Source organism: Felis catus, chromosome B1, assembly GCF_018350175.1.
Source record: "Felis catus isolate Fca126 chromosome B1, F.catus_Fca126_mat1.0, whole genome shotgun sequence".
Lineage (NCBI taxonomy): Eukaryota > Metazoa > Chordata > Mammalia > Carnivora > Felidae > Felis > Felis catus.
The window spans coordinates 172,486,210-172,756,767 of NC_058371.1; the positions used below are offsets into that span (position 1 = coordinate 172,486,210).

The following is a 270,558-nucleotide window of genomic DNA, read 5'->3' on the forward strand; positions in this document are numbered from 1 at the left end:
GAGAAGAAATATCTTTTGCCATATTTTGAATAATTACAGAATTAGTTTAATGAAATTAACAAAGTTTAGTATTCTTGAAGGTCATATGAGAGAAATATTTTGCTGAAAATGCACAGATAGGGCATTTCTTTGATGTCATTTTTCTGACATTAATTTCCTAAGCACATATTATTCTGTTTACATACATTTCAGAAAGATAGTCTTCCTTGTCTGGTAGAAATTCCCAGTGAAAATATCTGGGCCTAGAGTTTTCTTTGTGGAAAGATTTTCTTTAAATGACTATGGGACTATTTATGTCTCCTGTAATGTAAATCTGGGCTGGAACTTTACAGTGTGTGTGTGTGTGTGTGTGTGTGTGTGTGTGTGTGTGTGTGTGACTTGTGGTCACCTGTTCTCAGAGATCCCAAGGCATTTTCTTTTCTTTCTTTGTTTTGTTCCTTTCTTTTCTTTCTTCCTTTCCCTTTTCTTTCTGTCACTTTTTCTTTCTTTCTTTTCTTTCTTTCTTTCTTTCTTTCTTTCTTTCTTTCTTTCTTTCTTTCTTTCTTCTTCCTTTCCCTTTTCTTTCTTTCTTTTTCTTTCTTTCTCTCTTCTCATTCTCCTGATAATAGGGAACAAAGTAGGTGTTATTTTGGTTTGTCACTTTCCTTGAGCTGTAGCATTTTAAGGTCCCAGCTTTATAGACTTAGAGTCTTTCCACTTTGGGCATGTCTTGGGTTTTGACTTTTTTAGCCTATACCCTAGGAAACCAACAAAACCAAAAGGAAATTTCCTCCATTTGGGGAATGTCCTCAGTAAAAGAGGTTCAGTGCTCAGCTCATCTTTCTCGGTCTCTCCTTTCACTTAGCTTTTTGTCTTCATAATCTTTATTTGTTCTTCAAAGGTTTAAGGGAAAATATATTTTATTCAGAATTTTTGATTGTTTTAAGCAGGATGATTTTTCTAAATAATTTACTCAACATATTCCCAGAAACGGAAGTCTGTTCTGAGTTCATGTTTTTGAAAGATGCTTTTCATTTTAGAACATCACAAATATCTTCTTAAATAACTTTGTTAAAAATATTCCATTTCTTCTACAAAAATACTATACAGCCTAATTTGGTATAATTTGGGAAAAGCTCATCTAAATTGTGAAAACCTCTAAATGGTATATTGTTTTAAAATAAATTGTATACTTTGCACATGCTAAATAAAGCTACCAAAATATTATCTTGTAGTGGTCCTTGGAGAGCTTGAGCAGATAAGAATGATTTGCAATCTCATAATTATGTGAATAAGTGGCTCTCCTAAAAGCCTGAGGGTGCTTTAAAAGTTTGCTCTTGGTTTAACACTGTGATAGTCTGTTCTAGCTACTAAAAAACCAAACCAACCAACCACAGACTGGGTGCCTTATAAACAGCAGAAATTTATTGCTTACGGTTTTGGAGGCTAGAAGTCTGAAATTAGGGTGCCCCATGGTTGAGTGAAGGCCCTCTTTTGGTTGCAAACTTCTTGGTATATCCTCATGTGGCAGAAGGATCTAGGGATCTCTCTGGCGCCTCTTTTAGAAGACACTAATCCCACCCAGGAGGGCTTCTCTCCTCTTGACTTAAGCACTTCCCAAGGGCTACACCTCCTAATACCATAACTTTTGGGGGGGGGGGGAGTCAGGTTCTTAACACGTGACTTCTGGGAGGGACACAAACACTCAGACTATAGTTCAGAGGGCCTTGATTTGAAGACTTTGGTAAGCGGTGACACAGAGATTGACCTAGGTAATGGTTCTTTACAGTGGCTGCAGATTAGAATCACCTAGGTTCTGGCTGGAACTGATATCCTGAGATGGAATATATGGGGTAGAGTCCAGGCACTAAGGGTCTTTTATTTTTATTTCTTTATTTTTTTATTAAAAAAAAATTTTTTTTTAACGTTTATTTATTTTTGAGACAGGGAGAGACAGAGCATGAACGGGGGAGGGTCAGAGAGAGAGGGAGACACAGAATCTGAAACAGGCTCCAGGCTCTGAGCTGTCAGCACAGAGCCCGATGCGGGGCTCGAACTCACAGAGTGCGATATCATGACCTGAGCCGAAGTCGGCCGCTTAACCGACTGAGCCACCCAGGCGGCCCCCTAAGGGTCTTTTAAAGCTCCTCGAGTAATCCTGGTGTGATGCTGTGGTTGAGAATCACTAGACTAGACAATGCTGGCACTGGGGTGGTAACTCCATAGCGTTCTGTGTTCTGGCTGGGATATTATCCCAAGATGTCATATCTGGTGGATATGAACATCAAGAGATAGTTGCTATTCAACCTAATTATTGAATACTGGAGCTAGAAGGGACCAGAATAATCATCTAGTACAATCTTTGCAATGACTATTACCTACTATGAAAGATTTATGTAACAGAGAAAATATAAAATTTCCCTACCACCCAAATATTGAGTAAAATGTCCATGACATTTGAAAATTGTAATTGTTGTAATATTGCTGGGAGAAGAGAAAACAGACGATTTAGTTAATATATTTTAGCTGTAAGTGGTCCATATGACTATGTAGACAAGGTCAGAAAGGAAAAGCAGGTAGAATATAATGGAGGCCTACCTGTAGACTGCATCCCTGGTAGTTATTTACAACCGTCCGGAGCTTCTTCATATTATTGTGGAGTCACGTACGGATAGAAATGATGACTGTTATTCTTAATTTGAATAATACAATAAATGAGCCGACATTTCCCTCCACCCCTATGCATGTATCTGATTCAGCAGTCAGCCTGGGCTGCTCCTTCCTTCCTGAACATATTCTAGGTTAGTCATTTCTGCGCTTGTGTTCTCCACCTCGCTAATTTCAAAACCCTCTTCCACTATGTGAACACGGAAATCTCATAAATTGTTTTTGTTCTGTGTTTCAGAATCTGTGTTACTATAAACTCACATACATCTATAGTGACTGACCTCAAAGACCAAGTCTATTCCATATTTATATTCAACCAATAATGAGCAAGAGCCTATTATGTGAAGGTATATCAATGAGTAAAATGCTAAGGGCTGCAGGGGATACAAAAATATACCCCAGAATGGGCCCTTAAGGAACTAACATTCTCTCCCCTCCTTTGTGTCATGATCAATTATTGCATAAGATTTTGGTCTCCCTAATGCTCTGCTCAATGCCTTATTGATTAGAAAGTTTCTGAGATAAATGAATTCTCAGTTGGATTAGCTCCTGCCACCCCCACTCCCAGTCCTTCTCTGCAGCTTTGCTGAGTTTGTGATACAGAATCAGACAGGTAAGTAGGTCAGCTTTTGCCAAGCCTATTACCTAGCATTTTCTTTCTTTGAAGTTCTCACACAGCCCAGCTATTCTTGTCACTGACACATACAGCTAGCTCTTTAAATGACAGCTTCTCTCTAACCTCATTGCTCCAGTCACCACAAAGTGAGGATATCTTTCCTTTCACAAAATTTACTCCATCTATGTCTCTTTTGAGTTGCTCAGTTTATTATGTATTTTAGATTTGTAAAGATGCATACCTTTGAAAACTATTTTAAAAATTTAGTTGATTCCACTTCTCAGTTTTGAGTGTTTTTAACTATCTTCAAAAGTGACAATAGACTTTCTGAGTAGAATTCACTCAGAAAAATATAACCTGACTAGTTTTGAAACATAACGTAGTCACGATCAATTTAATACCTTTAATACCTTGGGCATGCCACCACTCACAGTGTAACCAAATGGTCATTGAGTCATTGTTTGCCTTCCCAACTTCTGTTAGTTATTTTTTAGGCACATATTATACAAGTAGTATTCATTCAGCAATATAAAACTGTTTTAAAATATCTTGATTACATATGTGTTTATTATCCACAAAGAAATGTCACCAAATGGGACCAACCTCAGCTTGGGCAAAGATATAGGGCACTGAACAGGGTTCCCAGGCTTCCTTGTCTTCACTCTTTAGATACATCTCAGCCAAAGAAAGTAATTACTCAGGGTTGAGGGAAAATAGGGTGGCAGTAAACACTAGTTGTAATGCTAATACCTACATCAATCAATACTGTATTTCTTCAAGACATTCACAAGATGCCAGAATTGCTCAGGCCCAGGAGAAGATACAAAATAAACAAGGTATTTTCTTAGGTGTTAGGAGTAAGGACAGAATCTCTGGTGGGGGCCTTGGTGCATTTTTATAAATCATGGAAGACATCTGAGATTGAGAAGGATGAAAATGCCAAAAGTAGGCTTTAATTTTTCATTTGATTTTTTACTCCAAATAAAAAATGAAATAGAATGAAAATAGAATGAAATAGAATGAAAGTATTACATAGGAATTTATAATCCAGTCACAGTAAAATGATATGTCATTTTACTGTTTATTCCTCAATAACAGTTAAGATATTATCAACTATTTTAAGCATTATATGGAGTTTATGAAAAGGTACCTACTTTGACCTTTAGCAAACATTTGTGGAATGCCTGTTTGTGTACCAGGCATTGGGAAAGAGCTTCCAATCAAAATTTCCTGTTTGCCATTGTTTCTCACTCTTAGACTAGAGTTATGATCTAAAGTTACTGTCTGACTTTAAAAATTCATTTACTTGCAGATTACATTTAGAAAAAATATCTTTGGGATGAATATCAGTGCAAAATTTTAATCCCAATAATATCTAGAGAATGCCTAAGTGTTATGATATTTAAATAACAGTTTCTAACATACATACTAAGCTTTTTATTGTTGTAAAATATACATAACTTTTCCACAAGTGACATTTCTTTACCATGTTCTGTAGCCATCACTATTAATTAGTTCCAGGACATTTTCATCACCCTGAAAGGAAATTCCTTAGTCATTAAGTAGCCACCCCCTATTCCCTCTTACTCTCAGATTCCGGCTATCTCTATGAATTTGCCTATTTTGTATATTTCATATAAATGGAATCATACAATATGTGGTCTTTTGTGTCTTGCTCATTTTACTTAGCATAATGTTTTCAAGATTCATCCATGTTGTAGTATGTATCTGTGCTTCATTTTTTTTTATGGCTCAAAAAGATTCTATTATATTATGTACCACAATCTGTTTATTCATCAGCTGATGGACATGTTTCCACCTTTTGGGTACTATGAATAATGTTGCTATGAATATTTGTGTACAAGTTTTTGTTTGAACACCTGTTTTCAGGGGTTTTATTTTGAGGGGGGATATATACCCAGGGGTGGAATTGGTCATCTGGTAATTCTATGTTTAATTTATTGAGGAACCACTAACTGTTTTCCATAATATCTGTACCATTTTACCATCCCACCAGCAATGTACAAAGGTTCTCATTTCTCCACATCCTCTCCAACACTTTTTTTCTATTTTAAAAATTATAGTCATCCTAGTGGATTTGAAATGGTCTCTAATTATGGTTTTGGTTGCACTTTTCTAATGATGAATGATGTTGAACACCTATTCCTGGGCTTGTTGGCCCATGAATTTATACCTTCATCAGAGAAATGTCTATTCAAATCCTTTGCCCATTTTTAAATGGGTTGTCTTTTTGTTGTTGAGTGTAGGGGTTCTTTATATTTTCTTGATAGACATGATTTGCAAGTATTTTCTCACATTCTGTTGGTTGTCTTTTCACTTTCCTAATAGTGTCCTGTGATGCATAGAAACTTTTTAATTTTAGTGAAGTCCAATTTATCTTTTGTTACCTTGTGCTTTTGGTGCCATATATATGAAACTATTGCCAAATCCAAGGTCATGAAGATTTATGCCTACGTTTTCTTCTCAGTTTTATGGTTTTAACTCTTATGTCCAGCTTCATTCTTTTGCACATGAATATTGTTGTTCCAGCACCATTTGAAGAGATTATTCCTTCTTCATTGAATAGTCTTGGCACTCTCCTTGAAAATCAGTTGACCATAAGTGTATTGATGATAGTTTATTTCTGGACTTTCTATTTCATGCTACTACTGGTCTATATATTTATCCTTATAGCAGTACACACTGTTTTGAGTACTGTAGCTTTTAATACATTTTGAAATCAGGATATGTGAGTCCTTTATCTTTATTCTTTTTAAAGATTGTTTTGGCTCCTTTGGGTTGCAATTCCATATGAATTTTAGGATTAGCTTTTCCATTTCTGCAAAAAAGGGTCATTGGGTTTTTGATAAGGATTGCATGGAATCTGTACTCTACTTTGGAGAGTACTGCCATCTTAACTTTATTAAGTATTCCAAACCATGAACATGGGATGTCTTTCCACTTAAATAAATCTTTATTGCAGCAATGTTTTGTACCTCTCAGTGTGCAAGCTTTGCACTTCCTTCATTAAATTTATTACCAAGTATTTTATTCTTTGTGATGCTACTGTAAATGGAATTATTTTTTAAAATTTCCTTTTTGGATATTTTTTTTTTTTTGCCAGTGTATAGATATCAAATGACATTTGTGTGTTGATCTCGTATCCTGCAACATTACTGAATTTGTTTATTAACTCTAAATAGTTTTGTGTGTGTGTGGATTCTTTGGAATTTTTAATATATAGGATCATGTAAGCTGCAAATAGAGATAGGCTTACTTCTTCCTAATTGGGATTCCTTTTATTTCTTTTTATTGCCTAATTGCTCATGTTAGAACTTCTGGTGCAATGATGACTAGCAGTGATAAGAGTGGGCATTTTCTTGATCTTGAGATAGTTTTCAATCTTTCACCATTTAGTATGTTGTTAACTATTTGTTTTGCATGAATGCCTTTTAAGAGGTTGAGGAAATTCCATTCTCTTCCTAGTTTGCTGAGTGTTTTTTATTGGGAAAGAGTGTTGGATTTTGTCAAATGCCTTTCTTATCAATTGAGATGATCATGCTTCCCCCTTCATTCTATTTTTTTTAAATAAGACCATTATTTTCATGTCATTGTCCCAGTTTCTTCTAGCTGTTGCTTCCTTCATGCTATTAATGTGATATATTAGATTGATTGATTTTCATATGTTGAAACATCCCTGTATTCCTGCAATAATTACTAGTCTGTCATGGTGTACGATCTGTCTTTGGTATCAAGATAAAACTGGTCTTACTGAATAATTAAGGAAGTGTTCCTCCCCTTTTATTTTAATTTAATTTAATTTAATTTTTTTTTTTTTGGAAGAGTTAAGAAGAATTAGCATTAACTTCTCCTTACATATTTGGTAGAAAAAAAAATGTTTGGTAGAATTCACCAGTGAACTCACCTGCTGCTGTACTTTCTTTGTTGGAAGTTTTTGATTATTGATTCAATCTCTTTACTTGTTATAGGTATGTTCAGAATTTTTTATTCTTTCTTGAGTCAGTTTTGTTAATTTGTGTGTTTCTAAGAATTTGTCCATCTCATCTAGGTTATCTAATTTATTGGCAGTAGAGCCTTTTTTGATAAATTTGTTTTTGTTTCAGTCATCCAAAGTACCATGCAATTTATCTAATATTTATAAACGTTAAGTGCATATCACGTTTTCTTGCATTTACTTTTCTAAAGCAAATTGTATGTAAAATTCTGTAAGAGATTTAAACAAAATTTTCCCATGAGACTAAAGAACCAAAATTTTCTGAGAGGGGTATGACTGATATAAATTTTACTTCTAAGAAGCATAAACTTTCTTCATATTCTTTTTATTAAAATAAATGCTGGGGCACCTGGGTGGATCAGTTGGTTGAGCGTCCAACTTCAGCTCAGGTCATGATCTCACGGCTTGTGAGTTCGAGCCCTGCATTCTGCTCTGTGCTGACAGCTCGGAGCCTGGAGCCTTCTTTGGATTCTGTGTCTCCCTCTCTCTCTCTGCCCCTCCCCCACTCATGCCATGTCTCTGTCTCTCAAAAATAAATAAACATTAAAAAATTAAAAATAAATAAAATAAATGCTATTTATGATCTTGCTTTTTATGCTCTTGGGGTTAACTCCTCTGTGCCTCAGTTTCCTCATCTGTAAACATGGGATTAATAATAGACCTACCTCATAAAGTTGTTGTGAGGATTAAATGCATTAATGCATGCAAAAAAACTTGGTTCTTAATTCATAATAAGCATTCAGTAATTATTAACAAATATTATTTTTATAAAGTGTCACCAAATGAGGTTAAAATAAAGAGCATCTAGACATCTTTAATGAACAAACTAATAGTAAAAGTCAAGGCAGCAATGTTGTATGGATACAAAAAGAGCCATATTTTCCTCTAGGTTTGTAAGACCCCAGACTGGGAGAGGAAGAATGAATATTTTGGTAAGTGTTCTGTCCCTAGAAAAAAATCGGTTCTTTTTATTAGTATTCAGGAAAGCAGGTCCTACTGAGTACAGTTGACCCTTGAGCAATACAGGTTTGAACAGTATGGGTCCACTTATATGAGGATTTTTTTTCGATAAATACAATAGAGCCCTGTGCATGGATTTTCTCTTCCTTATGATTTTTTAAATAACATTTTCTTTTCTGTAGCTTACTTTATTGTAAGAATACAGTATATAACACATACAAAATACAAAATATTTGTAAATCAACTGTTTACATTACTGGTAAGGCTTCTGGTCAACAGTAGGCTAGCAGTAGTTAAGTTTTGGGGGAGTCGAAAGTTATACACAGATCTTTTACTGTGTGGGGAGTTGGCACCCCTGACCCCCGTGTTGTTCAAGAGTCAACTATACAAAACTGCATTAGAGAGGCCCTCTATCAGGGTGGAAAAACCAAAGGCACTGTGCATGAATCCCATAAAGGAAAGCAAAGCCCTCATAGAGAAGAATCCGTTCCTTTACTTTAACATGAGTCTGGCCTCCACTGTGGGCCATAGGAAATCAGAGTGGATGGTGAGTGTTCAAAGAGATAATCACGTGTAGAAGTACTTCCTTTCAAATCACAGGCCTAGGCTTCCTCAACAAGGTGATGATGTAACTAACACATTTCTGCTTTTGGCTTTTTGTTTCGTTTCTTATACCTTTTCCTCTCTCTTTCCTTAAATACATAAATACACTCTAAGGCTGATCCCTCCTTATCATGAAAATAATGAATTCATGTCTATAATATAATGATTACATAAACATTAATGTGTTTTTCACTATCATTATTATTTCCTTTGTGGCCCCACTGATAACGACCACAAGATTTGCTTTGGGAATGGAAGTATTCAGTTTCTTGGTTCTTAACATTTCAAGAACATTTAAAACTGGCTCAAAAAAAAAAAAAAAGAGAAAAAAAAAAGAGTTTGGTTTAATTTTTAAAGAAGGCAACTAAAATCAATCTACCTTGATATAAAATGTAAAAACACATTAATCACAGCATTGTATTTTAAAAGATGGGAATTTAGTTGATACTCATTTTTATATTAAGACGTAAGTTAATGACTTGTATATCTTAAAGGGTTTATCATAAAATGTTACTGCCCAGTGGATTTTTGCAAACAGTAAACAATTCACTGAGAGTATTAACATTCACATGTGTAATTGGAGTTTACAAATGTACAAAACTTTGGGTAATAAAGAGTTCAAACTTATTTTTCAACATCCGATAAGCTCATTCCCCTCAAACGGTTTGATTACAAAGAAGCACAAAGGGTTACCACCTGTGGCAAAATGTGAGAAACAAAAGCAAGGATGGTAACTACAGACTTGAGAACATAATATCCAAACAGTACTTGTCCATATCAAAAGACAAAATCAAAACATCTTTTATAACATAAAAGAAAACAAATCCATAGAATTAAATACTACTCAGGTGAAAGAACATTGTAGTGAATATAACATTTATTTTCTCTACATAAATTTGCATATCTTAAATTTAATACAAAACACCATGTGTCAATTATTCCAATTTGAGAATATCATAACACGTGGTTCTTAGTGAATCTAAATATAATAGGTTGAATATTTTAAAAGAACCCAAAGATCATTTTGTTTTCATCCGCTCATTGTTTTAATGCTCTAACGTTTTTCTTCACTCATTAGACTAAACCGATTTAGAAATAAAATACATCATCAAAGCTTATATAATACAGCTATTTCTGAAAAAAAACTAAGTATTAGCATCGTCTTTAGTATGTCATTAAAATAGTGGTTGTGGTTAAACAAATACAAATTAGTGCAACTAATGTAGAATAAAGTTACAAAGCAAATGTTAAAAGTTTTATCTGGTATATGTGCACTATAATAAAGGAAATCTGGATAATGGAGTAAAGTGTGGTTATTAATAAATGAAATTCCCAGTTGTGTTGTATTTAGGAGGACTGCATTTGTCTGCATATGTTAAACCAGGAACGTATGTTCACCACCCACCAGCTGTAGTTATGATTTGCTAAGAAATGACTTACTAAGAAATGCAGGATTTAATCCTGGTTCATCCACTCCTTCCTCCCTTGTTTTATCATCTTCACGTTGAGATTGGGCACTTTGTGCCCAGGTATGTGGCATTGTGAATTTGCTAAAAAATGTGTCCAGTGGTGGTAGGATAATTTTCCTAAATTCATAAGGAAGAGGATATCTTCTTCACTTAGAAAACAAAGCACTACATTATAATTTGACAGTTACAACGCAAGCCCCAGCTCTTCCTAGACACAGTGGAGCAACCTAAAAAAGAAACAAAAAAATGTATTTGTTGGATTGGCAGGTACAAAAGTTGAGAAAACCATACCCAGTTTGAAAAGTACTGAAATAGTCTGTTTTTGTCAAGGAGCTCTGCCAAACCCTGCCGCCCCAGCCTTGCTGTGGGCCTGGTTCCTTCCCCCGAATCCCTCCTGCTGCCAGAGTTTCACAGATTAAGTCGTTTAGGATGTATTGCATTATTACGCAGTATTCGCTTCTCTTTAAAGGTAATTCTAAAAAAAACTGCTCAAGATTTTTCTACCTGACCCTTTGTTTTGGCCAAAATGATGCACGATATGGATAATGAGGAAATGCTGAACTTTAACTCTGTGGCCAATGTGGACAAAATATCAAGTATTATCTCGAAAAGCCCTTTACCAGATGTGCTGTCTCAGAGCACACCAAACACACTGCGTGCCTGGGGTCTGCTTATTCCAGGGGAACCAGTAATTTCACATTTACTGACTGCCTTCTCTGTGCATGGTGGAAAGGTCTAAACCCATTCAACTAATTTTTAGCAGAGTATATAAATAATAAATAGTACTCCTCCAGCTCCTGAGGAATTGAAACAAATCTGGTGAATAAACTCTATGACAATGAGACGGAAGTGCAGGGTGCCAGGGAAAGAGATACGATCTCAGTTTATAGATAAGGAATAATTCTTAAATCTTTCACTTACTCTTTTATTATTATTTTTTTAAGTACCCTAGACACTGGGCAATTCATAGTGAAAATAAAAGTGTAGACAAGGATAGTTTTTAAATTTTTTTAAACATTTTATTTATTTTTGAGAGGCAGAGACAGAGCACAAGCGGGGGAGGGGCAGAGAGAGACACACACAGAATCCCAAGCAGGCTCCAGGCTCCGAGCTGCCAGCACAGAGCCTGGTGGGGCTCGAACCCATGAACTGTGAGATCATGACCCGAGCTGAAGTTGGATGCTTAACTGACTGAGCCACCCAGGCACCCCAAGGATAGTTTTTAAAGAAGGGCTACTTTGAGCACATTAAGACCTAAGAATTAAAACAACAGTATTTAGGGAAGGAGTGACTAATACAAAGTACTAAGAAAATGTGTTTTGTACTTATGTATGTAGGCGTACGTTAATGAAATGTTTTTGTCAAATACACGAAATCAAAATGACTTTCTAATCAGTTTGGCCTCTTTCCCAACCTTTCCAGTTGAATGACTGGGTTTTAAGAACACACTGTAAGAGAATTCTCAGTTGTTCTCAATTTGAATCTATTGTTTTGATCACTGTTCTATCTCCCTGAACAATCAAATCACCTGCTTTAAAGCCAAATCTATTCACAGTATTCTAGGAGTAACCTCTAGGTCATTTCAATCACAAGTGTCTGTTTGTAATTAGGAGCTTTTCTCAAAACACCCATGACCTGAAGTCTTTACACTGTAAAGAGTTGATGTTGCCATAACAACCAGGGAGAAAGGTCAGCTTAGAGTAGTTCTTCAATACAGTGCAGTCACCTCCTGCTTTGGGTCAAGGTGGGTTGTAGGGTGGGTGATGACTTCAGACTTTATAATCTCATTTCATTCCCTGACCAAATGTCCTCTTGTCCATTTGTTGGAACACTAAATGGAAAACATTTGTTTTTCAGATTCTATGGCTATAAGTTCAAATTTAGGTGCTTTAAAATAGTAATAGAGGTGGCATGCAAACAAAAAAGCTATGTAGTCACAGATTGTTGATTTTGATAAGAGAGTAATTCAGCATAAAGTATTAATTACCTGTAATAACAAATCTTTTAAAAATATTTTTTAATGTTTATTTTTGAGAGAGAGAGAGAGAGAGAGAGAGAGAAAGCGCACAAGCAGGGGAGGGGCAAAGAGAAAGGGAGACACAGAATCTGAAGTAGGCTCCAGGCCCTGAACTGTCAGCACAGAGCCTGACGTGGGGCTTGAATACACAAGTGAGATCATGACCTAAGCTGAAGGTGGATGCTCAACTGACTGAGCCACCCAGGCATCCCAATAACAAGTCTTAAACACTGGCCAATAGATTTCCTTATAACTAGTCTAACAGCATAAATCAAATATATCTTAGAAAAAGAGATTTTTACATCTCATTTTGGGCTCCTTCATTATCATTCATATTGCCGTGGTGGGAGACTGATTTCATTTCTAATGAATTTCTGTAGCTCTGACTCAAGCCCTCAAATTATCTCTTCTTCCCTCTACCAAATAATCCTACTTAAACTTAAGAAACAAGATCAAGGTCACACGCTCAGTCCCTTTTTCTGTCTTTTTCATTTAAAAACTCTTTTTTCTCAATTCTGCTTCCTGCCCTTCTTTCAGTAAAGTGCCCTTCAATGTTACTCTCTCTTTCTAGCATCTGGAACCTCTACTCTTGTTTTCACCTCTACTTTGAAAAAGACCTGCAGCTCAAATTCTAACTCCATTTATTTGCTGTGTGACTTGGGCCAACTGTTTAACCTCTCTGTGTCTCAGATTCCTCATCCAATAGAGCCTGGTACATAAAATGTGTTTAATAAATGTTAACTTTCTATCATCATCATTATTTGAAAATTGTATGCCCCTCTAGCTCCTGCGTTTATTTTTCTCTTTACTTTTTACATTCTGTGTAATCTGTCTCAAAATAAATAAACATTTAATTAAAAAAAAATTGCTCTATTCCATTATCTTATCTAAGACATTGTCTGATCATTCATTTGCCGTTTTCTTCACCTTCAATCCAACCCAGTAAGTGTAAAAAGAAAGAATAGATAGGACTTGGTAATATCTCTTGAATCCATCTATAGAGTTGACAGCTCAAGCCTTACAAGTGAAGCAATCTTCTAGATGTTTCATTTTTATCCAGCCTTCGCTTCCCCTGCTCCTGTCCCCAACTGCCACATGAACTTCCTATTACTGTATCACTCTCCTGGTTAAAAGTCTCCACTGGCTTCCCACTACCAAACTCTTTACCCATGGCCTTCACAGACCTCCATCCTGACCCCAACCTTGCTCTCTAATAGGAACTCTTACTCTTGCTAAGCATGGATCCATATAACCAGCCACCCTTCCTCAATTATCTTGCATATTTCTGCTTCAGTGACATTTCTTTTGTGTTTTTTCACACAGCTTCCCATTTCTTTCTACCTTTTTGAATTGGATCAATTCATTTAAGGCTTAGCTTAAATCCAGCTTCTCCTCACTAAAGCCCTCTCAACAACCATTTTATTTTTTCTTTGACTTCATATACCACACAATACCTATACCATGGGACACTTCCCTACCAACTGTTCTACATTGTGGGTTCTCCCCTTACACATGCAGATCATACCTATTTAAGTAGCTAAGTTGTATGACAGTGGGGATGCTTTTAAATTTTGTTTTCTTGACAGTACTTACTACTGCTCCTTGTATGTAGGAAAACCTTGGCTCAATTAAACATTTGAGCATCTTTCAGTACCAGATACTGAATTGGGTCACAAAATTTCTAATTCTGTTCTTGGTAATGATGGAAACAAGGATCTCAGAAGATCATTCTTAGAAGTATGAAGCCCTCTAGAAATAGACATGGTTGGAATTCTGCTAATAAGCTTGCCAGGTCAAGACTTGTTAATATAATTTAAGATTGCTATCTTTATTAGGTGATGACCAGACATTTTATCTGCTTCCAGATATCAATAGCTTGAGTATTTAAAAATTATTGCTCATGTACGGATAATTGGTTCAAATTTTTCTGATTTCTATCTTTTTTCTTATTTTCCACCATCTCCCTCTCTTTTTCCCATAGCTCTCCTGTAGTCCTATCTGCTTTACCAATACTAGAATATCTCATCAATTCCCAGCAAGCAAATGGTGGCAGATCAAAACTGTTAATAATTTCCTTGAGTATTAACTTCTACTTCAAAGATAATTTTGGATTTTAATTATGTTATAAAATTAAACAGTCCTTCTTGTTTTCATATATTTAATTCAGAGATGACCTTATCATGCTTATGCTATATATTTTGATATTGGATAAAATTTAAAGAATCAGTTTTACCAAACAAATTGTTTTAATAAAAACAGAGAAGTGTAATAATGAAAAATGAAATGCCATACCTGGGTCCACTCATTTGTCTGGGGATCATAAGCCTCCACTGTATTAAGGTAAGTCTGTCCATCATACCCTCCAACAGCATATAATTTATCACCAAGTAAACAGACCCCTACTGCATCTCTGCTGATGCTCATAGATGCCACTGCAGTCCACATATCTGTTTTGGGATCATATCTGAAAGAAAATTTTAGAACTGGAGCTGACATTGTCCTCACCACATTTTTATGTAAAAATTGTTTATGGATGAAAGACTTGCATATAAGACCTGATACCATAAAACTCCTAGAAGAAAACATGGGGGGAAGATCCTTGACATTGGTCTTGGCAATGATTTTCTGGATTTGACACCAAAAAGCAAAGGCAACAAAAGTAAAAATAAACACAAATGACCATATCAAACTAAGAACCTTCTGCATAGCAAAGGAAACCGTCAACAAAATGAAAAGGCAACCTATAGAATGGGAAAGAATGCTTCCAAATTATGTATCTGATAAGAAGTTAATATCTAGAAGATATAAAGAATCATACAACTCAATAACCAAAAAACCCAAATAAACCAATTAAAAATGAGCAGAGGGTCTGAATAGGCATTTTTCCAAAGAAGACATCTACATCGCCAATAGGTACATGAAAAGGTGCTTAACATCACTAATCATCAGGAAAATGTAAATCAAAACTACAATGGCTGTTAGCAAAAAAGATAATAACAGTGTATGTGAGGATGTGGAGGAAAGGGAAAAACACTTGAGTACTGTTGGTGGGAATGTAAGTTAGTGCAATTGCTATAGAAAAAAATATGGAGAGTCCTCAAAAAATTTAAAATAGAAATACCGTATGATCCAGTAATTCTACTTCTAGGTTTTTATCCAAAGAAAAGGAAAGCACTAATTTGAAAAGATATATGCACCCTCATGTTCACTGCAGCATTATTTACAGTAGCCAAGACATGGAAACAACCTAAGTGTTCATCAATGGATGAATGGATAAAGATGTAATACATCTAGAACACACACACACACACACACACACACACACACACACACACACACACAGTGTAATATTATTTGGCCCTAAAAAAGAATGAAATCTTGCTATTTCAAACACATGGATGAACCTTGAGGGCATTATACTAAGTGAAATAAGTCAGAGAAAACAAATACCTATTATCTCACTTAACATGTGGACCCTAAAACAAAACAAAACAAAAAACCTGGCACTCATAGGGTGCCAGAAGTAGGGCACGAGGTGGGGGGGGGGGGGGAATGGGTGAAATGAGGGAGGGGGATCAAAAGGTACAAATTTCTATAGTTATAAAATACATGAATCATGGGGATATAATGCACAGCATGGTGATACAGTTAATAATAGTGTGCTTTCTATTTGAAAGTTGCTAAGGGTAAAAAGTTCTCATCACAAGAAAAAAATTTGTAACTATATAGTGATGGATGTTAACTAGGCTTATTGTGATCATTTCTCAATATATACAAATGTCAAATCATTGTTATACACCTGAGACTAATATGACAATTACACCTCCATAAAAGAATACCTACATATCCGGAAACACCTGGGAGAGGCAGTATAGCAAAGTGGTTAGAGAACACGCTTTGGATTTGGGCTGAACAATCTTAAGTCCTTATCCTTCCAATTATTAGCTCTGTGGTATTGTAAACTTACTTAAAATCTTTAAATCATAGTTTCTTTACTGGTAAATATTGCTCACCACATAGCATTGAAAATTAAACGAAAGAATGCATAGTAAGCATTTGATAAATGTCATCTTGAAGATGGGTTCATTTATTACACTTGTTTCCTATTAGCATGGAATACAATCTTGTAACAAAAATTCAAAGAATACAAAAATATGTAAAAAAGCAATAGCTAGCCTTTTTTCATTCCAACTTTAATTACAGAGTCAAGTGGTAACGACTCTTAACAATTTAGTTAGTATTTGATCTTCTAAATATTTCACTTTTTATTCTGAGGACCCAGATGTCTATTTCAGAACATGTTTTTAATTCAATTTACTTTTTCTTTCCATGTGTAACATTAAACGTTTTTTCATTAAAAAAATAAAAATAGTTTAGTTCTTTAAGCCTACCCCTTGTCTTATTACTGCTATCTAAAGTACATTTGGACATATTTTTAGAAAAAATCAGTATTTCCCTGAAAACTTATAACTTATAGTATTATAGCTTCATTTAGTAAATCCATGACACTTAAACTATCCAAAAGAGCTAAAGTAAATACTGAAACTGCTTTATGGGTTTTGATTGTCCACTGAAAATCTGAGGAAATCAATACATGAAGCTCTGTGTAAGATGGCTTATACACTCAATCATTATAGCTGTCCATTTTTGAAACGTCTTGTTCCTTTCATGAAATACATTACCTAGAACAGCCCAAAGTTGTCTAAAAGCAGATACATCATGCTACAATGACCTATACTGCTTGTAATACCTCTTGCATCAATGAACAATTTTTCATCAGGTGCGGTACTGCAGTGAGCTTGTAATGTATAAAGTATACAAAGGCTTCCATATTCCTTTCCTGAAATGTAACATGCAACAAGCATAGTCTGGATTACTTTCCCTAATACAGGGGAAATGCAGGTGTAACTCTCCTGCTTTCTCAAAAGACAACAAACCAACCTTCCGTATTATTTCACAGAAAGCACTCATTGCCATCAAACCTGCATTTCACTTTTTATCCTTCTTCCAATCATGTATAAATAACACACACACACACACACTAACTTCCAGTTGCTCATTAAAATCTAGACTCTTTGATAAGGCCTTAAAGACTCAACGTGATTTGCCCCTACCTCCACCCTAGTCCGCCTCCTTTCCTGACACTGTCTCCCTCATTCTTTGTTCTCCAGTCATAGTGTCTGCCTTTCAGCTTTCCGAATGAATCATATTCCTTTCTGCTTAGGAGTGTTTGTAATGTTCCCTTTGATTCTACCTCCTAAATCTGTTCAGTTCTCTCCATTCCTTAAATTAGACTAATAGTAACAGATGGGAGCCTGAACTATTGTCCAAATCGTCCATTGATGTTAGGTTCTTTACCTGGCCCATACTTGAGTTTCATGAGGCCAGTTTGGATGACTTGTTTATAGCCTTTTAGTCTGTTATTATTTCATGTTATTTCATTTTATATGAAAATGTGTTAGTAACGTTCCTCTCCTTTTTACTTCTTATTTAGCCTCCAGCCCCTATTCCTTCTCTCTGAAATTCATCAACCTCCTTTCCTTTTCTTGTCAGGTACAGTGTCCAGTACAAAATATGTACATAAGAAATGTTTGTCATTTGACTCAATTAATAAATTGTATAATCAATTCTAAGGTACGTTTTCTTTTTTATTATGAAATTTATTGTCAAATTGGTTTCCATACAACACCCAGTGCTCATCCCAACAGGTGCCCTCCTCAATGCCCATCACCCACCCTCCCTTCCCTCCCACCCCCCATCAACCCTCAGTTTATTCTTAGTTTTTAAGAGTCTCTTATGGTTTGCCTCCCTCCCTCTCTAACTTTTTTTCCCCCCTTCCCCTCCCCCATGGTCTTCTGTTAAGTTTCTCCGGATCCACATAAGAGTGAAAACATATGGTATCTGTCTTTCTCTGTATGACTTATTTCACTTAGCATAACACTCTCCAGTTCCATCCACATTGCTACAAAAGGCCTTATTTCTTTCTTTCTCATTGCCAAGTAGTATTTCATTGTATATATAAACAACAATTTCTTTATCCATTCGTCAGTTGATGGACATTTAGGCTCTTTCCGTAATTTGGCTATTGTTGAAAGTGCTGCTATAAACATTGGGGTACAAGTGCCCCTATGCATCAGCACTCCTGTATCTCTTGGGTAAATTCCTAGCAGTGCTATTGCTGGGTCATAGGGTAGATCTATTTTTAATTTTTTGAGGAACCTCCACACCGTTTTCCAGAGAGGCTGCACCAGTTTGCATTCCCATCTAAGGTACATTTTCAGTAGGCAGTAATACGATGAGAGAACAATCTGAGTAGGCATTAGGAGACAGACTGACAGACGGGCAACTCAACGTTTACAAAGCTCTGAAGGAACTGCTTCGCATATGGTAGATGTTCACTAAAGAGTCATTAATTTGTCTGCAAGTGTCAGATAAACTTTTCCTTCACAGGAAATTACCTTTCCACACAGTCTGAGAGTCTGGATGTCAAGTTGGATGCAGGAGCATCGTGTCCTCCAATAGCATACAGCAATCCATTCCAGGTAGTTACTCCGACTCCCCCTCTCCTTTTGGACATTTGCGCACAGAGTGTCCATTTATTAGTATGAGGATCAAAACATTCTACTGATTTGAGGCAAGAACTTCCATCACGACCACCAACTGCATAAAGTCTGTAAAAAACAGTGCCATCATTATGATTAAGACACAGAGGTTATTCTTATGGTATTTCATTGAATTTAAGATGCTACAGATTATAAGACAAACTGTCAATTTATGTGCCATCAAGAAAGAAGATATGCTACCATTATATGACATATATGTATATATATATATACACACACGCACATATACACTATATATATATACATACATCATGTATATAGATATGTAGATAGATAGATACATATCTATATATATAGATATCATCCTGCATAAAATAGAAGAGGGGTGCCTGGGTGGCTCAGTTGGTTAAGCATCTGACTCTTGGTTCTGGCTCAGGTTGTGATCTCAAGATTCATGTGTTCGAGCCCCATGTCAGTCTCTGAACTGATAGCATGGAGCCTGCTTGGGATTCTCTCTCTCTCTCTGCCCCTCCTCTGCTTGCATGTGCACTCTCTTTCTCTCTCTCAAAATGAATAAACATTAAAAAAAGAGAAAGTGACATGAAAGCAACGACCACTATTTCACAGCTGCCATCTGTCTGGCAGGTCACCACGGATTTTACAATGCATTACAATTTAGAGGTACAAGATGTGTCTTAGAATAAATGAAATGTGGTGTATAAATACACCATGACTTATTTCTTAAATAGCTAAGATAGGACTGGATTATAAAGGAAAGAAACGAACCTTCTCTGCACCTACCACAGGCTAGACATTTTACCTGTATTAATTTAATCATATCAATGATGCTATGAGAAACCATTTATATTCCTGTTTCATGGGTGAAGAAAAAGGCTCATGAAGATTAAGAGGCTAATACAGGGTCAGAAGCAGAACCAGGGCAGTTATAATAACGAGCAGTTGTATGGTGAGCAGTCGCCTGGGATGCTCTTGTAATAGTGAAATAGGAGGATAAAAGGTTTGCTTGAAACAGTGGTATATAAATTAATATTTATTACATGTGAACAGTATCCTTCATTAATTCAAATTACTGCAGAGAATACTGTAAGTTATTGAAAATGAATATGGTATGTTAATGTCCTAAGTGCTGCCTAGTAGATAAATTTTAATTATCAGTCAATATATTTCATTAATTTAAAAGTCTTTTACTCTGAACTTAAAATATATATAAAATATTTTAAATATTTGAGCATTTGAATATTTTTATTAAGCACAAAATCTTCTTGTACTTACTATTCACTTGGGAAGCTCTTTATAGATATTTTCCTAATCTTTTTTTCAAAAGAGTAAAAAAAATCAGTTCATTGCTTATATAAAAGTCCTCACATTTTGAATTTACAGATGCCTCAGTTAATATTTAACTATTTTTCTTACCTCAAGAAATAATATTTGAACTATACCAAATATCTGCCAATTAAAACTCTAAGTTATTATACTGAGGTATATATATGTGTGTGTGTGTGTGTGTATGTGTGTATATATTTAAAGACTTTTTCTTACTGTTTATTTATTTTGAGAGAGAGAGCATGTGTGGGAGGGGCAGAAAGAGAGAATATCAAGTAGGCTCCACACTGTCAGCCCAGACCTCAATGTGGGGTTTGAACTCATGAACCGTGAGATCATGACCTGAGCCAAAACCAAGAGTCAATGCTTAACTGACTGAGCCACACAGGCACCCCAAGACATTTGTTAAATTTTAATTCATAATGTAAAGTACACTATGCCACTTAAACTGGTTCTTTTTTTTTTTAATCTTCAAATTTTTCGTTAAATTCTAGTCAGTTAACATATAGTGTAATATTAGTTTCAGGTATAGAATTTAGTGTTTCATCACTTACATACAACATCCAGTGCTCGTCACAGCAAATGCCCTCCTAAGTACCCATCAGCCATTTAACCCCTCTACCCTCCTGCTCAGCAATCCTCAGTTTGTTCTCCACAGTTAAGAATCTGTTTCATGGTTTGCCTCTTTTTCTCCCCACTATGTTCATCTATTTTGTTTCTTAAATTCCACACCAGTGAAATCGGACTGATTTGTCTTTCTGATTTATTTCGCTTAGCATAATACTCTCCAGCTCCATGCATGTCATTGCAAATGACAAGATTTTGTTCTTTTTGAAGGTTGAGTAATATTCGTGTGCGTGTGTGTGTGTGTGTGTGTGTGTGCGCGTGCACATCTTCTTTACCCATTCAGCAGTTGATGGACACCTGGGCTCTTTCCATAATTTGGCTACTGTTGATAATGCTGCTAGAAACACTGGGGTGCATGTGCCCCTTAGAATCAGTATTCCTGTATCCTTTGGGTAAATATCTAGTAGTACAATTGCTGGATCATAGGGTAGTTCTGTTTTTAACTTTCTGAGGAACCTCCATACTGTTTTCCAGATTGGCTGCACCAGTTTGCATTCCCACCAACAGTGAAAGAGGGTTCTCTTTTCTCTGCATCTTTGCCAACATCTGCTGTTTCCTGTGTTATTAATTTTAGCCATTCTGACAGGTTTGAGATGATACCTCATTGTAGTTTTTATTTGTATTTCCCCAATGATCATTGATTCAAACTGGTTCTTAACTGAGAAGATGATCATATCTTAAATAGCAACATGTGGCTATAGCGATATCTTATTCTATCTAAACTTTATATTAATAGTATGGAAAGTGAAATTTATTTGAAACTTTGTTAAAATTTTATTATCTCTTAAAAACTACTTTCTTGTGTTATCATTCTTAATGTTAAACTATTCTTATTTTTAACTACTACTTGTAGAATATTTGTCTGAATATGAGATCACAGAATATTAGAAGACACCAACAATTAGAAAATATTCATAATTAAAAAAACCATGTACAGTGGCACCTGGGTGGCTCAGTCCTTTAAGTGTCCAACTTCGGCTCAGGTAATGATCTGGCGGTTTGTGACTTTGAGTCCCACATCAGGCTCTGTGCTGACAGCTTAGAGCCTGGAGCCTGCTTCTGATTTGGTGTCTGCCCCTCTCTCTGCCCCTCCCATGCTCATGCTCTGTCTCTCTCTCTCAATAATAAATGTTAAAAAAATTTAAAAAGCCATGTACACACACACAGAAACACAACAACAGGATTCAAGGCACCACCTCCTCTTCACAGTGAACTCATGGGTCTTGACTATGAAAAGTGGTGTAGTATAGGGATTAAGAGATGAACTCTGGAGCCAGACTCTGGATTTGAAGCTTGGTTCTAACACTTACTAGCTCTGACTGTGGACAAGTTATTTAACCTCCACCTGCCTGAATTTCATCATCCAAAACATCTCTAAACCCTGTCTCAAAGGATTATTGGTGATCAAATTTAATATACTTTGAATAGTGCCTTACAATGGTTTAAGTGTTTAAGGGGAAAAATAAATCTATCTCTATTTGTATTCTTTTAGAAAATAGCATTTTTATTTAAAAAATAGTTTTAAACATTTATTTTGAGAGAGAGAGAGAGAGAGAGATTGCATGAGTGAGTGCAAGCAGGGGAGGGGCAGAGAGACAGGGAAAGAGAGAATCCCAAGCAGGCTCTGGGCTGTCTGTGCAGAAACTGATGTGGAGCTCCATGTCACAAGCCACCAAGATACTGACCTAAGCTGAAATCAAGAGTTGGACACTTAACTAACTGAGGAAAATGGCATTTTTAGATCTTAAGTGTCCAAACAATGTTTACACTCAGTTAATGTTAAGGGCTAAAATGTATCAATAACATTTTCTGAAGAAACATGATCTCAAGCAATGGCTTTCAAATTGTTTTCTAAGAACAGAATTCTGTGGAGGACTTGAGGAGGTCCCAAAAACAGTGCAGTTGAAATTTAAGTTTTAATAATTTTCAAAAATGTCACTTGGCTCAATTAAAGGCCATGAAAGATTCACAACTCATCTTTCTTTCCCATGACAGTATCTATTACAGTATAAACATTATGTCAAATTATGAAATTGTGCCCAATTGTATTGTACTATATGCTTCAAAATAAGACTTAGTCTTTTCTGACTTTTAAAATTAGGATCAAGAATGCAACGGGCTGGTGGATACTGAGATTTAACAGAAAAAAAATTCTACTACTTTTAATCTACAATACAGTTTAACTGAAAAGTTTCCTGAGATTCCAATTAAATTGCTCTATTAGTTAAAATAACTGTTATCATTTTCAGCTACTGATCTGTGAATGAGGATTTTCTTTATACTGAACAACAACAAAAACCAAACATAGAAATAATCTGGGTGTTTTTAAAAACAGAGTTGTTCTTCTACATTGATTTTTATAATAAGTATATGTTATAGGCTTAAACTTCAATTTACCTTAAGTATTGAGATTTTTATAAGGTTTCATTTGAAAGAGAGATTCTACTACCAAAATATATTTGCCAGTCAGTGGCTTAAAAGTAGCCTGAGCAATTGGAATTCTAAATAAAGCTTTTTTTTTCTCTCAAACATGGTAGAAAGTGAAATTTTAACTTTTGACAGTTTCAAGATATACTGACAAGATACAACTCATAAAAAAACATTCAAACAGTTCTTTTCTTAGGAAACAATTATAGGGGCGCCTGGGTGGCGCAGTCGGTTAAGCGTCTGACTTCAGCCAGGTCACGATCTCGCGGTCTGTGAGTTCGAGCCCCGCATCAGGCTCTGGGCTGATGGCTCAGAGCCTGGAGCCTGTTTCCGATTCTGTGTCTCCCTCTCTCTCTGCCCCTCCCCCGTTCATGCTCTGTCTCTCTCTGTCCCAAAAATAAATAAACGTTGAAAAAAAAATTAAAAAAAAAGAAACAATTATATATATATATATATATATATATACACATCATGTGCATATAATGCACATATATATACATTTAAGAAACAATTATATTTTGCATCAGGAAGCATTGTAAAATTAAGTTCAAAATAACAAAAATAGTAATTAATTTAGGCTTTTCATTATGTAGATAAAAAAACCGAGGCACAGGGAAATGATTTGTTCTAAACCACAAGGAGTAGTGAGAAAAGATGCAAAATTTTTTTCAATCTTTTTAAAAAAACAACACGATTTCTATTTTTTTCCAGATTCTGGATATGTACCTAAAAATGGAGAACAGGGGCACCTGGGAGGCTCAGTCAGTTAAGCCTCCGCCTTGATTTCAGATCAAGTCATGAACTCACAGTTTGTGGGTTTGAGCCCCTGCTGTCAGTGCAGAGCCTGCTTGGGATTATCTCTCTCCCTCTCTCTCTGCCTCCCCCCACCTTCTCTCTCAAAATAAACAAAGAAACTTAAAAAATGGAAACCAACAAAATCTTTTAAAATATTGCTACTTTAGCAACGTGGATGGAACTGGAGAGTGTGATGCTAAGTGAAATAAGCCATACAGAGAAAGACAGATATCATATGTTTTCACTCTTATGTGGATCCTGAGAAACTTAACAAAAACCCATGGGGGAGGGGAAGGAAAAAAAATGAGGTTAGAGTGGGAGAGAGCCAAAGCATAAGAGACTCTTAAAAACTGAGAACTGACGGTTGATGGAGGGGTGGGAGGGAGGGAAGGGTAGGTGATGGGCATTGAAGAGGGCATCTTTTGGGATGAGCACTGGGTATTGTATGGAAACCAATTTGACAATAAATTTCATGTATTAAAAAAAAAATAAAATATTGCTACTTTGTTTTAAAGCATGCTTAGAAAAATGTTAGTTGATAGATTAGCTGTGATTAAAGTACCATGTCATCTAAGTGGTACCAGAACATTCTTCAATAAGGTCACACACTTCAGGTTATGTTCCAGGTACCATGCTAGGTGTCAGGAACAAAAAGTTAGACCAGGTCACTCAAGACTATGATATACTATAGGAGACTGATGAGTAAATAACAACAACAATAGATTGGTACCTGCTATGATACAATCATACACATATTATGCACAGTAAAAATGCAGAGGCTAGAATGGACAATTAATATGGTGAGGGGCACTGAGGAGATGGAAGTGGAAAGTGGGGACAGTTTTCCAGAGATGACAGTTGAGTACGTTTCAAGGATGCTGAATTTGCCAGGTATGAAACCAGGGAAACAACACTCTAAGACAGATGGGATGGGTCAAAAGACAATGTGAGTGTGAAACAAAATACATTTTTCACAAATAAGTTAGTTTTGCTGGGGTGTAATATGCATGGGTAGAGGAGAGAGAGGTGGAGAGGGGTGGACAGGGGCAAGAAAGATATCTCTGTCTAGGAGTCAAAGCTGCTGTAGGTCTAGGAATAAGATTTTAGGTAAAGTCGTTTTTCTTTTGTACTGTCAGAAAGAAATATTTCTAGCCAGAAATAAGGGCTAAGAAAAATGTCAGTGAACAAGAATTAGTTCAATGAAATAATCCCAGAAGTTAAAAAAATTTTTCTTTAATGTTTCTTTATTTTTTAAAAGATGGAGAGACAGAGTGTGAGTGGGGAAGGGGCAGAGAGAGAGGGAGATAAAGAATCTGAAGCAGGCTCCAGGCTCTGAGCTGTCAGCACATTGAACCCATCAGCCGTGAGATCATGACCTGAGCCGAAGTCAGACACTTAACTGACTGAGACACCCAAGCATCCCTCCCAAAAGTTTTAACTGAAGGGTCAAAACTGAAAAGATACTGTTAGTTTTCTCTTTTTTCTCATTCACTAGATTCTTTGGTGGCTAACTCTGCTACCAAAGAATTAGGAAGGATAAATTCTGAAGTTCTTTCTTTAGTTAAAACAAATGAAGAGAGGGGTGTGGAGATCACATACATTTTAAAAAGTAGGATATAACTAACATGTCCTGAGGAAATAAGACCTTAGGTGTGGGGAATAAGTTTAGGAATTCCCTGGGCTTGCACCAATGGGTTAATGAGGCATAAAGAATTACAAAGCCATAGGGTGCTCTCACCCAAGCTTGGGTAAACAAGGTAAGACTCCCAGAATAAAGTAGGGAGGGGCCTAGGCCCCCAGAATAGAGAGGAAGGGGCAAAGGTCCCAGAATAGAGAGGGAGGCAAAGGCCCCCAATACATGGGTATATGAGGTAAGCAAGATTAGGCATTCAGGTGAACCCCCCACCCCACCGCCCCTCAATTTAGTACTATGGCAGAAAGCTGCTTTTACAGGAGGGAAGGACCAAGTTAGGTAAACACGTAAATAGAGCTATGGACCTCTGAACTGCAGGTGAAGCTGCCCAGAGCAGAGCTGATTAGCAAATGAAAAGGTGCCTCATTAACCCTGAGGTTGTTTGACTTATCTGCCTCATCCCCTAGGCGAGCTAAGATCAACAGATAACTGGCACCTCCTGTCTGCCATTAACAACCATCTGCCCATCTGCCCTGTGCCAGGATTCTTCTATTGACCCAAACCACAAACACCGTATATCTTCTAAACCCCCTTTCCCTCATGCTCATGAGTTAATGTTCACCGATGCATTGTCTCTTTGTGGATGCCCATCACGTTTGTAAGCCTTCTGATCTTAATAAATATGGGGCAAGGACCCTTATTCAGGGCTCTGGTCTTTTCCTGGACATTAGCCATCTGTTGCATTTCAATCCTGTGTCCCGCTTTCTTGCTAGACAAGAAAGAACTTTAGACTTAACAGTCTACGACACTTAGGTCATAAATTATAAACATTTTACTAATATTTTCTCATTTTTGTTTTGCCAATCGATCAGTAACACAATTCTACAAATAATTCTTGGTTTCTATATTTTAACTTTGATTCCTTCCCCTTCATGGAAGGGATGATAAAGCATTTTAAATGAGTAAAGGTATGCAACAAACAACTTTTATTTAATAACCATGCAGAGCTTCATTTTATGGAAGAAAGGTCTTTGATATGTATTTAGTCTCTGAGTTACCAAGAGCTATTGGTGATGGCTGTCCAAATCTGTTTACTCTGGTGAGAGCAGACTAGAGCCAAGACTGCACCTTTCTAAATCCATTTCAATTTTCAGCAGTTTTACCATGATAAGAAAGAAGTAAAAATAAAGATAAGTCAGTAGAAGAGATGGAAGGAATTATTTAGAAAAACACTGAGAGGGCCCATACTATGCTTAAAACACTATCTACTTTTGGGGCACTTGGGTGGCTCAGTCAGTTGAGCGTCTCACAGTTCACGAGTTCAAGGCCCACATCAGGCTCACTGCTTTCATTGCAGAGCCTGCTTCAGACCCTCTGTCTCCTCTCTTTCTCTGCCCCTTCCCACTTGTGCTGTCTCAAAAATAAAACTAATTTAAAACACTATATACTTTTAAAGCTATACAAACTACCAGATTTTTACTATATTGAATATTTATATAAAGTTTCTTCATGTAAAATAATTTGAAATTTACAATATCTGTACATTAAAATGAAAGCCTAACACTGCTAAGTTATTTATATTTAGAACTATCATAAAAAGAGACTATTTAAAAAATTATTTTTATTTATTTTTGAGAGAGAGAGAGAGAGAGAGAGAGAGAGAGAGAGGGAGAGAAGGCACAAATGGGAGAGGAGCAGAAAGAGAGGGAGACACAGAAACCAAAGCAGGCTCCAGGCTCTGAGCTGTCAGCACAGAGCCTGACACGGGGCTCAAACCCACAAACTGTGAAATCATGACCTGAGCTGAAGTCGGACGCTTAACCGACTGAGCCACCCAGGAGCCCCGAGACTATTTTAAAAGTTTGCATCACTAGGGGCATCTGGGTGGCTCAGTCGGTTAAGCATCCAATTTTGGCTAAGGTCATGATCTCGAGGTTCATGAGTTTGAGCCCCGCATTGGGCTCTGTGCTGACAGCTCAGAGCCTGGAGTCTGCTTCAGATTCTGTGTCTCCCTCTCTCTCTGCCCTCCCCTGCTCCTGCTCTCTCCTTTTGCTCTCTCAAAATAAATAAACATTAAAAAAAAAGGGGGGGGGGTGCCTGGGTGGCTCAGTTGGTTGAGTGTCTGACTTCAGCTCAGGTCATGATCTCATGGTTCGTGGGTTCGAGCCCCCCGTCAGGCTCTGGGCTGACAGCTCAGAGCCTGGAGCCCACTTTGGATTCTGTGTCTCCCTTTCTCTCTGATCCTCTCCCACTCATGTTCTGTCTCTCTCTGCCTCTCAAAAATAAAGAAACGTAATAAAAAAAGATTTAACAGTTTGCATCACTCAAAGAAAGTATTTCTCTTTTGTGATTTATTTACAAATATTTTTATTCATAAAAATGTGTTTTTTTACACATAAAATGTATTTTTATACATAAAAATGATGTAGCTCAATAAATTTGGTTTATTGTGTTTTAAATGGAATTTTAAATATTTCCTTACTTTCCACTTAGTACAGCCACACCTACTGTGCTTCTGGGGGTGGACATAGTGGCAACAAAATTCCACTGGCGAGCCTGAGGGTCCCATCTTTCCACTGTATTCAGATAGCTCCAGCCATCATGTCCTCCTACTGCATACATGGGACCTTCCAATACAGCCACACCTACACGGGGACAGGAAAGAAGCAATGACTTAAGATTTACCACTACCTTAAAGATCACATTTTAACTGAAATATAAATATACAGTTTACTGCCTATGATTTCTTCTATGAGTTTTATGGCTCCAGGTCTTATGCTCAAGTCTTTAGTCCATTTTGAGGTTATTTTCATGTTTGCTGTAGGATAATGGCCCACTTGCATTCTTTTGTATGTGACTATACAGTTTTCCCAGCACCATTTATTGAAGACTGTCCTTTCCCCATTGTATATTCTTGGCTCCTTTGTTGTAAATTAGTTGAGCACACATGCATGGGTTTATTTCTGGTCCACTGAGATATGTGTCTATTTTTAAGCCAAATACCATTATGTCTTCATTGCTATAAACTTTGTAGTATAATTTGAAATCAGGGGGCGTGATGCCTCTGCTTTGTCCTCCCTCAAGTTTGTTTTGGCTATTCTGTATTTTTGTGTGGTTCCATCCAAATTTTAGAATTATTTGTTCTATTTCTTTGAAAAATGTCATTGGAATTTTGAAAGGGATTTTATTGAACTGGTAGACTCCTTTGGGTGGTACAACGAACCTTAAAGATACAAATTTAACTAAGGAAACATTTATAATAAAGGTATCTGGTTGCTACACAGCTCTTCTTGGTGGTAGGGGGGTAGGTGAGGGGGAAAAATAGCAATATAGCCCTGGTCTTGTAAGATTTTTTTTTTTAATGTTTATTTATTTTTGAGAGCGAGAGAGAGAGAAATAGAGTGAGAGAGCGAACAAGCATGAGCGGGGCAGAGGTAGAGACAGAGGGACAGACTGAGAATCCCAAGCAGGCTCTGTGGTGTCAGTGTGGAGCCCAACTCTGGGCTCAAACCCACGAACTGTGTGACCTCAGCCAAAATCGAGAGTTGGACACTCAACCAACTGAGCCACCCAGGTGCTCCTGGTCTTATAAGTTTTAGAGGCAGTATCTTGAGGTCCAACAGTGGAAACTTATTTAAAACTATATAAGATGCATACATTGCCATATTTAAAAGATTTTTTGGGGTGTCTGGGTGGCTAAGTTGGTTAAGCAACTGACTTTGGCTCAGGACATGAGTTTGCAACTCATGGGTTCAAGGCCAGCATCAGACTTCAACACAGAGCTCGCTTTAGATCCTCTATCTCTCTCTCTGCCCCTCCTCTGTTCTCTCTTTCTCTCAAAAATAAATAAACATTTTTTAAAAATTTAAAAAAATAGGGACACCTGGGTGGCTCAATCAGTTAAGCATCTAATTCTTGATCTCAGCTTGGGTCATGATCTCACTGTTTGTGAGTTCAAGCCTTACATCTGGCTCTGTGCTGATGGCATGGAGACTACTTGGGATTCTGTCTCTCCTTCTCTCTGCCCCTCACCTGCTTGTGCTCTCTCTCACAATAAATAAATAAACAAATAACCTTAAAAAATAAATCCTCATTTAAACATTTTTTTAAAAACATTTATTCATTTTTGAGAGACAGAGACAGAGTGTGAGTGGGGCAGAGAGAGAGGGAGACACAGAATCCAAAACAGGCTCCAGGCTCTGAGCTGTTGGCACAGAGCCTGACATGGGGCTTGAACTCACAGACCATAAGATCATGACCTGAGCAGAAGTCCAACACTTAACCAACTGAGCTACCCAGGCACCCAATAAATCCTCCTTATAAAAAATTTTAGGGGCGCCTGGGTGGCGCAGTCGGTTAAGCGTCCGACTTCAGCCAGGTCACGATCTCGCGGTCTGTGAGTTCGAGCCCCGCGTCAGGCTCTGGGCTGATGGCTCAGAGCCTGGAGCCTGCTTCCGATTCTGTGTCTCCTTCTCTCTCTGCCCCTCCCCCATTCATGCTCTGTCTCTCTCTGTCTCAAAAATAAATAAATGGTAAAAAAAAAATTTTTAAAAATTTTAAAAAATAAAAGATTTTTCAATAATTCAGATTTAAGATATGTTTGAAAAATCATTTTTATTCCTTTCCCCCTATTAATTCAAATTCATGACATTTTACTGTAGTTAGAGGTGATACCACAATCATTGGTGTGATTCATCATCAGGGAACCAAGCCAGATTCATTTGTTCCCTTATTCAACAAATATCTATTTAGTGTTTATTAAGTGCCAAGCACTTAATAAAAGAACAGATAAGGGCCCTGCCATCATGGACCTAATATTTTAATGAGGAAACAGGCAAAATATATCTCAGGTATTGGTAAGCGCTAATAAGAAAAACGGAACTGAGTAAAAGGGTAGAGAGGGTCAGGGAAGACCTCTTAGATAAAATTACATCTGAACAAAAACACAAATGAAGTTAGGAAACCAGACAGAGAGACAACTGAGAGAAGAGATGGTGAGGTAAAGGGAGCAGTATGTACAAACTACACACACACACACACACACACACACACACACACACACACAGCTCCAAATATATATAAAATATATCCAATTATATGTGTATATGTATGTGTGCAAAGTTAACTAAAGGGCTGGAAGAAACGATAATGGGTCTAATTCAACTCCTTTAACATTATCTTTGAAAATAAATTCTAGCAGCAGAACCACTTCTTCCAAATGAAGTCTTTAGGTAATTCTCACATATAAAAGAGATAAAAGGAGCGTTTCCTATGTAAGAATTTCTTTTATAAGGTCAAATTGATTTATTATAGGATAAATTAGTAAGAACAAGGCTGTTTTGAATGAAAGATCTAAAAAAAAAACTTAAGACATTTGAACTATAGGATTATTCTTCTCTGAACTTGCTTCAATAAAACCTTATATGGTACCTAGAATGAACGATAGTATTCTATGCACAATCTGATCTGCACAAAACACAGCTGGATCATGGGCATTCTCATTCTGTGTACCCTAAGAATCTACCTTAAGTTAAAATTAAATTTCTTTTCTCCATGGTGGGGAAAAGTATGCATTTGAATCACACACTATTGACCCTGGATTTTATGGTCAACTCAAGGTTATAAGTCTCATTCATGCTGCTTTTAAGATACATTCCCATTCTGTGCCTATGTAATAAGTTGATTTTATGGACTAAAGATTAATATTTTATGGTTTCCTTAATTAAATTTCATATAGTTAATTTTTAGCTCCCCTCTCAATACCTTGCCCTTAATCCTCTGGTTTTACTGTTTTATCAAACTTGAAACTTAAGATCAACTTTAACTGAAACCTAATCACAAAAAGTAGAAGCACTTATTTCTTTGATTTTTTTGTTGTCCAACTATCACACCAATCTTCATGCCTCGATAATTTATATTACTGATACTGGCTTTTTTTGGCAGCCTCTGCTCTGGTGCTCAGCATTAATAAATTGAATGTAGTACAAAGCTATGCTATGTAGACTGAATGATGCCTTCATTGCTGCTCATCCATCTTTTAATTCATCTTTTATGATGACCTATCAAATTCTTTATTGCAATTAATTTAAACCTTTTCCAAACTGTGATACATTGACAATATAGCCACGAATTTGTCTTACCGCTGAATGCATGCCTATTTTCAATGTGACGCTGTAGCGCCTCCCATAAAGAACAGTGTCCATCAATAAATGAATAGATGAATGGTACACACACACACACACACACACACACACACACACAGCCATAAAAATGATGAGGTCATCCCATATGAGACATGCATGGACCTAGAGGGTATTATGCTAAGTGAAATAAGTGAGACTCAGAAAGGCAAACCTAAGAAATGAATAAACAAAAAAAAAGCAGCATCAGAATTATAAATACAGGGGTGCCTGGGTGGCTCACTCAGTTAAGTGTCCGACATCTCATGGTTCATGAGTTCAAACCCGCGTTGGGTTCTGTGCTGATGGCTCAGAGCCTGGAGGCCACTTTGAATTCTGTGTTTCCCTCTCTCTGTCCCTCCCCTGCTCACACTGTCTCTCTCTCTCTCAAAAATAAATAAACATTAAAAATTTTTTAAAAAAGAACTATAAATACAGAGAATGAACTGATAGTTGCCAGAGGGGAGGGAGATGGAGGGCTGGGCAAAATGGGTGGAGAGGGAAATATAGGCCTCCAGTTATTGAATGAGTAAGTCATGGGAATAAAAGGCAGAGCACAAGGAATATAGTCAATGGTACTGAAATAGGGATGTATAACAGGACAGATAGTAGCTATACTTATGGTGAACACAGCAGAATGTATAAACTTGTCAAATCATTAAGCTGTATACCTGAAGCCAATGTGACATGGTGTGTCAACTAGACTCAAATAAATATTAATATAAATACATACATACATATATAAATAAGAAGAGTAGTCTTGATCTCTACTCTTTGGATCTGGGCTTGCCCATGTGACTTGTTTTGGCCAGTGCAACATTAGCAAGTACAATGCTAGCAGAAGCTTGAAAATTCTTTGTGCACTGTGGCTTGCCTTCTCTTGCTGCTTTTGAAACCCTGTGACTGGCACCATGTGAAGAAGCCTGGCTAGCCTGGTGAATGATTACAGGCATGTGGCCCAGTTGTCTCTACCTCAACAATCTACCTACCATTACACATGTAAATGAGGCTATCCTAGATCATCTAGCTGACCTGTGAGCCCACCAGAGATCCATGAAAAAATCTAGTAGAAATCATCTAAGGCAGGCATGCCAGACCAGAAAAATGCCTCAGCTGACCCACAGTTCCAACAGCTAAATATATGGTTGTTGTTTTAAACCTTTGACCTTTCGAGTTATGCAGCAAAAGCTGGGTGATACAGATTCATTTCAAGCCCCATCTAATTGTGTGTCCATCTGCTTCACTCATCTAACAATTCTTTTTATTTCATCAATTCTTTCTCCTATCAGAAAAGATAGATCATCTGATATAAGGCCCTAAGTTATCTTCTATCAGCTCAGAGTGAGCCATCAGTTCCTTCAGAGTAAAGATAGTGTCTTCTTCATCTTTGTACACCTACAGAACAAAGAGCATGATGGCACATAGTACATGCTAATCAATGTCAGTTTAGTGTTTTATTGAATGAAAGAATGAAAAGTCTCTATCATTATATTCTCTGTGCCAGCTCAAGATTTCTCTGGGTTTTTACTCATTTCTGCTTAAAAAACAGGGGATATAGATGAAAAACAATAATGCTAAATATTTTTAAATAAACATTTCAATCAGGTTAGATTAACACTGATTAACAGAACACACATTTTAGAACATGTTACACTAGAATCCTTAAATATCCATGTTTTTACTTGTGCTAGTTGCTGTTACATTCAAGTATATTCTACTTCTCAGTTAAAGAGCATGTGAAGGAATGCTTGGTGACTGATTGCTGCTGACTCAGCAGCTCCCACATTGGTTTTCTTCTGCCTGGTACAGAATGTAAAAATGCTGTGGAAGCTTAATGATGATATCATGAATGAACGTGCATGGTTATACTCACCAAGGCCATGCCTGTGGGTGGACATAGGAGGCATCACACTCCAGGTTTTTGTTTTGGGGTTGTAGCATTCTACAGTGTTCAAAGTCTTCAGTCCATCTCTTCCTCCAACCACATACAGTTTGTCATCTAACACTGCAACACCAAACTGCAGCCTCCTCCCATTCATATTTGCTACAGGAGTCCACATATTTGTACGAAGATCATACTTTTCAATGCTTGTTGCTCCTTCACAGTAATATATAGATGTTATATAAAAGAATTTCACATTTGAGTACTTCATGATTTTATACACATAAAAGTATAATTTATTAGCATTGACAATAATACTTTTATTATATTTCATTGAGCTCCTGCATGGTCAGGCCCCTGCTTATGTCTCTGACCTCATCTCCTACTATTCTCCAGGGCATACACAAGGCTCTACATTAAAAGGTCAAGTGAGAAAGGATTACTTGTAACAGCTAGAAGTGGCAGGAAAAGCAGGGAAGTTTAGTGTCATGGAACCCAAAATAAAAAAAATTGTAGCAGGTAGTTTTGAAGGAAGATGGTGGCAGAATAGGACAACCCTAGACTTGCCTCATCTCATGAATACAACTAGATAACTATCAGATACTCAATACACGAGAAATCGGTACAAAGACTGGCAGAACAAACTCCACATCTAAGGGTAGGAAAAAGGCCACATCAAAGATGGTAGGAAGCATGGAGATATGACTTGGGAGAGAAATGGATCATGGTCAATGCAGTGAGGAGGGAGTCATGGTATTAGAGAAGGTTGAGAGACAAACCAGCACACATGGGGAACTGCATGGGGAAAATGAATCCCCTTAGCAACTGGGCTTGGAAAATGAGAGGGCAAGAATTTCATGAGTTCTTGCAACCAGTGGGGCTTAGAACCTGGGGTTTTAAAAGTCAGCATGCTTGGCTCTTGGAGACCTTGAAGAACACTGGGGCTGCTCTTAGAGAAAAGCATATCTGCAAGCTGACATACAGCACAGAAACAGCGATCTGAAGAACACCTGGAGACACAGTGGAGAGGTTAGTTGCTTATATCGGAGTGTGTCCCGGGGAGGCAGCATTCATGGAGAGACCTCTCTAGTAACAAAGAAACTGGCAGGTGCCATTTCTCTCTCCCCATCCCTCATCATAAGCACAGGGCCACCTGCAGGAACCAGCACAGTGCCAACACTCACCACCTACCTTGCTTACATCCAGCCCAGCAGCCCCCAAACTCCAGTGGAACTGCCCTTCCCAGTCACACTTGCCTTCGTCCCAGCACAGGGGACCCCTTTCTCCAGAAGACCAGCCCAAACTCCTGCCAACTCTGCATCTGCTGACTGAGGAGTTTTGTGAGGCCTCAATTCCAGTGGTGGTGGTGACAGGTCTCTTTTCACAAGCAAACCAGAGCACTTCTAGTTAAAATGCACTACATTCAGGCCAGGGACCAAACACTGCCCATAACAAGCAAAGAGAGTCTCTGCAGACAATTGGTATGAAGGATAAAGTGGCCCGGACACAGCAACAAAAGCACACGCAGCACACACTGGACACACTCCTGGAAGTACCAGGCTCTGGGGAACAGGAGATACTACACTGCAGGGTACTATAAGGTCTCTTCTTTATAAAGCCATTACTCTCAAGAACAGGAGACATAGCTGACTTTCCAGAGAAATAGACACAGAGACTTAGACAAATGAGAAAACAGAGCACAAAGTTTGGCTATAAAAGGGAGGAGAGAGAGAGGAATTACTAGATCAGTTGAGAGAGGTTTTATTTTGTTTTTAAAGCTGGATAAACTTGAGTTTGCTAAAATGCTCATGGGAAGGATCTACTTGTGAGGAAAGAAGCTGTAAATACAGGAGAGAAGGGATCCTACTTAACAGTGAGGTTCCTGAGGAATCAAGAAAGGGCAATGTCAGAGCACAGATGTGGGGCTGGCCTTCCTAAGAGGAGGGAAGGGATATACATTCTCCTGCGACCTGGAAGGACAAGAGCCTAAGTGAACATCATGGATTTTGGAAACTATCAGTGTGAGATGTCTGGGGATAACTGTCTGGTCCTCTCTCTCTCTCTCTCTCTCTCTCTCTCTCTCTCTCTCTATATATATATATATATATATATATATATATATATTTTTTTTTTTTTTTAAGAACTGGAAGATTCCAGGAACTTTTGTTTGCTTATGAAATGAGAAAAAAATTTAAAAGCGCCACCCCTCTAAAAAAATCCAACTTCCAGTTATGAAGAGTTCAGTTAGAATCTATTTTAATTCTAAGTGTTGAATATCATATGCAATCAGAGCTCTTTATAGAATTAAAATCATAACAAATATTTATTCTGAAGTATTTGTTATAATTACTTCATCAGAGCACTAGTCCTACTGGAAACTCCTAAAATTTAGAAAGAGTTTTGTTATATATATTATACATATAATATTATATATATAATCTATTTAGAATACTGTATATATAATATATGTATTTCTTCTCATACATTATAGTTTTTATTTTATTAATTTAACCTATGAAATTCTTAAGTTATTTGGGATAGATTACAAGTCTTTTTCCATCTCTGTATTCTTTTTTTTTTTTTTAAAGATTTTATTTTTACACCCAACATAGGGCTCAAACTTACAACCCTGAGATCAAGAGCCACAGGCTACTGACCAAGCCAGCCAGGTGACCCATCATCTCTGTATTCTTCACAGCAACAGAGTTTCTTGTATGCAGTAGCTGTTCAAAAATATTTTTTTGAGCTTGAATAATCTTTCTTTATAATTTTTAGCTATAATGAGATTTTATTCATACACTCAGATTATTTTATGTAATAGTATACTTTATTCATCACTCTGAACTTGATCTTAAAAAATGTCTTCATTCCATTAAAAAGGCAATGCTAGTCATCTTTCCTCACTTATGAAGTTAAGGAATATTTCTTTCATTTTAAGTTCTTTCTTTTACTTCTAGCTCACTAGGCAGTATCATAGTCCTATGAACTGCTAAGTAAAATTTCCTTTGCTAACACCAAACATAATTCTTAAAATAAAAACAAAAACAAATATCCCCAAATAACAAATTCCTAATAATTACAAAATTCTGTGTAGAAGCTTAAAACTTCCTTGACTTATACTTAAAGATTAGCCTTTAAAAAAGTAAGCAGAAATATATGCTAACATTTTCTTAGTGGTTATTTAGAAACATTACCAGTTTATGTGTTAGGCTCTACACTAGGTTATATGTAGGGACCAAGAACCCAGTGATCAGATTGCCCTCCAATTAATGCAAATTGCTCTCCATTATAAAGACACTGGGTACAAAATAAGTTGAGGCCAGGGAAGATAGCTTGAATAGGATAGAAGGTAGGAGTAACTGATGTCTAGCAAAGACTCAGAAATAAAGTTGGTCAAGTAGTAAGGGCCAGATTACAGGAAGTCTTCAAACCTAAAAAGAGGAATTTATGTCTTATGTGGTAAGAAGTAAAGACTATTATAATTTTTAGCAGAGTAATGGCATATAAACAGAAGAAATAATGAAACAGAGGGTATAGTCTCCCACGTCAATGCCTGATCTGAATCCTGATTCCATCCCTAATTAGCTGTGTATTCTGGGGAAAGGTAGTTAACTTTTCTAAGTCCAGGTATCCTAGAGCAATAGCAACATTCAACTCTTACAGCTGTTATGAACATGAAATTAAAAATGATAGGTGAAGCACTTAACATAATGCCTAGCACATACTAACAACACAATGAGCACAATGAATGCTATTCCTATGTTAAATGAATGTGATCAAAAGATGTAGGCTGATAGGGGGCTACCTGGTACTAGAAAGTAGCAATGGAAATTTAGAAGAACAGACCCCTTTCAAAGACTATATGGTGACTGTCAGAAGGTACGATTTAGAGGGAAGGGAGGGAGGGATGGGAAAGAAAGAAAGAGAGAGATATATTATTCACTTTGGGTACTTAATATCTGAGTTCCTTCTCATGCAAGGGGAATTTTCCACCGTAGGAAAGAGCTTTGATGAGAGGCAGAAACCCATCTACCATGAAGCTGAAAAGACAGATATTGATCCTCATTGTCCTTGGAGGCTTAGGGCCCAGGAAGCTGGTAAAAATGGATGCTTAAACCTAGGATTTAAAATCTAAGGCAGACATTATAAAGAAGGTGCAGTGGATATAGTTCCTGCCCATCTCTCAACAGCCTTCTTTATCTGCTTAAATGAGCCAGAGTTGGTATCCATTGAAAGACACTGAATTACAGTTCCGAGTCCTCGAGTCTGGGAGACATGGGTCAGAACACACAAAATTTGAGATGAAAGTTGAAGAACAAACAGATATTTTATACAAGTTGGAAATATGAGCATAAAAGCAACACAATGGTATAAGCAATACAGAAATAACCGTTAAAGCCTTGAAAAAGAGAGGGAAAGATGGAGAGGAAGAAGTGCCAGTAACGACTACAAAGCTGAGCACCAGTTCCAAGCATATAGTAAACACTTAATAAGTATTTGCAGATTGATTGCCTGGACTGTAGAGTGCTCCAAAAATGCCAAATATTTATACTATAACTCTCATCAGTTATCTAACTTTATGTATTTCTGTAGCATTCAGTGATGAAGCCTATATTTAGAACTTCAGCATCTATAAATACATAGGACTCTATTATGTTCTGTGGGATAATATCTACAGCTATATCTTTGTTACCATGAGGCTAAAAGTTAAATCACAATAAAAGACTTACGATTAGAGCTCATAGTTTTATATTCTTTAAAGATATCAGGTAGAAAAGAAATCTTTGAATGTGAATAATGCATCAAGGGCTTAAGCCATACAAATAATTCAAGAGATGGCAAAGGACAACCTTCATTCATCTGGCAAATATTTATTGATGCTATCTATGGGCAAGGCACTGATCTAGGCCCTGTGGGATATAGTCTTGAAAAAAACAAAAAGCAAAAAACAAAAAAAACCAAGTTTCTTGCTTTCCAGAGCTTACTTGTGGGTAAGAGGTAGACGATAAATCAATGGATCAGGTGCTATGAAGAAACATAAGTAGAGGAACAAGACAGAAAGAGGTAGGCCAAAGATTAGAGAGTGATGAACCGGTGATGACTGGCCATGGAAGTCTTCTTTGGTAAATTGATGTCTGGGAATCTAAGTGAATAAATTCTGCGAGGCATTCCAACATCAGAGCACATAGCATTCCAGTGAGAGGGAACAGCTAATATCCCCAGTGTGGGATAATGTTTGGCTTGTTATGTGAACAGGGAGGCCAGCGGGGCTAGAACACAAAAGAGTGGAGAAGTGGAATGAATGAGCTGAGCTCAGAAAGGTAGTCTGAAGTCAGACAGGTGTTGTCAGGGAATTTCAGGCGGCTATTAGTACTAGGAAATCAGAGGGAGCTCAATGTACACTGAGAGATAATACACAGAAAGCTTCTAGCACAATACCTGACATTGGGTAGGCACTATATGAGGTATTTGTTACTATTATTGTTACTATTAGTAAAAACTGTTACAAGAACAACACAAAGAATTCCCAGATACCTTTGGTACAGATTTCCCAAATATTGAGGTTTTATATTTGCTCTCACTATATATTTGCTCTCACTATATATATTATATATTTGCTCTCACTATATACTATATGAGGTATTTGTTACTATTATTGTTACTATTAGTAAAAACTGTTACAAGAACAACACAAAGAATTCCCAGATACCTTTGGTACAGATTTCCCAAATATTGAGGTTTTATATTTGCTCTCACTATATATACTATATATATATCATTGTAGAAATGATACCTTGTACCCTAAATACTTCAGTGTGTCTTCCTCAAGACAAGAAACCCTATCACAAAACCACAATACAATGATCAAAATCTGGAAATTAACATTTATACAATGCTGTCATCTAATCTACAGACTTAATTTGGATCTTATCATTTGTTCCAATTATGTCCTTTATAGCAAAAGAAATTCAAGATGATGCATTATAATAGTTGTCATATTTTTTCAGTCTCCTGAAATGTGGAATAATTCCTGAATCTTTTCTGTATTTCATGATATTAGCATTTTGGAAAACTACAGACAGACTAGTTATTTTGTAGAACGTCTCTCAACTTGGATTTGTTTGTTTCTTTCCTCATGATTAAGTTTGGATTATACACTTTTGGCAAGCGTAACTACAGATGTACAGCTGAGTTCTTCTTACTGTCTCCCACAAGAGGAACATACTACGGATTAGTCTCGTTACTGGCAATAAGACATCGATCATTTGGTTAAGGTGCTGTCTGCCACGTTTCTCCACTGTAAAGATACTATTTTACCCTTTGTAACTACTAAGCAAGTGGTTGGAAGATACTTGGAGGCTAATTGTCCTGTTCTCAAACCTTCACCTACTGATTGCAGCATCTATGAATGATTCTTGACTGAACTAGTTATCATTAAGGTGGTTGCCAAATGGTACTTTTTCTAGTCCCATCTTTCCTTCTATATTTATTAGTTGGCATTCAAAGAAAACCTTTCCCTTCTCCAATCTTTATTTGTGTAAGAGTGGGCTCATGCATCCTTACTGATTTACTAAATGATAATCTTTTATCATCATTATCTATTTTGTGCTGAAATTATCCTAGATTTGGACAGTAGTAGCCTCTACAAATGGCCTCTTCTGTCCCTTGACTGTCTCCATTATTCTTTGACCACTTCTTTACTTTCTGGCACTACAAGATGTGCTGGGTTTATCTTGTCTTTTTCCAGTCCTGGAAACAGCCATTTCTCTAAAAAAGCTCATTGGCCATATGTATTACTAATTAAAGTTCTTTTTTCCCCTCTTCCCCCAAATAAAAAATGATTTAATACCTTTTGTTGAATCCATTCCTCCAACTGCAAATAGTGTTCCAACCGTTGACTTTCTAGGTTTTGTCCGAGGGCTTTGTAACATGGGTCGTCTCTCTGGTAATAAGTGGTACTTCATCGCTTCCATAATAAGTTTCTGACATTCTATATCATCCCGGAAAAGTGCATTATTTTCCATATCTGCCAGGAACTAGAAAAGAATAGGGAGTATGTACACCGAGTGACCAAGAAAATAGTAATTAAAAGAATAACCTATATAGTTCACAAATGGGAATTATCTCATTGAGAAAAAAAAATCCATGTGTGGACATCTATTTTTAACTAAAATCTGCAATATTTACAAGATTTACATTTTAAATTTCATTGAAAAACATAAACACTCCGGATAACTGGTATGCTCTAAAACCTGAGTGGTGCTTATCTCTGGGTAGTGGGGAAACTGCTGCTTCTTAAATAAACTTTTTTACTGCTTTTCTATATTGTTTAGATTTTCTAAAATAAATCATTTTACTTTTTCTTTTTATTTAATTTATTTTTTTATTTACATCCAAGTTAGTTAGCATATAGTGCAACAATGATTTCAGGATTAGATTCTTTAATGCCCCTTACCCATTTAGCTCATCCCCTCTCCCACAACCCCTCCAGAAACCCTCTGTTTGTTCTCCATATTTAAGAGTCTCATGTTTTGTCCACCTCCCTGTTTTTATATTATTTTTGCTTCCCTTATGTTCATCTATTTTGTCTCTTAAAGTCCTCATATGAGTGAAGTCATATGATTTTTGTCTTTCTTGGACTAATTTTGCTTAGCATAATACCCTCTAGTTCCATCCACGTAGCTGCAAAGGGCAAGATTTCATTCTTTTTGATTGCCGAGTAATACTCCATTGCATATATATACACCACGTCTTCTTTATCCGTTCATCCATCGATGGACATTTGGGCTCTTTCCATACTTTGGCTATTGTTGATAATGCTGCTATAAACATTGGGGTGCTTGTGCCCCTTCAAAAGAGCATACCTCTATCCCTTGGATAAATGCCAAGTAGGGCAATTGCTGGGTCGTGGGTAGTTCTATTTTTAATTTTTTGAGGAACATCCATACTGTTTTACAGAGTGGCTGCATCAGCTTGCATTGCCACCAGCAATGCAAAAGAGATCCTCTTTCTCTGCATCCTCATCAACATCTGTTGTTGCCTGAGTTGTTAATGTTAGTCATGCTGATAGGTGTGAGGTGGTATCTCATTGTGGTTTTGATTTGTATTTCTCTGATGATGAATGATGTGGAGCATTTTTTCATGTGTCTGTCAGCCATTTGGATGTCTTCTTTGGAGAAGTGTCTACTCACGTCTTTTGCCCATTTCTTCACTGCATTATTTGTTTTTTGGGTGTTGAGTTTGATCAGCTCTTTATAGATTTTGGATACTAACCCTTTATCTGATTGTTATTTGCAACTATCTTCTCCCATTCTATTGGCTTTCTTTTAGTTTTGCTGATTGTTTCCTTTGCTGTGCAGAAGCTTTTTATTTTGATGAGATCCCAATAGTTCATTTTTGCTTCTGTTTCCCTTGCCTCCGGAGACATGTTGAGTAAGAAGTTGCTGCGGCCAAGGTCAAAGAGGTTTTTGCCTGCTTTCTCCTCAAGGATTTTGATGGCTTCCTGTCTTACATTGAGGTCTTTCTTCCATTTTGAGTTTATTTTTGTGTATGGTGTAAGAAAGTGATCCAGGTTCATTTTTCTGCATGTCGCTGTCCAGTTTTCCCAGCACCACTTGCTGAAGAGACTGTCTTTATTCTATTGGATATTCTTTCCTGCTTTGTCAAAGATTAGTTGGCCATACATTTGTGGGTCCATTTCTGGGTTCTTTCTCTATTCTGTTCCATTGATCTGAGTGTCTGTTTTTGTGCCATTACTTCTTCAATTAGAAATAATTTGGGGCACCTGGGTGGCTCAGTCGGTTAAGCGGCCGACTTCAGCTCAGGTCATGATCTCGCGGTCTGTGAGTTCGAGCCCCGCGTCGGGCTCTGTGCTGACAGCTCAGAGCCTGGAGCCTGTTTCCGATTCTGTGTCTCCCTCTCTCTCTCTGACCCTCCCCCGTTCATGCTCTGTCTCTCTCTGTCTCAAAAATAAATAAATGTTAAAAAAAATTAAAAAAAAAAGAAATAATTTTAACTGAAGAAGAATAATTATAAATAGAAGTTGACTAATGACTGCGTTTACCTGAACTCCCTATACAGTGCTCAAAGAACAACAGCAAAAACAACTTACCAATTTCTTAGGTGGAAGAGAACTCTAAATGGTGATTATCCTAAAGGAATTTAAATCCCTTGTGCTTCACTAAATCCCATATGTAATTTTATGCAAAGGTATAGATATGGTTTCATCCTGCCTTTTAAAAAATGCATTTCTTTTCTTTTTGTGCTTGTTTCTACATCCACCTCCCTACCCCTATATTACTGTACTTCTTTCACTTGGGCTATTGATCCATGTGAAATTAATTTTTATATAGAGTACGAGTTGAGGAATATTTTAATCTCCTTCCAGGTGGATGGCCAATTCAGTACTAGCACCATTTATTAAACAATCCCCTCCATTTCCAAGTAAATGGAAACTTGGTTATACATTACATTCTCAAAAATACATCTCAGGATATATGAGACCTGTTTTCTGAATCTTTAGTCTTTTCCATTGATCTATTACTATTCTGGTACCATAATTTTTTAGTGTCTTTATGACATATTCTGATTTTTTTATTTAAATATACCACTACTGGGGCGCCTGCGTGGCTCAGTCGGTTAAGCATCTGACTTTGGCTCAGGTCATGATCTTGTGGTTGGTGAGTTCGAGCCCCGCGTCAGGCTCTGTGCTGACAGCTCAGAGCCTGGGACCTGTTTCGGATTCTGTGTCTCCCTCTCTTTCTGACCCTCCCCCGTTCATGCTCTGTTTCCCCCATCTCAAAAATAAATAAATGTTAAAACAACAACAACATATTAAAAAATAAATAAATAAATAAATAAATAAATAAACCACTACTGTTCATTTTCATAGTTTTCTTGACTGTTTTTGAGTCTTTACTTTTCATATAAGCTTAAGATATATTTATCTAATTCCCCTTCACCATCTCAATCCTGTTGGAATTCTATTATGAACTTCATTAAATTATTTATTAATTTTGGAAGAATTTACATTTTTATGACATCAAGTCTTTCCACTTAGGAAGCCTTACCATTTGTTGTATACCTTTCTTCATATAGGTCTCATGCCTTTCTTTTATTAAATACACATATTTAATATACATATTACATAATTGATTTTTATTGCTACTGGGAAGGGATTTTTAAATTTTCATTTTGCATATATTTTGCTAGAGGAGAGACAAATCTTTGGTTATTGTATATTTGTTTGTAATCTACTATTTTACAACATTCCCGTAATCACTCTAGTTATTAGGCATAATATCATTATCATAATCATCACCAAACAGGGATAGTGGACATTTCTAATATGTATGCCAATTTTATTACAATTGCTAAAACGTTCAAAGCAATGTTAAATAATTAGGATGAAACAGTGTACCCCTGTTTCTGGTTTGAACTGATACAGTTGTAGTGTATGACTATTAAGGATGAAAGTCAATATAGCATCTAGTAATTTTATTATATTTAGGCTGTTTTCATCTCTTCCTATTTTACATCATCATTTTAAAACTAAGAATGGTTCCTACATTCTTTCTGAATGCCCTTTATACATCCATTGACATGATCATATGGCTTTTTCACCTTTAAGTTACTGACATAATAATTATTTTGACAGATTTCCTGAAACTCAATCATTCTTATATTTCTGGAACAAGATTTTCCTGGTCATAGTGTATCATCCTTTTGACACACTACAGGAATGCATTTGATAATATAAGGTATATTTTACTAAATATATTTTAGTAAACCTGCCAACTTGTGCAGCCATTACCATAAACCATTTTGGAGCATTTTGATCACCCTACTTAGACCCTGCATACCTGTTTGCTGTTTAATCTCTGTTCTCATCTCCTATTTCATGTGCCAATCTGTCTCTATAGATTTGAAGTTTTTTTTTTTTATGTTTCATATAAAGTCATATACTGTGTGGTATCTTGTGTCTTCCTTTTTTACATTTAGTGTGTTTTTGAGGTTCAGCCATGTGTAGAATGTATTAGTACTTAATTTCTTTTATACAAAAATTTTTTTATTGCAGTCGACACACAATGTTACATTAGTTTCAGGTGTACAACATAGTGATTCAATAACTCTATACGTTATGCTATGTTCACCACAAATGTATGCTCACCATCTATCACTGTACAACACTATTACAATATCATTGACTATATTTCCTATGCTGTATCTTTTACAACTATGACTTATCTATTCCATATCAGGAAGCCTGTATCTCCCACTTCCCTTCACCCATTTTACCCATTTCCCCACCCTCGCTGCTCTGGCAACCATCACTTTGTTCTCTGTATTTATGGATCTGTTTCTTTCTTTCTATTTTTTTTTTTAATTTTTAAAATATGTATTTATTTTTGAGAGAGACAGGGACAGGGCAGAAAGAGAGGGGGACAGAGGATCTGAAGTGGGCTCTGTGCTGACAGTACTGAGCCCAATTTGGGGCTTGAACCCATGAACTGTGAGATCATGACTTGAGGTGACGTCGGATGCCTGATGGACTGAGCCACCCACACCCACCCAGGGTCTGGATTTTTGTTTTGTTTTTAGATTCCACATATAAGTTAAATCATTTGTTATTTGTCTTTCTCTGACTTCTTTCACTTAGCATAATACCTTCTAGGCCTATCCATGTTGTCACAAATGGCAAGATCTCATCCATTTTTTATGGCTGAGTAGTATTGCAGTACATGTGCCTCTGTGTGTGTGTGTGTGTGTGTGTGTGTGTGTGTGTGTGTGTGTGTAGGCCACATTTTCTTTATCCATTCATCTAGAGATGGGTTGCTTCCATATCTTAGCTATTGTAAGTAAAGCTGCAATAAACACAGGGGTGTATATATCTTTTTGAATTAGTGTCTTTGTTTTCTTTGGGTAAATACCCAGTAGTGGAATTGTTGGGCCATAGGGTAGTTCTATTTTTAATTTTTTGAAGAACCTCCATACTATTTTTCCATAGTGGCTGTGCCAATTTACATTCCTACCAACAGTGCACAAGGGTTCCTTGGTACTTCATTTCTTTTTATTGCTGAATAATATTCCATTGATTGATGTACCACATTTTGTCTATCTGTTCACAGTTGATGGACACAGATTATTTCTAGTTTTCGGCTATCATGAATAAAGCTGCTAAGAACACTTGCATGCAAGTCTTTATGTAGGTAAATGCTTTCATTTCTCTTGGGTAGATACCTAGATGTAGAATTGCTGGGCCATATGGTAAATACATGTTAACTTTTTAAGAAACTGCCAAACCATTTTTCGAGTAGCTGCATCATTTTATGTTCCCACAGGCAATATATGAGGGTTCCTGTTTGTCCACATTCACACCAACAACTGTTACTATTTCCTTTTATTTTAGCCATTTGAGTGGGTGGGAAATACAGCTTTACTTTGCAAATACAAATGAATAATAATGTTGAGAATATGTTCCTATTTTGATAAAGGAAGAGTCTCTCACAAAAGTCACTGTAAAAAACGTTTGTGGCATGTGGAAACTGAGTAGAGTATGCTAATGGAAAAAAAGCCAAATTAAGACATAAGTCTCAGGACCTCTGCCAGAGTATAAATTATGGTATTAATTATTCCATATTTTTCTATGCACAAAAAATATAGTTATACTTGCTACAGAAACCATTACCGAATATGCACTGAGTTGGCTCATTTAGATTGACCTTAATGTTCATATTACTTCTGTTATACAGAATTACTTCAGTCCTTTCTAAATAAAAACTAATGTGAAAAAAATGTAGAAAATAGGGGCTCCTGTGTGGCTCAGTTAGGTATCCAACTCTTGGTTTTAGCTCAGGTCATGATCTTATGGTTCCTTGGTTCAAGCCCTGCATTGGGCTTTGCACTGACAGCAGTGAGGGGGTGGGGACTGCTTGGGATTTTCTTTCTGCCCCTCTCCCATTTGCACTCTCTCAAAATAAATAAATGAACTTAAAAAGACAAAAAACAAAACCGTAGGAAGTAAAGTCTTGGGAAACTTAATAGTTACTGCAATTTGAAGTAAAATATATTTTTAAACATGCTAACAGTCTCTCTATAAATAAGTAGAGAGATGAAAGCCATTAATCCAAGCATCAGATTAATCAAACGGAAGGTACCAGGAATTATTTAGAAAATCATTCAGGAGGCGCTGAGAGAGAACTAAAAACCACTCTTGTATACTCTGCATGTCAGGTGAACACATGTGTCTTCCCTGCCACTAGAGAATGACAAATTACTTAAATGAAGGCATTAAGGAAATAGAAATATGTTTAATGTGTAAATTTTTATCTTCACTCTCATACTTGATCTCATATGACTATTTTTCTAAAACGGCCCCCTCCAATACTACTTAAAGCAAAAAAATACAATGTGAATGATTTCTCAATTCTATAGGCTTTAAAAGATGTTTTGGTATAAAAAATATGTAAATCAAAAGAATAGAAAAGGTAAGTACTGGCTCATTTTGTTTTTTTTACTTTTAGTAGAAAACAATAATAAGAATTGAGAACAGAATTGTGAAGACCAAGATACTTGTACTCAGGCTAACCATTGGAAACTCTGAGAATGTACGTGTCAAAATATTTTAAATAATGTACATCTGTCCTAGTATTTCTATCCACATTGTTTAAAATTTGATCAAATAGAAAAGCTTGTAATATATTCAAGGATAAAACAAAAAAAACACAAATATGTATCTTCTAGATTATTCACAGTTAAAAAATACACAGTAAGTCACATGAAAATAATCATTTGGTAGAGGATTACAATTATATACAATTATACACATACATACAATTATTTCCTAGGTCATTTTAGGGATCTACTGTGAGCAACACTACACTAGAATTACTATATGTAAAAGCATCCCTTCTAGCTAGACTGAATAGTGTTTCATATTAATAGAGTAGGGTAAAAGTTCATTGAGAAAGGAACGATTTTACAGAAGTAAATTCTTTCTTTTAACTTTATTTTTTAAATTTTTATTTATTTTATTTTAATTCCAGCATAGTTGACATACAGTGTTATATTAGTTTCAGGTGTACAATATAGTGATTTAACAATCCTATAAATTATTCAGTGCTCATCATAAGTGTACTCTTAATCCCCTTCACCTATTTACAAAAGTAAATTTTTTAGGTAACTGGACCTAATGGCAATTAAAAAAAATTTTTTTTAATGTTTATTTATTCTTGAGACAGAGACAGAGCGTGAACAGGGGAGGGGCAGAGAGAGGAGACACAGAATCCGAAGCAGGCTCCAGGCTCTGAGCTGTCAGCACAGAGCCTGTCATGGGGCTCAAACCCACAGACCGCGAGATCATGACCTGAGCTGAAGTCGGACGCTCAACTGACTGAGCCACCCAGGTGCCCCCCTCATGGCAATTTTTTAATATTAGTCACTATTATTTGATATGCACTAGACAATTTAAATAATTGTAATATTTTCCTATCTTTTAAAATAAAACATACAGAATAAAATCCAACATTTTCTTGATGGTTTTAGAGTCCTCTTCCAAACTTCCATTGCTTAGAGGCGCCTGGGTGGCTCAGTCAGTTAAGCTTCTGACTCTTGATTTCAGCTCAGGTCATGATGTCACAGTTCATGGGATGGAGTCCTACATCCGGCTCTGCACTAATAGCACAAAGCATGCTTGGGATTCTCTCTCTCCCTCTCTTTCTCTGCCCTTCCCCTGCACACTCTCCTCTCTCTCTCAAAAATAAATACATAAACTTAAAAAAAAAAAGACCTTCATCACTTGATAACCATAATTTTGCAAACTTGCAAGGAAAGAAAAAAAAAACCCTGCTAGTATTTCTAAGTGTCACAATAGTGCAACATAGTATTATTAATGTAGAAAAGAAAAACATTGCTCAGAAAGGTGAAGTAACTTATTTATATCATACAGGACAATGTAGTTTCCATCAGTCATCACTATTCATCTGCTAAGACATTGATTGTCAAACTAGAGTGTGCTTCAAATCCACATGAAGGCAAATTAAAATACAACCTACTAGGCCCCATCCCCAGAGTTTCAGATTTTGCAGGTATAGAATGGGGCCTAATAATTTGCATTTTAAGTTGTGTATCTGAGACTTTCTTCCTTCTTTAGAAAGACCTGGATTGCTATATACTTCCCTCTTAGGATCACCTTTGCTGCATCGCAGAGGTTTTGGGCTGTGGTGTTATCATTTTCATTGGCTTCCATGTACTTTTTAATTTCCTCTAACTTCTTGGTTAGTCCATTCATTCTTTTTTTTAAAAATTTTATTTATTTTTTAAAATTTACATCCAAATTAGTAAGCATATAGTGAACAGGAGGAGTAGATTCCTTAATGCCCCTTACCCATTTAGCCCATCCCCCCCCACAACCTGTCCAGCAACCCTCAGTTTGTTCTCCATATTTATGAGTGTCTTCTATTTTGTCCCCCTCCCTGTTTTTATATTATTTTTGTTTCTCTTCCCTTATGCACATCTGTTTTGTCTCTTAAAGTCCTCATATGAGTGAAGTCATATGATTTTTGTCTTTCTCTGACTAATTTCACTTAGCATAATACCCTCCAGTTCCATCCACGTAGTTGCAAATGGCATGATTTCATTCTTTTTGATGGCCAAGTAATCCTCCATTGTGTGTGTGTGTGTGTGTGTGTGTATATATATATATATATATATATATATATATATATATATACCATATCTTCTTTATCCATTCATCCATTGATGGACATTTGGTCTCGTTCCATACTTTGGCTATTGTTGATAGTGCTGCTATAAACATGGGGGTGTGTGTATGTGTCCCTTCAAAACAGCACACCTGTATCCCGTGGATAAATGCCTAGTAGTGCAATTGCTGGGTTGTAGGGTAGTTCTATTTTTAGTTTTTTGAGGAACCTCCATACTGTTTTCCAGAGTGGCTATACCAGCTTGCACTGCCACCAATAATGCAAAAGAGATCATCTTTCTCCGCATCCTCGCCAACATCTGTTGTTGCCTGAGTTGTTAATGTGAGCCATTCTGACAGGTGTAAGGTGGTATCTCATTGTGGCTTTGATTTCTATTTCCCTGATGAAGAGTGATGTGGAGCATTTTTTCGTGTCTGTCAGCCATGGATGTCTTCTTTGGAGAAGTGTCTATTCATGTCTTTTGCCCATTTCTTCACTGCATTATTTGTTTTTTCGGTGTTGAGTTTGATCAGTTCTTTATAGATTTTGGATACTAACTCTTTATCTGATATGTCATTTGCAAATATCTTCTCCCATTCTGTCGGTTGCCTTTTAGTTTTGCTGATTGTTTCCTTTGCTGTGCAGAAGCTTTTTATTTTGATGAGTTCATTTTTGCTTTTGTTTCCCTTGCCTCCAGAGACGTGTTGAGTAAGAAGTTGCTATGGCCAAGATCAAAGAGGTTTTTGCCTGCTTTCTCCTCGAGGATTTTGATGGCTTCCTGTCTTACATTGAGGTCTTTCATCCTGTGTGTGTGTGTGTGTGTGTGTGTGTGTGTGTATGTGTGTGTATGGTGTAAGAAAGTGATCCAGGTTCATTCTTCTGCATGTTGCTGTCCGGTTTTCCCAGCACCACTTGCTGAAGAGACGTCTTTATTCCATTGGATATTCTTTCCTGCTTTGTCAAAGATTAGCTGGCCATACATGTTTGGGTCCATTTCTGGGTTCTCTATTCTGTACCACTGATCTGAGTGTCTGTTCTTCTGCCAGTACCATACTGTCTTGATGATTACAGCTTTGTAATATAGCTTGAAGTCTGGGATTGTGATGCCTCCAGCTTTGGTTTTGTTTTCAAGATTGCTTTGGCTATTTGGGGTCTTTTCTGGTTCCATACAAATTTTTAGGATTATTTGTTCTAGATCTGTGAAGAATGCTGTTGTTATTTATAAATAATTTTTTTTTCAACGTTTATTTATTTTTGGGACAGCGAGAGACAGAGCATGAACAGAGGAGGGGCAGAGAGAGAGGGAGACACAGAATCGGAAACAGGCTCCAGGCTCTGAGCCATCAGCCCAGAGCCTGACGCGGGGCTTGAACTCACGGACCGCGAGATCGTGACCTGGCTGAAGTCGGACGCCCAACCGACTGCGCCACCCAGGCGCCCCAATGCTGTTGTTATTTTGATAGGGATTGCACTGAATATGTAGATTGCTTTGGGTAGTATCAACATTTTAACAGTATTTGTTCTTCCTATCTAGGAGCATGGAATTTTTTTCCATTTTTTTTGTGTCTTCTTCAATTTCTTTCATAAGCTTTCTATACTTTTCAGCATATAGATTTTTCACCTCTTGGTTAGATTTATTCCTAGGTATTTTATGGTTTTTGGTGCAGCTGTAAATGGGATCAATTCCTTGATTTCTCTTTCTGTTGCTTCATGGTTGGTGTTTAGGAATGTAACCGATTTCTGTGCATTGATTTTATATCCTGCAACTTTGCTGAATTCATGAATCAGTTCTAGCAGTTTTTTGGTGGAATCTTTTGGGTTTTCCATATAGAGTATCATGTCATCTTCAAAGAGTGAAAGTTTGACCTCCTCCTGGCCCATATGGATGCCTTTTATTTCTTTGTGTTGTCTGCCCATTCATTCTTTAGTAGGATGTTCTTTAGTCTCCCAAGTATTTGTTGTCTTCCCAACTTTTTTCTTGTGGTCGATTTTCAGTTTCATAGCATTGTGAACTAAAAATATGCAAGGTATGATCTCGATCTTTTTGTACTTGTTGAGGACTGATTTGTGTCCCATTATGTGATCTATTCTGGAGAATGTTCCATGTGTACTCGAGAGGAATGTGTACTTTGCTGCTTTAGGATGAAATGTTCTGTATATATCTGTTAAGTCCATCTGGTCCAGTGTGTCATTCAAAGTCATTGTTTCCTTATTGATTTTGTTTAGATGATCTTTCCATTGTTGTAAGTGGGGTGTTGAAGTCCCCTACTATTTTGGTATTATTATCAATGAGTTTCTGTATATTTGTGATTAATTGATTTATATATTTGGATTCTTCTACATTTGGGGCATAGATGTTTACAACTGTTAGGTCTTCTTGGTTGATAGACCCCTTAGTTATGATATAATGCCCTTCTTCATCTCTTATTAGAGTTTTCATTTTAAAATCTAGATTGCCTGATATAAGTATGGCCACTCTGGCTTTCTCTTGGCGACCATTAGCATGATAGATGTTTCTCCATCCCCTTATTTTCAATTTGAAGGTGTTGTTAGGTCTAAAATGGGTCTCTTGTAAACATTAGGTAGATGGGTCTTGTTTTCTTATCCATTCTGTTACCCTATGTCTTTTGAATGGAGCGTTTAGTCCACTGACATTTAGAGTGAGTACTGAAAGATATGAATTTATTACCATTGTGTGTTGCCTGTAAAGTTGGCATTTCTGGTGATGTTCTCTGGTCCTTTCTAGCCTTTGTTGCTTTTGGTCTTTTTTGTTTTGTTTTGTCCTTTCTCTCCTCAGAGAGTCCCCTTTAAAATTTCTTGCCGGGCTGGTTTAGTGGTCACTAACTCTGACTTTTTCTTTGTGTGGGAAACTTTTTCTCTCTCCTTCTATTTTGAATGACAGCCTTGCTGGATAAAGAATTCTTCACTGCATATTTTTCCGATTCAGCATATTGAATATATCCTGCCACTCTTTTCTGGCCTGCCAAGTTTCTGTGGATAGGTCTGCTGTGAACCTGATCTGTCTTCCCTTGTAGATTAGGACTTTTTTTCCCTTGCTGCTTTCATGATTCTTTCCTTGTCTGTGTATTCTGTGAATTTGACTGATATGCCTTGTTGATGGTTTTTGTTGACTCTAATGGGAGTTCTCTGTGCTTCCTGGATTTTGATGTCTCTGTCTTTTCCCAGGTTAGGAAAGTTTTGTGCTATCATTTGCTCACATAAGCCTTCTACCCCTTTTTCTCTCTCTTCACCCTCTGGGACCCCTATAATCCAGATGTTATTTCTTTTTAATGAGTCACCGAGTTCTCTAATTCTTATATTTTATATTATATATATCTTACATATAAGAATATATTCTTCTATTCTTTTGCCTTGATTTCCCTCTTTTTTTCTGCTTCATTCTTCTCCATAGGTTTGTCCTCTATATCGCTGAGTTGCTGCCTTGCTTCATCCATCCTTACCACTGTGGCATCCATTCAAGACTGCATCTCAGTTATAACATTTTTAATTTTGTCCTGACTACATTTTACTTCTTTTATCTCCACAGAAAGGGATTCTATGCTTTTTTCAACCCCAGTTAGTAATCTTTTTTTTTTAATTTTTTTTTCAACGTTTTTTATTTATTTTTGGGACAGAGAGAGACAGAGCATGAACAGGGGAGGGGCAGAGAGAGAGGGAGACACAGAATCGGAAACAGGCTCCAGGCTCCGAGCCATCAGCCCAGAGCCTGACGCGGGGCTCGAACTCACGGACCGCGAGATCGTGACCTGGCTGAAGTCGGACGCTTAACCGACTGCACCACCCAGGCGCTCCAACCCCAGTTAGTAATCTTATTATCATATTCTAAATTCTGGTTCAGACATCTTGCTTGTGTCTGTGTTGATTAAGTCCCTGGCTGTTGTTTCTTCCTGTTCTTTCTTTTGGGGTGAATTCCTGCTGAGTTCTTGGTTCAAGTTATACAGATTGTTGAGTTAATCCTCAGATCAGTATTTTAGGTGTGCCAGATGGTTTGGTGTTGTTCTAGCTGCATTTCAGACACAAGAGACACAAGAAACTTCCATGCTGCTCTGCCATCTTGGTCCCTCCCCATAATTTGTATTTTAAACAACTTCCCAGGTGATGCTGATCCTACACTTGGAGACCACAATTTGAAACAAATGGGCTAATCCAATGGATTTTCTGTCATTATCTTGTCTCTTTGAACAAGATCATAATATCTGATAATGTTAAAATTTCCTCCTTCTTAGACTGGAATCTCTTTTTAATCTTTATTTATGTTTGAGAGAGAGAGAGAGAGGGAGACACAGAATCTGAAGCAGGCTCCAGGCTCTGAGCTGTCAGCACAGAGCCCGACGTGGGGCTCGAACTCACAAACCGTGAGCTCATGACCTGAGCCAAAGTCAGACACTCAACCGACTGAGCCACCCAGGCACCCCAGACTTGAATCTGTTTTTAACAGCACTCCAGTTATTTAGGCAGGTTTAGGAACTACCACTAAATCCTATTTCCTAGGGTTCCACTCCTAGTGCCCTTGTGTTCTCTTTGGTCATGTCATTCTCTTCCTTTTGGCTTCAACAACCTAATAATAAATTTTCAAAACTCCTTCCTAGACTCCAAGAGGATTAAAGGTACCAAGAAGCTCTGGGAACATGATTCTTCCACTTTCTTCTCACCTTCAAAATCAGCTCTTCATCCTCAATTCCTTGTCTTAATTGACAGCACCTTCCTTAACCTACTTGGACAAATCAGAATCATTTTGGAGCCCTCTTTTATTTGTACCCTCCCCTTTCAACTGATCATTAACTTGTATCAATTCTAATTCCTAAATAGCTCTTGAGCCTGGTAATTTCTCTACCTCCACTGCCAGAGAGGGCTTAATTCACTTGCCTGAATCTAATAGTCTTCGTAATGGATTTCTACTTTGACCATTCCAATCCAATCTCTGCAACACTGTTAGAGGATCTTCCTAAATAAAATGTTAATTATGCCATTCTCTGTTTAAACTTTAGTGCTTCCTCAATGCTTCTGGGATAAAACACAAACTCTTTGGCATAACTAGAGATTCTCTGTTTCTCCACACCTCTTATTTCTGCTCTCAAGCCATGCAAGCACTCTTCAAATTCCAGGGCATGATGCATTGCTCATGACTCCATAACTAGGTATAATCTCCTATCTCTCCTGGGCTATCCTGCCCCTCTTCTGGGTAGCTACTCGGATTATTTCCATAATGCCATGTTCATATATCTATCACAGCCTACCTCTTATTATATTGTAATTACAAATTTATGTTTTAATCTATTTCTTCCTCAACTTGATATTCTTCTTCTCACCCAGCAATTTTACATATAGTACATTCAAGAGGCATAATGGTTCTGTGAGAATGGCACAGAACTTAACTTGGGTTCAAGTTCTACCTCCATCTTTTATTAGCTCTATGTTAGTCAAGTAGCAAAGGCAAACAGAACTACAATGGAGAAGGACAGGAATTTATGCAATCACTTTATGATTTTGAGCATATGGTTTTACTTTTTTAGTCTGTTACTTCATTTGTACAACAGGTGTTAGACTAAATGGCTGCCTTTTAACTCTAAGATCTTACGCCTATGATTATCAGCAGTACCGTGGATAACAGAAATTTTAAAGAGTCATGCAAATATAGTATCATAAATATTTGAAACTGCAGCACTGAAGTCAATTATCAGGTTACTTAATTGCACAGATTTTTTTCAAAGTCTACTAGGATTTTTCACATTTTATTTTCTGTAATCTAGAAAAGGATAAGAAAAAAAATTCTGCAAAGTATCAGTAAAATATAACTCTCTTTTTAAAACCTGATTTCAAAGGACATGTTTTACAATGTTATTTTTCCTGAATTGTCATCAATTCATGCAGTTTCATTCCTATGAATTCATAGAAAATTCTTCCTTCCAAAGAGAAGATCTTTCTTATAAAGTATCAGCACTAATTTTTGTCTCTATAAGGTAGAGAGCAAACAGTAACTTTTGCTAACAATGGCTGGAAATAATACATAATGCCCAAGATAAATGCAGGTAAGATAAAATTGATGGCACTTGAAACAACAAAAATCTGATCTCGAGTAGTAACAGCTCATTCTTTCTTCACTTTCAAGGCCTCTTTCTCTATTCAAGCCTTCAAGATAAGCAGCAAAATAGGCAGTAGAAATTACGGTGCAGAAGTCTCCCCTCCTAACCATGGGGGATATGTTCCAAGACCCTCAGTGGAAGCCTGAAGCTGCAAATAGTACCGAACCCTGTGTACACTATGTTTTTTTCCTATACATACATACCTATGAAAAAGTTTAACTTAAAAACGAGGCACAGTAAGAGATTAACAACAATAGCAAATAATAAAATAGAACAATTATAATACTGTAATACAAGTTACGTGAATGTAGCCTTTCTCTCTAAATATCTTATTGTACTGTACGTGCCCTTCTTTCTCTTGTGATGACAGAAGATGATAAAATGCCTGCGTGATGACCTGATGTAAGGTGGATAACATAGGCACCGCGATGTAGTGTTAGGCTAACTAATGATCTGACAAGACGTCAGAAGGAGGATCCTTTGCTTTCTGACCATGGCTGACTGTGGGTAACTGACACCACAAAACCAAACTGCAGATAAGGGGAGACTGCTGCACATTCCAGTTAGAACTGTACAAAGGGGAAACTATGCATGTAAATATGTTATGACTGATCACCTTGAATACACTAACTAGATGTCTCTCAATTCTAAAATGATGCTGATAATCCTACCATAATTATTTATAGCACATTTGGTTTCACACAGCCCTTTTCTCATCTTTATAGTAATCCTGTGAGACAGTCAAAGAGAATGTTATCTCCATCTGATAGACTAAGAGACTGAGGTGTGTGAAGATGCCCAGATACAGAATTTCAAGATGTCAGAGCTGGAACTCTTTATCATGTCTCAGTTTATATATCACCAGAATCCAGCATTTAGTGGATACTTAGTAAACATGTAGCAAATGAATTAATCGAATTTTTCTAGTTCCTAGTGTCCATTGCTACTTGCATTAGCAGCTTTACTAATTCTCAATTGCTAGGATAGGTTTCTAGTTGAGTCAAATAAAATTACTAACCCCTAAGTGAAAATGTTATTTAATGCATGCAATTTAGGTAGCCAGACCTTCTGGGTTGAATATATATATGCAGAGGGGCACCTGGGTGGCTCAGTTGGTTAAGCGTCCAACTCTTGATTTTAGCTCAGGTTATGGTCTCACAGTTCATGAGATTGAGCCCCAGGCTGGGCTTTGTGCTCACAGCCCAGAGCCTGCTTAGGATTCTCTCTCTTCCTCCCCACCTCCCATGTGTGTGCATGCACACGTATTCTCTCTCAAAATAAATACACTTAAAAAAAAGAAAACATAAGCAGAAATTTTTTTACCTAAGTATCTTTTCAACTATGCATTTCATAGGAGTATATGTAAAACGACCTTATCAGAGAGAATAATCAAAGGAAAAAACCTACAGACATGTACATATTAACATAATTAGCATGAAGTAAGTACTCAAATGTTGTTGAAATTATGATGCTGATTAAATAATCAAAAACAGTTTACCTGTGGTGCAAGAAGAGGTAGCCTAATATAAGCCAAAAGTTTACTGAGATCTTTCCGTCTCTGTTCCAAATCATGACGGACCCAAGTTAGAAGTGCATTCAGTATCGTCTCTTCATTAGGAATGTTCATGTCATCGCTGGCCAAGAGCTTCGCAATTTCGCTGGCTGGTAATAGTACAAATTCCTGGTTTCGAATTACTTCCATGAAATGTTCCTAGAGGGAATAAATAGCACATAAACAACACTGCTCCTCCTGTCCATCGGTTTATTTAAGATAAAATAAAAAATTCTGAATTAGATGCCAAAATACAGTTTGTACAGTTTGTACCTTCCTTACAATAGTATCACTAGGAAAGAAACACAGTAGAAAATAACATTTAAACTGCAATTATGTTGTTACATTTTAAGTCTCTATATCAGTAGAATTAAATTCTACCATTTGGTACATTTTAAAAATGGACCTGGGATTGGTACGTATTGCTTTGGTCAAGTTAGGGCATAGTTCTGGCAAGTCTTTCAAGAGGTAGAAGGTAGAAAAAATGAATTAGACTCTGAGATGTAGGATACTCTTAACATCAAATTTAGTTTACATTTGTGGTTGCCGAAGAATTTGGTTAACAGTACAGCTAAACACTTGGGTGAGCGATGAAGTTATTTCTCTTACCCAGAAAGGGCTGCCTGGCTGGCTAGATCGCTCAACACCATTCCCAAGACCACAGAAGTCTTCTCAGACTCTGCCCAGTGAAGACTGTATGTCCTTAGGGCTATACTAGAACCTGATTAGCCTATACTAGAGTGTTCTAATGTAATTTATAAGACCACCCGGGATTTTAGATCTGTTTTAAAAACTTCTAATCTGATTTATGTATGAAGTTCTTTTGGTCTCAAAGAAAAAGAGCCAAAGCAAGAGTGTTGACATAGAATGCACTGGGACCCTAAGCCCTTGCACTAAAGATCATTCATTTTCAGTCACATATTAGAATCAGGCTCCTTATAATTTGAAATGGGAGATAGAAATGACTTTAGCTGCAAGATAATGACTTTTGCTAGGTTATTATGCTAAACAGTCTGAAGAGACGGGAAATTTACTTTCTGGTGTGCAAGGTTACAAGTCTTAATGCATGGACTGTTTACATAACTATAAAATAAATGCAAAAGCTACGTATATTGTCCCTTAATGTTTTTCGTACATTTCCTAGTTTGCTATGGCTGTCTCAGCATACACGGTTCTAGTGAAATAGCTAGGGCTGTTTAAATTAGAGCTAGAGATAAGGACTGGTGACTATCTTCTATATTAAAATGAGAATTATATGTTCCACATAGCTTGCAGTAACCCAAATTAGGTACTAATCTAAAATATATCTTGGGTTGACATTCCTTTCTTAGAAATTCTTAAATAGGAAAGCATACATGAATAATTAACTAAATTCAATTGCCTCAATTCATCATGATTTGTTAAAGATGCCCAAATGTATCTATTTTAAATGACTGATTATCATTTTCAGAAATGTATTTTAATAAAACCTTGATGTTGGCTTCAAGCAAACTGTTCGACCCAATTATATACTGACATTGTAAAATGATTTGGTAACACATAGCAAGAGCTATAAAAATGCTTAAGCTCTCAACCTAGTTACCCCACTAGCAGTTTAATACTTTATAAATAATTCACAAGGGGAAAAAAAAGCTGATGCTTCTCTAATGATGCTTCTCTGAATTATTATTTATAATAGTACAAAATAGGAATTAGCCTAAAGGTCCGGCTATAGGGGTTTGTAACTCAATGAACTATTAAGCAGGTATTAAAAATTTCAAAAACAAATATCATACAGATACATGGAAACATATTTATTACATAGTATTAGGAAAGATTCTCAAGAAATCAAAATTTCTTTTTTTCAACTTTAATTGTTTAGTCATTTAGTTATAGCAGATATGTGATTAATTAATTTTTAAATTTACATCCAAGTTAGTTAGCATATAATGCATATACATATACACACACTCACACACACATACACACACACATACACACACACATACACACACACATACACACACACATACATATACATCTTCTTTATCCATTCATCCATCGATGGACATTTGCTCTTTCCATACTTTGGCTATTGTTGATAACACTGCTATAAACATTGGGGTGCATGCGCCCATTCGAAACAGCACACCCAATTCCCTTGGATAAGTACCTAGTAGGGCAATTGCTAGGTCGTAGGGCAGTTCTATTTTTAATTTTTTGAGGAAACTCCATGCTGTTTTCCAGAGTGGCTGCACCAGTTTGCACTCCCACCACCAGTGCAAAAGAGATCCTCTTTCTCTGCCCTCACCAACATCTGTTGTTGCCTGAGTTGTTAATGTGAGCCATTCTGACAGGTGTAAGGTGGTATCTCATTGTGGTTTTGATTTGTATTTCCCTGATGATGAGTGATGTGGAGCATTTTTTAATGCGTCTGTCAGCCATTTGGATGTCTTCTTTGGAGAAGTGTCTATTCATGTCTTTGGCCCATTTCTTCACTGCATTATTTGGTTTTTGGGTGTTGAGTTTGATCAGTTCTTTATAGGTTTTGGATACTAACCCTTTATCTGATTGTCATTTGCAAATATCTTCTCCCATTCTATTGGCTGTCTTTTAGTTTTGCTGACTGTTTCCTTCACTGTGCAGAAGCTTTTTATTTTGATGAGATCCCAATAGTTCATTTTTGTTTTGGTTTCCCTTGCCTCAGGAGACACGTTGAGTAAGAAGTTGATGTGGCCAAGGTCAAAGAGGTTTTTGCCTGCTTTCTCCTCAAGGATTTGATGGCTTGCTGTCTTACGTTTAGGTCTTTCATCCACTTTGAGTTTATTTTTGTGTGTGGTGTAAGAAAGTGGTCCTGTCCAGTTTTCCCAGCACCACTTGCTGAAGAGACTGTCTTTATTCCATTGGATATTCTTTCCTGCTTTGTCAAAGATCAGTTGGCCATATGTTTGTGGGTCCTTTTCTGGGTTCTCTATTCTGTTCCATTGATCTGAGTGTCTGTTCTTCTGCCAGTACTATACTGTCTTGATGATTACAGCTTTGTAAAACATCTTGAAGTCCAGGATTGTGATGCCTCCAGCTCTGGTTTTCTTTTTCAAGATTGCTTTTGGTTATTCCGGGTCTTTTCTGGTTCCATACAAATTCTAGGATTGTTTGTTCTAGCTCTGTGAAGAATGCGGTTGTTATTTTGATAGGGATTGCATTGACTATGTAGATTGCTTTGGGTAGTATTGACATTTTTAACAGTATCTGTTCTTCCTATCCAGGAGCATGAATCTTTTCCCATTTTTTTTCTGTCTTCTTCAATTTCTTTCATAAGCTTTCTATAGTTTTCAGTGTATAGATTTTCACCTTTTTGGTTAGATTTATTCTTAGGTATTTTATGGTTTTTGGTGCAATTGTAAATGGGATCACTTCTGTGATTTCTCTTTCTGTTGCTTCATTATTGGTGTACAGGAATACAACCTATTTCTGTACATTGACTTTATATCCTGCGACATTGCTAAATTCATGGATCAGTTCTGGCAGTTTTTTGGTGGAATCTTTTGGGTTTTCCATATAGAGTATCATGCCATCTGCAAAGAGTGAAAGTTGACCTCCTCCTGCCCGAGTTGGATGCCTTTTATTTCTTTGTGTTGTCTGATTGCTCAGGCTAAGTCTTCCAATACTATGCTGAGTAACAGTGGCAAGAGTGGACATGCCTGTTTTGTTCCCGACCTTAGGGGAAAAGCTCTCAGTTTTTCCCCATTGAGGATGATATTAGTGGTGGGTCTTTCATATATGGCTTTTATGATCTTGAGGTATGATCCTTCTATTCCTACTTTCTTGAGGGTTTTTATCCAGAAAGGATGCTGTATTTTGTCAAATGTTTTCCCTGCATCTATTGAGAGGATCATTTGGTTCTTGTCCTTTCTTTTATTAATGTGATGTATTGCATTGATTGTTTTGCAGATATTGAACCAGCCCTATATCGCAGGTATAAATCCCACTTGGTCGTGGTGAATAATTTTTTTAATGTATTGTTGGATCTTATTGGCTAGTATCTTGTTGAGAAATTTTGCATCCATGTTCATCAGGGAAATTGGTCTATAGTTCTCCTTTTTAGTGGGGTCTTTGTCTGGTTTTGGAATCAAGGTAATGCTGGCTTCATAGAATGAGTTTGGAAGTTTTCCTTCCATTTCTATTTTTTGAAATAGCTTCAAAAAAATAGGTGTTAACTCTTCTTTAAATGTTTGGTAGGTTTCCCCTGGAAAGCAACCTGGCCCTGGAGTCTTGTTTTTTGGGAGATTCTTATTTCTAACTCAATTTCTTTACTGGTTATGGGTCTGTTCAAATTTTCTATTTCTTCCTGTTTCAGTTTTGATAGTGTATATGTTCCTAGGAATTTGTCCATTTCTTCCAGATTGCCCAATTTATTGGTGTATAATTGCTCATAATATTCTCTTATTATTGTTTGTATTTCTGCTGTGTTGGCTGTGATCTCTCCTCTTTCATTCTTGATTTTATTTATTTGGGTTCTTTCCTTTTTCTTTTTCATCAAACTGGCTAGGTGTTTATCAATTTTGTTAATTCTTTCAAAGAACAAGCTTCTGGTTTCATTGATCTGTTCTATTGTTTTTTTTGTTTGGTTCTATAGCATTGATTTCTGCTCTAATCTTTATTATTTCCTGCCTTCTGCTGTTTTTGGGTTTTGTTTGCTGTTCTTTTTCCAGCTCTTTAAGGTGTAAGATTAGGTTGTGTATTTGAGACTTTCTTCCTTCTTTAGGAAGGCCTAGATTGCTATATGCTTCCCTCTTATGACCACTTTTGCTGCATCCCAGAGGTTTTGGGCTGTGGTGTTATCATTTTCATTGGCTTCCACGTACTTTTAAATTTCCTCTTTAACTTCTTGGTTAGTCCATTCATTCTTTGGTAGGATGTTCTTTAGTCTCCTAGTATTTGTTATCTTTCCAAATTTTTCTTGTGGTTGATTTTGAGTTTCATAGTGTTGTGGTCTGAAAACATGCACAGTATGATCTCGATCTTTTTGTACTTGCTGAGGGCTGATTTGTGTCCCAGTATATGATCTATCCTAAGGACTGTTCCGTGTGCACTGGAGAAGAATGTGTATTCTGCTGCCTTAGGATGAAATGTTCTGTATATCTCATAAGTCCATCTTGTCTAGTGTGTCATTCAAAGCCATTGTTTCCTTGTTGATTTTCTGTTTAGATGATCTTTACATTGTTGTAAGTGGGGTGTTGAAGTCCCCTACTACTATGGTATTATTATCAATGAGTTTCTTTAGGTTTGTGATTGATTTAATTATTTGGATGCTTGCACATTTGGGGCACAGATGTTTACAACTGTTAGGTCTTCCTGGTCAATATACCTCTTAATTATGATATAATGCCCTTCTTCATCCCTTGTTAGAGCCTTTATTTTAAAATCTAGATTGCCTGATATAAGTATGGCTATTCTGGCTTTCTCTTGGTGACCATTAGCATGATAGATGTTTCTCCATCCCCTTATTTTCAATCTGAATGTGTCTTTAGGTTTAAACTGGGTCTCTTGTAAACAGCATATAGATGGATCTTGTTTTCTTATCCATTCTGTTACCCTATGTCTTTTGATTGGAGCGTTTAGTCCACTGACATTTAGAGTGAGTACTGAAATTTATTGCCATTATGTTGCCTGTAGAGTTGTTCTCTGGTCCTTTCTAGTTTTTGTTGCTTTTGGTCTTTTTTGTTTTTTTTTTCCCTTGTCTTTTCTCCCCTCAGAGAGTCCCCCTTAAAATTTCTTGCAGGGCTGGTTTAGTTGTCATGAACTCCTTTAGTTCTTGTTTGTCTGGGAAACTTTTTTTTCTATTATTTTTTTTTAATATATGAAATTTATCGTCAAATTGGTTTCCATACAACACCCAGTGCTCATCCCAAAAGATGCCCTCTTCAATACCCATCACCTACTCTCCTCTCCCTCCCACCCCCCATTAACCCTCAGTTCGTTCTCAGTTTTTAAGAGTATTTTATGCTTTGGCTGTCTGCCACTCTAACCTCTTTTTTTTTTTTCCTTCCCCTCCCCCATGGGTTTCTGTTAAGTTTCTCAGGATCCCACATAAGAGTGAAAACATATGGTATCTGTCTTTCTCTGTATGGCTTATTTCACTTAGCATCACACTCTCCAGTGGGAAACTTTTTCTCTCTCCTTCTATTTTGAATGACAGCCGTGCTGGATAAAGAATTCTTGGTTGCATATTTTTCTGATTCACCACATTGAGTATATCCTGCCACTCTTTTCTGGCCCAAGTTTCTGTGGATAGGTCTGCTCAAACCTGATCTGTCTTCCTTTGCAGGTTAAGGGCTTTTTTCCCTTGCTGCTTTCATGATTCTTTCATTTTCTGTGTACTTTGTGAATTTGACTGATAATGCTTTGTTGATGATTGGTTTTTGTTGAATCTAATGAGAGTTCTCTGTGCTTCCTGGATTTTGATGTCTGTGTTATGTCTTTTCCCAGGTTAGGAAAGTTTTGTGCTATCATTTGCTCACATAAACCTTCTACCCCTTTTCTCTCTTTTCATCTTCTGGGACCTCTATGATTCTGATGTTATTCCTTTTTAGGGATTTAGTGAGTCCTCTAGTAATACACATTTGTAATTGCTCAAAGGTAGTGTGTAGTATAATCAACATTCACACCATACTGCTGTTAACTATTGGTTTCCTTTCAAATGGTATTAGTGGCATTACCAATGCAATGGGATTAATTCATCAATTAGAAAAGGACTATTATATAACAATATACATTTTATTATTTATTTGTTGATATACCTATTTCAGAATGCTGTCCATTCCATTCTAATTCATTTTAAGTGAAAATCAAGTCTCTCAACAACTTACAGAAAGACTACTGAACTCAAGGTTAAACACAAAGTGCTTTTCAAAAGTATTATTTGGTTTTAAAGCAGGGATTTTAACAGAATTCAATGTTTTTTTCAAGGTTTTCTAGATCAAGAAACAAAATTTAAAATTAAATGCTTGTATTTATTTCATAAATCCATAATGTCATTAGATATTTGTAATAATATACCCAGTCTTAGACTTTTTGGTGGAGGTTAAATAACTTGTGCCAGGTCACATTCGTGGCAGCCAGAATGAGCACCAGTTTCCAGATTTCAGGATAACAAGAAGGAACTCTTCATCCTCTCCTACCTGTGCTCACAGAGGACGAGTAAACATCCCCAATACATGCATCATTTACTGACTGTAACAACTGAATTCACTACGTGGTAGTATGCTTACTCTCTTTTGTGTTGTTGTGATGAGCACCAGGTGTTTTATGGAAGTGTTGAATCACTATATTGTGTACCTTGAAGCTAATATAACACTGTATGTTAACTCACTGGAATTAAAATAAAACCTTAAAATCTATTTTGTAATATAAATAGCTATCACGCTACCAAACACTTGCTAGCATTATGCCTTTCCTCCTTTTGGAATTAGGTTTTAAGCAAATGAAATTACTGAGGGATTTGTTTAAATTGAAGATTGAATTTTGTGATACATTTTCATCGAGTTCCCATAGCAACAATTCAAGTCAAACAATCTTCCTCTAAATGACTTACTGTTGTTAGACTTAAATTTCATGTCTCTGTTCAAACTGAATAATGTCAAATAAAGGTCTTGAGAAAAAAAATACCCAACTAATTGGATATGAAAATAGTTTTAAAAACATTGACCTGAATCAATAATATTGTAATAACTCTGTATGGCTATAGAAAGTAACTACACTTATCACGGTAAGCATGGCATAATGTATAGAATTGTTGAATCCCTACATTGTATACCTGAAACTAAACACTGCAAGCCAACTCTACTTTAATAAAAAATAAGCCAATTTAATTTAAGTCTAAGCCATTATGTCTAAGCAGCCACTGTGCCTCTACTGTAAACAACAGGCGTGACCTCAGTGCATTCCTTCCTAAGAAAGAGGTATTACTTAAATTATGAACGGATTATGAAGAAAAGAAAACCAGCTTTACTTTATTTATATTCATCTTACTCCCCAAATTATTTGAAACTGAGGTTTAAGATCAAAATGAGAAATCTGCAGGGAAAGATAAAGACTGAGATGGGGGGGGGAAAAAATCTCCCCTGGGATTTAATTTAGAAGACACTAGATCTGTATGGTTTTGCCCTGTCATACAATCTCTAGCTTTTTACTCGAAGCACTATAGCCATTATAAACAAGCAACATTTCCGAGAAGTGACGACACCACAGGGGAAAAATGAATCATAAAGGTTGTACTTTTGTATGAGTGCTTGTATTCCCTCACATCAATCCCTACTGTGTCAAATAGAGTAAATCTCTATAGTGATGGTAACGATGATGACACCATTTATTGACTGGGTATACTATGTGTCAGTTTTAAGCACTAAACTGCGATTAACTCATTTAATCCTCACATCAAGCTTATGAAGTTGGTGGAATTATTCTTCCCAGTTGTTGCAAACATCTGTTCTCACAATTCTTTCCAAATCTTTGTTTCTGTAGTGAAAGATTCTTAAAGTACCTGTCAGTCCCTTCACAGACAAACCAATTCAGTGGAAGGATGGGGGATGGAAGACAAGGTAGACAAAAACATCTCCTGAATGTTGATAAAATAGTAGTATGGATAACTGGTATAAATGTGTGTGAATGTTCACACTCTCTCTTCTCTCAGAAGCTGTACTGTCCTGATTGTAGCAGGTCAAGCAATCTTGGCCCAGCTGTGGAGACCTAACTGCCTTGGTGTGACAAGATGGTCATTCCTTAAAAATCCAAATATCCTCCTTTGCGCAAACCTTCCTACTATGAAGACTGTGGGACCTGGTCCTAACAATATGCCTTCAACATGCTCTTCTTTTCTTGGTATCCTAGAGCAATCTGTACCCATTATCCTCCAGGTTTCTGAATGAGAACCTCCTCTGCAATTTACTTTGTGCACATAATTTGCTACAGTTAACAAGAACATCTTTCTACATAGCTAAAAACCCTTCTTATATATAACCAGATTTATCTTTAATAAAAAGCCTCCCTTTCATTCTATCATCTGTACTAGTATTGTACCAATACCCCACAGTCACCATCACCAATTTCCATCAGTGAATATGTAGGCAATTCTGAAATACACCCAGGTGCTACAAAGGAAAATGTAGGGGAAATCCTGCTTTAAAAAGTGGCAGATCTGAAAACCTTGAATACAACAGTCCCAGGCCACTGCTCTGCTTCTCAGCAACTACAATAACTTCAGGCTTGACTCATATATCCAGGAGAAATATTACTTGGTGATTCCCCTCATAACTCAATGAAAATATTTTGCATTAGACAGTAAACCTGGACCTCACAACATATGGCAGAGCCATGGGGAAACAGCAACATGTAGATAAGCCCACAACAATAAGGAATGGGGTAAAGAGCATATATGCCTTTCTGCTTTTCAGAAAATACATACCATAGTATAATTGTGAGCCACTTTATGCAAATCTGTACAACCTTGGGCATCAGCAAAAGAACGGATTCCAAGACAGTTGGATGGGTGAAGCTGTTTCATTAAAAACTTACAGCAAGCTTCTACAACCTGTGAAAGCTGAAGAAGGCAAGCTGTAGATAGCAGGCACTCAATATTATCTTCTTTTAATTCAAGGCGGCCTTAATGATAAAAAGAAATTCCATTAACTACAGAGCTATATTAACTTTAATTTATAAAATAATCAATGTTAATAGTAATAATTCTAAACAAGAGTTCATTACATGAATTCCAGACCTAGATGGTTTAAGATAGTCCAAAAAGAAAAGTACTAAATACAAAAAAAAAAAAAATCATTAGCTCTTTGACTTCTATTAAAATAAAAAACTAATGGTTTATTTTCAGAATTTTTTTTTCAGAATTTTTAAATGATGCTTTAGGTAGCATATCTAATTTTAAGTGCAAATAATTTATAAACATTACATAATTCATCTAATTATTATATTAACATTTAAAAATACCAATCATAAGCTTAGTTATGATAACCACTTTAAAGATTCTAATATAAAGATTTTAACTTATGAAGTATCATTAGGGGTGATGACAACAACAGAATTAACTGTTAGCTGTGGCAGGCTTTGCTAGAAGCAGAAATCTGAAATCTAAGAATATAACATAACCTTAAGAGGTTTTAAATTTACATTTTCAGACTTATTACCTGTATACGCATACTGAATCAAGGACCATAGTGAATTAGGTTCAACACCTTCCATTTTTATTTCCTCTTGTCTTGCTTCCCTGACATCATTAGTAAACATGGCAGCAAAATAATCAGAGACAGAGGAGAGCACCAATCTGAGAACATATCAGAAGAAGAAAAAATCAGTGACCACATTATAAAGTTGATGTTCATCAATAAATGCTGCTGCTTCTCTTTCTCTCTTTCCTTCTTTTTTTTTTAATTTGTTACCCATAGAAAGTGCATGGCACTGGGAAATGCATTTTAAGTTTGACAAATTGCTTTATGCTCTAGTTCCTTCCTTGGAATAATAAATTACCATTACTGAAAATTTTCTGCTGAGGTAAATGATTTACCCATTCATTACTCAAATATCACTTTAAAACATCCAGAAGAAAAGCTAAAGCCCACAGCATGAAATTGACCATATAAAAAAAGAAAGTGTAGAGTTTATTTTCTGTTTATCACTTTTGGAAATAACCTAAGGTTTTGTGTGTGTGTTTTTTTAAATTTAATTGTAGAAACAGTAAATATATGGGAGACATTTGAGAATGGTTTTAGCAGGTTATTTTTAACTTTTGTGATTTTTTATTACTGTATATTATAATGTTCATATTTTGTTATTATAGTATTTGTTGTAATACTATAAAACTATAATACTTTTGTAATAGTACATTATTATATATTATCTATATCTGATCAGATTTTTGATAGTCATGTATGAAGAAAAATAGGTTATACATATATATTTTGAAATGTGCATTTTTTATTTGATGTCTTGGAGACACTGCCATGTCAGCACACTTATATAGATTTTTTTTTTTTTGAAGAAATATTAACAGATAATAGTTGAAGCTCCCTCTGTGTTCCCCTCTACTTCCACTCTCCTCCCTCCCCAGGTGTGCAGTGCTAAGTCACAGGTTTACCAGATTGCTCTCCAAGGTGCTATCCCAATTTAGACCCCCACCAGCACTGTATGAAAGAGAACATTTTCCCACAACATTGTCAGATGTTAAATTTGGGGGCCATGTGCAAGGTGTTAAGGGGCATCTCACTGTTGTTTAAAAAAATTTTTTTTTAATGCTTATTTTATTTTTGAAAGAGAGAGACAGAGCGTGAGTGGGGAAGGGGCAGAGAGAGAGGGAGACACAGAATCTGAAGCAGGCTCCAGGCTCTGAGCTGTCAGCAGTCATGAACTCATGAACTTGAGCTCATGACCTGTGAGCTCATGACCTGAGTGGAAGTTAGACGCTTAACCGACTGAACCACCCAGGTGCCCCTCGTTGTTTTAATTTTCATTCCTCTGATTGCTAGTGAGATTGAAGGTCTTTTCTTTCTTTTTTTTTTTTTTTTCAACGTTTATTTATTTTTGGGACAGAGAGAGACAGAGCATGAACGGGGGAGGGGCAGAGAGAGAGGGAGACACAGAATCGGAAACAGGCTCCAGGCTCTGAGCCATCAGCCCAGAGCCCGATGCGGGGCTCGAACTCACGGACCGCGAGATCGTGACCTGGCTGAAGTCGGATGCTTAACAGACTGCGCCACCCAGGCGCCCCTTGAAGGTCTTTTCAAACAGTCATTGGTCATTCAGGTTTCCTCTGAGAACTGCCTATTCATTTATTTCATTTATTCACCAAACCAATTCATACCTAATAAGAACTGGGCACTGTTCTAGATATTGTCAGTATAAACAACAGACAAAAGATCCCTTCTCTCATGGAGTCTTACATTCTAGAGGGAAGGGAAATAAATAATAAACAGCAGAAGTAAATGCAATAGTGAATTAAAGAGTGGTAAGTGCTAAGGGGGAAAGGGAGGATAAGGGCAAATGGGGAGTAGGCAGTTGGGTTAAATAAGTGGTCTTACTGCAAAGTGGCACTTGGGCAAAGACTTGAAGGAGGTGCGGGAATTAGCCATACAGGTGCCTAGGAATAGCATTCAGGCAAAGTAGCAGCCAATGCAAAAGCAAAAACCCAAAGGTAGCAGTGGCATGCCTGGCACATACAAGGAACATGGGGGCTGTGAGTGCACGAGGACAGGAGCTGGACAGAGCATAAGAAGGCACTGGTAATCACACAGGCCACTGTGAGGACTTGGGCTTTCACAATCAGCGACGTGAAGAGTCACTGAAAAGTCTGATTGCAGGAGTGACTGTATCTGAGTTCTTTTTTAAAGGATCACTCAGGTAGCTGTGTAGAAAAAAAAGAATGTAGGGGGAAAAGGTGAAAGCAGGGAGACCAGTTGGCAGTTTCTGGCACTGGTAACCTGAGTTAGATGGTGAGAGTTTACACATACGTGGAAGGGAAGGTAATGAACTCTGTTTTAGAAATAACAGAATTTGAGGGGCCTCTATGAAATGCAGGTTGAAGTGTCTTTTCTAATAAACCAATGCTTTTTGTCACAGTATCTAGTAGCATCTCAATAAATGTATACTCATTGAATCACTGGAAACTAAGAACAAGCCCATTTTTCCTAATGATTTCACTTCCACTTTGGAAAGTATAAGAAAACCTTTGAGACAGAGTGTTAATTAGTTTTTGAAAGCATTAAAAAAAAAACAACCCTTTGAGGTCCTCACAGTGATTAACACTGAACAATTGAATATGGAATTATGAAAAGAAACAATGAAATATTCTTTATTAAACACCTCTCTTTTCCTTTTCTTATTTCAAAAAATAGTAGCATCACTGCTTTTCATATTTCTTAGAGAAGTCAGCAAATAGAAGTTGGAACAGGTGTCACTATTTTAAAACTCTTCACAGGTTTTGCCATTTCCTTCCACTAGCTTTTTTGCTTCTAAATACTCACAGCTCTCATTTCCACTGAGTTTGTTTAAAGTTATTTAATAGGCAGAATTTAGGAGGAAAGCTGCTCATAGTAGCTGAAATCTATACCAAACAATACTGACCAATCTGAGGCTAGTGTGCTCTGTTTTTGTCATTCTGCAGAGGGAAAGTGACCCTTCTGGGGTCATTTAATGTGTAATAATTTCACATGCACTGTTTTCTTTGTAGAAATTCCATGAAAGATACCCTTTCCCAAAAGCATCCTATCCTAATAGTTAGTTGGAACAAATTATCTCAACATACATCACTAAGTTAGCAAGGAAATACTTCTCACATATAGAGACTTAGAAAACAATTTACCTGTGAGCTGGAATTCTGCGATCACCAGCAACTAGAATTACATCACATAACTGTTTATGTCTCAAATAGTTTTCCATCTTTTTAAATGTTTGCTCCGCATGATTAAGGGCTTGGAAAAATTCATCTGATGAACATGGCTCCATAGTATGGCAGGATGATAATGTCTGACTACTGTTGGAAGTCCTGAAAAGAAAGAGAACACACCTTTTGAAATATTACTATCACATTGAAAATATATTTTCTATCACGTCCCTTAAAACCCTTTAAATGTAATAGAAATAATTGATGCTATCAGTCAACAGTAACGTGTAATGATTCATTTTTGCCTTTTAAATTCAATGATGGCTCAAAAAATTCATGTGTCTTGTAAAAATTGTGAGTGAATGTGACACCTATTAGTAACTATACATACTCTTTGTGGTGTCTGTTTTTGAGATCTTTTTACTGGTCAACATAATATCTCTGTTGAAAAAGAGCTAAGTTATATTCATAATGATAGTTGTATCTCCTAACATTATATTTCAGGGTGTAAGATATTATTCTTTGAAGGCAGGAAGGCAATGAAACTATTTTAGAGATATAAATCCAAGCCACCCTTTATTTAAAAATGGGTTATATTCCACAGTTCATTTTATAGGGTAACTGTTTAGAATATAAAACATAGTTGACCTGTGACTAATACAGGTTTGAATTGTGTGGGTCCATTTACACGTGGATTTTTTTCAGTACACAGTACAGTACTAAAAATGTATTTTCTCCTTATGATATATATATATATATATTTTTTTTTTTTTTTTTTTTTTGAGAGAGAGAGCACATGCAGGGGAGGAGCAGAGAGAGGGCACAGAGGTAACAGCTCTGCTGTGTGGGGCCTGAACTCAAAAACTGTGAGATCATGACCTGAGCTGAAGTCCACACTCAACCAACTGAGCCACCCAGGTGCCCCTCTTCCTTATGATATTATTAACATTTTCTTTACTCTCTAGCTTACTTTACTACAAGAATACAGTATATAATATATATAATATACAAAATATATGTTAATTGACTGTTATTTTTAAGGTTTCTAGTCAAGAGCAGACTATAGTTAAGTTTTCAGGGAATCAAAAGTTGTATGGGGATTTTCAAATGTGTGTGGTTGGTATCCCTAATTCCCATATTGTTCAAGGGTCAACTGTACACTGTCATAAAAATAATGTTATAAATAATTCATTTGACCCTCTAGTCATTCTTCAAAAGCCCAGGTAAACTACAACTTATATTATAGGTAAAGGAAATTTGATGGTCTAACCCAGATATCTAAAAATTATTTGAGATTTCCAAATTATAATTTGAAAAGTGTGAATTTTCATATGATTTACTGATGGAAATGGTGAAAAAGTAAAAAGGTTAACATCAAGAATTAAGTTCTAGGTCCACCCCTCTCCACCACCCCCACGATCACTTGAATCACATAATCAACATCCATTGGCTATGCAATTAATTACATAACCACTGACTATGCCATAACTTAGCTCTCATTTCTTGCCAGATCTACTTTTAGGGATAATTATGATTTTGACAAATGCTTTGTTGATTCAATTCTCATCGTATCTTAAGAGAATATTCTTAATATAAACCACTAATAATCTTACCAAAAAAGAAAAAGTCATTGTATCTTTTATGTTTAAGGTAAAGAGAACTGAAGCCAAGGACAGCAAGTGCCTTGCCAGGAGTCATGCAGTTCATACATGACAGAAACAGGCCTGTCACAGAGACCACTGTATGTTCACCTTTAAAACCCTTTTACTTTTACTTGTGAGAATATAGCTAGACTGCATCTCCCAGCCTCTGTCAGAGATAGGTGTGGTCTTATTATAGAAATGAACTGTGTCACCTCCAGGCTAAAGTGGCTAAGAGCAGGTGTTCCTTTCTCGTGCTTTCCTTCTCTTATAGGAGTTGAATGGAGAGGACTGAGGGCTTAGATCAAGGAAGAGGTAGTATAGACACATGGAAGATCACTCAGGTAAGAACATTCATATAGGTTATAGTCACAAGAATTCTCACATTGTATTGAGATTTATCTGTCTTAGATGGTAGCAGTATATTGACTAATACATATCTCTCCTAAATTCTCCCAGCCCAACACGTTTTTAATGCATATAAATATGGGCCCTAAAAAATGTTCTGGGAGGAAAACTGTCAATAATAATAACAGAAGCAAAATATATATTATCTAGAATGCATGTGTCATACACTATGAATATTGGTGTAATGACTTTGGAAATCCAATATAATATACTCAAATTTACATTTGAGATAATTATTATAAAAATAAAGTAATATGTAAATATATGTGTATTTATACAAATAAATGAGAATTAAAAATTATTTTAAAATCTAGGAGAAAACATGAGCAATAACAAATGATGGTAACTGGTGAATAACGATTTGAAGATTTAAAATATTTTTCAATAAAATGAAGTTTTATATTGTCAAAACATTGACAAGTGATTTTAAGAGTTTTACTGATCTAAGAATGAAAGAAAATTAGAACATTTAATTTTCATAAACCACAAATTATTTCAAGAACAAGATCAAGTAAATAAATCAAGTGCTTCTTTCTTAGGGTTCCTACATTTCTGATCACATTTCTTATATTAAATTCTCAGTAATGGCGAGGCAATGAGTTAGCTGAATGTTTTTGAGTGATGAATTGCCATTATCCAAGCATAAATTCTAATCAATGTTAAATTCTGAAAGAACAATAGAGCTTTATAATATCATTACAGGCTAGTTTTGATGTTGGTATAAGCCCAATTAATAAATAGGCCATCTCTTTCCTTGTCAAGAACTTTCAGGATGTTTGGTTCTTTAACCTCTGGAATGAATAAGAATAGCTTGGGGAGCCTTTCAGCATCTGTATTCAGAGCCTCATTCCCTAAGACTGATTCACTAGGTCTGAGGTAGGACCTGAACATCACATTTTTTGAAAGCCCTACAGGCGATCTGAATACACATCACAGGCTGAAGGGCAGTGGTGTGCACTTCAGGGAGAGACAAATATTTATACAAATCAGCATGTGATGAACTCACAACTTTACACAATAGATAGTTTAAACATGTGTAAACTGAATTTTTGACTAAAATATTTTTATTTTTAATGTTTTTTTTTTTTTTTTGAGAAAGAGAGAGACAGAGTGTGAATGGGGGAAGGGGTAGAGACAGAGGAAGACACAGAATCTGAAGCAGGCTCCAGGCTCTGAGCTGTCAGCACAGAGCCCCACGTGGGGTTTGAACTCACAAACTGTGAGATCGTGACTTGAGTTGAAGTTGGACGCTTAACTGACTGCGCCACCCAGGTGCCCTTGACTAAAATATTTTAAATGAACTAGTTGAACTTAATGGAATATTTGTCATTTTTTAAATGAACATAAAGGTAACACATCAAAATCGTTTATACATATACATATTAACAAACAACAACTTTTGTTTCTAAAATAACATTTCAAACTTTGTTATTTCCTTTTCAAGGCTTCCACTGCCATCACATATTAAATAAACATATTATTTCAATATGACAATTAATAACTGAGATCTCGGGGCATAGAAATCACTTCAATCCACTGCTACAAATGAAAGATCAAAAGAGGTGCAGGCTTCCGATTTGTATACATGGAAAAGTGAAGCCATCCATTCACAAAAGGATCATGAAAGAGGAAGAAACAGCTACTCAAAAGACTTAAAGAGCTGCACAGCTTTCTAGCATTTCTTGTTTTAAGAAATCAGGGGGTTTACATATACACTTTTGATAATGCAAGGATTAAACTTAAAAAAATTACCACATCTCCATACAACTATAGGACCTTGGCCATTAGAAAAACTATATATAGAATTTTTACATCTAGGAGAAATCTAGTTGCATTTAACCCAATTCCCTTATTTTGAGATAAAATCCACAGCCCAAAATGGCCAATGTAATCAACCAAAGACACACAGGCAGCCGGTTACAGAGCCAGGATCAGGAAGCATTGAATATTGCCCAAACCACTCACAAAGAAATGGAAATTCTTGCCTACCTTCATCCTTAAGGATGAAGCTCCCTGTATATACTCTAAGGGTATGAAAGGAGGAGGATGGTACAATATGAATGAGGGTGATTTCACAGACAGATGATATAATTAAGAATTTTAGACAAATGTTTACTTCTATATGACTACCCTTTTGCTAGGTATAAGAGAAAAGTCTTTTAGGTTTTCATGGGACAGAGATCACATCTCTATCCCTGGCTAATCAGACTGCTTTTAATACTATGGCATGTAATTTATAATGTTAGTATTTCCTTATCATTTCTTTTCCTGTTATGTATTTCAGTTTGGAGAGTTGAACTGGAGAGGTATAGGGTAGTGAAGATTTTAGGAAAATTCTAGAGTTGTGCTTTACAGTAAATTAGCCACTAGCCTCATAGTGCTATTATAATTTTTAAAAAAATGTTCTTTTAATCTTTATTTTTGAGAGAGAGAGAGAGACAGAGTGTGAGTGGGGGAGGGGCAGAGAGAGAGGGAGACACAGAATCTGAAGCAGGCTCCAGGCTCTGAGCTGTCAGCACCAGAGCCCAACGCAGGGCTTGAACTCACAAACTGTGAGATCATGACCTAAGCTGAAGTCAGATGCTTAACTGACTGAGCCACCCAGGCGCCCCTACAATTTAATTACAATTAAATTTAATTAAACATTCAGTTCTAGTAGATAGACTAGTCATATTTTAAATGCTCAATAACCTCAGTGGGCTAATGGTTGCCAAAATGAATGGTACAGATATAGGACATTTCCATCAATGCAGAAAGTTCTATTAACTTCTTCAATAGCGAAATAGGAATAAGTAATACCTAGTACTTTCTTTAGAGAATCTGTCATGGGAGGATTATTAAATGAAATGATGAATGCATAGCTCTAGCACAAAGTACACAGTCAAGGTAAGCTACTGTTGGTAGATCCTATGTTTTCACTGGCAAATGGAAAGGCCTATCTTTTGTTTTTGTACAATGTTGTTTGGCTGGTTTGTTGGTTGTCTTTTTTAAAAATGATCCCCAGCATTATCAATTTTATAACTAAATTTCATACTTCCTAATTAAAATGGTCTTTTGTAAACCCAGTAGACATCAAAACCCACAATACAATCATTTAAGAATAGGCCACTTACAGAGCATTAAAAATATATTTCTCTGAGATTCTACACAATCTTTCACATAACAGAGGAAACACATCTAACATCTCTGCTTTGTTTTAGTTATATGATGTTACTACAATGGTAAATCATTAAAATCTTTCATAATGGATATTCACTGTGGAGAACTATGCATTGCTGAATATTTCCAAGCTACAAAGAAACATTTAATTTTTAGCTTACTGCCCCGCTGCAGTAGACAATGAACTTATAAGTCATGAAAACGCCTAAACATAGCAAGGAGGCAAGTATTAAACAGAATAAGCTCATCAACTATTTCCAGAGTAACTCTTAATTGGCAATATTGCACCAGAAGTTAGAAATTGTGGGGCTGCAAACAAAGATAGAATCTTTAGTGAAGGAATTTGAAAAGTTTCATGAACTGGAAAGAAAATTAAATAGCAACACTGCCTAACCCTTGCAATCCCTCAGATTTCAAACATGTGACACTCACACGTACAAAATACGTACCAAGACCAACATTGCCTTTTATTGAAAAACTACTTAGATTTCTTCACTTTCATCATCAGAATTTGCTTTAGGCTTTCTTCATGGAATAAATCTTCAAAATGAGTTTAAAAAATCACTTCATAAAAATTACACTGTATGTAGATTTGAATAGAAAACAAAGCTGCATGAGACTCAAACTGGTCTGCTTGGCTTGCTCTCTCTGTGATTTACTCCTAGCTATCTGCCTCATAGCTTCTGGCATTCAGAATTCATGCTTTTGCAAATTGCAAATTACTAGATCATGAATCTTTTGGCATCCTCTACAAATATTCAAAACCACAAATGTAAAATAAGAATGTAAATTGCTTAGTATAGGCTAGCAATCTCTAAATCTTTTTCATGCATGTCCTTTTCAGTATACTTTTAACCATGTGCCCAAATATATGGATATTTACTAATTTATAAAAGATATACAGATACCGTTGTACAGTTTTTATATTCTAAAACATAGCAAAGATAGAGCTTTGAAGAGTAAGATAAAGGAATGTGGTTAATAATATTCTAATAACTGTATGGTGACAGATGGTAGCTAGATTTATTGTGGTGATCACTTTATAATGTATATAAATGCTCCCTGTTGTAGATCTGAAACTAATACAATATTGCTTGTCACTACACTTCAATAAAAAAGCATAAGATAAAATGTAAATAGAAGATCTATTTTTGCCATTTCTCCAGCTGATCATTTTGTATATCCCCAGTTGGAGTGTAAGTGCTACTGGAATATAGAGAAGGGTAAGATCAATATGAGCTAGTGTTTGGAAAGGCAACAAGTAGCAGGTGAGATCTGAAATGTGTCTTGGAATTAAGTGGGTGAGGAAGAAGAAGGTAAGAAGATTTGAGGTTGTGTCCTTTAAGAGGAGGACAAGGCAGGTGTATAAAAAGAAATGACAAGAGGAAAGGCAAAAGAATACCTTCACCTCTTCCCTTCTCAAGACAAATACTTTTTATTTGAGAGAGAGAGAACATGCGTGCATGAGGGCACAGGGCAGGGGCAGAGGAAGAGGGAGAGAGAGAATCATAAGCAGGTCCCATGCCCAGCACAGAGCCTGACATGGGGCTCGATCTCACGACCATGAGATCATGACCTGAGCTGAAATCGAAGAGTAGGACACTTAACTGACTGAGCTACCCAGGCACCCAAGACAAATATTTTTGATTTTGGAATTTAAGGGAGTCTTTCCTGGTACCAGGGCCAGAATATCTATGGTGGAGAGAATTAAATGTCTTAGAAGAATCAAATTGTCTTAAATAATAACCAGTATGAAGGGAAAGGGCTAATGGGTACTCTTATACAATGCTGCAGAGAATTAAAATAGTAGTAATGTTCCTGGGACGCCTGGGTGGCTCAGTCGGTTTAGAGTCTGACTCTTGATTTCAGCTCAGGTCATGATCCCGGATTCATGGGATCAAGTCCCATGTTGGCCTCTGCACTGACTGCAGCGCCTGCTTGAGATTCTTTCCCCCTCTCTCTGACCCTTCCCTGCTCGTGTGCTCTCTCTCTCAAAAACAGAAATAAATTAAAAACAATAGTAGTATTGTTCCTGAAATGACTCTGACAATACAAATAAAAAACCCTAAAAACGTGCACACCTTTGGGACTTTATCCAAAGAAAACAATCATTTGTATGTATAGAGATGAATAGAGATCTTGCTACAGGGAAGGTTTATCACAGGCTGTTTCTAACAGGAAAATACTGAAAACAACCCAAATTCTAAAAAAGAAACAGAACATTGGTTAAACAAAAGGTGTATCTGTGCAGGGGAGGATGATGCAGCCATTTAAAAAGATGTAACAGTTAACGACATGGAAAACTGTCCTAGTGGATGTTGTTTTTGCCTATCCAGGATCCCTTCTTACGGTAACAGATCCATGTCTACCTTTTGGGAAACCACACATTCCCCTATCTCAGTCCACATGGCTTGGGAAGAGATGGATCTTCCCCCTGAACAGGGTTGGACTGGGACCTGGCTGGTAAGAGTATCACATCTCCTAGCAATTATGATTGGTTTGAATGAACCCATGACCCAAACAAGGCCAGTAAGAGTCAATTTCAAGATGTTAGCTGGCACTCTTTGAAGAGTCACTCTCTTTCCATTGAGGTTGCTAAGCTGATAAAAAGTAAACATGCAGCTGCTAGTGGCTTTTTTGCTACCATACTGTGAACCTGCCTGAGAAAATGCTGTCACAAAGGAAAACAGAATCTAGAGAGGAAGAATAATAAGATTTGTGGTGTTATTTGAGTATCTGCATTCAGCCATGAATAAAACTAAGCTTTAACCTTGGATTTTTAATTTATTTATATGAACCAAAAATTTCTCGTTTTTTGCTTTAGTCAGTTTGAGCTGGGCTTCTGTCTTCTACAACAACAACAACAAAAAATCCCAATTTTAATATTTGCATCAGGGCAAAAAAGTGGGTTACAAAATAGAATCTACAGTAAGATTCAGATTTTCACTTGAAAAATACATATATTTATTAAATATGTATAGAAAATATACTTGAAGAACACTTCTCCAAATTCTTAATGGCTGTTATTTCTGGGGTGGCAGGATAGTGATTCTTATTTTTCTGTTTATACTCTATTTTCCAATATCTCTGTGGTAAAAATACTACATAATATGGAAAAAACTAATTAAAAAACTCTAAAGAACTCTATTCAGCTGTCTTCACCCCTTGCTCTCTGTTGTTTATAACTCCCAAATCATTCTTTCCTTCTACCACAGCAGTGAATTTTGCTGGACACATCGCTACCCAGGTAAAGATCACATTTCTGAGCCTCCCTTGCAACTGGCTGTGGCCATGTGACTAGGTTTTCAACAAAAGAGTATGAGCAGAATTGATACATGCAACTTGTGCTATTTGCTTAATATTTTCCCTTTTCTTTTGTTGGTCCTTCCCACAGGCTAGAATGAAGAGTTGAGTAGCTTTGAGAAGGAGTTGAGTAAGCTTTGAATGTGAAGAAAAGGTAACATCCTACAAGATGGAGAAACAATATGGAAGGAATCTGGATCTCTGTGTAAACTTGTGAAGCAGAGCTACTTATCAGCCCTGAGCTGCTTGCTTATCTGTTAGGAAATAGAAAAATAAACTTCTATTTTATTTGAGCCACTGTACTTCTGAATCTCTTTGTTTATATCATCTTAGCCTATCCCTTACTAATATGCTCCCTAAAGTTAAATGACCAAATTATATGGCTATGTGCATATGGGTGTATATGTGTGTGTGTGGCAGGGTGTGATTGTTTTCATGCCTAATATACCTAACATTAAAATTGTAAAACCTCACTATCTAGTTCCAAATGGATAAAAATAAAGTACAAGCAATAAGTGGCATAAAGGCAGTTTCTCTGCCTTTAAAATTTGGAGTTATAAAGGCCAGTTGTGCAATTGTAGCACCAATCCTTTCTCCTAGGCTGAGTCTTCAGCTTTCTCAGCAGCTCTGCGAACTCATATGATTCCAACAAATTCCTAATCTGTTAAACCAGCCAATTTCAGTTGCTTAAAACTAAGAAGGCATACAGAGATGCTTTAGAAGGTTCATGAACTCCTTGCACTGTATACTACTTAACACATACACATACACAACTACATGTGCACACACACACATGTGTTCCTCAGTTTTAGGTCAAGGGAATCCATGCTATGATTTGGGCATATATGTGTGACAGAACATGCAATACAACCTTCCCAGATACAAGTACATTACAGTTGAACTTCTTTGCAATCCCCGGAAACAATTCATTTCATGTGGTAATGTAGAGGATTTAAATTTCAGACCATACCAGAAATAATACACTGGTTCAAACAAGGAGATGTGGAGACAACATAAAGAGGGTTAAGAAAAGAAGGTAGCTAGCGCTTAAAAAAAGTGGAGATAACCCCTTGTTGGGAAAGCCTCGAGGAGGACCTAAATGCTTCAAGAAGAGTTAAAGAATAGCAAGGATATCTGTAATTGAAACACAAAGGAATGAGCAGCCAATTAAGATGGGTCAGATGGAAGACTGTGGATAAAGAGTTGTGGCCATGTTAAGAAACTATACCTGTTAGCCAGCCAGGCTTGGCATTTTCAAGAACCAGGCTAAGAAAATTAGCTGAGGAGAGAAAGTGAAATTGGTTTAGAATGAATCATTAACTATTATGTTAATCCAAGCTGAACTTAGTGATGAAATAGTCACAGACAACTGCCTACTGGTGTGTGAGCATGAAATCTCCATCTTAATTGCTTGGGCTCAAAATGCAGCTACTTCCAAGTGATCAAGGTCAATATCAACAGTGTAAGTGAGGTTGACAGTATGTATCCTTGATATGATGTTGACTAAAATGCACTTTACTTTGTGGTCTTACTCCCCACAACTCATAACCCCAGTCTAATCATGAGAAAAACATCAGACAAATATCAATTGAGTAAGACATTCTACAAAACACCTGACCAGTACTAGTACTCCCCAAACTGCCAAAGTCATCAAAGAGAAGGAAAGTCTGAGAAACTGTCACAGCCCAGAGGAGCCTAAGGAGACATGCTAACTAAATATACCATGGGATTCTGGGATTCTGGAGAGGATCCCACAATAAAAAAAGGACATTAGGTAGAAATTCAGAAAATCTGAATAAAGTATGGACTTCAGTTAATAATAACATATCAACACTGGCTCATTAATAGTAACATATGTACCACACTAATATATTAAAAATAGGAAAAACTGAGGGTAGGAATTCACTACACTATTTTGCAACTTTCCTGTAAATCTAAAACAGTTGTAAAAACACAAGGTTCATTTTTTTTTTAAATGCAGTTTTATTTCACTTACAAACTTGGAGGAAGTTATCTAGGCTTTCTGTTCTTCATTGGTTTCATCTATAAAATTAGAATGGTAACAGTGGCTATCTCAGAAATTTGTTGTGAAGACCAAATGACTTAATACTAAAATGCATAAACCAGTGCCTCACAGATACTAAGCAGCCAGTCAGTATTAGCTATTATTAGTTTTGAATATTTGTAAAGTACAGTAATATTTTATGCATATTGCCTAAAGTATGATATCGAGATCTGACATGTAAAATATTAAGGTCTAACTTTATGAACAAAGCTGGAAATAATGAAATTTCCCCCAATATGTCAAAAATGACATAATTTCAAAGCTGGCAAATCAAGTGAAGTATAAACTGTGTTAGTATTAATCTATGGTCACAAGGTAGGTCAAAATGTAAACTTTGCTGGCCCTGGTAAGAATTCATCCTGCATTAAGGGCTTAGGAACCTAGTACTCACATAAAAGGTGGCAACTCTCACTTAGGATCTAAAATTCTTCACGGTATAAAAAATAAGTGTTGTATTTTAATGTCAATGTAATGACTTAGATGATTCCCACGGAGAAAATGCTGGCTAGGTTACAGACCCAAGATCAAAGTCAAAAGATAAAAACTTTTAAATCACTTAGATGTGTGGCAGGAGAAATGAGCGGAAGTCTAAGGGCTGAGACAGACATTTCTTCTTGTTAGAATACAACTAATCAAACACAGGGAACCTACGATGCTTTTAACTACTACCTTGAATTGCGCAGACCCACTGTAAGTGCTGGCATTTTTGTGCAGGTAAGACCACTCAGCTGTTTTCCCTTTCTTTCTAATAACTCAAAATTTCAATCTAAGTTCTCAGATTTACCTATGTAAGTAACACGAATGCTTAAAAAAGAAATTCTCTCTTTACCGTTAAGTATCTCCCTGTTATGTCTTTGACATTTTAAAATACCAATCTATAATATACTCAAATAAAATGTTTACTATGTTTTCTTTTTTGTAAATATTATGTAAGAAAAAGAATTATTCCCAGTTATGTACAAAAATGTGATGAATGTCAGCATAGCTTCTTATGACATTAACAGTGACAGCTTTTGATTTGTTTACAGTAGAAGGGCAACCACCCAGAGACTGCTCACTTAATCACAAAGCTGGGGGCAAATACATATATCCTTATGACAAAGATCAAAGACTCAGAGCTGAAGGACTGAAGGAAGATGTGAGAATCAGATATATTTAATCTAGTATAAAACAGGGGAGTAATAGCGACACACAAATGTCAATTCTAAATCCAGAATGGTGGGATTTTTTCCCTTTTTGCAATAATATGTTAGGACAGAGATTTCAAAACCTTTGGGAATATTAAGATGCTTTGACACATTTGTTTCCCTTCTTATATCTAAAAATCAGAGACTTTTTAAAAGTATATTTTATTTTTGAAATTATAATGTTAGGATTAGTTTGGTCACTGCAAATCTAAATTATTTACTCCCATCTTATTATTTACTTTCTCAACCTTCTTGATTAGCATTTTTAAAGCAACTACATTTAGATTTTTTAAAATACCATTTTCTTACTTTTATATCCCCTGTAAGTAAAAATGTCAATTTTATATTCTTGAATTATGCATAATCTCTCACTAAAAAAAAAAGGCAACCTTTTTCTTTCATAATGAATATCCCACTAAGATGATATTTTGATATGGATACTAAAGAATACATTAACTTAATTTTAATAATCATTAGTTATGCATACAACCTTTTTTGTAAGAAAGTAAATTACAGCAACCAAGGTGTGTATAACCTTTCCAACTTTATATATTGTATATGTTCACATATGTATAATCTCTCCAGATAGTAGTTACAGGTTAAGATTTTTTAAATTTATGGTGATAAATAAATGCTTTGCTTTTCTGATTTTGTTAAAATATTCTTGATACAGTGTATTGATTTTCAAATGGAAAGATGATTTTTTTTTGGTTTTCCACAAAAATGATACACCATGGACCTTTTACTATATACATTATTATTCTCTTTATGGCAACAAGTCTCCAAAGAAAATACAAAGCATGAAACCACACTAACTCAACTGCTCTCCATATTAAAATTATTTGTGTCTCCTATTCACTTAAGACAATGCCAAATCACAAACTAATTACATTGTTTAAAAATTAAATACACTAGTTACCTATGTAAAGATATGCCCCTCTCTCCAGTATACAAATGATTATAGATGACTGGTCTATATTTATTATTATTCCAACACCACAGTTCAGAATTCCATGTTCTGAAGGTTAGAAGAGAAGGCAGTAAATATCCCCAAGTAATAGATACTTGAATATATGAACTCATTTTGTCTCCATCTCTTATGATGCCTATAATTGACAATAATCACCACACAAATTACAAGTGTTATCAAAACCTGAAAGAAATTTTAAAAGAAGAATCCAGTAATCAAATTAGACAAACAATAGCCTTTAAATATTTAGAAATATTCCTGAATGAAGCTGAATCAGAAAGATGATTTTCATGCTATAACTTATTACATAATATAGTGTAGTAGTTTAAACTGATTAATGAGAAAATTCATTTCAAAGATAAAGCCAGGTTCCAAAGGTGAAGATGAATGAAGTCATTGTGAAATCACCAATTTATTCTTTATGTTCTCTCCTCAAACTCACTTCCCCTTCTTGCTCTGCCTTCACCCATTAACCACATCTAGCTCCTCTATGTTCCCTTATACTCTCCTGAAGGAATGCCCTTCACTTCCCTAAACAGCACAATTTTCAGTGAAGTGAAGGTAACAGGAATTAGTAGCTGTCATCTTAGAAAGAGACATGTTACTGTATTTTCTGTATTAGTCTGGAGAGCTACAACATAGACAGGACAAAGAGAAATAACCATAAGAAAAATATTATTGTAACTACAATGCTGTAAAAAAATTATTGACAACTACAATGTGCATCTCCTTGTAAATCCTTTCATTTTCATTAAAATTAAAACATGACTCACTAATCTGCTGCAAACTAAAGTGTCATGTCTCCTACAGTTTTCATATGACTATAGAAGGTAAATGAATGAAGCAAACTGCAAGGCAATGATGCATAAAATTGCTACTATATATTACTTTCCAGGCAGAACGATATCTATATATGGAACACAAGATATTTCAAAATGAATGCTACTTGTTGTCTTTATAATTTACAGAATTGAAATTAGTATTAGAACATGTTAATAAACCCTAGCAAAAGTACCATATATGCATACCAAGGTATTATGTGTATACATGCAGTGCTATAGATTTCATACATAAATAATAACACTAAATTATTAACACTATAGAGAATATACCCCCATACCCCATTTCTAACAGTAAGAAAATAATCAACCTGCATGAACTGGAATCAGATTCATTTTCTTCTTCACTAGTGCCATCATCCACTTCTGGTCTATCCAGCCAGTGTGCACCGCCACAATCTTCTGCTGTAAACTCAAATGCAGGGACTTCAGAGGTGGATGCCATTGGCCAAGAAGGTGAATTCTGAAAATCCAGTTGGCTGGACCTTCGGTAACCAATTGAAGCCAAAGGCAATTGTAGGCTACATGGATCTAAAAACTTTCTCCCACCGTTTGCTCCAGTCTGTCCTCGATTCCAAAATTCTCCCTGCTGGCTGTCAACTGTAGAATTAGATGATGCTTGATGGCTAAACCACCTCCATCTGATTTTCAAAATCTGCTTCACATCAAACTCTTTACGAGAACCAGACATCCTCAGAGAAACCAAGTGATCGTCTAGGCAACGGGCAAAAAGCACTGCACACAGATTTGTGCATCCAACCAAGACAAGAGAAGTCTATGCCCTGCTGTGCACAATAAACAGATTGAAAGGAAATAAATCACATTCACATATATATCTACATTAACTTTTATACGACTATAGCGGAATATAAAGAACAAAGGAGAATGAATAACGATGAAACACGGTGGAACATTCCATTCAATCAGAGCAAACTCTCATCCACCTATCCTGAAGCAGCTAGAGCACTTTCCCCCTTTCTCCTTTCCCATACTGACCATTAGCTCTCACAAACACTGACAGCATTCATTAAAGTCCTTTCAAATGCAGAACACCCCCCTCTTTTCTTAAACCACAAGTGACAGAAACTGAAAGCACTATCCCGTTGCAATATCTCAGTCTCTGCTGCTTAGTGTATTAACTCTTTCATTGCTACAACAAGGAATTTATTCCAGAGCATTTTCCTTTGTACATAAAAATCACTGTAAACCTAAAATGTTTCTATTTTTATACTAAATTCCTAAATGAGATATCACAAAATAATCATTTTTAAAAAGCATGTTTAATTAGATGAATAATAATGACTTTTAAGCTGTGCTTTTGGGGGGGGGAGGAATAAAAAGGTGGGGCTCCAGTTTGTGGCTTTCAGTTTCTATCTTCTTCCTTCAGGAAAGGAGTGTATTTAATTAATACAGTAAGATCTGGGATAGGATTTCATTTGAGCAAAGAATAGGAAAAAGGAGAAAGAAAAAGTCTGAAAACTACACAGGATCAAAATATGACAGTACTTACTCTTTTCTTCAAATAAACAACTTGAAGCCAGTATTGCCCTATAGTTGGGATTGGGCTGCTTTAATTTAGTATAGTTTCCAAATTTCTATGACACCACTTAGAAGGAGGAAAGTGTAGTTCAAGAAAGCTACCCAGGACTGGGACAGGATTACTTCTTGGCTGTACAAGTACCCTAATGGTGCCCTCTGTTGTTAGCAAAACAGAAAAATAGTCTGAAGATGGTGACAGTTAAGGCAAGCTGATAAAGCAAATAAAAAAATCAAAATTTAAAATACTGAATAGTTACCGTGAGCCAGACACCCTACTAAGCGTTGTGAGGGACACAGTTGCATAACATCTTGGTTCCTACCTTCAAAAAGAACTCAATCAAGTTACTGACACAAAAAGCATTTGATAATTTAAATATAAAAAACATTACAATGTTGCAATATTAATATACTGTGATCTACAAATAGAGAATTTGAGTTTTCAAGGTGCTCAGCATCTAATGCTATTCACTCGAAAGACAATGCCTATTATCAACTGACCAGAAAAAAAAAAAGTCTGCTTTGGAGGCTTACAACAATACTGGGAGGTATAGATCTTAACCTCACACAGCTCTCGAGAAGAATAAAAATTATTCAGAGAAACAAGAATGGAGGCATGAAAAGCTATCTACAGTTTTGTGCTCAATATGGTAGAACAAACCATAAATACTGTCAGAAACAGAAAGGAGGTATCGGGATGGTGTGGAGTGGCATGGGCCAGTTTCATTAGGGAGAAAGCCTCTAGGGATAGTAAGCTATAAAGACAGAATGGGGATAGATTTTATTAAAGAAGGAAGATATTAATAAAAACATGAAGTGAGCATATTGACAAAGAAAGGGGGAAAAACAGCAATGGACCAGCCAGCCAGACATACCTAATTAATTTTAAGGAGCAAAAAGACATAAATTGGAATGAATACGATGAGATAAAACGCCTTGAGCACAAAGCAAAGGTGTAAAGGCGCATAGGCAATAACAAGTGGACCGTTGAGCGGGGCACTGTTTTAAAAAATTAATTTGGCAGTAGCATGAAGGATGCATTCAAGAGTAAAATGACTTTCTCTGTCTGCTCACCTGTCATAACTCCACTCTATCCACCTTTATTTCTAACCATTTTCCAACAAGGACACATTGCTTCTTTGGTTGAGATAGAGTCTACATTATGTTGCTCCCTCTTCTATATGCTGTTTGTGTCCCAAGGTCTCTGGTTTTAAGATATTACTCATCCTGGGGTGTCTGGGTGGGTCAGTTGGTTAAGCAACTGACTCTTAATTTTGGCTCAGGTCATGATCTCAAAGCTCATGAGTTCGAGCCCCACGTCGGGCTCCATGCTGCCAGCACGGGGCTTGCCTGGGATTCTCTCTCTGCCCCTACCTTGCTCTCATTCTCTCTCTCAAAATAAATACATAAACATTAAGATCTTACTCATCTTTTGAGGTTAGCACGGGCACTACTGCCCCAAGAGGCTCCTCCAATTACTCTAGCTTTGTGGTTCTCGACAGAGGTAGCACCAACCCTCCACTCCTACACCCCCAAAAAGGGATTCTGGAAGTCGTGGGGGCAGGGGGAAATTTGTAGTTGTTTGATGACCAGAGTGCTACAGACATGAAATGGGTGAAAATGGCAAACATCTTGCAGTTCATGGTACAGACCCTCATAATGGAGAAATGCCACTGCAGTAGTGCATAAGGATCTTGCCATCATCTCCATTCAGCTTTACATAAAAGAATTCTTTTCTCTCCATTGTTTTGAAATTCATCTGTGTTGCTGCCTGTAGCAGCTGATAGTTGGTTTTTATAGCTATACAGTATTTCACTATATAAACATACAACCAAAAAAATGCATTCTATTGCTCATTTTAGTTGTTTCTAGTTTTAGAGTTTTAGAAGTAATCCTGCTATGAACACTCCTGTCCATGTTATCTGGTGCACATGTATATGCATTCCTATTGAGTATATATATACAGAAACAAAACTGCTACATCATAAGGTATGCGTATGTTCAACTTTGATTATTATTGATTTACACTCCTACAACCATATGAGGATTCCAGTTACTCCATAAACACTGGGATTGTCAGTCTTTAATGTTAGTCATACTGATGGGTGTGTAGTGAAATCCCATTTGATTTTACTTTACATTTCTCGTTATTAATGTTATTGGGTAACTTTTTGTATTTACTGGACATTTGGACATCCTTTTGTGAAAGGGCCTTTGTCTCTTGACCTTTTTGATTTATTGGCGCTCTTTATTTCTAATATGAGTCTTCTACTATCCATATAATTTTAATGTAAACCACCCTTTTCCACTGAATTGAGGTATTACTTTTGTTATTAATTAGCATCTCACATATACAGAGATCAATTTGGGGATGCTAATTGTTCTATTTGTTTATTTTTTTAATGCTTATTTATTTTGAGGCAGAGAGAGAGAGAGAGTGCACAGGGAAAGGGCAGAAAGAGAGGGAGAGAATCCCAAACAGGCTCCATGCTGTCAGCACAGAGCCCAATGTGGGGCTCGATCCCACCAACCATGAGATCATGAGATCCCACCAAAATCAAGAGTTGGATGCTTAAGACTGAGACACCCAGGTGACCCTACTGTCTACTTCTATGCCAATAGTAGAGTGTCTTAATTATAGTCTACCTATAAGATGTCTAATATCCATTAAAGCAAGTTCCTATCTCCACATATATCCTTTTAGAATAATTTTTAAAGCTAATTTTAGATATTTACCCTTCTCTATATACTTTAAAGTAATTCTACCTAATCCTTTTCTCAACAAAAAGCCCCAACCCTATTGAGATTCTAATTGAAATTGCATTAAATTTGTGTATTAATTTTGAAATGATTGGCATTTTATGATATTAAGGCTTCACATCTAAGCATATATGCTGTTTAGTTTGCTCAGAGCTCATGCTCACCAATAAGATTTTGAAATCTTTTGACTATAGGTTCTGTGCCTTTCTTACAAAACATTTTATCATGTTCTTTTCTTTCTTCTTGTCACTGTAGTAAATGCAATATTTTATTTCTAGTTCCATTTACACATGGTTATTGCAATTATAACAAAAGTACTGAGTACATTTATCTTGTACCTAGTCATCTTATCACACTTCTTCATTAGTTATATTTTAAAAATTGGTGTTCATTTTTCATTATGTTAAGTTAGAGGTACTTTGAGACATCTAAGTGGAGACGTCAGATAGTTGGATAAATGTTTCTGGAACTCTGATCCAAGCTCCAAAACCTCTAACAGAAGTCTAGTAGTGGAGAAGCCACTAAAGGAGACTGAAAAGGAATAACCAACAAAGAAGAAGAAAATCTACAGGGTCTGGTGTCAGGCAAGTCAAAAGATAAAGGTATTTCATGGCAAAAGGCATGGTCACAATGTCAAATAAGAGGTCAAGTATTATATGCAAAGAAATATGTCCACTGGAGTTGGCAACATAAAAAATTTGCCAAATAAGATAGGAGGAGTCTCAGTAAAGGAGTGGGGACCAAAGCCAGGAGTGGGGACCAAAGCCGTGTATAGACAACTCATTCAGAAAATCTGAACAGTGGGGCACCTGGTTGGCTCAGTCGGTTAAGCAACCAACTCTTGATTTCAGCTCAGGTCATGATCTCACAATTTGTTAAGTTCGAGCCCTGTGTAGGGCTCTGTGCTGACAGTGCAGAACTTGCTTGGGATTCTCTCTCTTTGCCCCTCCCCTGCTCGTTCTCTCTCTCTCAAAATAAATAAATAAGTAAACTTAAAAAAAAAAAGAAAATTTGAACAGTGAGGCTGCATAATGGGATTGTAGCTGGAAGAGGTGAAGGATCAAAGTAATGGCTTTGCTTACTTCTTTATTTGTTGCTTTTTAAAAATATGAAGCATATTGGAATGATGAGAATGATCCAGTAGGAAGAAGAGACTGATGACTATAAGGAGAATCACCGGAGCAAAAAACAGTGAAGACTCTGATAAAAGGAAAAGAATGGCACCTGAGTGCAGCAGATGGCTTAGATAGTCATAGGAGGAGGGATACTTCCTCTGTTGTAAGATTTATAACTTTCTAAATGCATCGATTATTTAAAAGGATAGATATGCATTAAGCAATCTACTCAAGATGAAAATCAAATCAGCCCTCTAAAAGGAGTCATGAAATAATAAAGATTAGAGGAGACACTGAAGAATTAAGAAATAAAATGACAGAATAAAGATCCAGCTCCTAAAAACATTTGCCAGTATTTTCTCTTACTTCTAGCAAATTTAACCAAAGAAAAAACAAATCAGAATTCAGAAAGAGGATAAAATAAGTTATAATAAAATAGAATATTTAAATAAAGAGCTAAAAACACTAATATGGCTACAAAAATTTTAAATGTCGAGTTGAATAAGGGAAATGCTGACAAATGGAGAGAATTTAGGCAAGCAAAGTTGGAAAATAGTCTTCAAAGATAGAATTTGCTCAAAATCCCTTACAGCTAGATCTCTATTTAATAATTTTGCCTAAGGTTAAGCTTGTCTAAGCATGGGCACTTTGGAGAAAAATCTTCATTCTAACAAAAAACATTAAAAAATTATCTATTGATACAGTAGCTTGTTATAGTGCCCATGTTAGAAAGAGCTTTATGGAAATTGTTTCCCAGCTTTAATTCAATTCTTGGGCCAAATACTTTCTTTATAAAAAATGTGTAGTTAGCTTAAGAGTTAACGCTTTAGTGGCATGAAATTTAATATTTACATAACACCTTTTCTTCTGTTTCATCAGCTTTTGCCAAACAATATATAACTGTTTTGCTCAAAAACTTACCCAGCTCGGTTGAGGAGTACTTCTCAAAGTAATTATTCTCACAAGATCAATACGTATTAAAAGTCATTACATTGCTAAATTATTAAAATGGTCTGCCTGGACTATTCCATATCAATTAGATCCCTTCCTATTCTCTGTACCCCAACTCTTTAAATTTTTTTTTTATAGCACCTATCATTGCCTTGCATACTAGCTGTTTATTTCCTTACTTATTGTCTTTATCCTCACTACAAAGTAAGCTATAGTAAAGCTTTGGTTAATCACTACAACCTTATAACTTAGTATGGTAGCTGGCAGACAGTAGGTGCTCTATAAATACTTCTCTAATGACTGAATGTATCGAACAATTACAAGAGCAATAATAAAAATATATACATTTTTGAAATTATAAAGAATCTAATTTAAAAAATATTAGAGGCGCACCTGGTGGCTCAGTCAGTTGAGTGTCCCACTCTGGACTTTGGCTCAGGTCATGATCTAACAGTTCGTGAGTTCAAGCCCTGCATTGGGCTCTGTGCTGACAGTGTGAAGCCTGCTTGGGATTCTCTCTCTCCCTCTCCCTCTGACCCTCCTACATCTCTCTCTCTCTCTCAAAATAAATAAATAAACTTAAAAATACATTAAAAAACATTTATCTCTGGTGACAAAATCTTTTCAGTATTTTTTCAACTTAAGAAAAAAACCCGTAATATGTAATACATTACCCTAAGTGTTTCCTTTTTCTATTTCACTCTTTAGGCATAAGAAATTTTTTATCACTTTGAAATCTAATGACTAAATAGATGTCTTTTTAGAGTGACCAACATTTTCTTCAAACTGATCATCAAATTCTATTCTGTACCTCTCTCTTAAGAAGTTGCCTTTCCTTAAACTGGAGATGCAGCTCACACTACTTAAAGTAGAAAAGTCTCCATTATGAATACATTTTTCAAAATGTAATTAAAAAATCCACATGCAATTTCTGCTTCAAATCTGCTCAAATGTTAGTTTGTGAATTCAAAAGATGACTGTATTCAGTATTATAATAGCAATACTGAAATGCCATTAAGATAGACTGCAGACAAGCTCACTTCAACAGTGTGACTTTTAAAGGCATGGCTTCACTCAATAAAAATCACAGCTATTGAGTAACCGAGTTATATGGGTAATCATTATTATACAAACCTCTCTTCACATAGTTTTTAAGACAACAGCTTTGCTCTATGAGCAATCAATTGTAATAAATCTATTCCTATAGTTTTAAGTGTGTAATATAGATCACATAAAACACTTCAGGAATTAATTTCACTGTACTAGCCCAGCAGCATTTCACCTTCCCAAGTTTTCCCTCAACTATAAAGAGTTACAACATATGATTTCAAAGAACACTTTAAAGTTTGATGTTCTAGGATAGACTTTAAACTTAGTCAAATTAGGTCTTTTATCAGAATTTGGCTTAATTATCTGAAAACTAATATAATTCCACTAACACTTAAAAATGATGGCAGAAAATAGTTAATTATTTACACATATTAGAAAAGATGTGAAATTTAAACTTTAATTTCAGAAATATGTCAGGTATTCTGTACCTCTTCTCCAACTCCATAAAAAGTCATTATTATAAATGTAAAAACAAAATCCTACTTATGTAAATTCAACACATCTCTGTGCTATATGCAGAAAAAACTTAAAGATAAGAACACAGAAAATAAAATCTTTCAGGGCAGGGACCACCATATCCCTAACAACTTGTACAGTGCATGGCATTCAAATTTTACTAAATTTAAATCAAAGAATAAATGAATAAATTAATGACCCAGACCTTGATTGGAAAGATCTGAAAATCTAGCAGAAGAGGGTTTTGAATGAAACACTGACTGAATTATCAAGAAATAAATATGTCCTTTATGTGGGAGGGGATGAGGTTCTTGAGTCCATTTAGATGTATGCTTCAAAAAAATTTGGCAACAGTGAAGAATGGATTTGTGAGGGAAGGCACCATCAGGAGAGAGACCAGTTAGAAAGCTCTTCAAGGTAAGAGGTACAGCTTAACCATGGCTGGAGGCAAGGAGATCTGAAAGGGGGATGGACATTAAAGATATTACAGAGACACGCCTCATAGAAGCTCTGTGGCAAATGGAAAGGAAGCAGTCAAAGATGATAGCATTTTCAAACTTGGGTGACTGGAAGAAGTAGGGTAACATCGACATAGAAAAGGAAGTAAGAAGGCTACAGCTTCAGGAGGATTGAGTGTAGCTTCAGATAAATTTGGTTTTAATTAAGTATTGGAAATAGGGGTCTGGAGTCTTATCCAGCTTATACTTCAGTATCAATCTATTTAGGAAATTAGAAATTTAGAGTGTGGATAGATGGGTCCTGGGCTGTTAACACTTGTTATCTTTTCATTCTTTCTACTAGTTACACACACGGCATCAAAATTTCTTTTGTAATGAAAAGAAGAACGTTAGAATATAATCCGAAATCCAAAATAAGGTTTCTGGTACAGTGTTAAATCTTTCACGTTGTTAAAAATAATTGGGTAATATTTCTGCTTTAATCAACAAATTAAAGATGAGTATTGGATTTAAATTCAGCTGTAACAAACCAAGAGATTTAGCTTTGTAAACTACACGGTGAACCGAAAGGTCAGCAGTTGAGAACTCTGATATATACGGAAAACTGAAGGTGCTTCATGGTAAAAGCCATCTAATATAGAAATTTTACTTCTTTGTGTACCCTAAGAGCACTCTGTGACAGATATAAGATCAAGGTGAAAAAAAATGTGTGAGGTAAATTTTAACCTTTAAACTAAATTATGTCTCCTTGCTAAATGATCATACATTATCCCAAACTACTTGCTCAGATAACTTCTTCCCTAGACTGGAACTCTATTAAGGTTACAGAAAGAGCCATGGCTTTTGAGACACTTAAAATACAAGAACTGACATTCAATTTTAAAAGTTCCATACAGCATGATACAGACATAGAGGCAGGCATAGGGTACTAAGGTCAAAGCAAAATTTTCAATCTAGCTGGACCTCTCTAAAAGCCCCTTGTCAGATGAAACCTCATAATTGGTCCATTAAATGAAAAAGTCAGTAACTGTAAAAATTATACTCACATATCCTTAAAGATTTTAACTGAAACACATACATGTACATTCATTCACAAATCTTTTCGTATAGGGTTAATGCATATATTTTACGTGGGCCCCCTGCTGAGTTTGTGTCCTCTTTCTTGTATAAGCCATGTCCACAATGACCCAACATCCATGATTTCCATTTATGATTTCTATAAATGGAAAACTTAAAAGCACTTCAAAAATAATACAAATACAGAATCTATTAGACCAGTGGTCCGTCCACCTTGAGATAAAAAGCTTCTGCCATAATGAAATTAATGTACTTCCTTCTAGCAGAAAGTGTTACCATGAAAAAAAATGTCAGCTGAACAAAACAGTGTGCTTAGTGATGTGTCTAATTTACATTTCAGTGTGAGCTCATTTCCTTGAGAATTAGTCTAAAACCAGTTAGCTGGCCCATGAACTTTGACAGGCACTGCTTTAGACTTTGATGATCTCCAACAGACACACACACCCTCCCTCACCCCTACCCAGTCATTTTACAGTTTTCCAGCCTTCGTCGAATTTGATAGCCAATCTGTTAAGAACTCATTTATATTAAGATCTCCCAGAGCATTCACCTTAATTTTCAAAGAATGACTTTTTTCTTTACCCTCATTAATTAACATGTTTACAAATGTTTCATAATTACTAAAACAAGCATAACTGTTAAAAATGGGTTTGTGAATAAACACAACCAACTTTTGGTGAGTATCCAACTCAAGAGGTAAGCACAGAGTTGTGTGGAGTTGTGCCCTACTGTAGGGCATTCTATTTAGCCAAGAGTGTTTAATTGGCCCTGGGGATCAGTAAGTACAACTGACAGAGGGAAGAGGGTGCATTAGGTTAAAGCTATGAGTCAGTTCAGAGGTAGCTAGTTGAGGGTGCTTCTGTTGTTATTTTCCCACGTTATTACTTATTAATGATAAGCCTAAGTGATATAGCAGAAAGCCTGAGTCAATAACTAAGCCACTCACCAGCTAGCTGTATAATTTAGGCAAATCACCTCTTTGGTTTTCAGTTTTGTGTGTGTGTACATGTGTGTGTTTCAGTTAAATCAGATTAGGTAAGTAACATATGCAAGTATTGAGTAAGGATCTAGATTTCTAATAGCAGCTACTATTTCCTAAGTGTGTAAGTGTGCGTGATAATATGTGAAGTACTGTACATTGAATGGGGCTTTAGTTGTCTCAAACACTCTGGCAAACAGGTCATTCCTTTCTCCCCTTACACATGAGGACGCTGAAGTCAAGTGAGGTTATAAGATATGTGGGTAGCAGGGTTCAATGTGAATACAAAGACCAGATACTTTCAAATATGCCACATTGCTGCTTGCTTATAAAATATTCTCATCTGGAACTCATAACTACTTTGTGAGAAGGCAGAGTAGGTATTTCCCCCCATTGTCCAAATCAGGAAGCAGATTCAGAGTGTAGTTGATTTGTAGGTTAGATATCAAGGAGTAGTAGAGTGGACTTAAATTCTTTACCAGTAAGATCTGACCAAACTAAAAGTAAATAAGGCACAAAAAGAGAAAAAAAGCCATCTGACCAAACTAAAAGCAAATAAGGCACAAAAAGAGAAAAAAAACCAAACAGTCCTTAAAGAACGTATCACTTCTAATATAACAAAATACTGTTTATCATAATTGCAATTAAATGCCAAAGTGGTCTTTAATTCCTGAAGCACAAGAGCCTCCCAGATTTCTCCCCACTCGACTCCTTCCCAGTTTCTGTCACAAATTCTTATAGGACAATATGTTGACCCACATTAATATATATCAAAAGTACCTTTTCATCTTTCAACTGCTTATTGGTACTAATAACTGGTAGTAAAGCAAACAACATTTTAAAAATCAGTTAAATTAACATTATATGGTGTTTTTATCCCCACACTCATCTGTAAAAGTTATCACAGTTGATACTATGAAGACCATAGTATAATTGTAGCAAAATATTTCCTTTTAAAAATAGCCCTTTAGGGTGAGCTCAGTTGGTTAAGCATCCAACTTTGACTCAGGTCATGATCTCATGGTTTGTGAGTTTGAGCCCCATGTCAGACTCTCTGCTGTCGCCACAGAGCCTGCTTTGGATACTCTGTCTCCCTCGCTTTCTGCCCCTCCCTGGCTCACTCTTTCTCTTTTAAAAAACAGTCCTTTAGGGGCATCTGGGTGGCTCAGTTGGTTGGGCGCCTGACTTCGCCTCAGGTCATGATCTCACCGTTCTCATGAGTTTAGAGTTTGAGCCCCGAGTCAGGCTCTGTGCTGACAGCTCAGAGCCTGGAGCCTACCTCAGATTCTGTGTCTCCCTCTCTCTCTGCCCCTTCCCTGTTTGCACTCTGTCTCTGTCTCTCTCTCTCTCAAAAACAAACATTAAAAAAAAATTTTTTTTTAAATAGCCCTTTAACTTGATGACAGGTAGAAGAGATTTCCTTGCCACTCACTCTTGGATTTTATAAATTTAGGTATACATTTGCTGCAGCACAAGGATGAAAGCTATAATACTATAAAGGTAATGGCAAACCACCAATAAACTCCGGCTTGATCCTTCATGGTTGGCATGTGCTGAGACACCCAACTGTCTTATGTGCCATAAAAAGTAATAATCTGGATAACCATCATTTTGTCTTTTACTGACCTGAACCAAATTCAGCATTTCTATCTTCTATGTAGCTTTATGGTGATGGAGGGAAATAAAGTAATCAATCAGTACTCTCTAGACACAAATATAATAAAGCAAAATTGGCTGGGTTCTGTGTATACATAATGAGCCAATCACAGATCCAGCTGATTCTGCTGCAGAACCAATCAGATTTTATAGATGGTATATTAGCTGGAACAGTGAAAGCTGGGTAAGGAAAGGGTAGTAAAGGGCAATGTAAGCAACAGAGAAAAACATGAAGCACTGTTTCTCAGCTGCTTGTAATTAGAAATAGTTAATACAAATGTTACACCATTCACCATTATAAAGAAACTCCCTGGCTTGCCCTACAACTAGACCTTAAAAAGAAGCCACCAATTCATTCTATTATTCTCGAATTCATTCATTCTGTAATTCAGTTCCAGCAAAAAGCAAAATGAGTTATGTAAGTGAGTCAAATGGCAAGCAGTGGAGACCAGTGGAGGCTAGAATTATTCTTAACAACATTGCTAGGAGGCAGTTCAGAACAGTCCTCCCCAACTCCCCATCTCTGTGGGGCAGGGGGGTAGGACAAATTGGTTCAGGCCCTTCCAAAGCACCATGCTGAATCTGTCCACCAATTCTAAACGACTATGGAGCAGGAGAATTGGGTATTTCTTCTTTCTACTTATCAGAGAACTATCGCCCCAAAGACAGGTATATATTAAGTAAAAGTGAACCAACCAGACTCAAGTCTAAATTTCCTCATCTACTTTCCACACTATAGCCAAAATAACCTCCCAAAATCTAATTCTTGACCATCTTACTTTTACTTAAAACTTGTTCTCGGTCACCTACAAGAACAATAAAATCCAAGATCTTTACAATGGAAACCAGTGTTTCTAACAATCTAGTAGTTCTTGCTACCTTTCCAGCCTTACCTTCCTCTCAACCTCTCTTCCTATTTCACACTTTTTCTGTCATAAGAGCTAAAACACACTACATCAAAGGAAGCAAAATGAGTTATTATTGCAATATTTCCCAAATGAAAAGGACTATGGAAGATACTGCAGATAATACAAGTGTGAGTGGGGTTAAATTTTTTTCCCTTCTCCATTTAGCCTTCAGTTAACTCTCTTAGCTCTGTTCCCTGGTGATCTGATAAACACAGGTATGCCAACTATGTCACTAGGCAACACTGCTTATAGTAAAAATGATGAGTAAATTTGCACCTGAACTCAGAGGAACTACAAATAAACTATAAATACCTCACAGGTAGCCATAGCTTTGACTTCCCTGAGTGTGACAGCTCTTGTAATTGGCATATCCCTCATGGGGACCCTGGAAACTAAGTCTATGGAGTGGTGTGGCACATCGTTTCCTGTGAGACCCGAGATGTTTAAAACCAAGGCAGCCACCTACGTCCACCTGTTGCGAGCTTTCTCTCCTTCAGCTTTCACTTGGAGCAGGGACTCCCAGATGGCTACGGGAACTGCTTACATGGACTGCTGTGAGGATCACAACCACGGGTGAGGAACACTGGATGCTGTCTTGCTTGAAAGCTATGGTTCCTGTCTGATGTCCTTCTAAGTAAACACACCTATGGTAGATTTCTGACTGTTCAGCTGAACCTAAAAAGACCCATACATTTGCACGGCAGTAAAAGGACATCTCAGAATGACACTGCAGATGTTTTACAATCGGTACCCCAGCCCCTCCCCTCTGTCTGTTCTTTTAGACTAACATATATCCCTGACAAATAAAATACACACCTTGTACTCACCTTTCTTTGTTGTTATTCCTTTTCTGGGGAGCCCATCTTCCAGGTAACATATCCTACCTCCCCATAGTCCATTCCTTCAGCCATCTGCTGAGGTGAAGCTATGGATATTTGCAACCAGAAAGAAAGGAGATATTGCATAGGTAAAGAATGCAAGGAAACTTTGCTGAAAGGCTAACTGTATACACAGAAAAAGAATGGAAATTTATTAAGAATAAAAAACAGGCGAAATTGGTGGAGAGATATGGCAATAGCATGTTAAAGTGTAAAATGTCCAGATAGAGTGTCTAGACCAATTGAAGAAAAGAGCAGAGTAAGGCAGTATATCAAATGCGCCCTTCCTTCTGCATTATTAGCCATGGGGAGAAGCCAGGGAGCCCTGGATCAGCATCAAAGGCAGGGGACTTTAAGAGTTAGGCAATTTGGTAATCTGTAACTTGGGAGAGGGAGCAGGGGTGGAGGGAAGGATAACAAAGGAGATGGTTTACCAGTAGTTCAGGGAGGGAATAGTGTTGCTGTAAGTCAGCTCCACCTCTATCTTCTTAACCTGATTATCCTAATCAGCCTGTCCCCGTGGAATCTGTAAGCTGATTGTTAATTGTATAGCAGAATTTTCAATGGCATTACAGCTTTCTTTAATCCCAAACTATTCAGATCTGTCTCCTCTATTACAGGTTGCCAAATACCCTAACTTGTTATACTTTAGGGCCAACTCCATTATTTCCAAACTCTGAGAGTGGTTAACTTGAAAACTAACCAACATGTGGCACTTAGAAAAAAATTTAGTTCTTCTAGACTTGCTAAGGGCTCTAGTTAGTCTCCTTTCAGTGTGTGAATTCTTAGGTTAAAACACCCAGTATTCAAAAGCAAAATAAAGAAAACCAGTCAACAGAACGAGGAATGAAGTATACGTGCAGAGACACTAGCAAGGTATCCTGGAGACCTGGAGGGGAAACAGCCCCAGCTCCTAACTTGCTGTTGTTGATGTCAGTTGCCTCTGAGACTGCTGCACTCCCTGCTCTTGGACTCTGTGACATAAAGCTATATCCTTCTTTTAACAAAACACTGTTTTTGCTCAAGCTATTTTGTGGCCAAAAATTCCCTAAAACCAAAAACAGTGGTTGGGGCAAAGTATACAGAATCAGGTTTTATCATATGGAAAGATTCTACTGATGAATCTATTGATGAGAAGGAGAGAGAGAACTCAATTAGTGCTATTTTATTTGGGGTTGTAAATTTCCTATTCATCTTTTTATTCTCACAGGAGCTAACATAGTGCCTTATACACACCACATTTAACACATTTAAATATTTTTTGAATGAACATATAATTAAAAAACAATGAATCTACTTGGTCAAAACAGTATGTCTAATTATGGAGTTTTTCAAAAGCATTTCATTTCCAATTAATAAAAAATATTCTTTGCAATTCTCATTAGCATAATTCTATGATTAAACACACATGCTTTTACCCACACCAAAAAAAAAAAAAAAAAAGATGCTGTTTTCTATGCTCTAAATGCTGAAAAGCATATTTTGGATTTCATTTCTCTGGATTTTATGTTAACTCATAGGACTATAAAGCCTGCATAGCGTAGTCATTAAGACTGTCTGCAGAATATTCCAGTTCTCCTCCTGCTGGGCACATGATAGAATTGCATTTCTCAACCTCCTTGAAGTTGGGTGTAGCCACATGACTTGTTGGGCCAATAAAATGGCAGCAGAAGTTATATGTGTCACTTCCAGGTAGAAGCCTTCAAGAGCCAATGTGCAATTCATCACCTCCTTTTCCCTGCCCTAGCAATTGTGGAAGCATGTGTTGGGATGGAGCCTCTGATAAACCGGGGCTCCAAATGACCACCTGTAACAGAGTTCTGCTGACCCTAATTGGATATGCCCTGTGACTAAGAAACAAACCTTTTTCTAAACCAGGAAGATGTGAGGGTCTTTTGTTACAACAGCAAAATTTACCTGATATATTCACCAGACACCTCTCTCAAAAGTGGAATGAAAGCAATGAATAGCTCCAGCCTTCAATCTGTCTTCAGAATAGTAACATTTTGTATAGCATTGCATCATTTATAGAATACTTTCTTATAGAAGTGTACCTCATTATCCAAACTCTCAAAATCCAAACACAGGAACTGAATGAAGTCAGATACATTTTTGGACCAATCCCCCATTCTCTAAACCCTCACTACCTGCTATCTGAAATTCAGGAACCAGATACATTTAGATGAGGTGATACTCCTTGCCTTTCAAACTCTTGCCACCTGAACTCAGGAATGGAAAAAATTTAGCCAGTAAAGGATTCTTGACACATTATTTTATTTGTACCCTTAAAACTGTTTTTCTATTACATTACCTATGAGACCCTCAACATCTATTGAATGAACTGTGTGCTGTCATCATTCTAATTTTACAAACAAGGGAAAAGAGTCAGGGAGGTTCATAAACTTGCTGGGAATAACCTAACACTTTAGTGGCACAATCCCAGACTTTCTGGCTTCAAATCCCTTGCTCTTTTCACTAGGTACTAAGCTTCCTAAGATCTCTGACAGCTGTAAAATTCCAAGATTTGATACTAAATTAACAGTATCAAAAGTGTTTGTGATTTAAAAAAAATGTCAATGGCATATTTACAGCCAAGAATAATTAAATTCATTCTTTAAGCAATTCTACTTGCCTGAACCTAGTCTAATTCAGTATCCTGAAGCACAGGACAGGAAGAAATCCTAGAGATCATTACTTGCAGAACTATGAGGCACTATGAAAGAATTTAGGGGGAATTAGACTTTTCCTTTGACATACAGTATATTTAAAATGGTGACTTAAAAAAAATGCTTTTAGATGATCTTCACTTTGGTTCTTACCAAATTGGCTAACCTCAAACTCTTTGCTCTCCCAATTTTTATAAAGCCTCTGTTTAAAGAAATACTCCTGAAGAATTGCCTGTCTGTCCATTTCTATAGGTTCAGTGGTTCTCAACAAATGAATTTGGAAAAGGTCACAAAATATATTCCCCTTTAAAAGGGTTATCTTTAACATTAGCCAAGAAGTTGAGTAAAAAACTGTTGAAATTTGACTAACCCAGTGATTTCAAAGTTATTTGACTTCAGACTCTTATTTCAAAGAAATAAACTACTGATTTCTCATTTCCTGGAACAGAGTTTGGGAAATACTGTTCTAGGTAATTCTAAGTGTTATGAATGGTTCAAGTGAAGCCTTTAGGCAACTTATCTTTAGAGTTTTATTACTGTCCTTCATTGAAGAACACTGTCTAAGGTTCATTATTTTGCGTAGGAATATTTTAAAGATGCTGCCAACCTTACCATGCCATCTCCCTTTTTATTAGGGCCCATGAGAGAATGTTTCTTCTGAGGCCTCATCACCAGAAAATATCCTGCTTAGGCAGAACTGATCTGTTTTTATCTTGTAATTAGAAACACACTGAAACTTACTGTCCCCCTCCCCCCCGCCTTTTTTTTTTTTTTTTTTTTTTGCTAGCTGCTATGAAGCCCAGAGCCAAAACTGTGACTCACTTTTAGTACAGGATCTTACAGTATGCACTTGGTATTATCTTTTTCCTTGACTGGGTATTATTTTTCTTGCTCTGCCTCAATTTTCTCATTTAGTTTTGTTTTATCCTTTTGTACCACATGGAGACTAAGGGGCTTCAAATCATTTTTGGAACTCTATATTGTATATATTAAGTCCTGCCTTACTAGTTTCATGTTGATTTTTCCCTACCTGCCCCTTTACCTGAAAATATCAGTGTATTCACCTTTGTGTAAAAGTATTCATAGTGACGACAAACCAATAGAACCTACACATTCACTATACAGGCAAATCCGCAAATGCTTAAAACCTGAAAAAAGAGTTAGTATTGCTCTTTTAGCGGTCTAATAATCAAAACGACTCATTAAACTGTTTTCTAAACGGAAGGAGAATTACCATTTACTGGGTACCAGTAACTGCTAGGTACTTAATATACAACCGTTTCACTTCAGTGTATTTGCACATACACTGTCTCTGAAAGGACAAATTAGAAACTGGTAAAATTGGTGGGCTGCGGGGCGGGGGGAGGGGGCGGGGAGAGAATTTGTACAGATCCCTCTTGTACCTTGTGAATTTTGTGAATACATCAACTATTCCAAAATGTTTTTTTTTTAAATCAAATGGGACTTTAGGAAAGGCGGCAGTAAGGCTTTACTCTCTGCTACCGCAAACTTTTTTCCTCGTCAGCTTTGGATCCCCGAGTATGTCACTGAAATGCCCAACGGAGTTTCCAGGAGGCACGCCAGCTTTTACTGAAATAAAGTCCCTTTCTGATTCTCCACGCTCCGGGATGAGGCAATTACTTAAAATGAAAACTGAGATTGTGATAGCCTGCGGATAACAGTGGAAAAAAAAAAAATCCGAAATGGTTTCCAGTTGGTTTTATTAGTGGAAGAGTGCCGGGAAGAAGCCGCGCAGTCCTGCCTCGGCCGGCGGGCCGGCCGCACCACCGCGTGCAGAACTTCGCCCAAGTCGGAGCGCGGCCCACACGCAGCTCCGGGCCCCCCGCTGCGCGGCGGGGAGGCCGGGCCGGGGTTCGAGCCCCGGGCGCGGCTGGGGCAGGGCCCTGCTCGGCCCACCCCTCCGCTCGGAGGTGCCCCGGAGGGCCCTGCGGGACCCCGGCCACCACGGCCCGGAGGGAGGGTCGCGTGGGGGCGGGGAGCGGGCCTCCGTGCGCGACCAGCCCGCCGCGGCCCCCTCCCCGACGCCGAGCAGGAAGGAGCACTTACCGCGTCGGGCTCCGGAGGCGGCCGGGGGTCACAGCGGGGCGAGGCAGCCAGGAGTGAGGCAGGGGGCAGGCGGGGGGCGGGGGGCAGCGGGCCGGGGAAAGGGATGCTCGGCCCCACGGGCGTCCCCAACCCCTCCCCGGCAGCCTCACCCCCGGTGCCGGCCGGCCCGGAGCCGGCCACTCCCCCTCCGTCAGGCTGCGCTAGGCCGAGGAGGCACGAACTCGTCGGGCAGCCCTGGAGGGGGCGGGCGAGCGGGCGAGCGAGCGAGCGGGCGAGCGGGCGGGGGTCGGACCGGCTCGCCCGTCAGACCCGGCGCGGCGCGAGCGGCTGCCAGCCCCGCCCCCTGCCGCCAGGCCCCGCCCCCTCCGCGCGGGGCCGCGAGCCCCGGGGGACAGCCGCCGCCGCCGCCGCCGCCGCGGGCTTGGCGGTTTCTCTTTCCCTCCACCCCCAGCGCGGCGCGCGCGGACGGCTTGGGCCGAGGAGGGAGGAGGTGGAAGGAGGTGGAGGGAGAGGGAGAGGGAGACCGAGGAGGATGCGAAGGAAGGGCGAGGCGCGGGCTCTGGCGACGGGAGCTCTTGGGGGAGGGGAGCGATGGGGGAAGGGGCGGAGGAGGGACGCCGGGCTGGGCGGGGCTCTGGGGGAGTGGGCGGGGCGCGACGGACCTGACAAAAAATTCCGGTTGTTCCCGCCCCTTGAAGCTGGGATGAGGGGAATTCCTGGGGCTGGAAGTTTAGGAAGAGGCCCCTCTTCAGAGCAAGAAGAGAGCGGGCCTGTGGATTTTGATTCCTTGGAGAACAGGACTGTATTGTCCTAGAGTTTTGGGGGAACTCACCAAGAGTCGCCTCTCGTCTCCATGTCCTGTAACTCTTCCCTTTGCAACAACCTGATAATTATTGTGCCCCAGGCAGTGGGTTTGTGGCACAGCAATTATGATCCTCAACTCTGTCACCGTAATCCTTGTTTTCCAACGGTGGGATAATAGGAATTCAACAAAAGTAGGTTTTTTATTCATACCTGTAGGCAACGTATGTTAAGCAACAACTATACTCTAGGTGATGAGAATACCAAGAACTAATTTATTCGGCGCCTCTATGCCAAACACAAATCTAAAGGACTCAGTCGGACAAAACAGCTAAGGTCTCTGTTCTCCGTGGAGTTCTTGGGGGAATAAAGGAGGGAGGGAGTTTTCTTCTTTTGTCTCAGAGTGACGTGTAAAAGAAATGCTCACCTGCTTTTAGTTCTCAAAGTAATGCACATGTTCATTATTTGCAGATTCAGTGTTTGCTACTTTGAGCTAGCTATATGCCGTCCTGAGGACTGAATGCGTTCATGTGTTATTTCTCCCCCACAAAATGACATTTCCTTAGGAGGTCTTCAGTATATCTCCACAATAAAAATCCAATGCAAGCAAGTGGCCCAGAAAACTGATGGATCAAATCATTAGCAGGACAACATAGCCCTAATATGATAGCGCCTGGGATGGCTGGCTGATTTATTTTGTACCTTCCCTCTTGGGGAAATGGTTAAGGAAAAGCACCATAGTGTAAAACAATGAAGCATTGACATGGACTGTTAGTTCAAAAGGAAGCGGATGGGCCTATTTAAAACTGTTACAGTCAGGAAAGGTACATCACAAAAGCTACCAGTGAGGGCTCCAATCACAAAGCTCAGGATATATATATATATATATTTTATCAGAGCCATGTGTTTGTGACTTCCACCCCTTCCCATCCCTTTGCAACCATACCCACATGCACAAACAAAAATTATTTCAGTAGTATTGTGTTTGTTTTATTTGAGAGAGAAGATGCGCACGCATGCACGCATGAGCGAGCAGGGGAGAGGGATAGAGCTAGAGGGAAAGAGAGAATCTTAAGCAGGCTCCACACCCATAACCAAGATGGATGCTGAACTCCATCCCATAACCCTGGGATCATGACCTGAGCCAAGATCAAGAGTTGGATGCTCAACCAACTGAGCCACCCAGGCACCCAAGTAGCATTGTTTTTAAGTACACAAGTTGTGTAAACTTTTGGCTTGAATTTTTGGGATTTGGTACTATTTTTCAACCCCCATTTGATTTTTTTTCAGTGTTAACATTTGTGCAAGTAACAGCAAATGACATTCTTCTCATAGTTTTTTTTCCACCTCTCATTTGTTGTTCAGTTTTGGAATTTTAATTCAGTCTTTCTCATTTGGGTTTATAGTGAGAAAGACTAGAAAAGCATTGCAATCAACTCACATTGCAATTGCGGTAAAAATTAATCCTAATTTAAGACATAGGAATTCCCATAAATCCTTTCCTTTTTTTCATGTCAAATATATTTTTCATCTCAAAATCTATTCTCTTTGATTTACTCACCTGTATTTTCAGTTTATCTGCTCTACCACTCCAGTAAAAGCAAATTAAATAAAACATTCCTCATGGTTTCGCACCCTGCTGCTGGCCTCAGCTCCTACCTTGCTTGTTCTCAGGCTGTTCCCCACACTGGACTCCTTCTCTTCTGCCAACACATCAAGCACTTGCCAGTGAAGCTTTTACATGTCCCTTTGTCTGGATGGCTTTTAGCTAATCACGTGACTGTCTCCCTTTTCCTTCATGTCACTTTTCCTGACTACCCTATGTAAACCTACAAACTGTGCCTCCCCCCTCTCTCTAGCTCCTCATTTCTCAGCACTTAGTACACGTGACATATATCTCTATTCCCACTAGAATGTGAACTCTGTGAGAACAGAATCTTGTCTGTTTGGTTCAATGTACATCTCCAGTGTCTCTTACTTATGGAGTCTGTCACATAGTAGATACTCAGCAATTTTTTTTTCATTAATATCTATTCATCATTTATTCTGGGTTTGTTCAATTAGCAGATAGCTGTTACTCCTCAGTAAATATTTCTGAATGAATGAATGACTTCAGGTGAGAAAGCGTGTATTCCTTTTTGTAATGCTCAAAGGACTTTCATGCAATTTGCCTTACAACTGACTCATAGGACTCAGATGTATTAATAAGGTCTAAAATAAATAAGTATCACCCTAGTTAAAATTAGTATTTGAAATAGCTGTTTCTAATCTCCCATTCTGGCAATATACTAAGGAACAGGATTTGCAAAAGCATTCACAGCTAAGAACTTATGCTGAGATTTTACAGCATGGCCCATAAATGGGTCTATGGTATCAGAGAATAATGATGGATTAATAAATCCTGTCAAAGTCTTAATATTTTTCCGTGAGATTAAATAATATAGCACTGATCAGAAGTGGAATAATTAGACCTAAAATTTGATTAATGATAATTTGATAGATGGTATTAATACTCCTTTGTCAGTGCTGTAATAATTTTAATTGATAATCATGATGGTGAAGTTAACACTGTCTTAATTTGGTTAAAGCATAGTACTGATAGGGACGTTTGGGTGCCTGCATCAGTTAAGGGTCTGACTTCAGCTCAGATCATGATCTCACAGTTCCATTCTTGAGTTGGAGCCTTGCGTCAGCTCTGAGCTGATGGTACAGGTCCTGCTTGGGATTCTCCCTCTCTCTTCTTTCTCTGCCCCTTCCCTACTTGAGCTTTCTCTCTCTCTCAAAATAAATAAAAACTTTAAAATAAAAGTTTAGTACTGATAGCAAACAGAACTTATCCTAGTGTGTAGACACTTAATAAAGAAATGATGTGACTTTTCATTCTCTGCCCTAATTACCAGTTTGGGTGAGTGGGTGGGGGGATTAAAGTCTTAAATATCATTATATACAGTATCTGCGTTCAAAATCTGGATCCTGGTAATGGGATGTCTTTTAGAGGATTTAGAATTTTTTCAGCAGTACTGCTGCTATCCATGTTTTGGCATGAAACAGCCTCCTATTAAAATACAGAGCTTATTTATTTTTTTAAGTTATTTATTTTGAGAGAAGGAAGGGGCAGAGAGAGACAGGGAGACAGAGAATCCCAAGTAGGGTCTGCCAGCACTGAGCCTGATGGGAGGCTCAAACTTATGAACTTCAAGATCATGACCTGAGCAAAATACGGAGCTTTATTATTATTATTATTATTATCATTATTATTATTTTTGGGAGATAGAGAGGCCGCAAATGAGCAAGGGGCAGAGAGAGAGAGAGGGAGAGAAGTGGGGCTCACCCAAAGTAGGGCTCATGTTCCTCCGATGTGGGACTTGAACTTGCAAACTGTGAGATCATGAACTGAGCCCAAGTCAGATGCTTAATGGCTGAGCCACCCAGGTGCCCCAAATACAGAGCTTCAAAAGGCAGAAGCAGATCATACCCCTGGAAGGAGAATCTCCATGTTGACAGAGACAGGTGGCCAAGTAAACCCAACTCAAACTTTGTCCTCTTGAAGTTCACCTCAAATTTTTACTCTGATTTCTCTTGATTTCCCAGAGTAATTTAATCCCCTTTTAACTTGGTTTAAATTCAAAAAAGGTGGGGGCAGGGAACAAAAGAAAGAAAAGGGGGGAAAAAGCTTCCTTGGCTTCTTTTACCACAACCAAACCCATCTAGAATTTTCACAATGAACTTTACTAAAATCTAAAGGAGAATAAAAATGAAATTGTTATGGAAAATGTAAACAACATATATAACTCCACTCATTGTCAAGTGACTCTTTCACAGTTTGCATTCTTCTAAGAACATCTGTTTCCAAAAGCCAGGTGTAAATTTGCAGACTATCTCTGTAGTTTCCTCCCCTCTTGGCTCCCTTTCTTTCTCCACATGGTAGGTCACTTTTCTGTCTTTTGCATGGGAGCCATCAAGCCTGTCCCAATTACAGCCAAGGCTAAAAGCCTCACTTATACTGTTCAATTCCTACCTGTGGCTCAGAACGATACAGCATGGTCCCAGTTCAATCACAAAACTTGGGGGCTGACACCACCTATAAGCTCCTTCTTCAGGTGGGACTCTTCTTACACACAGAGGGAAGGTCACTCCAGCCCCCTGTCAGGCCACCTCCCTCCATTCCCCAGAACTGCTCTCACAGTGCTGGGGACATGGGGAAGGAATGTGCATTCTCTCATGCACATATTTCCATCCACCCATACGTAAGTAGCCCTCCTACAATCAATCAGGCCACATTCTCTGACTGGAAAAAAGGTTTTTGTAAAACAACTTTAAACACTTCCTGCCAGTCCCCTCAACCTAAAACACAAACCTGATTCTGTTCATTCCCTGGTATCCTACTTAAAACAGTTTAGTGACCTTTCATTGTCTTTGAGGTAAAGGTCAAATATCTTTGCATGTTTGCAACATCCTTCATAATTTAACCCTTGTCTCCCCAGGCCTATGCCCATTGCAGTGTCCAGCATGTATCATTTCTCCCACAATTATGTCTTTAAATATGTTTCCTCCATCTGGACTTCCCTGCCTTTCCAATTCCTGCTTGCCTAACCCCCTTAAGACTCAACTCAAGGGTCACCTCTTTATCCTGATGCCTCCAGGCTGAGTGTGTTCTTCCTCTGAAAACACGTAATACTGCAGGGGAGGAAAAGTAATTTTCCCTCTACCCTTCTAAGGTTCTTGGCTGAGACACTCTCTGTAATAAAAGACAGATTAATAGGAGAAAAACAAAAGTTTAGTAATATATGTACCTTCTGAATACATGGGAAGTACCCAGGAAAACTGGATAACTCCCCCAAATAACCCAAGCCACCACCTTAAATATCATCTCCAGCTAAAGACAAAAGATGTTGGAGTGGGGAGGAGGGCAGTTATGGGAGGTTACCAGGCAAAGCACACTAAACAAGGGTATGGTTGTTGTGCAGATTTAAGTCAGTTGCCTTCTCTATATGTAAGAGTTTCTAGAGATTTAGTCATCTTCCTCTTCCTGGTACAGAGGAGACACCCTTAAAAATGGAGATTTGCCTCATGAATGTAAATGTTTCTTACAAAAGGGTGACTTCTACTTGGTTTTCAGAACTTTTCCTGTGTCTGTGCTTCTTAAAAATAATCAGCGAAAATTAATCCTTATGCCAAAGGGGTGTATTTGGGGGTGGTATATTTGTCTCCCCTTCCAAACCTCTACTGTGCCCTCTAGTGTAGCAGTTACTTGATGGGCTGTGAACATTGGCTAACTGGTCTATCTCCCTGACTAGCTAGAAGTCCATAATTGCAGGCCATAGTGATTTGTTGAATGAATGAATGAAAAACTACCACTTGTCTATGAAGCCTTGAGAAATAACAACTTTTTAGAGTAAGGCCAATGTTTCCTTGGAGCTCTAGAACATACACAAACAAGACCTTTCCTCTAATTTTTAACATTACTTATAGCATTACCAGCAGTCTCATGACACTTTAGAAGGGCCTTAATTTAGGATTCCATAAACTTACAAGGCAAGGGAATGAACACATAGTTCTTATATTTATTTTTACCCACTAAAATAATTATTTCAGTATTTCAATATACTTGTTTTATTTAAAAAAAATCACAGTTGCAAGGTGACAAATTGATGTTGATTTCTTATGAGTTAAAAAATGTTCCAGGATGTATCTTCATACTTGATACATTACTTCCTGATTCACTAACAGACAAGGAGCACTCAATCTGGCTTCCATTTTAATGTTCTCAGATCCTAAGTTCATAACCACATCACCGTGCTGATGGTTTGCTTATAGAATATTCATTTCAGCAACGCTCACCAGCTATGAAGAGGCCCACAGCAGAGGAGACGCCGTGTTACTTGTTATGGGGGAGAGAACAAACAAAGATGAATCAGACAGATATGTAAACTGAAAAGTCCTTATCAATCATTATGCTTCCTCTTCCTCCTCCATTTTGTTCATCTTTTTAAAAAGCACACATGCCTCTGTGTTCACACTTGCATTCTATATTCAGTGACTATACTTAGCACAGAATTCTCAGGGAAAGATTCTGGCTGAGTAACAAGCAGCTGACTTGAGACTGGAAAAGAATGGGTGAAAAGAAGGAGGCATGCACTATATAGATTCGAAGACATTTGAGTCAATGGTCGGAAGAGGCAGAGGGCTCTTCTGAATCTAAGTAATACTATTTCTTGATTGTCTTGGTGGATGGAGAGGAAAAGAATAAAATGCATTCATAATTTGACATTGAAATGCCCTCTTGGGACACCCAGTTCTTTTTACCTCAGGCTGAACCTATTGGGCCTAATACTTTCAGACTCTGAACAATTGATTTCACTCTATTTCCTAGAGAATCAAAGATTGTGTGTATTCTAGCATCATGAAGAATGTTTCGATCTGTGCTTTTCTGTCTCTTTATTCATGTAATTAACAAGAGAGTCCATTTCAATGTCAAAATTAGTTGCCAGAAACTGTTCCTGGAGGCCAAAAAAATGCAGCGGTTATAGGGATCCATTCCAGGGTGGTTTTCCCTTCTTGCTTGCCCTCTCTGAGCACACTGGTGGGGACAGACAAGCCTGCCTCATGGGCCTTTTAAGGAAAGTGGCCCTACCATGTTCTTTCCGGCATAGGCTGGTATCTCAGGGCAGCAGGTTTTGTTAGTGAAAACAGACTCTTTTCCCTGCCACAGGTGATTGGGAGTGGGAACGGTGCAGGCAAAGCAGCCATGTATGGGCTGGGTGTGAGAAGGCCAGACACTTCTGAGGAGGCCTGTGCGTGAAGGCCTCGGGTGAACTCTACCCAGTCTCCAGCTTTCTAAACACAGTGGTGGCAGATCAAACCAGATATTCCCCAGCGGGGAGGTGAACAAAGAGAAGGCAGGTTAGTGAACCATAGCCTGTAGTCTGAGCAATGCTGAGCACCTTCTCCGGTTCTCTGAGGGGCTGGGTGTACTTTCCAGGTTGACCTGGCTGAACTCGCTGCTGAAGACGTGACCTCCTGTGTGGCCTCATGCCCTGGGTTTCTTTGCAACAGTCTCACCACAGCCACCGAAGCAGGCAGGGATGAGGCTCTGGTCTGGTCTCCTCCTGTCTGAGCTAAGGCTCTCTCTGAATTTCTTTTCAATTTAGTTCAAGCTCTGGCCCAGTCTTCCAGTCCCTTTCTCAGTAATCTCCATTTCTAAAACAGCAAAAAGCCTGTGTGGAGTGGTGGGGACGAAAACTTTTCCTTTTTTTCCCTCCTGGATTCTTTGGCTGCTCTAATAATTAAATTGACACAAGACAGATTAATAGGAAAAAAAATTTTAATTTCATATATACAAAAGCTCATAGAAATATGAGGCTCAAAGATGTAACCAAAGCAGGCCGCTTTTATACCTTTCATACAAAGAAACCATTATTTGTGAAGATTTAACAAGGGGGTTGGGATAGCAAATTGATAAATAAATAAATAACAAGGTTTATTCGTACAGTCTTCTTGGCCCTGAATTCTCCATCTCTGGCAATAAGGATGCCTTCTACCCTCTAGGTGCAAGAAATGTACTCTTCACGTGAGGAATTTATTTCGTGCTTTCAGCGAGGCAAAGGAGGGTCAGAGTGTCCTTCTTGCACTGTGTCGTAAGTAATTTTAATTGAAAATAATCAGTATACCAAAGTGGCATATTTTGGGGTAAACTTCCTGAACCCCATCAGTAGAGAAAGAGAGAGAAAACATTTATCGGGTTATAATTTACATATAGTAAAATCCACTCCTGTTATGTACAGTTCTAGAGTTCTGAATCATGCATGCAGTTGTATAGCCAGTATATATCTTAACATCAAGATATAATCTATATATGGAACATTTCCCTCACCCTCAAAATTCCCTCAGGCAGCTTTGTAGTCAACCCTCCCTCCATTTCCAGCCTCTGGCAACCACTGATGCATTTTCTGTCCCTGTAGCTTTGCTTTCTCCCTCGTGTCACATAAATGGATCATACACGACCATCTTTAACATTCTTATTTAAAGCAGCATGTGCCTTGCCCAACTCTCTGTTAGAAGATCATACTTGGCCTTATTTTTCCAGAACATTTAACATTATCTGAAAATAAACTCTTGTCATTATTTGATTACTGTCTGTCACTGGAATGTACACTCCTTCTAGAATGTGAGCGTAGAGACTTTGCTTCATTTGCTACTTCATCTCCAGGGTTCAGAGCACTGCCTGGCATTGTGTAGGTTTTCAGTAGATATTTGTAAAATGGACCGCTAAATGAATTGAGGACATTGGAACTTCCTGAAACCCTCTCCATACTTAGGCAGACTTCATTAATAAGAAATTATCTCCTCCAACAAAATGTGTTAATCCAAGCATTGCTGTGTTGCTAAAGTAGTTTGTCTGCAGGCAACACAATTAGAAGTAATTAGGCTGATCCAGATTATGAATTGTCTTTTAAACTCACCTTCTGGGTGATTAGATTACCCGGAATAGAACTAGTATGAAGCGAGTAAAATGAAAATAATGACAGTAACTATTTCATAGGGTTGTAAGGAGGATTAAATGACTTAATGTAAGTGAAGTGTTAGGAGCAATGGTTCTCAAGTGGAAGCTATTTTGCCCCTGCAGAAACAGCTGGTAATGTCTGGAGACATTGCCTTGTTGTTGTTAAAACTGGGCTAGGGAGTTGCTACTGGCATCTGCTACTAAACGTCCTACAGTGAACAGGAGGACAGCTCCCTACTAAGAATTACCCAGCCCAAAATGTCAGTAGTGCTACCCGTGAGAACCCCTGGGTTAGAGCAGTGTCTGGTACACAATAAGGGCTATGTTTGAGTTTGTTGTTGTTGTTATTACTATTATTATCATTATTATTATTATGTAAGTGACCATTCTTGACAAAGGTTCTCACACAGTCTGAGGGCAGGGTGAGGACAGCACAGTGGTTGAGAGCCTTAAGTCTGCAGTCAGACTGCGGATTTGAAGCCCAGCTTTACTTTTTGTTAACAATGTGACTTTGAGCACTTTCTTGACTTTTCAATACCTAATATTCTTTGCTTGTAAAATTAGAATAACAATAGTAACTTCCTCAGAGAGGTGCTGGGGGACTGAACAAAATAATCCATATAAAACGTCAATACTGTGCAGGAGCACATAATAAATGTTCAATAAATGTCATTGATCATTGCTATTCCTTTTGTTGACCCCAAAAGATCTCTCTATGCAATATAATGAAGGGATTGAGATAATTTCAATGAGAAAAGAAATAGAAAATATATTGCTCATATAAAGTATATACAAGTGTATATCTCACATAACAATAGATGACTACATAGAAGTTTATCCAAACCATCCTTTTTAAGGCTGTTATTTATTATTTTTTAAAAAGTGTATTGTTCTTGCTTCCTTGGGTAGAGCAGCTCCTAGAAATAAAGGATTCCGTCATTTAAAAAATTTTTATGTAGCACACAATATACAATTATTAATAAAGGCTTTCAGTCTTGATTAGATGCATAGACACATTAAAGTATTTTGAGAACCTGAGTCTATGATATGAAGTATAAGACTTAGGAAAGTTAAACACTAATGTAGTAGCAACAACCTCTTGTGTTTTAGGTTTAGAGTTTAGATTTTAGATTTAATTTCTTACTCCTTCATCAAGATAGGAGGGAGAAGCCCACAATGGATAGATAATACCAGATTTGTATTCATGTTCCTAGACTCTCCCTTTATAATCCAATATCTGTGAAGGTGCTTGGGAAGTTGTAAAACGAAATTATGGAGCTGTGGTCCATTACCATTGCTATCAACTCTCTAACAATTTACTAGAGGGTTGGATATTTCCATTGTTCAAAAGATGACCAGGCTTTTTAGTTTGTTAGTATCTATTCCATGCAGCCAAAATCAGGCTGCAAGTAAACTTTGTGTTTAAGAATAAACTACTTGAGGGGCGCCTGGGTGGCGCAGTCGGTTAAGCGTCCGACTTCAGCCAGGTCACGATCTCGTGGTCCGTGAGTTCGAGCCCCGCGTCGGGCTCTGGGCTGATGGCTCGGAGCATGGAGCCTGTTTCCAATTCTGTGTCTCCCTCTCTCTCTGCCCCTCCCCCGTTCATGCTCTGTCTCTCTCTGTCCCAAAAATAAATAAAAAAAAAAAAGTTGAAAAAAAGAAAAAAAAAGAATAAACTACTTGATAAACTATAAATTATTTGGTTTAATATTATAAATACAATGAAGAAGAGCTGTGTTTCTTAGGATAAAACCTTTAAGTGTATAATCTACCATATTTTATACTCTGTCACAAATAGGGGAGAAAAACCTACCCTATACAAAATGAAATGGAACATGACAACCTGGGGAAATATTTGCAACATATATGGCAAGGGATTCCCAAGTGAAAAAGGCCTATAAGGCAACAACAAGGATATGAATGCTCCAGGAAACGACATGAACAGGCAATTCATAAGGAATTCAAATTGCCAGCAAATATGAAAAAGTTTAGACTTACTAGCAATCAAATAAATGAAAATTAAAACAAGATTTTTGTTTGTTTGTTTGTTCTTTTCAGATTGACAAATTAAGGGCATAATATGGCCAATGTTGAAGTTTGCTGATATTTGAGCACTCTCATATATTGTTGATTGAGTATATATTGACTCACTTACCTGGGAGATCATTGTCTATGTGAATTAAGAACTTTAAAAATCTTTACATTGTTTGTCTTAGTAATTCTACTCTATCAGACTCACACAAAGATGCATATATGTGAATATTCACATTGTAGTGCTATATAAACAAATATTATTAAATGACATAATTGGAATACTGTTAAAATGAATTATTATCTCTCTATGGACCATTAAAAATCTAATGACGTCTTTAGAAATAAGTTATGATTCAGAGTTTTCAAGTTTGGTTGATTGAGAGGTGATGGTACGGTTTACAAAAATATGAGGGGCACCTAGGGGGCTTAGTCAGTTAAGTCTCTGACTTTGGCTCAGGTCATCGTCTCACAGTTTGTGAGTTTGAGTCCCCCATCGGGCTTTGTGCTGACAGCTCGGAGCCTGGAGTCTGCTTTGGATTCTGTGTCTCCTTCTCTCTCTCTGCCCCTCCCCCACTGTGTGCGCTCCCTCTCTCTGTCTCTCTCAAAAATAAATAAATAAATATTAAAAAAAAGAAGTATGAGAAGAGGGAGAGAACACAGATGCAAGGGGAGGATACTAAAAGAAGGGTGCCGGGCAACAAGGAGGACCCTTATTCACTTCTCAAGCTCTGGGAGCCACCTCGGCTTCTCATATTTCCTCAAAGTAAATATCAAAATTAAATTCTGACAATAACCCAGAGTCATGCATGCTAAGGATTGGACCTTGCCGTATCTCTGTCCTTCATAGTACATAAATTGAAGTCACAAGTAACATTGTTAAGGAAAGTTTTTTACACACTACTTGACATTTGTCTATTCTAGGTTTGCTTGTTTCTGACTTTTCCGTTGCTTCAGTTTCATCTTCTAAATAAAACTAAAAGTTAAATAATCAGATATGCCCCTCTATGTTTATTGCAACATTATTTAAAAAAGCCAAGATATGGAAGTAATCCAAGTGTCCATTGATAGAGGATTAGATAAAGAAGTTGTGCTATAGGAGTGCTCAGTTGGTTGGGCATCTAACTCTTGGTTTTTTGCTCAGGTCATGATCTCACTGTTTCATGAATTCGACCCCCTCGTCAGGCTCTGTGCTGACAGTGTGGAGCCTGGTTGAGATTCTCTCTACTGTCCCCCATTCATGCTGTCTCTGTCTCTCTCAAAATAAATGAATAAATAAACTTAAAAAACAGGAGGTAGTATCTATATCTATCTACCTCTATCTCTCTCTATCTCTATGCAATGGAATATTACTCAGTCACAAAAAAGGATGAAATCTTCTCACTCCCAAAACATGGGTGGGTCTATAGGGTATAATGCTAAGTGAAATAAGTAAAATAGAGAAAGACATGTACCGTATCATTTTACTTATATGTGTAATCTAAAAAACAAAGCAAATGAACAAACCACAACATAATAGAAACAGACTTATGGGGAAATGGGCAAAATAGGTGAAGGGATTTAGAGGCAAAGGTTTCTAGTTATAAGTCATGAGGATGAAAAGTACAGTATAGGGCATATAGTCAATAGTATTGTAATAACTATTTCAATTGAAAATAAAAAGTTAGAGGAGCCCAGATGGTGGAACAGCATGGAAGTTTTTGTTTTTGTTTTTGTTTTTTTTTTTTTGCATTTCACATTCATGAAATACAGCCAGATCAACACTAAACCGTCCTCCACACCTAGAAAATTGATTTGAGGATTAACACAACCTGAAACACAGAACTCAGCAGAGAGATAAAAAATTTACTTTTACTTTCAATTTTTATTGGACATATTTTTCTTTATTTTTTCTACTATATTTCTTATTTTTTTGGTAAATTTTTCAAATTCTATCTTACTTCCATTATTTCATTTTATTCTATTTCATTGTATTCATTTCCTCAAATTTTCAAACATTTCCCTTTTTTTCTTGTTTTTCTTGTTTTTTTCTTTTTTCCCACCTGTTTTCTCTAATCTATCAAGCTCCTTTCAATAACCAGACAAAAACACAGGTAGGATCTAGCATCATTTATTTGATGTTTTGTGTGTGTGTGTGTGTGTGTTGTTTTTTATTTTTAATTAAACTTTTTTTACCTTATTAATTATTTTTCTTCCCTTCAAAATGATGAAAGGAAGGAATTCACCCCAAAAGAAAGATCAGGAAGAAATGATAGCAAGTGACGTAATCAACACAGATACAATCAAGATGTCTGAAACAGAATTTAGAATCACGATAATAAGAATACTAGCTGGGGTCAAAAATAGATCAGAATCCCTTTCTGTGGAGATAAAAGAAGTAAAAGGTAGTCAGGATGAAATAAGAAATGCTATCGCTGAGCTGCAATCTCGAATCAATGCCACGGCAGCAAGGAAGGATGAGGCAGAGCAATAATCAGCAATATAGAGGGTAAACTTATGGAGAATAATGAAACAGAAAAAAAAAAGGGAGACTAAGGCAAAAGAGCATGATTTAAGAATTAGAGAAATCAGCGACTCACTTAAAAGGAACTACATCAGAATCATAGGGGTCCCAGAAGGTGAAGAAAGAGAAAAAGGGGTAGAAGGCTTCTGTGAGCAAATCATAGTGGAAAATTTTCCTCACCTGGGGAAAGACACAGACATCAAAATCCAGGAAGCACAGAGGACTCCTATAAGATTCAACAAAAGCCAAATATCAACAAGGCATATCATAGTCAAATTCACAAAATACTCAGTCAAGGAGAGAATCATGAAAGCAACAAGGGAAAATAAGTCCCTAACCTACAAGGGAAGACAGATCACGTTTGCAGCAGACCTATCCACAGAAGCTTGGCAGGTCAGAAAGGAATGGCAGGATACACTCAATGTGCTGAATCAGAAATATATGCAGCCAAGAATTCTTTACCCAGCAAGTAAGTATTTCATTCAAAATAGAAGGAGAGAGAAAAAGTTTCCCAGACAAAAAAAAAAAAAAAAAAAAACTAAAGGAGTTTGTGCCACTAAATAAGCCCTGTAAGAAATTTTAAGGGGGACTCTCTGAGGGGAGAAAAGACAAGGAAAAAAAAAAGACCAAAAGCAACAAAGACTAGAAAGGACCAGAGAACACTACCAGAAACTCCAACTCTATAGGCAACATAATGGCAATAAATTCTTATCTTTCAGTATTCACTCTAAATGTCAATGGACTAAATGCTCCAATCAAAAGACATAGGGTAGAACCCAGAAAACCGCCAGAGGATTAGCAGAACGGAGTTTCCGGAGCCAAGCGCAGACGAGAGGCCCACGGAAGAGGGTAGGAAGGGCGGCGAGGCAGTGCGCGCTCAACGGACTGGCGGGAGGGAGCCGGGGTGGAGGGGCGGCTCGCCAGCCAAGCAGAGCCCCCGAGTCTGGCTGGCAAAAGCGGAGGGGCCTGACGGACTGTGTTCCGACAGCAAGCACAACTTAGCGTCTGGGAGGTCATAAGTTAACAGCTCTGCTCGGAAAGCAGGAAGGCTGGAGGACAAAGGGAGGGAGAGCTGCTGAGCCCCCGGATGACAGAGCTCAGTTTGGTGGGGAACAAAGGCACTCGCCAGCGCCATCTCCCCCGCCCATCCCCCAGCCAAAATCCCAAAGGGAACCAGTTCCTGCCAGGGAACTTGCTCGCTCTGCGCAAACACCCAACTCTGTGCTTCTGCGGAGCCAAACCTCCGGCAGTGGATCTAACTCCCTCCTGCTGCCACAGGGCCCCTCCTGATGTGGATCACCTAAGGAGAAGCGAGCTAAGCCTGCCCCTCCTGCCCCCGTGCACCTTGCCTACCCACCCTAGCTAATACGCCAGATCCCCAGCATCACAAGCCTGGCAGTGTGCAAGTAGCCCAGACAGGCCACGCCACCCCACAGTGAATCCCGCCCCTAGGAGAGGGGAAGAGAAAGCACACACCAGTCTGACTGTGGCCCCAGCGGTGGGCTGGGGGCAGACATCAGGTCTGACTGCGGCCCCGCCCACCAACTCCAGTTATACACCACAGCACAGGGGAAGTGCCCTGCAGGTCCTCACCATGCCAGGGACTATCCAAAATGACCAAGCGGAAGAATTCCCCTCAGAAGAATCTCCAGGAAGTAACAACAGCTAATGAACTGATCAAAAAAGGATTTAAATAATATAACAGAAAGTGAATTTAGAATAATAGTCATAAAATTAATCGCTGGGCTTGAAAACAGTATAGAGGACAGCAGAGAATCTCTTGCTACAGAGATCAAGGGACTAAGGAACAGTCACGAGGAGCTGAAAAGCGCTTTAAACGAAATGCAAAACAAAATGGAAACGATGACAGCTCGGATTGAAGAGGCAGAGGAGAGAATAGGTGAACTAGAAGATAAAGTTATGGAAAAAGAGGAAGCTGAGAGAAAGAGAGATAAAAAAATCCAGGAGTATGAGGGGAAAATAAGAGAACTAAGTGATACACTAAAAAGAAATAATATACGCATAATTGGTATCCCAGAGGAGGAAGAGAGAGGGAAAGGTGCTGAAGGGGTACTTGAAGAAATTAGAGCTGAGAACTTCCCCGAACTGGGGAAGGAAAAAGGCATTGAAATCCAAGAGGCACAGAGAACTCCCTTCAGACGTAACTTGAATCGATCTTCTGCACAACGTATCATAGTGAAACTGGCAAAATACAAGGATAAAGAGAAAATTCTGAAAGCAGCAAGGATAAAGAGAAAATTCTGAAAGCAGCAAGGATAAAGAGAAAATTCTGAAACGTGCCCTCACATATAAAGGGAGACCTATAAGACTCGTGACTGATCTCTCTTTTGAAACTTGGCAGGCCAGAAAGAATTGGCACGAGATCTTCAGTGTGCTAAACAGAAAAAATATGCAACCGAGAATCTTTTATCCAGCAAGTCTGTCATTTAGAATAGAAGGAGAGATAAAGGTCTTCCCAAACAAACAAAAACTGAAGGAATTTGTCACCACTAAACCAGCCCTACAAGAGATCCTAAGGGGGATCCTGTGAGACAGAGTACCAGAGACATCACTACAAGCATAAAACATACAGACATCACAATGACTCTAAACCCGTATCTTTGTATAGTAACACTGAATGTAAATGGATTAAATCCGCCAACCAAAAGACATAGGGTATCAGAATGGATAAAAAAACAAGACCCATCTATTTGCTGTCTACAAGAGACTCATTTTAGACCTGAGGACACCTTTAGTTTGAGAGTGAGGGGATGGAGAACTATTTATCATGCGGCTGGAAGCCAAAAGAAAGCTGGAGTAGCCATACTTATATCAGACAGACTAGACTTTAAATTAAACGCTGTAACAAGAGATGAAGAAGGGCATTATATAATAGTTACAGGGTCTATCCACCAGGAAGAGCTAACAATTATAAATGTCTATGCGCCGAATACCGGAGCCCCCAAATATATAAAACAATTACTCATAAACATAAGCAACCTTATTGATAAGAATGTGGTAATTGCAGGGGACTTTAACTCCCCACTTACAGAAATGGATAGATCATCTAGGCACACGGTCAATAAAGAAACAAGGGCCCTGAATGAGACATTGGATCAGATGGACTTGACAGATATATTTAGAACTCTGCATCCCAAAGCAACAGAATATACTTTCTTCTCGAGTGCACATGGAACATTCTCCAGGATAGATCATATACTGGGTCACAAAACAGCCCTTCATAAGTTTACAAGAATTGAAATTATACCGTGCATACTTTCAGACCACAATGCTATGAAGCTTGAAATCAACCACAGGAAAAAGTCTGGAAAACCTCCAAAAGCATGGAGGTTAAAGAACACCCTACTAACGAATGAGTGTGTCAACCAGGCAATTAGAGAAGAAATTAAAAAATATATGGAAACAAACGAAAATGAAAATACAACAATCCAAATGCTTTGGGATGCAGCGAAGGCAGTCCTGAGAGGAAAATACATTGCAATCCAGGCCTATCTCAAGAAACAAGAAAAATCCCAAATACAACATCTAACAGCACACCTATAGGAAATAGAAGCAGAACAGCAAAGGCAGCCTAAACCCAGCAGAAGAAGAGAAATAATAAAGATCAGAGCAGAAATAAACAATATAGAATCTAAAAAACACTGTAGAGCAGATCAACGAAACCAAGAGTTGGTTTTTTGAAAAAATAAACAAAATTGACAAACCTCTAGCCAGGCTTCTCAAAAAGAAAAGGGAGATGATCCAAATAGATAAAATCATGAATGAAAATGGAATTATTACAACCAATCCCTCAGAGATACAAACAATCATCAGGGAATACTATGAGAAATTATATGCCAACAAATTGGACAACCTGGAAGAAATGGACAAATTCCTAAACACCCACACTCTTCCAAAACTCAACCAGGAGGAAATAGAAAGCTTGAACAGACCCATAACCAGCAAAGAAATTGAATCGGTTATCAAAAATCTCCCAACAAATAAGAGTCCAGGACCAGATGGCTTCCCAGGGGAGTTCCACCAGACGTTTAAAGCAGAGATAATACCTATCCTTCTCAAGCTGTTCCAAAAAATAGAAAGGGAAGGAAAACTTCCAGACTCATTCTATGAAGCCAGTATTACTTTGATTCCTAAACCAGACAGAGACCCAGTAAAAAAAGAGAACTACAGGCAATATCCCTGATGAATATGGATGCAAAAATTCTCAATAAGATACTAGCAAATCGAATTCAACGGCATATAAAAAGAAGTATTCACCATGATCAAGTGGGATTCATTCCTGGGATGCAGGGCTGGTTCAACATGCGCAAATCAATCAACGTGATACATCACATTAACAAAAAAAAAAGAGAAGAACCATATGATCCTGTCAATCAATGCAGAAAAGGCCTTTGACAAAATCCAGCACCCTTTCTTAATAAAAACCCTTGAGAAAGTCGGGATAGAAGGAACATACTTAAAGATCATAAAAGCCATTTATGAAAAGCCCACAGCTAACATCATCCTCAACGGGGAAAAACTGAGAGCTTTTTCCCTGAGATCAGGAACATGACAGGGATGCCCACTCTCACCGCTGTTGTTTAACATAGAGCTGGAAGTTCTAGCATCAGCAATCAGACAACAAAAGGAAATCAAAGGCATCCAAATTGGCAAAGATGAAGTCAAGCTTTCGCTGTTTGCAGATGACATGATATTATACATGGAAAATCCGACAGACTCCACCAAAAGTCTGCTAGAACTGATACATGAATTCAGCAAAGTTGCAGGATACAAAATCAATGTACAGAAATCAGTTGCATTCTTATACACTAACAATGAAGCAACAGAAAGACAAATAAAGAAACTGATCCCATTCACAATTGCACCAAGAAGCATAAAATACCTAGGAATAAATCTAACCAACGATGTAAAAGATCTGTATGCTGAAAACTATAGAAAGCTTATGAAGGTAATTGAAGAAGATATAAAGAAATGGAAAGACATTCCCTGCTCATGGATTGGAAGAATAAATGTTGTCAAAATGTCAATACTACCTAAAGCTATCTACACATTCAATGCAATCCCAATCAAAATTGCACCAGCATTCTTCTCGAAACTAGAACAAGCAATCCTAAAATTCATATGGAACCACAAAAGGCCCCGAATAGCCAAAGTAATTTTGAAGAAGAAGACCAAAGCAGGAGGCATCACAATCCCAGACTTTAACCTCTACTACAAAGCTGTCATCATCAAGACAGCATGGTATTGGCACAAAAACAGACACATAGACCAATGGAATAGAATAGAAACCCCAGAACTAGACCCACAAACGTATGGCCAACTCATCTTTGACAAAGCAGGAAAGAACATCCAATGGAAAAAAGACAGCCTCTTTAACAAATGGTGCTGGGAGAACTGGACAGCAACATGCAGAAGGTTGAAACTAGACCACTTTCTCACACCATTCACAAAAATAAACTCAAAATGGATAAAAGACCTGAATGTGAGACAGGAAACCATCAAAACCTTAGAGGAGAAAGCAGGAAAAGACCTCTCTGACCTCAGCCGTAGCAATCTCTTACTCGACACATCCCCAAAGGCAAGGGAATTAAAAGCAAAAGTGAATTACTGGGACCTTATGAAGATAAAAAGCTTCTGCACAGCAAAGGAAACAACCAACAAAACTAAAAGGCAACCAACGGAATGGGAAAAGATATTCGCAAATGACATATCGGACAAAGGGCTAGTATCCAAAATCTATAAAGAGCTCACCAAACTCCACACCCGAAAAACAAATAACCCAGTGAAGAAATGGGCAGAAAACATGAATAGACACTTCTCTAAAGAAGACATCCGGATGGCCAACAGGCACATGAAAAGATGTTCAACGTCGCTCCTTATCAGGGAAATACAAATCAAAACCACACTCAGATATCACCTCACGCCAGTCAGAGTGGCCAAAATGAACAAATCAGGAGACCATAGATGCTGGAGAGGATGTGGAGAAACGGGAACCCTCTTGCATTGTTGGTGGGAATGCAAATTGGTGCAGCTGCTCTGGAAAGCAGTGTGGAGGTTCCTCAGAAAATTAAAAATAGACCTACCCTATGACCCAGCAATAGCACTGCTAGGAATTTATCCAAGGGATACAGGAGTACTGATGCATAGGGGCACTTGTACCCCACTGTTTATAGCAGCACTCTCAACAATAGCCAAATTATGGAAAGAGCCTAAATGCCCATCAACTGATGAATGGATAAAGAAATTGTGGTTTATATACACAATGGAATACTACGTGGCAATGAGAAAAAATGAAATATGGCCTTTTGTAGTAACGTGGATGGAACTGGAGAGTGTGATGCTAAGTGAAATAAGCCATACAGAGAAAGACAGATACCATATGGTTTCACTCTTATGTGGATCCTGAGAAACTTAACAGAAACCCATGGGGGAGGGGAAGGAAAAAAAAAAAAAGAGGTTAGAGTGGGAGAGAGCCAAAGCATAAGAGACTGTTAAAAACTGAGAACAAACTGAGGGTTGATGTGGGTTGGGAGGGGGGGAGGGTAGGTGATGGGTATTGAGGAGGGCACCTTTTGGGATGAGCACTGGGTGTTGTATGGAAACCAATTTGACAATAAATTTCATATATTAAAAAAAACAAAAAACAAAAGACATAGGGTAACAGAATAGATAAGAAAACAAGACCCATCTATTTGCTGTTTATAAGAGACCCATTTTAGACCTACAGACACCTTCAGATTGAAAGTAAGGGGATGGAGAATCATCTGTCAGGCTAATGGTCACCAAAAGAAAGCCAGAGTAGTCATACTTATATCAGACAATCTAGACTTTAAAATAAAGACTGAAAAAAAGAGATGAAGAACGGCATTATGTCATAATTGAGGGGTCTACCCACCAAGAAGACCTAAGTGTAAACATTTATGCTCCAAATGTGGAAAGCACCCAAATATATAAATCAAATAATCACAAACATACAGAAACTAATTGATAATAATGCCATAATAGTAGAGGACTTCAACACCCAACTTACAGCAATGGAAAGATCATCTAAAAAGAAAATCAACAAGGAAACAATGGCTTTGAATGACACACTGGATCAGATGGACTTAACAGATATATTCAGGTCATTTCACCCTAAAGCAGCAGAATATACATTTTTCTCCAGTGCACATGGAATGTTATCTAGAATAGATCATATACTGGGACACAGATCAGCCCTCAACAAGTACAAAAAGATCAAGATCATACTGTGTGTATTTTCTGACTACAGTGCTATGAAACTCAGTATCAACCACAAGAAAAAATGTGGAAAGATAAAAAGTACTTGGAGACTAAAGACTATCCAACTAAAGAATGAATGGGATAACCAAGAAGTTAAAGAGGAAATTAAAAAGTACATAGAAGCCAATGAAAATGATAACACCACAGTCTAAAACCTCTGGGACGCAGCAAAGGTGGTCATAAGAGGGAAGTATATAGCAATCCAGGCCTTCCTAAAGAAGGAAGAAAGGTCATCCAACCTAACCTTACACCTTAAAGAGCTAGAAAAAGAACAGCAAATAAAACCCAAAACCAGCAGAAGACAGGAAGTAATAAAGATTAGAGCAGAAATCAATGCTATCAAAACCAAAACACACACACACACACACACACACAAACAAACAAAAAAACCAAAAAACCAATACCAAACAAACAAACAAAACCAGTAGAACCAGAAGTTGGTTCTTTGAAAGAATTAACAAAATTGATAAACCACTAGCCAGTTTGATCAAAAAGAAAAAGGAAAGGACCCAAATAAATAAAATCAAGAATGAAAGAGGAGAGATCACAACCAATGCAGCAGAAATACAAACAATAATAAAAGAATATTATGAGCAATTATATGCCAATAAAATGGGCAATATGGAAAAAATGAACAAATTCCAAGATACATAAACTACCAAAACTGAAACAGGAAGAAAAAGAAAATTTGAACAGACCCATAACCAGTAACAAAACTGAATTGGTAATCAAGAATCTCCCAAGAAACAAGAGTCTAGGGCCAGATGGCTTTCCAGGGGAATTCTACCAAACGTTTAAGAAAGAGTTAACACCTATTCCCTTGAAGCTGTTCCAAAAAATAGAAATGGAAGGAAAACTTCCAAACTCTTTCTATGAAGCCAGCATTACCTTGATTCCAAAAACAGACAAAGATCCCACTAAAAAGAAGAACTATAGACTAATTGACCTGATGAACATGGATGCAAAAATCCTCAACAAGATATTAGCCAACCAGATCCAACAATACATTAAAAAAATTATTCGCCACGACCAAGTGGGATTTTTACCTGGGATGAAGGCTGGTTCAATATCACAAAACAATCAATGTGATTCATCACATAAATAAAAGAAAGGACAAGAACCGCATAATCCTCTTAATAGATGCAGAGAAAGCATTTGACAAAATACAGCATCCTTTCTGGATAAAAACCCTTACGAAAATAGGGATAGAAGGATCACACCTCAAGATCATAAAAGCCATATATGAAAGACCCACTGCTAATATCATCCTCAATGGGGAAAAACTGAGAGCTTTCCCCCTAAGGTCAGGAACAAGCCAGGGATGTCCACTTTCACCATATAGTATGGGAAATCTTAGCCTCAGCAATCAGACAACACAAAGGAATAAAATGCATCCAAATCATCCAGGCAGTGTTCAAACTTTCACCCTTCACAGATGACTTGATACTCTATATGGAAAACCCAAAAGATTCCACGAAAAAACTGCTAGAACTGATCCATGAGTTCAGCAAAGTGGCAGGATATAAAATCAATGCACAGAAATCGGTTGCGTTCCTATACACCAATAATGAAGCAACAGAAAGAGAAATCACGAATAATCAGGAATAAATCTAACCAAAGAGGTGAAAAATCTATACACTGAAGACTATAGAAAGCTTATGAAAGAAATTGAAGAAGACACAAAAAAAATGGAAAAATATTCCATGCTTCTGGATAGGAAGAACAAAATATTGTTAAAATGTCAATACTACCCAAAGCAATCTACATATTCAATGCAATCCCTATCAAAATAACAACAGCATTCTTCACAGAGCTAGAACAAATAATCCTAAAATTTATATGGAACCAGAAAAGACGCCAAATAGCCAAAGAGTCTTGAAAAAGAAAACTGAAACTGGAGGCATCACAATCCTGGACTTTCTGCTATATTACAAAGCTGTAATCATCAAGACAGTATGGTACTGACACAAGAACAGACACTCAGATCAATGGAACAGAATAGAGAACCAGAAATGGACCCACAAACGTATGGCCAACTAATCTTTGACAAAGCAGGAAAGAATACCAAATGGAATAAAGACAGTCTCTTCAGCAAGTGGTTTTGAGGAAACTGGACAGTGACATGCAGAAGAATAAACCTGGACCACTTTCTTACATCATACACAAAAATAAACTCAAAATGGATGAAAGACCTCAATGTAAGACAGGAAGCCATCAAAATCCTCGAGGAGAAATCAGGCAAAGACCTCTTTGACCTTGGCCGCAGCAACTTCTTACTCAACATGTCTCCAGAGGCAAAGAAAACCAAAGCAAAAATGAACTATAGGGACCTCGTCAAAATAAAAAGCTTCTGCACAGCAAAGGAAACAACCAGCAAAACTAAAAGGAAACCAATAGAATGGGAGAAGATATTTGCAAGCGACATATCAGATAAAGAATTAGTATCCAAAAACTATAAAGAACTTATCAAACTCAAAACCCAAAAACCAAATAATTCAGTGAAGAAATGGGCAAAAGACATGAATAGACACTTCTCCAAAGAAGACATCCAGATGGCTGACAGACACATGAAAAAACATTCCACATCACCCATCATCAGGGAAACACAAATCAAAGCCACAATGAGATACCACCTCACACCTGTCAGAATGGCTCACATTAACAACTCAGGCAACAACAGATGTTGGCAAAGATGCAAAGAAAGAGGATCTCTTTTGCACTGCTAGTGGGAATGCAAACTGGTGCAGCCACTCTGGAAAACAGTAAGGAGGTTCCTCAAAAAATTAAAAGTAGAACTACCCTATAACCCAGCAATTGCCCTACTAGGAATTTATCCAAGGGATAGAGAGGTATGCTGTTTCGAAGGGGCACATGCACCCCAATGTTTATAGCATCACTATTGACAATAGCCAAAGTATGGAAAGACCCCAAATGTCCATCGATGGATGAATGGATAAAGAAGAAGTGGTATATATATACAATGGAGTATTACTCGGCAATCAAAAAGAATGAAATCTTGCCATTTGCAACTATGTGAATGGAACTATAGGGTACTATGCTAAGTGAAATTAGTCAGAGAAAGACAAATATATGACTTCACTCCTATGAGGACTTTAAGATACAAAACAGATTAACGTAAGGGAAGGGAAGCAAAAATAATACAAAAACAGGGAGGGGCACAAAAAAGATAAGAGTCTCTTAAATATGGACAACAAACAGAGGATTACTGGAGGGGTTGTGGGAGGGGGGATGAGCTAAATGTGTAAAGGGCATTAAGGAATCTACTCCTGAGCTCACTGTTGAACTATATGCTTACTTGGATGTAAATTAAAAAAATAAATTAAGAAAAATTCAAAAAAAAAAAAGAAAGAAAGAAAGAAAAGAAAAAGTTAGGGGCACCTGGGTGGCTCACTTGGTTAAGCGTCCAACGTCAGCTCAGGTCACGATCTCATGGTTTGAGTTTGAGCCCCGCGTCAGGCTCTGCGTTGACAGCTCAGAGCCTGGAGCCTGCTTTGGATTCTGTGTCTTCCTCTCGCTCACTCTTCCTCTACCCCGCTTGTGCATGCTCTCTCCTTCTCTCTCTTTCTGTCTCCCTCAAGAATAAATAATCATTAAAGAAAAGAAAAAGTTAAATAATCAAAAGTTAGTGCAACCTATATTTATTTCTAAGAAACTATCATTTTAAATTGGATTACCTACAAGAAACTGCCACTTAATTCTTAAATTTTAGTGATTTCTGGTATTTAAAATGCAAATATTTAATGAGGTACCTTATGTAGCAATTTCAGTTATAAAACATTTTAGTGAATAAATTTTGACAGTCAAAAAAGGCAAGATATTTTGACTCTTTAATTTTAACGCATGCCATTGAATCTTGGAGGATTTGACCTAGGGGATATTTGGAACTTGTCATTAGCCATTGTTCTGCTAACACTGTAAGCAGTAGGCAAAATGATCAAAGGTATTTCTAAAATTTAGAATCAAATATAATGGTAGAATCATGGACAATAAAAGATTCCTGAAATATGAGTTTATATCATAGTCCTCATAATTTGCTAAATCAGAGATGACACACTGGTGGTGTGGTTTAATTTCACTTTTAAAGAAAATTGATAAAGGAATTAAAATAAACTAACTTAGTGGTGTAATATCAAGTAAATGTTTTCTTGATCAATTTCTTCTCCATTAGTAAAATTATGGTTGGAATGTTTGTTTTCATAAGTAAAAATTAGGGAACCAAAACAGGGTCAAATGAGGCATAGAAAGTCCACTATAACTTAGTGACACCCATAAGATGGGAAAGAATTAAGGGATAGGGTTACTCACCCCTTTCCATCAGCATCTTTACTGAAGGTACTGCTGGACATATAACACAATTATGTCTCAGTCCAGGAATCTGTGCAGGCAATGACTCTTATCAATTCCTTTCTTCCTTAGAATGATGCTTGATGCTGTTCATAAAAATAAGTCTAATGTTTGAAGTTTTAGGCCCATTTTGACTGTTCTTAGATTCATTTTCTAAGGTCTCTTAACCCATGATTCCTGTCTGCCCATCAAATCTTCACACCCAATCAGAAGATGAGACAGTTAATTTATACTCACAATATATCCAGAGCATGACTTTGTTCCCTGCCTCCTACTCTTCCACTCACCCATTGTTCCATAAAATCCTAGGTTGTGTGGGTAAGAACACATGAGATGAGTGGAAACAGATGGGGTGATGGGGGTACAAGAGGGAGTGAGAAGGGAAAAAATGATTGGAGATATCCCTACTATTTTTTTCAAACCAGAAAACAAGAACAATGGAGGAAAAGTATTTGTTTGCACATATCTTTTTATTTATTTATTATTTATAATTCTCTTTTTTTTTTTTTACATTTATTTAATTTTGAGAGACAGAGCACAAGTGGGGTAGGGGCAGAGAGAGAAGGAGACAGAGAATGCAAAGCAGGATCCAGGCTCTGAGCTGTCAGCACAGAGCCCGACACGGGGCTCGAACTTCCAAACCGTGAAATCGTGACCTGAGCTGAAGTCGGATACCTAACCGACTGAGCCACCAGGCGCCCCGCACATATTCTTTACTCAACTTGATTTTCCCCTACTCTTCATTTATATTCTAAAACAAAGTATTTTATTTCACTGGGATTATCATAATGAAAGATCATTTTTGAAATGGGAACTGACAATGTGGATTCTGTAACTATTATCACATGTTTACAGGCATGATGATAATGAGTCACATTCCACCGCTTTATACAAAGTAGTATAAAGTAGAACTGAAATTTTGGTTTATCCTTACATTTATCCTTACATTTGTACTATTTACTGTCTGATAGACACACTGTTTTCTGAACATTAGAATCCAATTCAGTGCCTGGCACTTACAAGGGGTCAACAATCATTTAAGTAAGTGAATGAATGGGCATGACGGACCTTCATCATTTTATTTTTGGTGTGTATATTGTGGGTTTATATTTACGCACACACATTGGCAAAAATGGGAAAACACCTTCAAATCTAGGTGAGGACAAGATCTTTGCTTCTTGAGATCATTTCTTTATCTTTCTTGTTTGGAAGATAGTTTGAAAGTGTCTATCAGACAGTAGTCTTCTTAATGGAAAGTGACTCAAAATGAGAAAGTCTCAGTTCAAGGCCTCTTTTTTTTACAATCGATCTTAGCCAAAAGCCTGAGAAGCAATCAAGCCCTCTTTTTTTTTTTTTTTTTTTTGTCTTACACAAAAGGAAGTGAGTATGAAGTTGCTTGCATAAACTTAAAGAACTGCAGAGATGAAACCCAAAGCAGGAAGAAACATGCCACCAATGTACTGGAGGGGAACACACTGTGTCATGTGAATAGACATGACAAAAACAGCCTTCTTTAAATTACTTTTGGCAATTGTGATCGCATTCATTTTAATCTTGCCAGAACATTTTAAGACACCAAAAGGTGAGTACATAATTATAATTTATCTTTTCTTTTTCTAATTAAAAAAAAATTATGATAGCTAACGGTTACAAGGAAAGATCCTCTCTTTGGATACATGCTGCCTGGGCTGAAGCTCTATGTCTGAAAAGTTAAGAAAATGAGATTGTAATTTTAGTTGACTGTTATATAGCACAGTAACCTTATTTGCAGTGCTTGATTATTGTGGCATACCGTAATGAAATAAAAAATGAAAAGAAATATTTAAAATGTGTAGTCTAGATTTTAAACATTGAGTTTACATTCATCTCACATGATTTTTGCTCTTTGAAGTAGTTTCCTTCAAAACAGTTTTAAGTATGCTTTTACACTCTAGACTTATTTCACAAAGCGAGTCATATTTGTTATGTTAAAGGTGTTTGATTTCCCTCTACCACAGCTATTTCACACAAATAACTCACTGTTGCTTTTTGAAAAATAAGAGAATTTAAAATAAGATGGGTGCAAATTTCAGCAGGTGTGTGCATATGTATATTTGTAACTAGAGAAAAAATGGAACAAAATGTCCTCTGCGGATATTTCAGGGATTTGTGATATTATTGTTGGAACCTAGGATAAGAAAATAAATAAATGTAAATTTGAACTATTTTTATATGTCAGTAAAAGATTTAAAATATATATAAATGTGCGTTCGGAAAATAGTTGTGCTCCCTAGCATTTAATAATAAGAAAAAGTAAAAAGAAAACACTATATTCTATCATTAAAGTTACATGAATTTGCTTAAAATCAGGGAAAAGCTTATATTTGATGACATTCTGCCATGATTACTATTGCATGTACATGATACTAAGTGGCCAGATAACAATATTTTTGCTAAACAAACACTATGTGCAATTTTGTGAATGATTGAATTTTTCAAAATTTTCTTGGTTTTCTGGCATTATGTTGCTCAGACTAAACAATCATAACATATATTTTTAATTCTTGATTCCACTTAGTGAAAATATAGAGAATAGTTAGAATTGGAATGGAGATAACTTATTTCAACTTTTAAGCCTTTTAAATAGTAAGCTGATTTGATAGTTATCTAAGGTAGGCCGTGAAGATGGACCTCACATCTCCAAAAAATCAGGTTCATCTAACGAAAACCAAGTAATCAGCCTCAAAAAAGATTTCATAAACTATTTGCTAACTGTTGGCTACTGTATTATGAGAACTGGTGATTGCCAGAGCATGTGAAAAGCTTTTCTTTCTTGGGCAGATGTCTTGACAGTAATCAACCATTAATGATTTTTGTGTTTTTACTTTCACAACTAATTACAATCAGCTCTCACTACTACCTATATGGCCTCTGCAAACTTAAAATAGCCACTGCGCTTTTCCTGGTCCAAGAACAGCACAGATATTTCCTTGGACTCTTTAGGGGGATGGATTTATTTGGGAATTTTATTTCAAAGGGACCTTCCTTGGGGCCAACAAACAAAAATGTTTGAAAACCGTCATCTTATCCTGATGTCATTTTGTGGTAGAAGGGATTTTGCACACAGCCACCATAAATGAAAGGTTGATGATTGAGTAAAATATTTTACACATGCAATAGTGCACGTTTTATATTTTATAATGGTTTATGGATCACCAGGAACAAGGTCACACAGCTTCATTTTATCTAGCCTAATACAGATTCAACTAAAGGCAAATGATTATTTCATTTTTTTTTCAGTAATTTTTAAATCACAGTTATAGTTGCCTTATGAAATGAGTTGACATGTCAACTGGCATATTTCATAAAATAAAATATCTGGTAAAAATTTTTAGATGCTCATGAAGTGCTAAAATTAACCTTGAGATTCTCCTGTATAGTCCTACTCTTCTTATCAGTTACTTGTGGGTTTTTCCCCCATTTTTTTCTTACATCCTATTCACTTTAATTTCTAAGATAAATATTATAAAATGATTTTTACTTATAAATTATTCACTGATACCACGTCGTTAACACATCAAATGAATTCAGAAGGAATCTTAATGAGGAATAATGTATTCATGAGGTTTAATAGATTTGATTTCAAAATAATAAACCCTCTGAAGGCCTAAGTTAAAAATAGAGAACTGTGTTTGATCATTTTTTCATCAAGAATGTGTCTGAGTCTCTGAATAATCATTACTCAGAATATTCAATTATCATAATTACACAGTATAAGCTATCTAGTCTAACTTTATTGAAGAAGAGGAACTTCTTCAATGGTGTTTTGGACTTTTAATGAGCTTGCATTGAGCATGCACTGGCAAGAGAAACTATTTTAATACTTCCAGTTTATTTGAAAGACAGCTTATACTAAGATACAGTAGTTAATGTAATGATTTGCTACACTTACATTGCATGTAGATAGTGGAGATAGAAAAGGAATGGATATATTTTGATTCAGAGATGCTTGCAATTAAGAGAGCCTGGGTTGCCGCAAACAGGAGACTTCACCAACCAACTTTTATTGGACTTACAGTGTTTAAGAGAGAGAGACCTGCTTAACCCATATCAATCTCAGTGATCTTTTATTTATTTATTCCTCCGGTCATGAACAGTGCCTACCTGTGCTGGCTTCTGCAGCACATGTACTGAAATTGGAATGAATAGTGTCTACCTGTACCAGGAACCCGGGGCTACAAAAACAACAGGCAACTCTTCCTTCAAGGAGTTTTCAGTTAGCGGGAGGCCTGACTGGTAAATAATTAAATACAATACTGTAATTACTGAAATAGCAATGTAAAAAGGTACAATGGAAACATAAAAGTTGCTTCCAGGCCTGTCTGGGGAGGATGTTCCTTCCATTTTTGTTGCAAAGAGATAACTGTCAGAGCTCTAATGATCAGCTAATATTTCTCCTTACCTGCTTGCAGAAGCACTCTCTAAGAGAAGCAATTATTTTCAAATAAAATGTACTCATATAAATATCTCAGAAGTTCTTGAAGCCAGAAATGGTAGTCATACAAATGTCTTACTGATAATTCACGGCAATGCAAGACAGGAATAGCAGAGATAACAACACCTCAAACGTAATTTTATTTAGCTATTTGACTTCCTCGCTTACTTGTAAGAGCCAAACTGACATAAACTATGTTTACCAGCTTTCATTTTCCCTGGCATTTCACACTTTCTGATGGAAATGGTAGTATAATGGACCGTGAACTGCAAGAAAACAGTGGACAAAGGAACTTAACTTACAAAGTATACAAAGTTAGGATAAACCCTGAAGTATTCAACCCTATGTACACATCACTTATGTCTATATTATAAAGAACAGTGTTATCAAGAGTAACTGCAACTAATTTGCCTGAAAGTGTTCTTAGTTCTTAAAAATGGGCACTTAATTTTTCTCTCATCAACTGGCTCCTTAAAAAGTTAATCAACAATCCCCAATAAGGTCTGGGATATAGACTAACAACTATTAAAAAAATTTTTTTTAATGTAATAAATACTTACACATGTACCAGGTACTATACCAAGTACTTTTACAAGTAATAACTCATTCTGACACATTAAATACTTCATCTCATTTGTGGCAAAGCATCATTCTCAAGAGAGACTATTCTGAAAATATTCACAAAGAAGGAATAAAACTAGATGGGTAGATTTACTTTGTTGTAACATTTTATTTCTTTTTTTTTTTTTTTTTTTTTTTTTCAAATTTTTTTAATTTATTTTTGGGACAGAGAGAGACAGAGCATGAATGGGGGAGGGGCAGAGAGAGAGGGAGACACAGAATCGGAAGCAGGCTCCAGGCTCGGAGCCATCAGCCCAGAGCCTGATGCGGGGCTCGAACTCACAGACCGTGAGATCGTGACCTGGCTGAAGTCGGACGCTTAACCGACTGCGCCACCCAGGCGCCCCGTAACATTTTATTTCTTACGGAATTTTCTGAATCTTTATGGAATGCAAATGGCTACTGATCGACCCAATATGTTTACAAATATATTGTAGACATTAGATGCTGGCAAAAAAAAAAAAAAAAAAAAAAAAATAGACACTGCTAAATAAAATGCTTTCCACTGCTTTGGCAGCACGGGTTTTATTCTGTTAGATTATATACAGCAACCCTTGCTTGGGATGCTTTCTATTAGGTTCTCGTTGCATTGGTAGATGCCCTTTCTGTACACCTTTTTTGTTTTTACAGAAAAACAACTTTCTTTAAAATAATAATGCGGTAATATATCTTACCCTGATACTGCTGTTTCTTTTCTCCATAGCACTCATACCCTATATAACTTACTTATTGTGTGTGCTTTTTGCTGTCTGATTTCTCCAAATAGAGCATAAGCTTGATGAAAATGAGGTTTTTGTCTGTTTAGGTCATATTTTAAGCACTTAGGACAGTACCTGCCACATTAAGAGGCACTCACCAAGTATTTGTTGATGGAGTGAAGTTTCTGACTCATACTGTAAAGGAAATAAAAGCGAAACATTCTTGAAGGAAGCATTTCTTATCTGATCATCATAACCACCTTTTGATTTAGGCAGATCAGGCACTATTATCCTCCTCTTGTATTTTTGAAGCGAAATTTTACTTCCCACCTAGAACTTTTAGGTTGTGCAATGTATGAAATTTATTTCACAGAATCTTTCACTTAAAAGATATGTGTCTGTTTACCCTAGGTTATTTTCCTCAATTTTTTTTTCCCATGGAGAGTTTCATAATGTGCATTTACTTCCCTATTTTGACAAGTAAAGCCAGAAATCTTTCTTATCTCCCACTGTTCCACATACTGTTACCATAAATTAAAAGTAACCCCAAACTTTGCCCCTTTTCCCCAAGAAATATTTTAAATTGTCTTTCCCAAATGTTCTATGAATAAATCCATATCCTCTCTCGACTCCCCTGTTCCTTACCTGGTTAACACCATCAATGTATCATTCATTTGCAACATGATGTATTTTTACCCTTTCCAACTCAATATTACTAGAGAAGCCTCAATTACTGAACCCAAAATGGAAATGTAATTATTTGAACTTTTGCTATTGAAATTGGTACTCTTTGAGTCTATACCAGTTGTTAAAGAGGCAGACCTGTAACCAAAGGAAAAAAAAAAAGTATGTTAACTAATATCTCTGTAATTAGGCAGCTAAGCCATTAGCTTTTTTTCTCTCCTGGCAGCTAATATTTTTTTTAAGTTTATTTATTTATTTTGAGAGAGAGAGAGAGAGCGAACGGGGGAAGTTTAGAGAGAGAGGAAGAGAGAGAATCCCAAGCAGGCTCTGCACTGTCAGCAGGAGCCTGATGTCTGGCCTTGAACTCAGAACTGTGAGATTATGATCTGAGCTTAAATCAAGAGTGAGACATTTAACGAACTGAACCACCCAGGCACACTAGCTAATATTTTTAAATTGCTGAATTATGATACAGAATATCCAATAATGATTAAATCTATTTAAAATTTTTTAAATGTTTGTTTGTTTGTTTATTTATTTATTTACTTAGAGATAGACAGAGTGTGTGGGGGGGAAAGGCAGAGAGAGACGGAAACACAGAAGCCAAAGAAGGCTCCAGACTCTGAGCTGTCAGCACAGAGCCCGACAGCGATCATGACCTGAGCTGAAGTCGGACGCCTGAGCCACCCAGGCACCCCTGATTAAAACTATTTAGAAACAATTGGAGGTGTTTTGTTTAGTTTGGCTATTTTTTTAAAAGCACAATTTACATACAGTAAAATACAAAGATCTTAAGTGTTCGGTTTTATAAATTTTGACAATTATATGTGACTATGTAACTACAACCCCATACAAAATACAGATTTCCATCACTCCCAGAAGGATTCCTTTTGCTCATTTCTGTCAAATTTTCTCCTGTTCCCAAGGCAACTTTCTGACCTGTGTCACCATAGTTTAGTTTTATCCCTTCTTATACTTTATATAGACGGAATCATCACACAGTATCTATTTTTGATCTAGCTTCTTTAGCTTAGCATAATGTTTTTGAGATTCACCCATGTTATTAAGTGCATCACTAGCTCTTTTCTATTTATTGCTAAATAGTCCATTATAGAAATATATCGCATTTGTCCCTTATGCCACTGGGTTGTTTCCAGTTATTGGCCATTATAAATGTGCTGCTATGAACATTTTTGTACAACTCTTCATATGAAAATATGTTTTCATTTCTATCAGGTAACTAGTAGTAAAATAGCTCAATTATTTAATTTGGTAAGAAACTGCCAAATGCATCTCCAAAGTGGTTGTACTAGCTATGTTTCTGGTGGTAAAAATTGCTTATTTTCTTCAGTTTGTATTTCATATACTGAACCAATAATACTTAGAATATGTATTGTCTGAAAGAATCCATGCTTCTTCCAAAGTTCCTTGACAACTCGTTAACAGAGAAATAGCCTAGGTATTGGGAAAATATGACTTGACGTACAGTAGTTTCTGGAGCTGCTCTTGTCTGTCAAACAATGAAGATTTTACTGTACATTCTCACTTATTTTTGAAGGTCAACAGAGAGTTGAGATTTCTATTCTTGCATTCAACCTTGAAAAATACTCTTGGCACAAAATATCTAAAAATGTGAGATAAAACATTAAAAACTAAAACATTAAGAACAACAAAACAATATATATTTGAACTACTAACAAAATAAGAAAACTCCTCAAAGGTGGAAAATGATTATAAATTATGAATCCAGACTGGTAAGCAAAAGTAAACAGATTGGTCACCTGAGTGGCCTAGAGTCTGTTTCATGGGTCATACATGGTAGACAGAAGCCAGAGCTTAAGACTGGGACCCCAAAGGTGACGTGCTCTGTGAAGGAGTAAGGAATAATCTAGGGAAAACTTGTCTGGCTATAAGGAAATTTGTCTGCCTTTACCTAGGCCCTGGAGAGAGTAAGGAAAAAATTTCCCTTGAGAGTTTGTGAACACAAGTTGGCCATAGCTTGGATATTAATGATCATTGCCTATAAGGTGTGAAAGGCCAAATCCAAGAATTAAGTCTTGTCTTTTTTTTTTTCTTGTATAAATTTGACATGTGACATTGTTCCCTAGTACTTTGTTGAGGATTTTTACATCTGTGTTCATCAGAGATATTGGCCTGTAGTACTTTTGTGTGTGTGTGTGTGTGTGTGTGTGTGTGTGTGTGGTGTCTCTATCTGGTTTTGGTATCATGGTAATGCTGGATTCAGAATGAATTTGGATGTTTTCCTTCCATTTCTATTTTTTGGAATACTTTGAGAAGAATAAATATTAACTCTCCTTTAAAATTATTTTTTTAATGTTTATTTACTTTTTTGAGAGAGAGAGAAAGAGAGAGAGAGAGAGAGAGAGAGAGAGAGAGAGAGAGAGAGGAGGACAGAGAGAGAAAGAGGGAGACACAGAATCTGAAGCAGGCTCCAGCCTCTGAGCTCTCAGCCCAGAGCCTGACACAGGGCTTGAACCCACAGACTGCAAGATCATGACCTGAGCTGAAATTCGATGCTTAACTGACTAAGCCACCCAGGCACCCCTATTAACTCTTCTTTAAATATTTGGTGGAATTTGCTTGTGAAGCCATCTTGTCCTGGTCCAACTTTTTTTTGTTGTTGGGAGTTTTTTGATTACTGATTCAATTTCTTGGCTATTCACATTTTCTATTTCTTCCTATTTCAGTTTTGGTAGTTTATATGTTTGCATGAATTTATCCATTTCTTCCAGGTTGTCCAATTGGTTGGCCTATAGTTTTTCACAATATTCTCTTATAATTGTATTTCTGTGGTATTGGCTGTTATTTCTCCTCTTTCACTTATGACTTTATTTATTTGGGTCCTTTCTCTTTTCTTTTTGATAAGTCTGGCTTGAGGTTTATCAATTTTATTAATTTTTCAAAGAATCAGCCCCTGGTTTCACTGATCTGTTCTACTGTTTTTCTAGTTTCTACACCATTTATTTCTGCCTTAATCTTTATTACTTCCTTCCTTCTTCTGGTTTTGGGTTTTGTTTGTTGTTCTTTTTCTAGCTCCTTTAGGTGTAGGGTTAGGTTGTTTATTTGAGGGTTTTGTTGTTTTTTTTTTGTTTGTTTGTTTTTTTGCTTTTTGAAGTAGACCTGTATTGGTATAAACTTTCCTCTTATAACAGCTTTTACTGCATCCTAAAGGTTTTGGATTGCTGTGTTTTCATTTTCATTTGTTTCCATGTATTTAAAAATTTCTTCTTTGATTTCCTGGTTGACCCATGCATTGTTTAGTAGCATGTTATTTAACCTCCATGTATTTGTGGTCTTCCCAGATTTTTTCTTGTGGTTGACCTCTAGTTTCAAAGTGTTATGGCCAGAAAAGATGCATGGTATGATTTCAATCTTTTTGTATTTGTTGAGGCCTGTTTTGTGGCCCAGTATGTGACCTATTCTGGAGAATGTCCCATGTGCACTTGGAAAGAATGTGTATTCTGCTGCTTTAGGATGAAATGTTCTAAATATATCTGTTAAGTCCATCTGGTCCAATGTGTCATTCAAAGGCATTGTTTCCTTGTTGATTTTATGTTTAAATGATCTGTCCATTGATGTAAGTGGGCTATTAAAGTCCCTTAGCATTATTGTATTATTATTGATTAGTTCCTTTATGTTTGTTATCAACTGTTTTATGTATTTGGATGCTTACATGTTGGGTGCATAAATATTTACAACTGTTAGATCTTCTTGGTGGATTGTCCCCTTTATTATGATATACTCCCCTTCTTTATCTTTGTTACAGTCTTTGTTTTATTTTTTAAAGTTTATTTATGTATTTTGAGAGAGAAAGAGAGAGAGAGAGAGAAAGAGAGAGAGAAAGAGAGAGCACGAGCATGAGAGGGGCAGATAGAGAGAGAATTCCAAGCAGGCTATCAGTACATAGCCCAATGCAGGACTCAGTCTCACAAACTGAGAGATCATGACCTGAGCCTATCTCAAGAGTCGGGCACTTAACCAGCCGAGCCACCCAGGCACCCCTCCAGTCTTTGTTTTAAAGTGTAGTTTGCCTGATGTAAGTATTGCTACTTTGGCTTTTTTTTTTTTTTTTTTGACATCCATTTGCATGATAAATGTTTCTCCATCCTCTACTTTCAATCTGCAGGTATCTTCAGGTATCTTAAGTCTAAACTGTGTCTCTTGGAGGCAACATATAGATAGATCTTATTTTTTTAATCCATTCTGACACCCTATGTCTTTTTGTTGGAGCATTTAGTCATTTATATTCAAAGTAATTATTAATAGATACGTATGTATTGCCATTTTATTACTTGTGTTGTTGTTGTTTCTGGAAATTTTCTCTGTCCCTTTCTAGTATTTGTCACTTTTGGTCTTTTCCTCCCAAAGAGTCCCTTTTAATATTTCTTGCAGGACTGGTTTAGTGGTCATGAACTCCTTTAGTTTTTGTTTGTCTGGGAAAATCTTTATTTCTCCTTCTTTCTGAATAATAGCCTTGCTGGAGAGAGCACTCATGGCTGCAGATTTTTTTCCATTCAGCACTTGAAATATATCATGTCACTCCCTTCTGGCTTGCCAAGTTTTTGCTGAGAAGTCTCCAGTTAGCCTTATGGGTCTTCCCTTGTAAGTTAAAGACTTCTTTTGTCTGGATGCTTTTAAGAGTCTTTCTTTATCACTGTATTTTGCAAATTTAATTATGTCTTGGTGTTGCCCTGCTTTTGTTAATTTTGATGAGAGTTCTCTGTGCCTCCTGGATCTGGATGTCTGTTTCTTTCCCCAGATTAGGGAAGTTTTCAGCTATTTTCTCAAATAAATTTTCTGCTCCCCTTTCTCTCTCTTCTTCTTTTGAGACTCCTGTAATACGAATGTTATTATGGTTGATTGAGTCACTGAATTCCCTAAGTGTATTCTCATGTTCCATAATTCTTTCTCTCTTTTGTTCACCTTCATTATTTTCCATTACTTTGTCTTCTAGGTCCTTAATTCATTCCTCTGCTTCCTTCAGCCTGCTCTTCATTGCATCAAGTCTGTTTCTAATCTCTTTTGCTACATTCTTTATCTCTGATTGATTCTTTCTTCACTCTTTTATCTCTGTGGTAAGGATCTCACTAATGTCTTTTATTCTTTTCTCAAGTCCAATAAGTATACTTATGATTGTTGCTTTAAATTCTCCATCAGGCATGTTACTTATATCTGTTTCACTTAGATCTCTGGCTGTGGCCTTACCTTGTTCTTTTATTTGGCATGAATTCCTCCATCTTGGCATTTTGTCTAAGTCTCTGCCTTCTTCTCTGTGTTAGAAAAGGCAGTTATGTTTCCTTCTCCTAAAAGTAGTGGCTTTATGAGGAGGTCATGTAGTGTCAAGGGCCTGGAGCTTCAGGGAGTGTCTTTGGTGTATGCTGTGTGTGCCCTGCTATTTTGGTTTAGCTGCTCTATCCTTCAGGTAAGTCATTTGCAGAGGCTTTCTTTGCCTAGTGTGGGCAGTTTTTGGTCCTTGGTCTGAATGTGGCAAGTATTAACTAGGTGTGCTCTGGTCTGCTTGTGAAATGAGACCTGATACCACTTCCATCAGAACTGAGACCATGCAGAAATCTCTGGTCAGATGTGGTGTGGGCAGAGGTTTCTGCTGGTCTTCTAGGGGAGGGGACCCACAATGCTGGGACTGAGGCAAGCTTGACTGAGAAGAGTAGTCTAGTTTGAACTCAGGGGACTTGGTGTAAGCAAGTTAGGTAGCCAGTGTCAGTGCTATGCTGCCTCCTGCAAGTGGCTCTGTGTTTATGCTGAGGGGTGGGGAGGGAAATGGTGACAACCAGTTACTTTGTTACCTGAGAGGCATTTCCACAAAGCTGCCTCTCAGGTATATGCTCTGAGAAGAGCAAATAATCTCCCTGCTGTGTGCCCCAGGCTCTCTTCAGATTATTGTTTCCATGCTGTCTGCCCCTGGGCTGTTTGCCTGCCTTCTCTCCCTGACCCCTCTTGACTCTATCCCAGGCTAGCCCACTGACCTTTAAAACTCAAAACTTCAAGCCCCACTGGTTGTAAGATCTCAAAAAATACAACCCCTCTCATTTTCCAAGCCAATGGCTATGGGAAATGTTCTCCTTGTGTATTCCCCTGTGTGCTCCTCTCTGTCTCTCTCTCTGTCTCTCTCTCTGTCTCTCTCTCTCTCTCCCTTCTCCATTACCATGGCTCCCTCCCCTCTGCAGTATCTGTGATCCATTTCTCCCCTAAACCATAGCTCCACACTTTTTACCTTCTTCAATGTGGACTCTCCTCTCCCTTTGGTTGTGGAGTTTGTTCTGTCAGTCTTCAGGTTGATTTCTGGAGTATTAGGATGATTTGATAGTTATCTAGCTGTGTTCACGGGACAAGATGAGCCTAGGATCCTGGTCCTCCAACTCTGCCACCATCTTCCCTCTCTCATTTGAAGTTTTTTAGATTTCACTTATAAATGATACCATATAGTAACTGTCTTTCTTGATCTTATTTTACTTAGGATAATGTACTCAAGTCCATCAATTTTGTCACAGATGGCAGGATATTCTCCTTTTTCATAGGTGAACAATACTACATTTGTGTATATATAACACATTTTCTTTATTCATTCACCCATTGATGGGCACTTGAGTTATTCACAATATCTTGGCTATTGTGAATAATACTGTGATAATACTGTATGGGTGTGCAGATATCTCTGTGAACTCCTGTTTTCATTTCCTTTGGGTATCTACCCAGAAGAGGAACTGCTGAATGATATGATCTATTTTTAATTTTTTGAGGATCCTCCATATTGTTTTCCATAGTGGACAGACTAATTTATACTCCAGGAGTATATAAGGATTCCTTTTTTACCACACCAAGAAATTTAATTTAAAGTGATTTTGAGATAATGTGGTATTAGATACCAAGCAGAGGTAAACAGCAATCCTTTCTGGAGGAAAACATCTTCAAATCAGATCTCAAATAATTTCCCAAACAAAATTCTAAGTAACATGAGCTGTTGTCAAAAATCATAAAACACATGAAGGCTTATGGGCACCTGGCTGGCTCAGTCAGAGGAGCGTGTGGCTCTTGATCTCAGGGTCGTGAATTCAGGCCCCATGTTGGGTGTAGAGATTACTAAAAATAAATAAATAAACTTGAAAAACCCCACATGAACAGACAATAGTCAACAGAGACAAAAATAGCAGAATCAGATCTTTAAAGAATTCAGATATTGGGGTTATGAGATATATCATATAAAGTAAATATTTAGTTTGTTTCAATAAAAAATGGTATCAAATGAGTATGAGTAAAAAACAAGACTATTAAAAATAATCAGGCAGATTTATGAATCACTATATTCTATACCTGAAACTGAAACATCATGCAGATTGGAAAAAGAATAACTTGAAAGTCTAATTATGAAATTATAATAAGATGAAGTAGAAACACAAGGAATGGAATAAATGGATCAGACACAACTGAATAATGAATTGGAATATATATCTGAAGAAATTACTGAGAACACAACACAGAGAGCCAGAGAAAGAGCAAATATGAAATAGAGATTAAGAGACATAGAGAACAAAGGGAGAAATCTCTAATGAAGCTATCAAAGGAGAGAAGAGACAGAATGGGGAAACGACTATGTTTGAAGAGATGTGGCTGAGAATTTTACAAAAGTGAAGAAAGACATACATCCTCAGATTCAGGAAACCTAACAAGTCCCTACCAGAATAAATACAAAATTCTCTAGAACATGAAAAAAAAAAATCAAAAATAACCAGAGATAAAGACTGCTTTTCTTCAAAGGAAAATTAGGTAGCTCATTTCTTGAAATCAACCATGAAACTCAGAGGCAGTGGAATAAGCTCTGCAAAGTACTGAGGTAAAATTAATGTCAATCTGGAACTGGTGAGATGTACATTTTCAGATGAACAAAAACAGAGAGTTTGTAAACAGCAGATCTTCAGAGAAGGAATTTATAGAGAATTAACTATAGAAGAAAAGATATAATCCTAGAAGGGAGGTCAAACATGCAAGAAACGACAGGGGAAAGACCCTCAATAATTATAACCATGTGGGTTTATCTAAATAAATCTTGAAAATGTTAACTGCATACAACAAAAATAACCACTGATTTGTGTGTCAATGAAAAAAACAAGATAGAACTAATATGCTGTACAAAAATAGCATCCCTTTCAGAGGCTGTAGGTGAGAATCCATTTTCTTTTCTTTTCCAGCTTCTGGAAGGTTTCTGCATGCCTTGGTTTGTGTCTTAACTTCCATCTTCAAAGCCAGCAATGGCCTGTTGAGTCTTTGTCACGTTGTGCTATTAGGACACACTCTTTTGCCTCTCCCTTCCATATTTGTGATTATATTAGGTCCTTGGATAATCTAGGATAATTCCCCCCAACCCCTTTTTTTAAGATAAGTGCACCAGCTATCTTCATTCCATCTTCTGCCTTAATTTCTCTTTGGCATGTAATGTAACATATTCACAGGTTCTGGGAATTAGGATGTGGACATTTTTGGCAGGTTATTGTTTCTGTCTATTAAAACTGAATAACAAAAGATAGGCAGACATATTCAGTAATGTTAGGATTGGAAAAGGACACAGTAGAAATTTAAAATGTAATAAGAGATTACTATTAATAACTTTAAGTCAATAGATTTAAAATGTTAAGGACATATTTATAGAAAAATATAACTTACCCAAGCTTACTTAGGAAGAAATGGAAAACTGAAGAGTGGTACAACAATTAAAGAAATTGAACCAATGGGTTAATATTTGCTCAAAGAAACCCTAGATTTGGGTAACTTTACATGCATGTTCTGCCAAACGTTCAAGAAATAGGTTGAATAGATAAAATAATTTTATAATAAACATTTCCAGAAGATAGAAACAGGGGAGTATTTTCCAATTTATTTTTTAAGGCTAGTATATATCTTGGTACCCAAACTTAACAATGATGGAACAAAAAAGAAAAACTTACAGGCCAATCTCATTTATAAACATTGATTAAGGGGTACCTGAGTGGCTTAGTCGGCTGAGCATCTGACTTTTGATTTTGACTCAGGTCATGATCCCAGGGACCTGGGACTGAGACTCAGTCAGGCTCTGTGCTGAGCATGGAGCCTGCTTAAGATTCTCTGTCTGTCTGTCTGTCTCTCTCCCTCTGCCCTGTCCCCCATTTGCACTCTCTCTCCTAAAAAAAATATTTTTAAATAAAACATTAAGAATCTAATTGGATAGGGGCACCTGGCTGGCTCAGTCAGTAGAGTATGCAACTCTTGATCTTGGGGTTGTGAGTTCAAGCCCCATATTGGGTGTAGAGATTACTAAAATTAAATCTTAAAAAAAAGAATCTAGAGGTGAAGATGGCCACATAGAAGGGTGCTGGGCTCACCTTGTTCTGCTGATCACTTAGATTCCACCCACATCTGTCTAAATAACCCAGAAAACCACCAGAAGACTAGCAGAATGGACTCTCCAGAGCCAAGTGTATACAAGAGGCCCATGGAAGAGGGTAGGAACGGCAGAGAGGCAGTGCATGCTACACGGACTGGTGGGAGGGAGCCGGGGCAGTGGAGGGGCAGCCTGCCCGGCAAGGCAGAGCCCCCAAGTCTGGCTTGCAAAAGTGGAGAGGCTGGACTCCATGAGTTCTGACAGCCAGAGGGACTTAACATCTGGAATGTTAAAAGTCAACAGCTCTGCTCTCGGAGAGCGGGGAGGGCGAGAGGAATCCAGGAGGGAGAGTTGTTGAGCCTGGGAAGACAGAGCTCAGCTTGGCAGGGGAACAAATGTGCTTTTAAGTGCCATCTCCCTCTCCCGTCCCCGAGCCTAAATCCCAAAGGGAACCAGTTCCTGTCACTGAACTTGCTTGCACCACGCAAACACCCAACGCTGTGCTTCTGTGAATCCATCCCTCCGATGGGTCTGCCTCCCTCCCGGTGCCACAGGGCCCCTCCCACAGGGGACCACCAATGGCAAAGCGAGCTGAGCCTGCCCCTCCTGCCCCTGTGCACCTTGCAGATCCACCCCGGCTAATACGCCAGATCCCATCAAAGCAGCACCACAAGCCTGGCAGTGTGGAAGTAGCCCGGACAGGGGCCACACCACACCACAGTGAGTCTTGCCCCTGGGAGAGGGGAAGATAAGGTACACACCAGTCTGACTGTGGCCCCAGCAGTGGGCTGGGGACAGACATCGGGTCTGACTGCGGCCCGTCCACCAACACAAGTTACTCCAGACAGCACAGGAGAAGTGCCCTGCAGTTCAGCCCCACTCCAGGGACTATCCAAAATGACGAAACAGAAGAACTCTCCTCAAAAGAAACTCCAGGAAGTAGTGACAGCTAATGAATTGATCAAAACCAACTTAAGCAATATAACAGAACAAGAATTTAGAATAATAGTCATAAAATTAACCACTGGGCTTGAAAAAAAGTATAGAGGACTGCAGAGAATCTATTGCTACAGAGATCAAGGGACTAATAAATAGTCATGAGGAGCTAAAAAGTGCTATAAATGAGATGCAAAATAAAATGGAGGTGACCACAGCTCGGATTGAAAAGGCATAGGAGAGAATAGGTGAATTAGAAGATAAAATTATGGAAAAAGAGGAAGCTGAGAAAAAGAGAGATAAAAAATCCAGGAGTATGAGGGGAGAATTAGAGAACAGAGTGATGCAATCAAACGGAACAATATCTGTATAATAGGAAGTCCAGAAGAGGAAGAGAGAGAGAAAGGGGCTGAAGGTGTACTTGAACAAATCATAGCTGAGAACTTCCCTGATCTGGGGAAGGAAACAGGCATTGAAATCCAAGAGGCACAGAGAACTCCCTTCAGATGTGACTTGAATCAATCTTCTGCACGACATATCTTCTGAAACTGGCAAAATACAAGGATAAAGAGAAAATTCCAAAAGCAGCTAGGGATAAACGTGCTCTTACTTATAAAGGGAGACCCATAAGACTAGTGGCAGACCTATCTACTGAAACTTGGCAGGCCAGAAAGGAATGGCAGGAAATCTTAAATGTGATGAACAGAAAAAATATGCAGCCGAGAATCCTTTATCCAGCAAGCCTGTCATTCAGAATAGAAGGAGAGATAAAGGTTTTCCCAAACAAACAAAAACTGAAGGAATTCATCACCATTAAACCAGCCCTAGAAGCGCTCCTAAGGGGGATTCTGTGAGTGAAATGTTGCAAGGACTACAAAGTACCAGAGACATCACTATAAGCATGAAACCTACAGACATCACAATGACTGTAAACCCATATCTTTCTATAATAACACTGCATGTAAATGGACTAAATGCTCCAACCAAAAGACATAGGGTATCAGAATGGATAAATAAACAAGACCCATCTATTTGCTGTCTACAACAGACTCATTTGAGACCTGAGGACACCTTCAGATTGAAAGTGAGGAGGTAGAGAACTATCTATCAGGCTACTGGAAGTCAAAAGAAAGCTGGAGTAGCCATACTTATATCAGAAAAACTAGACTTTAAATTAAGGGCTGTAACAAGAGATGAAGAAGGGCATTATATAATAATTACAGGGTCTATCCATCAGGAAGAGCTAACAATTATAAATGTCTATGCACCGAATATGGGAGCCCCCAAATACATAAGCAACCTTATTGATAAGAATGTGGTAATTGCAGGGGACTTTAACACTCCACTTATAGCAATGGAAAGATCATCTAGACACAGTATCAATAAAGAAACAAGAGCCCTGAATGATACATTGGATCAGATGGACTTGACAGATATATTTAGAATTCTGCATCCCAAAGCAACAGAATATACTTTCTTCTCGAGTGCACATGGAACATTCTCCAAAATAGATCACACACTGGGTCACAAAACAGCCCTTCATAAGTATGAAAGAATTGAGATCATACCATGCACACTTTCAGACCACAATGCTTTAAACTTGAAATCAACCACAGGAAAAAGTCTGGAAAACCTCCAAAAGCATGGAGGTTAAAGAACACCCTACTAACGAATGAATGGGTCAACCAGGCATTAGAGAAGAAATTTTAAAAATATATGGAAACAAATGAAAATGAAAATACAACAATCCAAACACTTTGGGATGCAGCGAAGGCAGTCCTGAGAGGAAAATACATTGCAATCCAGGCTTATCTCAAAAAACAAGAAAAATCCCAAATACAAAATCTAATAGCACACCTAAAGAAAATAGAAGCAGAACAGCAAAGACACCCCAAACCCAGCAGATAAAGAGAAATAATAAAGATCAGAGCAGAAATAAACAATATAGAATCTAAAAAACCCATAGAGCAGATCAATGAAACCAAGAGTTAGTTTTTTGAAAAAATAAACAAAATTGATAAACCTCTAGCCAGGCTTCTCAAAAAGAAAAGGGAGATGACCCAAATAGATAAAATCATGAATGAAAATGGAATTATTACAACCAATCCCTCAGAAATACAAGCAATTATCAGGGGATACTATGGAAAATTACATGCCAACAAATTGGACAACCTAGAAGAAATGGACAAATTCCTACGCATCCACACACTTCAAAAACTCAAACAGGAAGAAATAGAAAACTTGAACAGACCCATAACCAGCAAAGAAATTGAATCAGTTATCAAAAATCTCCCAACAATGAGAGTCCAGGACCAGATGGCTTCCCTGGGGAATTCTACCAGACATTTAAAGCAGAGATAATACCTATCCTTCTCAAGCTGTTCCAAAAAATAGAAAGGGAAGGAAAACTTCCAGACTCATTCTATGAAGCCAGTATTACTTTGATTCCTAAACCAGACAGAGACCCAGCAAAAAAAGAGCACTACAGGCCAATATCCCTGATGAATATGGATGCAAAAATTCTCAATAAGATACTAGCAAATCGAATTCAACAGCATTTAAAAAGAAGTATTCACCATGATCAAGTCGGATTCTTTCCTGGGCTGCAGGGCTGGTTCAACATTCGCAAATCAATCAATGTGATACATCACATTAATAAAAGAAAATGTAAGAACCACATGATCCTGTCAATTGATGCGGAAAAAGCATTTGACAAAATTCAGCATCCTTTCTTAATAAAAACCCTCGAGAAAGTCGGGATAGAAGGAACATACTTAAAGATCATAAAAGCCATTTATGAAAAGCCCACAGCTAACATCATCCTCAACGGGGAAAAACTGAGAGCTTTTTCCCTGAGATCAGGAACACGACAAGGATGCCCACTCTCACCGCTGCTGTTTAACATAGTGCTGGAAGTTCTAGCATCAGCAATCAGACAACAAAAGGAAATCAAAGGCATCAAAATTGGCAAAGACGAAGTCAAGCTTTCGCTTTTTGCAGATGACATGATATTATACATGGAAAACCCGACAGACTCCACCAAAAGTCTGTTAGAATTGATACACGAATTCAGCAAAGTCGCAGGATACAAAATCAATGTACAGAAATCCGTTGCATTCCTATACACTAATGAAGCAACAGAAAGACAAATAAAGAAACTGATCCCATTCACAATTGCACCAAGAAGGATAAAATACCTAGGAATCAGCCTAACTAAAGATGTAAAAGATCTCTATGCTGAAAACTATAGAAAGTTATGAAGCAAATTGAAGAAGATAAAAAGAAATGGAAAAACATTCCATGCTCATGGATTGGAAGAATAAATATTGTTAAAATGTCAATACTACCCAAAGCTATCTACACATTCAATGCAATCCCAATCAAAATTGCACCAGCATTCTTCTCGAAGCTAGAACAAGCAATTCTAAAATTCATATGGAACCACAAAAGGCCCCGAATAGCCAAAGTAATTTTGAAGAAGAAAACCAAAGCGGGAGGCATCACAATCCCAGACTTTAGCCTCTACTACAAAGCTGTCATCATCAAGACAGAATGGTATTGGCACAAAAACAGACACATAGACCAATGGAATAGAATAGAAACCCCAGAACTAGGCCCACAAACGTATGGCCAACTCATCTTTGACAAAGCAGGAAAGAATATCCAATGGAAAAAAGACAGTCTCTTTAACAAATGGTGCTGGGAGAACTGGACAGCAACATGCAGAAGAACGAAACTAGACCGCTTTCTTACACCATTCACAAAAATAAACTCAAAATGGATAAAGGACCTGAATGTGAGACAGGAAACCATCAAACCCTAGAGGAGAAAGCAGGAAAAAACCTCTCTGACTTCAGCCGCAGCAATTTCTTACTTGACACATCCCCACAGGCAAGGGAATTAAAAGCAAAAAGGAACTATTGGGACCTCATGAAGATAGAAAGCGTCTGCACTGCAAAGGAACCAATCAACAAAACTAAAAGGCAACCAACAGAATGGGAAAAGATATTTGCAAATGACATATCAGACAAAGGGCTAGTATCCAAAATCTATAAAGAGCTCGCCAAACTCCATACCCAAAAAACAAATAACCCAGTGAAGAAATGGGCAGAAAATATGAATAAACACTTCTCTAAAGAAGACATCCAGATGGCCAACAGGCACATGAAAAGATGCTCAACGTCACTCCTCATCAGGGAAATACAAATCAAAACCACACTCAGATACCACCTCACGCCAGTCAGTGGCCAAAATGAACAAATCAGGAGACTATAGATGCTGGTGAGGATGTGCAGAAACAGGAAGCCTCTTGCACTGTTGGTGGGAATGCAAACTGGTGCAGCCACTCTGGAAAATGGTGTGGAGGTTCCTCAAAAAATTAAAAATAGATCTACCCTATGACTCAGCAATAGAACTGCTAGGAATTTACCCAAGAGATACAGGATATCCTTGGGTATGGATATGCTGATGCATAGGGGCACTTGTACCCCAATGTTTATAGCAGCACTTTCAACAATAGCCAAATTATGGAAAGAGCCCAAATGTCCATCAACTGATGAATGGATAAAGAAATTGTGGTTTATATACACAATGGAATACTACATGGCAATGAGAAAGAATGAAATATGGCCTTTTGTAGCAATGTGGATTGAACTGGAGAGTGTTATGTTAAGTGAAATAAGTCATACAGAGAAAGACAGATACCATATGTTTTCACTCTTATGTGGATCGTGAGCAACTTAACAGAAGACCATGGGGAGGGGAAGGGGGGAAAAAAGTTAGAGAGGGAGGGAGGCAAAACATAAGAGACTCTTAAAAACTGAGAACAAACTGAGGGTTGATGGGGGGTGGGAAGGAAGGGAGGGTGGGTGATGGGCATTGAGGAGGGCACCTGTTGGGATGAGCACTGGGTGTTGTATGGAAACCAATTTGACAGTAAATTTCATATTAAAAAAATAAATAAAAATAAATAAAAAATTAAAAAAAGAATCTAATTGGATAAAAATGATCAAACATGTATAAAGGTGTGTAAAATTATCAAATTAGATTTATACCTGGAATACAAGATGAGTTAGCATTAACAAACCTAATAATGTAACTCAGTGTATTAACAGATTAAAGAAGAAAGAGCACACAATCATCTCAAAGTTCTTGAATGAGCATTGAATTATATTCAACAGCCCTTGTAATGAAAAACCATTAGCAAACTAGGAATAGAAGAGAGCTTCCTTAAACTGATCTCCAAAAATGATTATATGAAATATTATTCTCAGTGATGAAATGTAAGTATTCTTTAAGATCAAGAACAAGCAAAGATGCCCTCTCTCAACATGTCTATTCTTCATGGTACTAGGGGTCCTGGTAGTGCAATAAGTAAAAGAAATAAAAGTTATGAGGATTGGAAATCAATAAATAAGATTGTTTTTATTTGTAGTTGGTAAGCATATCTGCATAGAAAGTCCAAAAGATTTATACAAAATAAAAGTTAATAAGGAAGTTTATAAGTCGCAAAAAATAAAATTGATGTTCAAAAGTCAATTGTATTTCCATATGCCACTAACAAACCTAAAACACACCCTTAAACGATACTGTTGGCCCTAACAACAAAAAGTAAGGAACCCAGGAGGAAATCTAACAAAAGGTATATGGGGTATAATGTAGAGAGATCATTGAAAGATATCAAAGAAAGCCCAGATAAATGGAGAAAGGAAGGAAGAAAAAAGCGACAGGAGGAACTCAATATCTTATCTCTCTTTTCCAATGGATTTCAGGGTTCAAGTCAGAATCACAGCTAGGTTCTGATCTTAACAAGCTGATTCTAAAATTTATTGTAAAGAGCAAAGGGCCAAGAATAGCTAAGACACTTTTAAAAGAAATGAACAAGGTGAGTGGACTTTTCCTATCAGATATAAAAGCTTTTTTATGAAGCAGAAGTAATTAAGTCAGTGTAATTTGCCAAGACAGAAAAATGGATTAATGGAACAAAATTGAGATCCCAGAAACACACTCACATATCCACGGGTACTTGATATATGTCAGAGGTGTCTTTATGGGTAGGGAGGAAAAGATAGTCTACCCAATAAATGCTAATGCAATTGATTATCACATGTGGAAAAAATTAACGTGGCTTCCTACTTCACACTGTACCCAATTCCAGATAGATTAAGAACAAAAATGTAAAGGCAAAACTTTAAAACTTTTAGAAGTTCATTTTAACTTTAAGGGAAAAAGATTTCTTAAGGCACAAAGCACAAATTGTAAAGAAACGATTGATAGATTTGCTGCATTCAAATTTAGAGCTTCTTTTATCTAAAAGATCATAAAGAAAATGAATTGATAAGGCATAATCTGTGAGAAGTTACCTTGATAAAATATTTAAAGACCTTCTTAAAATTTTAAATAGAAATTAAAGAACTCCCAAACAGTAATAAGAAAAAGAAAAACAACCTAACAGAAAAATATGTCAAAATAGAAAAAACAAGAAAATACACTTTGAAACATAGTGAGATTCTAGTTAATACTCACTGAATTGGCAAAACTTGAAAGGCCTTGGCCAATATGTATTGTCAATAGGAACCTTTATACATCACACAAAAGATTATAAATTGGTACAATCACTTCATATAACAATTTGGCATTTTCTAGGAAAATCAAAGATACACATACTGAAAACCCAGCAATTTTACTCAGTATGTATACTAGAGAAACTTCTGTATTTTTATACTGGCAGATATGTTCATCAACATTCATAATAGCATTATTCAAACATAAAATTTACTGAGATAAGACTTACATATAATAAAATGCTCTAATTGTAAGTGTATAGTTCGAGGTTTCACAAATGTTCACACCAATGTAACTACCACCACAATCAAGATATAACACTTTCTAAAACCCCACAAAGGTCCCTCTTTCTCCTCTGCAGAAAAACCCTTCTGCCACTGTCAATATATTTTTCAATTTCCTAAGATTTCATTTAAATAGAATAATAAACTATGTAATCATTTGTATCAGGCTTCTTTCCCTTGGCATAATGTATTTGAGTTTCATCGTGTACATGTTGTTGTTTGGATCAGTATTTTCTTGCTTTTTGTTGCTGAATAGTATAGTCCATTATAAAGGTATGCCAGGAATTGCTTATATATTCACTAGTTGTTGGGCTTTTGGATTGTTTCCAGTTCATGGCTATTACAAATAAAAAAGCTGCCATGAAAATTCATGTATAGGTATTTTTATTTCTCTTGTGTAAATTTCTAGGAGTAGAATTATTGGGTCATATACGAAGTATATATTTAACATATAAAAGATGGAAATCTGTTTTCCAAAGTGGTTGCACTATTTTATGTTCCCACTGGCAATGTATGAGGGCTATAGTTCATAGCAGCATTATTCATAACAGTAAAAATAGAAAGAACCCAAACGTTTACTGTCAGAAGAATAAACAACTTGTGGTATATCCATTCAAAACAATACTACAGACAATTAAATTAACTATAGCTATATGCAGCGACATGACTAAAACATATTAAACAAAAAAGGTAAGTCATAGATGAATACATATAGTATATTCCATATATATATGTGTGTACACACACACACACACACACACACAAACACATTTCCAAAATATGTTAAATGAAACACTGTTATTTAGGAATATGTACATCTTGGAAAGACTCTAAGATAAAGCAAAGGAGTGATAAACACAAAATTCATGATTGTGGTTAACCTCTTGGAAAGGAATATGTAGGGATGAGAAGGGATAGGGTGCTTCAAAGATATTGGTAATATTAATATCCTTAATCTGCATGATAGATACATGGGTGTTTGTTTATTTTTATCATTCTTCAACTGACACGACACATTTTACATATGCTTATATATGATAAAGCTTTATCATAAAAATTAAAAAAGAAAATAAAGGTAGTTGATGTTTTTATAGCCTTACTCTCTGGCTTTCTTAAAAAAAAAAGTTTGACTTGGGCATTTGTCCTATAGTATAATGTATTTTTTTTTAAGTTTATGTATTCATTTTGAGAGGGGGGAGACAGAGACAGAGAGAGCAAGCATGAGTGGGGTAGGGGCAGAGAGAGAGGGAGAGAGAATTCCAAGCAGACTCTGTGCTGACACAGCGCAGAGCCTGATTCAGGGCTTGGACCCATGAACTGTGAGATCACGACCTGAACTGAAGTCAAGAGCCAGAGGCTCAACCAACTGAGCCACCCAGGTGCCCCTGTAATGTTTTTTCCTAATTCTACTTAATATTCTATATACTTATGCTGAGAGATTGCAGTCATAGTACTGGAGTAATTCTGGAATGCATTTCTATCTCTGGGAGTGAGAATTTAGATGTCTGACTGCCAGCAATATTAACGGCAGTAGTTAAATTCATATATTCTTGTTTATGGAGATGAGAAAATAGGCCACCTGATAACAAAAATGATTGAGTACAATTTAATATTTCTTAAATTATACCAGGGAAGGATATATCCTCTATTTATTTCCTTTCCAATTGAATTATTTAAAACTAAGGTTTAAAAACCATCATAATTACCTCATAGTCATATATAAAGGATATAGCATTAATTCTAGAAAGCCTAGCTGGTCACTTATTGGATAAGATGATTGTAATATTGACAGAAAAAATTTCCCTATCTAGATTGTATCATAGGAACACAAATTCAAGAAATGGAAAATTTTGTAAGATGAAAAACGCCAGTAAGTAAAATGGAAACATGGCAAGAGATGTTTTTGTGTCTTTTAATAGTATAAAAAAACTATAGGTTATAGTGTTCCATCAGATTGTACATTTCTTTCTCCTTCCTGGGACATTATTATTGAAGAAAACAGTTTTAAAAATTAGTTACAATTCAGTCATAACATTGTTTATAAATATATTAACAAATATGTTAACAAAATTGTGGATTTGAGTAAAATATCATCTCCCCCCCCAAAAAAAACCCTTTATAGCAATGCAAGTATGAAATGTGTTTATAGCTAGAAATCACATGTGAATCATTATAGAAACAATTTCAAATGTAGAGGACTGAAAACAAGCCTCTAATTTTATTAAATAATAAAAATATAACCATCAGTAATGAGACACGTATGGAATTATTAAAATACAAATTCCACAAATAAAAAATTCTTTAATACCAATCGATAGCTTGGTTTTCTTTTAATATTGAGCCAAGATGTATGACTAGTAGTAATCACTGTAAGAATTGATGAATTCTTTCATCATACTCCACATTATTTGAAAAACTAAAACATTTATTTTGCCCTATGTGATTATATGAGAAATGGTAAAGAAAGTCACATAAAGGGACAATTGAGTTATTTTTTTCCTACTAGCAAATGACTGTCACACTAGGAATACCTGAGAGAGAGAGGTTACCTATTCCTTACATGATCATTACCGCTAAATAGGGATTTTCAGTTTCTATATAGTGAGTTTTAATTACTTATGCAAATTATTTCACAGATAATTCTACCTTAAATGAAAGTTGAATTTTTAATTTTCACTTTGGAATATAGGTTTGAATTTTAAATAATATACATCTGTACAAATTTCAAAAGTGTTTTCATATGTACTATACCACTTGATGCTACTATAACCTGATGAGGTTAGCAGGATCTAGAGGTCTTATCTCTATTTTGCTGATAACAAAACAAGACTTACAGAGATCAAGTAAATTGTCCAAGTATCTTGCCTAATGACAGATATAGCTCTAGAGTCCTTGTCTTATTTTGAATACAATGTTCTTTCTTTTATACCATCATTTCCATATCTAATGTTTGTCTTCAGGCAAAAATAAAAATTAGGATGTCACTCTGTTAAATGTCATCTTTGGAGGTTCAGATAGGTTGAATAATGGCTACCCAAAGATATCACGTGCTAATGCCTGGAACTTGTGTTACCTCATAAGGAAAAAAGGTCTCTACAGATATGGTTAACTTCAGGATCTTGAGATGGGGAGATTATCCTGTATTACCCAGGTGGGACCTAAACTCAATCACAATTGTCCAATATAACATGCTTATAAGAGAGGCAGAGGGAGATGACACAGACAGAAGAGTAGAAGACAGGACAGAGGAGAAAGCAATGTGACCAGAAACACGGAGATTGGAGTGATGTGGCCACAAGCTAAGAAATGCCAATGGCCACCAAAAATTGGAAGAGGGTGGCCAGAAACAGATTCTTCCTCAGAGCCTTCAAAGGGACAGTGGTCCTGCAGACACCCAGATTTCAGACCAATAAAATGGATGTTTGAACTTCTGGTTTCTAGAGTTGCAAGAGAATAATTTCTCTTGTTTTAAACTATCAAGGTTGTAGTAATTTGTTACAGCAGCCCTTAGAAACTAATACAGACTTACTGTTCAAGATTTTCATTCCCTGTTCAATTCTGTGCAATTGACTTAAACCTCTATTTGGGGACAGATGGATTTGGAGGAACCCAAGCTTTGTTCATTAAAACTTTCCCAGAAGAGAGACGGTTAAATGTTAAGGTTTCCAAGAATGTCTCAATTTCTCTTCCCTGAAAATTAATAGGGAATGTTGACAAATTTTTAAAGGAAATATTTAAATGAAATAGATGTTGTTAATTCATGTAAAAACATTCTTGTCACTGACAAGCTGAAATATACTGTGTCTGCCTGAGAAAAACCAGGCACTTGTTATGTATTTACTTGAATGACAAAAACTCAGGATTTCATAGTAAACACTTTTTTTTTTTCCTTTATAGGAAATATATTGGAGCTATCATGTCTGGAAGTGTGTTTACAACCTAATTTCAACTATTCGCTCCCCTCTTTAAATTTTTCTTTTGTGACTTTTCTGAAACCAATAAGAGAAACTCGGACTATTATGGGAATCTTTCTAAATCACTCCAACTTTCAAAACTTCACCAGAATTTGCCAAGGCATCACGAATGAATTTAAAATGTGCTCCTCATGTTTGGCTTGTGAGTCCACAAAACTCATGGATTTTATTTCTCAGGAACAAACATCAAAAGGTAAAAGTAAAGAGGAAGTGATAATAAAATTTGTCAAGGATAAACCACCTTATTCTGCTAAAAAAGTAATAAACCATTCCATTTTAAATCCAATGGTATTGGAACAATCAGCAGTGTGGCTCTTGATGAGTGGCTTGCAGGGCTTTGGGACATTACTCGTTCTTGGTTTACTTTACCAAACCAAAATATCTATTCTTAAAATACATCAAAATGCCACCATAATTTATGTAATTTGATGGTTAAAAGATTATTTAGCATGCTTTCTTCAAAGGTATCGAAGTTTTAAAAATTAAAAAAAAGTCTAAGTAAACCTATAGGTTCTCACAGTAGAATCGAACTTTGATTCCTTAAGGAGTCATTGAATCCTTGACACATTTGTACCTAGTCCTACCTAACATTTATCCACTGAATATGAATTGTCTTTTCACTTGTCTATCCAGTGAGCCTCCTGATGCTGAAGACTTTGTCTTTGTTCACTATATTTCTAGATCTTAGCAGAATGCCTAACACTAGATGCTTAATAAATATTTGTTTAAAGAATGAAAAAATAAAAGAATAACTGTATTATGTGTAATGTTTAACTGAATCTCACATCTATTTTGAGAATGAATATATATTATTTAATTAAATCAAATCAACTTGTATCATTGAGAAATTAAATAATTCACTTGTAGTCATAAAATACGCTAGTGGCCTCAGGCCCAAGCATCAGATTTATTATTTATGCCTATTCAGTGAGACTGCTGCCTGTATCTCTCCATATTGGCATTTTTTCTATTCTTTCAGAATGGGACTGCGATTTCTTGGTATTGACTTTAGATGAAGTATAAAAGAGGTATCTTTTTCTGGGTTCTTATTCAAGTAGTGCTGCAACTATTGCAGGATTCTAGGTCAAATTCACCAGAAAGCAAGTTGGGAAAATACCTTTATGGTGATAGAGAACTAAGAAGTGTTTTAAGGGTTGGTAACTCATAGATGCTACTTCTCTGCCTCCTTGAAATGTCAAACAGTGCATTGATAAATTATTCCAGTTGCTATGGTTGTGTAACATTTTACCTCAAAACTCAGTGGTTTAGAACAACAGCAATCAATTTATTATTTTTCTTTCTTTCTTTCCTTGCATTATTTCTTTTCTTTCCCTTTCTTTCTTCACCACCACCCCCCCCCCCCCGCCCCGCCCCATTCCTCTTCTTCTCCTCCTTCTCCTCCTCCTTCTTCTCCTTCTTCTCTGGCTGACCAGGGATTCAAAATGGGCATAACTAGGCATTTCTCGCTTGGAGCATTATAATCTGTCCCACAAATCATCAAGGAAATGTTTGTATTTTCCTTGAGATGCCCCAATTCTATTTCAACCCAAATGTCACCTGGTTTTCACAGTCTTAAAATATGTAAGCACTTTAATCATTATTTTTAGTGCAGGGAGCTTCTCATTTCTACTTTGTAGAGGAAGTAAGGGATTTAGTTTTGAGTAGTGTGTGCTTTCTTACTACGTATTACTATGTTGCAAATAACATTTTCCTAATCTCTTCCTAGTTCTTACCATGAAAGGATCAACGGAAGTGAAGGCAAATGACTTTCATTCACCTTGTCGACATTTTAACGTCACTGTAGCTCCTATAGTTGACCACTTGGAAGAACATAACATTACATGTAATCTTAAAACCCGCACCAGAACGTCAGCAACTGTGGAAGAAGATCCAAAGGAGGAAAAGTCTATGAACCATACTTGTAGGATTATGGAATACCTGAATAATTGTACACACATTTCTCTGCACCTAGAAAAGGATGTCAAAAGTATGTATTTAAGGAAGTTAGAGGGAAAGAGAATTGGACACAAACTTAAATAAAGGCTAACACATTAACTTCACTAAAAGTTAAATAGTTGAATTTTGTTGATGAAATAGTATGACTGGAAAGAATGTTAGCCCTTTCATCTGTTTATTTTTTGCTTTTCATGGGGTCTAGCAGTACCCAGAGGCTGAGGAGGCATCTGTGGGTTGTGATTTGAGGGGCACTAGAAAGACCTCAGAGTAACTTTGGACATGCCTATTAGCTGTGCTTGATGTAACACCACCACACCTAGGTATTAAAGGGTGAAATTTATTTTTAAAGGTAAACATTCATGTACATTGTGATGGGCTGTGAAAACTTTATTTTGAATTGACTTAACATGTTTTCTCCTAAAGTTGAGACTGAGGACTGGATAAAATTGGATTTTTCATGCGAAGCATGGAGATAAGCAGGGTGAAGGTTAGGTCCTCTGGGTCACTGGATGGCTCTGGGGGAAAGGTAGGAGTCCAAAAGATAAAACTTACACATATCTTACTTCCCTTTTAAGCTTATTAGCTTCCTAGGTACCCTATTCTGAATTGCCAGAATTGATCCTTTCTGCTAAGCAGTGTGCCCCACTTCACTCATAAAAATCTACTTTTGAGAACATTTTATGATATAACCATTTAATAAGTGCCTTCTGTATGCCAAGCAATGTGCTAACATTAGGGACACAAAAATAGATGAATGTAAAGTGGTCAAGCAAGTAAATTCAGTGTGACAGGCGCTATGGTAGAGTAAGCTGCTGTGCTTTTTGATATTTCAGATATATGGAAGCCTTTCATATTGCCTTAGAATGCTTTAAAAGCTTTAATTTTTCAGATATAATTATTTAGAAAATATTATATATATCTTAAAGCAAACACAACTATATAATACATATGCATTTTTAAAGTACAATATGAGGCTTCAAAGGAATTTCTCTTGTGAGTTAGTCTGCAGGGCCCTACAGCCTCTGCAGTTAGTGGGTATTTCAAGATGTGTGTATAGGGTAAGAGAGAAGATCTGAACAGAGGGGTCAGTTCCCTTGGGTTCAGGAGTGAGATTGGAAGGTAGGCTTTGGAAGGACTGCATAACAATGATGAAATCTGAAAGATAAAGAGGTTTGCATTATAAATATTAAAAACTTGTTTCAATGTATCCATCTAATTGCTTTTTATGTTTTCTAAAACATAAAGGAAAAATAAGCACTTCCATAAGTATGATTTTAAGACAATTTTTTGTGTTAATGAAAAAAATTGATAAATGCTAGTCAAAGTGAAATCATAGTTGACAACTTTTTTGTGTCCATAACTCAGCAAGATAACAGTGGTATACAAGTATGTAGTATTGTATTCTGGAAAAAGTATATCCGTTTGTCACATGTAGAAGATTTAAAATGCATTCATATTTTACTCTGCTGTGCAGAGACTAATTTGATCTCCCTTAAAAGCCCTATCTACCAGGGGGTGAAACTAAATTTAGTCCAATCTGGTAAATTTGTCTCTTCAGACTTTTTTCAGATTCCTCTCTGTTCCCCCTTGATCCTTTCCAAGATGACTGCAGGGATGGGGGGTAGGTGACAGCATGGGATGTGGGGAGACACATTCTTCTGCATTTGCACTGGGGCTTTGGTGGGTGTACAGGCAGGCTTGGCCCCAACTGTGGACATTCTGCTATTGTTATATAAAGTTGGTGAATGCGTGGTTCTTTTTTCATAGCTTGATTGGTGCCCAGTGACACCTTGGCCATTGGGCCCAACGTGGCTCTTGCTGGCACTGTAAGTCTTCCATTCTGGTCACCTGCATACTTTTACTTTGCTGAGCAAGGACTGCAAGTTTGCAGCTGAAGGGCTTGGGATGATTGGGGGGGGGGTGCAGTTGCTGAGGGCTGCTGTTCCAGTCAACTTTCATCTTTTCTCCATTCAGTCTCTTCTCTAAATAAATATTGGATGACAATATAATGTACATCTGCCCATGGGGGTGGCCCCTGTGAAAGGGGTACCCATATCATGAACCTGAACCCCACAAGGGCAAACATCCAAGGGTATAAACAAGTTATATATCCTGCTACCTTGAGTAAGTACTGTGTTTTGTGTGCAAAGAGGAGGGTCCACAGGGTGGCTTGGGAAGTCAGTAGACAGCTATGTCTTGGACATGATGAGGTCACCTTCTGCTATGTCACCGATTCCCAGGTCGGTTGGCCAGTGTCTTTATGGCAGCAAAGGAGATGGTGCTAAACTGTTGTTGGCTGGGGACTATCCTTCCCATGAGCCTCATTGTCATTTGAATGGACAAGCTTTTTTTCTGTAGGCTAGGGTAGCTATCTAATTAATATGTGCACCTGATCTGATCATTGCAGTGAAAGTCTGTGCAGAAAGGGGAGTCTGACTATTTATCTGCTTTGGCCTCTTCTTATATGCCTCATTCCAACCCTTTCTCTTTGTCTTTCTCTTTCTTATCCATCTTCCTTACGCTCACTGCATCTTGGTCAATTTGAGGACATAATTTTTGGCTGCTTGGCCCAGGGTCACACCTGTTAATGACAAATGGCCCTGATACTGGGACTCTGCTTTTTGTGGTTTTAGCCTAGTGATAGCAACTACCTGGCAACTACTGCCGGCATAACCTCTAAGTGAAATTGAACCTAGAATTTTGGAGCTAAATGAACCCATGGAAGCTCCCTGGTCAAATTTCTTCATTTAATACACCCACTTAATATGTCAAGGAAGAAGTCAGGAGAGCAAATGACCCTGTAACAGTGATGGTTAGATATTTAGCTTTTCAGTTAAGGCTAGAATATGTACTAGCATACAACCACACCGCCATATGGCCTCTCTCTGTTGTATCATTTTATTGTATTTTTATGGCATTTTTTTTCTTTGCAGATTTCACTTGTTCCATGAAGATCACTTGGTACGTTTTAGTTCTAGTCGTTTTTATATTTTTGCTCATCCTCACTATCCACAAAATACTTGAAAGCCACAGAAGAGTGTGGAAGTGGCAGAGTAAGTATCGAGGAGTAAATCTGTTTTCTGGCACAATTCATTTAGGGTCTCATCTATAGATTTACGTTCTTGAAAAAAAAATTTTTTTAAGGCTTATTTTTGAGAGAGAGAGACAGAGTTCTAGTGGGGGAGGGACAGAGAAAGAGGGAAACACAGAATCCGAAGCAGGCTCCAGGCCCTGAGCTGGCAGCACAGAGCCCGACGTGGGGCTCGAACTCATGAACCGCGAGATCATGACCTGAGCTGAAGTCAGACTCCTAACTGACTGAGCCACGCAGGTGCCCCTAGATGTACATTCCTTTTAAAGTTCAGTTTGCCATTTATTGAGCACCCACTGCGTGTCAGTGGCAGTTCTAGGTTACCCAAGGAAAAGAAGCATAAGTGAGACACAGTGTCAGCATTCAAGAAGCTTCACGTATCTTTCTCTACTCAGACAAGAGAATAGAGGGGAGGTGAAGCTAGGCAGGAGTTGAAAAGGGCTGGAGGTGGAGCAGAGGCTCAGTGGAAGTGAATGCAGAAGAGAGGTAGAAGGGTAGGGAGTGAGGATAAAGAATTTCAGAGTTGGAGATCTTGAGCAGAGTGGCTCTAGGTGATGAGTGTGTGAGTCATTCTTTCATAAGTAGAAGGGTGCCAGTAGATTTTTGGCTGGGCAAAGCTAAAATGTGTGATTGGAAATCAGGCAATAGGGATGATATTAAAAATATTTAATTTGGGGTGCCTGGGTGGCTCATTCAGTTAAGTAGCTGATTCTTGGTTTTGGCTCAGGTCATGATGTCATGGTTGTGAGTTCAAGCCCCACATCAGGCCCTGTGCTGGGTGTGGAGCTTGCTTGGGATTCTCTCCCCTCACCCAGGGCCCCTCCCCTACCCACTTACACACACTCTCTCTCTCTCTCTGTCTCTCAAAAAAAAAAAATTAGTATGACTCAGGCATCCATCTATCAGGATGGACATTGACTGTAAACTGCTCAGGTAGCCCTAATGGTGTGAACTCACACATATATCAACCCTTCGGGTGTGTACCCATGCGTATACTGGCTCTTCTACTGTGTACCTGTGCATACACTGACACTTCCGGGGTATGTCCATGCCTTTACTGGCTGAATATCACGCCTGAGCGATAGTTTACAATATGAGTAGATGGTCACTTAAAGATAGTCTAAACTGTATCCTTATGAGAAGAGGCTTTGGAGATAGGTAGACAGAATAGAATGTTAGTACTATCACTCATCAGTTATGTGACTTTGAGCAAGGTATTTACTAGATCTAAATGTCCCCTTTTTCCCCTCTGTAAAACAAGAATAATCACCATTACCCCACAGGTAAGGATTGCGTTAAAGAGGTTCTAGAAGAAGTTTATCACAGTGTCTAGTGCATAGTAGTTCTCAATAAGGGAGAGTAGTATTGGGATGGTTGGAGTATTTCCTAAGACTCTTTTTTTTAATTCTTTTAAAGTCTATTTATATATTTTGAGGGAGAGAGAGCGAGAGAGAGGGAGGGAGGGAGAGAATGAGTGGAGGAAGGGAAGAGAGAGAGAGAGAGAAAGAATCCCAGGCAGGCTTCACGTTGTCAGTGCGGAGCCCAACACTTGAACTCACAAACCGTGAGATAATGATCTGAGCCGAAACCAACAGTCAGCTGCTTAACCAAACGAGCCACCCAGGCGCCCAACACTCTTAAATTCTTTGCCAGGCAAGGCTGTGCTGGGCATCTCAGTAGGCAGAACAAATGGTTGCCCCTAGGTTGGGGTGAAGGTACCGTTAACGCTTTAGGCTATGTATTTGTTGCAGGTATTTCTGAAAGCAGTTTCATATCAAGTCTTACCATTGATACTATAGTATATAAGGCTAATATATAATAATATCATCAACATTGTGTATTTGTAGAATAACCATTTTCAGAGCATTTTCACAAGCTTTTTTTTTTACTAGCTTCTCAAAGTATGTAAACAGGGTATGTACTATTATTTTCATTTATAGATGAAGAAAACCCTGAGCCTCAGAGAGATTCAATGGTTTCTCCAAAGTTATACAGCTAATAAAATATCAGAATTAATACCTAGGGTTTTCCTAGTTGTTATTGTGGGTTTTTTTTTCTTTTTTGAGAGAGAGAGTGCATGCACACATGTGGGAGAGGGGCAGAGGGAAAAGGAGAAAAAGAATCTTAAGCAGGCTTCCATGCCCAGCGTGGAACCTGATGTGGGGCTTGATCTCACGATTGTGAGATCACGACCTGGGCAAAATTGAGGGTCAGAAGCTTAACCAACTGAGCCAACCAGGCGCCCCAGAGGTCTTTCTGGTTTTAAAAATATTATTTAAAATTTTTTTTTCAACGTTTATTTATTTTTGGGACAGAGAGAGACAGAGCATGAACAGGGGAGGGGCAGAGAGAGAGGGAGACACAGAATCGGAAACAGGCTCCAGGCTCCGAGCCATCAGCCCAGAGCCCGACGCGGTGCTCGAACTCACGGAACGCAAGATCGTGACCTGGCTGAAGTCGGACGCTTAACCGACTGCGCCACCCAGGCGCCCCTAAAAATATTATTTTAAATGAACATGTTATTTGCAAATAGTGCATGGTTTTGAGTTTCTTGATCTGCTTTTCCATATAATTGCATATCGGGAAAGAGAGATAGTAGTAGCTAGATAGAGAAAATGTCTAGAAAGAAACCAATAGTGGGGAGTGAAAATCTTATGAACATCTACACAAATGACAGGCTTAGTGACTTTTGAAGGCTTGTCTTACAAATCCAAGCATGTAAAGTAATGAAAAAATATCACACCATTTAGGGCATTAAATATGCATTAAAGGGGCACCTGGGTGGCTCAGTCCAACGTCTGGCTCTGGATTTCGGCGCAGGTCATAATCTCATGGTTCCTGAGTTCAAGCCCCACGTCGGGCTCTGCACTGATGACATGGGGCCTGTTCGGGATTCTCTCTGTTTCCTTCTCTCTCTGTGCTCTCTCTCTCTCTATCAAAATAAATAGACATTAAAAAGTCAATATGCATTAAATATTCTGTACATATCTATGTATATATAATAATATAAGGAATAATAACATCCTATACACGACAGCTGGTGCTTTTCCTTAGAGGAGACGGCATGATGGCATTTATGGTAGTGGAGAAACTGCTTGCTTTAGAAAGAACCTGTATTTGCTCATGGAAAAGAACTTAATAAGGAAATCTCTTAATGTCTGTGGCTCCCGACCCTGTTGTGAATGGCCCATTTTCCTTGGTAATCCTTTGAGTCAACATGGGGAATATATATTAAGAATGTGGTTGTTTATCACTTAAATATTTAATTTCTGTTCTTGGAATAGGTCATAAATACGAACGTACATTTGTTCTCTTAAAAGGAAAGGATTCTGAGAAACTGCGAACACTGAACGTGCGGGTCATTTCAGGTGAGTTCTGTGATGTGCAGACAGAGCATGGCTTTGAAAATCCCAGTGCTTCACCATTCCACTGTAGACCCAAGATCGAATGATCTGAGCTCATTTAGATTGGCCTTGTATCTGGAAACAAGGAGCTGTGGGCAAATGAAATCTAGTTTAATATGTCTTACTATCAGGGGACACTCATGATCAAAACTAGCTCCTTAAATAATGGAAAGTTTGCCTAATTGGCAAGAAGAAATTCATGTGAGTAGGCAGAGGAGAGAAAGCAATAAGGAATCAGCTTCAGATTTATTTTTAAATGAGACAAGATACTATTATTCCTCAGAACTGCAAGGAGTAATTGCAGAGTGGGCATGGCTTTTGCTAGGGCTTTCACTTAGCAAAGGGTGTCATTGTGTAAAGAGAACTTCTAATAGCCCCAATTAAAAAGTCCCCTGTCCTCTCCCGAGAAACAGAAATGGAATAAGGGAACCCTAATTAGAGCGGCTAAGGGAGCTGTTAGCACAGACGCTGTGGTTCGATCTCCTAATTGTGAAGCCTCCTTCTGAATTCAAGCTGTCAAGTCATATTAAAAAGAAAGAGAGGGAGAATGTGAGATGAGCAAAGTCCTCTCCTTCATCAGGGAGACGTCCTGTCCTCGACTCTTGGAAAACCACAGAATCATGAGTGATATTTCTACAGCTCCTGGTGTATTAGCCAGCGAGCCGGCTGCCTCCTACTTTGTGAGAAGCCAGATAAGGGGAAGCTTCAAGTCTGGTGTATAAACGGTTTTCAAAAATGAAAGGAAACTGAACAAAGCCTCAGGCCCCCGCTGCAACTGCATCGCAGCCACATGCAGATCTGTGCCCAGCATTTCCTGGGAACTGTGCTCCCGAGACTTTTCTTATCTACTTAGATTAGCATGTACTTGGACCCCTAGCTTGAGGGAAACTTGGAATGAATGCACCCAAAGAACTCAATTAAAAAAAAAATGCAGACTTTCTCTTCTCGGTGTGAGCAGTAAAATACTAACCTATGGCTAATAATAAGCAGTTAGCTTAGTGATCATTTGATACTAACCAAATGTGGGTCAGCGTGGTTTGTGTGGTCAGTGACAATTTTGTTGGATTAATGAAATTAAAATCATAAGGTTGTTTCAGATGCCAAAATTCATTTTTATAGGGAGGAAATGGCATTTCCCCTGTTCTTCCTCTTAGGCGGTTCCCAGGCCTGACATTCATATACCAGGAATGTTTTAACCCAGTCCTGCAGAGCTTGTCAGGGGCCTTAGGAATCCTGGTTCCCACTCTTTTCAAGTCATAATTTTGAGCCGTGCAGTTTTGTCTGAGAAAAAGTCAATAGTCCCCCTGCCAACTCATATAATCAGGGGAATCACAAATTTAAAGTACTAGCTAACCACAAGACTAACCTCACAAGTTGTATTTATGAGCCTTTGATTTTCATTCGCCAGAGGAAACCGTCTCAGGCATCCGTTCCCTTTAATAGCTCTCATTAAAAATCCTCTAGCTTTATGACCAGGTATATAATATTAATGTTTAGAGCGAGCCAGCGGGTGAAGGCCTTTTTAAAAAAAAAAAAATCAAGAGTCCTTTTGAGGCTTAGCATCTTAAGGGCTGTTGGGGGGGGGGGAGGAGAAGCAGATTCTTTCTTGTTATTTATAATCCTTTAGCCTAAATGCAATTTTTCCTCTCCTATTATAAGTTGCTCTTTCTGAGAGAGAAATGGAAAGGAAATAATGTCTCCCTTGAGTGCCGTTTTTAAGGCCTCTCTTTGTAATGATGGATTATAGGCAGCAGTGAGAATGCAAGGAAAAAATGTGCCAGCATGGTTCTCTGGAGAAGCAGTAACATGAGTAAAAAAAAAAAAAAAAAAAACCAGATTATTCAAAGGGAGCAGTGACTACAGTCACATTTGGCAGAGCGGCTTGCTGTCGTGAATGCCTCTCCAGTTGTTCACGTAGTACAAAGTAAGCGTTGTTACACATGCACACACAGAGATAGATAGGCTCACACCCTCAAAAGGATGAGAGAGAAACAGAGAGAGTACCCAGCCCCTGGCATTGCACAGTGCCCGACCCGCTCGGGAGCAAACACTGGGAGAGTAAGCATATCTCATTGCTGTAGAAAGCGATGGCATGCAGAATCAAATCCTAAGTTTTTATGTGTCCCTAATATTTTCTTCCTGGCTTTGAGAAACGGGATGGCTCAGGTTGCCTGTCTTGACATCAGTCTACTTTCCATGTTATTCAGTGGATTGTTATCTCCACACAGGTGATGACTCTCTTATTCAGCTTCGGATCCTTGTCCCTGACATAATATCTGGCACGTAGTTTGTGCACAATAAAAGCTTATTAAATCACAGAAACCCTGAGGGGAAATGAGTATGAAGTAGAAAGAGCAGATGAGCAAGAAATGAATCTTGGGGTTTGGGAAAGGTGAAGACAAAGTGAGAGTGATCAGAGGGCACATAATTCTACTTCATTAAAGAACATATAACTCATTCTGCAGCATTGCTAAGGATATCAAGGAATAATGAAATACATTGACCTTCTTGAAGAAGAAATTTTGAGAACTATGCAAAAGCAACTTTGAAATGTGTCCCTAAAACAGCGTTTAAAGGGTTGATCACTGTCGGGAGACCAAAGTCAGGGGCAGGAGCAGTGGCCTAGGACCTGAATCACCAGAGGCAAACAATAGCAATCAACTTGGCTGGGTTGCCAGAAAGGAAACATATTGGAAAACCAGTAGGTAACCCCTAGAAACAACAGATGTGTTAGGCACTCAGAGGTTGCAAAATAGACAAGAGTTAAGGGAGGCCAGGCAGCCAAAAATACAGCCAAAGTCACAGTGGCAGTGGCCTGGTGAGCATGTCTCTGATCGGATCACTACCACTGAACACTCCCTCCGAGCTTCCAGAGCTACCCTTTGACCATTTCAGCTTTGTATCACTGTCCAGAATTCAAAGCCCCAAGGAGGGTTATCTGGTTGAATGAGCGCAAGCCACAGATTGGTACCCTGGAGCCAGGAGGCAGCAATATCTGCCCTCTGGCCTCCTGCGTCTTTGAGAGCACGCCTGAGATGTCCACATGTTGGATAGCCGATAACTAAATATCTATGACACCAGGTTTCTAGGACTAGAGCTTCTACTCACTCCTGCTGCATAGGCCAGTGAGGTGGTCTATGTCATCTCCCCCTCTGTGGCCATCGAAAATGGTGAAATCTTGGGGTACCTGGGTGGCTCAGTCAGTTGAGGGTCCAATCCGGCTCAGGTCATGATCTCATGGTTCGTGGGATTGAGCCCCGTGTCTGATGCTGAGCTGACAGTACAGAGCCTGCTTGGGATTCTCTCCCCCTGCCAAATAAATAAATAAACATTAAAAAAAAAAAAAAAAAGAATATGGAGGAATCTTTAAAACTTGAAATTCTTCACCTTCAAATATTCAACCCAAATCTACTGAATACCGACTAAGGGGCATGTGTTATGCTAAGCATTGATGGGACAGGGGCACAGACCAGCAGTCTCTGCTGTCACAGAGCTGACAGCACAGTTAAGGAAATTCTACCCCTTGGTGCCTTAGGAGAAGGGAAACCCGATTCAACTATAAACATTTATCAGGCAACTTTCACAGACATCATTATATTTCATTTCACAACAATGTTGCTCTTTTTCCTGATGAGAAAAACTGAAATTAAGAGAGTTTATGTAACTGACTTACAGGCAGTTCCTAGCAGAGTGAGGGTTCAAACTCAATTTTGTCCAGCGGGCTTTTTGGCTCACCACTTACTGACTATGGTGTACTGAGGAGTTGACTCCTGCTGGGTCAAGCCACAGATCACAACTCTCCTTGCGTTTTTATATTTAACACTGGAGACCGAGATGAAACATTTTCTCTACCCTGTATAAGGTTGTAGGAGCTTGTGTGTGACAGTGTGAGTCTCCCTCAAAGTAACATTTCAGCGTTAGTGATATGTTTTTTGCAGTTAATGTGAGTGGGTTCTTAGGGACCATGAAGGAAAGAAAATGGAATTTTACTGTGAAAGAGAATTACTAAATGCCAAAAGTAAGTGGATGACCCAGTAATTTGTATTACCCCCAAATAAAACGAATGGCAATGTAAAATCACAATTTGCAACATGTTTATGGCCAGCATAATAAAGACTCAGCAGCTTTCGATTTCCAGCAGAAAAGAAGATAAATTACACGTGCCAGATGTCCAACAACCAAGCAAAGTAACATGGAAATTTAATTTTTACTTGCTTAACTGTAGCATTTACGACTCCTAAACTATGGGTTTGGGTTCATAAAACAGTAAAGGTTGCAGCCATCTGGTGGGTTACAGAATAGATTAGAATGCAGAAGATGACTCTACATGCAGGAAGAATTTCTTAAGTGTGAGGAATCTATAGGCAGAATAGGATGATTTATCTATTCATCCATTGAATGCCTTTATGTGATAGCCTTTTGTGCTAGGCCTGGAAGAACTGAAGATAAAACACATGCAGATAAACATCTCCATCTTCGCACAAACTTTCCCTGCCTGAACTAGCCACTCCCTGCAGACCTCACCTCCTCCCACTGGCCCTTCCCATCTTGGCTCAGCTAATACTTCCCCAAGGAAGTCATATTGGACCTTGTAGACCAGGGCAATTCCCTATATCACACATCCTCGTAATGCCACAAATCTTGCTTTGTGGCAATGATCACTATTGTTATTTTATATATTTGTGTTATTGTTTGAGTGATGTGGCTCCCATGAGCCAGTTAGCTCCCTGAGGTCAGGGACTCGACCTGATAATATTCATCACAGCATCCCCAGCTTACAGCATAGTGCTTATGAGGACACACTGTAGGTACCCAATACATATTTGTTAAATAAATACAACTCTACATTGGCTATGTTGAAAGAATGGCTGCAGCTGTCTTACAAAGACCTTTCAAAACCTTTTTCCCCCTAAATTATAACTTTTAAACACTTCATCAGTTTCATTCCTTGGAGTGTGAACAAACTGGCAAGTGAGACAATGGCTCAGAGTACTGGCAGCTGTCTGTTCTCTTTAGTTGTTAATTCTAGGTAATTTTGCAGTCATGTATTTTCCCCGTCCTCATTTGATTTTCACACTGGCCAGATTTGGAACAGCTGAGTGGTTTTAGGATCACTGTTAACAATAACAGATGGAGATTTGAACACAGTAGAGAGTTGGCTCCTTGAATAATGGAAATCTATTTTAAGCTACCATAATTGGTTCTATTAGCCCTAAAAAGCAGCTAGCTATCTTGGGCTTGCGCAAAAGTGCCAATGTTTTTATGTGATGAAAAGGTCAGAAGGGTGCATAGCGGTGCTGAAGTTCTGCATTCCTAGGGCAATAAGAAGAAATAAGACTGGAAGGTTTTCTCAGAGCCAGATTAGAGAACTGAGTAAGAATCACCAAACCATCGGAGAACTTCCGCATCCATCTTGACTACAGTGATCTGTGAAGATTAACTTGCATTCCTTCATTTCTGGAGAAGCTCCTATAAGGAGAGCAAGTACTTTGTGGATAACAGTTTAGACATTATTGCCATTGTCTCCACGGAGTCATGGCCGAATCTCCCAAAGTACAAGGAGGGGAAGGAAGCCCCGAGGTCACCATTTCCAGGGTTAGCCATCCGTAGCCTATCCCTGCTGAGAAAATGTGGTCCTATTAAATTCCAAGCCCTCTCAAGTGGGCTTGTAAAAATATTCTGCTTTGCACTTGGTAGTGCTTTCTATTTTTCAAAGTACATCAGAATACATCGTTATTACCTCCTTTACCCTTACCTTGAGTTTCTTCCTTTTAGCGTCAAGGCAACCACACTGGCTTTGATGAAGTCACGAGGAAGTTCAGGTGTGAGTACCCACTGCCAGCTGAGGCTGCATGCCTGCTCCACCCACAAGGCAACCCAGGTGCCTCACGTTGGTGACTTTACCTGGTCCAGAGCCTTTCTTCAGGCCTGAAGGCTCAGCCTCCTGCAGTGGTGGCTCACCAAAAAAGATCCATTATGTAATCCAGCTCACAAAACAGGTTTATAAGAAGGCCAACGTATTGATTCACAATGAGTATTACAACCGAGAGAAAATAGGACCCAAACACTTCCGACAGCTAACACGTGTGCCCTCTCTCCTCAGACAAAACCATGCTGGGAGTCAAATCACGGCCAAGGCTTGCTTGGTAGGTCTTAAAGCAGATTCCTTTGCCAACACAGCTTGAAAGGCCTTCTTCCCCATTTTAGGGATAGCTTGATGGCTCAGCACTTTTAACATTTAATAGGCTTTGACCTGGGAATGATTGCTGAAGATAATGCTTCTGTTGTGGTTATGAGTTGATTTTATAGGCTAACTCTCAGAGGACAATCTTATTTTCCTTATCTCCAAGTTCCTAGGAGGCACCCCAGAATTGACTTCTTGTACAGCTCGTACCCATGCACTTTCATTAAGAAAAATAGGCACAGAGAAGTTAGATGACATTCTTTCAGTCATTCGACACATATTTTTACCTATTATGTGTCATACTGCAAGATTGGTTCTGGGGAATATAACTGCATTAAATACAGTCTTTGCACACAAGGAGACAGACAAATAAGCAATTACAACCAAATTGGATAAATTCACTATCGGGGAAATAGAGGTCACAGAATCATATATGGTACGGATACCTAGTCCTGTTTACTATTCCTCGTTTTGTTTTGGTTTTAGCTATTTTGTCTTTCCAATTTCATAACCAAGGATAGCTGAACCGGTAGCTTTGGAAATATGAATATAAAACATTGATGGGACAAATTCTCTAAGCAGCGAAGAGATCGTGGCTAGGATGAGGAAGTTTTAGAGGTACCTTCGCTGTGGGAGAAGTACCTTGTCTTTGACATGAAAATCATCAGGAACAAAGAGAAGAAAACACCTTGCAAGTTTCTGTTACTCAGTGGGAATCAAATATTACTTTGGAAGGATGAATTGAAGTTACAAACCAGATGTCATAGATGTAAAGCACTTCTGAAAAGTGATAGAAATCTAAAAAAAAAAAAAAGAAGAAGAAGAAGAAAAAGAAAAATATCAGAGACAATGTGGACATTGTCATGGCCAGTGTGATGAGGGTTTATTCAAGAACACAAGGCATGGAGTTTTATTTTTAATCAAAGTTTCTACCACTGGAAATCCATTTTGTTCACTAGATTCAGGAAGGCCAAAACCCATTCTGAGGTTCCTGAAAAAAGTCAAAGAAATGTTTGGTTCAGACCTTTGACAAATTCATGAATAGACTTCTGTGAAGTTTTAAGATATTCCTGACTGCTTCTGCTGCCTTAACTAGTGTTAGTGAATTAATTTTGTTTGAAAGAAACTCTATTTCCCAGTGTAGAACTAGAAAAATATCCCACCCATCTTAGCTATTCTGAAGAAGGCATCAAAATGACAAAAGGTAGACTTTTTGCCTTTTTATCAATTTCTCAGAAGTTTTCCTATTAGCATATAAGTTACATGTCCTTGGGTACTAGGAGAAACAGAATATAATGTACCACTAGAGAGTTATTTGCAACTAGCTATCATTTTGACAGATAATAGCATTCTGTAGTAAATTACGGTTACACCATATTATACAACATCAGCAAACCAAATGAATCAGCAAATGATGAATAGTTTGGCTTTCTAACCAAAAGAGCTCTGTTAATTTTCTTTGGTAATTAGTTAATTTCATGAATAGGTTCTTTTGATATTTTAACTTTAAAAAGAACTGTCTCCAAATCTCAACTTCTGAATAGTATCAGATGCTTTGTCAAAGATTGTCTAAGCAATTATCTGCATGGCAAGTTCATTCTGAAGTCTTAATGTGCATCAGAATTAATTTGGATGTCTGTAAAATTTCAGGCTCCTGGACCATTTTGAAGGGAGATTGTAATTCAGTAGATTTGGGACAGAGTTCTATTAACTGCATTTTATTTAAAAAAAAAAAAAGCTGTGGGCACAGCTTTTTTTTAAGTTTGTTTATTTATTTTGATGTGGGGCTCAAACTCATGACCTGACCTGAGCTGAAACCAAGAGTCAGATGCTCAACCAACTGAGCCACCCAGGTGCCCTTAGGACCTTCATTTTATTTTATTTTATTTTATTTTATTTTATTTATTTACATTTTATTTATTTTTGAGAGAGAGAGACACACACAGCACAAGTGGGGGATGGGCAGAGAGAGAGGGAGACACAAAATCTGAAGCAGGTTCCAAGTTGTCAGCACAGAGTCCGACGCGGGTCTCAAACTCACAAACCGTGAGATCATGACCTGAGCCGAAGCTGGACGTTCAACCAACTGAGCCACCGAGGTGTCCCTAGAACCTTCATTTTAAATCCAGGTTCTGGTGATTTTCAGGCCAAGGTTCTGTTGATCATGTTACTAATTTTCTCTTGTTGTGTGACAAATTACCACAAATTTAGTGGCTTAAAACAACACACCTTTATTATTTCATTTTCTGTGGGTCAGAAATGTGGGCACAGCTTTGCTGGATCTCAGGGTCTCAAGGCTAAAATCAAGATGAGAGCTGGCCTGTATTGTCATCTGGAGTCTCTACTTCTAAGCTCATTTAGGTTGTTGGCAGAAGTCATTTTTTGAGGTTTTTTTTGTTTTGTTTTGTTTTGTTTTGCTTTGCTTTGCTTTGCTTTGCAGTTGTTTACTAATGGCTCTGGCTTCTTACTGGCTGTTTACCAGAAGCTGCTTCAGGACCTAGAGGCCACCTGCAGTCTTCTGCTACCTGACCCTTTCCATAGTTCAGCATGGTGGTTTTCTTCTTTAAGCCTCACAAGAGATCCTCTCTGACCTCAGGGAAGGCCCCATCTCTTTTGCAAGTGCTTTTACTTCATTAGGTCAGCCTCACCCAGAATAGTCTCCCTTTTGAATAACTCAAAATCAACTGATTTGGAATGTTAAATACACCTGCAGAAATTTCATCTTTGCCATATAATGTAACCTACATCCCATTCATGGTCCCGCCCACACTCAAGGGAAGGGGATTAAATGGGGCATTACCCCAGGGGGTGGGAATCTCAGGGACTATCTTAGAGTTCTGCCTACCACACCCACCTCTGAGAAGCACATATTTAGAAAGACGAAAATCACAGATTCAGTGTGAGACAAATGGGGATGACAGAACTAGCCCCATAGATGTGGTTGTTCTTACTGATAATAAGGTAAAAATAAAGGATGCTAACAGGGTCAAGTGCAATGGCCCTTTCAGGAAGAGAGCAAGGAAATGAGAGTTTTGTGTCTGTCTAGGTAAAGACTGGTCTCATTTTCTCACCTTTGTCCTAACCAGTCAGGAAAGCCTTGCCACTTACCTTTCAGAAGGTTAAATACTCTATAAGAAGGAATTCTAGGGACACCTGGGTGGCTCAGTTGGTTGAACATTCAGCTCTTGATTTCAGGTATGAACCCAGGGTCATGGGATTGAGCCCCTCGTTGGGCTCTGCACTGAGTGTGGAGCCTGCTTAAGATTCTCTCTCTCCCTCTGGCCCTCTCCCCTGCTCACATGCCCTCTATCTCTCAAATTATATATATATATATATATATATATATATATATATATATATATATATATATTTTTTTTTTTTTTTAAGAGGAGGAATTCTAACTTTGGCAGTTATTTTAGCATTGCCACAGTAATGGAAGGGTCGTTAATATCTGTTGAAATGGCTTAAAAAAGGCATCTACTCCTGTCCCTTAAAGAGTAGTTACTACTTTTTAACGTCTCTAATAAAGATCAATAATTTTCTGGAAAAATTTACAAAACCTGATACCAGAAGAAATAGAAAATGTAAACAAAATAATTATCATAGAATAAATAGAAAATTTGTCAGTTATCCCTGCAAAAGTAACAGAAGGAGAAGTTCACAGGGGAATTTTTTACTGATCTCTAAAAAATAGATATTTCCAATGGTATTTAAACTGTTATTGACCATAGAAAAGAAGGATGCTTCCTAATTCTATTTTGAAATAAACATAGTAATATTTATTATTATTATCATTATTATTATTATTTTAAAATGTTTTTTATTTTTTATTTTTTTAGGTTTATTTCTTTTGAGAGAGAGGGAGAGAGCACACATGGGAGGGGCAGAGAGAGAATGAAAGAGAGAGAATCCCAAGCAGGCTCTGCACTGCGAGGCTTGCCACGGGGCTTGAACTCATGAACTGTGAGATCATGACCTGAGCCGAAATCAAGAGTGGGACGCTTAACCAACTGAGCCATTAAGGCATCCCAACATTAGTAATATTTAAAACTAAGAAAGATTGTGTCTGAAATGAAATCAGTGGGCAATCTTATGTATTTCTGTGCAAAAATTCTTTTTTTTTAATATGAAATTTATTGTCAAATTGGTTTCCATACAACACCCAGTGCTCATCCCAACAGGTGCCCTCCTCAATGCCCATCACCCACTTTCTCCTCCCTCCCACCCCCCATCCACCCCCAGTTTATTATCAGTTTTTAAGAATCTCTTATGATTTGCCTCCCTCCCTCTCTTTTTTTTCCCCCTTCCCCTCCCCCATGGTTTTCTGTTGAGTTGCTCAGGATCCACATAAGAATGAAAACATATGGTATCTGTCTTTCTCTGTCTGACTTATTTCACTTACATAACACTCTCCAGTTCCATCCACGTTGCTACAAAAGGCCATATTTCATCCTTTCTCATTTCTGTGCAAAAATTCTAAACACATATTAGCAAAATAATCCAGTAGCTCAGTTTAAAAAAAAAATATATGTATATATACATACATAAACACTTCTACTATGATAAAGAGGAGCTTATTCCAAGAATACAGGAACAGTTCGCCATTAGGAGATATCTATTAATGTCACTCATAAAATTTGTTTGGTTATCTCCATACATCCTAAAAAATGCATTTGACACACAATAATGCCCATCCTTCATAAAACTCCCCAAAATAAAATAAATAAGTACTTCCTTAACATGATAAAATATATTTGTCTCAAAAACCCAGAATCATATTTACTAGGAGAACACTAAAAGCATGCCTAGCTAAAGTCAGAAATTTTCAAGAATGTCCAATATTTTCACTTTATCTCCCACCATCCTCAAAGTACTGGCCAACACAATTAGGTAAGAGACAGAAATACCTGGTTAACAAATTGGAAAGGTAAAATGATCACTTTGTGTACCCGGAAAATTTAACAGATTTCTCTTAAAAACATTCTTTAAAAATAAAATTCAATAGGGATAGGGTACAAAATTAATACAAAAAATTGATGGCATTCATACATGTAAATACAACCAGTTAGAAGATATACTGCATTTAAAACAACCATAAAAAGATAAAATAGGAATAAACTTAATATAAAGAAACATATAAGATCTTTCTAAAGTAAACCTCAGAAAAATGCTCCTGAGAGACATAAAAATGACTTGAACAACAACAAATGGTCTATTATATTCTTGAATTGGAAGATGAATATATAAAGATGCCAATTTTTCCTAAATCATAAACAAGGTCATTTTAATATCCTGATGAAAAATAGGCTGTCAGTAACAGCCAAGAAAAAATTGACATGGAATAAGAAAGAAGTATCTGTTTCACCACGGTACATAAGTAGAGAAAAATATCTAATGACAAATTAGAAAGTTTAGGACTTGAGTAAATGATAAAAGGAGCACATCTAATCAGTAGGAAAGAGAAGGACTACTGAATGAAGGGTGTTGTGACAACTGAATAATCATCTAGAGAAAAAAAAATGTGCTTCATCCAGAGTTCACACTACTGCTAGGGTAAATTTCAAAAGCATCAATAATTTTTAAGTAAACATGAAACCATGAAAGTAATAGGAGAAACAACAGTAGAATCCATTTATAACCACAAAGTAGTGCTTTCGATCCATGGCACAAAATTCAGTTAAAAGACTGATAAATTTGACTACAAGAATGAACACAGTAAAAACCGTTAGGGAAAAGTTATTTGCAGTTCATCACATACGATAAGCAATTTTTCCTGGTAAATAAGAAAGTTCTAATAATTAATGGAGAAAAGACCATAAACCAGTAGGCAAATGAGTAAAGGATAAAAATGGACTGTTTATAGAAAAGGAGCTACAAATGGCTCTTAAATGTATGAAAAGTTGTTTGGCCTCATTCAGAATAAATTCTTTCAAAAGACTTTTTTTTTTTTAATTTTTTTATTTTGATGTCTACTATGTGCCAATAATGTTGGCCTTCTGGGTATAGGAGACACAGCAGTGAACCAAACAAAGATCTCTGTTGAGCTTACATTCAGGTGGAAATGAAAATTAAGCTACACTGAAATGCCATTTTAATCTACCAGATTGGTAAAAATCCAGAAGTTTGACATCACCCTCTGGGGCCAGAGGCAGTAGGCGCTCTGCACTCTTATACTTTACTAAGGTAAACCAAGAGGCTAATGTGCTACAACTGCTGTGATACGTAATTTGGCAATAACTATCAAAGTTATAAATGTACAAGCCCTTTGAGCCAGCAATTCTATTTCTAGGGATTTCTCCTATGGATTACTAATATAGGAGAGAAATGATATATATACAATGTTTATTGCTAGTGTGTTTACAATACCAGATTAGACACAATCTGACAGGAAGGTGCTTTGATGATACATCCATACTATGGAATACCAGAAAGTTGTAAAAAAGAATGGGGAAGAATTTATGGGGAAAGATCTCTGAGATAGATCATTACATATACATACATGTGTATAGTATGCTATCATTTACATAAAGATAAAAATAACATATACACACATACGAACATATAAATCTATGTATATGTATCTATATCATCTCTCTATCTACAAAAAAACCCTAAAATCTTTGGTTGCCTGTGGCAGAGGAAGGAAAGAAGAGAAAGAATTATGTATGTGATGTGGTAAAAAGTGGCTGTCTGTAGGAAATGGGGTAAAGAGGAAGACATTTTGCCTAATATCCCTCCCTAGTTTATAAAATTTTAATCATGTGACTGTATTCCTTATTCAGAAAATTAAATACAAAAATCAGTCTTATTAAATTTTTTTCTAATTAAAAGAGTATAATTCTGACAGATGGTTTCACAGTATTTCTATTTCGGTAACCTATACCAGTGTTTAATCATCCTCATGGATAAGAAGCCTCATATTCTTTTTTTTTTTTTTTTGATGCATATGGAAATTTTAAAAAATTAAAAAAATTTTCCTTTGATAAGCATCATATTCTTGATTACACTTAAATCTTCCTTTTTGATTTGTCTTCTTAAGAAGCAGCTGCTCAAACTTCTCTTTAAATTATAGGTCACCTCATTTCCATTCATGTCCAGGGCTTTGTATAAAAAGAAGAGACATCTGTGAAGCAAAAACTACATGTATTATGTAAAACTCAAGTTTCAATATAAAAACCAGAAAAGCAAGACCCCAGATCCCAGTGGAATGAAAGAAAGACCATATGCCATGGGTCTGAAATTTCACCTCCTACCTTGAAGTCAGCTGAAGATAATATTAGAAGGACTTGATGTCACATAGTCCTAGAAAAGGAGGACAGATTAGAATTCATCTGATTTGTAACTTGGCTTCTTGCTAAAATTGTCCCTGAAATCAGAGATGTCCTTGATATTCTTCTTAGGGACCTGTTTTAAAAAATGCAAAGAAGGGGGCGCCTGGGTGGCGCAGTCGGTTAAGCCTCCGACTTCAGCCAGGTCACGATCTTGCGGTCCGGGAGTTCGATCTCGCGGTCCGGGAGTTCGATCTCGCGGTCCGGGAGTTCGAGCCCCGCGTCAGGCTCTGGGCTGATGGCTCAGAGCCTGGAGCCTGTTTCTGATTCTGTGTCTCCCTCTCTCTCTGCCCCTCCCCCGTTCATGCTCTGTCTCTCTCTGTCCCAAAAATAAATAAACGTTGAAAAAAAAAATTTAAAAAAAATGCAAAGAAGGAAATGTTTGTAGTCAGTTTCCAACTAAAGTTTTTTTCTTTCTACTTGGCATTGAACGCTAAGGATGTTTTTCTCTACTTTGCTCCCCCTTTAACTATGCTGCAGGTCTTGTGCTCAGGAAGTGTGGGTGGGGAGGAGAAATGAAAGAAACAGAGTTGAGAGAAATGGGTTAAAGGTGTCACAGTTGTAGACAGGAAATCTAGCAAGTGATGGAAACTACCAATATCCTTGCTAGATGGAGGGCATGGTTCTCTTAGTACATTAGAAAATGTTGTATCTGTTTTTGCATTGCTATTGACTGCATACAGACCAGAACAGCTTTCCTTCTTAAAAAATAGGGACCAAGCAGAGACTGCCCTTGACTCCGGTCAAGAAAGCGCTTCCTCCAATACCAGAACTAGAAGTTACTTCCACGATGCATCTGCAAGATCAGTATACACGGTGAGTGAAGACTGGGCTTTACTGATGATTTGTCTTTATTCGTTATAAACATGAAAGATCCAAGGAGATGCAGTTTACCTCAAACTTCATTTCTATCTGGGTGTAGGAGACAGAAGGTGATGAACTTGCAAAAGTACTTCATATGAATTAGATGGCATGAAATAAAATCACTGTTTTCTCCAAGGTCTAGGAAGGACCAATAAACTAATCTCTTAGTCTATTAAACAGCATGTGCCCCTGAGATGTCAGCTCATCCCTTGGCTGTTTCCTAAGGTTGGATCATACATAATTCCAGGAGGCCAATCGTTCTTTAGTCAGAACATGAGAAAAGAGAGAATGTAAATTTATAAAGCCAGACTACCCACTGATCCTCAATTACTGAAATTAAAAACTTCCCTCAATATAGGATCTGATAATAAATCTAATGTACATTGATTTTCATGTGCTTGAATCCCAAACTATGGTCAGAAGTGCCTTCGAAATGTATATACAGTAAAACCTTGGATTGTGAATAACTTGTCTGTGAGTGTTTCTCAAGACAAGCAAACGTTTCTAATAAATTTTAACTTGATAAACGCTTGATAAATGAGCGATGTCTTGTAATACAAGTAGTACATGATGCTGAACATCACGTGATTACTGAGCCAATGGTTCTTGAAATTTGCTTTGATATACAAGTGCTTTGCATTATAAACATGTTTCCGGAATGAATTATGCTCCCAAACCAAGGTTTCACTGTATATTTTTTAAGTAGGCTCCACATCCAGCATGGAATCCAATGCGGACTTGAACTCACGACCCTGAGATCAAGACCTGAGCTGAGATCAAGAGCCTGACGCTAAACTGACTGAGCCACCCAGGCACCCCTCTTAGAATTATTTTTCATTTATTCAACAAATATTTATTAAGTAGCTGTTATGTTAAGGCACTATTGATAGCTGTGGTAGGGGATATAAAAATTATAACAGGGAAGAGGAAAGACACTAGCATTTATTAGTATCCTTTAATTGTCCTTGGTGGTGATAAGAATAAATAATCTAGACTTTGTTTGTTTGTTTGTTTGTTTGTTTGTTTCAGGTGTAGAATTTAGTGATTCAACACCTCCATACAACACCTGTGCTCATTATAACAAATGCACTCCTTAATCCCCATCACTTATTTCACCATCCCCAACCCACCTCCCCCTCCCCTCTGGTAACCATGTTTGTTCTCTATAGTTAAGAGTCTGTTTCTCGGTTTTCCTCTCTTTTCTTTTTTCCCTGTGTTTGTTTGCTTTGTTCCTTAAATTTCACATATGAGTGAAATCATAGGGCATTTGTCTTTCTCTATTGACTTACTTTGCTTAATATAATAAGCAAATTATTTCTCTCTAGGTCCATCCATGTCATTGTAAATGGCAAGATTTCATTCTCCTTATAGTTGAGTAATAGTCCAATGTATGTGTGTGTGTGTGTGTGTGTGTGTGTGTGTGTGCATTACTAGATCATTTATTCTTTATGACACTTGGGTAATTAGTCAAGATTCTAGCAGGAAACCAATAGTATACTCAAACTGAATCATTTGAGGTGAGTTTAATAAAGGGTCTATTAAGCTGAGATGTGGGAAAACCCAAAAAGAGAGTGCAGCACCCTAAAACTAGTTAACAGTAGGGCACTGCTACTATCCCTAAGACTAAAGGGGCAAGGAACCCAGAAAGATAGGCACAGGCGCAGACATACACACACACACACACACACACACACACACACACACACACACAATATATGGGGAGGGCTGCCTGATAAGGACTGTGACTTTTGGCCAAGTGACACAACAGCCTGCAATTGCCCTGAAGAGAGAATAAATATCTCAGTTTGGCTGTTCTCTCTTTCCCCGATGTGCTAGTACTTACCATTGGTCAAACCCAGTCAGAGCTAGAGGACAATGGAGCTGGACTGAGGTAGTTCATATAGACTGGCCTCGAGGGTAACAGTAGGGTGGGAAAGAAGTGGAGTGCAGATCTAGAGAGGCAACCGAAGGGATAGACTGTAAATGGCCCAAAATGTCAAACTGGAAACTGAATGCCAAGTATATATTTGTGTTCAGGACTAGAGAGAAGCAGGTCTTAGTGTTTGGGTCTTAGTGGAATCAGAGTCTGCTGTTGGCTTAGAAATTGCTAGGTAGACTTTAATGTAATCATGTGATTGCTTTAATGAAATATTATGCTTGATATCTCTCATCCTGGTCCTCGTTCTGGGATGTTCAACCTTTCATATGAAGAGATCCCCTTTCATTCACCAAATACTTTTTGAGCACCTACTGTATGCCAAGAATTCTGCTGCTCATTGGCAAAGTAACATGCAGTCAGTGGAGAAATCAGATTGAGTGCCAATAACATGATACAGGTAATCAGGGGGACTCAGGGAGAATAATGGAGAGACAGCTCATTCAACGGAAATGCTGCCTAGTATATAATACATGTTCAATAAGTATTTGTTGAATGAATGATTAAGTCCCAACTTCTGTGTTTCTTTAAAAGAAACTTGGGGCGCCTGGGTGGCGCAGTCGGTTAAGCGTCCGACTTCAGCCAGGTCACAATCTCGCGGTCCGGGAGTTCGAGCCCCGCGTCGGGCTCTGGGCTGATGGCTCAGAGCCTGGAGCCTGTTTCCGATTCTGTGTCTCCCTCTCTCTCTGCCCCTCCCCCGTTCATGCTCTGTCTCTCTCTGTCCCAAAAAATTAAATAAACGTTGAAAAAAAAATTTTAAAAGAAACTTGCGTGAACACTTACACTTTATTTTATAGAAGAGGACAACAACCCAAACATACTGTGGTGACAGAGGCTTGAGGAGACCCTACTTTCCTGGGTCCTAGGCTGAGACGTTTGTTACCACTAGCCACACTGTCTTCCTAGGTTTATAATGGAGGCTCCATTGTCTACCACAGGATTAGAAAGAGCTCTTAATCAGTGATATTGAGAAGATTTTTGGTGTCCTTATAAGACACAGTTTTAATAAATGGCTTAAAAATTATTCTCCACTAATTCTTTTCGGATAATAACATTCTTGCATGAATAATATTTGTCTTTTTTTCTCTTTATCTTCAGAATATCCCTCTGAATTCCTCCGGACCATTTGGACTAAATCCTTTTGAAGAATACTCATAATTTTATTGCAGGAATGAGTTAACTAGTAAATATATGGGTCCAGCTGAGAATGCACAATGGGAACAGTAGGAATGGTCACTGGCTGATGAAAACTGGGTCAAGAGCATTCATTTGGCCCACGAGATCAAAGAAACCAGAGTTTTTTCAGGAAGCCATCATGAGTCATGGAAAACAAGCTGATGACACCCATGAAAACAGCAACGGAATGCTTCCTCTCCTTGTTTATCTATCATTATACAACTACAGTGGCCTCAAGATTTTGATATTGAAAGGAACCAAAAACCAAGTTCAAGGATAAAAATCCTTTCTCTCATTAGCCCACATTGCAGATGCTGATTTGATGGGTTTTCCTATACAGAGGGATTGTTTCTATTTGGCCAATTACTTAAGAGGGCCTGGGTTGTTTGTTAATGTATTTGTTTGGATTTATAAATTTTGTCTCCTTTTGGCACTGACGATGCTTTAAAAAATTCAAAGATACCAAAATCAAATGACTTTAAGTGAAATACTAAGTGAAACTTGAATATTGAAACATAATAGCAAAATGTTTCTTCTGATTCTTTCAGCGTTCATATTATTTATGGCTATCACTGATGTCAAGAGTAGTTATAGTTATTAATTACAATAAGAGCACATGTAGACAATTTTGAACATTGAAAAATATAAAAAGACCTTTCCAGAATTCAGGTGGAATTTAATCTCCTGGCATCATTATATGGTTAAAATTGCTTTTCTGAGAAGATTTCTAGATTTTAATGGCAGGGTCAGGTTTAATATTAAGCAAACTAACAGGAATGAATGATTCAACATACAGAGGGTTTTTTGGTAGCCTCTCCCTCTCTCCCATCCCCTCTTCTCCCCTCCCCACCTCTCCCCTCCTCTCCTCTCCTTTCTTTTTCTAGATCACAAACTGAGATTCTAATCATAGCATTTAGGTTTTGAAGATTTGGAAAATGGAATTCTACTAGTCTCACTTTTTATTGTCCCTGTAAACTTGATTAACAGGTCAAGATCAGGTCTGGGACTATTCAGCAGGAGTTGAGGGATATCACACTCCCTGAGGGATAGATATTATATGATTTCTAATAGGCCAAATTATTGTTTCCTTGAACATTGCCTATTATGTTCAGACAAATGACTTGGAAATCAATGGGAACTTGGCTTACAAAAGGCATAAATTAAGCTTCAAATTCTGTTAAATTGTGGCAGCTTCCTGAAAGCTAATTTCACTTATTTATTGAAATAATAGACTTTAATAGATATTGTGAAGCATTCAAACATGTGGATGGCCTGGTGTCTGCCTGCAAAGAATCTATACTCTAGTAGAGGAGACAGGGTACACTACTCCTAGTTATAATGCTAGACACAAGGGTAAGATAGGGTAACATAAATGTCATCTACAGGCTCCATGCTTCCTGCTGAGAATTCACAGGCCAGTAGAATCATTTCCAGCTGGGGGTAAGCAGGGTAGGCTTTTCAAGAAGGTGGCTTTAAGCAGCATTGAAGATAGTTTTTTTCTGATCTTTCTGGAGAGGTGGAATTTCCCAAGTATATACTTTCTCAGCCTTCATAACCCTTTCAATATCTGCTTTTTACAATTATTTTCATGGTTATCAATTAATGTCTATCTCCCTTTCTAGACTGATTCTGCTCACCATGATATTCCTGGAAGCTGGCATGATATTTGGCTTACAGAAAGTTCTTAGTACATATTTTTTGGATAAAGAACAATTTACCGAGCCCCTCTGTATGTCAGGCACATGCCACAGATAGTCTCACTTCTTCCTTACAATGATTCCTGGAGACAGGTGTCATTGTCCCTAAGGAACTGAGGCCTGAGAAGCTCACCAATTTGCCTGTGATCTCAGGAACAATATGTGGATTCAGTCCTAGACTGAAGTATATAAAATATGCTTTTGTACCCAGCCACTTTTGTGGCTAGTATAGCAGGATCTTGACTTGAGTGGTTCTTAAGGAGGGGGGAGGAATTGACCATCAGAATCCAAACAGGGTTCCGTAAGCATGGAAGAGGAAGAAGAAGAAAACCGTCAGGTGCCTCTGTGAATGTTTCTCCTCAATTCCAAGGAGATGTGCAGGGAGATGTGTTTAAAAATAAAACACAGGCTTGGTTTTTCCCCCAGAGCAATCTCTTGAGGCGTGCTAAGGCTATTCTTTAAGCATGTCTCAGTGCCGAAACTTTCATGATGGGTCTCCACAAAGTTGTCACGGCATCATTATCTCTCCCCAAAATTATGTCTATTTTCAGACGGACTGTAAAAATAGCACATCTATTTTCACACAGAAGAGTGGCATCAGTGTGTGATATTACAAAAGCAGGCACATCTGTAATGAAGAGCCACACAGTAGGCATTATATTTCTTTCATAACCCTATGCCAATTTCCTTTTAGGGAATTACCTTTGACCCACGGAACAATGTCTTGATAGGACTGTTAATCAAAGTTGCTTGCTAATCAGCCAACGGATGACATGTGGCCAGAGCTAGACCAATTTGACCTTCTTGATCAGGACTTCGGTTTATAGGTGCAAGGATGTACGGGCAAGAAAAAAATGACTGGAGCTTATTCATTCCAGCAGCAGAGTTGAGACATTCCTGCTTATAAACTCCCCAACACACCCCGAACTCCCATCAAACTGCCTTGGTTCTGAGTATGGTTCTCTAACCTTCCCTTTGATTCTGTGAGCTACCAATAATATCTTTGTAAAATATCCTTTTCCTGCTTAAGTTTCCAGACTTGGCTTCTGTTGCCTGCTGAATATAACATCTAACATCTATTTTATTTAGTAAAGTCATAGGATGTCTGAGCTGTAGGAAATCTTATAGATCATCTGGCTAACTCCTCCGTTTTACAGCTGAGGAAAACCGAAGCTCTGGAGGCTGAGGGTTTCACCCAAGTTCACATCACAGAGCTTGTCAGTGACAGAACTGAGATTAAGACAAGGGCTCGTTTGCCCAGGGAACTGGAGTCTGCTTTTTATTTTAATTCCTTTTTAGTACAAACCAGAGCCTCCTTCTCTGTCTCTCCTCTCTCTCTCTCTCTGAAATGCTTAGTAGAAAATAGTGACTTAAAAAAACCTTCACTCCTCCCCTCCCCCAACTGACAATTTGCTCTGTTTAGTTTAAACACTTGTTTCAGAGATAGTCCTTCCTGGGATTTGGCATCTGGTAATGACAGGCATCAGTTTGTATCCTTATATGGAGCCTTGATTCTTTCTAGCTGTCTTTAAATGTTTATTTTCCCCTTACATGAAAATAATGTTGGGACAGGAAGTGGTTTGCTCTAAGGAAGTGTATGGGGTGGGGTTCTCAAAGTGATTATTTTCCACTTCCAAGTCTAACTTCTAGCCATGTGCATTTGGGGAGAGACTTCCTTTACTCACACTAAAAGATATATATATATATATATATATATATATATATATATATATATACCTGCTCTATTTTTTCAGTTGCTTTAGGGCAGTCATAGCTCATACGATCACTGCCAAAAGGGCCAAATGTTGGGGTAGGAGTTGGGGAGGGTATTAACAATGGTTCAGTAGTCTCCCCTTGTCCGCGGGGGACATGTTCTGAGATCCTCAGTGAATGCCTAAAACCACGGATAGTACCGAACTCTATGTACACTATGTTCTTTCTACACATATACACCTAGAGTTTAATTAATAAACTAGGCACAGTAGGAGGTTAACAATAATCCTGAGAGAACAATTATAACAATGTACTATAAGAAAAGTTATAAGAACGTGGTCCCTCTCTTGAAATAGCTTACTGTACTCGCCTTTCTTCTTGTGGTGGTGTGAGATGATAAAATGCCTCCTTGATGAGATGAAGGGAGATGAATGAATTAGGCCTTGTGATGCAGTGTTAGGCTACTTCTGACCTTCTGGCGATTCATCAGGAGGATCATCTGCCCTCCAGACCACCGGTAACTGAGACCGAGGAGAGTGAAACCCGGATAAGTGGGAGCGACTGTAGCACTAATTATGTGCCAGCCACTATTTTAAACACTTGGTACTTATTAGTTAATTGGTTTTATATCATACCACTCACAGCTGCACCTTATATCCCCCCTTTTGGAGCATTTCAATGCACAATCACAAACTAAAATGTTTGTGATGTCCCTATAATTTTTTTAAAAATGTAAAAAAAAGATTTATTAATGGTTAAACACAGTTTCCAGGAAAATCCTTTTTTTTCCCTTCCCAATTATCCCTAAATACCAGTTTTGAATCAGTAGGTAAGGACTATTATCAATCACCCCAATTTACAGATGTAAAAATTAAGGCAGAGAGGTTAAGTAACTTACTCAAGGTCACATAGCTATTAAGTGGCAGGGTTGAGATTTGAACCCAGGTGGTCTAGGTTTCAAACTCCATGCTCTTAACCCTCTGTTGCATCTTAATCTTGGACTCTCTATGTAGGGAAGGGAAGTTTCTTTTTCTTGGGAAAAAAATTATCCAATACAAATGCCTTTCATAAGCACTTCTAATGGGGGTTTTGTATCATGAATCTCTGTGTTCCAACAATGCTTGGAGGCTACAAACAATACTCTACCACAAGTATTGCTATGCAGCAATGCTTCTCTTGTGTCTACCCATGTATCAAAGTACCTTTACAGAACTGGATTATTTGGTGGTTGTGAGAAGACTTGCACAGATTGAAGCTTTGGGTTCTAGATGCTCATAAAATAGGCTCAACAGGGGCACCTGGGTGGCTCGGTTGGGCGACTGACTTCGGCTCAGGTCATGATCTCACAGTTCGTGAGTTTGAGCCCCACGTTGGGTTCTGTGCTGACAGCTCAGAGCCTGGAGCCTACTTCAGATTCTGTGTCTCCCCTCTCTCTACCCCTCCCCTGCTCATCTCTGTGTCTCTCAATAATAAATAAACGTTAAAAATTTTTTTGAAAAAAAAAGCATGAGATCTTGCCATTTCTAACAACACGGATCAATCTAGAGAGTGTAATGCTAAGAGAAATACCATATGATTTCACTCATATGTGGAAATTTAATGAACAAAACACATGAACAAAGAAAAAAACAGAAAAAAAGGCTCAACAAATAATTGTTTAATAGATTACTTATCGGCGTTAAAATCTTTTAACTCATCTCAAGATCCCCTGTGGTGAAAGATAGTAATTACAATGCACAAACACCTACACATGGATGAAGAAAGGCTGTGAATCGAGTCCCTGGAAAGTTTCTTTCTGCTGGGTTCAAACACATTTTCCTACTTGAAATTTGCTACACAGAGACAGGATATCATCTCTATTCCCCCACCTATTTTGGCAAACGGATCATATAGGTTTTATTTTTTATTTATTTATTTATTTTTTTTTCAACGTTTATTTATTTTTCGGACAGAGAGAGACAGAGCATGAACAGGGGAGGGGCAGAGAGAGAGGGAGACACAGAATCGGAAGCAGGCTCCAGGCTCTGAGCCATCAGCCCAGAGCCCGACGCGGGGCTCGAACTCCCGGACCGCGAGATCGTGACCTGGCTGAAGTCGGACGCTCAACCGACTGCGCCACCCAGGCGCCCCTAGGTTTTATTTTTTAAACAATTTATCCTAACAAAGTTCCACGATATCAAAACAAACCAACAGTGCTTAATAATGACATCATAGCGAGATTTTCTTTATTTTATGCTTTATTCAGAGTGAAAAATTCAGCAGGAAAAAAAGTATTTTAAAAACTTGTCTATTTTATTCTAGTTATCTAAATAACAGACTAATACTAGAAGAAAAGTTCTCCATTATTCAGTAATCGTTGCTTTTTTACAGAACAATTAGATTAACGTGAGCAAAATGATCTTTTTCAATGGCATGTTTTTGTGCAAGAAATTTCATCAGAAACAGAAATCACATAGGCCATATTCTAGAGACTGTGCTCATTTCGATGGGACGGATGGTGATGGGGGAGCAAAAGGGAGGTCAGAGAAGGAGGCGAGAGGACATTGTCCTGCCTCTCTTGAGGACCAATTGTATAAGCCCTGGGACCCAGGTTGACTTACCTATGCCTGAAACAAGCCAGTGTTTGAGACTCCATCTTTCCTTCCTGTTTAATTAATACCACCACAATACTTGAGCAGTGTAGAACCTCCCCCACCATCTCAGCACCAAGACTTAATTTTTATTACCAGTTTACAGTAAAATTTAATTGGAGTACCTTACACATTAAGGCTTTTGATTAACATATTGCTGAAGTGGAGGTCTTTTAATTATTCATCCATTTATTAATATAACAGTTACCTTATGCCAGGCATAGTCCCATAGCAGAGACAGGTGACCCAGACAGTTTGGAAAGGCCTGGGCTGGGGCTTACTCCTTGAGAAACTGGTTTTATCCATCTTTGAATTCCCAGTACCAAGCTAGATGCCTGATATGGAAATTACCTAAGTGTTTGTGGACTCCTGGAACGAGTGTTATGGGAGCCCAGACAAGGAGCACCTAAATGAAGGAGGAAGACAGAAGTGAGGGAAGACTTCCTAGGGGAGGGGATGTAATCTGAGTCTTAAAAGGTAAGTTGGCCAGGGTGGAAGAAACCCATATAAAGGCACTTGAGCAATGATGTACAGAAAGGGAGGCCCTAATTCAAGATCTATGTGTCCTTCAAACACACACACACACACACACACACGCACACACACACGCACACACACGCGGGCTGACATGCAGGACACAGAAGTATGCTCTCTTTGCAAATAGCAATAACTATGCTACTCTCGGTTTCAAGGACATTGCAATAATTAATGTGTGACAGAGATGGGCTTTGTTAAGCTTGAGAATGCCAGAGTTCTTCGGGGGAAATTGACAATACTGTGATCTATTGTGATATTTTTCACACTATATAATTTGAGCTTGTAACTGCTTAACCAATTAAAGATTAAGCAGGCAGCCCTTACATGCTACTGCACAACTGAAAGAATGATTTATTACAGCAGAGGATATTGGAATAGAGGGAAGGCAGATTGCAATCAGAGGAGCACGACTGCAGGTTGCTGTTAACCGGTACTCTAAAACCAGGTTTCCCTGTTCAACCTGGAGAAAGACTGCACTTTAAATCCACCTTTTGGAGCATTCCAGTCCGTAATAACTAGCTAAAAGGTTTGGGAAGTCCCTACGGTTTATAAAAGGGGGAGGTGGGGAAGGCTTATTAATGGTTAAACACACTTCTCAGGAAAACCCTTTTTTAAAATTTCTGATTATCCCTAAATACCAGTTTTTGAATCATTGCAGCAAGAGAAGATTGAGACACTGGAAGATTTTACGGGATTTCATCCCACTTTTGCGGTTATACTATAGCCAAATTTAAAAAACAATCCAGTCAAATTTAAGAAACAAAACAGATGAACATATGGGAAGGTGGGGGAAGAGAAGAGAGGGAAACAGAAACAAGAGACTCTTAATGACAGACAGCAAACTATGGGTTGATGGGTGGGAGATGGGCCAGATGGGTGATGGGTATTAAGAAGGGCACTTGTTGGGATGAGCACTGGGTGTTGTATGTGATGAATCACTGAATTCTACTCCTGAAACCAATATTGCACCATATGTTAACTAAAATTTAAATTAAAAAAAAATGAGAGGAAAAAAAAGTCCAAAGATAATAAATTCCAGGGATGCCTGGGTGGCTCAGTGGGTTAAGAGGCGGACTCTTGATTTTTGGCTCAGGTCATGATGTCATGGTTTGTGAGTGTGAGCCCCATGTCAGTCTCTGTGCTGACAGTGCAGAGCCTGTTTGGAATTTTCTCTCTCTCTCTCTCTCTCTCTCTCTCTCTCTCAAAATAAATAAATAAACATTTCAACATAAATAAATTCCATTACAGCACATTTTTAAAAATGTTTAATTTTGAGAGAGTGAGCATAGGGGAGGGGCAGAGAGAGAGGTGGACAGAGGATCTGAAGTAGGCTCTGCCCTGACAGCAGAGAGCCTAATGCAGGGCTCTAACCCATGAACCACGAGATCATGACCTAAGCTGAAGTCAGATGCTTAACTGACAGAGCCACTCAGGTGCCCCTAAAGCACATTTTCATTTGTGCTAATGATACTGTATTGATTTTGGAATGTGTTGTTCTATGATGTCATCAATATTGTTCAATACTTCAATCCATGAAGGTCCTTCATGGGCTCTATCTAGCCAATGCATGGTGGTAGCTGCATATGTTCAATTGCTACTACATAGAGGTGAGAGGGAGCATGGTGCTGGGGGCAGCCAGCAAGAATCTCTGTGAGTTTGATCCTTGAGTTGATGAGGAACTGATGAAGGTGCTGGAAAATGTAGGACCAGACTGTAAAGGAATGCTGAGGCCAGCCAGTGAAGGTTTTGATCAGGGGAGTAACCAGATTTGCACTCTCAGAGAGTCTGTGCTGACACCATCTTAATGGAGGGGGCCTGGGGCCTGTCCTGACATCAGGCTGGTGTTGTGGAAGAGGAGAAATCATTTTCCCTCTACCCTTCTGAGTTCTTCACTGAGACTCTAATAGTAAAAATCACATTAACAAGAGAAAAACAAACAGATGTTGATTAACTTGTAACCTCACGTAACATTAGAGATACCCAGGGGAAAATGAGTAACTCAGAGAAGTGGCTTAGAATTCAGGCTTATATACCATCTTAATAGGGAAAGGGGATGGAGATGTAGGCCTCTCAGGGAAAAGTAAACGATTTTTAGGAAAGATAAGTGGGCACTGAGAAGAACAGATGAGGTATTGGAACAGGTTGTTCCAAAGTCCATTTGGATGTGGTGTTACTTCTAGTCTTGTGTCCTGTAATAAGAGTCAATCTTCTCTGATTGTTGAAACTCCAGGGGAAGGGATTTATGACAACTGAGTTTCCTTTTGGGGATCTGTCTTTAGGAAGATAAGGGGAGTTCAGAAAAACTTCTTCCTGCATTTGCTGTTTTTCAAGTGCCTACAGCTCAAAGTAATCAACATACCAAAGCAGCATATTTTGGAGTAGCACATCCTGATCTCCTACAGTCATATACTGGGGTGGCATATTCTGCTACCCTTCAATATCTATTACACTAGTTCATAGAATAGATAAGAAAAAAGTGAAACAAGACTGGGGCAATGGAGGGGTGCCTGGGTGGCTCAGTTGGTTGAATATCTGACTTTTTTTTTTTTTTTAATTTTTTTTCAACGTTTATTTATTTTTTGGGACAGAGAGAGACAGAGCATGAATGGGGGAGGGGCAGAGAGAGAGGGAGACACAGAATCGGAAACAGGCTCCAGGCTCTGAGCCATCAGCCCAGAGCCTGACGCGGGGCTCAAACTCACGGACCGCGAGATCATGACCTGGCTGAAGTCGGACACTTAACCGACTGCGCCACCCAGGCGCCCCTATCTGACTTTTTTTTTAAGATCAAGTATTTTTTTATTTTGAGGGTCTGAACGATAATCAGCTCAATTCAACCCAATTCTCTGAACGAAAGGCTGCGTCAGTAGCTCAAAACCAGAGATCCCCGTGGTAAATGGCATGAATTTGAGATCTGCACATCCAGGTGTAGTTCAAATGATGGCCAACAGGTAACCAAAAGATGAACAACAGACAGAGCCGACCAGTAAATCTGTTCTGAGCCACAGATTTTCAATGAACAAATGCCCAGGATAAGATGGCGCCATTACTCAAAAAATTAGAGTCTGGAAAACGACCACCCTAGCAGATGGTGCACGCGCCCGCCAAACATCTGACTCTTGATTTCTGCTCAGGTCATATTCCCAGGACTATGGGATCAAGCCCTATGCTGAGCTCCACACTGAGTGGAGTGTGGAGTGTGGAGCTTATGATTTTCTGAGCTCCACACTGAGTGGAGTGTGGAGCTTATGATTTTCTATGTCCCTCTGCCTCTCTTCCCCACTAGTGTGCATGCTCTCTCTCTCTAAAAAAAAAAGAAAAAAAGACAGGGGCAGTGGGATGGAGGAAGATACACAAAAAAGTAAGCAATAGCACTTGGCAACTAGGTGTTGACAGTAAAGAGAAGCAGCAGCCTAGGGTGACAGCTAGGCTTCTGGCAGAAGTAACACTGCATCCAACAGAGAATGTAGGAGGAGAAGGAAAGATTATGAATTTAATTTGGACATATTCAGATTAAGTTTAGTGGGATACGAAATACTGATGTACAGATGTCTTGTAGGAATTTGACTTTGGTTGGAATTTAGGAGTGATGTCAGGGTTCAAGGTAGAAATTTGGGTGTCATTAGCATAGAGTAGGGTGTTCGCAGAAACCATGAATATACCTACTGGATTTCTTTGCTCAAACTGATTTACATTATTTTGGATGAGAGAAGGGCAAAGTGAATTTCAAATTGAACACACACAATAGATGTTGCGGACCTAGTACAGATATATGAATGGCTGATGACTGAATGAATGAACAGTATAGGTTCATAAAAATCAATAGATGTTCTCTTTACCTCATGACTTGTTTCCATTTTAGCCCTGGAAAGAAAAAACATGATTACCTCAAACAGACAAAAAGGCAATATTTGGATGCAAAACATGGAGGACTTTATTCCTGCTTTTAAAAATCAACAAGTCTTTCATTTTTTCAGCCAACTAATTTCAGACCATTTGACATATATTATTCTCATTAGGTATCAATGACCTAGCAATGACTGACCAACTGCTGTATTTGCAGCAAATCCAGATAGAGATGACCAGCCAAGTGACAGACTGGCTACTGTTCAGCAAGCAAATATGTTATTCTGCACATGACCTTGCTAGAGTAAATGTGAGTCTTTATAATCCTTGCCAAAGACCAAGTGGTTTTAAAAGAAAGAGAGGTATGGCATAGCAGGCATTAACTTATAACACCCATATCTTATATAAATGGTCATGCTATGGTCCCAGGGGCTGCAGAACAGATCAAGACTCCTTAATAATCAATCACAACCTCATCAAGGTAGTGTACAGGGCAGGATGGAAACGAGTCTTTCATTACCATTGATAGATTTTTACCTTGCCAGGGAAAGGTAGTTCTGACCCTTCATGAATCATTGAGAAAATGCTTAAAATGCAGAGTTGTGGCCCAAAATGGCCCAAATGTTTTCACACCTCACTACAGGCACCAAATAGTCTGGGCAATGCCAAATAAGTTACAAATCCATTTTGTAGTTCAGGAAGGTCATTAGGACTCGGATTCGTTATCTACTGAGACTTTGCTTTACTTTCCATTTATTACTCTCCTTTGAATGAAATGGAGCTGTACGAGGAGAGCAGAGGCCTCAATTCATTCAACCCTGACACATTATTCGTGTCTACAATTTTGCCATAAATTTGGAGAGAGACAGAAATTGCAAATGCAGGGATTTAAATCCCCTTGTGCTACACTTGTCAAGAAGAGCAGATTGTAAACTGCCTCTTGCAAATATGATATGCATTTGGGCATCAAGCTAATAACTCTGAACCACAGACTCGTTCATTTGTGTGGTGTTTCCCTCCAGAAGTTTTTGAAATTGCTTCTTTGGCCATTATGTATCTCAGAGCTGTTTGGGTTTAGTCGAAAGATTACAGAGACTATCTGGCTGAAAAAGTTTTTGGAGTCCTTCTCCAATGGGATGGAAATGACAAATTTTTCTGTTTACATCATCACAGCCTTTACAAACTATGCATTTGGGTTGGGCTTCTCTGAGGAAAGGAAAAAGAAATTTGCATGGTCATCAAATTTGTCTTAGAACCTTACAGGAATATTGATGATGAAGAAATCCAAAGCATGTAGATGCCTTCACTCACATTTCTGGCTCTTCTATTGAAAAATAATTTGTGTGTTCTATACTTGAAGTCATTGGCAGGGTCCTATCCCCTATCTCCCTGATCAGAAGCAATTTTCTTTTGCTTCTTGTTTTGATTTTTAAAAATGTTGTTACATAAGTCATCCATTAATACATTTTCATTATAAAAATATTTAATTATTACAAATAACACTGGAGTCCCCTTTAATCACTCTACAAAATTCTGAGGTTCTCCTCCACCTTATCATAACCTTTTCCACCCCTGGTCACAAACGTTATAGTTATACGTGTATCTTTCTAGATCTTCTTTAGGGATGTGGGTGCATGTGTTATTTTAGATAGACTTTCTACAAGTGCCATGCTGTGACTTTCGTTTTACACTGCATAATACATCTTGGAGATCTGTTAGTACAGAGGTCTATTCCATTGTGCTATGGACTGAATGTTTGTGTCCCCCAAAATTCATATGTTCAAGCCTAATCCCCAGTGTTTTGGAAATGGGGCCTTCGGGAGGTATTAGGGTGGTAAGAGGGGAACCCTCATGAATGGGACCAATGCCCTTATAAGAAAAGATGCAGAGAGCTTGTTTCCTGGCTCTCTCTCTGCTCTCTGCCATGTGAGGATACAATGAGAAGACAGCCATCTGCAAACCAGGAAGTGGGCTCTCCCATGACACTGGATCTGCTGGCACCCTGATCTTGGACTGCCCAGCCTCCAGAACTGGAGAAATAAATGTTTGTTCTTTAAGCTAGGCAGTCTATGCTGTGTTTGTTATACTAGTCCAAAATGACTAAGGCACATTCTTTTTATTCTTTTTAACTGTTACATATTATTCCACAGCATCAGTATACCATAGTTACTTATTTAGGTGGTTTTAATTTTTTTAAGCTTATTTATTTACTTTGAGAGAGAGAGAGAGTGAGAGAGAGCACACAAGTGAGCATGGGAGTGGGGGAGGAGCAGAGAGAGAGAATCCCAAGCAGACTCCAGGCTGTAAGTACAGAGCCAGATGCATGGCTTGAACTGTGAGATCACGACCTGAGCCGAAATCAAGAGTTGGATGCTCAACTGACTGAGCCACCCAGGTGTCTGGGTTTTAATTCTTTTTAAATGTTTATTTTTGAGAGAGAGACAGAGAGAGAGAGAGAGAGAGAGAGAGAGAGAGAGATATCATGCAAGTGGGGGCAGGGTAGAGAGCATGGGAGAGAGTATCTCAAGCAGGCTCCACACTGCTGGCATAGCCTGACATAGGTCTTGATCCCATGAACCATGAGATCATGACCTGAGCCAAACCAAGAGTCTGATGCTTAATTGACTAAGCCACCAGGGGCCCTTAAGTGGCCTTAATTTTTCATCATAGTCTATCCATGCCTGACAAAGAGTCTTGAAAAATCTCTCATAGAGTGAATTCTTCTAAGTAAAAAATGTAAATTTCATTCACTTTAATGGAAAAAATGTTCATATATTTCTAAGCCTCCAAATCATATCCATTTTTCCTAAAACATCAAATACCATTAAAATGGACACAATTACTTCAATAGTTAACAGTTTATAATGTAACTCAACCAGACATTCTCTCATTAATTGCCCTATAATATGTTTGTTTCCATCCTCTCATTCAGTATTTACAGACTTTGATGTATTTGTTCATTCAATAAATAATTGCTGAGCACCTACTATGTGCCAAGCACCAGCTTTGGGTGTTGGGAATATGGTAACAAAAAAAAATATCTCTGTCTTATGGAATTTACATTCTAGTGCAAGAGACATATAATAGACAAGATACAAAGGATGTTAGCTAATGATACATCCTATGGAGAAAAAAACAAAGGAGGGAAAGGGAATATAAAATATTGGGAAGGCTGAAATTCGACCTGGAGAGATCTTGCTGAGAAGGTGGATTTTAAATAAAGATGTGGAACAAGTGAGGGAGGGAGCTGTGAGTCTTTCTGGAATGAAAGTATCCTATACATCCCTGACAGAAGATGCCCTCTAGGACCAAATAATTCTTTCTGACATAAATGGCTTGGCCAGTGTTTCTGCCCTGTTGTTCATCATTTGGTTTCTTGTCCTTTATCACATTTCCTAGTTATGGATTCTTTTTTTTTTTTCTGCAGAGATAGCAAACCAGAGCTTTTCTACACAAGTGTCAAAAAAGGCAATCATTGGTTTCAGTGAGAAATGGATCACTCAATATGAGGTTTATCACATGAGAGAGAATGGGATGTATATAGGTTGCCCACCTTCTCTTGGAATCAGAGGCATTGGCAGGAAAAAAATGTGGTTAGGTCTCTGACTGGGAGATTTGTGGGACAATTTATCTCTGCCTGGAGCCACAGGATGGGAAGAAAAGAGCCCAGATGTTGGCTGAAGAGAACTCAACCCAAGGGAGAGTCCTTTTTATGACCAGATATCTGCTTGTCCATGGGCTCTGTCTAGCATTTTATATAGTGCCTGGACATAAACCTTGGCTCTTCCAATTACTAGTTGGATAACATAGAAATTATTTAATCCCTTTGAGCTTTCTTTTTCATCTGCAAAATGGGTACGGTAATAGTAGCTATCTCATAAGACTGACATTGGGGATTAAATGAGATCACAGAGGTAAAGTGTCTGGAACATAGTAAGCACTCAATAAATAAGAATGCCACCACTACTGCCATCACCACCATCATTTCTTGGGCTTTGTAGAGAACAACACCAAGTTTAGAGAAAAGAAGGCGTTATTTAGTACATCTTTAAAACATTTATTAGTATCTCACAGCACCTGGTACTAAAGAATCAGCTAAACAGCTGCCTAGATGAGTTGGTAATCTTCAAGGCAAGGAAAAAGAAAAAAAGTCCCAATGCTCCAGGCAGGTAGTAGAGGGTTAAGGATTTTCAGGAAGGGAAGGGTGGTGATTTACAAACGGGTTTCCCTGGCACCAGCGAAAGGGGGGGGGGAGGAGGAAATGGAGCCATTTTAGGCATATCAAAGGCACCTGTGAGACAGGATGCTGTGTTGATGGCCAGGAAGCTGCTTGATGTAAATGTCTGTGAAGCCAGTATTGTGGCTAGCCTGGGGTGAGAATAATCCAGGGGTGACCTTGTGTGGCTTCATTCTGTGTCTCTTTAGTCCTAGTTTGTCCTCAGTTGCATGGAAACAACCAAAGCTGACAACCAAACCTTTCAGCTACAAATCCACCTCATGGTGTAAAGAGAGCTAAACATGTAAGTGTTCAGATGTCTCTAAAAATAACAGATTATGTTTCTTTTGTTTGGAGGCTGTGCATAATACTTTCAGGTGCTAGCTAGTCAGGTCAAACTGCCCTGGGTTTGAATCCTGGCTCTGTTTTACTAGCTGTGTAACGTTGGATGAATTATATAATGTCTCTGTGGTTCAGTGTTCTTCTCATTTGGGCAGTGGAGATTGTAAGAATATCTACCCAATACTGGAATCATGGAGATTAAATGGGATAATGCTTATAAAACACTCGGCACAGTGTCCTGCAGATAGTAAATACGTATTATTATTATTGCAATCTTTTGGATGGATTGTTTTCTGATGAGGTAATTGGGAAAAGGATAGCATAAACATAGAGAAAGGGAAAGGGAAGAAGAGATATAGAAGAGATAGTCAGGACTGTAAAAGCTGATCCTGGAAGAGAGGCATTTACTAACTGTCAAAAAAAAAATCCTGGGAGAGAAAAAGGAGAAAGATGGCAGGGGCTCAAAGGCAGAGGCTTAGCTTTGCTTTTTGCCAAGGTTCCATCCATCTGGCCTTGGCTTCTACGCTGGCTTTTTCCTCCAAATGGCAGTTCTAGAAGCCCAGCGGTGAAACCCAGGGCAGGGAGATGGATCATCTCTGAATCACCCTAAATTCTGTACTCACTGCAGGCATATAAAAATTGTACATATTATTCTTCTGCAGTATAGAATTCCTTTGAGACTAATAGAAGAGACAGGCCTGTCAAGTGAGTCAGCAGTGACCAAAGGCAGACATAATCCCATTGCTTTTTGGCTGACAACTCAGGCAGAGGAAAATATTCTCTGATCCATACAAAGGCAAATGTAGCTTAAATCCCAACACAAAATTCTAACTATATTCATCTTCTATTCCCAGTCGATGATGACCCTAGATGCCAGAAATGGCAAATACACCGTCTCTTACCATTGGATTGTAATAATTTAATAGTTACTAAAGGTAAGATGCTCAAAGGACAGGATAACTCAGATTATTTTCAGATCTAAGCAAAAAAAAAGATGAAAAGAATGATGCCTCTCCTCAGATTTGTTTAATAGTGGATATTGTAGAGGAATATCTATTATGGGTGAACATACAGAAAATGAACATAAACCTGAGTAAATGATGAGATATCTAGAAAAACAAAACACATGGTGAACCACATGATTTTTTCTTTTATGTGAAGGGTGGCTGTGAAGGCAAAATTGCAGTTTTAAGATGGGTTTTCAGTGTGATCTCTTCTGATGTGCCTTCACAAACACAATCATTTAAGAAACCAAGTTGAGCCTGGATCTGAGTATCATAATTCAGGACATCCTTTTTAAATTAAAAAAAAAATCTGTCATTAAAAAAGTTTTTTGATGTTTCTTTATTTTTGAAGGAGAGAGAGAGAGAGAGAGAGAGAGAGAGAGAGAGAGAGAGCATGAGTGGGGGAGGAGCAGAGAGAGAGGGAGACACAGAACCTAAAGCAGGCTCTGGGCTATGAGCCGTCAGCACAGAGCCTGATGCAGGGATCGAACTCAGGAATGGCGAGATCATGACCTGAGCGGAGGTCAGATGCTCACCTGAGTCCCCCAGGTGCCCCCAGAATGTACAGCATCCTTAAGAGGAAGATCAAAGGGCAAATTTTACATTACAAAAATTACCTTGATGCTGAAGAATAATTTCACTTACAAAATTAAACATGGATTGAAATCATGTATTATGATCCACCCCATCTGTTCAGCATACACTCTATCTGCCTACCTACCTACCTATATCTATCATCTATCTATCTATCTATCTATCATCATCTCTCCCTCTCTATTTTTTTTTTACGAAAGAAGAGAAATAGTTTTTGGTTTTTTTTTTTTTTTTGCATTTTTGCTAAATTACTTCCCTAAGATGTTATTCCTAGACCTCTGCGATGGCTTTGGTTGAAATCTGCCTGCTCTTGTTTCTAGAAAGTGCAGCATGGCTGGCCTGTGCAGAAGGTGACTTTCCAGATAGGAGAGCTCCTGGTGGGTCAGCTGACTTCTACAAAGCACAGGAAATGCTCTCATTTCTGGGTTCAGACTTCTACATGTAGCAGCTTCCTTTAACCCACCCCAGGCTGGTGCTTCTTCATCCCCTCTGAGCTCTGCTGCTGAGGTCCATGGTTCCTTAGTTGGTGTTGCTGAGGCTGCTGCATACCCCAGCTGACTCCTGCCACCGCCTCAGCTTGTCACACTACGCATTTAATCATGAGTGTGATGTGCAGCCCAGTGTGAGACCCAGAGAAAAGACAGAATTCTGTCCTCAGTGGGATAGAATATTCAAGCTTACGCCTCTGCTTTAAGATTTGGGGCTCAATTTTTACCCTTTAGAGCTGTATGTATCAATACCCCAAAGCAATTTTTCTTGGATGCGTTTTGCTTTGAATTGGAAATACACTTTTGATGTTTTTTATTTAATAAGGCACAGGCATAGGACTACATTCATTATTTAGACTGGAACTTAGTTTGCACTTGATGTAAGAAAAAAAACTGGCACACTTGTTCAGGGTAATTGCAAAGAGTGAAACGAACCCAATTTATGTAAAGGATTATTGAAGGAATACAAAACTTCCAAAGTAAGCCTGCTAAATCATTCATTCAGTAACTGATTGACATTTGCCCAGATTTGGATCCTGTGCTTTGCTAGGTTTTAAAGCAAAGCGAAGAAGCAATTATTTAAAAGTGATGATGAAAAACAGTATTGAAAGAGAGCAATCCTGGAGGGTGGATATATTTTAAGTGATTATTCTCTGTTAAATAATGTAATTCACAGACCATTGAGCTAGGCCCCAGGAATCATCTGTCAGCCTATGTTTCTACCTGGCAACCTTTGATATTTTATCATTAAAAGATATGTAAATGCAATGTAAATAATGTCAACCACTTTTTAAGGAACAATTATTTCTTTTATTCTTTTACAGATTTCTATTTCATTTTGTGATTAAAAATTTTTCTATAAACTATATGGGTGAAGTTGGGCTTAAAGCCTGTTTCTGGGAATCTAGTTCCTTTGAAACTACTTGTTTCCATTACATTTCCAGTTAACATCTATAAATCCATCTGATGCTAAAAAATCTGTTGTGGAGAAATCGTAAATCTAAGTCCTCTCCTCTGCTCTGTACACAATACCTACAAAATTTATGAAGAGGCAATTGCATTTTTGGCAGTTAATTTTTCTCTAGACTTAATATCAGAAACATTTCAGGCAATCAAAAAACAATAGAAAAAAAAAGCATCTTTAATTGATTCCTCAGAGTTCTTTTCCAGATTGTAAATAATTATTCTTATGTTTTCTATTTGGTTGTTTCAGGAGATACACAAAATGAAATGTAGGACACAAGTAAAATGCTAATAAGACATAGGATAATATTAAAATATTCCTACTTTGCCTGTATGGAACATAGGCAGTCTACTCTATCAGGGGAGGGAAAGCATATGTGAACAAAGGATTTTCACCCCTATAAAAGTACAAGTTTCATTTGCCTTAGAGAGAACCAGGCAGCAAGACATCTTGTGACAATGCCCGTCAGGATGCTGATGGGGCTCGGATGAACCCCCACCAGAATGAGTGTATGGAGCTCAGGAGAAGTGTTCACAGACAATGCCTCTCCTGGCCACCGGGTCTTCAGTGAAATCTGTCATGGATCAATCTACCAGTTAGTCAAGCCACACATCAGTATTTTCTGCCCTTTAGAAGCAATGATGGTATTTACCACTGGGGAGTGTGATGTGTGTATTTATACAATAGCTTGACTCGGAGTTAAAGATGCAGTCTGGGGGTGTGTTGTGTTCAAATCCCTTTAATTTTCTATTCGGATATTTCCAGGCTTTGTAATTATGCTATCATGTACTTATGGTCACAAAAAGTCTAGTTTAAACTGAATACTCTTTAGTACCCCCCTTTCATATATATTTTCACGCCATATATAATGTTTGGGATCAAAAAGTCCAAGGAGTATGGAAAAATACAAGAATACATCGAAGAGCAGAACATTAAAAAAAACAAAAACACTAGTTTTACCTTGCTCATCAAACCTCTTAAGGTTTGGAAAATTTATTAGTATTTTTAAGCATTTTAAGAATTATTATTAATCCTCTTTTAGAGCATCTGTCTAGGGGCACCTGGCTGGCTCAGTTGATGGAGCTTGCAACTTGACCTCAGGGTTGTGAGTCTGAGTCCCGCATTGGGCATAAAGATTACTTAGAGTACCTAACTACTCTTTTCCTGGGTTCAGATCATGTTCTTCTATTGTGAGCACGCAGTAGGAGTTCAATGAAAGCTTGTTTTCAGAATGAATTACTATAAAGAGATATTTATGTTTCTCTTTTACTATAATAGGTAATATCTGTAAGTAGTGTTATCTTTGCCATATTTATGTAACAAAACTAAGTTCAGTATAAGATTTGATTTAAAGTAATACCATAAGAATGGGACATTTAAAGGTGGGAATTTAAAGGATTAAATAAAAAGTATAGGATCTACCCATGAATTTCTAAATATAGCATGCTTGACCAGGAAAATGGAAATGAATATTGGTGAATGAACTTCAAATTAAAGGAAATTATCAATATAAAGCCTTGTAAACTTAAATTAACATAAAGGAAATACACTTATTTGTAAAAACAACCATATACATTAAGAGAAATGATATTCTCTCTCAACTTGCGTTCTCCATACTGTCCGTGCAAAATTGCTTGTAGAGTCCTCAAAGGGGCGTCTGTGGCCAGATGTGCAGAGAACATCCCCTTCACTGATATATAACAGAGCAATGTGGCCTGCCTTTTCTTTCACTAGATGGGAGTCTGGCCAGGTCACGGCTGTGCTTTTGAACAACTGGTCTGGATGTGTGAGACCTGCAGCACAGGCAGCAGCAGCTGGAAGGCATCCTGGATGTATGTCGTGCTATTGCAGCCCTGGGAGAAGGGAGAAATGTGGCTCAAGGGTTGTTTGCAGAGTTCAACCTGGACAATCCTTCCAGTTTGATAATGGTCCCTCCTTGCAAACCTCACAATATTTTAAAATATTTTTCCTTTAATGTTGGTGCTTAAGGCAATTGTAAACACAGTCCTTTGGATGAAATGCGTTCAGCTCTTAATTATCTATACTAATAGAAGAATTCACTTCACATGAGGCAAGTCATTTCCATGGACTTTGAGGCTACATCGATATGTGTATATTCATGACCAAATATATCCAGTCTTCCCTATTCCTCTCCCAGACCAACCCCACTGTCCTGAAATAACACAAAAGCACAGTATGAAGGAAGCTCTAGTTTGCCCTAACCTAGAGATGAATAAACAGGAATGGGCTACATAAAGCGAACTGGAGATAGTACTGTGTAATCATTCATGGCAAATCCTTGAATGCATATGGGTACCTTCTACTTGGTTTGGATATTTGATGTTGCCATTCATGTTCTGTGGTATTGTTTTTTTTTTTAAGAATTTTTTTTAACTTTATTTTTTATTTTTTAAAATTTACATCCAAATTAGTTAGCATATAGTGAAGCAACGCTCTGTGGTATTCTTGCATACCGCGGTCGGTCGAGAGGCTATGTAATGTTTCAGGTCACTAAAACATAAGAAAACTCCCACCGGGGAAATAAATAAACACTTGACTTCATATTCTTCATGACTGACATAGTAAATTAATCTGCCGATGCCTTCTGGGTGGCCAGGGGAGACATTTTCTTGCTCCATATTCTGCATCTGACTGCCTGGCTTTCCTCTTAGCTGTGTCCTCCAGAACCTGCCCCTATAGCTCCTTGTCCCTTCTGGTTGACTTCATCCCACTGCGTGGCTGTGTCCTAAATGGTAACACTTGATGCCACCACTTTGTTACTTTTGTACCTTGGTAGTTTTCCCTAACAGTGAGGCACAATTTCTACAAACATTATAAATATATAGGTAGCCTTCCCTGACTTGAATTTGGTAATTTCCAAACGCTGCAATTGACAGCTACTTCAGACAACCAAAAACTACTGTATATGCATTTGCCCGTGTTCAAACTGGTTAACACCAGTGGCTTCAGCTGGGTGCCCTGGGGCTATAGATGTGCCAGGTCCTTATAGCTGGGCCCCTGATGGAAGGTTTTCCTCCACCAGCCACAGGTAGGACACCGTGACTATGACTCGGGAATGTGGCCTCCGGGGCCTCTTCTCTCTTCTGTCACTGGCTTCTGGTAAAACCACAGCAGTATCGGGACAGCTTCGTATCAGTGTTACAAAGTCCTGGTGGGCCGACAGGCCAGGGAGTGAGTGATCTCTGAGGACAGTGCCTCTGGTCACTGAACAGACAGAGGCTAAACAGTCAACTTGTCAATATTGTTAGTCTGAAGCTTAGACCCGGCTAAACCAAAGGTGATCGTGAATGGAGACAAGGGCTCATTTTTACAAAAATCACCATTGAGCAAGAATCCCTCATTGCAGCCAATAATCACAGTGTTAAATCTGGTGTCAAACTTGGCAGCAGAAATGTGCTTCTGCTGGAGGAAACAGCAACAGAAATAACGTGCAAGCTTAGCGTTTCTCTTTATAATCAGGAATTCTTGAAAATTAGGTATTGTTGCTTCACCCAAGGGTTTACAGCTGGTTGAGCTACACAAATGTGCTCAAAAGCGACTGTTGATGATAAGATTTAGAACTGGAATAACACTTGCTGCCTGGGAAAAAGACAAACAAAACAAGTAGCTCTAACATTTGCTTTGATTCAGAAGCACTTTCTCTCTGGGGGCCACTTACCTCTAGCAATACACTATTGATCATGGGGTTAAGAACCTCAGCCTTCTTGTTGCTCTGTGGAATCAAAAGGATGAAATTGACAGATTAGCTGCTCATAGTATTAAGCTTGCCACATAAAATGTCATATGATGGCTTTGTAGAGGGATCTCTTAAAGAGGAAGAGGAGAAGTGGAATGTTTATTATAGACCAGACTTCACATTAGGTGTTGCTTCTATCTAATTTCATTTAATTTCGACAGAAATCCTGGTAGGTAGGTAGGTACCATGATAACCTAAAGTAAGGATGAGAAAATAGGAATCAGAAAAGTTGAGTAACTTGTTTAAGGTCACATAGCTAGAAATTTAAGCTCAGACATTTTTCAACTATTGAAAGTTTGTAGCATGTCTAGGATAATGGGGAGGTGAGTGAGGCTGAGTTGCCCAAGTATAGGGCTGGATCCTGTCTCTACTTAAAATGTTGATATTTGGTTCATCATGATCTTTTTGCATTCATTTTGATTAAAAAATTTTTATATTTATTTATTTTTGAGAGAGAGAGATAGACAGCATGAGCATGGGAGGGTCAGAGAGAGAGAGAGAGAAACGCAGAATCCAAAGCAGGCTCCAGGCTGAGCAGTCAGCACAGAGCCCAATGCAGGACTCAAACTCACAAACTGCAAGATCATGACCCGAGCTGAAGTCAGATGCTTAACTGACTGAGCCACCCGGGCGCCCCACTTTTTAAAATTTTACATGAAAATATGTATCTAGATGACTGAAGTTGTTTCCTTGTCTTTTTGGGGAGGCATGGGGGCAAGGTAAGCTCTTACATTTGTGGGTGAGTTAAGCACCTTACTAGTCTACCCTAGAGCCGACCCTGGTCTAGACTTATTTTCTTTCTTTTAAGTGCAAACATGGGTCTTTGGTTACAGAGTGCGTCTTCCAGATTAGTAGAAAATTAACACATTCTTAAGTACAACTTACAGACAGATCTGGAGATTCCATTTTGCAAAACATGAATATATGTAAAGCACACGAAATACAGAGCCTGATATTAAGTAGGTGTTCAAAAAATGAGAGCTAGTATTAGTTAGTATCATTATTTCCACTATTGGTCTATCAACCAACAGGCTTCTCTATCTAACTGTTCACTTTACTCTTAGACAATAAATAACTAAAGGGACTGGAAAGACAGAGGGCAATCTTAATAGGCTGGTTTTCCTTACTGTATCCAGATGACTTTATGGTAAACAAAAATATATAAATGAGATAGATCTTTCCAGAGCAGCCCACTCTCATTGACACTACTTTACTGAGGGCAAAGTAATGTCTTACTGGGGAGACCATAATGGAGTCTTGGGGAAAAACTCTTTAAAACCCCAGTCATTTTAGTAACTAACCAGAAAATCCATTATGGTATTTGCTTTCATGTTTATTTGATTATCAATAAACCTCTAAAATATAATCAAAACGAGGGCAATAAAATGACATTGGCTTTCAGAATCAATGAGATGTGCAAGCAATTTAAATGGAGTCTGGAGAGCAATACGCACTCATTAACTTCAAGTTATGAATAACGGCTGTTTTAGAAAACAGAAACTTGATGTAAATGATTCATCTTAGCACAAGATCAGGGGTAGTGTTGGGATGGGACGGCATTTCAGTAATTTTTTCCTTCTCCAAAGTGGTAACGTGTGTCTTCTTGATTTTGCGCATGCAAACATTTGTACACATGTGCATATATGTGTGTACATATGTATACGTTCAAGTACATGCCCAATAGCTAGAGCCTTGCTGCTTAAAATGTACACTGTGAATCAGGAACATTGTTCTCATCTGAGAGTTTATTAGATATGCAGAAACTCAGTCCTCATCCCCGGTCTACTGACTCAGAACCTGCATTTTAAAAAGTTCTCTAGGTGATCTGCCTTCCCATTAAGATTTGAGAAGCACTGTACTGGAAGATGGCATGTCAAGAGAAATGGGAAGCAATGCTGTGAATATTACCCACTAATGTAAGCAAGTGAATGTTTAATGTGAATCATATACAATATACAACACACACACACACACACACACACACACACGCACAAACACATATATCCTCATCAGTAGGCAGCCATAGAGAAACAGTTGGCCATCTGTCTCACCCCTTTGGGCCTCAGTTTCCCACCTAGTGAACTGGGGAAAGAGTGAGAAGCTTTGGGAAGCTGAGTCGCCGAGGCCATGTCATCCTGATTAGGACCTCACACCTCCCTGTGAATCTGGCAGTTACACCAAAGTCCCTGGGTGTCTGTCACTCAGACAACACCGAGCACACACGTGCGTTTCATCAAGCCTATCATATCAATGAACTTCTGTCTCCCTCTTCACTCTGTCTACATACAGAAGCTCTTATTGTGGAAGCCCCCAAATTATACAAGTATAAGGGCTGATGTTTTAAAAAATAGGAGAAACAAACCAGATTCCTCGACAACAGAATGGATAGGTGGTATGTAGTTCATCCCTGATTAATCGAGTCGCTTACAGAAGTGTGGGAAACACACATTTCCTGACAGTCAGGTCCGCAATCATTTCCACTTCTTTTGAGAACTGACCTTGGCCTCGGTGGGTAGCAGGGTGGGGGGAAAGTGCACCCCAGCAGCCAGGGAGGTCTGCATGATATGATCCTGTCCCCAGTCACTACGGGTGATACCAAGCGGACATGTGACCCACACTGATGAGCCTTTCAGTAGTCTCACCCAGGAACTCAGAATCTGAATGGAGAGACATGGGGTCTGGGAAATGCTACAATTGAGTCACATTAATGGCAATGTTTTGGAGAGAGAGGGAATACATATTCTGGTGCTGGATCCCCACAGCTGCTCACATTCCTCTACTGCCTTTAATAAAGTCCCTTTTCTGTCTAGATTACGTACAGCTTGTTTCTGTCACTTCCTGTTATAGATTGAATTATGTACTCCCAGAAAGATATATTGAAATCCCAACCTCCAAGACATCAGAACGTGACCTTACTTGGAGATAGGGTCATTGCAGATGTAATAAGTTAAGATGAGGTCCCACTGGTCATACCCTAATCGAATATGAATGGTGTCCTTATGAGGAGAGAGAAATCTGGACACAGAAATACACAAAGAGAGGATGATGTGAAGGCAGAGAAAGAGATTATAGTTACACTGCCATGAGCCAAAGAATGCCTGGGGCTATAGCGGCTGGAAAAGGCAAGGAAGGATTCTCCTCTAGAGGCTTCTTGAGAGGGCATGTCCCTGCTGACACCTTGGTTTTAGACTTCCGGTCTCCAGAACTGTGAGACAATAAATTTCTCTTGTTTAAGCCCCCCCTTTGCATGGTACCCATTATGGCAACCCTGGGAAACTAACACATTTGCAACCAAAAAACACCCTAACCAAAAAAAGGAAATAAAATTTGCGGTTTCTCATGGCAAGAATCATCTGCCCTTGAATCTAGGGCCTTAAAAGAAAAAGTAGAAAGATTAAAGCGGAGGAGGGGATGCCTGGGTGGCTCAGAGGTTAAGCATCCAACGTCAGCTCAGGTCATGATCTCACAGTTCATGAGTTCCTGAGGTGGAGCTCTGTCTGCATCAGGCTCTGTGCTGACAGCTCAGCACCTGGAGCCTGCTTCAGATTCTGTCTCCCTCTGTCTCTGCCCCTCCCCTGCTCAGTTCTGTTTCTCTTCCTCTCAAAAATAAATAAACATTAAAAAACGTTTTTTTTTAAAAGGAGAAAAATTTTTTAAAAAAGAAAAAGGTTAAAAAAATTAAAAAAAAAAAAAGAAAAAGGTTAAAAAGGAATATTTTCCACTTGTCTTCCCAATCCCACTAAGGTAGGGTTATATAATGTGACTGGCTTCTGAAGAAAATAACCAGAAGCCACACTTCCAAACGCCAAACCTTTCAAACTTGTTACCTTGAGAATAGAAACACTTATGCCGGGGCGCCTGGGTGGCGCAGTCGGTTAAGCGTCCGACTTCAGCCAGGTCACGATCTCGCGGTCCGGGAGTTCGAGCCCCGCGTCGGGCTCTGGGCTGATGGCTCAGAGCCTGGAGCCTGTTTCCGATTCTGTGTCTCCCTCTCTCTCTGCCCCTCCCCCGTTCATGCTCTGTCTCTCTCTGTCCCCAAAATAAATAAACGTTGAAAAAAAAATTAAAAAAAAAAAAAAAAAAAGAAACACTTATGCCAACAGGTAGAATTTTTTTCTTTTGGTTAAAGTTGAAGAGTAATAATAAGGAAACCTCTCACAGTGGGTGGCATAAACAACAGGTTCTGAGGGCAATAGTGAATGTGAGTATTCAAAATTATTTTCGTAGGATAGATAGATAGATAGATAGATAGATAGATAGATAGATAGACAGATAGATAGAATTATATATCACAAGTATTAAGCAATGAAAGGAACCTTTATTTGACTTCTTTTTAAACAAATAGAGGAAATGAGGCCCAGAGATGTTTCAAGACCCACTTAATACCTTGTAAGTCAGAGATGGCAGCATCAGGATAGAACCCAGTCAGATGAGAGCCCTAAGTTACCTGTTCTAACAGGTGCTCCTGGCCTGGTTTTAGTAAACATCATGGCGCTGCTTCTGTTTTACGGAGCCAACAAAGAAGGCACTGCACTTCTCACAGCTCCTCATAGGCTCATCTCCCAAAACAGGTGAAAAAAAAATCACTATGATAAACTTACCCCAACAGTGGTTAAAGAATTCGTAAACTTCTTTGATAAGGAGGCCACTTCTTTACACATTGCAGTAGTTAATCTGAAAGAAAATAGGAGGTTTGGGGGGATTTTCCATCAGATAAAATAATTTAAAAATCAAGAACATTACTGATACTGATACCATATTCATTGAAAACAACGCACACAAGTTTGAAGATGCTCTGCAGAAATGTTTCCCTCAGTAATCTTTCACGGTTCACAATCAGAGTTTAATCTAATCCTGGTTTTTCTCTGCACGCATAATTAATGAATAATCACCCTATCTCTTTCTTCCTCCCTCCCTTCTTCTGTCTCTCCTTTTCCTTCTTCCTTCCTCCCTTCTTCCCAGTAGGCTTCTCAACTCAGTGCAGAGCCCAGCTCAAAGCTTTAACTCACAGCCCTGAGCTCATGACCTGAGCTGAAATCAAGAGTTGGATACTTAACCAACCGAGCCACCCAGGCACCCTCACCCTACCTCATTTTAGAATCAAAAGCATATGCAGGAAAATTTGAGGCTTGAGCTCCATAGGTTTAGGGGTATAAGCTTCTTGCCAAGTGGCTTTTCTCTAGCTTTTTGGTCATTTTGAAATAATAATGAGCATTCATTAAGTGTTTTTATATGCATAATCATATTTAATCCTCATAGTGATCTTAAAGATTACATTAATATCCCCATTTTATAGATGGTGAAACTGGTGCTTAAGAAGGTTAAGTAACTTTTTTTTTGAAGTAGGCTCCACACCCAACTTGGGTCTTGAACTCATGGCCTGGAGATCAACAGTTGCATGCTCTACTGACGGAGCCAGCCAGGTGCCCCAAGGAGATTAAGTAACTTGCTTAGGACATGCAGTAATAAGTGATAGAGCTGGAATTCAAATTCAGATGTCTCTTAATTTCTTGATTAAGTTTTTATTACGTACCTCATAATAAAGATCCTATAAAATCTGTTTTTGTTTATTTATTAAAAATTTTTAATGTTTTTATTTATTTTTGAGAAAGAGAGAGAGAGAGAGAGAGAGAGACAATGCATAAGCAGGGAGGGGCAGAGAGAGAGGGAGACACAGAATCCGAAGCCGGCTCCAGGCTCTGAGCTGTCAGCACAGAGCCCAACCACAAGCTGTGAGATCATGACTTGAGCCGTAGTCAGACCCTTGACTGACTGAGGCACCCAGGTGTCCCTATAAAATCTGTTTTTAAAGACTTCTATCAAAACCCCAAGTTTATTCTAGCCATTTGACTACTAGGACTTTACCTCAGGAAAATAATGCTAGACGGGCACAAATATTTAACAAAGCAACATTTGTCATAACATCACAGATGATGACAAAACCCAAAAACAATCCAATTAACCTAACAATGTGAATATTATCTATTTCCTTCTATAACTAGTATATACGACTCTTATGAATAATGGTTAAAATGCTATTAGAAAAATAGTAACTCCAAGTTAAGACTCTTACATGTTAAGATCTAGTGAAGTCAGGAGCAGTGAGCTTTGTTTTGATAAATAGGGGTTCTGTCTAAGCTCTGTATTTAGGTTTGTCAGGCTATATCTATCTGTCTACCATTCCATCCATCCATGCAAAACTTATCTGCAGAAAGGGTCAGGAGAAAGGTCCGGGGATGGCCCAGAGCCATTTTGTCTATGGCCGTGGGCAGGTGGGTGGAAAGGCGCTTATTATACAGACACATGTGAGGCCTTACGACCTTTCGCTTGGTGCAGCTTGGTAAGGTTGGTATAATCTGGACTGGAAATCAGAGATGCTAAGAATAAGGTCCTGCTATACATACTTAGGGACTTGTGAACACTCTCCCTTTACAAACAAACACCAAAAATATAAAATACCACTTCGACGTCTTCCTCAATATTTTAAACGTTTCCTATTTTTCCCTTTCCTCTTCCTTCTATAGACTGAGGTAACTACATATTCTTCCTAAGCCTATTACGTGCAGGATTGTGTGGTTCTTAGATCACCTTTCATTTTCACATGCTTAGATAGGAAAATCTAGACTAGATGACACCTCCTTACAAGTGAGGAAAAATGCTACCAGTAGTACAAAGATGCTAATGTCGACTTTTTGGGAAGTTCTCTGACTAAACATTTGCTCCCCACCTACAATGCCAAATACAGTAATAAGCAAAGACTAGTTAGCTAGCAAAGTGAATGAGTGTATTGAGATGTGTGTGTTGTGTACCTGTGTATTTTTAGGAGGCTCTTATTTCGGCTCCTGTGTCTGTGTAGTAATGAGAAGGTGTTGGATCTGTGCTAATTTTCCACACTACAGCTTTCAGACATGCGGGTAAGAGCTGATGGCTTGTTTTTCAGCTCCATACCAACTATTTTCATGTGCATACGGTTACATTTTATTCCACTAGATAAACTAATAACAATAGCTACTATTTGTTGGAAGACTGTAACATATGATAGCACATATGCACACACATGCAATCCACAGGAAACTGGCTTCATCAACAACCATCACTGCCAGAATTCAGAATATGCAGAGCTGGTATAAGTCGCTAGGAACCATGGGGGTGCGTTTGAATATCTTTGGGAAGCTAGCTGAGAAGCTGCATCAAGGTGTCCTTTCTCTATTCTTATGGTACATTAAAAATGCAATTATCCTCAAAGGTCTGTACTTTTAAGACTTTGATCTATTAAAATAAACACTTATCCTTGAATGATTTAGTGTTTCTTTCCTTAAATCTCTTCATAAATAATCCCTAGAATGTCTACTTAATTGTTCTTATTCTTGTTAACATGATTCAGCAAAGAATCTTGTGATTCTTAAGAGAGTCTATTTTTAAAGATGACCACGGAACAATAGAATTAGTTGCCTTATAATTTAAATCTTTAGTAGCCTAGGGTGTGTGTATGCCTCTATGGGTGTGTATCTGAATGGCACATACACGTAAAATTGGAAAAATAAGAATTAAAAGTAACATTTACTTTATCAGAACTCTTGCTTGGTCCTGAGCTGGTTTTTCCTCTTCCTGCCCATGAAGAACTAACTCTGCTACTTTATGCAGCTGCTCAATGCAACGTGCTGTTACTTCTGCCAGACTTTCGATGGACAGCATGTATACTTCCTGAAACAGATAAATGCAAGTAAGAAAATTATTCATGGAGCAGAAGCTTTGTTGAAAATCCTATAATGTGGGGGGCCCAGCTGGCTCAGTTGGTAGAGCATGCAGTTCTTGACCTCTGAGTCATGAGTTCAAGCCCCACAATGGGGGGTAGAGTTTAATTAAAACAACAACAACAACCCTATAATGAAAAAAAAATTATATATATAATATATATATATAATATATAAATTTTTTTCCCATATATATATATGTGTGTGTGTGTGTGTGTGTGTGTATATATATATATGTATATATATATATACATATATATATGTATATGTATATATATATACATATATATATGTATATATATATATACATATACATATATATATGTATATATATATATACATATATATATATATATATAATTCTTGGGGAAAAATGGCCTGACAAGTTTATATATATATATACACACATATATATATAAACTTGTAAAAAATATATATATATATTTCTTGGGAAAAAAAATGGCCTGACAAGTTTACCCAAAGGTGAATGGGTGTATCGGAGACTTTTCTAAGTAGAAAGGCTGCCATAACATGGAGGTGTTGCCGGGTCCCCGGTGTCACGGCAACACTCACATCTGTGTCCCTAGTTCTCAGAGCAGTTCTGGGCACACAACAGGCAGCTGCTCAGAAATGCTTGTGGAAGAATGGCTGAATAAGTCAACCTCACTGGACATTTTTCTTTATAGTGATCGAATTTAAAATCTACTTTCTCTAAAATGAAAATTCAATGTAAAAGCGAAGTTATTGCAAACTCATTTTTGAACACAGGTTATAAATTATGCTCACATAAATTTATTAAACTATAGAATAGAAACCATGGCCATGAAGTTTTTTTCTGGAAAAAGCTTCAATTACCTCATTAGTTTATGGGGCATAAAGACCTTTTATAGTTACAAATTTGCATATAAGATGGAGTTTTATCCTAATGATAAATCAACTATGTTCTTAAAGATCTTCTTTCCTTTAAATTATCATTGTAAAGCTCTGGAGAAAAACTACAATATCTATGCTAAGTCACAGATTGTCTTGGCATCGAGAAATTTTAGTGTTTATCCCATTAATACTCATATTTCTATAATGTGAAACAGGGTACAAATGAAAATGAAGTGCTTTCTCCTCACTTGAAATTCGGCTACTAGTGAAATAAAGGTAATCTTACTGCTCTTTAGGTAATCTCAAATAAATTTACCTCAACTGTCTTAGTTCTTCTCTCTTCCTTTTTGTCTTCTTCAGGATTTTCTGGTTTCTCTTCCTTTTCTTCCTTTTTGGTGTTCTCCTCTGCCTCTTCTGCCATATCTACTGATACGGTAGCTTGATCTTTTCCCACCCAGTCATGAGCCTTCTTCATGGCCTGCAAAGGCCCCCCCAACCAAAGCAATTCGTTTATTATGCAAATTGGGAGACGAAGAAATTCCAATCCTCAGACTAACAGTAGAGTTGCCCTAAACCTTGAAGGGTGATTCTCTGTACATTCAAAAAGTAATGAGGCAATTCCTTAGTCCCCTTAAAAGCACCTTGTTGGTGCTTTCTGGTGAATATAAAGTAAGAAAAGGGGGCAGAATAGAAAGTATGGTGAGAACGCTGCAGGACCTTTTTAAAACACACTGTGAAAGGATACATGGGTAAGAATAAAAAGGACAGTCACCTTGAAAGACCGATAGTATATTTTTCACTTTTCATGACCAACTATAAAAGAATAACAGTACTTTTTTATATATAGGTTAGAGACTTAGCCAGGGTCATTGCTAAAGCAAATTTCCTCATTTGATAGGGCTCATGAAACCCTTAATGTTTCATGAACCTAGTAATGCATCATGCAGTGAAGGTGAAGGATGGATCTGTTCTCTCTTCCCTCGTCATGGAGACATTAGACCTCAAGGGGGGAGGAGAGGAGCTGTTGGAAAGACCTGGAGCTGCTCCATGACTAGTTTAATGTCACATGTGTGCAGTCTGAGAAACCTGTAAGCCTAAAAAATTATGGCTAAATTGAACAAGCAGAACAACCCCCCTTCCCCATCTGTCATTCCCTGAATTTAGAAAGGGCAGACTCACCGAGTTTTTACATTACGGTTTAAAGCTGTTTGCTTAAGTGAAAGTTGTATCTGAGCTTATGTTAAACTTACTTCTCATCTTAAAGCTTAGCTGACTATGTCCACAAGCCAGTGGGACCTTGGAGACACCACACACACACACACACACAGCAGTGGCAGGTGCTGCACAGAGATAAATGAGGCAATTTCCCACTGTGTTCAAGTCACTGACCTGCCAGAATCGGTGACCTCTATCTGAGATAAAGAAATTACTCATGTCTCCCCCTCACTGCCTCATCCTGCCCTTTCCTCACCCACCTTGATTAAGTGAGGGCCTACATCAACTACTGCTTGCTAAAGAGAAGGGAAAAAAAGAGAATGGGAAAAATAACACAGTGTTAAGTACTTAATACGCAGTGTCTTCATTAACAAACTCCACGGCAAGTCCTTACACTAAGTTGCAAAACATGCTGTGGTACAATTAGAAGAACCCAGACTGAAAAAGCTGGATGGTTCTTAGACTCCACGTGGCACCAGCATTCTGTGCGGGAGGGGGCGTGTGGCTGACCCGGCTGAGGGGATTCTGTCTGCATGATTCTGGCACATCACCCCAGCGTGGGAGGGGAGACGGAGTTTGAAAAACCCCTTGGTGATTCTGTACCCCTTTTCCCTCCCCTATGCTGAAGATACCCACTGCTCTGATAAACAATTCTATTTTGAGGAGAAGTGACTTGTTCAAGGTCACAGGGTCATTACTGGTGAAGTCGCAACTGAAAGGCAGGTCTCCTGACACAGTCTAGCATGTTCTCTCCCATCACATTTCATTATGTTGCCTCCTGGAATCTTAATTAGTGACCTCATACTCTCCTCCCCCCATCACCATGTGCCATTTGGGGTTTGGGGTTTTTCCATTTCAGGTGGATCCCTTGAATTTTACAACCGGTAACTTTAAAAACAACAACAACAATAAAAACTGAGACTTAGACAGTGCTGACCTTATTGAGTTTGTCAGGCGTGGCTGCAACATGTAATTCAAAGAGAAGCTCTGTAAGCATGCTAGCAAATTCTTCTCCCTTTTCTTCTAAGGCTGGAAATAGAAAATGACAGAAGTAAGAAACGTGATTTATTTTTCCTCCTTCAGAATGTGGCAGCTCCCCGAACCTTACAGCCCGCAGTCAAAGTGAAAGTGAGGCTGCAGCAGCCTGCTCCCCGGCTGCCAGAGGGCAGCTTATGAGCTGCTCGCTCCCAAGCACCACGATGCTCGGGCAGCGCCACGTGAGGGCTGCCCCAGCCTCGTTGCTCAAAGCTGTAGCTGGGGTGCCCCCAGGCTGACCCGAAGGCAGTGTGAGGGCAGGAAGGGACCTATCTGTCTTGTTGACAGCTATAGGTGATTGGTAGCTATTTGTTGAAAGAATGACTGAATGAACAAACGAATGGTGGAAGAGACCTGGGACAACACTGTATTTATGACCTTGAGTGTTGTTATGCTTAGCACTGCAACTCTAATAATACCCAGGGCACCCTTTTCTGTCCACAGAGTCATAGTGCTGAGCAAGCAGAACTAGTCTCGTGGGTCATACACTACCTGATGTAACTACACTGTATCTCTTGGGAAATTTCCCAAGGTTTCCGAGGACACCTGTTGGTCCTATACTACTTCTTAACGGTATATCTTCCCTCCAGAATGGGAGCTACCTAAGGACAGACATGGTATATGTTTTTGCTCATTCCTGAATCCAGAGCATCCAACACAGTGGCCGGGAACATAATAGGTACTAAACTGAGTATTTATTAAATAAACAGTTTGGTGGTAAACTATACCATATAGAATAATATATAGATCACATATATACCATCAAATAAAAATAAATTAATGTCATTGAGGGTCAATAAAAAAGATTAAAAAAATTTTTTTTAATGTTTATTTATTTTTGAGAGAGACAGAGACAGACTGCGAGCAGGGGTGGGGCAGAGAGAGAGGGAAACACAGAATCCGAAGCAGGCTCCAGGCTCTGAGCTGCCAGCACAGAGCCCGACACAGGGCTCGAACTTACGAACCACAAGGTCATGACCTGAGCCGGTCAGATGCTTAACCCACTGAGCCACCCAGGTGCCCCAATAAAAACGATTTTTTACAAGTTATAATCTTACCTCTTTTTCTCATTTATATGTATGAATTGAAACCATATTTAAATTTTCTAAGTGCTAAAGAATTGATTCTACAATGGGTTTACCACCAGTTCGGGGGAGAATAAAAGCATCATTAATCTGGCCTGATTACATGATCTCAAAACCCTCTGAGTAGAAAATCCTCTGGTTTGTGTCAGTGGGGAAAGGCATTACCTTCAGGGAGAACTAAGCCATGTGAGAAAAACTGTATCTAATACTTGTGTGCATGTGCCCTTTGCTGTTTTATAGACAAAATGGCTAATTAGCAGCTCGTGAAGACAGCCGGAGTAACTTGTATGTCTTTGTTTAAAACATTTGGCTTGATCAGTTTATCATCACCCAAGTTCATATATTCTCAGGGGAGAGACAGATTCATGAACAAAATAGAGAGGTAAAACATATGTGTCAGGTGGAAAGTTTTATGAAGTATAAACCAAGGAAGAGGAATGGGGGTGGCTGGCGGTCGGGAAGTGAGAGGGCACCTGAGAAGGTGCCATTTGAGTAATGACAGAGGAGGAGACGGTGAGCAACACCAGATGGGGCACAGGAAGAGATCTCCAGGCAGAGACACCACCAACACAAAGTCCAAGAAGGAGTGTGCCCGGCTTGCGCAGGGACAGCAAGGAGGCCAGGGTGGCTGCAGCAGGGGCAGGGAGGTGTGTACCTTGGCGGGAGAGAGAGAGAGAGAGAGAGAGAGAGAGAGAGAGAGATGGCTGTCTTTGTTCAGGATGAAGCTGACACAAGCATCATTATAACCCGAAGAGGTAAGCGCACTGATTGAGAAGGCTTTTACAGCACCAAATCTTGCCCTGAGAGGGGTATTAAGAAGGCTTCCTGGAGGAGGTGATTACCTGAACCTAGTCTTCAACCTAATGCCTTCTCATTAGCTACTTGCAAGAAAGGAGAGATGAAGGGCTAGGGAGACAGAGACAAAGCTGAGATTCTCTCTCTCTGCTGGGCAGGGGTCTTGGTCTCACCCTCCCTACGTAGGCAAAGTAAGAGGGGCAGACACACATCTGTGCAGCATCAGCAAGGGCTCATTGCCAAACTGCCTGGTTCTTCTCACTTCTTGTTCTGTGTGAGGCAATGATGCAGGGAAGTTAGAGCCCTGGACTTAGTTGTGGAAGGCATGGGTTCTACCCCAGCTCCTGCATTTAGAGAATATATGGCCTGGGGCTAGTCATGGGTCTTCTTGGCTTCCATACCCTCCTCTAAATTTAGATAAAAAAACCCATCCATCTCTGCTGTAGCACTGTTGTAAAGATCAAATAATGTAACAAATGTGAAAGTATTTGTAAACACTAAAATTTTATCAGCTATGTTGTTATGTGCTACAAAGATAGAAACATAGGGAGATTGGGGTGTTTGGGTGGCTTAGTCGGTTGAATATCCAACCTCGATTTTGGCTCGGGTCATGATTCCATGGATCATGGGATCAAGCCCTGCATTGGGCTCTGTGCAGACAGCACAGTGCCTGCTTGGGATTCTCTTTCTCCCTCTCTCTCTGCCCCTCCCCTGCTCTCTCTCTCTCTCAAAATAAATAAATAAACATTAAAAAAAAACATAGGGAGATTAAAAATATTTGGGAGTCATCAATGCTAAATTAGGATGCAAATACTTTGTGTAGCTCCACTTTTTTTTTTTTTTTTTTTTTTTTTTTAGAAGCAGGCTCCACACCTAGCATGGAGCCCAGTGCGGGGCTTAAACTCACGACACTGAGATTAAGACCTGAGCTGAGATCAAGAGTCAAATGCTTAACCCACTGAGCCACCCAGGTACCCCTCTCCAGCTTTTAAATGTGCATTTGTTCTATACAACAGAAAAAGATACCAATAACTTTTAGCAGATATCTTAGGGGAAAAAAGCCACAGAGAAAAATGGAAGTAGAGAAAAACAGAAGTAGATAAAAACAGATGATCAATACTGTTGCAACAAAGAATATCTATTACTACAACTCTTGGTTCGTACATGTGGTCAAGATCTTCACTGAAGCGATAAAAATAGAAAATGGCCTTTTAGAACCTCTTCACGACAGTGGTAAACCAAATTAGAGACCTATAGTAGTGTGATAAAATTACACACTGCTGGGAAAGACAATCATGCAAATCATTAGCCAATATTATCAAAGGCAGAGGAGCCTGATGTTGAGTTTAGCTGAAAACGACAATTTGTTATATTTTCCAAGACTTGCAAATAAATTATTTACATGTTAAGGGGACTTTAGGAATGTAAATGCTTACAAGAAAAAAAAAATGGATGCAAATGCTCTGGTTTCTCTCAGAGTGTTCCTGGCTCGTCCGCTCACCCCCACTGATGAGATAACTCTTTACAGCTTTTAGATAATCTGTCCACCTCTATGGAGTTGTCATGCTCCATCATAACTGGATTGATTTAATGGCAACCCCGCTACTCTTTTCTCCCAGTTTTTCTTTACATGTTTTACATTTATCTATTAAATTAATTAAAATAGTGTTTTGATAATCTGGAGATGCCCTTTGGGAAAATGGATGTATTATGGGCGGTAATAGGGTTCTGTCACTTAAGGAGAGAAAGTCTACCATTTCTTAAGCATGCTGTCCAGGACTTCAATTTTTGTTTTTTGTTTTTGTCATATGAAAAAAGCCCAATTTACTAAAGCTCTGTATTGACTGAAACACATCATATATGGTAGCATTAACAGTATTAACCGTATTGAACCAAGGTTCCTCTCTAAGAAATTACCCTAGTTGGGGATGCAGGGCTGCTTTAAGTTGCACTGGCAACAGTACTGACATTAGGGGAAATCTGGGATCTTCTTTTTGTCGTTCTCAATGACTCCTCCATTAGGATCAAGGTCTACCTTAGGCATCACGAAACCAAAGAGAAATAATCTGGATCTTTCTGGTGATTGTTACTCTGGAAAACAGGCATCCCTATTGGTTCATCTTGGGCCCATAATACCATGTGTGTGAACTTTGATAGCTAGTGTCTTAGTTTCTCATTATTAAAACAAAGACAAGGCTGTCATTCTATGTGACTTTTGTAGAAACACACAAATCTCAAAAACATTCTTCTCCAACAGTCTCTTTGATATTGACTTTTCTATTGTTCTGTATAACTGAGTCTTCTATTTTGATGCAATGAGCATAAACCTCATTAAACTGAAGGCACATAAGGTCTCTATGAAGGACTAAAGTGGGAGATGGTATTGAAATAAGTTTGCAAATGCCTAGAATAATCTTGCCCTGAGCAACGAGGCTGAAGCGCTTGGCTCTCATGCTTGAGCCTTGATTAAAGGTAGGTAACACACCTGGGCTCTTTGATGGGTACGAAGGCACATGATCGCTATGCTGTGTGGGTAATAACAAATACAATCATAAATAAAAGCTACAATTGATTGTACCTTTACTATTGTCCCGGCATTGTTTTAGCACTTTAAATAACAATACCAGCTAATGTTTTTGAGCAGTTCTGTGTGCCAGGCTCTGTAATAAATATTTTTACATATATTCTCTAACTTGAGCCTCACAACAGCCCTTGGGAATCTGTATAATTGTCTCCATTTAGCAGGTGAAGATAACGAGTTTCAGAAAGGTTACCTAACTTGTTCAAGGCCATGCAGCCAGTAAATGGCGGAAATGTTTCAAATGGGACCTTGAGAGAGTCCCAGGAGAAGTCAGCCTGTGTGGCCATGGTTGTCTGTTAGCATAACCTGAACAACTGTGGTTGCAGTGCTAGGTGATGACCTCAGTAAGAAATTACTCTCAGGCGGTGCCTGGGTGGCTCAGCTGGTTAAGTGTCCGACTCTTGATTTCAGCTCAAGTAATGATAGGGTTGTGAGATTGAGCCCCACGTTGGGCTCTATGCTCATCTCTCCCTCTCTCTCTCTCTCTCTGCCCCTCCAAAATAAATAAATTCTTAAAAAAAGAAAGAAAGAAAGAAAAGAAAAATACAAGAAGAAATCCATGAAAAGCCCTGCCCACTGCATGCAGATACGAAATTAGATATCAGAGCATAAACTCCAGTCATCAGGGCCCTGCTCAGGGCACTGCGTTCTTGGTCCATGTGACCATTCGCGTTTACTGTGCGCCGTGATGTGTCAGGAACTGTGCTGCCCACCAGAGGAATGAAGATGCGTCAGTCAGGAGTTCCCGCCCTACAGATCAATGTGACCAGCTCCTGTAACAAGAGCAGATGTACAGAGTGTTCTGGAAGCGAGGAGGAGGGGCACTTGCATTAAATCATTCCCTGTTCAAAGGGCTGCGTTTATTAACAGCCGTTTCTGAAGGATCATACCAACACTTTGTTTTGCTGTTTAACCGGTTATTTTCCTTTACCTTGTTCTTCTTGATTCTCTTCATTCTCCAATTCTTTGGCTGCAAAGATGTCTTTAATGGAAATTAGGTCGTTTTTTAAGAGTTCCAGCTTCTCTCCATCAAGCGATGTTAAAAATGACTGAACCTGAGAACAGAAATAGGTCAGCGTAACTGTCATCTTTTCTTCTCGTTAGTCACATTTACACAGGACCGTCCCCAGTTCTCCCAGGACTCAGGCGATTGGTGGTGTGTGTGTGGGGGGGGGGGGGGGGGGGCGGCGGGGGGTAATGCCAGGTTGAACGCTGGATTTACTGCCTATGAACCTTGCAACTTTGGGTGAGTTACATAAGCTCCCTGGGCCTCAGCTTTTACAACTTTAAAGGGAGAGCCACACTTCATTGTGATCCTTTGTGACGTAAATGAAATAGTGACCGTGAAGTATGAGACACAGGTGCAAAAGGCAGAAGCTAAGTAAATTGTGGTGGCAGCTCTTGTAGCCAGGTGGTTAAAAACACACGTGTTGTCAACTCTGAATTCAAAGATGAGCCCCGTGGGGCGCCTGGGTGGCTCAGTCAGTTAATCGACTGACTCCTGATCTCGGCTCAGGTCATGATCTCAAGGTCATGGGATTGAGCCCCACATTGGGCTCTGTGCTCCGCGCTGAGCATGGAGGCTGCTTAAGATTCTCTTTCTCCCTCTGTCCCTTCCCTGCTTGCTCTCACTCTTAAAACAAACAAACAAACAAACAAATATGAATCCCTCACTTATGAATTGTGTGACCTGCGATAATTTATTTAACCTTTCCATGTCTTTCCTTCCTTATCTGTAAAATGGGTTCTAATAGCATCTCCCTTGTAAGGTTGTTTTGAGGGTTAAAACTTACAGTGACAGTCAAGAAATTACATATATGTCATGTATGTTAACATAAAAGAATATTAACATATGTATATATAATACACATACATATAAACAAACACATAAAGAAATGTTTTACATATACAGATATACATACATTATTACTTGCCAGATGTGGGTTATACACCAGGGCTACAAAAACACATGAGACACATTTTTCTTCTCAGAGATCTTGCAGTCTAGAGGAGGAAAGCCCAGGCTAACCGCTAACGGCCATGACAGATGTGAATGGAGGGGCAGTGGGGCACCAGGGAGGCGACTTCAGTCCCACTTGGGGAGACAAGAGGGTGGGCAGGGAGACTTCACAGAGGATGATGCTTGAGCTGACAACTTCCCTGTTCATTGTCTTCAGAGCCCCTCTTTTGAAACTGACCGCGGTAAACACTTAAAAATTATTTGCACACATGGCCAGCCATCCTCTGTGAATCTGAAGACTGATTTGAACTTTCAAAATGGCCATAGTGCATGGAAAAACCATACAAAAAATGACATAAGACTGTAAAGTAGTAAAGTTTTCATTCTGCAGGTCAAACACTTGCTCTGGAGCCAGAACCAGCAGAGGAGCCGCAACGCCCCCTGGAATATGTTTTCGTATTCATTATGGTTGTAGATTCACACATCAGGGTAAGCGAGAGGGTTAGAGAGGGCATCAGGGATGCCAGGAAAACATTTTCCTAGAAGTTGTCATGTATATCAGGAGGACACAATGCAATGGCAAGGAGCTCCGGAAGGAAGCGTGGCAGGAAGGCATCCACACAAACCCATCAGTCGTGGAGTTCAGCAGGTGGAGGCAAACGCACCCTGCGTGATGGCTGCCCCCACGTCCTTTGGCTCTGACCTTTTAAGAGCTTCTTTTCAGCTCAGATATTCATGATTAGGTCTCAGGGTCCTAGATAGGCCCACATCAGATTCCTACAATTCAGATGTATTTTTAAACAGCAGTTTTCAAAGAGTAAAATAAAAGAGGTAATTATTGAATAAATGTGCTTGAGCACAACACTTAGTGAAAATGTGGGGCATTATGGTTTCCTCATGTCTTCTGGAGGGGAGCCATCCTCTGGGAGGGAATGCACTGGGGTTGTATGCCTTGGGCATCCTTTGGAAAGGATTCTTTTTAGCAAAGGAATCTATTGTCAGCATCTTTCTACTACAGTATCTCTTTTGCTTCCTCCTAGTTCATTCCATTATGCCAAGGTGATGAGCATTGAATCTTTATTTCAATCCAATAATAAATAATCATGCACTCCTCAATAAATATTCATAGAATGCTGACTATATGCTTGGCATTCTGCTAAGTGTTGATGGGAACACAAGGGTAGACAGTCTGCCTTGTAAATCTTTTCCCTGAGAGGGAGTATAGAGTGCCATTTTGAAGATTCTTGCTTACTGTTCTTGTGAGCTCTTGTGTATAATAGCAATTAAAATGATTAGTTTTTTTCATAAGGTTTATAGTATACCACATTGTCATGCCTGTTGCCATCCTAGAGTCAATCTAGTAGAGTAGTAATGATAATAATTCCTTATATTTCCATATAACGTGTCTATGTTTTAGCCAATAGCAAGGTCAGCAGAGGTGATGTGTATCATTTTCAGGTCAAGGCTCTTAAAAAATGGGAGTGTACCTTCTACACCTTTCTGTCCTTGTGCTGGTGGGATAAAGACAACAAAGAGGGCCTAGAAGATGGTGAAATCCAATGCTCTAGACTCAGACACAAGGGAGTCCACAGGGCCAAAGGGATGTGCCCACCCAGAGCCCACACTCCTTCTGCCAAACCACTCTCTAGGTACTAAAGTCGCTAAAGTTTCCCTCCCTCAGCCTGTATGGATCTCTACTCAGGATGTGCTCCTTATGGCAGGACCATCCACTGGAGGGTGCACCCCTAGGTCTAAGAGGTGGCTGTTAGCAGTGGCGTGGATGGAACTTGAACTAGGGTATCCTCACATGTACCTATAAAGCCCTTGAAGTGAGAGATAGCTGGAAATAAAGACAGGAGAGCAGGCAGGAGGGTAGTATGGAAATGTGAGGAGTGTGAGAAGTCTGAATGGGAACCAGGCCTTCAAAGTCATTATAAAAGTGTATTTGTTAGGGTAGGATGACAGAATATATATATTTTTTAACAGTTTGTTTCAAAACTCCTTTAACTTCCAAGAATTTGGTGTGTAGAGGAGGTCTAGTTAAATTTGAATGATGAATATTTTCTCAGTGTAAGTGTGTGTCTCAAATATTGCAGAGGACATATTTACGTTAAAAAAGTATTCATTGTTGGGGCGCCTGGGTGGCTCAGTCGGTTAAGCGTCTGACTTCAGCTCAGGTCATGATCTCACCATTTGTGAGTTCGAGCTCTGCATCAGGCTCTGTGCTGACAGCTCAGAGCCTGGAGACCTCTTCGGCTTCTGTGTCTCCCTCTCTCTCTATCCCTCCCCTGCTCATACTCTGTGTGTGTGTGTGTGTGTGTGTGTCTCTCTCAAAAATAAACATTAAAAACATTTTAAAAAGAAGTATTCATTGTTTATTAAAAGTTAAAGCTTATCTTGTCATCCTGTATTTTTATTTGCTAGTAATTATTTATTTGCTATTTTTATTTGCTAAATCTGACAACCCCAGTAAGGATCTCCATTTGTATTCTTGCCTGAGGCAGGTGAACATCAGGACGGATCTAGTGGAGCCATGAGATGGACAGAGCGTGGCTCCTGAACCCTTAATTCAGGAAAGCTGCCTGATGACCAGGCACTCCCATCTTGGACGGTTCTAGAATGAGGATAACGCCTACTGATTTGACCCATATATTTTTAGGACTTTTTTTTTATAGCACCCAGTAACGCATTACTAATCCAAGAAAAAGTTCTGCATTCCCTACTATGCATCTATAAAAATCTCTAGGCTGGGGGAACAAAAGCAGAGCTTGTAGAACAGTGTGTAAACAGAGGGAAATGCATCCCTCCAGGGACCAAACCTCCTTCCTAGCAACGTCAGTCGTTTGGGGCTCTTTTCTAAGGACCTGGGACTCTTTCACAGCTGAAAGCTGCAATGGAACTCTCCAGAATGGAATCTCTCTACCACTATGATAACTACAAGAGACCACACATCTGTGTTATGTTTTTCATTAAAACAACACACATACACACACATATAAGAATGCATGTAAAAATAAAATGTCATCAACCTTATATATGCATATACATAAACATGTATAAAAAGGCAGCTAACATTTATTGAGTACTTATTATCTATTCAGCAAGCTGCAACTGGCTTCACATGGATTATCTCACTTAATTCTTTAATGCTGCTATGAGGTAGGTTTTATTATTAATCCCATTTCACAGATAAGGAGATTGAGGTAAGATGGGTCCAAAATCATACAGCTACTGAGTGGTATTTGATCACGTAATGTCTGACTTGAAGCCCAGCTTTTATAGGGAAAGATTTGTGATTCAGTGGAAAACTACATTTTCGAGAGCACACGTTACCAGGTTATCTGATTCTGGGTTTACGGGAGCAACTTCACAACTCTATGGATTGCACGAGCTGAGAGCAGTGCAAAATAATTCTAGTCTATAGACGTATGAATAGATTCTGTCCAGCAGAGGAACAGCCTCACCTCCTGTGGTTTATGACCATTTGCACACTGGTTTCAAAATTGCTTTACTCCACGTAAATATGTGTGTTGGTTTTTCCGCTGAACCAATTATAATATCTGCTTGGTTCTTTCATTTAATTAAGAGGCTAAATAAATTCTTTAATTCATGTTCATTTTGTAACTGTATATGAGGCATGATTTTGTTCTTAAAAAAATTACCCCCTTTAACAGTTTAACCACAAGACTGTTCCTGATGGCTCATGGATAACAACAATAAAAAAGAAATAAACACAGAAAAGTGACACATAACTCAATCATCTGGAAGGAGGGGGATTTCCATCCTGTTTGGTTCTTGGTTGCCTCTTATAGGGCAGAGGCCATGTTTCCTGGCTTAGGTGGGCATCAAGAATGTCTGTATCTCCTCCAAGTGCAAACATGGAGGACATGGCCGAGAGAGAGTCAAGAATCACTCCTCTACTGTAAGGCTCACTTCCAAGTTCCTCTTGCCATCAGGGGGCCTGCTTGTCCCCAGTGAACGTCACTGAGATGAGCTATGGCCCCTCCCAGGACGTTCAGCAGGTGCTACCCTGTGGCTCCGCCAGAAAAACACCCCAAAGTACAATCACCCTGACACCAGGCAAAAGAGCTGTATATATAACTAAGTGAATTAATAGTTTTAAAGCACTTAGAATAGTGACTATATAAGTATCATATGAGTATTTGCTAAATAACTACCCTCCCCCACCCCCCATGTAGATCCTTTTAAAAAAAATCCCCAAACCCTGCTGATTTCTACTGTTTCTATTTTGTTTCTTGAGATCACAGTGATGGGGATGTGAGTGTACAGGGCTATCAGGTAATTCCCAGGTTTCCATTCCGGAACATTCCCAGATAGAACTTTTTTTTTTTTTTAATGTTTATTTATTTTTGAGAGAGAGAGACAGAGTGAGAGCAGGGTAGAGGTAGAGAGAGAGGGAGACACAGAATCTGAAGCAGGCTCCGGGCTCTGAACTGTCAGCACAGAGTCCAGCATGGGGTTTGAACTCATGAATGGTGAGATCATGACCTGAGCTGAAGACCAATGCTCAACCAACTGAGCCATCCAGGTGCCCCCCAAATAGACCTTTAACTCCCAGCAAGATAATCCTGCCTTTTGTGGCCCAAGCTTTTTAACGAATGGGTGAACACATCAATATTTAGCCCATAAAACTCTATTAAAACCCTGCAGTCTGGAAGAAACATCAGCTGCTTTGTTTTCATTGGGTGGATATGGCAATGTGGCCTAGTAGGGCTTCACTGGCCTGGGTACATCACCAAAAGGAAGCACAGCGCCAGGAGCCTGACAGGCAAGTTTCTGAGCAACCTTTGGCACCATGAAGTGTGGTAGTGATGACTCTTATTTTGCTGGCCCTCTTGGGGGCAGGGAGGGGTAATAGCTTAGCATAGGACAGAGAGGAAATAATATGGAGCATGAGGGGTCATCAGACTGTATCATATTTGTGACCCTTGCACACTACTAACAAGGCCCTAAACATGAGATATTTTAATGGCAGATTTTCCAGTTTCTCTCATGTATAAGAAAACAAATTAGTGAACATGGAATTTTATTTTATTTATTGTTATTATTATTATTATTTTTTTTTAGAGAGAGAGAGCATGAGCAGGGGGAGGGGCAGAGGGAGAAGAGAGAGAATCTTAAGCAGGCTCCACACTCAGCACAGAGCCTGACACGGGGCTCGATCTCATAACCCTGAGATCATGACCTGAGCTGAAATCAAGAGTAAGACGCTCAACAAACTGAGCCACCCAGGTGCCCCAGTGAACATGGTATTATACGTGAGCAGGGCTGACATACCTTGCTTTCACTTTCATTGGACAGAATTTCCAGGGCTTCCAGGTGTGACAAACCTTGATACTCATCAAACAGCATCCCGTAGTGTGCGGTCCTCTCGGCCGTGAGCTGCTGGGCCAACCTCTGCTTCTCTTTCTCCTTGGCTTCTCTTAACATCTGCAGAAATACACAGTGTTTGTGCCCTGGGTGTATGCTGGGACGCCTCATTTCCTGAATCAGGGGAGATAAGGGCTGGCTTTGTATTTGTGAAGAGTAGGTTTTAGTTACTTGGGAATTTCTAACACAATGATTCTTTGATTGATCCTACTGACAATTTTTACATAATATTCCACTTTGAGTTTTCCATGTTCGTTATATACATGAAAAGACAAAGCAAAAATTCTATGCCTGGGAACAGGATTGGAAAGAAGCACATCAGAAGCTGAAACGTGGTTTCCGCTGAAGTGTTCTCCGTGTGTGATTAATTTTCTTATTTTCTAAAATATCCAAATTATCTATAACGAGCAAATCGATGCACACCAGGAAAGTCTAATCTATTGTGATAGGGTTCACTGCAACTTCAGCACCCAGGCAGACCTCAAGGCAGTTATAAGCTGGTCTGCTTTGATCTGAGTTGCGTTATTTTAAAAAATTTTATGTGGGTGGCTATTAACCATCTTTGATGAACAATATTAATAAAATATAAACTCATAACATATTTCTCATCAGATACTAAGTATAAAGAAGGATATTAGCTTATTGATGCTGGAGAAGTAGGACTGTGAATGGAGTTCCTCTCCATGTTGATCATTTCTCTCCAGTTATTTTTTTTGTTGATTAAATAAAGAGAGCAAAGTGAACACCGAGTCCCTCAGTCACTCCCAATTTCCTGCACTTGCTTTCTGTGATTCTAAGCATCTTTTATTTGATTCCTCATTAAGTTTACTGGGCATTACGTTTATAGGGTTCTTTAGTATCAATGGAGAGCACCATAAACACAGTGGCCACCACAAATTCACAAGGGAAAGATCATGGAAGAACAGACCGTGGTTTTTAATGTGCATCAATAAAACAATCGACCCCATTTCTCCTTTTGGGTTCTTGAGGCGCTTAGCCAAAAACTCACTGGGCTGCAGACAGAATTCTCCCCTCTATCTGTCTTTAACATTAATATGTACAAGCTCTGAATTTTAAATTTTCAAAACAATCTCATCAAATTACCACTGGGGATTTAAAAAAAATTTTTAATGTTTATTTATTTTGAGAGAGAGAGAGAGAGAGAGAGAGAGAGAGAGAGAGAGAGAGAAAGAGAGAGAGAGAGAGAGAGAGAGAGAGAGACAGAGTATGAGTGGAGGAGGGGCAGAGGGAGTGGGAGACACAGATTCTGAAGTGGGCTTCAGGCTCTGAGTTGTCAGCACAGAGCCCGATGCGGGGCTCAAACTCATGGACTGTGAGATCATGACCTGAGCTGAAGTCGGACGCTCAACCGACTGAGCCACCCAGGCACCCTGAAATTCTCCATTTTAGAGGTATGTGAATTTCAGCCAAAGAAGCATAGTTAGCCAGTTTCTGGACTTGGTCACATTTCCCCCACATTATCACCTTCTTAACTAGAATGAAATTTATATCTATACATATATACTTATATATAGACACATATATAGGCTTATAGGTAGGTACATGTGTATATATAATATATAGTATGTATGTATGTATCTATATAAATTTTATATATAAGTCCTGTGGCAACAATATTCCTACACGCTCACCAAATACCCTTTCCGTCCTAGACACATAGCTGAACTATATTTCTCAGCCCCTTGAGTTGAATTAGGTAGACTCTGTGGAAGTTGTGGCCAAAGGAATGAGGGTAAAGTGACGTATATCACTTCCAGGGAGAAGTCCTAAAGTGTCCTACCTACCTGGCCCTCCCATATTCCTTCCCCTTCTATGAGGCTGGAAGTAAAGATTTTAGGACGACAGATCCACAAGATAATGGACTCAGAAAAGAGCTGTCTAGAGAGTCCCTGAACAGGGACATTCACGCTGCAGGAGCGAAAGTTAGATTTTTTTGCTCTTAGCCACGTCGATCCTTGGGGGTTGGTGTTTTAGTTTCATTTTCATTTTGCAACATCTGGTATTAATTATCTGATTAATACAAATGTATTTTCTTTTGCAGGATCGGTAGGCTGGTGGTTTAGATGATCCTGCCAAGTCCTGACCTGAGCTATAATATCAGAGTGGTTATATGAAGGTTACTCTGGAAGAGACCAGAGGAAATAGCTTAAAACAAAAGCTTTTCAGGAAATGCCACTAACATGATGTCAGTGATGGCTCCTTAGTGGCTTCCTAGTGTTGAGCCAGGAGAAGGTATGTTTGTCCTGCCTATGAAATTTATGAAATCTGGGGCTGTATCAGCTGCTCCTGATTTCAGGAAGGCAGAGACAGACCTGGCGTATCTGCCTGTTACAGAGGAAGGGACCAGGAGCATGTCCGCACTGTAGAGCATGAACTGGGCATGTGCCATCTGAGAAAGCAAGTTCACTATTAGGGTTTTATACTTGGAAAAGAAAATAAATATTACTTTTAAGTTCTTTAACTACTATCGGTAAGCAAAACACAGATTAAATTCTTTTTTTTTTTTTTAAAGTAAGCTCTACGTTCAACATGGGTCTTAAACCCATGACCTCAAGATCAAGAGTCGCATGCTCTACCGACTGTACAAGCCAGGTGCCCCACAGATTCAATTCTTCATATCGTATTTCCCAAGGAGGGTTGGAAAACTTTAAAACTTGAAGTGTGAGAAGAGAGGCCCATCCTTGCACATAGTAAGAGGACTGTAAATTAAAATTCCAATGAGATGCCATTTCCACCTATTATATTGACACATAGTAATACAACAACAATAACTACCGTTCCTGATGTTTGCTAAGAGTCTAGTACTCTTCCAACTCATTGAATCTTTACGTCAAAGCTATCAGTAGGTATTGATGTTGCACCCAGTGCACAGGCGAGTAAACCAGGGCACAGAAGAATTAAGTAACCTGCTCAAGGTCATGTGGCTAGAAAGTAGTAGAGCTGGAATACATACAATGATGCTTTCAACCGAATGCTTGTGTCCCCCCAAAATTCATTTTTTAAGTTTATTTATTTATTTTTGAGAGAGAGAGAAAGCGTGCGTGTGTGCAAAAGCACACAGTGGGGGAGGGGCAGAGAGAGAGAGGGAGACACAGAATCTGAAGAAGGCTCCAGGCTCCAAGCTATCAGTGCAGAGACTGACATGGGGCTCAAACTCACAGGACTGTAAGATCATGACCTGAGCTGAAGTTGGACACGACCAGCTGAGCCACCCCGGGCGCCCCGCTCCCCAAATTCATAGGTTGAGACCTAATCCCCAATGTGATGGTATTTGGAAGTAGGGCCTTTGGGAGGGGATTAGGTCATGAGGGTGGAGCCCTCATGAATAGGATTAGTGTCCTTATAAAAGAGCCCCCACAGGGCTTTTTGCCCCTTCTACCATGTGAAGACACAGCGAGAAGATGAGAAGATGGCTATCTATGAACCAGGAATGGGCCATCACCAGACACTGAAATCTGCCAGCACCTTGATCTTGGGCTTCCCAGCCTCCAGAACTATGAGAAATCAATGTTTGTAGCTTATAAGAAACCTAGTCTTATATTTTGTTGTAGCAGCCTGTGTGGACTAAGACAAATGGCAAAAATGTAATAATCTTCAAGAAATTATTAAGTGATTAAAGCAAGGTACAAATGGGTGTGGTTAGCATGCTACCATTTGTCTGCAAAAGTATATATGTATCTGTATCTCTGTCTATGTCTATACCCATATCTATAGCTATATGATAATTCTGACAGAATCCATAAGAAGCTGTTAACAGCGTTTGCTTCCCATGAGGAACCCAGTGGCTGGGGAACAGGTGCATTAGAAACTCAATTTTCATTCTCTACTGTCTTAGGTCATTTGAATTTAAATCACATGCTTTAAAATACCTATTAAAAAAGATAAATAAAAAGGTATTTACTTTACTGACTGAAAGAAAGGATGGCAAAAGTATATAATCCCACCTGAGATAAGGAAACGGTTCTCTCCATGAGTGTCTTGGTCCGCTTAAAGCCTGGGTCACTCTCCGCAAGGACATTCATGGTTTTCTTACCAATGAATTCCAGAGCGTCCAGACCGCCCGTTAAGACGCTTTTACCCTGCAGATGAGATAATCACATGAGATTAGCTTTTGCCTTTTGCAATTTCACAGCAGTCAGAAACTCGCAGAAGGCACTATGTGCAAATATTAAAATCAATATGAAGTCACAATTTTTTCTCATCAGGGATTTAACATCCACTTAATGCTGTTTTCTTTTCCTTGGAAGGACATATGGCATATAATTTGTAGGGCATACAATATTATTTAAAAAGGACGCTTAGGAAAAACCAAAGCATATTTGGGATTAATTTTTACTGGCTCTATGTGTATGAATAGAATACGTATCTAAGACATGAAATTAATAGGTGATCCCATTAGTGTTTTTGTTTGAAAGAATGTTAACCTGAGTAACAGAGTTGTTTGGAGCAGTCTATTAAAATGTCAAATACTCTTGCCAATTTAGCAAATTCTTTAATCTAGGGCCTTGGAGTATGGGACCCTCAGGCTGTTTCAGATGGCCCTTGCATACTTTCAGAAACTAGCAATAACTGCCTATAATTAGTATATTCATGAAATAAGACAGGTTGATTTCCATATACGGCTGCCTTTAGAAACTGTTCCATCATACAGTGATCCTGCAAATCCTCTTGTCAGCCATTGTTTTCCTTAAAAAAGAAAGATCAAAACAACCAAGATTTACTCACATAAACTGTTCATATAAATAGAACTGCTTACATTTCTTTACAGCTTCTGTTCATATACTCCAAATACACAACTGCAATTATACTATGCACACATCTGTGTTTTTTCTGCCTTACATGAACTATACACATTATATTTTATTAAGATATTATTGCCTGTGTACATTTTCCAATCTTCATAATTTTTGCTTCATTAGCAATATTAGACTTCGCTGAATTAATATACTTTAGTAGGCATTTCCATCTTGGATATTTAGACGCTGTTTTCAGATTTGGGGGCCATTCAATATTCACATCAGAAAACAGATTTTAACACACGTATATTGTGGAAGGACTATGGGATATCACAATTCATACTTTTGTATGATTTGATTTATGTCTTTTAATATTCTACGAGGGATTAGTTGAGTAGAGAATAAAATGGGAGAAAGAAGGACATGGAGACTTTGATTAAGGGCAAAGCTGGTGGGAGTGTCTGGAACTTGGGAAAAGAAAGTATCAGAAGGTAGAAGAGAACACAGAAAGGAATTGAGGGTGCTGAAGACAAACTCAGAGTGCCCTGCGCTGTCACTCAGGGAGACGATGAACTCATTTCTTATAACCAGGGATATGAAAGAGCTCCGCCCCATCCCCAACCCGAACCCCTCCACGTGTAGGCATACTGGGCATGTGTTGCTGTTTGACTCCTAAAACACATTTGCTGCTTCTCATTCAGCCTACTTAGTCTAGAGGGCCCTGAGTTGCAAAGAGGAGAGCACGCATTTTCTAATTCTGGCATGCTCTGACCCCAAAGTCCGGTAAGACGACTTCACATGTGTGTCCACAGCTTCCTCTTCTTCCCACATTGCACTGTACTCGCCTTTAAGGTGGCTCTGTCTTCCAGGATGTTGTGCCCCCTTGTTTGTCCACATATGCCCAGCATCTAGCATAGTTCCTGGCACACAGTGAGGGCTGATTACCTTTTTTTCTTTTAAGTTTTTTTTAATGTTTATTTTTGAGAGAGACAAAGCGTGAGCAAGGGAGGGGCAGAGAGAGAGAGAGAGAGAGAGAGAGAATCCCAAGCAGGCTCCAGACTCTGAGCTGTCAGCACAGAGCCTGACACAGGGATCGAACTCACCAACGGTGAGATCATGACCTGAGCCAAAGTCAGACGCTTAACCGACTGAGCCACCCAGGTGCCCCCACCTTTTTGTTTTTTAAATGAATGAATGAATAAATTGGACATCAACTATACTTCTAGAAAAAGTAGTTGGTTGGTTTTTACACAGCAGAAAAAAACCTTTTCTTCCTGACACTGAAGACCGGCTAGCTGTATCATCTCATCTGGGGTGCCTCCCCGCTTTTTCATTATTCATCAGTGTTTTGCTGCCAATAATAAGCTTCTTGAAGAGGCAGACAGGGATCTGGGGCAGGGGATAAACTTAGGGTTATTTAAGGAATGGGGAGAGTAGGAATGGGAGGTTAAGATGGGGGAAGAATGTTGGTCTTAGTTATCTGGAAACACTTCAGAAACGTCTCGGGATGTTGTTTCCAATTCCTTACCAGCATTTTTTTTTTTTTTTTTTTGGTATCTGAATGGCTTTATAATCTTCAAATTGAAGATTAAGAAACATAGACCTGGGGCGCCTGGGTGGCTCAGTCGGTTGGGCGACCGACTTCGGCTCAGGTCATGATCTCGCGGTCCGTGAGTTCGAGCCCTGCGTCGGGCTCTGTGCTGACAGCTCAGAGCCTGGAGCCTGTTTCGGATTCTGTGTCTCCCTCTCTCTGACCCTCCCCCATTCATGCTCTGTCTCTTCCTCTCTCAAAAATAAATAAACGTTAAAAAGAATTTTTTAAAAAAAGAAACATAGACCATCGAAGAAAACGAGCTGTCTCGGCTCTAAGAAAGAGCCCTCTCTCCTCCCCAGCCGGAGGCTGTCCTTGCAGCTGTTGGAAAGGACAGTGTTACAGCAGACTGAAAACGTTCCTTCTGAGCAGTCCTTTCTTTTAAACATAAAATGTATTTCGTTTGCTCTTACTATTTTGGTGCCAAGGTTACGCCTACTCTGTAGGAGAAAGCATAACAAAACCATAGTCCGAAGTCATGAGCAAGACCATCTTTTCTCTGATGTATCTAGATCACGGGTAAACACAGATATCAAAAGAAGGCGCTGGGAGAGACCAGGGAAAACAGAGGAAGCAGCTAACGACTTACTGTGTTTTGAACCACATTGGTGATGGCGGACAGCATGCCCCGAGACCCGGATGAGGGAGAAGTGGGTGGGCTTTCTGTGGGACTCTGATCTGTGGCCACATCTGCTAGTAAGGAGAGAAACATCCTCTTAGAGTTCAGTCTACTGATCCGGACTTAGAAATCTTCTATTTGCGCACATAGTGCGATACAGCTGAAGTCCAAGAAGCCCCCAGATAAACAGATCGCTCACTTTGAGGGACTCCACTTTCGGTATCAGGTTGGGCCCCTTCAGAAGAGCTGGAGTTTACACCATGAATCCGTAGTGTGGCTCCTGCTTTTTCCTTGACTGCTGTCAATCCATGACCTGCCAGGAAATAAAAATACCGTTCCCAATACAATAGAAACCCACGGTCTGCAATTCGATAGCTCATGTTCCAGAGCTGTTGTAAGCTGTAGGCGTATACCCCGGTTGCAAGAGCATGTAGTGATTAACAGCATGGACTTTGCAATCCCTCTCATTTGTTTCTCAGACGGTCTGCTTAGCAACCTGGGATTCCAAATCCAAGATATCTGTGAATAGGATCCCTGTCTTTTCCTCTTTACTCTTTTCTAAACTCCTCAAAACAGGCATGCATCATTCAGTTTTGAATTCCTTGCAGGCCTAGCCCGGTCACAGACACTCAATTAATAGTCACCGAACTGAAATCGGGTGAGGCCCAGCATGCTCTTTCAAAGTGTTAGTCATTCTTTCAGTGCGGACAGTGCAAGGTCTGGAGCTGACATGTCAAAATCAAAAGTCCAATCAGTGAGCAAACCAGGAAGAGCACCCAGTGGCTCTGCCAGTTGTCCTAAGCAGTAACGGTCCGCATGCAAGCCCCTACAGTCGTCGGCCAGGCTGGAGGTCACTGGCTTTACGCCATCTGAGCAGGGCCAAGATGCCTATAGTCTCCAGAGCCCAGCACAGTGGGTGTTCAGTAACTATTTGGTAAACACAGAGCTGACCTCTTCATCCAAGCACCGTGTGCCACACACACAAACAACCCCTGGCCTGACAGAGAAATAGTCTTGGCTACATTTTATTCTGGAGCAATTAATTTTTCTCCTTAGAGGCCCCCATGATGAACCACAGCTTTTCTCAAGTTCCCACTGAACACAAAAATTAATGGTCTACTGACTGTCCTAAAATGGCTTTTTGAGTTCTTTTGGAGAAACAGCCTGGGATGGCACTGTCCCAGCACTCACCTCCCCCTTAGCATCGCAGGAAGAAAGGGAAAACGATTTCACCAGGGACCCAGGCAACATCAGGTTGCTAAAACCAAAGGCAGCAGCAATATTAATATGTGGGGGAAAAAAAATCCCAAGTCATGGCAGGATTTGAGAGCCAAAGAGAACCACCTAGTCTTAGAAAGCACCATTAAAATGACCCACTGTCCATCTCCTGAATAAGAGAAAGACACAGATGACTCCCAAACCCAAATAGTAGTATTTTATCAGTTGTAACTTTATTTATCAGAGTGATCTTAACATAATCAGGGCACTAATATTTACCAGAGGACTAATTACATCCAGTGGAAACCACCTGTCATTATACACTATCTAGAAAACAGGGAAACTTAAATAACATTATTTACAATTTTTACAACATTAATTTCACAAGAAACATATGTCTATATTCATGCGCAGCTCATTAGATACAGTTCAAATTCATTATCAAGTTACTCGGAACAAACATGACCTATAACTGCTAAAACTAAGGCTTGAACTCATTCTCTTTAGCTTCTAGTAAATTCCAAGCATTTCAATGGAAATTTATTGAAGTTTCAGTAACACCTTCAAGTTACAAGATACCATCTAGCCTATTTACGTATGAGTCCATATTACTTGCCATATTTTAAAAACACACATATTTTCCAAAAGGAAAGAATATACATACAAATCTCAAATAGGATTCTCATTGAGATTTCTGAGGGCCAACATAAAGGCATAACTGAGTTGGAGAAGACAGGGAGGAGTCTGCTACATTTTCTTTGAGAAAGCCATATAAGAAAGATGATTCCACATCCTTCCTTGAGAACATGCAGGATTTAATGGACCACACTGTCATTATCTCCTATTTCGCCTTCTAGACCCCTTTCACGTGAGGACCATCTCTGATTCTTTTCCTAGGGAAGAACAACTTCTCACCATCTCAGAACATACATGATTAGGGGTATGTCCGCATAAATTGCCTCTAGAAAAGTTATTTTGTTTCTGGAAGGAAATACCATTTTTGTGTTCAGATAAATGGGATGTGTCTGTTTAATACACATGACACTACGTTGCTACTCCAGCTACTCACACACACACACACACACACACACACTCACGTACACACACACACCTACACACACACACACACCTATACACCCACACTCACACACCCACATACCTAAACACCCACACACCCACACCTATGCACACACTCACTTACACACACATACCCCCCCACCCAATACTGCCCACAGCTTTTCTTCGTATAATTGATATACAAAGAATTGCACATATTTAAGTTTGCCCCAATTATATTTTCTGATAAACAATTCTTTCTGAATTCTTTTGTTAGTGAAAGTACATCATTAGTGCATTCTACTAAAATTAGAAAGCTATGGTTCTTCACAGATAAGGTTTAATGATGCCACACCCTACTTTGAAGAATAACTTCTAAAACTTTACTTAGTGTGACATCTAGTGCCCAGAACAAGGAAGTAATATATGGAATCATTTTTGCCTTTTGACTGTTGGTGATTCATTCTCAGAGATACTGATTAGGTTCTACCAATAGCAGAACAACAACAACAACAACAACAATACTATAGTGTATAATCATGGATTCCTCACACTTCATTGTGAACCCTAAGTATCCTCAAAGAAATGAAATTCCTTCAAATTCCATGGGTCTAAAGATGGAATATCCTTTACCCCTGGACTTATTGCAGCAAAAATAGGTGAATATTGCAAAGAAGATAAGAATGTTACATAATGAGGCACCTGGGTGGCTCAGCCAGCGGAGCACCCCACCTTGATTTTGGCTCAGGGAATGGTTCCAGGGTTGTAGGATCAAGTCCCGTGACCAGCTCTGGAGCTGAGCATGGAGACTGCTTAATATTTTCTCTCTCTCCTTCTGCCCCTCTCCCCTGCTCTAATAAAAAATAAATAAATAAATGAAAAACAAAATAATGTTGTACATATGCTGTGATATGGTATCATTTTAAAGCAAATGTTAAATGATTGGCTGGTGTTTAATTTCTCACCTATACCCTAGTGGTAAACATCTTAAACTTAGGAATCTGGAGTCCTGTGGAGGAATTTTGGTTCCATCATTTATTAGTTGTGTGATCTACATGAGTTACTTAACCTCTGAGTCTCTACTGTTGTCTTCTTTGAAAGGGGGATTGTAACATCTATCTCCCAGGGTTCTATAAAATCACCAAGGAGAAATACATGATACCCTTGGTATCAGCCAACATTTTTTGAACACTTACTATGTCCCAGGCACTGGACTAGTTATTTCTAGTAAAGTAAATTATCTCATTTAATCTTCTCACTATGAGATAAAGGATACTATTATGCCTGTTTCAAAATGGAGAAAACTGAGATATTGGTGACATGAAATAATTTGCCCATGGTCCCAAACCTGCAGAGGCAGGTTTTGAACCCAGTCTTAACTCTAGAATTTACACGCTTAACCACTATGCTATATTAAGAAAGTTTTATATGCCATTTACAGTGGATTAAATGTCATTTTAGTCCCATTTCTATAACTTCTTGGAAATCAGATCCTTGATCTGATTTTTTATTTTTAAAAAACTAGCTTATGCTAAAACTACTGGACTTCCCTTACCTTGACTAGACAGCAAGGCAAAGGCCACTTCTGGAGTGAAACCTTCTTCTAATTCTGCCCCTTTCAGTCAGGGGTTGGCAGGTGTGATGTTTTTAGAATCATCCCCATGCTGTGCAGGCACAGATCCTAGATGCTGTGTGGTGTTATCTTATACATCCAGTTTAATTTTTTTTCCCCTCAAAAAGCACATGATATCACCAAGCCATTATTTTGTGAGTTCCACCAAGATTAAAACCCATTAAAGCGAGGTCTCCCCTCTTTGTGGAGGAAGAAACTAATTTGTTGCCAAGAGGTAACTTAGGGAAGCAAGAGTAGTTCTCTGCAGCACCCTGGATGACTGGCTAACTCTACAAGTATTTTCTTTCTTCTTCTTCTTTTTTTAATGTTTATTTATTTTTGAGAGACAGAGTGTGAGCCAGGAGGAGTAGAGAAAGAGGGAGACATAGGATCAGAAGTGGACTGTGCACAGACAGCAAAGAGCCCGATGTGGGGCTTGAACTCATGAACCTTGAGATTATGGCCTGAGCCAAAGTCAGACACTTAACCAACCGAGCCACCCAGGTGCCCCTCCATGAGTACTTTCTACTGGTCCCATATGGTAAAGCCCATGCACACAGGGGACCAGCTAACTCATTCAGAGGACTCCCCCTATTTTAATTTTTAATACAATGTTTCCTTCTTTTCCATTTCTTTATTTTTCTTTAAGAAATGGATATATATAAAAGAAACTTTAAAAAACTCATAATTTCACTTTCCTGATATATCTGGTTGATTTTTAAAACAAAAACATTTATATGACCAAATTCAAAGAGTTTAGAATCACAGACAACAGAAGGTGGGCCAGCCTCTTTCTTCCTAGACTACTTCTGGTGACTTACTAACATAACAGACAGTAGAGTCTATGAGCTTATAAAAGCCTATGGAAACGTTTAAGACCTGAAAAAAAAATGTTGCTTCTAAAAGACAGAAAGGAAAATATGCAAATTGGAAATAGAAATTAATCAATACTTAATGTATTCAAAATGTGATATTAGGTCAATGGGTCAGCTACAGTTCAAATGAATTCAACTCTTACATAGTCATATGTAAATTATGTGTTTATTTACTTTAGAAGTTTTTAATGTTTATTTTATTTTTGAGAGAGAGAGAGCGAGAGAGCGAGTGCCTGAGCACAAGAGGAGGAGGGGCAGAAGGAGAGGTTGAGAGAGAGAATCCCAAGCAGGCTCCACACTGTCAGCACAGAGCCCGACGTGGAGCTCGATCCCACAAACCGTGAGATCTCGACCTGAGCTGAAATCAAGAGTCAGATACTAACCTGACTGAGCCACCCAGACGCCCCTGTAAATTATATATTTAATGAGGCATATGGCTGTGTTTCATTACGTTTGCTGTGATACAAGAGGAACTTCAAAAAGGAAAAGTGCTTGGAGCTCTTAAAAGACTTTAAGTGACCCTACCTTCCTCTCTGTGCCCCTGGTCCCCCATTTCCTTCTAAAGATAACAACCCTTATTTGTTTCTTGTGATTTTTTTTCATGAAACATTTTTTAAAAGCATATACCTATGTAGAAGTGTTCTGGACCGGGCGTCTTCTACTTCAAAATATACGGCACATGCAGGTGGTGGTAGGGGCCGAGTGTGGTGCCCTGTGCATTATGGGGGACATCTCTGGAGAGTCATCCTGACCCTACCCCCCACCCCCTCCGCCGCTCCCTAGGGGACAAACTGAGGCCTCTGAAAAACCTGCATTGCAGTTCAGCTTCTCTGATGGCCCAGTTCTGCTTCCCAATCCTTCACTCTCCTGCAAGGCTTGATCCTGAGAGCACCTCACAGTGAAACTCCCACAGCCTAACTTCTGCCTGTGTCTCCCCCAGGCATCTGACCTACAACACTCATCTGCCTCATTCTTTTTTTTTTTTTTCAGTGTTTATTTATTTATTTTGAGAGAGACAGCACATGAGCAGGGGAATAACAGAGAGAGACAGGGAGAGAGAGAATCCCAAGCAGGCTCTGTGCTGTCAGTGCAGAGCCCCACACTGGGCTCCAACTCACGAACCGTGAGATCACGACCTGACCCAAAATTAAGACTTGGACGCTTAACCAACTGAGCCACCCAGGTGCCCCTGCCTCATTCTTTTTAATGGTTGCATAGAGGGGCGCCTAGGTGGCTCAGTCAGGTAAGCGTCTGACTCTTGATTTTGGCTCAGGTCAAGATCTCACGGTTCGTGAATTCAAACCCCATGTCAGGCTCTGTGCTGACAGCTGCGAGCCTGGAGCCTGCTTCAGATTCTGTGTCTCCCTCTCTCTCTGTTCCTCCCTCTCTTGTGCTCTGTCTCTCTCTCTCTAGACAAATAAATAAGCCTTAAAAAAAGCTTAATGGTTGCATAGATTATTCTTCCAAACATCTACATTGCACTACATCCAAATAGCTAACATGCTCTGTGGATGGATACTTGAGGTGTTTTAAGTTTTTCATATATGCCCGGCCAACTCCCTCACCTCCTTCAGGTCTTTGCTCCGTTATCACCTCCCTGAGACCTATCCCTCACCACCATTTTAAAACCTTAACCTGTGCTCCCTACTCCACTTTATGTTTCTCAGAGACTTACACTTTCTAGCCCTCTATATAATTTCCTATTTATTATGTATATTGTCTATTGTCTGTCTCCTTCCAGTCGTATGTAAGCCCTGCTAGGGCAAGGGTCTTTGTGTCATGTGCTCACTGCCTTATCTCCAGTGCTTAGAATAGTGTCTGGAACAGTAAGCATTTGCTGAGTGAATTCTGTATTGAACATCTTTTTATATATTAATGAATTTTTTCAAAGGATCAGCAGTAGAACTACTGGGCTAGAAGGTATGTGCATTTAAAATTTTACGGATAATGCTAATTGCTCTTCTGAAAGTTGTATCAGTTTAAACTCTGGGCGAGTTTTTGAGAAATACAGCAGTTAAAAATTTTTTTTCAATGTTTGTTTGTTCATTTATTTATTTTTGAGACACAGAGAAAGATAGAATATAAATGAGAGAGGGCAGAGAGAAGGAGACACAGAATCTGAAGCAGGTCCAGGCTCTGTGCTGTCAGCACAGAGCCTCACGCGGGGCTCCAACTCACCAAAAGTTAAACTAAGCTAAAGTCGGATGCTTAACCGCCTGAGCCACCCAGGTGCCCTGAGAAATACAACAGTTTAAAAATATTGGCTGCATCTCCAACTTCTATCAAGGAATTCAAGATAGTATAAAAAGTCGTGAGTAGTAGTTGTTCGGAAAAACACAGATGATGTTGGCTGTGCTCAACTAAAGCAAACATCAGTGCAGCAAAAAGAGGATCCATTCCACCTTCCTTCTGGGAAAGCCTTCCTTCTAAGGCTTGGTGTCCACTCCGTAGTCAGATACTCACTTCTTTTTAGGTTCAAAATTGACAAGAAATGTCTCTGAACCGATAGCACGTGCCTGGCAGTTAAACAGACATTCATTAACACCTCGGTCTTATTCATAGATTGTGAACAAACTCTATGCACTGACCTATCATCCTATAATTGTCTGTATTAATGATCCTGGAGAATTTTCACACGATCAGTGACGTCACCTTCAGAAATGAATCCATGTGATATCGATAGTGATTTACCCAGTTAAGGGTTCTCACTGTAGTATCATTTTGACAAGTTTGCCATTCTCTGGAATAAACGCTGTCATTATTTCTGACAGTGCTGGTGGAAGGGTGTCATTAAAATGTGCAAAAGGGGAAAACTGTATAACTTGGAAGAGGATGGGAAAGGGGAACAATGGTAATTTTGAAAAGGTAAAAATATACACATCAGATACACCTCTCTCTCCTCAGGTATGGTGTTTAGACTTATAAAACTGTCAAAACTAGAATTAAAAAAAAAACCATTTAGGACTTTTGTAATATCTAGAAACAAGTTGCTGTATTCTACAATTTGTACCTCGCTCTATCTGTATATGTTTCAGCATTGTTGACTTTCATTTTGATTACCAGTCTATCGTGTAGGAAAAGTCAGGCCTCTCAGATGCTGGCGGGAAATCACATCTGGTTCTCACAGCATCGCTTTGAAATGATCATCAGAATCATTATTTTTTATATTTTCCTTTTTCATTCCGGCTTCGGCCTGGATCTCAAATGATAACAATTTTAATTTCATTTTATGAACTTGTCCAAAGACACGGGTGGCATGTGATCAAGTCTTCTTAGAACATGATGACAGTGTAGCTGAGGATGGAGCTAATGTAAGAGTTATAGTCTCTCCAGAAATAATTGTTGGCTGAGAACTGTTTGATTTTATATCAAGCATTGGGAGGCCATTTCTTCTCATTTTCCCTTAACCTTGGGGTCAAAGTAGTGAGGCAAAAGACCAAATATGAAAATACAAAGTAGCAAAACGTGAATCATTTTTTGTTTTCCCATTTAGCATAGGAGTTATAAATATCTTTCTCCTTCTATATATAGTCATAGACTAACGAATCATCATATTCTGGAAGGTGGAAGGAATCTTAGAATTTCTTAAGTCCCCCCACCCATACTTTTCCAAATAAGGAATCTAATCCAAATAAGGTGCATGGTGTTGTAGTTAGTGACTGTCCTCTGAGATCACAAGTTAGTAACAGTCAGGACCAGGTCTCAGATCTTTATGATTCCTGGTCCAGCGCCCTTTCTAAGAGAGAACCACCTTCCAATGTTTCAATTCTCCAAGTACTCTCCTGCAAACTCTGAACAGTTCCAACTACTGTGACTGCAGTTTTTCAACAAGTGTATGAAGTATTGGCTTCTATTTCTAGTGCTCAATTGACAGCTCTGTGTTTTGTTACCAACTACGTGTTTTGCACTTCTGTGTCTGCAACCAGAATTACCCTGGGGGTAACATGAGCGTTCTGAGCGGGAGTCAATTGCAATGGAATGTGTGATTATTTTCTTTCTTTACTTTCCACAGGAAATTTATAAACCTTCAAGAGCTCATCTACTGCTGGGAGTGCTCTGTTTTCCAATGTCTCTTTTCCTTGTGATAATAAACTATTAGTGCTACAAAGTCTTGGGTGGATATTATGCCGTACATAACAGAAGGTGTCCCTGACTTGCTTCTCTCATTCCCTAAGTAGCAGCTTAATATAGACGACAATCCAGGATGGCACCCAGGACTTTTTAAACTCTACTCCAACCCTGTGTTTCAGGTTGTGAGCCAGGCTATGGCACTTCTCCATTTGTGGGACGCTTGTGATCCATATTATCTTTTGGGAGTCAATCTCCCAACTACCACCATTGCCTGTCTCCAGCCTTGGAACCCGTAACTTCAGCCCCCCACCCCCACCCCCTTATGCTACAAGTTTTAGTTCTCTATCACATCCATGGAGATACTTACCCAGTTTTAAAGTATGTATTGCTATTATTTTAGGTACTATTACTACACAGAGTCACAGCATATCTTGGCCAGAAATCTCCAAAATATGCCTTAGGAGTAACTTAGGGATGGTATTCAGTGGTATTGCTATTGCATTTATTCGGGGTGCGATGACCAGTGGTGATGGACCAGTTTAGGCTCTACTCTTCTAAAAATAGTTCCAATTTATCTAATAGGATTCTAAGGAGAAGCATCAACATTTCAAAATTTGCTTGAGCTCCCTCATGTGCCTTTTGGCCATTGTTGGTTGCAAATGAGAAGAATGCCAAGATTTAAATGCTTCTAACAATTCCAGCATGTAGCTAGAGGCACAAAAAATATAAAATTTCTGGACTTAGTGTTGTAAATGATGAGGATTTCAAACAGAAAAGGGAAATGTGGTAGGGTAGGGTAGGAAGGGCAAGATTCTGCTCCCTGGTGTACACACCCTGGGTAATCCCCTCCCCTCTGAGCATAGCAGGGTCATCGTGAAAATGTTGGGCTTTCACTCCCGTGGTTAGGTGACAGTTGTATGGCAAAGGTGAAGGGATTTTTCAGTTATAATTAAGGTCCTTAATCCGTTGAATTTGAGTGTATCAAAGTAGATCATCTTGGGTGGGCCTGAATTTATCAGGTGAGCCTTTAAAAGGGACTAGGCCCTTCCTAACGGGAGAGATTTGAAGTGTGGGTTAGATTATCCTGTTGGCTTTGAAGAAGACCCTGAAGGCAGCCTGGAGGAGCTGAGAGTGACCCTGGCCAATCCCCAGCAAGAAAATGGGGGTGTCAGCCCTACAACCTCAAGGAATTGAATTTTGCCCACAACTTGAACAACCTTGCAAGACGACCCTGACTATCAAATGAGAATGCAGCTAGCTGGCACAGCTGATTTCAGCCTGGTAAAGTCACTGAGCAGAGAACCCAGGTATCCCCGACCTGAACTCCTGACCCACGGAAACCGAGATAATTAAGATACATTGTTTTAAGCCTCTAAATTTGTGGTAAGTTGCTATACAGCAATAGAAACGAATATAAGAGGTTATACGGAACTTCATTCCGCTATTTTATGGGGCAATGTGCAAATGCCAATCTCAGATGAACCATATCTCCACTAACCATAAAAGAGAAAGTGGCCACAGTGACTGGCACAGCGATCCTGCTGGTCCACAGCAGTTATATCTCTAGGCTTTCTTTTATTTTTTTTTAATTTTTTAATGTTTATTTCTGAGAGAGAGAGAGAGAGACGGAGACAGAGCAAGTGCAGGGGAGGGGCAGAGAGAGCAGAGACACAGAATCCGAAGCAGGCTCCAGGCTCTGAGCTGTCAGCATGGAGGCCGACGTGGGGCTTGAATTTACGACCGTGAGATCATGACCTGAGCCGAAGTCGGATGCTTAACCTACTGAGCCACCCAGGCGCCTCTAGGCTTTTTTCAATCAGTGTACAAAGCCAGGTGAGAACCACCAGAAATTTAAAGTGGTTGTAACATTAACAAGATCCAACATCTATCATCTTCGTGGTGCCTTAGACACAGGGAAACTTCAAGAGTAACACCAAATACAAGCATAGGTTATAGATTAACACACTGACTTCAGGTCAAATTAAAAGATGAGTGCCCACCAGTATGGGGTGGGACCTGCCACAAGAATCACATCCTGATTTTTAAGCAGTAAAGCCAGCATCGTCTACTGGTTACATATGAACTGGGCAACAAATCCCAGAGGCCTTGGAACATAGTCCACTGGACCACAGCTGCGCTAGGCTATATATGTGCAAAGGTCAGATTACGACAGGACACCTAAGAAGATAACGGAGTAGTAAGTTTAACAGGCTGGCGGTTGGATAGAAAACTTCATATGGATCCAGTGAAGCACAAAGTCAAATGATCAGGTGTAGCCACTGATTGGTGAGAAACAATGACAGACTGAACTGGGGGCAGAGCAGATTCAGGTAGGTGCACTTGTAAGTGTACAAAAAACACCTGAACTGCTCCCCACAGGGCAGTTGATTTCAGTGTTTATTGTGGAAGGAACTTATATTTATATTTTTAACAAGAAAGCAAATCCTTTGTCTATAATAGAACTTTTCAAAGCACCAAATTCATTATAAGCCAGGGCAGATGTGGACACCATTACCACTATTGGAAGCATCCAGGAGACTGTAATGTTTTATGACATAAACCATGAGGAGAGCTGTGTAATTTGGAAACCGTATTATTTACTGTTCCACGATTTAACAAATGTCAAAAACTTCTGGACTCCACATTTTTAGTTTTGGGGTCAGAAAGCATGTCATTCCTACATATTGTCAGTGGCAAGATCCATCTGAGAGCCACTAAAAGCTCAAATGTTTTCCCTAGGAAGCAAGATGGCTGCAGGTACCTGTCTTCACTCTCTTGAAGAGACTCTTTCCTGTTTGGAAAACCAAACAGGTTCCTCTACTTCAACTCGGTTGATTTTTCCATCTGCGTATGTAGAATCCACAGCATACCTGGCCCCTTAAATCAGCAACAGAAAAAAATCTGCTCTCCGGGCCCTCCCCAAAGGCCAACATTTATTTGACCACCATCTCCTTCTTGCCAGAGTTCCCTGATATTCCAGACACGGAAAGAGAGGAATGAAGTCTATCTAATTCTTCCAGACAGTCTAAATTCTATCAAATTGGACAGCTGGCCCTTAAACTGTGACCATGGGCCATCAGAGTGGGGCAAAAGACCTTCGACCTTCCTATCCCTCCTATCCAGTGAATTGGACCAATTTATGGCCCATTACAAGATCCTTACAGCCATGGAGTACACCTTGAGAACACTTGACTTAGATGATCTGAAAGCCACATTACCTGCTGCTTCCCTGTCCTGCTCCTCATTTGCTCCACCTTCAAGATGAAATGCCTTTGCTAAATTATCTTAGACATGTTGCTGTTATTCCTTCCGTTTTCTTGAAAGATGCACATAAGAACTGGTCACACAAGGGGCATCTGGGTGGCTCAGTCGGTTGAGCGTCTGACTTCAGCTCAGGTCATGATCTCACAGTTCATGGGCTTGGGCCCCACATCAGGCTCTGTGCTGCTCAGAGCCTGAAGCCTGCTTCAGATTCTGTGTCTCCTTCTCTCTCTGCCCCTCCCCCGCTCACCCTTTGTCTCACTCTGTTTCTCAAAAATAAATAAATCTAAAAGAAAAAATTAAAAAAAAAGAATTGGTCACACGAAGAATACTTGCCAAACCTATGCTGATGAGACACTGTCCATTATATTTTCTCTTTGTACACACAGAGCTGATACAAGAAATGTCTTCAAAAATTTAACACCAGAAAATAAATTTATCTAGATAAACTAAGTTTTGGTTTATCATTCAATGAAATATTGATAATCTACTGGCAGCCAAGAAGCTCAGAGTCAAGGTCAATGCTCAATTACAGTTAACTCTATCAGCCTTGGAATATTTACTCTATCCTTCATACCTGCATATTTTATTGAAATACCCCAAATCTTTTCACAGAGTAGGTTAGTTGTATATTTTAAAACATTCTGGTGGGATGATAAGGACAAAACTTTAAGAATATATTATAAGAGCTCAAATCTTACATTTTAAGGGGCAATATAATATAGTGGTTAAATCTATACTACTAGGTTCAAATCTCAGCCCAGCTACTTTTGACTTTGTTTTTTTTTTTTTTTTAAGATTTTATTTTATTTTTTAAGTGGTTATTTATTTTTGAGAGAGAGAGAGACTGAGACAGAGTGCAAGTGGGGAAGGGGCAGAGAGAGAGGGAGACATAGAATCCGAAGCAGGCTCCAGGCTCTGTGCTGACAGCACAGAGCCTGACATTGGGGTGGAACAAACGACCCGTGAGATCATGACCTGAGACGAAGTTGGACACATAACCGACTAAGCCACCCAGACGCCCCCCCAAAATACCTCTTTTGTAGGGTTATTCTGAGGAAAAAATGTATCAATATACATGAAGTACTTAGAGCTGCAAGCACTAAAAATGATTTGCTCTTATTATCTCATGGGCTAATGTTAACGTCTATCAGTACATGGTATGATCAAAATGTCAAATGCTATTATTAGGCTTCTGAACTTTATCCATTCAAATGCAACATATAATTCTTACCTACTGTGGCAGATGCTGATGAGAGCAGAGATTTGCCCCAGGAGCCCCAGCCTGCCCATCCCCCTCCATGTGATGGGGAATCCACAGCCTGTAGAAAAACAAATTAGCCCCAAGGTTAGCAATTCAGTACACGCATGAGTGAAAAAACACCCATTGGTTTGAAACAAAAAGAAAGTTAAAAAAAAAATAACCATATCTCCCTGGCTTCGCATTTATAAGGGCCGTAACAGAATACACCGACCCACATTTCAATGCATACTTTGGAACAAAATTGATTAGTAGTGGTGTTGGCTTCTGAGGGCTCTGCTTGAAGTAAGTTTGATGTTAACAAAGACCCAAATATCCCATTATCTGGAAGATAGGGACGAGGCCTGTGAGGGGGAAAACATTTACTATATTAGGGTGCAAAGTGATTTGAAAAAGTTTAAAACTTGGGCAACTTTAACATAGGTAAGCAAGTATCCTCTTCCAGGTTAGAGGCAACTAACCTCTAGGGCGAGAGGAGGGAGTTCTGAGGGATGACGGGCAAAGTGTCTAGAAGAGCACCAATAAGCTGGGGGATGGGCAGCAGCAACAGGTAGCCTTTTGAGGTAGATGCTGTTCAAGGTGTCCACTCCACTCACAGTGACCACTGTAACTATATCTCTCACTGTCCCCGGGCTCTGTGGATTCAACTTCTTCTGCCTAAGTATTTGGATTGAGATTGAGGGACTCTGGTTCAGCTTGAGCTGGCTGCTTGAATAGAAGATGAAAAATCAGGCCGTGTAGGGGACCATATTCTATCCATCATGGTGACTACAGATTAAGAGAAATCAGAGTGAGCAGATGAAGGAGACATGCGGAGAGCTGTTGAATTCCTGACAGCTTCTCAGCCCCTGGTTCCTGTCCCTCTTCAAGGTCCTACCGCATTGCTATCTTTGGGTTCCATGAGGTTCCTGCATAGTCAGTAAGTCTGTCCGTCTCTTTCTTTTTTAAATGTTTTGTTCACTGGTATATCCCCAGGGCCTGGAAGAGTACATGGCATACAATGAGTACTTAATACATTTATTTGTTGAATAAATGACTGAAATTCACCCATTTTCCTCAGTGTGTAATAGTTTTTGTTGTTTGTAACCAATGAGCCCTGACTCAATTAGTGGAACTGCAGCTTTCCCTTATGATTTAGGAATACATTCTAGAAAATGAGGCAAGAATACATTCGGAGTAGTACATGAGGTGTTAGAGAATCACAGCTCTTTACTCCAAAAAAAGAGAAAGTTCAGTGAAATATTCCTACGGAGGTTGTAGAGCCTAGAACTTTGGACCCAAGGCTGGTCCATCAGCCTCCGCCTCCGCCTTCTCCCTGCTGCCCTCTACCTTTGCAGATGAGGGTGGGCATGTCAAACAGTTTTAGCCAATGAGATATAAACGGGAAAGCTTTTGCTTTCATGACAAACTACACAGTTATGGCTGGTGCCAACTCTTACTGTCATCCTTTTTTTCCTGCCCTGCATAGAAACGTGGTACTTGACACTGAAGCAGCCATTTTTGCTGCCATGAGAGAAAGTTCAGGGAATCACAGAGTCACTGGTCCTGGCGTTGCTGAGCTACTAAACCAATATGAGTAGCTGCCTGTCTTCATTCTTTTTGTTAAGCCAGAAAAAATAAGTTGCTATTTGGTAAGCTACTATATGTTGGATTTTAGTTATTTGTACCCAAATGCATTCTTAACCAATTCACCTAGTAAATATCAAACACCATCCATCACTGTAGAATACTGGTCAAGAGGAGAGGTTATGGAATTAAACTGCTTGGGTTTGACTCCAGGCTCTCCCATTTTGGGCAAGTTATTCAAGTCTTTCAAGCTATCATTTATTCATTATGAAATGAAAGGTATGGTAGTGTAAGAACCATAAATATAAGAGCCAATAAGCTCACAGGATTATTGTCAATGTTAAAAGAAATAATTCATATAAAACTTTGAGCATAATGCCTGGCACATAATAAAAACTCCATCAATGTTAACTAGTGATCATCATCATCTACATTTTTAACACTAAGGAGCGAAAAAGCTTTGAAAGTTGGCTGACATTTATTTCTGCCTGGAAACAATGAGGAGCTTGTTAACATGAATGGAAATACTCATGATTCATGACTGTCTGCTTTCATTTTTGGTGTCTACATTGATTTACTTCACTTTTGCAATGGAAGCCAGTGGCAATTTTATACCATCATGAAGACAGATGTAAGTTGGTGATTAATATCATTCTTTTACAGGACAAATCACTACCTATGTGATTAGGGAGAGTTAATACACTTAGGGGTGACAGCTTTTGACTCAAATTTATAATACTTAATATGCTCTGACAGCTGGTAATTGACTAGCAAATGAAAATAAATGTTAAATGAGTCTAGAATATTTTGCAGTATAAATGCTTCAATTGCTTTATTAATAAAGCTCCTTTGACATTGAGCTGTTACCTCGTGATCAGCTGCAAAGAAAATTTGTTATCAATGGCAAATACTCAAATGACTAAATGTGCACATTTGATATAAAAACCATATAAACTAAATGTTCAACATGAATTCTCATCTTGAGTATTGTCTCTGCTTTAAATGGCTTATGAGTCTATAAAGTAGGGGGCATGGATCTACTCAGATCTTTCATTAAACAAATATGGTTATTTTAAAACTTTTTTCTCACCTTCACCCCATGTAACCCTCACCTCCTTTAACAAACAGCTTTGGGGTGCCTGGTTGCTCAGTTGGTTAAGTCCAACTCTTGGTTTCAGTTCAAGTCATGATCTCAAGGTCGAGCTCCATGTCAGGCTCCACTCTGACAGTATGAAGCTTGCTTGGGATTTCTCGTTCCCTCTCTCTCTCTCTGCCCCTCTCCCACACTTGTTCTCTCTCTCTCTCTCTCTCTCTCTCTCTCTCTCTCTCTTTCTCTCTCTCAAAATAAATAAATAAACTTAAAGCAAACAAACAGTCAGCTTCACATCCTAATTCACAGAGAACACAGAAGCCACCAGATGGAAACTCTCTTAACTTCCTGTTCCTGCTCATAAACTCTCAGAACATTATGACTTCATTTCGAGAGCAAAATCAGACTTGGCTTGATCAAGAGGGATACCCAAAACTCAACTGGAGATCATTAAAAAAAATTTTTTTTTTAATCTTTATTCACTTTTGAGAGACAGAGAGAGACAGAGCATGAGCAGGGGAGGGGCACAGAGAGAGGGGAGACACAGAATCCAAAGCAGGATCCAGGCTCTGAGCTGTCAGCACAGAGCCCGACGCGGGGCTCGAACCCACGAACCGTGAGACCATGACCTGAGCTGAAGTCAGACGCTCAACCGACTGAGCCACCCAGGCACCCCTCAACTGGAGATCATTTAAACATCCACAGCTGTTGTGTGGTCCTAAGAATACAAAGAATGCAGGATTCCATCACGTTCAAAGTTCTTTAAGTAGAAAAGATATTTACAAATCTGGTGTTCCATTTAAAGGTCCTTATCATTAAGTAAAAAATACATTAATTTATTTAACGCTATCAAATTTACATGTATCATTAGAAAAAATGTACAAATATTAGAATTCCATTGAATTCAAAGGACTTTAACAATTAGATAGTAACATAGGTACCTGGTTATCCTATGTCTTAAGTAAATCAAGAATTAGGTACTACACACAGCTTGCATCTGTGAGACCAAACTCTTTTTAAGTTTTAAATTTATTTTTTTTTCAACGTTTTTATTTATTTTTGGGACAGAGAGAGACAGAGCGTGAACGGGGTAGGGGCAGAGAGAGAGGGAGACACAGAATCGGAAACAGGCTCCAGGCTCTGAGCCATCAGCCCAGAGCCTGACGCGGGGCTCGAACTCCCGGACCGGGAGATCGTGACCTGGTTGAAGTCGGATGCTTAACCGACTGTGCCACCCAGGCGCCCCGAAACTCTTTTTAAGTTTTGTTACTCATGACATAGCTGCTCTAAAAAGGGGCTCAGTGTGACATTCAGCGAAGATGTAAATTGCTCTGGATGCCTGAAGTTCTGTCAAAATATTTGCTTAAAAATGGCCTCAGTTATTTCCAGGTAATTTTTTTTCCTTGGTGACTATGCATCATTCAACTCTGAGAATGTTTAAAATTAAATATAGAAAGGTTTAAAGCATCAAAGTCATGCTATTAATATTTCTATGCATATTTGGTCTTTTCTGCACAATTGTTTAAAAATTAGAGTGAAACTTTAAAAAGACAATTTAAAATGAATAATTGAATGATTAGACTTATGATTTTAAGTTGAAATCTTCCTAAGTTTATGCATAGTCTTGGCATCTAACAGGTCTTTAGGTCCAACCCATTATTTAATAGATTTATGGCACTTCCTATGCACTCAGCAAGGTTTTGTTTGAGTAGATAAATGAGGTACTTAAACAGAAAACAGAATACATTAAATTCGTATAGACACAATTTAAAAATATTTGAACATATTTAAGTTGGTAAAAAGGACCAACCATTCATCAAAAGTCCCTTGAAAGTGTTCTATATTGCTAGACTTCCAAATAGAAAAAGATTCGTGAGATGAACACAAAGTCTAGGAAGAATTGCATTTTTTAATTTATAACCTTAATACATTGAACACTAATTGTTTAAAACTAAATTAAAAGCCTGAGTAGTCCTTTTTATGCACAAAATACACACCGGCCTACACGAAATACCCATCTAAATACAAATTCGACCTAACTGCACCCCCCACTCACAATTACTTCCTTCCCATCTAGCATTATGGAAGTGATGTCTTCTCAGTTAAAATTATCACCTCCACATGAACACCGCTGGGCCTGGATAGGTTGGTCTTCCCTTCTCTCCTGGCTTTTCAACCTTTCTCTACCGCTACTTCCCGTATTTAACCATGTACGTGCTTCCTCTGTCTCCAAACCTAAAAATGAAAATCACAAGGGCAGAAAGTTTCTCTCAAACTTATCTGGTTTCCGCCCCACATCTTGCTTCTTCACTTCTTACAAAAAGTGCCTACCTGCTGTATCTACCCCCCTCCATTACTCCACCTGCCACAGTATTCTCCCACAGCCACCATGCTTCATGAAACCATTCTCATCAATGCCACAATGGCTTTCTTGTGGCCAAAGTCATGGAGTCATTGCAGTCATTTTATTTCTTGACCTTTCACTAGCATCTGAAGCTTAACTACTTTGACCTTCTTAAAATGCTCTATACTCATGGCTTCCATGCCCTATCTTCTGACTCTTACTTTTTTTGGTCCATCTTTTATGATTTCAGTTTATGTTAGAAAGTCGCCAAATGCATATTGTGATATTAGGGGGAATGCCTTAATTAAGTTACAATCCAAGTGCTTCCCGCATCCTAATAAAATATGCTGGAGTTCAGGGTGGTCAGCTGGCATCCTAATCATGAAAGCCATACTCCAGAGACATATATAATGAGCATTTCCATTATCTGTGTCTTTATTAACAGCTGATGCTTTGCTAATTAGCATACTGAATTGCAGAAGTGGGTTTTAACTGATGAACTATTAAATAGCATTCTGAATATCTGAAAGGGGTTCTACATGGTGATATTAAAGGTATTCAAGGTTTACAAATGGTTACATTTATTTTAGAGCCTCTCTTTTTATTAATAGCACATAAGAAAGGTTTTTGCCCTGTGCTAAATGGTGTTTTAGCCAACTCTGAACATCAGGGAATTCTATTTTTTTGATTCCAGCTCTAAGGGAAGAAAACCCTGCCTCTAGAATTCTAGGTATTTGTCTTAAGTGAAACTCATTCAGGGTGGTGGTCAAAGCACATGAAAGGACAGAATGATGGGACATTCTCAAGTCTACATGAAAACAGTTCTCATGATCTGTTTTTAATTTTCTTATTAATTAATGTTCAATTTTAAAATGTCAGTGTGGTACAATGAGATCTGTGATTGATTTCCCTTATAGAATGTGATGGTAAGATCGTGAAGACAAGAGGTAACTCTCGCTGTCTCAACTACTTTACTGGCTACCATAACATATCAAAAAGAATCTAAGAGCCAAGTTGGCTCAGGGGCAGGAAACTTCCAGGGCCAAGTCCTTGGCCTCTGTGTTTCTTTATTTACATATACCACTTAGACAATCTCACCCACTCCCATTTCTTAAATAACATCCAAATATTAATGGCTTCTAAATTTCTCTCCCAGGCTCCAGGCTGTTATAACCAACTGCCCACACAATACCTTCACTTGGATGTCCCATGGCATGTTCACTACTGAACTCACCATCTTCTCAATCTCACCCGATTCTTCAACTAGCTGTTTCCATGTCCTAGTATTAGTGGTTCCCAAACACTGGTCTACAGACTGCAAGAGTATCATTTGGAGGAACATTAAAAATACAGAGTCTTGGGGAGCCTGGGTGGCTCAGTTAAGCATCTGATTCTTGGTTTCAGCTCAGGTCATAATCCCAGAGTCATGGAATTGAGCCCTGTGTGGGGCTCTGTGCTGACAGTGCAGAGTCTGCTTGGGATTCTCTCTCCGCTCCTCCTTTTCTTTCTCAAACAAATAAAAAACATTTCTAAAATACAGCCTTAGCTTCTACTGTGATCTTTTGAATAAGAATCTCAGTGCAGAGCCAGGGAATCTGAATTTTTAACAAGCTCCCCAGGTTATTCCAATATACCACCAGATTTAGGAGGTACTGCCCTCTACGGCCAAATGGCACCAGCATCCACCAAAGCCAAAAACTGAGTGCCATCAGGTAGAGTAGTCTTCAAGGAGGAAATACTCAAAAACAAAACAAGAAAACAACAACGACAACAACAACAAAAACAGAAGCAAACTCTACTTATTTAAGTGGCAAAAATCTGCCATCTGTGAGTCTTGGTCTATGTTTTCTCTTCTTTGTTTCCCTTGACAGCAATTTTATGGCTCGAAATCTATTCTGTCTTTCCTTTCCTAGGGAGAGAACTAACCAGTGGTTGTCTATGTTTTCCTTTGCGAGTACCTTTAGTGGTAACATTAGAATTCTTTACTTTCATAATTGGCCTTATGTATTGGCGTTGAACAGTAGAGATGACTTTTTTCCCCACTCTGTGTAACATTTCTTGGTGTCAAGAACTTAGGGAAATTTGGTCTAGATTGGATCTTACAGGAGCTGATGGGCCAGTATCTAATAACTTCCCAGAAAATCTCTGGAAATAAATGTCACTCCTGACTAGCACTTAAGAAAAACATCTCTAAATTGAGGCTGAAGACATCCCCACCTCCTAAAGACCGATTTAAGTGCCCCATCTAAGGCTTCCCTTGTGTCTGTCCTATCTAGTACTATAAGACATGCCATAATTACTTTTATACAACACTCCTTTCTCCAACTAGACTGTAGGCATCCTGAAGATAGTTGCACCACTCAGATTCCTAGGCACAACACGTGGTGTCATGGGGCTGGTAGAGGCCTTAGAGAGTCTATTTTTTTTTTTTTTTAAGCATACTGTTTTTTTTTTTTTTAATTTTTTTTTTCCAACGTTTTTATTTATTTTGGGACAGAGAGAGACAGAGCATGAACGGGGGAGGGGCAGAGAGACAGGGAGACACAGAATCGGAAGCAGGCTCCAGGCTCCGAGCCATCAGCCCAGAGCCTGACGCGGGGCTCGAACTCACGGACCGCGAGATCGTGACCTGGCTGAAGTCGGACGCTTAGCCGACTGCGCCACCCAGGCGCCCCGAGGGCTTAGAGAGTCTAGTCTAATCTCCAACGTTCAAGTAAGTCTGGGGGTCAACACTCATAGATGTTGTAGAGTAGATCCCGCAGGAAGTCTCAACTCAGTGACCTCTAGTCTGTACATCAGAATGGATGAGAAAAAGAAGTAGCATCAAAGACAGAGATGTCTTTTCTGAGTACATAACCTGTCAGTGGTGTGGTCCTTCAAAGCAGAGGTGCCATCTAAGCAGCTGGCAGAACCACTGGCTTCTTCCTCTTCTCTTTGTCCCTCCTGGTCACACCACCCTACCTGCCGGGTTACAGCCACTGGACTGACTCAGGCAAAGGTGAAGCTAATAATGGGGACTTTAAGGGGACTCAGACCCAAAATAACTATGCAGATACAAGTCACTTAAAGAAAAAAATATATACACATCTGAGCATATTTTTGCAAAATCCAGTGTGTCCTAGAAGATACTGGTTTATACATTCTCAAAGGCTATTCTGCCAGGTTGTTTTTTTTTTTTTCTTCTGTTAAAAGTGTTATTTTCCCATAGAAGCTGTTTAAAGGGATAATGAGATTCTTTTAGGCTCAGATATGCCTGGGATCAAGTCAGCTTTTTTCTTGGGTGTTTTCCTACTGGACCCGCCATTCCTCAAGGGACCTGTGTTCAAGATCAAACAGACAACTTGTAAATGAACTTTCGATTCAAGATTTTCTGTAAAATTAATTCTCTTCTGGATCAACAGAAAAATAGTTGTTTTCATCATTGCTAAGGATTTCTTTTAATAAGTATCCAACAAGGGCAATAAAACAGCAAATGAACAATGCTTGAAGACAAGACACAAAAGTGACTTCCAATTTTAATTTAAAAGGATAGGTTACCAAGAGAGATAGTTGAACCACCCACCCCCTCTCTGGGTAATCCTTAGAAAGAGACTAAATTTGCACCTACTTAGAAGGGTTTATATATGACCTGGGGTTTATATATGACTTTGGTGGAAGAAATACCCTCTTTCCTCACGGCCCTCCCACCAGCCATATCGGCTTTCTACCTTCTTAGAACAAACACACTGATGGGCATTCCTCCCACATCTTGGTTTCACTGAGCTTCTGGTGCAATGCCAAACACATACACCCAGAGCCACAGGCCCAACCTGGCCGGCCAATATTTGCACTTCCATCCAGATACTTTTGTGATGCTTCATTATGAAGAAATGCTCTTTCCAAGTCCTTGAAAACTATCAGTGTCGTGTAGGGAAAGGAGGGCAATACCTGTCTACTAATTGGCTCTAACCCTGTGGCATGAAGGAGGTTTGCAAAGTGCTTTCAAAAGCAGTGTGCTCAAAAAATTAAGAAGGGGGATAGGTAGGGGCATACTGACTTTTTTTTTGTACTAGTTTTATTAGCAGTCTTGTTATCATTATTAGAAGTCTGAAATTGGAATGTATAATCTATCCATTAGGAACATATATACTTTGAATTAGTGGAGCTAGTATAGTTTCTTTAGGTCAGATCAGGTCATAATGGTGCAGAAAATATGGTTTTCTTAATGTACAAAGATACTTATTAACAGTTGCTTTTATAATAAAAATTGAGAACCAATGTTTCCCACAATAGAAAGCGTGCAGGGCAAACAGTCTCCAGAGTCAGGCATATGGGTATATATAGGTATAGCATTTTTAAATATATATCCAATTGGCTCTATTTCTCTGGAGAACCCAGACTAATATGGACCCTGGCATCAGCATTTTTAAATGTTTATTTATTTTTGAAAGAGAGGCAAAGTGCGAGTGGGGGAGGGGCAGAGAGAGAGGGAGACACAGAATCTGAAGCAGGGTCCACACTCCAAGCTGTTAGCACAGAGCCTAACATGAGGCTCAAACTAAGAGACTGTGAGATCATGACCTGAACTGAAGTTGGATGCTTAACCTACTGAGCCACCTATGTGCCCCAAGCATTTTTTTAAACATTTCCCAGTGGTAGGGGCGCCTGGGTGGCTCAGTTGGTTAAGCGTCCGACTTCGGCTCAGGTCATGATCTCATGGTCCGTGAGTTCGAGCCCCACATCGGGCTCTGTGCTGACAGCTCAGAGCCTGGAGCCTGTTTCAGATTCTGTGTCTCCCTCTCTCTCTGACCCTCCCCCATTCATGCTCTGTCTCTGTCTCAAAAATAAATAAACGTTAAAAAAAAAATTTTAAAAATAAATAAATAAATAAATAAAACATTTCCCAGTGGTTGAAATATTCAACTAGAGTTGAGAGCCTCTGGTTTAGGAGTGCTTAATCCCTTAGGGGGTCCATGGTGGCTCTGAAGTCTGTGAACTCTTGGAACTCACAAACACAACTTTCCTTGTATGTGTACCATATCTCATAAAAACTCTCAGCTGGTCCTCAGATCCCTTCCATGACATCCCTACAAAACCACTGTTTGCTTTTGTTTAAACATCTCCAGACGTGGGAAACCCCCTCCTCCCTGAGGAAGTCCATCTCATTTTAGAACAGTTCTAAAAGTCAAACCCTTTGAAGAAACAGAGGCACAAGAAGCCCGATATTGAATAAAAGAATCACAAAATATTAGTCAGAAGTATACCTAGTGCTCCTCATGTGCAACTTCTTCATTTTATAGAGGGAAAAACTGAGGCACAGAGAAATTAGGTATCTTGCTCAAGTTAACGATAGGTTAATGATAGGTGTTAATGATAGGTTCAAGAGGGAATGCCCAGAACTGTTTCTCTGTTTAGTTTCCCCCTTTCATTGCATGTCATAGTGTCCCTTCAAGGACAGACACGGAGGTGGTCTCTGGTGGCATACTTCAGATGAGCAAGGCTGGGGCCTGGTTGAGGAAAACCGCTATTCCCCCCACCCCCCATCCTGTACCATCACTGTGGAAAGCACAGGACTGGAGGGGAGTGGCCTGCCTCCCTCTTTCATGCTGGGAGCCTCTCCATCCCCACCAGTCCCCACGTGGATGAAGGTAAAAATGCCAAGAAAATCCAGCTCGTTGGTCAGACTGACGTTGTACAAGGTACCAATTTGGAGACATTGGTCTATCTTAATCCCTCAAAAGGCAGATGTGGACACTGAAGGGAAGGGGCAATGAACATGCTCTGCCTCTGGTCCTTTGGAAGGTGCTATAGCTGATGATCAAATAGTGATCTGAATGTTTAAGATCCCACAGTAGATCTGTAAATATGTGTTTAAATTTAAGTGGTATTAAAGAAACACTGACTTCTTTAGGGTGGAATCAGGCTTGTTAATAACTTGGACTCTTTATGTCCAATATTTCAATATCTTCCATTTATTACCAAGTAGCTTAATATCTCACTAAGCTGCCTCCTGATTGCCTCATCTATAAATTAAGGTTAATAATATCCATCTCAAAACCTCAAAGAACTGTCGTATGGAGTGAATTACCTGACCCGAAAGTGGCTAGTGGGGTGCCTGGCATAATGATGTGTCCAGTCATTGGTGGCTGTTATTAGTATTACTGTAATTATCAAAATGCAAATAACATAATGACCAATTATTCTCATGTATGCCTTTTCTCACCACCCAACACACTTTTGATGACAGAGGTGATGCCATAGTATATTCTGAATCCCCAACCCCCACCCACGGAGCTTGGCACAAATCTGTGCCCACGGTAGGTGTCAATAAGAACCCAGGTTGAACCGAATCGAATGAACCGCTCCTACCGGATTACTCTGCTCTTTCAGGGGTATTTCAGATCCAGGTTCTGCCTCGAGGCTGACGGAGTCAACGCATTCAGCAAGCACATCCTCAGTCACTTCTCCATTGGGGGGATGCTGCGTGGCACTGGGGTGTTGGGGCTCAGGGTGCCGGGTGTTTGCAGTCTCTGCATGCTGAATGGTTGCATTTTCATGCCCATCTCCTGTGGCGTCAGCTGGTGTTGGCTCATTTGGAATCGTAGCTGAATCACAGTGTGCTTCTGTCTCTTTGGGTAAAAACTTGCTATTGGGCATCTTGGTAATTTCTGCTTTGTCTCCAGTGGCTGAGGTGTCACCGGCATCGTCAGACATTTTAATATCTGTCAACATGATTACAAATACTTTCTGCTTTAATCGGAATTGTTAAACTTGATTCAAAGCCCCCAATAATTAAATCTGGTAGGAGTAAACTTTATTCTACCAATAAGAAACTTTACACAACCTTGGGGTAGGCTGCATAATGGCCCCCACAGGTATCTATGTCCTGTTCCTTGGACCCTGTGAATGTTACCCTACACAGCAAAAGGGATTTCACATATATAGTTAAATTAAAGATCTTGCGATGGAGAGATTACCCTGGAACCATAAGTGTCCTCCAAGAGAGGCAGAAGGAAATATGATTACAGAGAGGAAAAGGTGAGGAGAGAGCAGGAGCAGAGATTGGGGTGATCAAGACGAAGGAGGGGCCGTGGGCCAGGCCAAATATGGGCGGCCACCAGAAACTGAAAAAGTCAAGGAAACCTTTCTCCCCTCAGAGATGCCAGAAGAAACCAGGCTTACCAACACCTTGACTTTAGCCCAGTGAAAACCAGTTTGGGACTTCTGACCTCCAGAACTGTAATAGAATAAATCTGTGTTGTTATAAGCCACTAAGTTTGTTGCAATTTGTTACAGCAGCAATAGGAAACTAATGCAACCTTGCAATGCTATCTCTAAACTTTCATGGATCTTGTACCTGGTATGCAGGGATATGTATGTGGGAACTATGAGTATTATCTGTGTCTGTGAAATTAGTTAATATCACTGTAGTAATTACAATCACAGCAATAATGAGAATAAGCATAGAAAATACCTGGGAGCTGATCAAAAATGACTTGACATTTAGCTTTGTGATGTCATCAGAGATTCACATTGAGAAAGCAACATATACACATAAGTGTGCTTTGTTGGACACCAGCTGGTGAAGGCCTGGGTTCTGCTGGACAATAGTTGACACAGGGAAACACAGGATGAATTGGAAGGGAAAGAAGTAAGGTATTAAGTCAAATGAGGAATGTCACTATTATGAAATTACCTACAAAGCAGAAAACTCTTTACCAAGTTTGCAAGCTAGTATGTCATGTAGAACAGCACCGCTCAACAGAACTCATAAATGATTTAATTTTATATTTTACATAGGCATGTGTGGCTAGTGGCTACCTTACTGGACAGTACAGATCTAAAAGGCTAGTTCAAGATGGTAATTTTCATTTTTTAAAAAAATTAACAAATTTTTATTTGAGAGAGAGAGAGGACAGGGGAGAGGGGTAGAGGGAGAGATAGAGAGAATCTCAAGCAGGCTCCATGCTCAGCATGGGGCCTGACATGGGGCTCAATCCCACAAGCCTGGGATCATGACCTAAGCTGAAATCAAGAGTCAGACGCTCGTGGGAGGGGGGATGGGCTAAATGGGTAAGGGGCACTAAGGAATCTACTCCTGAAATCATTGTTGCACTATATGCTAACTAATTTGGATGTAAATTAAAAAAATAAAAAAATAAAATAACGGTGGAAAAAAAAAAAAAAGCCGCGCAACCAACTGAGCCACCCAGTTGCCCCAAGATGATAATTTTCTTAGGCTAAGATGAAAACACAGAGTTCTTACTACACCAGAAGTCAAGTCTCAGTCAAATCAGTGAGTATTTTTGTTGACCTCGGTGTTTACCAATTGGTCAAACCTCAAGTTGTCACGAAAGCCACAGTATGTAAGAAACCACTTAACATACTGGCTACATGGAGGTACGGGCTTAGGATCATGTGCACATGTAGCCCTCTTGTCCCCTCACACAGCCATTCCCCAAGGTTGTATGGCTGTTACCTTTTCTTGTACTACATTCTCTCCCTTGGTGAATCACATTCCTTTCTCACAGTTTCACACACCACTCTTATGTTGTGAGTTTCAAATATCTACCTCGTTCCATCGAGATGGAAAGTAATTTAGTGGCTTCCAGGGACAGAAGGGAAGGGGAATGAGGAGGGAATGACTGCTAATGGGTATGGATTTCTTTTGTCCACAAGGAAAATGTTCTAAAATTAGATCGTGGTAATGGCCGTACAACTATGTGAATATATGAAGACCACTGAACTTTCAAAATTCCTTTGAGTGAATTTTGTGGTAGGTGAATTATATCTCAATATATTAAGAATATATATAATACATATAACCTATAGTGTTATATGTTAATAACGCTGTTAATAAAAAAAAAAAATTCTAGTGCTTGCTTCGGCAGCACATGTACTAAAATTGGAACAATATGGAGAAGATTAGGACGGCCCCTGCGCAAGGGTGACACGCAAATTCATGAAGCTTCCATATTTTTAAGAAGATGTAGCTCATATATACAATGGGACACTACTTAGCAATGAGAAAGAATGAAATCCTGCCATTTGCAGCAACATGGCTGGAACTGGAAGGTATTATGCTGAGTGAAATAAGTCAGTCAGAGAAGGACAGATAGTGTATGTTTTCACTCATGTGGATCTTGAGAAACTTAACAGAAAGACATGGGGGAAAGAAAGGGGGAAAAATAGTTACAAACAGAGAGGGAGAGAGGCAAACCATAAGAGACTTAAATACACAGAACAAACTGAGGGTTGATGGGGGGGTAGGGGAGAGGGGAAAGTGGGTAATGGACACTGAGGAAGGCACTTGTTGGGATGAGCACTGGGTGTTGTATGGAAGCCAATTTGACAACAAATTATATTCATAAAAAAATTCTACTTCTGGATAAGTAGTTCTAATGGCCAGCTGGACAACTGTTCCCATCCAAAAGGAAACCTGTGGTCTTACTGTTAATACTAGTTCTTCCTGTTGACTTTTGTGTTCCTTTTAATGGTGCCTAGATTTTCCCAATAACCTAGGCTTAAAACCTCAGCGCTGTCATTAACTAAACCTTCACTCTCTCAAGAATATGTAATATCGATACCTGTCATTATTGAGCGCCTATTAAGTCTAGGCTCCTTACATGTATTCTCTCCTGTGAGTTAGATATTATGAGCTCTATTTTACAGACGAGGCAACTGAGGCTCAGAAGTCACACTTTCAGTGACATATTTGAGATTTGAACCATGTCAGAGCCCAACTACAGTGCCACCAGCCTCTTCTCTCCCAGTGCCCAAATCCTAGAGGCTCTTTATTCAGAACTTATGCCTTTTCTTTTATTTTTACTTCTATTCACTGCCACCACTCTAGATCAGGGTCTCATTATGGTTCATGTTGATGACTTCAACATTGGACTCAGATCTCTACTGTCGCTCTCCCTTTCGCTTCCCCATCCCTCACCCTCCTGTTCATACATCCTTAGGGGTTTCCCACTTACTGTTGGGAGGAGGTGAGAAGCTTCAGCTGGCATCCAAGCACCTCTGTACTCTGTTCCCACTGTGTGTATCTCCCACCATTCCCTTCCAAAACCTGGACCAAGACAATGTAAGTATCCATGCAATGCCTGACATTCACAAAAGACCCTCATGTGGCTGTTGGTTCAATACGTTGTCTTAACACATTCAAGACCCAGTTAAGATAAGTACTGCCTCCATTCTTTGTTCTTCCCAACTGGATAGAATTTTTCTTTCTCTGAACTGCCAGAGTGCTTTGCAACTACCTCACCTTGGACAGTTATACTTGCCTTTGGTTTAGAGTCACTTGAGTGTTTTCCTATCACAGTATATTGTAAATTCTATGAACACAAGGAGCTCCCGTGTTTTGTTTTCAGATTTTATGCAGCACTTAACATGGTTGTTTGAACCTAGTGGGAAGCTCAACAAACATGTGTGTTGTTTGATGAACATTTTCAGAGGCTTGAGATTAAAATGTAATTTGAATTTGTGTTTTTGTATTTTGGGGGCAAATACCCAGTAGTACGATAACTAGATTGAAGGTGTACCCCTATGTTTATAGCAGCATTATTTACAATAGCCAAACCAAGAAAGCAGTCCAAGTGTCCATCAGTAGATTTATGGATAAAGAAGATGTGGCATATATATACTTACATAACTCAACCCCCCAAAAAGAATGACATCTTGTCACTTGCAACAACTACCTGGATAGAGCTACAGAGTATCATCCTAAGCGAAATAAGTCAGTCAGATAAAGACAAATACTGTATGATTTCACTCACATGTGGAATTTAGGAAACAAATCAAACAAGCAAAGAAAAAAAGAGAGTGAGAGAGACAAACCAAGAAACAGACTCTAGAGAACTGATGATACCAGAAGGGAGGTGGATGGGGGATGGGTTAAAAAGGTGATAGGGATTAAGGAGGGCACTTGCCATGATGAGCACCAGTGATGTATGGAATTGTTGAATCACTATATTGTATACTTGAAACAAATATAACTCTGGATGTTAACAATATTTGGAATTAAAATTTTTTTATTTATTTGTATTTTTTATTACTATTTAAAAAAAAATTTTTTAATGTTTATTTATTTTTGAGAGAGACAGAGACAGAGTGAGAATGGGTTAATGGCAGAGAGAGAGGGAGACACAGAATCCAAAGCAGGCTCCAGGCTCCGCACAGAGCCTGACGCAGGGCTCGAACTCACCCACGAGATCATGACCTGAGCCGAAGTCGGACGCTAAACTGACTGAGCCACCCACACGCCCCTAAAGTTTTTTTAAATGTAATTTGAAATGAAAGCAAACAGAAAATGCCTTTACCCCATTTACTACTCAAGAGCTATCTTACAGCTAATGGTTCCAAATGATCCATATCGTCTTTCTTTTGTTCCTTAACTTCCAGGTTAACTAAGTTAGAATGTTTTCTTTTATTTTTCTAAAGTTTATTTATTTATTTTTAGAAACAGTACAAGCAAGTGAGGGGCAAAGAGAGAGAGAGAATCCCAAGCAGGCTCTGCACCACCAACATGGAGCCTGACCACCGGGCTGGAACCCACGAACCACGAGATCATGATCTGAGCCAAAATCAAGAATCAGACACTTAACCAGCTGAGCCACCCAGATGCCCCTAGAAGGTCTCCTTTGAAATAAAAATCCTTGGATTCAGTAATAACACTCCTATAAACAAGTCTATAGGTGGGAATAGCAAAAAAAAAAAAAAAAAAAATGCATACTTCCCTTTAGCTGGTATATAAAGTTTAGGATATTTAAGGTTGGAGATAGTGTGTCAATGACTAGGCCAATGTCTAGTTGAAATAGTAAAGAATGAAACAAGGCCACTGCCCAGAAAAGGCAGTTGCTGTGGCTCGTGGGAGGAAGGCAGAACTGAGTGATGGTACTTGAAAAGCTGCTGTCCTTTTGTAAACAAATAAAATCTTCTTGAAAATCTCAGAGGCAGGACTGGGTTAGGGCTGGGGGTTGGCAAACTATAGCCTGCTGGCCAGATTGTGCCCTCCGCCTGTTCTGGTAAATCAAATTTTATGGGGACACAGATATGTTCATTTGTTTACGTACTGTCTGTGGCTTCTCTAGCACTACAACAGCTGAGTTGAGTAGCTGAGACCATATGGCCCATAAAGTCGCAAAGCCTAAAATATTTACTATCTGGCCTTTTACAAAAATGTTTGCTGACCCATGGTCTAGAACATTGCTTGGTTTCCATGATCTAGAAATTTTTGTTTTAATTTGTCCTATCCTTGCCTGGGTCCTAGGGGCATTAGGAGAATGGCCCTGTGAATAAATGATGCTTCAACATCACTTTTGTTCCCATTTTTTATTCATCAATAGCTGGCCATAGACACTGTCTGATATTTTCATTTCTTGGTAAGGTAATTTGAAAATCCTTATTATTAATCTGGATTATTAAGGCACTCCAAACTATTTCACTTTTCTATAAACAGGGACGTAAGGATAAACCTGGCTATAATAAACGTTCATGGGCAAATAAAAAAGCGTTTTTTTTGTTGTTGTTGTTGATTCTGCTTTGCCCTAAATGTGTTGCAGTGCTGTTCGTAACGTACTCTAAAATACTTCTGCATATATCGTGTGACATGTATGCAGGTTTGCTGCAATTTACAGCCTAGGGGTGGCTGGGTAACACCGAAGTGTCCTATTCAGGAATGTCCTCTCCAGAAGACTTTAGTTAGCATTCAAAATCTGTAATTGGGTGTCCACTTCTAGAGACGGTTTAACCATCATCCCCTTTAATCAGAACCCCAGGATGTGCTAATTAGCACAAGGGATATTAGAAGCCATTTTTCACCCGTAAAACAGAAGATGCCTGAGATATGTGGATTGGCAAATAATAACATACAGGTGCAATCCGCCCTTCTATTACCAGGGCATAAGAGTCTATTGGGTTCAGCAGTTTGGTGGTCTTTGAGAGAGAGATCTTCTAGTTATGCTTTTCGGGAGAACCCCAAAACCTGACTGGGTTAGCCGAGTCCTGCCTGTAGAGCAGTCCATGCCAGAGGCCTTAAAGGTCAGAGAGCTTGGACTTCATCAAGCTTCTCAGAACAAGCTGATGGCCAAATTGCCTTAGGTCAATTGTAGAAAAACTGCAGAGACAGAAACCTCTCTTCCCTGGAGCTGCTCTGCATTCCACCAGCCACAGGAAGCCATTCCTTCAGAAATGCCCCAAATTAGCTATAAGGTATTGAACCCATACTGGTTAAAATATTTATGGACAACTTACAAGTTTCAAAAAGACTGTATTTTTACATCCGTTTAGAGAGTCAAAATGGTCACCATAATATTTACCCTAAACTTCTTTTTTTAATGTTTATTTATTTTGAGACAGAGAGAGACAGAGAGAGAGAGTGAGTGAGCGAGCATGTGTAAGCAGGGGAGGGGCAGAGAGGAAGAAAGAGAATCCCAAGCAGGCTCCCCACTCTGAGCGCAGAGCCAATGCAGGGCTCAAACTTATGAACCGAGAGATCACGATCCAAGCTGAAATCAAGAGTCAGATGCTTAACTGACTGAGCCACCCAGGCGCCCTTTAACTTCTAATTGTATGTATCTTTAATCTATATTGACTTCTGCCTGTTACAGGTCTGTATTTTCTCTAAACCAAAACCAAAACTTGTTTTCATTTGTTTGTTCTGATAGACCTTTGCCTACTCTGGGTGTTATGATAGGAGAGATGAAATCAGTTTTAACACTGTGCCCTCTTATCTGAGGCCATTAGAAACTGTTGTGTTTTAAATAGAAAGCTGTGTCTGCACAGTGACTGTCAGAGTGCACCAGGACCACAGCTGTGATACACACTGTGTTTCCTAGGACAGTCCCCATGTCGGCCTGGGGGCCCCAGGAGCAATCAGACTTATAAATCTCTCCTGATTTATGGTTTGGAACATTGATCACTGCAGCCATGTCTTGTGGCTTTGATGCTAGCGAAACTGAACCCAGAGAAACAAGGAGGCTTCTTTAGAACACTTCAAGGAGAGGAAGAGTGGCATATAAAGGAGGCTTTGTGGTCTGGGAATAAGTTAGTTTTTCATGAGTAAATTCATTCATCACCTAAAATGCTCCCAGAACTATGCTAGGTATTGGAGCAGCAACATCATAGGCTCCAAAAATAAGTTTAAAGCGGAAGCCATGACTACTACCCTTCAGAAAATGAATAATGTTTTCATTTTATTCCTGGTCAATGAAGGTCCAGGAAACAACTTCAGCTAACATGAAATGGGTAAGTGATGACAAAAAACGGCACATCCAATAAGGGAACGATGTGCCCGAATTAGACTGACCTTGTGCAAGGGAGAACCTTGAAAATGGTTTTGCTATGGTTACTCAGGCATGATAGGATCAGAGTATGTGCAAATGCCCAGTATCAGGAAGGAATTCTAGATAATCAGGATGAATGTGTGGCTGGGCCAGGAGGCAGCATGGAGGAATAGTGGGGGGAGAGAGAGACAGTATTCTGAGGTGGAAAGAGCATGCTCTGGCCCCACCCTCTCTTTGTGGGTACACAATGCACTCTCGGTGGGCTTCCTCACTTCCTGCTCTTAGACAAACTGGACAAAATGACCTGGATACTTGTTTCCCGAACACCAAAAACTGCAGGACTGGGACCAGTTCCTGATGATAGAGAAAAATGAGGACAAGATAGCAAGTTTTTTTGTCAATCTAAATTTATTAAATTAAAGGACTGCCTTCATCTTGCAAGTTTAGCCTGCATGCTTTCCTTGGTATTAAAATGTCTTTCATTTTATGAAATAGTAGTGCAGGGGATAGATTTTTTTAAATGGTCTCATTTGGCAAGATACGAGTTTGGTAACAGGATAGACTGTAAAATCACTGCCCCCAATTTTATAAAGGGGCTGGGGTGCCTGGGTGGCTCAGTCAGTTAAGCATCCGACTTCGGCTCAGGTCATGATCTCACAGTTCGTGATTTCGAGCCCCGCATCAGGCTCTGTGCTGACAGTTCAGAGCCTGGAGCTTGCTTTGGATTCTGTGTCTCCCTCTCTCTCTGCCCTTCCCCTGCTCACACTCTGTCTTTCTCTCTCAAAAAATTAAAAAAAAAAGTTAAAAAAATTTTTTTAAAGGGGCTGGTCAGTGAAGGAGCAGGAACAAAAAACCTCTGGATGAGAGGTTAATTAGCTTATAAGAGTTCTCCACCTATGAAGCTTAACAAGTGGTGGGCCCGAGCCCCAGCCTCTTTGTCCTCTGGTCTCGCCTCCACCTGTCTCCTACGTATTTTTCTGAAACACAGATGGGACCTATTTGCTCTCGTTTAAAAACCATTAGGTTTAAACACCTTTGCATGACATCTGTGAGCCTTCATAATTCAGCTCCCATCTCTCCACCTGTTGTAACTCTTAATGCACCCTTCACTTGCCTCACCAGACTTCCCATCATTACCAACAAGCCTGTAAACATTCCCACATCCTTGCCTTTGCCTGTCTGGTTCCTCTGCCTCGGCTGCCCTACCTTCAACTGCTTTGCAAACTCCTATCTGTCTCTCCATGTCTAGTGTATTTCTTACCCTGAAATTTTCCTTAATTTGCCCCACTTTTTCCAAAAAACTAATTGCTCCCTCTTCCATGCTGTGTGTGTGTGTGTGTGTGTGTGTGTGAGACAGTGATACTTTGCACTAACTTCTATGGCATTTATAAGGAGTATTTGTTTCTGTGTCATTTCCTCCTCCAGGACTGTGACCAGCAAGCACTTAGCTTGGTTTCTAACCCTCAGATGTTTACGGAATTGAAATATATTGTTTGATATTGATTAAGGAAGAATATTTGATATATGCTGGACTTCTAAATAAAGGGCTACCTATATGAACTGAATCTCTGATTTTCTAGAAGGCCCCCATTCACCCTCAAATTCCTTCTGCACTGGCTCTCTTGTGCTTCAAATACCACCCTGGAAGTTTCATTCCTTCGCTCAAAGCTTACAATGTAAGTAAACAGCAGATTCTTTCCTGAGCTCAGGTTCTGAGGGAGGAAAGGACAGAGAGAACTGGGAATGAATATGGGTGAGGTCAGAAAGGGGCACTAGGAGGAAAAGAGGACAGAAAGAGGCCTCTGAACAGACAGGCTGTCTCCTTAGTTATCTCAAATTGGAGTTCAAGAGAGACTGATTTTAGAAGCCACCTGCTTGTAACTCTAATTCTCAGGATGGGAACTGATGGGATGAATGCGGCACAGATACTGCTTTTAGCCCCGACAGAGATGCCTTCCTACTCTAGGAAAGGACGGTGAAGTTCAGGTGCCAGATCTGAGATGGCTGGAAATACTCACCAGATTCCATGGTGGAAGATCAGTGAGTGAGCGCGTGGGGGGCTGGGGAGGGGCGGGGGACAGGGGGTAGGCTCCGCCTGGGGGATGTGAATCCAGGTAGCACTAGCTTAGGGTGTTGGCTGGGGTGGAAGAGCGTGTGAAGCTGAAGTAAGAGAGATGCTGAAGTTGGCTGGGAGGTCAAGGCCAGAGCTCAGTTTTCCGGGGCCAAGGACAGGCGAACCCCGGGATGGAGGACTTTGCCTTATGGGGAGCTGCTCCCTCTGTGCCCCTGGCGGCAGGGATCCTGCAGCCTCCTCTGACTCGGACCTGGGGCACTGGAGAAACTTTTTCAGACTTGCTTGGTGCCGCGACCGGATACTTTGAGAACACAAGGCAGTCTCCGCGGAGGTTCAGGCCGGCCGAGGGGGCAGACCCCGAGTGCGGGCGTGTGGGTGTGTGCATGAGCGTGGACCCGGAGCGACACACACTCACACACACACACTCACACGCCCGCACCCACACAGGGCCCTCGGCCGCGCCTCCCGCGCCTCCCCAGACCTTCACCCCCAAGTCCGGTCCTCCCGGGTCCCGCGCGCGGTGCCAAGTCCCTGTCGATGGCTTCCCACTAAAGCGGAGGGCAGAATTTGGGGACCAGGACAAGGAGAGATGGCAGGGTCTCCCCACCACCCAGATGCGGCTATCCTCGCACTCCCCCGCCCTCCCGGGGAAGGGGAAGGGGAGAGGGTGCCCGGGGCTCTTACCGCTCCGGCGGCCGAGTGCGCGCGGGAGCGCCGGGCGGGGCGGGTCCCGCCCCGCCACGTCGGCAGGGCCGGCGGGGACGCGGCCGGAGGGCGGGCCGGGAGGGGGGACAAGGGGGCGGCCGGCCGAGCTGCCCCGCCCCGCGGCCGGCCCAAGCGGAGCCCCGCCCCCGCGGGTGCCCCGCCCCAGCGCCCGAGCGCAGCCGAGGCTCCCGGGCACCTTCTTCCGCCGGGCCGGGATCCTCGCGGGGTAACTAGGCTTTTCCAGCTCTGTGCCCGCAGGAAGAGCCGGACGGACGCCCACCCCCACCCTGGGCAGGTCTTGGGGTTCTCCGCATCCATTTCCTACCTTTAAAAGTGCTGGAAAACCCTGCGGACAGTTTCCCCGGGAAGGGATCGCTCAAGTTCGGCCAGTTTTTGATGCCTCGATTGTGCGTTAAACAGCTTTCCCTTACCTTGTTTGTGGGAGCGTAATTTGATTTAAAATCGGCCAACTAAGCAAAAAACACTTTCTAGAAGGCCAGTTTGGAAATGGGGATCAGAATTCAAAAGCAGTAGCTTTGGCCCAGGAGTTCCACGTCTGCGAATTTGTCTTAAGCCAATGTGCGAGTATGTATGTGCAACGATGTTTATTGCGGTTGTTTGTGCCCGAGAAAACCCGGTCATAATCTGTCCCACAATAAAGGATTGGTGAAGTAAACCATAGCATCTTCAAACAATCAGATATGTTGTAGCCATTAAAAATTATAACTCTACATCCGATTTGTTGACAGCAAAGAAGGCAGGCCATAGCCGAATATAAGTGTAGGGCAGGGGAAGTTTACAAAAGTGTCATGTATGGTATAAACCTTTTCTTGTAAATATATATACGTGCACATATATTTTATATAAGTTAGGAACAATGCAGTTTTAAAAACAGTGATTCGTTCTGAGTTCTGCAATTGTGAGTGTTAGCAGATTTTGTTTGAGAGGTGTGACAGGCGTGTTTCGGTGAACCATGGACGCAAACACCATGCTTGTGACTTCTGCGCCTAAGGACAGTAAGCACCTTTGCCACACCTGCCCTCCCTGCTGCGCTGAACGGTAGCCGCACGATCAAACATTCCCTCTTCACGGCTGGTTTCCTTTTCACCTTTGACCCAAACCACACCTTTCCGATAACAGAATACGGGGCAAGCAACTCCAGCAACAGGTTTTGTTGCTGACTGCAAATTATGCCCTTTTACTGAAATGCTGCTATTTCTAAGCCCACCAGGATTTATTTCAAAAGTTGTTATTTTTTGCAACTTAAAATTTTTTTATTCATTAAAAATATTTGGGAGTATTAAAGAATAAAATATTCTTTAAGACATATAGGAAAGCAGAGAATAATATGACAAATGTTTGTATAAGAAAAAAGTAGATAATATTATGACAATATGAAGATTGAATAACTTTTCTTTTTTGTCATATTTATTTTAGAACCTTCTTTTATTTATTTATTTATATTTTTTTTAAGTGTATTTATTTATTTCTTTAGAGAGAGAGGCAGTGATAGGGAGAGGGAGAATCCCAAGCAGGTTCTACGATATCAGCACAGACCCTAATGTAGGACTCAAACTCACCAACCATGAGATCATGACCTGAGCCAAAACCAAGAGTTGGACCCTTAACGGCCTGAGCCACCCAGGTACCCCTAGAGCATTCTTTTAAAAGAAAAAAAAAATGTTACAGATATGTTTGAAGTCTACTCCCTCCCATTCTTCACCTTCCCTGGAGGTCACCACTATCCTCCAGCTGTTGTGTATCCTCCTCACCCATATTTCTATACTGCACATCTCTTTATCCACAAATACTATATTTTTCAAAAATTTTAAATGTTTTTATTTTATTTTTGAGAGAGAGACAAAGCACGAACAGGGGAAGGGCAGAGAGAGGGAGACACAGAATCCGAAGCAGGCTCCAGGCTCTGAGCTGTCAGCACAGAGCCCCATGTGGGGCTGGAACT

General features: G+C 38.8%; 3 protein-coding genes, 1 long non-coding RNA gene and 1 other non-coding gene across 21 annotated transcripts; 3 read left to right on the plus strand and 2 right to left on the minus strand.

The window, feature by feature from the left end:
• Positions 1-9,398: 9,398 nt before the first annotated feature.
• KLHL5 (kelch like family member 5) lies at positions 9,399-107,522 on the minus strand. 8 transcript variants are annotated; one of them, XM_045056460.1, is made up of 13 exons: positions 97,901-97,991; positions 84,379-84,849; positions 83,178-83,276; positions 70,476-70,658; positions 67,309-67,445; positions 66,576-66,772; positions 57,080-57,292; positions 40,627-40,813; positions 33,768-33,992; positions 28,198-28,360; positions 18,785-18,997; positions 14,619-14,790; positions 9,399-10,536 (listed from the first exon to the last, which is right to left on the minus strand). In XM_045056460.1, the coding sequence occupies exons 2-13, from the start codon at positions 84,756-84,758 to the stop codon at positions 10,480-10,482; spliced, it is 2,226 nt and encodes a 741-aa protein (XP_044912395.1). In that variant the 5' UTR covers positions 84,759-84,849; positions 97,901-97,991; the 3' UTR covers positions 9,399-10,479. The 8 variants fall into 8 exon arrangements, with proteins under 8 accessions (XP_044912395.1, XP_044912394.1, XP_023108961.1 ...); XM_045056459.1 differs by having other exon boundaries at positions 84,379-84,852; positions 97,901-97,985; XM_019829628.2 differs by having other exon boundaries at positions 10,455-12,140; positions 84,379-84,852; positions 97,901-97,988.
• Positions 107,523-129,592: 22,070 nt separating this feature from the next.
• Positions 129,593-182,281, plus strand: TMEM156 (transmembrane protein 156). Of its 6 annotated transcripts, none has more exons than XM_045056461.1 (8): positions 129,593-129,771; positions 155,739-156,008; positions 157,542-157,802; positions 160,705-160,824; positions 164,147-164,230; positions 170,370-170,412; positions 178,492-178,594; positions 181,677-182,281. In XM_045056461.1, exons 1-8 carry the CDS (start codon positions 129,684-129,686, stop codon positions 181,734-181,736), a joined length of 1,029 nt encoding a protein of 342 aa, XP_044912396.1. In that variant the 5' UTR covers positions 129,593-129,683; the 3' UTR covers positions 181,737-182,281. The 6 variants fall into 6 exon arrangements, with proteins under 6 accessions (XP_044912396.1, XP_044912397.1, XP_044912399.1 ...); XM_045056462.1 differs by having other exon boundaries at positions 164,183-164,230; XM_003985466.5 differs by lacking the exon at positions 170,370-170,412 and having other exon boundaries at positions 129,594-129,771.
• Positions 182,282-186,700: 4,419 nt separating this feature from the next.
• On the plus strand, positions 186,701-188,661 carry LOC123385085. The gene is made up of 2 exons (XR_006597135.1): positions 186,701-187,057; positions 187,298-188,661. It is a non-coding gene; the product is annotated as an uncharacterized LOC123385085 (long non-coding RNA).
• A 10,437-nt stretch (positions 188,662-199,098) lies between these two features.
• FAM114A1 (family with sequence similarity 114 member A1) lies at positions 199,099-268,655 on the minus strand. 5 transcript variants are annotated; one of them, XM_023253196.2, is made up of 14 exons: positions 268,575-268,655; positions 257,901-258,253; positions 246,526-246,613; positions 233,398-233,511; positions 233,169-233,272; positions 230,197-230,331; positions 226,139-226,291; positions 219,812-219,935; positions 214,322-214,413; positions 212,486-212,647; positions 211,107-211,246; positions 208,144-208,216; positions 203,465-203,518; positions 199,099-201,638 (listed from the first exon to the last, which is right to left on the minus strand). In XM_023253196.2, the coding sequence occupies exons 2-14, from the start codon at positions 258,243-258,245 to the stop codon at positions 201,537-201,539; spliced, it is 1,686 nt and encodes a 561-aa protein (XP_023108964.2). In that variant the 5' UTR covers positions 258,246-258,253; positions 268,575-268,655; the 3' UTR covers positions 199,099-201,536. The 5 variants fall into 5 exon arrangements, with proteins under 5 accessions (XP_023108964.2, XP_019685193.2, XP_003985488.2 ...); XM_019829634.2 differs by lacking the exon at positions 268,575-268,655 and adding an exon at positions 261,512-261,587; XM_003985439.4 differs by lacking the exon at positions 268,575-268,655 and adding an exon at positions 258,714-258,760.
• LOC111560279 lies at positions 260,407-260,513 on the plus strand. The gene has a single exon (XR_002742037.2). It is a non-coding gene; the product is annotated as a U6 spliceosomal RNA (small nuclear RNA).
• Positions 268,656-270,558: the final 1,903 nt, after the last annotated feature.

Bases quoted from the DNA above. Each gene is read 5' to 3' on its own strand.
- KLHL5 (XM_045056460.1), bottom strand. From the start codon at position 84,758: ATGTCTGGTTCTCGTAAAGAGTTTGATGTGAAGCAGATTTTGAAAATC. The intron at 67,446-70,475 runs GTAAATTGTTTT...ATATGTTCTCAG, and splicing joins CGCAGAATTCCAGCTCACAG to ATTGGTGCTCTCCTCTGTCT. The intron at 18,998-28,197 runs GTAAGGAAATAT...TGTTTTTTACAG, and splicing joins GTGGCTGTACTAAGTGGAAA to ACTTTATGCAGTTGGTGGTC.
- TMEM156 (XM_045056461.1), top strand. From the start codon at position 129,684: ATGACAAAAACAGCCTTCTTTAAATTACTTTTGGCAATTGTGATCGCA. The intron at 129,772-155,738 runs GTGAGTACATAA...TTTCCTTTATAG, and splicing joins ACATTTTAAGACACCAAAAG to GAAATATATTGGAGCTATCA. The intron at 157,803-160,704 runs GTATGTATTTAA...TTTTCTTTGCAG, and splicing joins CCTAGAAAAGGATGTCAAAA to ATTTCACTTGTTCCATGAAG.
- FAM114A1 (XM_023253196.2), bottom strand. From the start codon at position 258,245: ATGTCTGACGATGCCGGTGACACCTCAGCCACTGGAGACAAAGCAGAA. The intron at 214,414-219,811 runs GTAAAGGAAAAT...TTCTATTTCCAG, and splicing joins AGAGAATCAAGAAGAACAAG to CCTTAGAAGAAAAGGGAGAA. The intron at 212,648-214,321 runs GTCAGCACTGTC...GGGCCTTTGCAG, and splicing joins CGCCTGACAAACTCAATAAG to GCCATGAAGAAGGCTCATGA.